Source organism: Lissotriton vulgaris, chromosome 7, assembly GCF_964263255.1.
Source record: "Lissotriton vulgaris chromosome 7, aLisVul1.2, whole genome shotgun sequence".
Taxonomy (NCBI): domain Eukaryota; kingdom Metazoa; phylum Chordata; class Amphibia; order Caudata; family Salamandridae; genus Lissotriton; species Lissotriton vulgaris.
This window is the reverse complement of record NC_141695.1, coordinates 337866943-338155300: the sequence shown is the minus strand read 5'-3', so window position 1 is coordinate 338155300 and position 288358 is coordinate 337866943. Positions and strand designations below refer to the sequence as shown.

Sequence of the window (288358 nt, the reverse complement as noted above, 5' to 3'; positions counted from 1 at the left end):
GTGCCTATGGTGGTGGTATGGGGAGCTACGACAAAGCAGTGTGTGCCACACTCTAACAAAAATATCTTCTCAATTAAGAGCACAGCTGATTAAGATCCCATATCTGAATTCCAGAATAGTAGTCCCTTCATTTCAATTGTCATTGAAAGAGACTGTAATGATTTATGGTAAAGTTATGCTTAGCTGTTGATGCAAACTGAGTGGATGGGCACAATACTCAGAGTCATCATGTGCTGCATTACTTCTGGGGAAGGAAAGGCTGGCGGTACACTGGGAGCACAGGTGCATCTTGGTTAGTGGCCTCGCGTTGTGGGAAATATGTTGCGCTTATTGTGCATGAGTTTCTAAAGTCAGTGGTTACAACAACTAATATTAAATAACATAGTGATGCCGCATGAGGTACAAATAATGTCTAATATCATGTACGTTCATAACAATATGCTATTGACTAAGTAAACAACTGTAGTGTATTGGTTTCTGAAAGCCAATAAAGTTTGCTTTAAAAAATATGAACTTCTAAAGTCAGAATTACATTTTCCATGAAGCCAAAGGAACTCACACGAGGATTGGAAACCTTGGCTGCCAGATTGGAAATCCCTAGTATAGGGTAACACCATTTTAGGGGGTCTTTACTAGACAATTGAGTAACTGTGTTGCTGTTGGAGATACTCGCTGAATATTCTTGGAACTTGTTTTTCTTGGAGACTCATAGGCTTTGAAGCATTTACAGAGAAGTGCCAGAGGAATGAAATTGTGAATTCTGAACTTATTTATTATTAGTTTAGGATTGTATGCTACTCTTGAGGCAGAATTGATGAGCAAGAAGGCGCCTTTATGAAGGCAGACTTGCATTACAGAAAAAAATTATTTATGTTTCAGCTCGAAGTGGTTTGCATACCTGTAGAATGCAAATAGAGACCAGAATCTAATGAGTTTGTTTGTCTAGAGAGTTGATTTAATTAGATGAAACTTGTTAAGTGATTATAAGTGTATATGTTTTCAGTTTCAAGACATTGCTCAATATTACCCTGAAGCATTAGACAGTGTGAGACATAAAGATACCGTGGATCTACATATGTTTATTAAGGGAAATGTCACTAATATGTATATATTCATAATATGTCAGAAGGAATGGTGTCTCTTTTTTAGTCACCAGCGTCAGTATACACAAAGATTCAATTAGACGTCGAGGAGTTTGAAGAGGTGTTAACCACTGTCTCTGTTTTCTCTTTTGTCCCATTTTTGTGAACATGAAAAGGTACATCGCTCCTGGTAGCCCGGGGATTCAGGCTACTGCATTCTAAGAACCACGGGCCACACAGAGGCAGAGAAGGAACAGTGCAACCCCCAACACCCTCTCTTGACGCTCGTCCCAATACAAGAATCAAGCTCGGGGCTCTGGCGCCAGTGTCACTGCACCTGCCGCACCACTGGTAGCTCCGCCTCTGCAATCACTGACCAACGAAGCCCGTTGTGCTAAAAGTAGCATTGCACAGAAGTCGATTGGTTGTGTGTTTTACATGAACTGCTTTGCAGCCCGACTTTCATTTTGTGCTGCTAGGTAAGTTCCGCCCAAAATAGCTATTCTGCAGGATTCTCAGAACCCTGCCCTGGCCTGTTAATGATATTCAGACTTCTGCTCACGTGTCTTAATGCTCTTTGATGCGAGATAGAGTCCTTCAATTGACAGCTGAGAGTCGAGTCTGCAGTGTGCAGACACAGGGGCTGCTGTCTTCTGGCACAGACAGTATCCTCTGATGAGCTGGGCTTCACCGAGCACCCGACATCACAAGCCAGGAGACCTCCTCCCCTGCAATCACAATCACATCCACAGAGCCCCTACCTTTTATTCTATCCACTTTCTCCTAAAGGGACAGGGTCTAAAATCATACACTAAAATGGACATTTTGAATGACAACTGAGAGTATGTCTTCTGCTCTCAATGCTGACAGTCTAGTGTGGCTTCCCTGAAGCCAATTGATGCCACCCCCTTTCAATGGCTTCTGACCTCCACTCTAGTCACAAACCACTGATGCGTTGCATTGCCATTTCCACTCCTTAGGAATTGCAATGAGTGAGAAAGTGTACATGGTGAATCAAAGGGGCATTTCCGAGATACAATCCATCTGTTGTACATTGCCAGTTGCCCCTTTGTAAGCCAAGAATCCTTGGAGCACCAAGCCCTAAATGTCAGGCAAAGTAAATGGGGCAGAGCCCAGATCAGATTCTCATAGATGCATAGCGTACAACCTATTCAGCCTTTACAACACATGCTGCTCTGTTTGAGGCTTGTCAGAGTGATACACTCTGGGAGAGTGAAAAGAGTCCATGACTATTGAAGAACTTTGAGACAAAGTCACTTTCATAAAATTAACATATCATTCTTAACATCCCCTGAAACCATCTTAGCTAAAAAAAAATAAAAAGAACCTTCCTACAAACAGTTTTGTCTGCCTCTTTTATTTTAAAGTAAAAAACATGTTTTGTCGGACTACCATTGATTGGTAATCAGGAGGATAAGGGAAATGTTTACTTTCTACTGTCTTCAATTGTGGTTGAATTCCCTTTGTTTTCTTTTGATCACACTTCATCTTTGCAGTCGAATTTGGTCTGCTGTGCTGCCATGTGACCACTAGGAGGCGGATGCACTCCGCGGTAAAGCAGATGCACTTCAAGTGGGAAGACAGGAGCTGTTTGTACGGGATATCTGATAGTCTGCAACATTGTTACCGTGTCTCCATTACTTGTAATTGTATCTCTGGTTTACAGTGGCCCAAAAGACAAGGCTGGAAACTAAGAAGTATCTCCGCTGCTGCAACAAGCATACAAAACGTAACATTGGCAAAGCGAATTGTAAAATGAAAGTACTTTTCCACTGAATGACGATTTTGTTTCTGTCGTGCGAATTGCTGAGTGGGTGAATGCGAAAATTAGTAAAAATGTAGATGAATGGATAAGTGACGGGTTGCATTGCTGGATATTGTCTACATATATGTATAGGTGAATGCATATATGGATGAATGGATAAGTGAATACTTGGACGCATCCATGGATAAATAGATGAGAACATGCAAAGATGAATAGGTGTGTCCATGGATGAGTAAATTAGTACGGCGATATGTTAGTGCGCGGACGGCTACAGTCATGTTTGTGGTAGGAGCCTGTAGTGGCAGCTGCCTATTTTGGGGGCAGGGCGGGCGGGGGGAGAAGGGTTGGGATTGGGTAATATAAAAAAAAGAAGACTTACGTACCTCTCCGTTCCCGCTGATGCACCCGGCTGCCTTGCTGCTTCTCTCGTCAGGCCCGATATAGATATGGATGGGACTCAGGGCGCAGGTTCCGCACCCAATCCAGATTCTGCTCTCATAGCATGAGATGATGAGAGCAGCGTCAGGATTGGACTGAGTGGCCTCGTTCGTCGCTCAGATAGTGCTTTGGAGCCCGGGCCTTTTCTCCAACCCAGTTGTGCAACTTGCTGGTTGGAAAAACATAAGTGTGCATGTCTGTTTGACCGGCCTAGGATGGCTGGTCAAAGAGACATGCACACTTTTAAATGCATACTGCTACTCCTCCCTGCCATGCCCGGCCCCACCCTACACCTCAGACAGCAATAAATAAAATGAAAATAAGATTGTATTATCATCATTTTATTTATGATCTGCTGGCTCTGGGCAGTGGAGCGACGCTCATCGGCCCTTACAGCAGAGCCACCCCAGGGAAGCTATTATCCGCTTCTGCAGCTGCTGCTCACTGCCCCATGCCCTTATCTCTTTATATAGCCATGCACCTAGTCACTAACCCATTCATCCATCCTCCCATAAAAAAACTTACATTATATGATGCACCCATTTATACAATCCAGCGTAAACACACACAACACCCCATTCGTTACCAGACGCTTTCAGCAACAAATGAGTGTGCTACAGGCTTGCTCATGGGTGTTTTTTCGTGATGTTCATGACAAAAGCTCAGGCTGAACTACACATAAAAGAAACAAGTCCTTACTGCTGCAAGAGAAGGCACTGCTCACTCAAGCATGTTTTTGTGTACCAAAAGCAGTCTCTTCGGCATGACACTGACCTGCTATTCATTCATTCATTAATCTTTATTTCGGTCAATTACAACCATAAAAGATACATTTTAAAATACAAATTTTACAATAGTCAAAGTTAATCCAAAAGTTGGGATACGACAAAAAGGGCATCAATTGCTATACGATTTATATGATCCTTTCCAAATACGCCATAAAACCTATCTATTATCATAAATACTATTTAAATGACATTTAAAAGCTAGGCATTATATATCATAAAAAAAATAATAATACGTTATCCAATCAAAATCTACAAAGTGCAGAGGGAGAAGAGACATTAATCACTGTAAACACAACCAATTTGGAAAGTGCAAGTGCAATACTCTTCTTCACAACATTTAATAGAGGAGTGTAGCTGCTAACACTAAAGCTTTAACCCAGCTTTGTTCCTTATCAGGTATACATTGAATAGAAATCTGCCTACGCAAAAGACGACCAGTTGTGACGTATTAGTCTTCGATATGCGTTCGGCCTCGCTGCAGCTTCTAACATCCAAGTTTCTACAGAGAGACCTAATTCATCGTTTCCTTGCTGATTTGTACGCATGGCAAAAAAAAAAGTATATGCGCTTCATTTTCTTTAACCTCTTTTGTGCATAAGGAGCACCAATCATAACTATTGTCCTCCCTATTTTTGCCCCATCTAGATGTATTTGCATTTATTTGTAAGCTTCCATATCTAAACTGCAAACATAGGGTTTCGCTAGTTGGGGACGTACCTCATCCAAAAAAGGTTCAAATCGAGCAACATCTTTAAAGGCTAAAAATTTCAAAGTTAAGGACCCAACAGATGAACTGTGTAACATATTATTGTTTATATAGGTCCAAAAAGTGGACTTTCAATGTTGCTTACAGGATGGCATCAACTGTAATGGATCCTCCCAATAGTGGGATAGGCCTAACTTCTTCATCCACAATGTCACATGTTTGAACCAAAGAATGTCCTTGCTTCGGTCAATCTTCATGATCTCCTCTAGGCCTTCTCTATAATGAGATAGCCTAGGAGTTGACCAGATTCTGACCCAAAATAGTAGTGGTCTTAAAACTGCATAGTAGTCAGTACGTTTAATGTTAAGATCCATGACTACTGGGATTAAGGGCGTTCTAGTTGGGATTTTTAGTAGTTTCCGGAGGAAGTTATTTTCTTCCCATTCAAAATTATTTCTGCAATATGGCCCCCAAATCTTTGCTCCGTAAAGCGCGGCTGTTCGAGCTTTAAAGACAAAAACCTCCAAAGCATAAGAAACAGCCTTAGAAGCACTAGCCCCGTGTTTTTTCAATATCGGCAATGAATTTTGGAGCAGCGTTATCCTATTCTTTTGCAGTTGCTATTTCCAGGACAGTTTACTATCCAAAGTAGTCCCTAAATTGTTAAAGCTTTCCACATATTCCAGTTTTTGGTTGTTTAGAACTAGATTCTTCTTAAACAGTTTATTTGGGTTTGATTCACTTTGACCACTGCTATTGCTGGCTGTTGTCAATGTGAATCAAAGCCTTCCTCCCCAGCGCATGCTCACTGGAGACTGTGCATTGTAAACTGAATGACATTTTTGTATGAGAGGCACTAATTGACACATACTTACTCAATGCATTTCTATCACTATTTCAGGTTACCCTGCCAAGATAAAAATAGACCTAAATACGAAAATACAACACACGCTATAAAAACAACTCTGGTGCGCGATATTAACCATCAACCAGTGTTTAAAGTATGTGCTAATAGCAACGCTGGCCAAGCCTGTATAGAAACAGGCCACACAATCAGAGTGTGATAAGAACTAAATATTATACAATCTATGGAGGAGAAATGGGAAGTTCCAGCACCTGGTCTGGGAAGAATGTAAGCTTTATACATGAGCAGCTACTGCGAATAACCAGAAAACTTATATTGCCTTATACTTGCCTTTCTTTATATGTGGGCATAGCACACATCCTGCCACACAATAGGTGGACTCAGGCACCTTGAGACATGACTCATGGCACAGCATTTCTAGTGCTATTCCCCTTTACACTGTCATGACAAATAATGAATCAATAGACTAAGGGCCAGATGTAGGTCACCAAATACTGGTCGGTAACGGCCGAGTTCGGCCGTTACTGACCGGTATTTGGTGATTGAGATGTAGGGGGCCTTAAATTTACCGATTCGGTATATTTATAGAATCAGTAAATTTACCGATTCTGTAAATTACCGAATCGGTAAATTTACCGAATCTCAAATTTGTGATAAAGATGGCACTGAAAACATACTATGTCATGGTAAATAACGAATTCCTGTGTACATGGACATCTGTGCATGTACACCTGTGCCATGTGGCACACATACATGCCCTTAGGGCATGGCACACAAGCCAGAATCAGGGGTGCAACAGGGTGTCAAAGTGACACCCTGTCCCCCTTGCAAATACGGTAATTTTACAGAAATCGGTATTTACCGATTCAGTAATTGACATTGATTCCTATGGGCCTCAAGGCCCATAGGAATCAATGTCAATTACAGAATCGGTAAATACTGATTCATTAATTACCGAATAATACCGATTCGGTAATTAATTCGGTAAAATTACCTACATCCCGATTGCCAGTTCTTAAATACCGAATCGGTATGATTCGGTATTTAAGAATCGGTAATCTGGGATTACCTACATCGGGCCCTAAATGTAGTACAAACAGTTCATTTCCATATGCTCAGAGAAAAGATATTAAATATCAGCATGTAATTGAAATATGTGACTCAAGCAATTCGGCCCAAGCCAAAATACCTAGCAGTTGATATAAGGAACCTACGACTACACATTCAGGTGGGAAATACTGATCACCACCAGTGCCAGGTCAGAGAAAAACATAAGCAGTGCCCATGAACAGGCCTTAAGTATTTACATGTAATTTAATTCTACTTTGTGAGGATGCTCTTTCATGACGCATTCTTTTGTGATCAGTGTCTGTGTGCTGTTCATGCACATGCACTCCTCAATTAAATTAATAGCAATAAAAGCACTTCATAGGCAGACTCACTCAACATGTGCCACTAATCCCTGGATGGGCACAGATGCAGAATTTCATTAGTTTTTTCTCTATACTCTTCCATGCTATTGACACAGGCAAATAAATCATTTCCACAGTGGTGGTGGTATTGGTGGTTTATTGGTAACACTCATGATTCTTGTATTTGATGTTTTGGTGTCACTAGTGATACTAGGTTGGTGATATTGGTGGCAGTATTGTGGCATCGCGTTGAAAGTGCTAGTATTAGTGGTGGGGGTACTGGTAGTTGTTGTATTGGGTCAATAGTATTTGTTTATGTGGCAATGGTATTGTGGTATTGGTTTTGGTTCCATTGGTGATATTGGTGGTAGTTGTGGTAGTGATGGTGGTATTGGTGGTGATATTGATGGTGGCATTGGTGGTGTGTGTTTCCTTATATGTCTCACCTGTTTAGGCAAGTATTCAATGCAGAAGTTAATCAAAGTAAATGGGTAGTGGGGCATGCTCAGTATGTTATTTTAGTTAACTCCACTCCGATCTATGTAAAGAAGAACCCTTCCTGGCAAAAATACAATATTTTTTTTGCTACTTCAGAGATGGCAGATAGTATTGGCGTAAAGAAAATTTTATTTCCAGCTCAATATTGTGGGCATTTCTAAGGGAGATTTGAAGTCTTGCTAGAAGCAAATGTGCTTTGGATTGTACCATCCATTTAAAATGTTTGGTATACCAAGACACAAACCACGGGCCACCATGCTTCCCAATAGTTTATAATCCTGCTTGGCCAGTGTAGCTTGGGCGATGGGCATATTGCTACAGTTGTTTTCAGACTTCAGGGATACTCTAGCTTTTATTATGAAGTCTTCATCTTTGTCATCTCTACTGTTTGTTGAGAAACACTACTGCTTGATTAAGGGTAAAATGGATTGTGATTCAAAGTTGGTAATTGTGAACTATTCTTACCATCGCACTTATGTCCACTGGGTGTTTGCTTTAAATAGCAAAAGAGAAGACATCTGCAGGGTGTCACAAGAGGATCCATGTTTCCAGGGATTTCTCTAGTGACGTGCTCTCTATTCCCTCTGGGAACCCCACAAATCTCAGATTGTTTTGGCACAGTCTGTTATCTACATCTTCCATGTGCTCCTCTAGTTGTTTAATCATAGAGGTGAGCCGGGCAGTCGTCAAACATAGCTCCCCATAGGAGTCCTCCAGGGCAAAGATATAGCATTCGGCCTCTGAGATTCAACATTGTGTATGTCTTGGTGCAAAAGGGCTACAACCATGCTCAACTCTCCAATGTTGCACTCAAGTGCCATTCGGGACGCTTCTACGGCCCGTAGTAGTCAAGTCAGGATATTTGTATTGTGCGCATATCACATCCAAAAGAGTCTCATAGCGCATGCAGACGGTTCTGACAGAAGGTGAGAAGTTGGTTTTTAGCAGAAAAGCCAGGTTTTAAATTTTTTGGGGAAACTAATATGATCAGAGATTGTATGGAGGCTCATGGGCATCTTATTCCAGAGGGATGGTGCCAGAAAAGAAAAGGCACGCCCTCCATTTCTGGCAGTTTGAGTTCTAAATGGCGTGAGCAGTAGCTCAATGCTCGATCTCAACTGCCTGCTTGGTGATGGGGGGGAATGGGTGGCAGGTAAAGCACCCCATTTTTGTTTGGGTATGTGAGGAGACCTGGTGTTTCTTCCCCATGGTCACTGGCTAGTCCAGGCCCAGTTGCACACTTGACCCTCTTACACGGCTGGGCAATTGCTGCTTTAACCAAGCTGATAGCACAATATATAGCTTTTTAACTTGGATTAATGCCATTAGATGGCTGGTGCCTGACATTTTTTAAATTTTGCTGTCACTTGCCGTTATAGCGCCGGGACACCTCCTTTGGGAGGTAGCTGTTTTGTGCTCTATAAATAGCTGTATTAATATTATTATTATAGCTGAGCCCTAGTACCACAGTGGTCAAGCACCCCACCACGGTTTTGCCCCCTGAAGAAGGGCTCCGCCAGCATTACAAGCTAGGTGGGTCATGACATGCTGGTGAGACACTCCTCTTGTCTTCTCCGGGTGTGGGGGGTTAGAAGGAGGTAATTTCTGTCTATTCCGGCCCCCTTCCAACAAATTCCAAAGCCATGGCTCCAGCGAATGCCGACTGCCGGAGCAGTGCCCCTGGGGCCCTTGAGGGCAGGGCCAGCTGGGTCCAGGGAAAGCTGCCCCACAAACCAAAAGGGCCAGGCAGAAAGTGAGCTACCCCCCTGTGCTAGTACCTGAATCCAGTTTGGGGGATGCTCTGCTGTTGAAGGGGGACCCTTGGCCTCCCACAAGATCCAACCAGGCTGCCAGGCTCAACCCTCCTCATTCTGCAGTCGCACCTGCCCCAGCATTTTAATTGGCGGTGCCCTTCAGGGTCCAGGGCAGAAGCAGGGGGCAATGCCTTGGGAAGAAGAGGATGGGGTAAAATTCAGGCAGTCCCCATCAGTGCTGTCAGGGAGGCCTGTGGCTGCCATCTTTGGTTTTACGCAGTGGTCCAGCAGGACCCCAGAACAGTCGACTAGTAGCTGTGGGCACACTGGAGCCAGGACAGCTCCCTTCTCGGGTCGATGTGAAGCGCCAGCAGCAGGATCTGGGCAGCTGGCGAGGCGGGCAGGCGGAGCTTGTTAATGGGTAACTGCCATTTTGAATGTCGTGGCCACTCCCCTCACTTCCTTGATATTTTTAAATATTAAACTGTTCAACAGCTCTCTATCTACCATTATTCCCTTGTTGACAACACTGGATATCTCTTTACATAAGTATCCTTCAAGTAGTTTATCCAGGCTCCCTCTCATCATCTTATCTATTGTAGGTTGTTTGTGTCTCCAGAATTCCCTCACATCTTTTGTGATGATTGCATCCAGCATTCCTTCCCAGTTGCCATTAAAGTATTTCCTTTTGTACTCTTTAATAGTTTCCTTATATTTTTGCAGTAATTTACATACGTTTCCTGCCATATCACAAATCTGCACTTACTTCGTGGACCTGTGCATCTTCCTTAACTGACTCTTCAATTTTTGACATTCTGAGTCAAACCAATGATTCTGAATGACCCTTGATTTTCTGCCTATAATTCTCATATTTCTTTTGTTTTACTGTGTTCCACTTTTATGCAATGAATCACTTTCCCCATTATCTTGGCATACCAATTAATTACCTCCAAGAATGTGGGCTTTGGTGGAACGTTTATGGAATCTAGATGAATTTTTTCAAGCATTTCCATCTCTCTTTCTTCTAGCCTGGTGTTGAACTTTTTTGGGAATGTAATATCTGCAATCATAACCCTTACTCCACTTATCCTAAACTTCAATTGACAATGGGCTTGCAATGGAAGATGTTCACTGCCATCTACACACAACACCCTGAATTCTGTGATCACATAAAAATACCAATCTGTGACAAATACATAACAATTGGGAATTCCTCTGACCGAGTATGAAAGGTTTGAAAGTCAGGTGCATCGCTTGGAAAACAGCCATTTACACAAATTTACCCTAAATTATGCAACATTCCAGTCCACGTCTCATCCTTCTTGTTGCAAGTTCTGTCTGTGAAAATGGCTTCAGGTATATTGTATGCATTAAGCAGCTCATTAACATGCAGCACCTGATTTTCCAGTTTGATCTTGGCATTAAAATCGTCCATTACTAGTACCCAACCCTTTGAGTGGGCATATATACATTACTCAATATCTTCTAAAAACATATCGGCTGATTTTTGTTAGGGATCGTATCGCCTTTTGCACGGCGCGCACACATTCATCACTATGAAGTAATTGATGTCGTGGAGTTTTGATAAAGATCTATTTTACATATTTGCACCCAAACACATTTCACTGGCCGTAGTCTTAAATCTTTCACTGTCTTTATAGAAGCAAGAGTTAGTAGCCCACCTGAGGGACACCCCTGTCCATTTTCTTCAGCCTCTGCGTTAATTTGTAAGTTCTCAAATTTTAACTCCACACAGCCAAGTTTCTTGAATGCAGATCACTTCATTTGTATCTAGCGTCCAATCTAGATTTCCTGTATTCATAAGCCTTTCCAGTCCATGTGCATTCTAGTTCATCACTCTTAAGCTATGTAGGAGGAAGACATGCCTGGAATGTTACAGTTAAAGTGATTGTTGAACTTTTCAAGGCCTGTGAAAGAAGAGGGTGATATATGGGCACACACTTGCAGTCTATGTCCAGAATAAAAACGCTGCAGGAAGGTGTCATTAAAATTGGTTGGCCTTCTGGTCAAAAGGATACTATCTCCTACATAGACAGTCATGTGCTTGCAAATTCTGCAGGAGAATGCGTTAATGATCTGGCTGTTTATTTCCAGCAGTATCAGGCAGGAGTTACTCCTGTAGGTGAGTGGCACATTTGTATCAGGAAAGTTTCAGTACAGTTCAGTCTTGGAAACATTTCCAATTTCGCAGCAAGGATGTACCACACTACCAGTCAGATGCTCAAGGCAACAAAGTAAAACAGTAGAACAGACACACAGAGGAATCAGTACCAAGAGAAAGAGTCTACCTGCAGTGGCTGGAGGCATTAATGATGAAAGGCTATTGAGGCATCATCATGTGGGGGTGGAGCAGGCATAGGACATGGGCATGGATACTTCAACCCACCACCACTTGAAGAGGTTGCAGTAGAGACAGTCCCAGTAGTTACTTCGGGAACAGGACCAGGCCCTGGATCAGGGGCAGGAGCACTGACGTCTTGAGGATGACCAACTCCTTTGCAATGAGAGGAGTGAATCCAAGTCTTTGCCTTGGTATTTAACAGCAGTGTTTGTGACAAACAAGATCTGATAAGATCCTGGCCAGCGAGGCTGTAGAGCAACCTTCCGACGGTATATACGGATATATATGCCCATCTGGAACAAATGGCAAGCCAGTCAGACACTCACGTAACGTATCTCACACCTGAAAACGGAAACTATAGAGATATTTATAAGCTTTCAGTATCATTGTAACACAGCATCATCATAGAACTACAGATCCAGCTTTGCAGAAAACACGGGGATTTGAAGGGAGCCTCATGGGTCAGCCCATGATTATTTTATTGTGGCTTAGTTTAGACTTTTGGAAAGTGATCGCTCTCAAAGACAACAGGGCTGGTGGTAAAGCATCAGGTCATTTTAGCTGTGTTTCCGACTATATCTTAGTTATCTTATCCTTCCAGCTTCCATTACTCCTTTCCACTTTAACTACTGACTCTGAATGATAGACACAATGATAGTGCTGGTCTAATCCTAGCACCTTACAAACTGCCTGTAGTACTGTAGCTATGAATTGTGTTCCTTGATCGATACTAATTGGGCTTCATATCTCAAACCAAAGGATGACATCTCTGAGTAATCACTTAGCAACAATAATGGCATCTATGCTGACACAGAGGTATGTCTCCACCCATCCTGAAAACATGCATACCACGACAAGTATGTAGGAATAATTTTCACACATAGTTGATATCCAGCATTGAATGACAGGCATGTGGCACAGCACTGGCAATAACTTTGCATCCATAGGCGCCCAGTCATACATTACGTCAAACTCATACTTTGTGTCTAAGTACATAGGAGAAGTCTTTTCTTTAGCAAGGATGCCGACCGCGATAAGTGCACTGAACTCCACCTCGTGGGCAGATGTTACTGTGGGCAAGTTTTTGCTTTCTACCACTTCATGCACAGTGCAAACAGCATAACTAGGAGTCAACACCACTTGGACATGTTATGGGTGCCCCAGGTGGGCACCCACATTTAAAAATAAATTGCCAGTTCCTGCTAGCACCCTTTATGGTTGCTGGCTGGGGAGCGGGCAAGGGCCACAGGGCCCCCCCTGTGTCCCACAACATTTGGGTGTTTGTTGTGGAGGCTCTGAGTGGGCACCGGGGGCACCCACTTTATTAAACAATTGCCAGCCCCTACTGGCACCCAGTATTGGTACTGGCTGAGGAACGAGTAAGGGCTGCCACGGTCCGGGGTGGCCACCCATTTTAAAATTTCTTTTTAAAAAAAAAAAGAAAAATAAATTAATGGCTTGTGAGCTGCTCATTTATTATTCACTGCTGCATGCAAGGAGCACCCCATTATGTCCTAGGACGTTTTTCTATTATATTTGTTATTCTTGTTGGTGCCCACTAGAAGGGACAGGGGCATAACCAACCCTTTTTCTTACTGTTTTGGGGGTGAGCGAGGAGTGCAGCAGCCCCCAACAACAATAAAAAATCACAGCAAGTCTCCTGGGTCATTGAATCCATGATCCCAGGAGATCTTACAATTCTTTAAAGCACTCCAAGCTCGAGCTGTAATCTCTTCAGCTAGAGTGCAAGGACCTCTAGTTGATCGTTCTGTGGCTGCGCTTTGTGGCCTGAACACTGGTTAAAAAAGACTCAAAGATATATTGATACTTTTTTATATACAGTTTTATTGTTATGGAGACTTTTTGACATAATGGTGTTTTTCTATAAGGTCTTAATTAAATATTTTATGACAATCACTTTTATAAAAAATAGCAATGAGTGAATTTTTTTAATATACATTTGATTATAGTTAGGGGAGACTTTTTGACACAGACAATAAGGCTACTTCATATATGTTGATGTGCTGAACCCTTGATAAAGCCAATAGGCCAGCATCTTATATTTTGGTACTCGGACCCTTTGACAGAGTCAGTAGGTCTGCCTTACTTAAAATGACACTCTTTATATTGTTGTATCACATTGTCAGGTGTGTGCCTGTGGCTAGGCCCTGCACTCAACCCAATGCAGCGCACAGCTGAAGGTATGTGCTGCAGGAGTAGGGCACCCACAGGGGTTATGGGGCAGGCCCTACATCCAACCCCATGCTGCTCAAGACCAAATGCAGTGCTCAGTGAGGGCTTGGGTGCCAGTGGTGGCTTGGATGCAGGGTCTGGCCAGGGGCCTGCCCCTGCCCCTAACCCCACGCTGCAAACAGCAATGGAAATCTTACTTTACATTAAAAAGACACATAGAAATTCACTGAAAAAACACAAAGGTTAAAGTGACATTATAGTTAGGCATTGGAATAATATCTTACTTTAAGTGTTTTTTAAACTCAGAAACTCACTGAAAAAAACAAAGGTTAAAGCTATGTTACAGTTAGGTGAACATGTCTGTTAAAACATACCATTTTAAACTAAGAAAACTGAAATTCACCAGTTATAGTTATCTCAAGTAACTTAACAACAAAAGACGCTCATTAAGACTAATGGAAAGAACCTGGAGACAGCATCTCTCCCACTCTAACCTGACACTCCTCAGATCAGCTAGATCTACATACAAAAAACACATTTGTAACGAAAAGGCATCCTTCTTCCGTACACAACTCAATCGGCCCAAAAACAGACCTAGAGAACTGTTCAACATTATCCAGCACCAAACCTCCTCAGCTGCGCCTAACCCGACGGCCTCAACCGCTAGATGTGAAGAAATTGCCCACTTCTTCTCAGAAAAAATAGCCAAAATAGATCAATCCTTCCACTCAACACAGATCCCAACCAACCCCCTACTTTCTCCTGACATCTCCTCTAATTCACACTCTACACTACTGACACCCATAGGTCCCCCCTCATATTCACCCCCTACTTCACCTCACCCTAACCCCTCATCACACATTCCTTCTCCTATTTCCTCTATAAACTACACCCACACCTTCCCACCCCTACTCCTCTTGTACCCAACCTCCTATACTCATGACAAAAAAACAATGCCTCCTGGCATAAATGCCTCCCTGTACCTGAGCACGAAGTCCACAGCATTATTACTAAACTAAAACCATCCTCTCATACCAAAGACTCCCTCCCTACTAACCTTGTCCAAGACCTAAAGCACATCATCGACCCCATCCTGGACCACAATCATCAACACCTCCCTTGCTACGGGAAGTGTCCCTAGCTCCCACCAACTTGGTCAAATCTCCCCCATTATCAAAATTGCTAATGCTGATCCTAATGACTTAAACAACCTTTGCCCTATCACTAACCTCCCCCTTCTGTCTAAAGCCCTCGAAAAATGTCTCTTGCTCCAATTAGACAAACACATCGAACATTTCAACCTTCTGGATCCCTTACAATCAGGCTTCAGAAACGGCTACAGCACTAAAACTGCCATATTAAACATTGTTGATGAAATCCACCACTCCCTTGATAATGGTGAGACATGTCTTCTTATCTCCTTGATCTCTCCGCAGCTTTTGACACTGTTAACCACTCTGCCTTACTTAATGTGCTCAAAGATCACTTCCGCCTCGATGGTACTACCCACAAATGGTTTGTCTCCTATCTTCAACATCGAACCCAACAAATTAAAATTCAAGACTGTCTCTCTAAACCCACTCCGGTCAACCTAGGAATCCCCCAGGAGTCTATTCTCTCACCCTCACTCTTTAACCTCTTTATGGAACCCCTCACCCTCATTCTAAATCAAGCTGGCATCAACTCCCATCTGTATGCCGATGACTCCCAAATCTATTAGAAGATCAAAACCCACGCTGACATCATACACCTTAATAACACCCTCACTAAAATCCAATCCTTCTTCCATCTTAATAATCTCAAACTCAACCCCCAAAATACTGAAATCATCCTCTTCCCCCTCTTAAAAACAACCCTCTCCCCATTCAAACTTGGATCTCTGACCTCAGTGCCCTCAACTGCTCTCTCTCCTTGTCCAACTCAGTAAAATCTCTTGGTATCTCCATCGAGAACAGTCTAAACCTCAACATTCACATCGAAAATTTGGCTAAAGGAGCCCTCTTCACTCTACTTCATCTCAAGAAAATCAAACCCTTTCTCTCAACTGAAGATTTTAAATTAGTGATTCAATCCCATGTCCTTTCACAAATTGATTACGGCAATGCCATCCTCACCGGAATCCCCAAGGTCCACCTAGCTCCACTCAAATCTGTACTCAACTTTGCAGTCAGGCTCATCGCCGAATGTAAACGGTTCAACCACATTTCCCCAGCTCTCAAAACTCTAAAATAGCTCCCAATCGAAGGCAGATCTGCCTACAAAAAAGTATGCATCACACAAAGTCCTCCATCAAAATGCACTACCATACCTTGCCAATAAACTTTGCAAAGAGGGCAGCACACAACCCCTAAGAAGCACTAACGCTCTCCTCCTTGTCCCACCCCTGCTAAAAAAGAAATCCACTCAATCCCGCTCCTTCTCTGGAAATGCCCCCTACATCTGGAATGCCCTCCCCAAAGACCTACAATGCAACCCTTCCTACACCAGCTTTAAAAAAGATCTCAAAATTCACCTCTTCAATAAATATTGGGGTCTCTACCTGCACTATAAACTTACTCTTCCATATCTTATAGGTATTTCAACTCTATTCTCCAAATATCTGTTTACATGATATGTATAACCTCAAGCCTTTCGTTATTCTCTGCCTTACCTGCTGTTTATCCTATAATGATTTTGTAAATGTTGTAAATGTTGTAATTTTGTTTTACTTTATGTATCTCAGTCTTGTAAAGCGCTCCGATGTTTTTGTTATTCTTTTATGCTGTAATTTGTCTCTTACCATAAATTGCTCCGTCATGTAAAGCGCTCTGATACCTCTGGGTCCAGCCAGCACTATATAAAACCTCTAGAATAAATAAATAAATAACTATAACTCATCCCCTAAAGTAACTGTGACACGCGCCCTTGCGGTTCTGTACTGGTAGTATTGTTTTCTCTTTGGCATTTGTAGGTGCATCCTATGTTCCTCCAGTAGAAATTAGCATCCTAAAGGTTCACCAGCCACCATTTGATATTTCCTACAGCTGAGCCAAAGTTAGCATTTTGAAAATATGCAGGAAGAGTAATGGGTCTGATCATATATATCCATGATGGGACTGCTCTGTTCTTTTTTCCTTACATGAGAATAGCAGGGATATTTCCTATACCGTTTTGTCTTATCATTATGACCATCTCAATTGTTCCTAAAAAAGTGAAGCCTCTCTCTACCTTGTACATACATTCTTAGTATGCTAAGTCAGCCAGGGTGGTTGGGGCAATGGCAACTGAAGAGCATAATCGTTCTTCACTAATGAAAAGTACCCTAGAATGTGTCTGGTCTGTCTGTATCTGCCTAGTCCAGTGGTGGTAGTGGAGGGAATGTGGAGTGGCCAGTCCATGATGAAGTAATTGACACTACTTGCCATCTGCTGAGCAATGGTTGAGGCAATTTCCAGACAATATTGGATTGTCATTTGGTGCTTGAAACTTGGAGCCACATTTATGACTAAATTGCGTTGCCCTTGCGGCACGCATAGTGATGCAGGGGCAATACAATACTTTAAGTCAGAGTTACCAACCAACACAAGGCCACCTCAGATTGGCCCAGCTTTGCTTGGGGTAAATCCGGAGTAACGCAAGACAGAGCAAGTCACTGCCTTGCATTACTCTGCCCGGATAAGGCATTCCATGGTTGGGGTATTAGTGTTCCCATGCATTCACACATTAATTCTTGTGCATTCCCAGATTTCCAACACTGATAAACCTGGGAATGCATCAAAATTCTTCACCTTCCCGATAAAGGTGCAACAAGGAGAAATATTCTTAACTCTTCTCGTTGTTTTCACTTTCTAACTGGGCTGCTTTCTGCAGCCCACTTAGAAAGAGGAAAACACCTCTAAAGATTGTTTTTATGCAGGCGTGGCCAACCAGCCAAACATGGCGGACGTGAAGAGCTCTGTCCTTATCCCCTCAATTATCCTGCCAAAAGCTGACATCCCCCACCATCTAGGTGCCCATATCCAGCACAGCTGTGTCTGAACCACGCCGGCTAGTACACAGGATTGGAGGAGATCGGGCGAGTTGCGGGGAGCCAGCAGACAAGCTGTGGATTGGCGGCGAGGCACCGGGGCCTACGTGCACGGCCCACGAGATACGGGCTTGCGCTGCCAGACCTGCCGGCTGATATCGAGTCCCTGGTGCGGAGGTAGTGAGCTAGGTGCACATCTCCACCACTTCGGATTATAGCAGCAGACACAACAGCGGGATCCGCAGGGGCCCGCCGCTTCTGCGTGCTCTGAGAAATCGCTCATTGCCACGGAGGCCGCAGAGATCGTGGCCGGACGGCCCCACCTGGCCGCCAACTAGTGCCTCCAAGAGTCGAGAGGCAAAATGAAGGCACCATCGGGTGGCGAGGAGTTACACCGCTGATGGGGAACCCCGCTGATGTGTCGAGGTGAGGGCCTTTTCTCTGTCTCTACCCCTCCTCGCTGGACCTGAGACGGGAGGAGAAATCGAGCGGAGCACGCGAGTAGGGGAGAGGTCACCCACATATTTGGAACACTGTTGGAATCGCCGCGATACACAGGGAGGCAACAGGGAGGCACTGGGTCCGAAGGCCTGTTCGGGCCTAGGCCTGTGAAACACTAGGGCTTTTGCAAGTAGCCCGGGAAGCGTCACCAGAGCATGCCCTGAATACTAGTTCACCACCGTGAAAGCCGCAAAGGCCACGGCAAAGTGTCCTGCCTATACCCCAATCCAGTACCAGATAATAACAAGGGAGCCTGAATGAATGTGAAATAATCAGCAAAACGCCTTGCCATCACGAGGGTCTTCGCGGAGACAGCAAGGTGGGCGGATTCCCTCCGTCCCCATTTCCCTACCTGGGCTACCACGTGAAGAAAATCGCTGCTGGGCGCGCGGAGCCAGTGGAGGCCGCGCACGTACCCTGACGGTAGACCCCTGCTGAGTTCGTCCCAGAGGCCGCATCGGACCGACAACGATCGCAGTAGTGAGGGGTGGGTGGAGGCCCCACCACCAGACTTGCAGCAGACAACACCACCCTTCTGTTATTGGCTCCAGACAATGTTATACACCTGGGCTGAAACGCGCAGTTGTGCACAGGCAATGTTGACTGGGGCAAACAGCGGGCCGACTCTACACACCAGGTAACATCAGGGAAACCAGACTTACAAGGCAGGGGACCACGACACCCAGTTCCATGCCGATGCACACCACAATTGAGCCAAGTGAAGTAAATAGCCGGACAACACAGAGCTGGAACAATAATTGCAAGGTGAGAAATAAGAGCAAACAGGAGTATGCATTCATTCAGGTAACCAACTGTCCACAACGGCTCCGGGAACACATGAGGAAGGGCTCGCTGCACCAAAAAACCCATGGGTCAGGCTCCTGGTCCTGTCCTCACAGTCCAGCAACGAATGCCGACAGCACAGCAGTTAATAAAGGGATGCCTACACACAAACAGTCAGCACCCTAGTGTGCGCAGTGGCAATTCAGAACTGTCAACAGCAGAGGCAGGATCATCTGCAAATATGTCGTACACAACCGCTGCAGTAGAAAAGATCGGGTCTACGATAGACCAGACTCGCACATTGCTAGAATCCAAAATCGACAAAGTCACTTCTGACTTTACCTTACTGAGGGATGATCATCACAAACTTGGGGGAAAAGTGCACTCACAAGAACAAGCACTAGGGGACCTGAAGTCAATCACACAAAGCTACACGGCAGCTCTGCAAGATCTAATAGAACGTGTACATGATTAGGAAGATAAATTCAAAGATGCGGAGAGGCGCTCCCACCGCAACAACATTCGCGTGGTGGGACTACAGGAGGGGGACGAAGGGCGACGCCCAGAAGAATACACCAAGCACTGGATTAGAGAACTACTCCTGGATGGCGTCCTGTCCCCCCACATCGTAACTGAAAGAGCGCATCGAGTTCCTGCGCAGAAACCACCAGCGGTCTCCCGCCCACGTCTATTTCTGTTCAAAGTCCTCCACTACAGGGACAGTGACTCGATCCTTAGAGAAACCTGCAAACTGGCAGACATAAATGTGTGGCAACGGACATACTATGTTTTTCCCAGACTTCACAGCAAAAGTACAGCACAGCAGAAGCGCATATACTGTGGTTAGAAGACAACTAGGCGACTTCGGCCTCAACCATTCACTACTATTTCCTGCTAAACTGCGCGTGGTCGCAAAGAGGGTGACACACTTTTTCGATTCGCCCGCCGACACCTGAGACTGGTTAGAGGAATTGGGAACATGAACTGGGTCAAGACCTTCTGCGGTAGAGGAGCCAAGGACGTTCCACAGAAGAAGACGCTGCAGCGGTGGAAGTAGCTGACCTCGGACGGGTGCCGCTGTGTCCTCCAATGTCCCCAATCTAGAACAGAGGCAAGCTGAGAGACAGGAGGCATTACACAGGGCTGGGGTACTGGGAGCAACTGCCCACATTCCTGATCGCCATCTGAGCCCATCCTTGTCGACAGACACTGGCAATTCCACGCCTTCCGAACCAGACGACCCTCATGAATGCCGAATGCCATAAGTTACTCCACAAACGGAGGACATGTGACGGAGGACGATATTATAGGACTTCTATGAACTTTAGTACCCTGTGAAAACCAACAAAAGTAAGTAGCTGTCATGCTGGTGAAACTTTGCACAGCAAACAACATAATGATTAAGCTGCATGTCCTTTATGAACGGCAGCGCCACCTTCACACTGCAGCAAACAGTTCCCATCAGATGCCATGTAGTAGGGCACACCCAATGTACATGCTCCTCCTTGCACTGCAGACTGACATGGGGGATCCACATTCACAACACAGCGCTGAGGGGTGGCATGACATACCAAACACGTGCTACACACACCCACACTAGACGTCACTTGAATACAGTATTCGCTGCAATAGTTCTGCATGGTTCAGTTCGCATTTACACCCTGTTATTAATGGGACATGCTCACACACAACAAGTACCATAGTGCCCTGCCCTCTTTTCTCCAACTTGGCCTTCGTTACTTGAAGACATGGTACAGTTTAACAGTCACATGGAACATGCACGGTATACACACTCCAACATGCAGATACTCCATCTATGCTTACTTGCGGTGAAGAGCTGCCGACAACGCACTGCTTCATGAGACACACATGTCTCACCCTGAGCTGGGACGCCTGCGCGGCAGATGGAGAGGACAAATATATGGCACGGGCTACTAGGCCCATGCGCGGAGTGTTCTTATATGGGTAAGGGCTGGGGTCCCATTCACAAGTCGACCCGGAAGGTAGATGCACATTCGTTAGCTGGCGGCTTTACGGCCAACCGATCCTCCTTGGTTCCATCTACGCGCTGATGTCAGTCAGCCCACCTTTTTAGACAGTCTCACAAGGAAATTGGCAGGATGGAGCGGAGTCTCCTGCCTCCTTGGAGGAAACTTCAATTCAGTGCTTGACGTGGACCTGAACAGGTTCTTCCTGCCCATGTCGAGGACCACGCTGTGTCCAATGCACAGGCCCTTGCAAACTGACTGGCGCACTGGTCATTGCTAGACATATGGCGCATCACAAACCCTGACACCCAGATCTACTCATATTATTCGGGGGTGCACAAGTTACATGTGCGCCTAGATAGAATAGTGGGGTCCCTAGCGCTAATTCCCCATGTTCACTCTAGGGAACACCTAGCCTGGACGCATTCGGATCACAATCCCCAACTATTACAACTTACCTGGGAATCTGAGGGTCTCCCTGCCCCTTCTTGGAGACTACAAACTGCAGCTCTAGAGGACCAACCTTTCGCTCATCGTTGGGAATGGCAATCCTTGAATATTTTGAGATCAACGAGGATACAACAGAGGACACATTGGTGGGATGAGAGGCCTTTAAGGTCACAATAAGGGGACACTGCATGGAACAAACGTAAGGCTCTTCAAGTCGACCTAAGTAAAATAGAAACAAAACTGCTGCAATATGAGGCTCATGGGGAGGGCGAGGGAAGAGACAGACCCTGCTTAAAGGCACTGCGCACTAAACATGCTGAACTGATAGAGCGCCTCGCTGCCACAACTACACAGCGCACACAGCCTGTACTCACGCCACTGCTGTCCGTGCGGGACACTTCTTGGCCTGGCTAATCTGGGAGGAGCACACTTGTTCACCAATAAGCGCATTACGGGGTGACACAGGGCAACAACTGCATAGATAACATGATATCCACGCTGCATTGTGACAACATTATGAGTGTCTGTACCAATCACACGTTCGCCATGAACGGCACGCCCTCTCGGCCATCCTAGACCGGATTCAACTACATGAGATGCCATTGTCACATAATAAGACATTAGACGCATAGATTTCACCAGAGGCAATCAAAGAGGCAACCTTGTCCTTGGCCACAGGCAAAACCTCGGGACCCGACGGCCTCCTGGCAGGATACTATAAAGCATATCTTGAGTCTTTGACACCACGCCTGCACACTCTTTTTGCAGCCGCTGAGGAAGAGGGATGGCTCCCTTCTTCACTATGCGAGGCACACCTGATATCACGACACAAGCCTGACAGGGATCAAACAGACATGGGTTCATACAGACCCCTTGGCAAACTCAACTCTTACTATAAAGTGCTGGCCAAACTCCTAGCGGATAGATAGGCACAGGTGATCTCCCGCTCTGGAACATGTGGATCAAAATGGCTTTGTACCATCCCGGAACACCTTGCTGAATTTACGTAGATTTAGAGTCGCAACATACTCCATATGCGGGTGGCCGCATGCAGGCTGCCTTGTACTTGACCTCGAAAAAGGCTTTTGATACTCTTGAATGGAATTACATGTTTGCGACTCTTGAAAAATACAAGTTGGGCCCCACATTTTTTAAGTTGACCCAACCACTTTATACAAACCCGGTGGTAAGAGTAAAAAGTGGGCCCATATGTCTCAGACCGTCATCACAGTGCGGCGAGGTACGAGGCATGGCTGTCCACTGTCCCCTCTCCTCTTTGCGCCAGCGATTGAACCGTTGGTGGAATCACTAAGAACACAACTACATGATGGCATCCCTCTAGGTGATGACGTCCACAAAGTATCATTAGACGCCGATGACCTGTTAATTTATCTCAGGGACATCAACCATGTACCAGACCAACTGTCCCAAATCCTTAGTGTGTTTGCATCCATATCAGGCCTGAAACTTTGCTAAATCTAAACAATATGCCTTTAGAGAGGAAGACAGTGATCCTGGCCTTTTATTTAATGGAGTAAGAGTACAGTGGTGAGCAGACTCGTTCCGTTATTTAGGAATACACATCTCCTGTCAGCCATTAGACCTATTTGCCGGTAACTTGAGCAGAGCACTAAAGGCCATCCGATACCAAATGCAGTTCTGGAGCATGCTCCCTCTGGCAGTCATGGCCAGAATGGCGTTGGTGAAAATGGTAGCCCTACCGAGGCGTCTGTATTATTTTACTAACCTGCCTACTTACGTTCCTACATTGTTTTTAACTCTGCTGGAACGGACGTCTAGGGATTTCATATGGGGCCCCAACCGTCATAGAGTGGCGAACAAGGAGCTATACTTGCACACGGACCAGGTGGGCCTGGCAGCTCCCTGCTTTAAACACTACAACCTGGCGGCCCAGCTCCAGTGGATCGCCAAATGGTTGGCAGATCGGCAGCGTAGCGATACGGCGTCCACATGTCCACACATTACCTCAGATTCTCGCGCTCTTCCACCCTGGCACGCGAACACGGCCTCCAGAACCTCTGCTGTTGAATGTGGCATACAGTTGCTACCGGTGGAGCCCCTACATACTTCGTAACACAGTACCCTATGCCCCTGCACTTCCCTTGGAAGGCTCCTCCAGAGGCGAGACGGTATATACGTCCACCGCGTTACAGCACTGGCATGAAGCTGGTATACAGACCCTAGGCGATCTCTATTGTGAAGGCTCGCTTATCCCCTATGCGACACTGACAGAAGACGAGGGGCTCCCGCAGGGCAATTCCTCCTACACCACTCACTGGTAGCCACATTTTCAGAGAAATGGGGGGACATTGCCATTGAACCGCATACACACCTCACTATACAGTCTTTACATTTCATGGGACAGGGCAGACATCTGACGCAGTGGTTCGCAGCCTTACTGTGACAACACGCAGCGATCAACTTAAACCCCCTCAGACACAAGTGGGAACACGACTTGGGCTGTCAATTTTTAGATAAAAGAATAGGAACAGGTACTAGCCAGCCCGGTTCATATCCCTAGAAACATGAGATTTAGGCAAATACAATATTTCATAAAGCAAAGAGCATACTTAACGCCAGCTAACATAAACAGGTACTTTTGTTGAGCAGACTCCGCTTGCCCTAGCAGACCTCGTTCACATGCTCTGGGGTTGCACCAGCCTTAGTATATATTGGAGAGGAGTGGCGGACGCGCTCCATGCCTGCACAGAGATAGAGATACCCTTTGATTGGCAGACATATCTACTGCACATCTTCCCTAGGACACGTAACACAAAAGTAATTCCAGGTTCTTAGATTTGGGCGTAGTCACGGCCAAACGGCTCATCACAAAGAAGTGGAAGGCGCCTGATCCCCCACACATACAAGCCAGGAGGCTCCCTAGTCTTGCGTGGGCCAGCGCGGAATGCATAGCGATCAATCGGGAAGAAATCATGGGTCTCAGAAAAGTACCCATAATCGAAAGCTAGGAAGTGATCCTGGCAACACTACAGCAAAATGTAGATCCGCCACTCCAGGCCTTGCAGACGCCTGACCCAAACGACTAACACCACGCGCGCGACTAATACCCTTTACATATGCATGCACACCTGAACAGTCGCAAGCGGCCGCGAGCCGCTCTCCAAGCACAAGTACATGCAGGAAACTCAAGGCCAAGGTCACACTCGTAGGCACAGTAGACGGCACACACATGAGAACACACACAAAGAAATGTGCGGGAGCACTCCAACACGAACCCAAGTTTGATGCTGTATACTCACAGTTACTATTACATATACAGCTCACCACATCTGGCTAAGTTGAACTGGCCTTCAAAGTTATACATCAGACGTAGAACAAACAAGAAATCCATCTGCATTAGATATGTACTATATCATCGTACAAACATAACGTGTACATTACCAGTTGAATGTACTTACCATCAACAATTGCAAATGATATGTGACAAATAATATTCTCAGTCGCTGCATGTTGCAGCACGATATGCTGCTTGTTAATGATCACGTTCTCTAAAAAACTAATAAAAACAAATGTACAAAAAAAAAAGATTATTTTTATGCAGGAAGTCCATTTGTGCACAGTAACAATCCTGCCTTCAACGCAGGCACGTTGCATCATGATGCAAGGGTGCCCGCATTGACTGGGTGTGCCAGTGCAAGGAGAGAACAGGAATGCGCCATATCTTGATACATATTGGGCATTCCTGTCCTCTCCTTTTGACACAGCACAGCAAGTTGTCTTGATGCCTTGAGCTGCATCAAAGTTTGATCCATTTAGTCCTTGCTGTTCAGTGACTGCTTGAAAGCCCAGGAAGCCTCTAGTGGTCTCTACAGTGGCTGCACCAGTCTCTCAATAGGCAGCACCTCTAAAACGCAGGCCATGGCAGCATGGTAGTGCCTAGCTGGGTGCACATCCCTATGATCAGCTGTCCTGGTCTGTGGACAGGGGCGGATTAGCACTGCGGGCACTCAGGCATGAGCCGAAGGGCTGGTGCCTCAGTGCACTCTGTGGGCCGTTTTTTCCCCCTTTACCAGTCCACAAAGAGCACTGAGAGGGAGAGGAAAGCAGCTTTGCTGTACGTCAGGCCGTTCAGTGATGATCAGCTGTGGCCTCTCCTTGACCCCCAACAATGCCAAGCAATCATGCTGATGGCGGGCTGGAGAGGAGTGATTGTATGCCAGAATTGGCCTCCCAGGGTGCCAAGCGATATTTCTCCTATTATCAAGCTTCACGCTACCCTTGTTAGAGACAAAAAAAGAGCGCTAACCACGGTTAACGCTGCTTTTTTACGTCTGCTAATTTTCAGACTTAGCCATGTAATCCAATGGGAGGTGTATTACATGGCTAAGTCCACCATGGGCTATCGTCAAGGATATCCCTATCCTTGTAGTTTTATCGCTGCATTACCAGCCATAACCTCCCAAAATTCCGCTATCGCTGGATTTTTTTATCGCCTAGACAGTTAGCGTTGTTAATAACACGATAACCAGGCGATATTATCCAGCGATAGCGGGCATTAAAAAGATTTACGCTAAGCGCCCTTAGCGTTAATTTTCCCTGTTCCTTGTTAATATGCCCCTGAATTCTAAAGAGATGAGCCACTGGTGCCCGGGTGCACTGATAGAATCCTTTGGATGCAATTGGGTTTCCGGTACCAATTCTTGCTTCTCAAGGAAGTAGACTGGCAACCAGTGTGAGGTTATATACACCTTAGTAGGGTGCATAACTATGTTCCGGCTGATCTCCAAGCAGGACAGGGGTGGTTTAGAGTCTGAAGAGGTTATTAGGGCAGAGACTGTTCCCTCGTGGTGCGTCTGCATAAGCTTGTGCTTTTTGAACTTCAGGGGCGAATAAGGGAATGCTCAAACACAAGGCGAGGTCTGCCTCCTTCACTTCTTTGAGTGCCACAAATCCCTGCCACAAACATCACACCATACCACACTACACTATCCCACTTCTCATCACACTAAACCAGCCCCTGCAGCACCGCTCGGCAACAGACTATATAAAATCAAATCAGACCATGTAATATCACATGGACCAAGTAACACTGAATCATACCAGCTAATTCCATATAGCTGGCTCGCAACACATCTGCCAGTACACCTTCCATCATCACATCAGGTTGCACTGCATCACATAACACTAAACGCTACCCTGTAGAGCACCATAAAATACTGTACAATGCTACAGCATGACTTACCAAACCATAGAAACCAATACCACAACACATCACAAGATACCACGTTACAATAACATGCCATACCATTTCACAGCACACATTGTAACACAGTACAGCTCACCTCTCATTATGAGAGTCCCATAAAACACATCATACAAATCTGCACCACACTCTACAAGACTGTACCACATCCTAAGACACCATACAACACAGCCTCCCACCCGATCACATCACACACCTTTTCATGCTACTCATGTAACACTATCCTGCATCGCACACCACACTCATTAACGCTTCATATCCACCACAGTTAATAACACACTAATGGGGGATTCGCGCGAATGCGCGATTCAAGATGGCCGCTGCGTTAGCTTTCTCCCACGATTTCGGCGCGTTTTTATGTATTAAACGACGAATTCCTGTCAGAAACGTATTCCTAAGGAGGTCGCTGCAGTTCTACAATACTTTCCTCACCTGTGGAGCGTTTCCAAGATTTCTGCTCAGTGGAAGTGGGTTTTTTCACCACTTGGCTCCTGCTCCATATATAGCCCTCAGGTACAGCCAGGCTTTCATTCAAGGGGGCGGAGTGACTTGTCAGGAAAGGGCCTGGCTTGTGCCTAGCCACTCCCCCAGCACAGTTTAGCTGCTGCACCAGTAATTCTTTGGTTCTTTCCACAGTTTCTGCTTTATTATACAATCCTTTGTGGCTGCAATTATAATGCAGTCTCTTTTCTTCACTTCAAAATGGATAACAAAAGTGCTATTAATAATAAAAGGAGACAGCAAGTTTCTCCTCCTCCTGCTAAATCGAAAGTAGTGGAGTCGTCTGAGCCCTCATTATCTCTAATATTGGAAGAAACTCAGGCTTTGCAAGTTAATACAGATACTATTGTTTCTGAAATTAAAAATGTGCGCAAATAAATGGCTAGCCTGTCAATGAAAATATCAGATAATTCCATCAAATTCAGGATAATAAGGCCAAACTTGACACATTTACTCCACTTGTGGCAAAAATTTCGCCTTTGTGTTCAACATTACTGGGCATGGAAAATCGTAACAGACTATATAATCTATGCATATTTAATGTACCTGAGGATGTTGAAGGAAATAACTGCAGATTATACTTGGAGATTTTATTGCCTGGTCTTTTACAAATTAAATTCTCAGAAAAATTTGAAATTGATAAGGCTCATAGGATTCCCTCACACAGGAACCCTATGCACACAAAACCCCGACAAATGATTTTTAAAGTTCTCCGACATCACCATTTGGTTCTAATCAGAAATGCAGCTAGAGAAATACCTTCATTGATGGTAAATGGAAACAAAATATTCATACATCAAGACTTTGCCAAAGAAACAGTTTCCATTTGCAAAGAATTCACTGCAATCCGTTCTCAACTACGGAGTCTAGGTTATAAATATGGTCTTTTTGATCCGTCGACGATGCGCAAATGGAAGGATAACTTCTCTAAATCTTTTCAACGCCCAGAAGATTTGAGAAATTTTTTGGATCAACAGTAGCAGGACACAATGGATACCAATGACTCTGCTACATGATGGCTACCAACTATATATTTTCTGACACAGTTCTGAAATTTCTTTATAAAGGGCTCCAGCGGTTCTGGTCATGCCTGTAAAGCGTGTGCGCGTTTCACATTTATGTCTTCTGTTTGTCTATTTTTCCATGTTTTTTCTTTTATCCTTTCCTTCTTCCTTAATTGGAGCTACCTTTTTCTCATTCCTTTGCTCTTCCTTTATTTCCATCTTCCTCTTCTTTATTTATTTTCATCTTTCTTTTGTTATGGCTGATTCACATAATATTAAAGTAGTTTCATTAAATGTTAAAGGTTGGCCCATCCTGTTAAACGTACAAAAATACTTGATTATCTCAATAGTTGCAAAGTGGATGTCTATTTTATACAAGAGACTCATGTAGATGATAACATTTTAGATTATATGAAGAAGAAATGGGTTGATGCTATTGTCTCTTCTCGTGCTAATGGTAGGAAAAATGATGTAGCCATTTTATTTGCTAAAAAATTTTACTGTCAAATTTTGAGTAAAACTTCTGCTAAGGATTGTGGTAAATAGTTATTTACCGTCGGAATTTCTATGCAGTAAGTACAATAAAATAACTCAGTCATAAGTAAGAGGCAAAATCCGTGGTATCTGAGTTTTAAAAGGGGTTTTATTCCACAAAATGGAATGGTTCGAACCAGGTATATCATATTCCTTTCACCATCAAGGATCAGGAAGGGATAGCACATATTTTATTGACAGAGTACATCTTTTATAGTAAACGCATATGATGGTGAAGAATACAGAAGGCGTAACAGCTGAAAGAAACGAGATAAGAACACATGTGCGTAACAGAAAGGCGTGCACGAGGGCGTACACGGAGGTGTGTGCTAGAAACGTCATATGAAAGTGTCACAAGTGGGTGGAAACATAGCGGAATCTTGCAGTGTCAGCAGAAATCTATAGCAAGGATGCGCGCACAGCAGCATGACGTGTGACTGACGTGAGGCTGGAGGGTGCAGGGGACTTGACATTTAATACTAGAGGAAAGAGACAGAAGTCTGGCATGTCAGATCGACTTGTTCCTAAATCATATCTGATATCTTGTGTTTGGGGAACTATACTATCTAGAAGGAAAGGTCTCTTGGTCAGAGGCTACTCTATACTGACTATTAATGCGCGCATATGTGACTACGTGTCTATGTGTAATGCGAGGGGCCATGGGCCTACCATGGTAACAGGAGCAATGAATTACTTGCATGGAGACAGAGAGGCCGGGCCCTTTGCTCTGCAGCCGGGGAATGTTTATCTATTCTGCTAGACTGGAATGTGTTTTCGAGGAGCTGAACTCGGCTATACTGATAACTTGAAGGCAAAATACTGTCTTTGGCAGGCAAGCAGGCCGAGCCGGGCACCGCTCGCCACGCAGGGAGTAGAACAGAGGTCAGGGATGCATCCCACGTTGCAGCTTTCAGGTGGAGAACAGAAAGGCTCGATGGCAGAAATCAGGGCCTAGCTTTGCAGGGCTAGGAAAACGTGGAAGTGCACCATGAAAAGACGTTGGCAAGGCATACCTAGGAACGGAATTATCGATCCATTCATGGTGGATCTGAAAGAGGACATGTTAACGTTTGACGCAAATGTATTTGCGTTTTCATAGCAGGTCGAGGAGGGAAGTTACATGCACTTTAAGCTCGTACATGGAGTCGGTGGGGTTCACGTTAGGGGACACAATGGGCCATAAAAATTCATATTACCTCATTCCCTCCTTGTCCCCTACGGACCCTTCATGATATATCAATCTTCATTAGTCCATCTATTTGTTCATATAACATCATTTGCTTTTCCCTTCTCAGGCGGGATTTAGAACGTGGACTTGGATGAGGAATACATGATGTGGCGCACAAGCCGCAAATCGCTGGCCCACATTGCATACATAGGCAACAACTGAATACTATGAGAAGGGCTATTCCGAGGAAGGATAGGACTTTCCAACCCCAGGCTGATAACACGCTCCAGAACCAACCGGACCACGTCCAGGTTCCTGGATTCTGGTGTATCTGACTTGCGATCTTATGGAGACGCGTTATGGCTTTATATACTGACGGTGCGTTTTCTGGAATGAAAACACAGCAACTCGATCCGATGACTCTACAGGCTCCGCCCCTATCGGCCAGGATGACGTCAAGGACGAGACGATTTTGAAGGACAACAAGTCTCATAGCAGACTGTTCCTCTGTTAAATTGCCTAGGGCGGAAGTAGTTTCATTTACCACTGCTTCAAGGGTTCTGGTCAAGTGTCGTATTGATTTACTATTGAAGACAGCTCCTAAATAGGGGAAGAAACCTTTATTGAAATCTGTATATCGTTCCCATGCCGTTTCAGTATAGTCGACAATCGGGAGTTCTCTCTTGGGTCTATTAGGTACTAGTCGGGAGTTCTTATGATAGTCAGATGGGGCTAGAAAAACAGGTGGCAGAAGGAATGCAATGTAACATGTCCCATCCCAATCTAGTGGCAAACGTATATAGGCTGTATGACCACAGACGAAATAGGAATGACGTGTTGCTTTGAATGTAGACTTGCCGTTATCATTGAAACCGATCACAGTAGTACATTTACTATGACCTAGGGGTACTGAACCATTCTTTCTGACACATAACTCGCCTTTTACTGGTAACACGGACATAGAGGGTAAGTCTGGACCTGTATCGGATTGCACATTCAGAATCATGAGGTTAAGTGTATAATTACCTAATCCATATACTTCATTTTCTAGATCAGTCCCTGTCCTTTGTGGAAGACCCTCCTTGTTAGGATAACATACTTTATGCAGAACTGTATTCAGATTTCCCCATACCCAATTGCCTTTGTAAATTACTGAATTTGAGTCTAAGGAATTTATTAGACTAAACCATGCACCACAGGAACCATTATGTGTGAATGGATACGGGAAGAGGCAGTACTCCCTGATATTTCTGAAAGGGAGGAAGTCGGCCACATATCCAACAATTTGTAGCATTGCTAGACTGATGGGAATGATGTAACATACTGATAAAAGTGTTATTGCGCAGCGTAAGCCTGTAAGATAACTCGTGCGGGGGTAGTTCGCTGAAAATATGCTCGACAGTGCCATTTGGAAAGAGATGTGCATGTATGGAGATAGGGAAAAACATGTGTAACAGAATACTTGCGGCAATAATCGTAAGACTCAGAAAAAACATGATCAATAATGTCACAATACAGTGACTACGAAGAGATTTACAATATTCTCGTTTCTTGAGCTGGTTCTGTCTATCTCTCTCTCTATTGGGGTCTAACGGGTACATGTCAGAAACTGTCTAACCGATTCACCTAGGGGAGGACTTAAACAATTAAACTGTCTGACTTGCTAGACCTTAATTTTGAACGATACTCCTGTTGCGGAGTTTTCTCTATCAGGGGGAGTTTAGAGTCACTGGAATCTGGGCAGTCCTTAGAGGGGGAGGAAGAGTCAGTCTCTGGCGGCGATCCGTAAAGTTTTTTAACATGACTCATGTGGACCCATCCCTTGCGGCCCTCCAGCTTCACCGCCGTCCTCGTGGTCAATAAGACGAGCTTCGGCTCCTGCCAGCGGGGCTCCAGCGGACTTCTCCTGTCAAAGTTCCTAATAAGGATGTAATCCCCGGGTACAATCTGGTGTGGCTTCACCTCGGTGTTGTCGGGAAAGGCTGCAGCTACCTGTGAACGACAAGATTGTAGTGCAGACATCAAGGAGGCAAGGTAATCTGTCAGCATATTACAGTCAACATCTGTGATTTTACGAGGCAGAGGCGTCCCCCACATATTTGGTGGCCTGCCAAAGACCACCTCGTACGGGGATAGCCCTGTTCTAGAATGTGCAACCATTCTCATGAAAAATAAAGCAACGGGCAGGGCGACTATCCAGTCTACCCCTTTCTCGGCACAGATCTTAGCAAGGCGTGTTTTTAGTGTCTGATTGTGGCGTTCCACGAGGCCTGCTGCCTCGGGATGTCGGACGCAGTGGAATTTCCACTGATATCCTAGCAGGAGTGATACCTGTTTCATTAATTCGGAAGAGAATGGCTGGCCGTTATCTGAATACACGACACGAGGCAAACCGTACCGTGGGAAGAATTCACGAACCAACTGTTTGGCAGTGGTCGGAGCAGTGTAATCTGGGACTGGATATGCTTCTGTCCAACGGGAAAGTGCACATACAACTACGAGGACGAATTTGAATCCTCGACAGCGTTCCATCTGGATATAATCCATCTGGAGGACTTCAAAAGGGTGATCGGGAGGATTGAATCCACCTTGCTCTACAGGAATGCTTTTACCTGGGTTGAACTGACAACAGATCATGCAAGTACGCACTTTCTGTTTTGCTGCTGCTCGTAAGTGTTTATTGTACCAGAGATTCTGTAAACTGTCTAACATGGCTTTTTCTCCTAAGTGTGCTGGACTATGTGCAGTATTGATCATAACTTGAACCATAGAGTCTGGGAGAAACCATGTGGCTTTTCCCTTCGTCATCCATCCCTGATCTGTCTGGATCCCTCCTAGTTCAGTCCATTTCTTTATTTCGTCTGGAGTAGCATGTGTCTGTATGTCAATTACCTCTAGTGCGGGATCCCTAACTGTCATGCAATGTGTCGGTGTCGGAACTATTGTCTTTGTCATATTAGCTGCATGTGTATGAGTCAGAGCTGTGTGTTTCGCTGTTCGATCAGCCAGGTCGTTACCCTGGGAAATGGTATCTGTAACTTTCGTATGTGCCTTGCACTTCATGATAGCTATGGCTGATGGCAAATGTATTGCTTCCAATAATTCTTGAATGAGAGGACCATGTTGGATTTTGGATCCATGAGAGGTCAAGAAACCTCTTTCCTGCCAGAGTACACCGAAGTCGTGTACGACTCCAAATGCATAACGTGAATCTGTGTATATGTTAACATTCCTGTTCTTGGCTATTATACAGGCTCGGGTCAGAGCAATGAGCTCTGCAGCTTGAGCAGACAATGTATCAATACGGTGTGTTTCTTTAACTTCAGTGTCAGTGGTCACTGCATATGCGGCCACTAATTCTCCTGTGCTTGTTCTCAGACATGAACCATCTACATAAAGTGTCAGGTCTGGGTTAGTCAGTGCAACATCTGTCAAGTCTCGTCGGGGCTTTGTTACTGCATTAATGATCTCTATACAGTCATGTGGAGCTGAATTTGTAATGTTCGAAGGTAACAATGTGGCAGGATTGAGTATATTACAGCGTCTGATTTCTATGTGTGGCTGGAACAATGTCAATTCATAACCTGTCAGTCGTGCTATAGTCAGGTGTTGTGTCTGTGTTCTGTTTAATAGAACTTCCACAGAGTGTGGAACTTGTACTGTCAGGGGATGTCCTAGCACTATAGAATCACTTTGTCGGATTGCTAAGGCTGTTGCTGCAACTGATTTTAAGCACGCAGGCAGGGCCTGGGCTACTGGATCTAATGTACTCGAAAAATAAGCACACGGCTTATGTGAACCTGCTTGGTCTTGCGTGAGGACAGATAATGCTGTGCCATCACGTTCTGTCACGAAAAGTGTAAAAGCTTTGCTGTAACATGGCGTTGCTAAAACTGGTGCTTGACATAATGCTTTCTTTAATTCATCAAAAGCCTGTGTGTGTTCCTGAGTCCAAGGGAGGACAGTCGAAGTCGCTGCCTCCTGTGTTGTCAACTGTATCAGTGGCTTGGCTAGAAATGCGTACTGGGGAATCCATTGTCTGCAGTAAGAGGTGAGGCCAATAAAAGCCCGCACTTCCTTTTGTGTCTTGGGTTGCGGTAAGTGTGCAATTAACTCAATGCGGTCGGGTGTTAGCTGTCTCCCCCTCTTGGACAGCAAGTGCCCAAGGTACACCACTTGCTGAACACAGAATTGTAACTTTGAAGGGGACACTTTGTGTCCCTTGTCAGCCAAGAAATGTAAAACCGTCAGTGATGCATGTTCACATTCAGGTTCGCTACGGGCGGTGATCAGCAGATCATCGACATACTGAAGTAGGGCTGTGTTAACTGGCATGTAAATACTGTCAAGTTGTCTTTTCAATGCTTGGCTGTAGATGCTGGGGCTTTCTGTGAATCCTTGAGGTGCGCGTGCAAATTTGAAGCTACGGCCATTTAAACAGAATCCGAAGAGATATTGGCTTTCCGGATCAATGGGGACACTGAAGAAGGCGTTCTTGAGGTCAATTACAGTAAAGAACGTCGCCTCTGAATCAATAGCAGTCAATAATGATGAGATGTCGGGGACCACAGGATACTGTGGTACAATACATTTATTCAATTCTCGCAAATCGATCACCAACCGATAGACAGGTGGTGCATTCGGGTCAGTACGTTTAAGAATCGGAATGATAGGGGAATTACATAAATTGGAGTCGGTTTCTACAACCACTCCCTGTACAATAAGTTCTTTAATGATTCCCAGTAAAGCCACTACAGCATCGGGTGGTAACTTGTATTGTCGGATTCGGGGTAGTACAACTCCTGGCTTGAGTGTGACTCGGTATGGTGTAATGTGCATACAACCTACATCAGTTGGGCCTTTTGCCCACAAATGTTCTGGTACATTTTTCAATCGTACATCAAAATCTCGTAACACATAGTGACCTTTAAAGTCACGTAAAAATAATCTAACTCCTTCCGGAGAACAACATATCACTGCTCCTAGAGCTTTCAGTGTCTTGATACCTAACAAGTTTTCTGGACATGACTTCGTGAGTAATAAGTCTGTAGTGCGTGACAATGGACCAACTGCTAGGGGAACAGGTTTCGATACTTCATTAACAATAGGCTGTCCTGAAAATCCAAGGGAAACATTTTGTGAGCCTGAGAGGGGTGCCCCTGGAACCTCGTCGTGACTGATCGTTGTGCGACTTGCCCCTGTGTCTATTAAAAACTTTCTATCTTTTCCTAATACTTGACTATGTACATAGGGACCCTCTTGATCTACCGGAACTTCAATGAGAGGCAAGCCAACCTCCCTCTCTAGGCTGTTTCATGAGTATCGCTGATAATCGGGGTAATCGGATTGTGCATACTGGTACATCTGCTGTGATACTTGCTGTGTCGCGGCAATGGGCTGTGGATGTGGTACCGCTACTGTCTGTACTGTCTGTTGGGGAGCAGGCTGCGACTGTACGTTCTGTGGCATATGTTGTTGAACTTGATGTTGGACCTGGTCCTGTCTAGGCTGACGTGGTCTTTCTTTAATTTTACCTGTGGCTATGTTGTGTTTCAGAACCGTACATTCCTTCACATAGTGACCTGGTTGTTTGCAGTAGTTGCAGGTCCCTTTAACGGGAGCCGCCGTATTATTTGACTGTGTCATACCCCTTTTCTGACCGTCAGCTGGAACTGACTGAGCAACTAACATTTTCATTGTCGTATCTTTCATACGTCTCTGTTCGTGGTCTTGTTCTTCCCTAATTCTATTCTGGTGGTACTGTAACATTTGTAACATTTGGGACGGCGTATTTGCTTGCCATGTACTTTCTACTTTCAAAACACGGTTCTTAACTTGAGGCTGGGAATTCTCGACTAATTTTGATACATAAAGGTGTGGGTATGACTCGCTACTTGTTTTCAGGCCACTGTTAATAATAAAACATTTCTCGAATCTAGAATAAAAATCACTAGTGTCTTCATCGTGTTTCTGTTTACAGGCTGAGATTGCGTCCCAGTCTTCCTTTTTGGTCGCTAACAGTCTAGGCAGAACCTGTACTAATAAACCTGGTAATGCTTTAGCTTTGTCCCCAAGGCCTAAACCTGCGGTACGTCCATTTTCTTCAACTTCTAATGCAGCCCAATCTATCTTTGTCTCTCCCACCTCCCATTCTTTTTCCTTTAATTTCTCGTAAATTCCAGCAGGCAACAGTACTTTTAACATTTTCATAATATCTGTATACGTGTAATCACCCATGAGTAACATATCTTTAATTTCTCGGTGAAAACCTGCAGGGTCTTTATCATGACAGGGCACTATTTTCTTCATTTCCAATAATTCCATTTTAGTAATTGGTGTGTATACAAATACACGTTCTAGTGAGTTATCGTCTTTTCTGACCGGATGTACTTCTCGTAAGGGATTCTGTCTGTCAAAATAATACATTTTCCTTTCTGGGGGTGGTGGAGCTGACATAAACTGTGGTTTCAGGAAAACATTATACTTGTGTCTATGTTCTAGAATTTCTTTAATTAAATCAGTACCTAGGCCTCTCCATCTATTAGAAAGCAATTCTACTAATATATCCAGTAAGGGACCTGGATCAGAATGTTAGCTTTTAAACAACGTAATGAGATGCTGAATCATGTATACACTAGCTAATTTCTGTTCATCAGGGGAAAGATTCAAAAACGTCTGAGCTACTGCATCGTCATTATACATACTAGAATTGTCGGCCCATTGTACTGCGGACCGGGCTAGTTCTTGTTCATCCATGGAATTGAGTACATGGTACCCCACTCGATTTTGCAGTATTTTATCGGTAGCCTGAAACATATGTTCAGGAGTCTTTGGATTCGACATGGCAGCCTGAAAAAGTCTCTTGCTTTCTGGACGTATCGGGCGTGTTGTATTATTAAAGGGTCTACCATTTCCTACATATGCTATCATGTCTCTAGCTGGTAATTGCACTGTTTCTCTTGCGGTCTCTGGTTGTTCGTCCTCCTCCGAGGATTCATTCTTGTCTGACTCTATTACTCTTTCAGGCTTTCTTCTTTCATGTATTTGTACTACTGCTTTTCGGATCCTTTTGTACATGTTCTCTATACTACTCTGTTTATCATGCTTCCCGTCTGGTATATTCTGACCCCATTTGTTAAGGGCATTCATCTCTTCCTTGTCTACACCAGGCCTGTCTTGATCTCTTATCAAACAGTTTATGAAAAAACGTAATATCATACTTTGAGTGTCAACTTTCTGATATGCCATGGCCTCGCCAATACTTTCAGGACCTTCCCCCGTTTGGACAAAATGATATATTCTGTCTAGATGTTCAATCATTCCTGGTAGTAACATTAAATAGTTTGCGACTCGTCGTAGACGTACTGATGCGAGCATCATTCTGTCGTCTTTACCGGGTACTGAATCATATCTACAATCTGTGAGAGGCTCTTTAAGTATGTCGTAACTCGCTGTTTGAGGTGTACGTTGCTTTGCTAAATCCCTATACGTTAGACGGTGTGCTTGTGGCGGTGTCTGAAAACCTCCTGTCGCACCCCCTGAGGTGCCAGGACCAAAAGGATTTAGTGGGTTAATGTCAGGAAGAACGTGTGGGGAAGTGATAATAGGTGCGGGAAGTGCTGGAACGGGAGAAGGTGGAGTTCGTGGTTGCGGAAGTGGGGGCAGATAATCTTGGGGTGGAGGTGGTACGGGTACATGGGCAGGTGCAGTAGTATATGCGGGAGCTACGTCGTCAAAATATGAAGAAATAAAAATGTCTGCTGCGGTCTTGTGACGTAATTTAGTCGGAACCAATGGAGCGGGCAGATCTTTTGGTATTTCCGGGGTGGCCTTAGGTAAACCCTCGGCCAGAAGAGGATACATACCATTCATAAGGGTGTTTCGTTGTCTGTCTACTTGTTCTGCTTTAACTCGTATACCTTCCTCAACTAGTGCATTTTCTCGGGCTTTGTCTGAATCTTCTCTATGTTTCTCTGCTTTTCTGAGTTCTTTCTCTGTACGTCTATGCGATTCTTTGCGCCACAATTCTATGGCGTCTTTCTGAGATTGTCTGGCTTTCTTTTTCCATAGCACTTCTTCTACTCTCAAGATGCAATCTGCATCCCATGTCCCTGTAACGGGCCATCTATATCTCTCGTCTAGGTTCTTGGTATACTCGGTCCATAAATCTAGATATAATAAGGCATCTAAGCCATGTTTATGGTACATAAAATTTCCGGGAGTGTCCCTAGGTGGGACAGGGATCGATTCCTCTAGTATCCCTTTTCTAGTTCCTATCTGTCTTAGTTTCGAAAATACTTACTTGAACCTGAACACACTTTGACACAGAAAACACGGTAATGAATATCAAACAGTCACTCACACCACGACATTAATCAAACAGAAACATTTTGTACACATATTAGCTATACTGGAATTCTAAAACGAAAACCTAAAATCGGACTCTTGAACTGAATACTAGATATACTGCTAAACAGTACAGATACACTGCTAAAACAGTGCAGACCGGGTCTGCGTACCCAAACCCGTCTTGACCGGATACATAGTAATGCACCCGTCTAGATGCGTCCCCAGCAACGGTACTCACCGGGAAGCACGGAACGGAAGGCCTCGGAAAACTCGTCTGGACTGGACCGGACTGGACTCGACTCGACTCGGGACTCGTGACGTCACTGGCACGCCGATACTGGTGGGCCTCGAAACACCTCGGATCTTGCGCTCTTGGCTGGGCTCTGGTCGGGATCCTCCGCACTCCTTACCGCCTCGTCTGGGTGTCGATCGCAGTCTCAGTCACCTCCGTTGGCCAGAGGGAGATACAGGAAATCCTGCGGGTACGCGTAATTGTCCGTCTTGACTGTGGCAGGGGGCTAGTCTTGCAACGCACCTCCGGCGCGTAAGGTGGGGGAGGGGTCCCTATTCGGGCGCCAAATTAATGTGGTAAATTGCTATTTACCGTTGGAATTTCTATGCAGTAATACAATAAAATAACTCAGTCATAAGTAAGAGGCAAAATCCGTGGTATCTGAGTTTTAAAAGGGGTTTTATTCCACAAAATGGAATGGTTCGAACCAGGTATATCATATTCCTTTCACCATCAAGGATCAGGAAGGGATAGCACATATTTTATTGACAGAGTACATCTTTTATAGTAAACGCATATGATGGTGAAGAATACAGAAGGCGTAACAGCTGAAAGATACGAGATAAGAACACATGTGCGTAACAGAAAGGCGTACACGAGGGCGTACACGGAGGTGTGTGCTAGAAACGTCATATGAAAGTGTCACAAGTGGGTGGAAACATAGCGGAATCTTGCAGTGTCAGCAGAAATCTATAGCAAGGATGCGCGCGCAGCAGCATGACGTGTGACTGACGTGAGGCTGGAGGGTGCAGGGGACTTGACATTTAATACTAGAGGAAAGAGACAGAAGTCTGGCATGTCAGATCGACTTGTTCCTAAATCATATCTGATATCTTGTGTTTGGGGAACTATACTATCTAGAAGGAAAGGTCTCTTGGTCAGAGGCTACTCTATACTGACTATTAATGCGCGCATATGTGACTACGTGTCTATGTGTAATGCGAGGGGCCATGGGCCTACCATGGTAACAGGAGCAATGAATTACTTGCATGGAGACAGAGAGGCCGGGCCCTTTGCTCTGCAGCCGGGGAATGTTTATCTATTCTGCTAGACTGGAATGTGTTTTCGAGGAGCTGAACTCGGCTATACTGATAACTTGAAGGCAAAATACTGTCTTTGGCAGGCAAGCAGGCAGAGCCGGGCACCGCTCGCCACGCAGGGAGTAGAACAGAGGTCAGGGATGCATCCCACGTTGCAGCTTTCAGGTGGAGAACAGAAAGGCTCGATGGCAGAAATCAGGGCCTAGCTTTGCAGGGCTAGGAAAACGTGGAAGTGCACCATGAAAAGACGTTGGCAAGGCATACCTAGGAACGGAATTATCGATCCATTCATGGTGGATCTGAAAGAGGACATGTTAACGTTTGACGCAAATGTATTTGCGTTTTCATAGCAGGTCGAGGAGGGAAGTTACATGCACTTTAAGCTCGTACATGGAGTCGGTGGGGTTCACGTTAGGGGACACAATGGGCCATAAAAATTCATATTACCTCAGGATGGTAGATATGTACTTGTTAAAATTAAAGTTTATGACACAATTCTATTTTTATTAAATGTTTATGGTCCTACAGCAGATGACCCAGTTTTTTGGACTAATCTTACTACAGAGGTTCTAAAGGTCGGTAATGCCCCTTTGATTGTTGATATTAATGTTATTTCTGACCCGTTATTGGATCGATTATTTCTTACTAAGCTTCCCTCTTCCAAAGTTTATTGTGCCTTTAAATCATTTATTCAAACCACTAAGTTAGCTGATATTTGGAGGTTACATTTTCCTGCAGAAAAAATGTTTTACATTTTTCTCACATCCTCACAATTCCCATTCTAGAATTGATTGCTTCTTGGTTTCCAGGCAACTACTACTACTCCTACCATTGGAACCATTCATATCTCAGATCATGCTATGATTACTTGGTTTTGGAATATGGAATCTAATTTTACTATACAATCTAGATGGAGACTCTGGTATAATTTTAAATGAATATAATAAGCCTAAACTGTTGTCTGCCTAAACTGTTGTCTGCCATTCTGGAATATTTTATACTCAACCCTGAAGGTTCTACATCTCTGATTAATAGATGGGATGCGTTCAAAGCTTATATTAGGGGTGCTACTATTTCTATAATGGCCCATGAAAATAAAACCTTTCACGCAAAGACTAAACTTCTTCAGTCACAGATTGCGAAATTTGAGCGACTTTTTTATAACATCCAGCAATCCACAATATAATTTTCAGTTACAAAAATTTTGTTATGAATTTAATTCTATCCTTAGTAAAAGAACAGGTGTCCAAATATTGAATGCTAAGGCCAGATTTAGCTTTAATGCTAATAAATCTGGAAGGTTATTAGCTAATTATTTGCGAATAAAAAAAGATAAATCCCAAATCAATTCAATTCATAGTCCGCATGGTAACATAGCTCTTTCTCACAATGAAAAATTGTTAATGAATTTTTGAATTTCTATTCTACATTATATAATAAGCCAGATTTTCAGGATGTTTCTTTAATTGATTCTTTCTTAAATTCCAATAAGTTGCCTAAGATTTCACAAACAGATAAAATTGGACTGGATGCACCTATTACAAAAGATGACATATTGTCAGCTATAAAGTCCCTTAAAAATAATAAATCTCCAGGTCCAGATGGGATTCCAGCAGAATTTTATAAAGAATTTCAATCACAATTATTACCTTTTTTTATACCAATTATTTACGTTTTTTGGCTCCACAGGAACCACTTCTGGATCATTTACAGAAGCTCTAATTATAGTACTTCTGAAACCAGATAAAGATCCCACTCTTGTGTCTAATTATCGTCCCATTTCCTTAATTAATCAAGATTGTAGGTTATATGCTAAAATACTTGCTACTAGACTAGCCCCCATATTAGACTCTATTATACATCCTGACCAATCTGGGTTTATGAAGAATAGATATTCTGCTAATAACACTAGAATGTTATTGCATATTATTGAACAAAGCCCTACCCTCTCCTTGCCTTCTGGAATTCTAGCTTTAGATGCTGAGAAGGCATTTGACAAACTCCATTGGCAATTTTTATTTTCTACATTATGGTCATTTAATTTTGTGGATACTTTTATACAAATTATTTCAGCTCTATATTTTGCCCCTACTGCTCGTTTATTCATTATTGGCCAAGTATCAAATCAATTTTCACTTTTTAGAGCTACAAGACAAGGATGTCCTCTTTCGCCTCTGTTATTTTTGATTGGCATTGAACCTTTTCTTACATCTATAAGAAAATGTGCTTCTATTAAAGGGATCAATGTTAAGGATGTTATTGTTAAAACACTTGCTTATGCGGACGATGTGCTTTTATTTATCATTGACCTTATATCTTCCTTCCCATCTTTAATGGATATTATAACGAGGTATTCTAAAGTTTCCGGATACACTTTAAATACCAACAAAACAGAATGTTCTCCTTTAAATGTCTATTGCACTCCTGATATGCTTTCCATGCGTGAAATTATTTAGCAAAAAAATAAGTTAAAATATCTTCGAATTTTATTCTCCTCCTCTATAAAGTCAACAATATCGTTAAATTGTGATTTCATTCTAAATTACATTAAAAACAAAATATCTAAATGGGCATGATTGCATCTTTCATGGTTGGGCAGAATGGATTCCATAAAAATGACTATTGCTCCCAAAATCTTTTATACTCTTGCCAAGATCTCCACACAATTTCCATTAACATTTTATAAAGATGTTGATACATTTTTGTCAAAGTTTTTATGGATAACAAATCTCCTCATATTAGTTATAAAAAATTAAAAATACCTAAACCTAATGCTGGTTTTGGTATCCCAGATTTTTTCCTTTATCATAAAGCTTTTATCTAAAACAAAGTTCATTGTGGTTTAATCACTCTTTTTTAAAGCATGCTCCTGCATGGTTATGTATTGAGAGATCACTAATATCTCCATTTCCTTTACCTACTCTGGTGTCTATGTCTAATAATGCTAATTTGTTTCAGAAATCAGTTATTATTAAATCTACTAAAATGCTCTTTAATGATCTTGACTTCATTTTTCTTATTCCCATGAATAATACTGATGAATTATCGTTATGGTATATTAGTGTAATTAAATTGAATAGAAATATTAGGTTTTTGCCTCATGCTTTCATAGATATAGGTATCCCTTCCCTCCCTTTCCTTCCATTTCCCCCCCTTTTTTGTATTTTATATACATGTATTATCTAATTACCTATTATACTTTCTTCTGATGATGAACGATTTATACTTTGTTCTTTAGGTATGAAGTACCAAATAATAATGTTTTTGTATTGTCTTTATTAGTTGTTCAAAACTAAAAATTGAATAAAAGATTTCGAACTTTAAAAAAAAATAACACACTAATAACACCAATCTTTTGGAACCACGAATTGGATCAGGGTGAAAGGCTGGTAGTTAATGCCCTGGGTACAACAGGGCAAGCCAGGGCTAGAAGATGCTGCCAACTCTACCCCACCTCTCCATCCACATAAACAGCATAAGCAGGGGCGGCCTGTGGTCCTCATGAGCTACATAAAACGTTAATTGGTTGATTATGGATGTCTTCTTAGTGAGCACCACGATAGAGCATTGTGAACTATAGGCGGAAAAAGAGAAATTACAATTATGAGCAAAAACAGAAAGGGACAAATAGAACAAGTGAGCACAAGAGAGAAAGATAAGAAAGAAAAGGTAAGGATGAGAGACAAAAATGGGTAGAAAGAAAGAGCGGGAGGAGGAAGGTAACGTAATGGAACGGCAGAAGAAAAGTAGAATGGATTAATTGAAGGAAGGGTGGGAGAATCAATAAATGGAAGAGTGCAGGTATTATAGATGGAAGAATGAAAGCTAAATTGGAGTGTGAAAGGATCAATAGATGAAAGGGTGAATTGATGGAAGGACGGATGAATGGACAGACACGGGAAGAGTAAACAGAAGGATGATGAAAGGGCAGAGAGATAAATGTATGTTTTTATGGGCAGATGGGGCAAAGGTGTATGGGCTAGTAGAAAGGGTGAATGAATGGATGGGAGGATGGATGGATGGAAAGATAAAGGGATGGGAAATACTTTGACGAGTAGATGGAACTGTGAAAGGATGATGGATAGATTGAGGAAAAGCTGATGAAGGTGAATGGGACTCTCCTGAAGAGGGTTGGCTGGGTTTGCTCGCTTCACACAGTCGGTGTGATTTGAGGTATGGTCCAAGATGCAGAATTTTAATTTTCTGGCTCCTCTCTTGCTTGGCACGTTTAGTTAACATGGCGCTAGGAAGAAAATCAAGAAGATAGTGAAGAACAAGTGGAGGTCGTTGTCTTTTACTGCCCTCTAGCGGGCATTTGAGAAGTGCTTTTCTTTATGACAAGAGAATATCCAGTCCAGTGAAATTACAAAAAATTTAATGGACAACTCGCGCTAAATTAATGCCCATTTCATGCGTTGCATTTTTTATTACAGAGGAATGTGCAACACCTCTTACTGGAGAGAGAGAGAGAGAATCCATCCCTACATGAGATAGATCCTCTCGGATAACTCCAGTAAGAATTGAGGAGGAGAGGCCAGCGGGTCTATGGAAGATAAGGTTCACTATCTGGCCGGAAGTGGCAGGTCAGACTCTGACTGAAGAGTGGATCTATCGCAGCTCAAAATCTACAACTCGTTTATGTGGCACTGGTAAGCCTTGATATTTTTTCATATTTGTGTATAATATTTAGTTGAGAGAATAGAGTTTCGAACTGAACTGATGGACACTGTATTCTGGCAGGGCATAACGACAGTGAGGTAGGCAGCCAAATCGTAAAAAAGACAAGCCTTAGCAAAGCCAACAGGTCTCGCCTATTTGAGAGCTGTTGGCTTTGAAAATGTGTATTAGTCATGTTGTACACCAGCGTAGCTGCTGTTCACCATTCCCAAAAGTTAGAGGGGTAAAGGAGAGCAGAGTGGAGTGGCATGGAGTGGAGTGCCATAGAGTGGCGGTGCGTGGAGGACAGTGGAGTAAAGTGGCGTAATGTGGAGCAGGGTGTTAAAGAGTGGAGTGGTGCAGAATGGAATAGTGTTGTGTCGAAGAATGGAGTAGAGTGCCATAGAGTGGAGTGACAGACTGGAGTAACGTGGCATGGAGTGTCTTCTAGTGGGGTGGCATAGAATGGAGTAGTTTCTAAGAGTGGAGTGAGGTAGACTGGAGTAGGGTTTCATGGTGCGGAGTAGAGTGGAATAGTATCTTGTAGAGTGGAGTGGCCTGGAGTGTTATACAATGGAGGGGCATAGAGTGGAATGGCATAGAATGGAGTGTCATAAAGTGGAGTGGCGGAGAGTGGAGTTGCATAGAGTGGAGTAAAAGTCATGGAGTGGATTGACATAGAGTCTAGCTTTGTAGAGTGGTGGCTTGGAGTGTAGTTTTTGGAAAAAGGGGTGGTGATGGACAGAGTTTCTGAATGATGCAGAATACTCCTACCCAGTCAAGAGATCAGGGCTTGATCGATCACCGTTTTTTAGCTCACTGCACCATCCCAGCTCAGAACCTGGCTACATGCAAATTAGTCTGTTCCTGTCCCAGTGCATGATCGGAACAGGGCAAACCAAACTACCAAGCCAATTCTTATACTGGGAAGGACACAAGCTTCCGGGGACCGGTTTCTGGCATTTCAGCCGTCGTCGGCCCGGCTTGGTAGTTTGGTTTGCCCTGTTCCCATAATGCACTGGGACAGGGACAGACTAGTTTGCATGTAGCCATTTTCTGAGCTGGGATGGTGCAGTGACCTAAAAAACGGTGATGGATACAGCCCTGATCTCTTGACTGGGTAGGAGTATTCTGCATCATTCAGAAACTCTGTCCATCACCACCCCCTTTTCCAAAATCGATTTTGTCCACACTAAGTGTGGGAGGGTATACTCAGACGTGAGTCCCTTGCTCATTGCACCATCAGGATTCAAGCAAGCCGGGCCGACGACGGCTGAAATGCCAGAAACCGGTCCCCGGAAGCTTGTTTCCTTCCCAGTGTAAGAATTGGCTTGGCAGTTTGGTTTGCCCTGTTCCCATAATGCACTGGGACAGGGATAGACTAATTTGCATGTAGCCAGGTTCTGAGCTGGGATGGTGCAGTGAGCTAAAAAACGGTGATAGATACAGCCCTGATCTCTTGACTGGGTAGGAGTATTCTGCATCATTCAGAAACTCTGTCCATCACCACCCCCTTTTCCAAAATCAATTTTGTCCACACTAAGTGTGGGAGGGTATACTCAGACATGAGTCCCTTGCTCATTGCACCATTAGGATTCAAGCGAGCCGGGCCGACGACGGCTGAAATGCCAGAAACCGGTGCCCGGAAGCTTGTTTCCTTCCCAGAGTAAGAATTGGCTTGGTAGTTTGGTTTGCCCTGTTCCCATAATGCACTGGGACAGGGACAGACTAATTTGCATGTAGCCAGGTTCTGAGCTGGGATGGTGCAGTGAGCTAAAAAACGGTGATGGATACAGCCCTGATCTCTTGACTGGGTAGGAGTATTCTGCATCATTCAGAAACTCTGTCCATCACCACCCCCTTTTCCAAAATCGATTTTGTCCACACTAAGTGTGGGAGGGTATACTCAGACGTCCCTTGCTCATTGCACCATCACGATTCAAGCAAGCCGGGCCGACGACGGCTGAAATGCCAGAAACCGGTCCCCGGAAGCTTGTTTCCTTCCCAGTGTAAGAATTGGCTTGGTAGTTTGGTTTGCCCTGTTCCCATAATGCACTGGGACAGGGACAGACTAATTTGCATGTAGCCAGGTTCTGAGCTGGGATGGTGCAGTGAGCTAAAAAACGGTGATGGATACAGCCCTGATCTCTTGACTGGGTAGGAGTATTCTGCATCATTCAGAAACTCTGTCCATCACCACCCCCTTTTCAAAAATCGGCTTGGAGTGTAGTGTCATGTCATGAAATGGAGTGGCTCAGAATTGAATTGAGTGATATAGAGTAGAGTGGCATAGAGTGACTTATAGTGAAGTAGTGTGGAGTGGCGTAGAGTGGAGTAAAGTTACTGATATAACTATATTACGCACAAACAATATTGTGTGGAAATTAGCATCACTAAGTTTGCGGATTTGTTTTGATCTTTGTAAGATATTTGTTTCCACCACATTACCGAATTACACAAACATTGCTTTATTTTTGCCTTCCTAATTATACTATATTCTGAAATATGTGTACAGCTAATTTACTGGCATTTACATCGTGTTGTGTTCTAGATAAAAATATAACATCCTTCAGCCTTTCCATTCACACCCCTAGTACCCAGCAGGTTTGTCACATAAATCCTCTCCCTTTGCAGTCACAGAAAGAAAGAACATTAGAGCCTAACGGTTGACCTCTGTCTTTAAACGTACAGTAAATGTGACAAGATGAAAATATATATATAAAGACCTGTTTATTGCTCATTCATTTCTGAACTCCAGCATGGTTATTTTAGGAGTGCATCTCCCCACTCTCCTACTTCCAGCGCCTACAGCATGGGCATGAAATTGAGGAAGAGGATTGTTTAAGTTGTGCTGTTTGTAGAGAGTACTAACCAAAATAGAGAAGCTCGTAGACAGAACATTGTCCCTTACGAGCATGCAAGATTGATGAACTAGTAGTGGCAGAAATAAGTAGAATCAGTCTAGCACAAAGACAGGGTACAGGAAAACCTTTCAAAGAAATACAGCACGTTTACTGCTTCCTGAACTAGTGTACAAGGAAGACAACTGAAAATAGATGTACTCTTGTGGAGTGCCTCACGAAAAAAGAAAAGAAAGAGTTCCCAGACAGCTAGCACTGGTAGAAGAATACAAGGAAACAGTCAGAGAGGTGGTAAATGGGCTATGGCTTGGGAGGCGCAAAAACATAATGGACAGCCTGAAACAAATAAAGCCAGCTAATAGAAAGCAAGCACATATGAGTTACAATACACAAGGCCAGTGGTAAGCAATGGGCAGATCACAATACTCTTAATGGGAAGAGGGAAGAGGGGCCCCTTTGCATTGTTTTGAAGACATAGGTAAAAGATTATTAATGAAACTGCAGGCATATTTACAAGCTCCTATCGCCACTGGTCACTTTTTCTGATGTTCCAGTGGCAATTGAGGCTTTGCCTTATTTGTAAGGCGGCGTTAAGCCACTGAACATGGCATAACACCGCCCTGTAAATAAGGCACCCTTTCACGCTATACTTAGCAATGGGTGTTGCAGTGGGTGTTCCACCCCAACACCCATTGACTTTGATGCTGCCCCTTATTTACAAGGGTGGCGTAAACAGAAGGCAATGCCAAAACTAAGACCAGGGAAAGCCTGGTCTTAACATGGCGAAACAAGGAGAAATGCTTCATTTCTCCTTATTTTTGTTGTTTCTATATGCGCTACATTGTACAGCACACCAGAAATAGCAAAACACCATGAATGAGCACATAAACAGTCATAAAAAAATGAGAAGTTGAAACTTGTATGAGTGCTGCCCAATGCAGCACACAAAGTAGTTGCAAATCGCCATTCTAGATTGTTTATGTGCAGGAGGAACACCTTCCTGCACCAATCTTTCGCTCAATGCAGGCCCTCATGCATTATGGTGCAAGGGTGCCTGCGTTGGCGCTAAGCAGTTGAGTTCAGCCCCAGCGGTAGGTAAAACGCATGGGATGCACAGTATTGTTGTAAATATGGTGCACCCCTGCGTTTTCAGAATGAAGGATTGCGGCGTTAGCAATTTTGGCTTAACGCCGCACTCCGCCATTTGTTTTGTAAATAAGCCCCTGAATGAGTTAAACTGAAAGGCATGTTGACAGGCAGATGAACAAGTGTATGGATGATAAAGATCATTATTTTGGGAAAACTACAGGAATCGTGAAGAAGTGGAGTTTACTAGTAATTTGTCAGGGGTTTAGCAGTCTGGACTGGCTGGTGTGGGTGGTTTTCCTGAATATTCAGTAGCTGTAATTTGTTTGTGATGGTACTGGGGGTAATAAAAAACAGCCTCAAACTGCAGGGGCTCCTGTTCCTGGTGGAGGAAGGTGGAGTTCAGAGAGAAGGTGGAGAATGACAGGGGAGGGTGGAGAGAATGGCTACAATAAATTGTTACATTTTCGGATAAGTTAACATTAGAGATAGTGAAGGGCTACTGAAGTAGAAGAATTCTGGTTGTTATCAGTGAAGAAGTGGTAAGAAAAGTCATGGATGAAAATGATGTCATTGAGGTAGACAGTGTAGATATAGAACTGCCTCAAAGTCAAGATGTTATTTAAGGCAATGAGTAAGAGCTTCGGCAACAAGGCAGCAAGGGGAAGAAGCAGAAATATCCAGGCCAAGGGGCAATATCAGTCATCATGGCTGGGTGGTCAACTTTGCCAGATGCTTTTCAATCAATCAATCAATCAGTGGGTAATAGCATGCTACTCACCCGTGAGAGTCTCAAGGTGCCGGGCGGGGCGGGTGAGGGGGTGGAGGGTAATGGGTAGGGAGGGGGGTTCAGATGAAGAGCCAAGTTCTTGAGGCTCTTCCTAAAGGTGTGCAGAGTAGGGGAGCATCTGATGTTGACTGGGAGCTCGTTCCAGGCTTTGGATGCGATGTAGCAGAGGGCTCTTCCACCCGCTCTGGTTTTGGGGATGTGTGGGGTTGCTGCAAGGGCAAGGTCGGCGGAGCGGAGGTTCCTTTTGGGTACGTGGAAGGAGGCTCTTTCATTGAGGTATTTGGGTCCAATGTTGTGGAGAGATTTCTAGGCGTGGATGAGTAGCTTGAAGGTTACTCTCTTCTCGACAGGGAGCCAGTGGAGGTCACGCAGGGTGCTCATGCCGTGGGATGCCAAGGGTGAGCCTGGCCCTGGTGTTCTGGATGTTCGCAAGTTTGCGTAGCAGGGATTTGTTGATTCCAGCGTAGAGGGTGTTTCCATAGTCCAGTCTCCTTGTTATGAGTGTGTGGGTGACAGTCTTTCTGGCTTCGGGGTGGGATCCACTTGAAGGTCTTGTGGAGGATGCGGAGGGTGTTGAGGCAGGTAGAGGTGACGGTGTTGATCTGTCGGATCATGGTGAAGGAGGAGTCGAGTATGATGGCAAGGTTCAGGGCGTGGTCCGTGGGGGTGCCGCAGGAGGAGGGCCACCAGGAGTTGTCCCACGCAGAGGGGAAGGGTTCAAGGACTAGGACTACTGTCTTCTCCGAGTTGAGTTTCCAAGCTGCAACGCCTTTCATTCCTTCTTGGCAGCTGAGTCTGGTGATTTCGAGGTCGTTCGTGAGGGAGAGGATGTGCTGGGTGTCGTCGGCGTAGGATACACTGCTGAGTCCATGCTGTTTGATGATGGCGGAGAGGGGGTCCATGTAGATGTTGAAGAGATTAAGCAATGATCCTTGTGGTACTTCGCAGTTGATCACTGTGGGTTCAGACAGGCAAGGAGGGAGTCTGATCCTTTGGGTTCTGCCGGCGAGGAAGGAGCGGAGCCAGTCGAGGGCGGTTCCCTGTATTCCGGCATCGTGGAGTCTGGCTGCGAGGGTGCGGAAGGAAATTGGTGTTGAAGGCTGCAGAGAGGTCGAGTAGGATGAGGTCTGCTGTGTGGCCTTGGTTGAGGTGCGTGTAGATGTCGCCAGTGGTGGCGAGTAGGGCGGTCTCGGTGCTGTGGAAGCTGTGGAATCCGAAATGGGAGGAGTTGAGGATGGAGTTCTCTTCAACAAAGTATGTCAACTGGGCGTTGACAATCTTCTCAGTGACGTTGGCTGCAAAGGGAAAGAGGGAGATGGGTCGGTAGTTCTTCAGGTCCGTCTGGTGTGCAGAAGGTTTCTATGGCGGGGGCGGCTCTGTGGAAGATGTGCGGAAGGCAGAGGTCCGTGGGGGCTCTTCTCAGTGACGTTGGCTGCGTAGGGAAAGAGGGAGATGGGTCGGTAGTTCTTCAGGTCCGTCGGGTCTGCAGAAGGTTTCTATGGCGGGGGCGGCTATGTGGAAGATGTGCGGAAGGCAGAGGTCCGTGGGGGCTCCTGAGTGGGTGCTGTTCATGGTTGTCGTGGTACCTTTGATGGCGACCGGGTTCCAGGTGGTGATGGTGGGTTGGCTGTCATCGCTGGAGGGAAGGGTGGTTTTTGGGGTCTGCTCGCTGAAGTTGTCGTAGAGGGCTTTGACTTTCACGTGGAAGTAGGAGCCAAGCTTGTTGCAGAGGTCATGTGAGGGTTGATATCTGTGGCTTCACTGTGGGGCTTGGTGAGATGCTGGATGATGTTGAAGAGTTCATTTGAGTTGCTGGAGTTGTAAAAAAGATTTTTTTCTGAATGAATGTCTTCTTCGTGGATCTTATGCATTGGTGGTAGTCTGTCATGGCGTTCTTGTAGATGGTCAGGTCTTCCATAGTTTTTCTGTTTCCCCATCATTTTTCAAGACGTCTGCAAGAGCGTCTGGCTTCTTGGAGGTCGATGGTGAACCAGGTGGCATTATCTGTCTGTGGTGCGGAGGGGTGCAGGGTTGTCTGCGCAGTTGGTGATTTAGTGGTGTAGTTCCTTGGCTGCGCAGTTGGCGTCAGTCGAGGCGAGGGAGTTGTGGCTGAGGGTGGAGTTGAGGTGCTCGTCTGTGACCTTGATCCAGTTCCTTCGCGGAGGGCGAGGAGAGGGTTTGAGAGCGGTGGCGTTGTTGAAAGAGAAGTGTATGAAGTGGTGGTCCCTCCAGAGGAGCTGTGTGGTGTGGCTGAAGCGGATGTTGTTCCCACCTGGGAAGATGGGGTCAAGAGTGTGTTCTGCCTTGTGGGTAGGGGTGGTGATGACCTGCTTCATCCAATGTTGGCAAGGTTGTCCAGGAGGGTGGTGGAGTTAGGGTAGCTGAGGTTGTGGAGTTGGACGTTCAGGTCCGCGATGAGCATGAAGTCAATGGAGGCGATGGCGTAGGGTGTGATGAGGTCAGCAATAGTAGCGGCAAACAAAGCATGGGTTCTGGGAGGTCTGTAGGCAAGGGTGCCATGAAGAGTGGTTCTAGGGCTAGTCTGGATCTGGAAGTGAGGGTGTTCGATGGTAGCGGAGGAGTCGCTCGTGGTGGAGGTGGAGAGTTGGAGGGAGTTCTTGTGTGTGATGGTGAGTCCTCCTCCTGGGCGGCTGGGGGGGGGTCCTTCCTCTGGATCTTGTAGCCGTCCGGAATGGCCGTGATGATGCTGGGGCGGAGGAGGCGTTGGTCAAGGTTTCCATGAAGAAGGTGACGTCTGGTGAGAGGCTGTTGAGGAGGTCCCAGATTTCTTTGGCATGTCTGTGATGGGACCGCACATTGAGGAGGATGCACTTCAGGGCTTCGGTAGTGTTGGCATCCGTATTGGGGGCGGCGGCCACAGCGGTGTGGAGCCTGGTGAAGGTTCGGCGGCAGTGGCGGCAGGAGAAATAGCCGTTGGTGGTGTTCGGCGTGAGCAGCTGGCAGTTATTGTTCCTTCAGGGGTTGAGTGCGAGGAGGGCAGCTGAGTCATAGCAGTGGGTGGTCGGAGATCCAGGGTCCCTGCTGTGCACGACGGCTGCGTGGCCGCACAGCGGCCACAATTAAACAGGGAAAAGAGAGGAAAGCGTAGCTGGGAGGCACGAACCGGCAGGGGCCAGCAGGGGCACTAGTGGTGGGAAAGGGAAACGGGCAGAGTAAAGAGAACAAATAGATAGAGACAAGGCAAGCAAAATAAAAATACAGAGGCATAACACCTAAAGACAGAAAAACAGGCACAGTAACAAAGACAGAGAGAATGAACGAAAAATAGACACAATAACAAGACAGAAAAACAGGCACAAAACAGCACAGACAGCAGTGGAACCAGCAGAAGAGCAAGGCGGTCCCACTGGACCACCAGGAATGAGGCCCAGGCAGGAGCCTGGGGGTGGATGAGGGCCTCGAACACCTACCTGTACAGAGCACTGCACAGGGCAGCCGCACTACCAGCGGAGCTGCAGGGGGAGAGAGCAGGTCTCTGGCCAGGATGTCAGAGATCTTGTTCTCACGCCCTCGTAGCAGGAGGCAAAGGGGAGGGAGGCTCAGCTGGGAGGCGTGAGCAGGAACTGGCACGTGGGAGGGGCCGTGGGGGCAGAAGTGGGGTAAAGGGAAACTGGCAGAGTAAACAGAACAGAGAGAGACGAGGCAAGCAAAATAAAAATACAGAGGCATAACACCTAAAGACAGAAAAACAGGCACAGTAACAAAGACAGAGAGAATGAACGACAAATAGGCACAATAACAAGACAGAAAAACAGGCACAAAACAGCACAGACAGCAGTGGAACCAGCAGAAGAGCAAGGCGGTCCCACTGGACCACCAGGAATGAGGCCCAGGCAGGAGCCTATGGGTGGATGAGGGCCTCGAACACCTACCTGTACAGAGCACTGCACAGGGCAGCCACGCTACCAGCGGAGCTGCAGGGGGAGAGAGCAGGTCTCTGGCCAGGATGTCAGAGATCTTGTTCTCACGCCCTCATAGCAGGAGGCAAAGGGGAGGGAGGCTCAGCTGGGAGGCTTGAGCAGGAACTGGCAGGTGGGAGGGGCCATGGGGGCAGAAGTGGGGTAAAGGGAAATGGGCAGAGTAAACAGAACAGAGAGAGACGAGGCAAGCAAAATAAAAATACAGAGGCATAACACCTAAAGACAGAAAAACAGGCACAGTAACAAAGACAGAGAGAATGAACGAAAAATAGGCACAATAACAAGACAGAAAAACAGGCACAAAACAGCACAGACAGCAGTGGAACCAGCAGAAGAGCAAGGCGGTCCCACTGGACCACCAGGAATGAGGCCCAGGCAGGAGCCTATGGGTGGATGAGGGCCTCGAACACCTACCTGTACAGAGCACTGCACAGGGCATCCGCTCTACCAGCGGAGCTGCAGGGGGAGAGAGCAGGTCTCTGGCCAGGATGTCAGAGATCTTGTTCTCACGCCCTCGTAGCAGGAGGCAAAGGGGAGGGAGGCTCAGCTGGGAGGCGTGAGCAGGAACTGGCAGGTGGGAGGGGCCGTGGGGGCAGAAGTGGGGTAAAGGGAAACAGGCAGAGTAAACAGAACAGAGAGAGACAAGGCAAACAAAATAAAAATACAGAAGCACAATACCTAAAGTCAGAAAAACAGGCACAATAACAAAGACAAAGAGAACGAGCGAAAAACGGGCACAATAGCAAGACAGAAAAACGACAGAAAATCAGGCACAAAACAGCACAGGCAGCAGTGAAACAAGCTAAAGAGCAATCTTAGATTCTCTATGTAGTGTAGTCATAGGGAGAGAATTGGGGTTCACCTTACTCTTTGTAGCCTGGACACCCAGACTCACTAACGTAGGATTTTTTTTTGGTGAGTAAATCAGGGTCTCCAGGTGCCGGTCTGTGATGAATAGCCACCTACCTAATTACCGGTGTGTAGGAGTAAGGCTTTGCCCAGGTGCTTTTAAGGTGTCAGTGAACAGGACGTTATACGGGAGCAAGGGATCAGGCATGGCTGGCCGGATCTGTAAGATTTCTATAAGGACATTTGTCTTAACCATGAAAGAGAGTAGTTGTAGGTCCAAGACCTTAGCTGCACATCAAATTAGTCCTGCAAATGATACACCCACTTCTATTTGAGGTCCAAATGGTGAGTTTAACAAGTATCAAGCTCACTCTCCCCTTTTAATTCATGTTGAAATTGCCATTGTCATAATGAGGGGGTAAATCATTCCCATCCCCACCATCATTATCTCTGGGTGGTGTCACGGTTTGGTCAGAATCAAAGCCAATAAGGTAATGGAGCCTCTGCTCTAGTAGGGCCATAGAATTGGAATCAGGCAGTATGGTGACCAGTTACAGATCCTTCGGGCTTGAGGAAAATTGAAGCGTGCCAAATAGTTACTACTTGGCCTTCTTAAAGGTTTTGATCAGCTGTGGCATCACTGATGGCCCGGGATATATATTGTGCACCAGGACAAACTGAGGAATTTGTTCTGCAAGCAGAGATCTGAAGGGGGGCTGACTGACACCATGACACCCTGGTGCCTTCTTTTTGGACAGAGTGTAGCTGGATGAGGTCAAGTCCCACTTTACCTTTTAGTGCTTAGGTTTGGACTTTGACTTACCAGAGGACATTGATTGGAAAGCTGACTTCTTGGAGGAATGACCCTCAGAGCAAGAGTAAGTCCTTGCCCTCGACTTGTAGTGGGAGTTGGACTAATGCGAGGCCTGGGACTTCTTCTTGTGTTCCTGGCCCCAGTTCACCTTCAAGTGCATATGGGTGATCTTGTCACACAACTTTGAGTCACACAAGACACACCTCATGCAGATCTCTGAACGATATCTGTTTTCTAAAGTTGAGGCATGGTTTGAAACCTGTAGTCTTAGGAGGAGGCATAATTCCTAAGAGACTGGATTTTCTTGTATTTAAGAATTGTTGATATGGAAAGAAAGAAACGGACAGATTTCAGCGGTGCAACTATATGCTGCTATGGGCCATTTCTGCCATTTCTGGGGCAGCACGGAGCCAGCACAGAGTCACACAGCACTACCAGCAGCACACAGGTGTATTTTTAAAAAGCTTCAGGATCTAGTCAGGCTCCTGTGGAATATTCTAAATCTGTGGTTTGAATTAGCCATCAAAATAAGTGCTACTTGAGAACAACATTTAACATGAAACCACCTTGGACATGTCTAACTTTTGCGTCCCCACTCAAAGGGGAGACCAGGGACACTACAGAATATATTGTAGAGAATGAGGATGTCCCGGACGCATTTAGGGATTATTCTGATGTGTTGGCAAGAAGAGGTGGATACATTACCACCTCAGCGAGAGCATATGATTGCTATGTTGATCTAATGCTGGGTGGTGCCATTCCGCATGAATGCATTTATCCTCTGACGGTAAAAGAAGGATGAAATTCTAAGATACTATTTGCTAAGATATTCCATTTCACCAGCAGGCATGCCAGTAATTTTTTAACCAAAGGTCCAGGATGATTGCAGGCTATGTATTGATTATCAAGAGCAAAACAAAGTTACTATTCAAACTTGATATCTTCTCACCCTCATATCACTATTACTGACAGCCAAGATATTGTCCGAAGTAGATATATATGAGAGGAATTTGTAATCTGGTCCCTCAATCATGAGGGGGTTGACTGGAAAACAATTTTTAATACATAGAATGGACATGCTATGCCTGGTTCACAAACTGCACTTTACAGTACATTTTGTCATACTACAAATTGCTATTCACAAACTTCGTGCAGAGTTTTATAACATTGCACTACTTACCACTATGTGCGGAGATCTTCACCCCAACTGCAGAGTCTCCTGCAAATTTAAGCATACATTTTAGCAGTAAATGTGGGAGGGACTGAAGGGAGTGGGTGGGAAAAGGTGCAGACTTACAACTAAAGTAGATGAGATTTGGGACGAGTAAGAGAGGTTTAGGTAGGATGAGGGAGGGGTTTAGAGAAGGACGTCACCATACACAAGTGTGATCCAACTGCATTACTCTGGGCGTGGAGACACTTTTGTAGTCAGTTTACACTCAGAGTTTGTGAACACCCAAAGTGGTAAACTTACTACAAAGGGTAAACTTCCTCAAAAGTATAACTTACCTTTATGAATCAGGCCCTAGGAGTACTTGTTAATGCTCTTTCGGTTTTGTAACTCTCCATTGCCATTCCAGCATTATCTCAAGTATATTGTTTATGATCGCCTGGATACCTACGGGGTGATATACCTAGATGATATTTTGATTATTTGCAAACTCTTTGCAACACCATACAGCTTGTGGACATCGCAGAAATTACTGTTAGCATAAGCTGAAGCCATTTTGTTTGTGGCATCCATTTGCATTAGCCATGTGTTAGCCATGTGATTCTGCCGTCTTCACTGTTGCTTGCCTTTCTATTTCGCTTGAGTCATCAACTGTGGTAAATTCCTTCAGTACTGAACCAGAGCACTGTGTAAGCTCAGAAAGGACTGCAGCTGCTAGAATGCACCTGTCTTAGACTGTAACTGTCAGGCTGTTTCAACTGATGTAAGTAGAAATGTTTCCCCTCCCACTCTGCTGACCAAGTGATTTCTGTAAGCCCATGTTAGTCAATAACTATTCCTGTATATGCAAATACCTCCTCTTTGAGTTTACTCAGCGGTAAATAGGGTATAAAAGACCCTTGGTTTCTGTACCTCATACAGTTCCTGAGGGTGCTGTATTGATGTAGTCCCACTAATGAGTAATTAATAAACCTGTTTTTTTGATATTCCAGCCTCTGTGCCAATTTCTATATGTTGGTTTAAGGACCAGTGGACAGATATGGGTGAACACCTGCACCAGTGAGCCCCCAAAAAAGGCTTTTTTCCCCACAAAATGGCACCTCATCTGAGACACGGCCATCCGAAAGAGCGGTCTTGACAGAGGAATGGAATCTACTGAGGAGGTACCCTGCACGAGAAGACCCTTTGTCTTTGCAGACCAACGTGTTTTGCGGTTTTCCTAATCTGACCCTCCAGGTGATGGCCGGTCCTGACAGATCTCTTTTGGCGTAAGTATTGCAGTGACCATTAGGTCAACCCAGAGCTTCGCAGGTGGAGGCTGGAGACTTTTGTCATTTAGTAAAATTTGTAAGTAGAGATATGGAGCACTCTTGAGTGTTCCGCCAGGCCATTTGGTAATTCGGTGAAGAACAAAAGCAAGCCTTTAAGACTATGAAAGCTGCCTTTATGTCGGCACCAATCCTCAGGCATCCTGATGCCCATCACCTTTCATCACAGGAATTGATTCTTCATCTTATTGCACCGGAGAAGTTTTTTCTTAATGAAATCCTTAAACTGGAGGCCTTCACCCTATTGCATTCTATTCCAGAGCCCTCTCTAGCATGAAAGAAATTACACTGTTTACTACCAAGGCCTACTGGCCATTAACCCCTTGCGTGCTCCCGTCGACCGTTGGCCGATGGGAGCACTACCTCACTAGTGCTGCTGTCTGCCAACGGAGCCCTGCCCACCTAATAGAACGCCCGGAAAGCGGCGTAAAAACCGCCGCGGTTAAGGCGTTAAGGAAAAATTTACACACTGGCAATACTAACTCGAGGGAGTAATTCAATAAAGTACTGTATGGACCGATCATAAGAATTTCTAATTACTGACATACATGAAGTGAGCCCATTGATTATTCTTCTTCTCCCACTTTCATTACCAGATCACTTACAGGCCTGGAAATTGTCATGAGAAGGCGAATGCCCTATCTCGACATGTGGATGATGATACAAAGATCTCAACTCACCACTACGACGAATCAGGTTCTGGACATTTTCCTCAAAAAACTTCATCAGTGCCATCAAGGGATAAATCCAGCTATATGGATAAAGGAAGATCCAACAAAATGATGCCTTGAAGGATCTCTCCTTTTTTACCAGAATGTTTTATACATCATAGATGAATATCTGCAATGAAAGGTTATGGGTTGCTGTCATCATGGGCCAAAACCCGGGCATCTTGGGCAAAGGAAAATTAAAGACTTGGTAGGCCATTATTTCTGGTTGCCAAAAGTTGCTCAGTCAAAAAAGAATTTTACTTTTTAATGCACAACTCCACAACAGCCATGGGCTACGATTTCCATGGATTTCATAGTAGAACTCCCTGATTTGTTTGGCTACCTTACTCTGTTGCTGGTAGTGGAAGATTTCACCAGGCTGGGACATTCTATTTCCCTTAAGAATTTACAGCAGACTAAGAAGGTTAAAAAAGAAAAAACAAGGCACCAAGGCACCCTGGATTTGGAACACCATCTCTGTATCCATCAGGACCTCCCCAATGCTACTCCAATTTAGGATATAGTTGAAGACTCCCTCCTTAAAGAACACTACATCACAATGACGTAATAGCCCACAAACCAGCTACATCTCCCATCACTCACTGACTTTAGGCTTGGTTTTGACCCTGTATAGCACTCCACTATCTTTTGGCTAGTTTCTCGTTATAGAAATACCAAATACATATACATACCTGAGATGTTTTTTAATGAAGCAATCATGAGTGCAGCAGTTGGATTATCTTGGGAGAATTTCCCTATAACAATTCTTTACATAGCTTGTTAGGCACTTCTATATGCTATTGAAGTTTTGGTTGTCGTCCACATATATTACCCTGAAGTCTAGCCCCCTCTCACATACATCCCATATCATAACTGTTACCTCACATTCAGAATGCTAGATAGTGGCTGTCTGCAAAGATGCACATTTTGCTGGAAAATCGACTCCCTCCGTTCATTAAAGAGCTTGATGCAAGATAGCCAAATAAATCAAAACACTTGACAACACTCAACAACAACATGGAGGGAGTTTCCGAGGGGGCAGCTAGTGTTTGGAATTCAGGTGAGAGATCGACAGGTGGAGAGTGTGTGAAACATTGAGAGGAAAGTTATCAATGAAATTGGTGAGGAACCAGGGCAGACTAGATTTTCTATATTGTTTGGAACATACGAGGAGAACTGACTATAAGTGGGGTGGAAACTGTGGAAAACTGGGTTGTGGAAAGTGAGATCAAGAAGTGGACTGCTAACCAACCTGTGTACGGAATTCTATGTTTGTTGCAGCGTAGATAATGGGACTAATAAAGCCTGAAGAAAGTATGCAGTAACTTCTAGTAACTTTTCTGTTGCATGGCTTCCCATTCTGGTTGGTTCTGCACTGTATGATGTTTCCCCCTTTGTTATTTTATGCTATGCTATGGATTTGTAAAGTGCATTGCTACCATACATGCCTCCCTGTGCTAAGAGTCAAGACCATTACATAGTGGCTAAACATGAGGCATATCATGCAACAAGTTGTGTTTTCAGAAGTTTCCTGAATTTTATTTCTTCTTTAATCATTCTCAAAGATAAAGCAACGAGTTCCTAAGTTCAGGGGCCAAGTAGGTAAAAGAGCACCCACCACTTTTGGCTTTCTTGATTTTGGGCACAGTGAAAAGTCTCTGATCAGCGGAGCTTAGCAATCTTTTGGGATTGTACGGGGTTAGCAACTGCTACATTAGAAGAGAGCTTTTGTTGTATATTGGCCGGTGGGCCAGGCAGTGAGATTTAAATGTAATTCTCTTGAATACTGGCAGTCAATGCAGTGCTGCAAGGGATGAGGAGACCGAATGATTATTAGAAATTGATAACAGAATGTGCGCTGCAGCATTCTGAACTACTTGTATACACTTAGGGCCCGATGTAGGTAAATCCCATTTACCGATTTTGAAATACCGAATTGTACCGATTCGGTATTTCAAAATCGGTAAATGGGATGTAGGTCCCAACATCCGGATTCGTTACCGAATCCTTAACAATTCTTTAATTACCGATTCGGTAAATACCGAATCGGTAATGCCCATTCATTCCTATGGGCTTTGAAGCCCATAGGAATGATTAGGCATTACCGATTCGGTATTTACCGAATCGGTAATTAAAGAATTCACAAGGGTGCAGGGGCATGTGTGCAATGTGGCACACAGACATGCCCTAAGGGCACGTCTGTCTGTCACATGGCACATATGTACATGCACAGATGTGCATGTACACAGGAATCGGTATTTTACCATGGATTTGTATTCCATGGTAAAATACCGATTCTGTAAGCCATGTGCTGATGGAACATTGGCTTCCTACATTGCATTTTCGGTAATTTTACCGAATCGTTATCATTACCGAATCGGTAAATATTACCGATTCGGTAAATTTACCGATTCGGTAATGATAACGATTCGGTAAAATTACCGAAAATGTGCCCCTACATCTCGATAGCCCTTTACCGATCGGAAACGGCCGAAAATCGGTATTTCCGGCCGATTCCGATCGGTAAAGGGCTACCTACATCGGGCCCTTAATCATTTACAAAGGGCTATTCAGTTACATTGAGTTACGGTAGTCAAGACAGGACAGCACTAAACCTTGGACTACAGTTCTTCAAGTGGGTTGGGGGAGCCAGCTCGGAACCTTCCTTATTGTCCTAAGTAGTCCAAAATAACAGGGGCCGTATTACTCACGGCTGCGCCGGCCCTTGTTTTTGCTGTGCGCCAGAGTATACGCCCAATCGCATTACAGAGGATCAGTCTGTAATGCGCTGTGATGTTGGCACAGACTTTGAACTCTGTGTTTATGTGCGTTTGCATCTGTGTGTGTATTGTATTAGTGCACAGATGCAAACACACATAAACACAAACATACTCTGGTGACAATAAGCACTGGTGTAATACGGCCCCATGTTGCTAGTTTTTATGTTGCGCCTGCACAGCGCTTGAGCTATGCTTGAGATATCTATTGTTATTAATTTGAATTTTAAAGGGATTTACATCCTGCCTCCTCTCTTTCCTGGCTTCTCATTGGTTACTGTGCGTGGCACTTACCTTTCCTCCATTTCTATCATCAAAGAAACCCTTGATGGGGTGGGGGAGGGGCGTCCATATTGGTCAAGTTGGACCTGTCAGCGGCCTTTGATACCATGACAGGGCATGCTTTGAACTGGCTAAAATCAATTCTAGCAGACAAAAGCCAGCAAGTTTGGATTCTGCCCTGCACAACTAGCCCAAGGAAAGTGGACATGAGTGTTTGTCAAGGCTCGGCCCTAAATCCAACACTTTTCAACCTATTTCTAACAGCCACTACATTTCTAGCAGAAGAACTGGGAGCAAAGGTGCTGTCTTATGCAGACAACACACAATTGCTTTTCTCCTGGAGTAAGGGATCCGAGCCCAATGGCACCCAAATTAAGATCTGCCTTACCGCAGTTCTTTACTGGCTAGCCAAAGCTCAACTCAAATGTAATGAAGATAAGACAAAAGTTCTCTTCTTTGGGACTTTCCCACCTGACTTCAAGTCAACTATTTAGCCAGATGATGTTTACCCGCCTGGTCCCAAAAAGGACTCTGTTAAAAATCTGTGAATAACCTTTGATAATAAGCTATCCTTTTTTTTTTTTAAATATATTTTTATTGCAGAGTTATAAACCACAGGATACAATTAGTCAGCCAGTTCACTCGTGACATACCCCCGTTCAGTAGTAAAACACAGATCGTACACAGCCATTCAGCCCGCATCCCGGAGGCCGGGCGGCATAATACTCCACTCAAGAGGAAAACATCACGGTGCACGTCCCATAGGGACCATGGTTGATATGTCGTTTTACGTATCTGCTTTTACCCCCCCACCCTCAACATTGCTCCCGTCAGCCATCCCAGTGGTAATCAGTGGTACCGCCCCTGTCGGGACCCGCCCCAGGTGCCGTATATCTATCCTGCCTGGCCGCTCCCCCCAGCCACTCCTCATTCCATGCAGTACCCCACCAACCTATTAATTCCAAGGTGCCCTGGCGGGCCACCATCCATGCGGCTTCCGACCCACCCCAAACTCCCATTAACCAACCCCCCCAAACCCCCCCCCCCCCCCCCCCCCCTGGCAACTGCTAAGGTGTATGCCTCGTCCCAACAAGTTGGATGGATCCATTACAGTGCAGGTTATGATACTGTTTGTGTTCGCCCTGCGGTGTCCACCGGCTTAAGTCTCACCGTCCTCATCTTCCACCATAGAATCACGCAAGGCCTGCACCACTAACTCCCATGCACGTGCCGCATCCAATGCCTTCTCATTCCCCATCTTGACGGCCTGCTTCATCCGGAGCACACTCTCGCAGTCAGACCACCGCAGCAATTCATTCTTCCATCTACGCAGTGAGGGTCCCCCCCTGGACTTCCAATGCCACGATATTTCCCTTTGCGCCAATATCAGGCCCAGATCAATGAATTTGCTCGTCACCTTGGTGTGTTTGGTGTGCGGGAACCAGAGCAGCAGGCATGCCGCCATATCGAATTCCACCTCCCTATCAGTCACTTCGTTCAGGAGGTCCCCTACCTCCGCCCAGTAGGCCTCCAAGTGCGAGCACCCCCAGAACAAATGGTCCATGTCCGCTCCCAGAGACGAACACCGTGGGCATCGGGCATCCGGTACCTGAAAGTACCGCTGTAATTTCTCAGGGGTTAAGTAGGCCCTATGAAGCACATAGAAATGTACTTGCTGAAAGCGCGCATTTCTCGTGCCCTTCCACGTGCGCCGCAGGATATGGCCCCACGCCGTGTCCGGTATGGGCCGGCCCACACTCTCCTCCCATTTAGACTTGAGCCCCTGGAGCGGTTCCAGTCCCTCGTTCAGCATCCTACCATGGAGGCACGTCACAGCTTTAAACGTGCCTGCCGCCATTACCACGTACTGGCACGCCATAGTCGTCGTCGGTTCCATGAGTCCCCCTTTCCAGTGCTTCTGTATGGCAGCCACCACCGCCGCGTGCAGGAGGAACCCCCCGTCGGGCAGCCCAAACTGGTCCCGGAGCGCTTCGAACGGTGCCAAAGCCCCGTCTATGTATAGGTCGCCTATTACCTGTAGTCCCGCCTCTTCCCAATCCAGCAATGGGGACCAATCTCCCCCGTGCGGCAAGGCCGTCAGCATGCCGATCGGGATCTCCGGAGCATAAGGCCGCGAGGCCTTCGCTCTCCGAAGGCTTCTCTGCCAGCACAGCCGGAGTGTCCGTTCCTCCATAGTGAGGCCCCGCAACTCAAGCCTCTGTTGCATGATAATATAGGACAGTACGTGGCGTTGTATCCCCCGATCCCGGTCCACCTCTGGACCCCGAAACACCCTAGCCACGTTCTGCGTAAGGACCTGCAACTGCGCCGCTAGATAGTACAGCTCGAAATCGGGCACAGCCATGCCCCCTTCTATCTTGGGGCGAAGTAGCGTGCTCAGGGCCACTCTTCGGCGGCCTTGCCCCCATAGGAAGCCAATAATCATTGACCTCAGGTCTCTGAAGACCCCCTGAGGAATCCAGACAGGCAGCGTCCGAAAATAGTAGAGGAAGCGGGGGAGCGCCACCATTTTTAGAAGTGCGATCCTACCCAGCACCGTCAGCGGGAGGGTCGACCAGAAGGACAAGCTGCCCCTCAGTGCCCGGACACATCGACCAATGTTGCCCTCCAATAGGTCCGCAGTCGCGTGGTAGATGCGGACTCCCAGATAGGTGAAACAAGATGGCTCCCAGACCACGCCTAAATCGCCGCCGGGGTCGGGCGATCCCGCTTTCAGTGGAAACACACAGGTCTTCACCCAATTGACCTTAAGGCCCGATAGCCGGCCAAACTCCGACAACAGGTCCATCGCCCCGTCCAGTGCCCGCGCCGTGTCAGCGAGGTACAGGAGCAGGTCATCCGCATATAGCTATATATAGTGCCACTGCCCGCCGCTGGCTATCCCCGCGTACCTGTCACCCGACCTCGCATGGACCGCCAAAGGTTCCATCGCCAGAGCAAACAATAGGGGGGATAGGGAACACCCCTGTCGCGTGCCCCTGCCCACCGGGTACGCCGCAGACACCAGACCGCCCAAACGCACCCTCGCCGTCGCCGAGGTATATAAGACCCTCGTCCACCTGCGGAACCCCTCGCCCATGCTAAACCTCTCCAACACTCCATCCAGGAAAGGCCACTCTAAACTATCAAAGGCCTTCTCAATGTCCACGGACAGGGCCGCCGGAGCTCCCTCCCCGTCCAAGATGGCGTCCATTATTCCCACCAGGCGGCGAATATTCAGCGCCGTGCTCCTCGTGGGTATAAACCCGGCCTGGTCCCTGTGTACCAAACCCGTCATGTGTGGGGCCAGCCTGGTGGCTAGAATTCGGCTCAGAATCTTGTAATCCACCGTCAACATGGATAGCGGGCGATAGGACCTTACATCCGTTGCATCCCGGCCAGGCTTTAGGAGCGGTACAATCAAGGCCTCTCGCATGGACCCAGGCAATTCCCCAGCCTCAAAAGCTTCCGTATACACCACCAGAAGCCTGGGAGCCAAGCTGTCCACATACTGTTGGTAAAATTCAATCGGCAGTCCGTCCACTCCAGGCGTTTTGTTACGGGCCATATGTTTGATGGCCACCCGTATTTCTGCAAGCGTGATCGGGCCGCCCAGCTCCCTCGCGTCTTCCTCGTCCAGGACCGGAAGCTGCCTCTACCCTAGGTATTCCGCAATGTCCTGAACCCCCACCCCCAGCTGACTCTGGTACAATTCCTCATAGTACCCCCTAAAACATTCCAACACCGCTGCCTGGGAGTACACCATCTCCCCCGCGCATTACTAATGCTGAGGACCGGGCAGCCCCTAAGTTCCGGGTTAGCTAGTCTGGCCAAGAGGGTGCCCACCTTGTCCCTTTCCGCATGTGCCCTGATGATATACTGCCTGTAGTCGTAGCACCTTAAGCGTTCTGTCTCGGTGGCAACCACTTCCTTCGCTTCCAATAACTGGGTCTGCAAATCCGGCCTAGCCGGCCTGCGGCGCTCCAGGTCCCTCAAAGTCTCTTCCGCTTTCATGAGTGCATTCAACACAGTCGTCCGAGCATTCGAAAACCTACCCAAACACACCCCTCTCACCACCACATTCATTGCATCCCATTCAGTGGACCTACTCGTGGCCGTGCCCTCATTCACTCCGAAATAGCTATCAATGCCTTGCTGGACCGCATCGCTGAACACAGAATCCTCAAGCGTCTCCGGCCGAAGCCGCCATGTTGGTATCGCTGAGCGCTCCCGCTGCCACTGAATATGTACCAATAGGGGGTTATGGTCTGAGATGGTCCTAGCCAGGTACTCCGTATGAGAGATCAATGGGGCTAGGGACCCACCGCAGAGCACCGAATCGATCCTGACATGCAGATCATGGAGAGCAGAATAAAAGGAGTAATCCCTGGCGTCCCTGTGCCGCTCCCGCCAGACATCCAGCAACCCCCATCTATCCTGCCAGTCCTTCCTGTGAGCGGCTAACCTGCGCACCGGGGAGTCCACCAGGGGGGGATGGGACCTATCCAGAGCCACATCCGTGATCGAGTTGAAGTCCCCCCCTAACACTATCGGGCCCGCCAGGAAAGAGGCCAAGGACCCCGAGAGGCCATCAAAATACCGAGCTTGATCAGTGTTCGGTGCATACACACAGCAGAGAACCACATCCCTTCCATATAACCTCCCCTCCACCGCCACAAACCGGCCATCTGGATCCACCATTTGATTCAACACTTGAAAGGGTATCCCCGCCCTCACCCAGATCAACACCCCCCTGGCATACGCCGAGTAAGTGGTGCCAAACACCTGGCCCCGCCATCTTTTCTGCAAAGCAGTGCACTCTTTTTTGGTGAGATGAGTCTCTTGTAGCATAGCAATCTGAACCCCCTATGCACTAGGTACGCATGAACTTTGTGGCGTTTTATCATAGTTCGCAGCCCCCGGACATTCCACGTCAGGCATTTCAAATTAGGTAATGTCCCCATTCCAACTTCGAGCAGTCCGATTCAAATAACGTAGGTTCATAGCCCCCCCAATGCAGTTGCCCCCCCCGAACACACCCAGAACAGAAAAACTCCCCAAACCCCACTCCCCAGGACAGAGCACACGAACCCAATGTCAGCCCCCATCCAAACCTTGATCCAACTTCCCACACTCCTACCCTGTGGTCTCCACCACAGTCGGCCTTAAGGGCCCAAGGGGGGTGAGTCACCGCCGACCCCAGCTAGCGGAGCCCGCGCTCCGCGTCTTCATCCCCTACTAAGCACTCAGCCCCCCCACCCGGCAACCCGCCCTCCACCAACAGGATACCACCCTACCATGAAGTCTCAATCAAGTCCCAAGGCAGTCTCAGCCGCAAAATATGCCATCCGATGTCTGTGGGGTCACTATCGGCCCCTTCGAGCTTTCCGCCTCTGAGAGTTCTCCTCCCGTTCTGCTGCCTTCCCCGCCTGAGTCCGATTCTGCCAGTTCACTGGTCTGTTGCGACCCCATAATGGCCGCCGTCACTGCGAGTGCATCCCTCTTCTCCGCCGCCATTTGAGCCTCCCGTTTCTCCCGCTGGCGCCTGTTGCGGGACCTGATGCGCTGCGATTGCCTCACCCGGGGCGGCTTAGGTTGATCTTGCCTACTTTTATGCGATCTGTCTGTCCCCGCTCTATACAGCTCCAGCCATTGCCAAACTTCATCCGGAGTCTGAAAAAAGTGCGTAGTGCCATCCATTATGATCCGCAGCTTGGCCGGGTAGAGCAAGGAGTACTGGATGCCTTCCTCCCTGAGCTCCTTCTTCACCGCTAGGAACGATGCCCTATTCTTCTGGACCGCTTGGGTGTAGTCCGGGAATATCGTGACCTTACTGTTCTCCACCTCATATGGGCCCGACATCCTGGCCCGCTGGATGAGGAGACCCGGTCCTTGTAGTGGAGGAGCCGCACCACCATCGGTCGTGGGGGGCGGCCAAGCCCCGGCGGGCGAGCAGGTACCCGGTGAGCTCGCTCCAGAGTGAAAAAAGGAGTAAGCCCCTCCGGCGCTACCACAGTACGGAACCAGTTCTCCATATAGGCCACCGCATCCTCCCCTTCAATCCTTTCCGGCAGGCCTACGACCCGCACGTTGTTCCGTCTATTGCGGCCTTCGGCATCTTCCGCCCGTCGCTCCAGCGAGTCCAACCGGGCCAATATATCCGTGATCCTGTGTTCCGCGGTCACCACCGATGGCTTCAGGTCCAGCAACAGTTGGTAATGGTCCTTGACCCTGTCCGCTAGCTTCGCGTGGTCCGCTCGTAGCAGCCCCAGGCCCGTGGCCACTTGGGCAATGTCCTGGTGCAGCGCCTCCTTAGTCGAGGTGATCGCTTCGAGTATGGCATCCAAATGCCGGTTCAGCCGCTGTTCCTGGCCCAGCTCCGGGGAGGGAATCTCGCCCAGCCGGGTTGATGTCGCCGGGTCCCCCTCAGCACGCTCCTCGGCCATCGACCCTCCGATCGCCGCCATTCCAGGGTGCTGCGTCACAGGCCCAGGAGCCCGTTTGGCGTCCGCTCTCTTAGATCAGTGCCAGCCCCCTGGCACCTGGCAGTGTTCAATGTCGCCACCGATGCCCCCAGGAGCAATGACCCGCTCGACGAACTTCGTTCAGCTGACCCCCTCGGTAGCCTGAGGGGGGAAGGATGGGTCCCGGGACGGCGGTCAGCGAGGGTCCCCAAGATCCGGGCGAGGCAGGTCAGCGTCCCCTGGTCTCTGGACACAGCACCGCTGATCCCAGTGCTTCGAGCAGCCGATTGCAGGATCTCTTGCCAGTCGGCGACAACTCGGCTCAAAGCGAAAGTACGGGGCCGCCCAGCCTCCTCGCCGCCATTTTTTTCGCACCCTCGGCAACACCTCGGTCGTCTCTTCGGCTCGATCTCCTCGGGGCCAGTAGTCCCCGGGCGACTCTCCGATCGTGCCCGGCTGTCCCCTTACACTTCAGAGGGCAGGAGCGTCGTCTCCGGGTCGCCCAGGGTACCGAAAACAGGAGAATTAGCGGGATTCCGCGCGGAGCTGCGAGCTCACGCCGCCATCCCGATCGGCGTCCAAGCCACGCCCCCCATAATAAGCTATCCTTTTATTCACAGGTCAAAAAAGCTTGTGGGTAAATGCTTTGGAATTTTGAGGTCTCTAAAGAGATTTCAGAACCTGCACTCCTTTTCTACTAGGAAAACAATTATTCAATCACTAGTCACACCTAGACTGGATTCCAGTAATGCTCTTTATCTGGGCTTACTGGAATCTCTTATGGACGAATTGCAGTTGATACAGATTGCACATCTCACCTTTTGTTGAATAAGCCAAAAAGACAACACATTAGCCCTCATCTATGTGGACTTCAATAGTTGCCTCCATCTTGATGGGGTTATTTTTATCCCCAAAACCAGTTGCACAGGCAATGCTGCTTTTGCAAATGTTCCTTTGCTTTTAGCTTTTAACTCTTGTTCACTCTTTCAATTCCATGTTTTATACGCTCTTTCTCTGTAATCTTTTAAAATCCACATGCAAGTGACTGCAATTTCCTGGGTTTCTCATGTTTACGTGGGCCATCCGAACCTCTTCTCCATAAACACGTACAAAGGCAATTTCCATAAAAAAGCAGTTTTATTAACATCCAATGCATTTCGAGCCTCTCGGTTTTGGGGTTAAAAAATAACCCCATCGAGATGGAGTTTAGTAATACGGTGTAGTTTGGGCTAGGCACGTCACCAGTGAATGCATGCATAAAGGATGAATTTTGCGGGTTAAAACATGAGAACTTAAATTTAAAAAAGGTGTGCAACCCGATTATATATGAAGTTGACTTCACTAGTTGCCCATTAGCGAAAGGATTACATTTAAGGCTCTGATACTGGTACATGATGGTCTGTATCAGATGGGCCCTGAATACCTTAGAGCTAGATTTAGCTTTTACAACCTAGCTAGACATTTACGCTCCACCAATAAACTGCTAGCTGTGATCCAAAAGTACCAGCACCAAAGATCAGGAGGCAAATCACTAACTTTTTTGGGTGCCTCAGCATGGAACCAGCTCCCGATGTTGCTACGCTCTGTTAGTAAATTATTGGTATTCAGGAAGAAACCGAAAACCTGTCTCTTTGTGCAAATCTAATTGTCATCTGCCCGACCTCTCTATGTCTGCGCCAGGACACTCCTGGGAGTACCTGCACGCATTATAAGTTGCCTATCATATCAAATCGCCTATTGGCTGTAGCATATTTATCTGCATTTACAAATGCTTGTTCCTGGTCTGCTTCTCTGGTCAGTTTTCCGCTGCAAAATACTGTTAACATCTGCTTTAATGGAACTATATTTTCATAAAATTTTGCCTTTTACACTTGCAGGATAATTATATAACAATTTATCACCCAGAGAGATTAAGTGATTTGCATAGAATAATAGAATGTTGCACGGCGCATCAGAGACTTGAACCGGGTTTCCCAGCTCTCGAATCAGCAGCTCTGGCTTCGTCGTCGAGGGTGTCGTTGACGGTAACTTCGTCGTCGATGACGACGTCGACGGAAGCTTCGTTGACGGGGATGTCGTCGACGGTAAGGTCTTCTTTGTCGACGGCAAGAGAATCGTCGACGCCTGAGTCGACGTTGAAGCGCTCGTCGACGGTACCTTCTGGATTCCCGTCGACGGTGGAGCGTCGACGATAGATGGGACTATCTTCGTCGACGAGATGGGTCTAACCTGGACGTGGACCAACGTCGACGGTGAGGAGGCTGAAGACATCACCATAGATGGTTTTGGTGAGGAGAAAGTCACCGTTGAAGTGGAAGAAGTGACCACATGAAGAGATGGCGATGAAGAGGCTGCTCTTGAGCCTGCCATGGGTTGAGGTGAAACCTTATGGGCAGATGCTTTGGAAACTGTAGATTTTCCAGATTTTCCTGAGGGCGCAGATGTCACAGGTGGAGACACCTTCTTGGAGGTAGTAGGCAAACCAGAATCCTGAGAGGATTGGGCCTTTTTTGAAGTTTAAGCCCTAGGAGAAGCCAACTCAACCTCAGATTTTCTCTTCCTTAAGGAGACAGAAGACCCTGAGGCAATGCTCCCTACCTCTGAAATAGGGTTATCCTTGTCCTTTATCCTCTGAAGCCACAGGAGCAGACGACCCTCTCAGTCCCTGAGGGTCTTTTGAGGGAAGGTTCAACAGATATTACATTCCTTGGCCTCATGATCTGGATACAGACAGTATATGCATTTCTTGTGAGGATCCTCCTTTAACAGCCTCAGCTTTCCACAGGAATCACAAGCCCTAAAAAGGGATTTAGAAGTAGACATCCTTTGAAGGTTAAAAAAACAACCAAAGTAAGAAGAAACTGAGCAGAGCTCAGGGAGACTCCCTTCACACGACGTGCGGTAGAAAATCTGAGAGCCTGAGCCTCTGGGGAGAGCATTCTGGTGGATGCTGTCGCCTGATTGGCTGCAGTTTGGTCTAACATAATGACTAGGATAGTCATGAGTGTGGGAGCTTTAGCTCCTGTAGCTGGGGCTACTTTACTTCCTGGTTGGTTATTACCAAGGTTTTTTGGTTGTTACAGGCATATTATTGTTTTTTCATATACCGTGGGACTCCCACTCCGACGACGGGGAATGATTCAGGCATGTGAATCTATGAAAGACACCCCAAATACTGGAGAATTCTTTTTTGTGAGTAAATCAGGGTCTCCAGGTGCCGGTCTGTGATGAATGGCCACCTACCTAATCACCGGTGTGTAGGAGTAAGGCTTTGCCCAGGTGCCTTTTAAGGTGTCAGTGAACGGGACGTTATACGGTAGCAAGGGATCAGGCATTGCTGGCCCGATCTGTAAGATTTCTATAAGGACATTTGTCTTAACCTTGAAAGAGAGTAGTTGTAGGTCCAAGACCTTAGCTGCACATCAAATTAATCCTGCAAATGAAGCACCCACATCTATTTGAGGTCCAAATGGTGAGTTTAACAAGTATCAAGCTCACTCTCCCCTTTTAATTCATGTTGAAATTGCCATTGTCATAATGAGGGGGTAAATCATTCCCATCCCAACCATCATTATTTCTGGGTGGTGGCACGGTTTGGTCAGAATCAGAGCCAATAAGGTAATGGAGCCTCTGCTCTAGTAGGGCCATAGAATTGGAATCCGGCAGTATGGTGACCAGTTACAGATCCTTTGGGCTCAAGGAAAATTGAAGCGTGCCAAATAGTTACCACTTGGCCTTCTTAAAGGTTTTGATCAGCTGTGTTGTCACTGATGGCCCGGGATATATATTGTGCACCAGGACAAACTGAGGAATTTGTTTTGCAAGCAGAGATCTGAAGGGGGGCTGACTGACACCATGACACCCTGGTGCCTTCCTTTTGGATAGAGTGTAGCTGGATGAGGTCAAGTCCCATTTTACCTTTTAGTGCTTATGTTTGGACTTTGACTTACCAGAGGACTTTGACTGGAAAGCTGACTTCTTGGAGGAATGACCCTCAGAGCAAGAGTAAGTCCTTGCCCTCGACTTGTAGTGGGAGTGGGACTAATGCGAGGCCTGGGACTTCTTCTTGTGTTCCTGGCTCCAGTTCACCTTCGGGGGCATAAGGGTGATCTTGTCACACAACTTTGAGTCACACAAGACACACCTCATGCAGATCTCTGAACGATATCTGTTTTCTAAAGTTGAGGCATGGTTTGAAACCTTTAGTCTTAGGAGGAGGCATAATTCCTAAGAGACTGGATTTTCTTGTATTTAAGAGTTGTTGATATGGAAAGAAAGAAACTGACAGATTTCAGCGGTGCAACTATATGCTGCTATGGGCCATTTCTGGGGCAGCACGGAGCCAGCACAGAGTCACACAGCACTACCTAGCAGCCCACAGGAGTATTTTAAAAAAGCTTCTGGATCTAGTCAGGCTCCTTTGGAATATTCTAAATCTGTGGTTTGAATTAGCCATCAAAATAAGTGCTACTTGAGAACAACATTTAACATGAAACAACCTTGGACATGTCTAACTTTTGCGTCCCCACTCAAAGGGGAGACCAGGGACACTACAGAACATATTGTAGAGAATGAGGATGTCCCGGCTGGATCACTGAAATAATATCGACTGACAAAATATCGACTTGCCAAAATATCGTGGACAAAATATCGACAGTCAAAATATCGAGTTTGTATCTACAAACAGGTAAGTACAAAAATATCGAGTACAAAATATCGTTAACAAAAATATAGATGTAAAAAATATCGACTTTATTAAAAACAGTGTTAAATTAAATTAATATTAAATTTTAATTACTAAAATATACTTAAAACGACTTAAATTAAATTATAATAATTAAATAATAAATGAAAATAATAAAAATAATTTTTTTAAATCTTATTTGTTGACCCTGAACCCTAAAAATACCCCTTTACCCAAAATCCCAAAACTGACCCTGAACCCTAAAAATACCCCTTTACCCAAAAACCCAAAACTGACCCTGAACCCTAAAAATACCCCTTTACCCAAAAACTGAAAACTGACCCTGAACCCTAAAAATGCCCCTTTACCCAAAAACTGAAAACTGACCCTGAACCCTAAAAATACCCCTTTACCCAAAAACTGAAAACTGACCCTGAACCCTAAAAATACCCCTTTACCCATGAACTGAAAACTGACCCTGAACCCTAAAAATACCCCTTTACCCATGAACTGAAAACTGACCCTGAACCCTAAAAATACCCCTTTACCCATGAACTGAAAACTGACCCTGAACCCTAAAAATACCCCTTTACCCATGAACTGAAAACTGACCCTGAACCCTAAAAATACCCCTTTACCCATGAACTGAAAACTGACCCTGAACCCTAAAAATGCTCCTTTACCCAAAATTTATCAATATTATTTAATTACCAATTAATTATTAATTAACAATAACAATAAAATAAATATATTAGAACATTAGGTGTAATTATTTCAATAATTAATATTATTTTTTCAAAATTAATTACTTAAAAATAACACAAAATTATATATATTAAAAATGTACTCTAATTAATGTAATTAACTAATTACAATTAATTAATTAACAATTATTTACTAATACAAAATATATTCAAAATTATATTAATTAATTGACTAATTAATATTAATTAATTATCAATTAATTATTAATTCAAAATATTAACACACATATATTAATTAATTAATTATTATTAAATTACTTCCCACCCTATTCCCCTATAAACCCACAACCCGCTACAGAATTACATTACGCAATTATTAACAAAACAAAATTCATGTAATAAAATATTTTATAACATTAATACACACTATTCACACATATTATTACATAAAAATACACTATAAAATATTATATATTATTAAAAAATCGATATTTTTGCTATCTATATTTTACACAGTCGATATTACTTCACTTACCTGAAAAACGATATTTTTGTAGTCGATATTATGTCCAGTCGATATTTTGTCCAGTCTATATTTAAAACTCGATATTATGTCCAGTCGATATTTTGGAGTCAATATTTTGTCTCTATACCGTCCCGGCTGCATTTAGGGATTATTGTGATGTGTTGGCAAGAAGAGGTTAATACATTACCACCTCAGCGAGAGCATATGATTGCTATGTTGATCTAATGCTGGGTGGTGCCATTCCGCATGAATGAATTTATCCTCTGACGGTAAAAGAAGGATGAAATTCTAAGATACTATTTGCAAAGACATTCCATTTCACCAGCAAGCATGCCAGTAATTTTTTTACCAAAGGTCCAGGATGATTGCAGGCTATGTATTGATTATCAAGAGCTAAACAAAGTTACTATTCAAACTTGATATCTTCTAACCCAAATATCACTCTTACTGACAGCCAAGATATTGTCCAAAGTAGATATATATGAGAGGATTTTGTAATCTGGTCCCTCAATCATGAGGGGGTTGAGTGTAAAACAATTTTTAATACATAGAATGGACATACTATGCCTGGTTCACAAACTGCACTTTATAGTACATTTTGTCATACTACAAATTGCAATTCACAAACTCCGTGCAGAGTTTTATGACATTGCACTACTTACCACTATGTGCAGAGATCTTCACCCCAACTGCAGAGTCTCCTGCAAATTTAAGTATACATTTAGTAGTAAATGTGGGAGGGACTGAAGGGAGGGACTGAAGGGAGTGGGTGGGAAAAGGTGCAGACTTACAACTAAAGTAGATGAGATTTGGGACGAGTAAGAGAGGTTTAGGTAGGATGAGGTAGGGGTTTAGAGAAGGACGTCACCTTACACAAGTGTGATCCAACTGCATTACTCTGGGCGTGGAGACACTTTTGTAGTCAGTTTACACTCAGAGTTTGTGAACACCCAAAGTGGTAAACTTACTACAAAGGGTAAACTTCCTCAAAAGTATAACTTACCTTTATGAATTAGGCCCTATGAGTACTTGTTAATGCTCTTTCGGTTTTGTAACTCTCCATTGGCATTTCAGCATTATCTCAAGTATATTGTTTATGATCGCCTGGATACCTACGTGGCGATATACCTAGATGATATTTTGATTTGCAAACTCTTTGCAACACCATACAGCTTGTGGAAATCGCAGAAATTACTGTTAGCATAAGCTGAAGCCATTTTGTTTGTGGCATCCATTTGCATTAGCCATGTGTTAGCCATGTGATTCTGCCGTCTTCACTGTTGCTTGCCTTTCTATTTCGCTTGAGTCATCAACTGTGGTTAATTCCTTCAGTACTGAACCAGAGCACTGTGTAAGCTCAGAAAGGACTGCAGCTGCTAGAATGCACCTGTCTTAGACTGTAACTCTCAGGCTGTTTCAACTGATGTAAATAGAAATGTTTCCCATCCCACTCTGCTGACCAAGTGATTTCTGTAAGCCCATGTTAGTCAATAACTATTCCTGAATATATAAGTACCTCCTCTTTGAGCTTACTCAGCGGTAAATAGGGTATAAAAGACCCTTGGTTTCTGTACCTCATACAGTGCCTGAGGGTGCTGTATTAATGTAATCCCACTCATGAGTAATTATTAAACCTGTTTTTTCGATATTCCAGCCTCTGTGCCAATTTCTTTATGTTGGTTTAAGGACCAGTGGACATATAAGGGTGAACACCTGCACCAGTGAGCCCCCAAAAAGGCTTTTTTCCCCACAAAATGGCACCCCATCGGAGACACGACAATCCGAAAAAGCGGTCTTGACAGAGGAATGCAATCTACTGAGGAGGTACCCTGCACGAGAAGACCCTTTGTCTTTGCAGACCAACATGTTTTGCGGTTTTCCTAATCTGACCCTCCAGGTGATGGCCGGTCCCGACAGATCTCTTTTGGCGTAAGTATTGCAGTGAGCATTAGGTCAACCCAGAGCTTGGCAGGTGGAGGCTGGAGACTTTTGTCATTTAGTAAAATTTGTAAGTAGAGAGTGTTCCGCCAGGCCATTTGGTAATTCGGTGAAGAACAAAAGCAAGCCTTTAAGACTATGAAAGCTGCCTTTATGTCTGCACCAATCCTCAGGCATCCTGATGCCCATTCACCTTTCATCACAGGAATTGATTCTTCATCTTATTGCACCGGAGCAGTTTTTTCTTAATGAAATCCTTAAACTGGAGGCCTTCACCCTATTGCATTCTATTCCAGAGCTCTCTCTAGCATGAAAGAAATTACACTGTTCACTACCAAGACCTACTGGCCATTAACCCCTTGCGTACTCCCGTCGGCCGTTGGCCGATGGGAGCACTACCTCACTAGTGCTGCTGTTTGCCAACGGAGCCCCGCCCACCTAATAGAACGCCCGGAACGCGGCAGAAAAACCGCCGCGGTTAAGGAGTTAAGGAAAAATGTACACACTGGCAATACTAACTTGAGGGAGTAATTCATTAAATTACTGTATGGACCAATCATAAGAATTTCTAATACCTGACATCCATGAAGTGAGCCAATGCGTGCCATGCATGTTGATTATTCTTCTTCTCCCACTTCCATTACAAGATCACACACAGGCCTGGAAATTGTCATGAGAAGGCGAATGCCCTATCTCGACATGTGGATGAGGATACAAAGATCTCAACTCACCACTACGACGAATCAGGTTCTGGACATTTTCCTCAAAAAACTTCATCAGTGCCATCAAGGGATAGATCCAGCTATATGGATAAAGGAAGATCCAACAAAATGATGCCTTGAAGGATCTCTCCTTTTTTACCAGAATGTTTTATACATCATAGTTGAATATCTGCAATGAAAGGTTATGGGTTGCTGTCATCATGAGCCAAAACCCGGGCATCTTGGGCAAAGGAAAATTAAAGACTTGGTAGGCCATTATTTTTGGTTGCCAAAAGTTGCTCAGTCAAAAAAGAATTTTACTTTTCAATGCACAACTCCACAACAGCCATGGGCTACGATTTCCATGGATTTCATAGTAGAACTCCCTGATTTGTTTGGCTACCTTACTCTGTTGCTGGTAGTGGAAGATTTCACCAGGCTGGGACATTCTATTTCCCTTAAGAATTTACAGCAGACTAAGAAGGTTAAAAAAGAAAAAACAAGGCACCAAGGCACCCTGGATTTGGAACACCATCTCTGTATCCATCAGGACCTCCCCAATGCTACTCCAATTTAGGATATAGTTGAAGACTCCCCTCCTTAAAGAACACTACATCACAATGACGTAATAGCCCACAAACCAGCTACATCTCCCATCACTCACTGACTTTAGGCTTGGTTTTGACCCTGTATAGCACTCCACTATCTTTTGGCTAGTTTCTCGTTATAGAAATACCAAATACATATACATACCTGAGATGTTTTTTAATGAAGCAATCATGAGTGCAGCAGTTGGATTATCTTGGGAGAATTTCCCTATAACAATTCTTTACATAGCTTGTTAGGCACTTCTATATGCTATTGAAGTTTTGGTTGTCGTCCACATATATTACCCTGAAGTCTAGCCCCCTCTCACATACATCCCATATCATAACTGTTACCTCACATTCAGAATGCTAGATAGTGGCTGTCTGCAAAGATGCACATTTTGCTGGAAAATCGACTCCCTCCGTTCATTAAAGAGCTTGATGCAAGATAGCCAAATAAATCAAAACACTTGACAACACTCAACAACAACATGGAGGGAGTTTCCGAGGGGGCAGCTAGTGTTTGGAATTCAGGTGAGAGATCGACAGGTGGAGAGTGTGTGAAACATTGAGAGGAAAGTTATCAATGAAATTGGTGAGGAACCAGGGCAGACTAGATTTTCTATATTGTTTGGAACATACGAGGAGAACTGACTATAAGTGGGGTGGAAACTGTGGAAAACTGGGTTGTGGAAAGTGAGATCAAGAAGTGGACTGCTAACCAACCTGTGTACGGAATTCTATGTTTGTTGCAGCGTAGATAATGGGACTAATAAAGCCTGAAGAAAGTATGCAGTAACTTCTAGTAACTTTTCTGTTGCATGGCTTCCCATTCTGGTTGGTTCTGCACTGTATGATGTTTCCCCCTTTGTTATTTTATGCTATGCTATGGATTTGTAAAGTGCATTGCTACCATACATGCCTCCCTGTGCTAAGAGTCAAGACCATTACATAGTGGCTAAACATGAGGCATATCATGCAACAAGTTGTGTTTTCAGAAGTTTCCTGAATTTAATTTCTTCTTTAATCATTCTCAAAGATAAAGCAACGAGTTCCTAAGTTCAGGGGCCAAGTAGGTAAAAGAGCACCCACCACTTTTGGCTTTCTTGATTTTGGGCACGGTGAAAATTCTCTGATCAGCGGAGTTTAGCAATCTTTTGGGATTGTACGGGGTTAGCAACTGCTACATTAGAAGAGAGCTTTTGTTGTATATTGGCCGGTGGGCCAGGCAGTGAGATTTAAATGTAATTCTCTTGAATACTGGCAGTCAATGCAGTGCTGCAAGGGATGAGGAGACCGAATGATGCTTAAAAATTGATAACAGAATATGCGCTGCAGCATTCTGAACTACTTGTATACACTTAATTATTTACAAAGGGCTCTTCAGTTACACTGAGTTACGGTAGTCAAGACAGGACAGCACTAAACCTTGGACTACAGTTCTTCAAGTGAGTTGGGGGAGCCAGCTCGGAACCTTCCTTATTGTCCTAAGTAGGCCAAAATAACAGGGGCCGTATTACTCACGGCTGCGCCGGCCCTTGTTTTTGCTGTGCGCCAGAGTATACGCCCAATCGCACTACAGAGGATCAGTCTGTAATGCGCTGTGATGTTGACGCAGACTTTGAACTCTGTGTTTATGTGCGTTTGCATCTGTGTGTGTATTGTATTAGTGCACAGACGCAAACGCATATAACTACAAACATACTCTGGTGACAATTAGCGCTGGTGTAATACGGCCCCAGGTTGCTAGTTTTTAGGTTTCGCCTGCACAGCTGTGCTTGAGAAATCTATTGTTATTAATTTGAATTTTAAAGGGATTTACATACTGCCTCCTCTCTTTCCTGGCTTCTCATTGGTTCCTGTGTGTGGCACTTACCTTTCCTCCAATTCTATCATCAAAGGAACCCTTGATGGGGTGGGGGGAGGGGCGGCCATATTGGTCGTTGGACCTGTCAGCGGCCTTTGATACCATGACAGGGCATGCTTTGGACTGGCTAACATCAATTCTAGCAGACAGAAGCCAGGAAGTTTGGATTCTGCCCTGCACAACTAGCCCAAGGAAAGTGGACATGAGTGTTCGTCAAGGCTCGGCCCTAAGTCCAACACTTTTCAACCTATACCTAACAGCCACAGCATTTCTAGCAGAAGAACTGGGAGCAAAGGTGCTGTCTTATGCAGACAACACTAAATTGCTTTTCTCCTGGAGTAAGGGATCCGAGCCCAATGGCACCAAAATTAAGATCTGCCATACCGCAGTTCTTTACTGGCTAGCCAAAGCTCAACTCAAATGTAATGAAGATAAGACAAAAATTCTCTTCTTTGGGACTTTCCCACCTGACTTTGTGTCAACTATTTAGCCAGATGATGTTTACCCGCCTGGTCCCCAAAAGGACTCGATTACAAATCTGTGAATAACCTTTGATAATAAACTATCCTTTTATTCACAGGTCAAAAAAGCTTGTGGGTACATGCTTTGGAATTTTGAGGTCTCTAAAGAAATTTCATCTCCTGCTCTCCTTTTCTACTAGGAAAACAGTTATTCAATCACTAGTCACACCTAGACTGGATTCCAGTAATGCTCTTTATCTGGGCTTACTGGAATCTCTTATGGACAAATTGCAGTTGATACATATTGCACATTTCACCTTTTGTTGAATGAGCCAAAAAGATAACACATTAGCCCTCATCTATGGGGACGTCACTAGTTGTCCATTAGCGAAAGGATTACATTTAAGGCTCTGATACTGGTACATGATGGTCTGTATCAGATGGGCCCTGAATACCTTAGAGCTAGATTTAGCTTCTACAACCTAACTAGACATTTACGCTCCACCAATAAACTGCTAGCTGTGATCCAAAAGTACCAGCACCAAAGATCAGGAGGCAAATCACTAACTTTTTTGGGTGCCTCAGCATGGAACCAGCTCCCGATGTTGCTACGCTCTGTTAGTAACTCATTGGTATTCAGGAAGAAACCGAAAACCTGTCTCTTTGTGCAAATCTAATTGTCATCTGCCCGAACTCTCTATGTCTGCGCCGGGACACTCCTGGGAGTACCTGCACGCATTATAAGTTGCCTATCATATCAAATTGCCTATTGGCTGTAGCATATTTATCTGCATTTACAAATGCTTGTTCCTGGTCTGCTTCTCTGGTCAGTTTTCCGCTGCAAAATACTGTTAAAATCTGCTTTGATGGAACTATATTTTCATAAAGTTTTGCCTTTTACTCTTGCAGGATAATTATATAACAATTTATCACCCGTTGAGATTAAGTGATTTGCATAGAATAATAGAATGTTGCACGGCGCCTCCGAGACTTGAACCGGGATCCCCAGCTCTTGAGTCAGCAGCTCTGGCCGCTGCAACCCTCTGATCTTATCTGTCAGAGAGCTCTTTTCTTCTCCCCGATGATGATTGAGGAAAACAGCTCTTTATTCATTAAATAGGCAAAACCGATGCATTACTAATGCTTGTTTACTTGGGTCTCCTTGATAAGGTGGCAGCCGATCAATAAAACCCAAACTTTCTATTTCTGTTTTACAATGGGGTAAGTCGCCTAGATAGTCGAGCCACTGTAATTCATTCTATATGGAGGAATTGCTCCCGACAACCAACACCTCAGTTTTATCTCCATTGATTTTCAGATTTCTGCTAAATGTTCAATCAGTGACATCTCTTAGACAGGCGTTGAGCTGGGTTGAGAGTGCGGTACAAAAGGGGGTGGTGATGGACCGAGCATCTGAATCAATCAAACACTCACACCCAGTCAAAAGATCTGGGTTTAATCCATCACCGTTCTTTAGCCCACTCTGCCACCCCAGTTCAGACATAGCCATATGCAAATCAGTCTGACCCTGTGCCTCATGGGAACAGTCCAGCCCGAACTGCCAAGCTATATCTTCCCTGGACCGGAAACAAGCTTCCGAGGACCGGTTTCTGGCATTCCAGCCGTCTTCAGCCCGGCTTGCTTGAATCCAGTGGCAAAGTGAGCAAGGTACGCACGCACGTCTGAGCATACACTGCCACACTTATGGCGGTTGAGAGTGCAGCAGTATTTGCTTTTAGGGAGATTATTATTTGAGTATCATTGGCGTATGATACCATTGAAAATCCGTGTCCCATTATGATGCCAAAGGTCGAACATAGACATTGAACAGGGTGGGGTTCAATGATGAACTCTGTGGCATGTATTCCCGTATTCCACAACCAGCATGTTTGAGCAGATTGATTCCTCACAAACTTGAAAACTTCTGTTTCTTAGGAATGAGGTCAACCATTTGAGAGCTTGGTTGGTGAGACCTGCTACTTCCAATCTCCTAGTGAGTATCGGGTAAGATACTGTATGGAACACAGCACTTAGTTCCAGGAAAATAATTGCTGCAGACCCATTTGAATCAAGGATCCCTTTAAGCTCATCAGCCACAGCTAACTAGGCTGTTTCCCTACTATTACCTGCTCTGAAACTGGTTTTAGTGGGGTGGAGAACTCGCTAATTCTCCAGAAATGAGGAAAGGTTTTTAATAATGAATTTCTCCACAATTTTACTGATAACTGGAATCAGGAAAACCGGTCTGTAGCTTACAGGTAATGAGGGGTCTAAGGTATTTTTTTAACGTGGTTTCAGCATGGCGTGTTTCCACGTCTGGGGTGCTTCATCACTCTCTAGCGTATGATTGATTATATTGGCCAGGTCTTTCAGGAAAATGTTTGGGGTTGCAGAGTCCAGAGCAGATCCTGACTTGATTGATGTGATTAGGCTTTCAATATCTTCAGTTTTGATCTTAGTGGAGGAAGAAAGATACTCCTCCACTTTCTCTACCTGGGGCCATATTATGGAAAGTTCCCTGGAGGTGCAATGAGCATGTGTGCCCGTTTTGCGCTCCAAGAGGCACTTTAGTATGACAGAAAGGGTTACAGACGCTTGTGCAACCCTTTCTGTGAAACAGATAGCACTGGTGCACATAGAGTTTAGAAAGGTGTGCCCTGTGCAAACATAGAGAACATGCCGTAATGGCCCCAAGTGTGTTAATGTGACGTTAGAAATCTGGGGTACAGCCCTAGGCAGGGTTGCACAGACATTGACTTTCTCCAGAAATAGGTAGCCAGCATGCTATTGGGCATGCTTGTGGAGTGTGCGGCGTCATAAATGAGTTGAAGCTTTTGAAAAGCTCTTTTGTTCAATCAGCAACATTCTTATTCTTCGTACGAAGTTCTTTTCTACCTTATAATATAGTGATATTTTTTTTACAGTATTCTTATAATCTTTTTTACTGACTGTGTCATAGTGTTTTCTCCATATTCTTTCTTTTCGCTTCCATTCTTTTTTCAGGGTTAATAGCTCATTAGTGAACCATGGGGCGCGAGCTTGATTGCGGCTATTTTACTGTATTTTCTTCGGGATTATCTGTTCCAGTGAGTTCGCTATCCATTCTTCAAATGTAGAGTGCATTTGAGCTATTTCTCCTATTATGATGGGGGCAGAACTGGATAGAAGAGAGTTCCAGTTTTCTCAGTCTAGTTTAACCCAGATTCGAAAGGACAAGGCTGCCGAGTGAGAATTGATTTGTCTCCTACCTTACTAAGGTGGAAAAGTATCATATAATGATTTTATCCATTTCCCGATTCTCTTGGGTTATATTTCCCTTATTTGTTTGTGCAGGTACTCTATTCTTCTATTTGTCTTGGCTTTTTTAGCTTCCAAGGGCTTTGCTCTTGTATCCTGGTCAACATGGGGTTTAAGTAACAGTACAGCTCGTCCAGGAGTTTGGTAAGCAATGAGAATTATTGTCTACATGTTTGCATACCTGTTGAAATATACTTTTCTCACTTCTGCGTGTTGTTGTACCTTCAAGACCCCATTACCTTCCCTGTCTCTTCCTCCGTTGCCCCTATATTTCCACATATTATCTACGAGTGTTGTGCGTGGGCATATCGAAAACAACAGAGTGAGTAGGAGGTTTGGGATTCTGGGCTGCATCAAAGCTCTCCCATACAAGCTTGACATGAACTACCATGGACCTATTTCCTACTGCAGTCTTGAAGAACCATGGCACAAGTCCTAAAAAAAAAGAAGTGCGGGGGACGCTGACGTCACAACAGGAAGTGATGTCACGAACGGTGGCTTGCACTCAGTTGCAGTTTATAGTTATCGAGCTCCCAGTAAAATAAGTGGGGGACGCCGTCCAACCGCATGGTGCCCCGTCTAGAGCCCTGTGAAGAACCCAATGGAATGTCAAAATGCATAATTGATAGTTGGGCCTATCTCGCACAGGATAACATGAATTGTTTCTCCTGAACTATATTGTGTCCCTGAGAGTCAGGCTATCCATTTGTGCCTGCAGAATGAATGAGTCAATTAAAATTTTCCTCTGTTCGCTTCATCTTTTCCACTGTGTCAAATTCCTCTATTAAATCTCTCATAATTGTATCTCTCCTTCTATCTCAATTGTTCACTCTTACCTCCCTAAATCTTTTTATTTTTTTGATATTACTCGTTTATTTTTTAGTTGAGTGGCCTTTACCAAGGGTGGCAGATGGTTGAACAATTAGCAGCAACTGAAGGAACCAAAAGCAACATGAAGCACTTTATTAAACTACTAGGTAAGTAAATGAACACCTGGAATATCAGGTGAAATAGGAGAGAAAAACAACCTACAGAAATCAGCATGGGTTAAATCATGACTGGATAAGATAACTGCATTGCAGAACGAAAGAGAACGAAAGAGAGTTTTGAACATGTGAGTATTTCAAGCTGTGTACTGAGTAAGAGGTGTGGATGAAAAACCAAATTGTTTTCTGGAAGAGGGTGTCATAGGCTGGGAAAACTGGAAAACGCCTGGTTACTTGTTTTAGAATTGTCGGCTTTTGGGATTGTGTATAAAATGAGATTTGAGCCTTGTTTTGCGTGAAATGCCTGCTAACACCATTCTGCCATTCAGTTAAACAACTGGCTGTCAATATTATAATCCCATCTCTAAATATAACTCCCCTTAGGTGTCAAGGTTGTCCTCCATTTCGGGCAGATTTGGAACAACTCATTCCCAAAAACCCATGCTAAAATGACCCTCTAGACTAGAACTTCCTGCATCCCGAAATCAGACCAAAGCCCACATTTGTCACTTTCAAAAAGGACCAAACACTGACCTTTCTTTTAATCCTAATTGCCCCTCCTACAAACCTCAGTATATTTCAAACAATGTTTGCTAATCGAAGACATGAGGTTTTCTAGTTGTTCCCACAGTGTTAAATACATGTTATTTATTTATTTATTTATTTATAGTGTTTTGTATAGCGCGAACAAGACCCGTGGGTATCAGAGCGCTGAACATAAAAAAGATTACAGACTTGACAATTATCACATCAATTATAACAACAAACAGTTATGAGGTAGAAGCGGTGTGGTAAAAGGGTGACTAGCTAAAAGGCATTGAGCGGTGCATTGGTCTCAGCTTGTGTCATAGTCGTATCTTCAAGCTCGTTGAGGTAGGGTTATATAACATAATCAAAACAATTGCCTATATAGTTAGCAATTAGGAGTTGCGTAGGTTTAGAGTGTCATAGAGGCAGTCAAGAAAGGTTACTCGGTTTCTGTGCTTCAATGTGGTTGTGTTTCTGAAAACAAGTAATCAGGTTAACTTCCCTATGAAGAACAATTTTGAGCTGTACAGGGGGGGGTGGGACGAGCAAGATGGCCAGCTAGATGTGCCGCGCAGAGCTCCCGACTCGGCTGAAATACCCTTTCGAATATCCGGGTTCACCCCCGACATGGTTGGCCATACGGCACTCTGAGGGTGTCCGAACAGGTATCCTGACTCGTGAGGCCCGAAATTATGACGAGAGCCCGAGCTTAGAGCTCCGAGCTCCTCGTCCCAGAGAGGCCAAAGAGTGAAGTCCAGCTGTTTGGCAGGGGGGACGGCGTTCTCTTGGTCAAATTAGAGGGGAGACGCCTTCCACCCGCGTGGTACCCCGACTCGAGCCCTAAAATACAGGCAGCATCTGATTCGCCCGTCCTGTGAAGCGGACTACGGGAGTATGGGGGTCGATAAGTGATGAGACTCCCTGGCCCGACGAGGACGCCATACGGAGGGCTGGGCTAGTTGGGAAGGCCTGCGAAGAGGACTGTCTACCTGCGACTGAACTAGAGCTGTGCAAAGGGGCAGTCTGTTTCTGCATGTCTGTGCCCACAGCGAGAAGTGGGGTGCCTTTGGAGGATACCGGGTTCAAGGACCTTCCCCAAGACTGAAGGTACGCGGTGCAGGTACTGGCAAAGGAGCCCGGTGACGACACCAATCGGGGAGGAAAAATATCGGCGTGGGGTGGAGGTCCAGACTTGTGAGGGTGTACACTCGCCAGAATAGGAGGCCTGATTGCTGGGAGGGAGGGGATTGGATTTGCTGTTTGTGATGGGGCAACAGAATACCCGCCCAATAAATGTGAGTGGGGCGATTCCCGGGGCTTGGACTTCACCGCCGACGGTGGATGCGGGGCCCGCTATGACTAGAGAATACAATACCCGGTGTCCTCCTGGAGACGCATCCACAGGGGCTTGCTTGCTTACTTCCAGGGGAAGCTTTGGAATTTTTCTGAAGAGCAGCTTGACGGTGGGCGATTCCTGGGTTCTCCCCCCACGGAGGAATTGGTCTTAAGAGGCTGCTTCACAGTTAGACACTATGGGGAAAGATAAACTTGCAAGAGGAACCCAGACCAATAAAATAGTCCACGTCCAGTAGCTCCCCCGAGAGCAATTATAGCCCGGCTGTTCAACCACGGGCATAGAGACATTATCCTTCAATACGTTAGGTCACATGGCCCCCCATTGTTTGAAGGTGCGGCAATCCAAATATCCCAAGACTACACGAAGAAGGTATATGACCTCTGAAAAGGCTTCTTACCTGTCAAGCAGTGGATGAGAGACCACACCACTAAATACAGCCTAATCTTTACCGCACGCCTACATGTCCAACACGCAGGAAAAATACACTTCTTTGAAACACCACAAGAAGCAGCTGACTGGATGGATTCCCTGTGCCTAAGTGAAGGAGCTTCATTCAGGGAATAGCAGGGAAAACAACGCAGAAACAACTGACGACCAGACAGTCAAAAGATAATGTCTCCTCAATGGCGGGGAGTTCTCCTGACCCAGACCTCTGAACGGATCCTGGTGGCAGAAGACAGAACACTGAGGATGGAGGCTCCTCCACTGGACACTCACAACTCTTTTACCCCCTAAGCCAGTTGCTGGACTTTGCTGACCAAGAGATACCACAAGTTTGAGATCTTACATGTTTGGATGATATGTAACTAAGGGGAGGGCTCTTAATAGACCTGTAGGGTCCTGAACTCAGAAAAATACTTGAAATTACCAATACGGGTCCCAATACGATTACTGTTAATTATGAATCGGATACCCGGTAACGGGGTGTGCTAAGGGGTGACCATTGAACTGAGTAAGAGGACTCCAGGGCCCAGACCTCTATAACTTGCTGAGCGCCTAGTTGAGCTTGCGGTGTCAGGGACTCGAGGGTCCTGGTTGGAATAACAAACTCTACATCAAGTATTCAGTTACGTTGCATTTAGATTACACAAAGGGACGTTGAGGTGGTGTTTTCAACCTCCCTCTTGACAGTTGGGTAATCCAAGAGGTTTCAGGGGGCCACTGCCTGTGGGTGGGGGAAAGTTGGGGACACGTTTCTTCAGGTTTTTTGAGACCACAGTTTTAAACAGATGTTGAGATTATTGTTCACATTGTACAGGTTTCTGATACTGTGCTCTATTTCGGGGTTGAATGGGAAGCTTCTTGCTAGAATTACACCGATATTCTCTAGAGTCAATACACATAATTTAAGAGGTACAATTGATTACTATGCCAGGGGAAGATAAAGTAACGTCCTATAAATTCATAACATGGAACGTGAGGGACTACCAACAAAACACACTCACATAATTACCTATCTTGAACGTTATGGAGTAACAATTGCCTTTTTTGCAAGAAATGCATTTGTGGGGTGACAGTCCTTAAAGCGAAGATGGCAAGGTAAACGTTGTGTTACATCTTACTCAGGATATGCAAGGGGAGCTTCATTTGGATAGCACCGGGAACGCCATTAGAGGCCCTTAAAGTAGTGAGAGATACCCAGGGCAGATACATAAAACTAGAAGGAACACCAGATGCAGATCCTATATGTCTTAACATTTACACCCCGAACACAGATGACTGGAACTTCCTGGGTTCAATGCTTCAGGCAACGCAGATAGCTCACAACATCGAGATTGTCAAGGACGGGGACTTCAACTATCCTTTAAGTGGGGAGATGGATAGGTCGCCTCCTACGACGGGAATTAAACCCCACGTACAGCAAAACCTGGGCCTGACTGATATATGGTGTCTTCGCCACCTGCACACAAGTACTTACTCCTGCTTCACTGCTGCCACTTATAGTCGTTTAGATTATGTCTTTATAAAACGACGGTGATACAACGGATAGGCGATGTGCAATACCTGGTCCAATACATCTCCGATCATTCCCCACTGTTGATGTCCTATTCCCTTGATAGGTGACTTCCCAGGGTCCCCTTGTGGCAACTGAACGTTGAGACCCTGCTAGACCGGGTATTGAAAAATACGTACACACATCTCTAACTCACTACTTCACAGAGAATTGCGGGATGACAGAGGACAGAGCGATAGAATGGGATGCAGTGAAGGTAGTTCTCAGGGGAGTTTGACTATCAATGACGGTGGGGGTTTGTCGCACCCTTGAAACAGACTTAGCCAAACAAGAATAAGTCCTAGAAGAACTTGAACAGGATCTCCCCAAAGTAGTTTTAAACAGAGTAGGTTGGGTTCGTCAGAAATAGAAACTGGGTGAGCTCTGGGACAAGCTAGAAAAATTAAACAAAAAAAAAGGTAGACAACATTGGTATGCGGAAGGGGACAAAGATGCAGAAAGCTGCCACAGTTGATTAGATAGGAGTCCACCCCAGAGCCAATCCTAGCTATCAGGGATCACGAAGGTTGAGTGGTGAGGACACGCACGATATCAACTTAGCCTTCATGGCCGATTTACGTGAGGTATACGCACTGCCACAGCAGGCAGCCGGGGGGCAAGGATACTGACTGAACGATATATTTCAAAAGCAATAGTCCTACATGTTGAACAAGGCAGGGATGTCTCCTGTCACCTTTGCTTTTTTCCATTGCAATTGAACCCCTGGCCTGTGAACTCCGGCAGACCCTCCAGGGTTTGGGAATTCCTGTGGGTAATACAGAATATATCATTTTGCTGAATGCAGATGATGCCATGGTCTACCTCCACCAGCCTGACGTTTCGGTCCCAATCCTTCTGTGGGTAATGTGGGAATTCTGGTAGATCTCGGGACTTTGAGTAAATGCTCAAAAATCAACAGTATTCCTGCTGGGCCTTTTAGCTAACCATCCAGTAGAAGTGCTGCCAGATTTTGGGCTCCGATGGGAGATAGTCAGCTTTAAATACTTAGGTAATAATATTGCACGTTATGAAAAGCAATATTTTGACCTCAATATGGGAGGGTTATTGCCGGGTTAAAATCATTCATACAGTATTGGACCTCCCTCCAACTATTCTTAATGGCGTAAATAGCACTTCTCGAAATGGTAGTACTCCCACGCTGTCTGTACGTAATGCAGGACACCTTCCATGAGCTCTCGCGAACAGTATTTGATGAGCTAGACAAATTTACTTTGTCACTTTTATGACAGGGTAGGAGATGTACGGTGAGTCTAGCTACCTTGAGGTCAGAGTGGGAGAAGAGGGACATGGACATTCCGGACTTTGAATTATATTATTATGCAGCACAACTACAATATGTGGTTCATTGGCTCAACAGCGATCCAAACTGGGACCGAAACCTGCTGGAGGAAACCCATCCTGGATAACTACTGAGGGAGATCCTAATGAAGGGTGCTAGGACTCCTCTGACTCGCCCTCATGTGATACGACACATGGGGAGAATATGGGAGAGAGTGGTCAGACTCATACTTAGAAGAGCCCCATTCATATCAGACATTGATATATAGTTGCTGGTACACTTTGCAGAAATCACACACACAATGGCTATATATAAATGGCAGAAGGGTGGCTGCTTAATGTTATCTGACTTATACCCTGGGAACTGCTTTATCTCCTTGCAAGAGTCCCAAGAATCATTTAACTTGGGTACAAGCCAATTCCTACAATATGCAAAGATTGCGGCAAATGCAAGACAAATTTGGGCCACCTTTCCGGAGGCACCAGAGTGCACGCACACACTGGTTACATTGCTAGAGATGGCAGGGAGTTGTAAATTAATGATGCATTTACACTGTGCGTTACGAGCTGATAAACAGCAGCAACCCCTCCGAATAGAGGATGTCTGGCACCGCCATGTTGATGATCCATTTTCTCAACGGGATTGGCTAAAAATACATACAGGGGTTAAAAGAGTGTTGGTGAGTGCCCGCTTTAAATTAATCCAATATAATTATATACACAAGACCTATCTCTCTCTCAAACGTGTACATGACATATACCCCCACCAAAGACTCAAAGTGTCTGATGTCATTTGGAAACAGCTGATTTTTTGCACATGACCTCTCACTCACTGTGGAGAAGCGTGGCTCAGTGGTTAGAGGCGGCAGACCCGGAAGCTGAGATCGACTATGGACCAGGGTTCGATTCCCCCACCTTGGTGGGTCTCGGGCTCAAAATTCCACGGACTCGACAATTCTCGCTCTGGTGCCTACTCAACTCACGGGGTCACACTCTGCGACTCTGGGCAATAGCTTGCTTAATCTCCACTACGGCCCCTCGCGGCGGGATGCCTGGCTTTCACCTTGTGGACACCCTGCTGTGGTTTCTCACAGGGGAATACCAGGACGGGTTCCCTAAGCAAGCGCCAGGACGCTCACGGGCAGCTGTGCGCTTTACAAGTCCAGCACATTTACACAATTTACACTGCCCCGTAGTCTATCATTTTTGGGCCGAAATTTTGGATCAGCTGCGGGAAACCAGAGGCTGCAAGATTCCACAGCTGGTGGGGGTGTGTCTACTAGGTCTTCTCCCTGAGAATCCCAAGAACAAGCTCAGTAGAAGATAATCTATTTTAGGCCTTCTTATTGCAAAAAAGCAACTTGCAATTCATTGGATAATTCCCTGGCCGCCAGCAAGGGATACTTGGGAGAATGGGCAGGGGTGGAGGAGATATATATGAGGACAACACGAAGAGACCTTAAGGCACAAGAAACCCTAACAGCATGGGCGGAGATGACCTGGAGCCTAATCACCTATACACATTCCCAGAGAGGGGCCTCACGTTGGGGTCCCAGGACGGGTACATAAGACCCAGGGTAGCGAAGATTGACATTCTCCTAAATGCCGGTTGGGTTTGGACCCATGGGAGTTATAAGGAATATAATGACTCCAAAAGGGACAGGATCTGTGGTGACAGTTGCTTAAATGTTACCTATCATGGAAGCTCAAGGGGGGAGGGTAATCTTAGGGGGTTGAAGTGTTACTTTTACAGTTCGGTCAACCAGACCTCGATAGACCGAGGGAGGAATCACCTGCAGCTCAAGGAACGTTTGTGCTTCTGCTTGTGGTACTGTCTCCTAATGTATGATCCTTAACAACCTGTAGATGGAATGTCATCCTAATTTTGTTAAACTGAAACAAAAAGATTAAAAAAAAAAATTTGGAGATTCAGCTGTACAAGGCAGGTTTTAGGCAAATTGGTGAGAAGAAACTTTCCACTATCTAGAAAAGACAGCTATGAAACGTGTGTGACTTACCAGAAGTCTTCTGCAGCTATTGATGCCTTTGTCTTCCTGCTCAAATGTGTTGGTATTTGATCTATATCGAGTTTTAACCTATGTGATTTTGCATGTTTATGTTTTCCCTGATAGATGAATGCAAGTATCTTTTTGAGGGTACATTGTTTGATGTGCTCACTAGACGACTGGTCGAAAATGTAATTGGCGTTACCAGAGTAGAGGAGAAGTAGTATTGCTCTACTCAAATTCACATTTCAGTAAATGGACGCCAGCGAGCACGGACGTTTGGACAGTAAGAGTTTAGGCTTACTAATACCATCCAGACAAAATGCCTGATGGTAAAGGCATACAGTTACCCTCCTGCAATCAGAGTCCTCGCCAGCTTTTTGTACTTTTTGAGTATGTGGTGCGATAAGATTGGTCCCTGAGGCACTCAACATATCAGAGAGAGCTGCACCAAAAGCAGATAAGAGATCATGGATGGCCAGGCATCTATTGTCATATTAAAACAATCATAATTCAGAAATGAAAGAGTAGAAGTCCCTGGCCTACCGTTTAAACTGATGCAAGGCTCATAGTTCTAGTTTATGTGTGTGTGGCTGTCTGTTCTTTAAATGAATTGTTACAACCTTTTTTTAATTTTTCCAAAGATGGTACTTTACAAATAAGCATGTTTTCCACATTCATGCTGGGATTTATTTTCAGCACTGCTTTGTATGTCTTCATCCCAAGTTATGGGCGCTCTTCTTGTGAGAGAGAAGTGTGGATTCTCTTTTGAACAAGTTGACTGGATTGTAAGGTACATTTTTAGAACTTTAGCTAGACTAGTTTGACGGGGATTTACCAACTTCAAATGATACGTTTTCCTGAACGAGTACCCAGTGGGAGCATCTTGTTTTTGCTGTTGACTATTTTAAGAGAACTAGTAGACAATATTAAAGAAGACTTTTAATGAGGGTGTGGTAGTTTCAGGGTAGTGTGTGCAGGAGCAGTGTTTAACTTTTGCCAAAAGAGAGTGAAGCGATTAAAAGCGTGTTGGCCTTAAGTCATCAAAATCAATTTAATATCAGCACTTTATTTTGCTTTCTTCCAACTTCTGAGTGTTACATGGACTAGGTGAGCTGTGCGGTTTAGCTCTTCGATGGCTTGTAATTGCTTGCAATTCAGAGACAACGAGTCTAGGTCTTCGATGCTAGTCACAGGTGATGCCTTTGATAAGTATCTTAGCAAACTTGAGTTTAGCTTTTCCTTGGAAAGCTGAATTAGGAAGATGCAGAATCATGAAAGGGACAGCATTGTTTCTGAAGGACTCTGTTTTTGTGTAGGAATATACGGTCTTCAGGGAAACATTAGTCCAGCATACTGCCCCCAGTGTCTGCAGGCATAGCACATTTAATAAAATATCCTAAAATTAACAAAGATTCTGCAATGAGGTGATCCTAGAATTCGAATTCTCCCACTAAATATTAAAATGTTTAAGGTAGATGTGTTTTTTTAATTGTAGCTTAATTAAAGTTGCCATAAGGTATGAACTGGCCAATGGGCGGTAGTGTCCAGGTGAGAGTGGTGTTGATACTGATAATTCAGAGGACAGCTGGATACGTTCATCTTATCACTTTCTTTATTTCACTACCTTCCTGCTCTCTACCTCCATCCTAACCAGTATTTTTCTCACTAGCCAACTGAAGACCTTAAACATTCCTCAAAAAAAGAGACCAACACATCAGGAAAAGTACAAAATAGAAGCCATTTCTTTTTCCTCATTTATTTTTCTGCCATTTCGGAAAAAGCTCCTTAGAGTAAAAACAACAGGTATGTACCGAGGGCAGCACGACTCTGCAATTTATAACACAAAATAAGTTACTAGCATGACTGCATGTAGTGAGGCTGGAGAAGAGGGGAAATAAATAAAGGACATAGGGCGATAGAAATGTGTAGTTAGAGGGATGCAAGAGAGAGGTAAGGGCAATCCTAAGGAGTGTGAAATATTGAAAAGCTCTCCAATGGATGGGCAATTATCTACATTTACCCCGTGTCCTGTATCTATGAGCACGGGAGAAGCGTTAGTGCTTGTAAAGGCAAAGGTGAGCTTTCAGCCATTGATTGGAACAAGCCGAGACTAGCACCCCTTCCTTAGAACCGAGCCTGCTTGCCAAGGTCCCAGTGGTGTTGGGGTGGCTGCCTGACATGCCAGCACATCATGGATGCCACATGTACTAGCCCTATGCTTCTGGTTATGAAAACATCCCCAATAGAGAATTTGTAAAATAGTGTAGCCAAGCATGAATAAATGAAATTGCACTGCCATGTGCAGACTGAAAATGGCAAGGATCGGATCCTTTGAACAAAGGGTTCAGGGAAAGGTAATCTGGGGATAAGGGCCAGACAGACACTGCACACACCTGTAGCGACAAAAAAACCCCAGGCACAATCAGACTTAGGGAAGCAGGCCCGTCTCCGGGCTTTAGGGTTAGCCTGCAGCTATCATGTAGCAGGTGACTTCTGGCTGAGTAGAGGTCATTAAAAGTATGGAACTGCTCTGAGATAACTCCACATGGAATTGACAGTCAGTTATTGCTCAGACTGGCCTAGAGAAGAAATTAACTCACATACATCTTTGTTCTTTGAGGTACATTTACCCAGCTTTTAAACAAGTATTTAGCTCATTCTTGCCCGATGACCATATTGGAAAAAGTTGTTGACAGTCAGTCAACACCGCTTGGTGTCTTCCTTCTACATTTGTGAAATTTAAATATGTGGTGATGTGGAACATTTCTTAGGTTGTAAGTTATTCTGTACGCATTGTTTTGCTTTTATCTCCTGTTTTAGGCAGTTTGCCTTGTTATTACTGTGTGATGTAATCCCCATTAATGCCCGGTGACCGTTGATCTAGGAGAGGTGTGTACAGCAAGCGAAGCTATGACATAATTGGGCGCAAGGGGCATTTAGATGCAGATTTGAATCTAGGAAAACACTTTGCCTAAAGAGAGTCGCAGAGAGAGTCTTGTGAGTTGTCCACTGGGGGGTCTGGACAGGACTCGGCCTCAGCCACTTTAAAGAGAGTCATTAACTCAGGAGAACGAGGGAAGAAAGGAAACAAGGAGGGAAAGACGTAAACGTTGGGGTAGGTACCTCTGGCTTCCATGCAGTCCATAAAAAAACAGTTAACAATAAGTTACATTTCTCAATATATATAATATTTACAAATAGAATAATGGTGAATTTGAGTAGCTTAATGGATGAGGTTGGTTTTTGTGTTGTGTTTGTACAGTTTTAATGAGTCTGAGGTTTCACTTTGTATGCACCCACCCGCCTTCAAAGGAAGGTGTGTGTCAGATGCATCCTGGTCCTCTCTGGCTTGCCCAGCCCTACGTCCGTCCATTGCGGCTCAGCAGGGTGCAGACGCAGGCTGTGTTGATGCGGATCCAGCGCCAGCCCACCAGCTTCTCGCTGTCCATGGTGAGGGCGCGCACATAGGACTGCTTGGGCTTGCACTCTGAGGTCCAGTGGCGTTTGTCCACCCCACGGCAGCCACTGGTGGTACTCCCCGAAGGATTGCACTTGGTCTCCCAGAAGTACTGCTTGAGTGGTCCAGTCAAGGTCTGAACCTCAGAGAGAACTGTCACTGTATTGCCGCGTATGTCTACAGCAGTGCGTTTGTCCGTAACCCAGATGTTCATGCTATCGCACACAGAAAGCTCCCCCCTCCGCGAGGGACTGATGTGGTCAGAGGGCTCAGCCCGCCTCACCCGGGAAGTCCTATTGGCCAGATCAGGGTGGACGGATGGTTCCTCCATCAGGAACAAAAGTGGGGGGCCTGAGGGCTCCTGGCTTGAGAGGGTGACCCGGGGAGAATAGAAGTCCCACTCTGGGTGAGTCATGTCCGGGTATTTTGGGTCAAAGTCTTGAAGCATTCCATCCAGATGAAGCACAGCAGTTGTGTTTGTGTCGTTTTTGGTAGTAGCAGTGCCATTGAGAAATTGCCGGGGGCCATACTCTCGGGGTGCGTCCTGAGTCTGGATGGGGGCAGCGCTGATGGCACAGAGGTACGAGATCACCATGGCATAGAGGCGGACGATCATTACTTAATCCACCTCGGACAGCTAAAGAAAAGCAAAAAACAGGCACATGGTTAAACAACATCCAAATACCCAAAAGGTAACATTTAAAATAAGGAAGACAGGGTTAAGGCAGTCATTTTAATTCACCAAGAGTAGACCATACCAACACAAGGGAACATAACTAAACTAGCAGCATTGGCTGAGTTTGATTGTGAGATTCAAAGTCAAATTCCTCTAGACAGATAATCAAGTGCTTTCTTTAGTCTTCAATTTTGATCCGGAATGTACTCTTTTCTCTTTAACATTCAAGTACACTATGGGGGAAGCAGGATCTGCATCTTCTCTGTACCTTCTTTCAGTGCTGTGTGATGTGCTGTCAGTAATCCGTGATATCACCTTCGCTCTTAAACCTGCAGGAGCAGTCACCAGGAAGCTCCTCTATGCTACAGCAGCAAAGGCAATGAAGGTTCACCCTGCAAAGCAAAAGCTGCTGCCACCTATTGGTTTTTTATAAAGAAAGCTCCTATAGGTCTCCCGAACGTAAACCCAGAAGACATCACAGATTACTCACAATACACTAACATGTTCCACAAGATGGCATCGCCCATAAGATTCTCCTGCTTTCTATTCTGGAGAATTGTGAAGATGAAAGCAGCACAGGAAGAACCGCTCTGGACAAAAGCTCGATCGCTTTATTTGTGCATAGAAAGGAATCTTGTTCCTCAGCGACACAAAGCTGGCTAAGCCCGGGCAGGGCTCCTTTGTCTCCTTATGAATAATCTGCCCAGACATAGATAATTGGCGCAATTCTGCCAAATGCTGTACTACACAGGCCTTTTTGTGCTTGGGTGGACTACAAAGGAAGTGAGAGGCAGGTTATGTGGTTCAGTTTTACACAGATAGCAATCTACCAAAGGATGAAAAGCCCCAGCTCCCCTCCCAGGAAGGCAGCACCAAGGTGGAGGGACAATGTGTGCTAAGAGCTTTGCACAATGTACTGGGACTTTAGTTGCTTAGAAGGGCGCGCTGTGGAGAAGAAGGGAGTTGAGGATTGTTGTGGGTCACCACAAACTCACTGGGCCTAGGACAGTCTGTCCTTGTGCCAGCATGGCCTGACAACCTGCAGGCCCTTTCTGGCATGCTCTTCTTGTACTTGCATGTCTACTAACCTTACCAACTCCTTAACATATTTCCCTCTTATCTTTCTCCCTCACTCATTGCCATCGTAATAATTTTTGGGGTCACTGCCAGACGGATTTTGGGCCACCTGTTTGGAACCAGTTTGAATATTATTGCCGAATTTCTACTCATTTAGGCCTGCAAAATATATATATAGGAAAAGTATTTTTATTTTGAAAATAACTTTGGCACCCTGTGACAAATCTGCACAAATGTTTCAAAATTAGTACGACGCTCAGTTCACCTACTGTGTTGAAGGTTTCAGAGTGATTCGGTAAGAAGGGGCTGGGAAAAAGGGGGGGGGGGTCCTAAAACGCTTTTTCCCCATGCAATTTCCCTTAGGCTACACCCCGAACTGCTGGATGGAATTACACCAAGTTTGGCAGAAAGGTAGGTCTTGGTTCAGAAAGTGACCTTTTTATTATTTGGTGTAAATCTTGGTCAGTAGTTTTGGGGATATTAACAGGAAAAAGAAATATAGATATATAGAAATGCGGACCCTCAGCAGATCCACTGCTCCAAGCACAACAGTAAGGCCCTGATTGGCTAGCTGCAACCTGAGAGGAAAGTTGCAGCCGCCATTTTAATTGTTAGGAAACAGTCCCTGGGGCTGAACAGTAGTGTGTAAAACACAGATAAAGGGGTAAGGGTAGAGGTTCCCTGACAACATATTTCTATAGCAGAGGTAGCAAAAGTAGTTATGTTAGGTAAGAAGTCGCCTAAAACATATTGTTTCTGACATGCAAGATTCCCAGAGCACTTGCGGCGCTCAGCGGTGCCTCGTGTAACTCCGCGAATTAAAAAATATATATATATATTCACACACCCACTCACAGGCTAACTCAGACACTCTCACACCCACTCACAGACCCAGAGAGGCACTCAAAAAATACCCACTCACAGACCGAAATAGTCACTCTCATACCCACAGACACTCACACAGCCACTCTCAGACTCACTCACACACTCACAGGCCTAGAGAGACACTCAAAAACAACCACTAACAGACCGACACCGACACTCACACAGCCAGTCACACACCCACACAGCCACTCACACACCCACTCACAGACTAATTCAGAAACTCTCACATCCACTCACAAGCCGAGACACTAAAAAAACATCCACATACAGACCGACAGACACACACACCAAGTCACACATCCACAAAACTATTCACACCCACTCACAGACCCACACAGCCACTCACACACCCACTGACCGATCTATACAGCCACTCACACACCCACTTCAAATGTTAAAGTTATGAAATGAAATTAAAAAACCTTCAACATTTACAAAAAAAACAAAGGTTATAGGGATGTTATAGTTAGGAAATAACATTAAAAATACTTAGAAATTCAGTGGAAAAATGAAGGTTACAAGGACGTTATAGTTAGGAAATAGAATTTTAAAAACCTTGAAAATTCACGGAAAAAACAAAGGTAATTGGGGCATTATAGTTAGGCTCAGATTTCACATGAACAAAACCCTGGAAATTCAGCAGTTTTAGTAACCTGAGCTAACTATACCTTGTGGCCTCGCTATGCACTGCTTATAACCTCACAGATTGCATTACATCATCCAGTGAGTGTAAGTATTTTGTAAACATTTCTAAGACTTAAATATTTATATTAAACTACTGCATAAGTTAAATTACTATTCTTTCTGTACTACTAATGAACAATACTATTTCTAACATATGTCATATGAGTGGCTGTGTGACTGTATCAGTGTCTGAATGGGTGTATGTATGGGTGTGTGACTGTATGGATCTGTCAGTGGGTGTGTGACTGGCTGTACCGGTCTGTCAGTGGGTATGTGAGTGGCTGTGTAGGTCTGTGAATGGGTTTGTGAATGGCTTTCTGGGTGTGAGAGTGGTTGTATGGGTGCTTCAGGGGTTGTATGGGTGTGTAAGTTGGTGTCTGAGTAGCTGTGTGGGTGTATGAATGCTTGAATGGGTGTGTGAGTGATTGTATGGGTGTATGAGTGGTTGTGCGGGTGTGGAAGTGATTGTGTGAGAGGTTGTGTGGGTGTGTAAGTGGGTGTGTGAGTGGTTTTATGGGTCTGTGAGTGGTTGTGTGGGTGTTGAATTGGGTGTGTGAGTGCTTGTATGGGTCTGTGGGTAGTTTTGTTTGTGTGTGAGTGGGTACATAGCCGGGTATGGTGGCTTAGTGGACTAATGCATACACTTTAGGGTTCTGTGTTCGCCTCAAGGTCACAGGTCCAAATTCAGGTGTGTCCACACAGCCTTTCATCCTTCTGAGGTCAATAAAATGAGTACCATTGAGTTGGGTAACGATAAACATCAGTTATTCAGCGTCAAGAGGCCTTCGGTGAACGTGCACTTTACAAATACGTATTATGTTATTATGTGAGAGTGGGTTTGTGACTCATATGGGTGAGTGCGTGTGTGAGTGGTTGTAGGGGTGTGAAAATCGGTGTGTGTGTTGTTTTGTGGGTCTGTGAGTAGGTATGTGAGTGGTTCTGTGGATGATGTCATCAGTGATGTCATTTGAGATGTCATCAGTGATGTCACTGACCATGTCATTGATGATGATATATGTGAGGTCCTAAGCAGTGTATTACGGGGCTGTAAGTTATAGTTAGCTCAGGTAACTAAAGCTGCTGAATTTATATGATTTTGTGTGTGTATTAAATATGAATCTAACTATAACGCCCATGTAACCTTTTTTGTGTGAATTTATAAGGATTAAATTATATTTCCTAACTATAACGTCCTTGTTACCTTTGTTTTTTTCAGTGACTATATACTGGGGGCCCTTTAAAAGGTGAGACAGAGTCAGAAGTTGAGGTAGCGAGGTTGTGATAAAATAAAAAATCAACAAAAGTAAGATAAAGTGAGAGAAATATTACATTACCAGGGGGTCCCTTGTAAGGTGGCAACCCTGTGCATTTGCCCTCTTTTCCCAAGCCTTAAAACACCTCTGTCCCCACTATCTGTTCCCTTCTTTCTAGCACTGGTCTTTCCTCTTCTGCCACCTAACTGTTTTCCAGCCTTTAGCATTGCTCGTTTCCTCCTTACAACGACCCCTGATTCAATCTTTACTCACAATGAAAGACCTAAACATTCGCCCACAAACTGCATTCACATTCTGCTCTCCTTCTGCTCCCTCATTACCTCTGCCTTTTCCCTTCCCTAATGTTACGCCCACCACCACTACACCCTAACAATATCCATCCCAGCCACTGCATCCATTAACTCATTTAACAACATCTGACCATCTTCCACTTCCTCTCTTTCCCAACATGGTCTTTCTACTCCCTTGTCTCAGACTCCTTGCTAGAAGATCAGTGCTCAGCTCTTGAATAGCATCCACTTCCACCTTTCAGTCCCTTCTAATCCTCTACCTCCGTCCCCTACACAAAGCCACTGTTATCATGTGGCGCGAAAGGCAGAGACTGCTGTCAAACATCGCTGCACCCGCTTGCTCCCCCACACAAACCCTCTCTACTATATGTTCTCTTTCTCATCTTCAGCACTAATCCTTGAGAACCCATGCCTCCTACACCAGCTAACCCACCTCCTCGTTAATCATGACCCCATCACTAACCAACCCTATGTCCTAGCTCCTCCAGCCCCACCAACCACGATAAATCGTTACCCAACCTTCTTGAGTTGGAACAAAAGCACTCGTCTGTTCCTCACAAAACTCTTCCCCTTTCTCTGGCATTTACATCTCTTCCTAACCTCTTTTCCTCTACACTTTCTGCTTGGCCTTACCTATCCTCTCTCTTGATCTGCCACTGACTAATTAATGTCCAAAGTACAAAGTACAAGGACTGACAAAACATCTTTGACCTGATATTGGAGTTGAAGGTAGACCTACTCATTATAATAGCAATGGCGTTGCTAGAAGGGGACAGATGAGAACTGTGCCCCAACTCTATGTGTACTGCCCTCTTTGCCCCCCCAAGATCACAATTATTGAATGTGCCAAGAGGTGACATAGAAAAAAACAGACACTGCACCCTGTTACCTACATGTATTTGTCCAACAACATTTTACTCCAAAGCAGCATTTGTTAGAGGAACTATATGACCCTACATGTTTGTTTAATATTTTTCAAATTGACTTTCTATGTATTGGTATGTATATATGTGTATCAACATATACATATGTATAGATATAGATCTATTCAAACTCTAGGTGTCCCCTTCTTTTGGAAACGCGCTCGAAAAGGTTGGAATCACAATCCTTTATTAGGAACAGACGTCTCCCAGCGCTGTAGGGATTACAGCATGTCGAAAAGCCTTACGCGTTTCAAAGCAGGTTGCTTCTTCCTCAGAGGCTCGACTGATGCAAGGGGACACACCCACAGTTTTAACACATCCCACGTCCATCTCGGGGCTAAGCATTCTGGGTCCTGTAGTGTGTATTGAAAGTTTTGAGATGATCTGTCAAGAGGGTTCCAAGAAGAAAGGGTTGTTCCAAAACACAAACTCCCAATGCATTTTCCATAGACTTTTGTCAGGAGTGTTTTAGCAAAAACAGATTTACACCAAATTTGGCATACACTGTGATTTTTGTGAGTTGGTGTAAATCGGTTCAGTAGTTTTTGAAAACGTATGGTTGGGTTCGAAGGACTCTTGCGAGAGTCACTTGAACCCAATTAAAAAAACATAGAGCCTTCTGATTAGCCCTGGGAGCGTTTTACCCCTTAGGCCTATTCGCTCCAGCAGGAGAAAGGCTCTGATTGGCTGCCAGCAACTTGAGAAAAATGTTGCTGCCAGCCATTACAGGACTCAGAGACTTAGTCCGCTGTCCTGAAGTTTCAAATTAAAAATAAGATAAAGGGACAGGGCAGGGATACCTGCCCCGCTAGGCCATGTAAAAAAAACTGTTTTTTCTGCAATCCTGCTGGAATCGCACAGGATAGCGAGAACAGAAATAATGGCCTGTCATTTCTTTAAAAAATATTTTGGGGGAGGCATTTAAGACATTCTATGCCACTTTATACTAGGCCGATTCGGTCTCGTCGGAGGATGTTCGCACTTACTTGGACTCGGCGAGAATCATAGAGCTGTCTCGGGACAACGCGGACGCCCTAGATGCCCCCATCCGCTTAGATGAAGTACTTGCTGCTATCTCTCGCCTTCGCCCCCTTAAATCCCCGGGACCTGATGGCTTTTCAACTGGATTCTACAAGATCTTCTGCCAGCTGCTTGCTTCGGTTCTCACCCGGCTTTTCAATTCCTTTGAGGGCCCGAGCTCCATCCCCTCGGATATGCTAGCAGCTGAGATAGTAGTGATACCTAAGCCGGGTAAAAAACCCACATGTTGCTCCGCGTTCCGGCCTATATCCCTACTTAACCTGGATTTTAAAATCTTCACGGGGGTCCTGGCGGCGCGCCTTGGTCCATGCTTGCCCGGGATTCTGGAACCCGACCAGTCGGGCTTTGTTCCGAATCGCCAATGCAGCGATAACACTAAACGAATACTTCATCTGATCGACAAAGCCCACACCATTTTAGGATTACCTAATGCACTCACCTTCCCCCTAAAATCTCCCAGAGGTCGCCAGATGGGGATTGCCATGCAAGCCGCAACACAACACATTCTGTCTCTCTGGGGCTCCACCACCAAGCCCACTCATGCGGGTTGGTTGCATAAAATATGGTTCACCTTGGGGATGGAACGTATCCACGCCACGCTCACACAATCCACGGCTGCCTACCAGAAGGTATGGCTCCCACTGCTTTCCCTTCTATCCAAAGAATTCAACGAGGTCACATGCCCTAAATATCTCCGCATATTGAGACTCACAGCGACCACACACGACCCCTCAAATCCATCTGGGTAATTGCATTATCTACTATGTGAATGTAGCGGTGTTCGTTTCACAGGTTTGGCACACTGAGAGGGGTGGGAATGGGGAGGGGGGGGGGATTGGGTGGGAGTTTTGGTTATGGTCTTTACTCTTACAATTTCATTGCCTCACTATAGGAGATATTTGCAGCACAGGCACTGAACCTTTGTCATGTCGAATACATTTGGCCATCTATTTGCTTCACAGACTCTATGTGCTGTTGAGGCCTTTCCTGCCTGATATGCCTCTTTCATGCTGTAATGTTCATCTCTACTTTTGAAAACAATATGGGGGCTTTAGGACTTCTTCCTCAAGCTCATTTTGGGCCAAGGGACCCAATCCCCCCCCCCCCCCCCCTACCCCCCGGCTAGGTACAATAAGTACGGGAAGGGAGCGCAAGACTCTCCTCCTGAGGCCGATGGCGGCCCCAGGGACCCCATCCCCTGGTGCTGAAATGTGGAATAAAGGGCCCCCCTTCCATCTTGCTGATTTCTTATAAAAGAGACATAAAATATCTTTAAAATAGAGTGGCAGAGTGGGCCCCTCCCTGAGCCTTAAATGGCCCTGGGGACATCATCCCACAGGACTGGCTCAAGTACTCTGTCCTGGGAAGACCATGAGCTTGGTTACCCATGAAGTGTATGGTATAGGGTCAGTCTTTCACACAACATAAGCTTGCTTCACCTATGGGGGTCATATGTGTGATGGCATTAATGATGCTTCATGTTTTTTTCAGCTATATTGTACTCAATTTCGGACCTCTAATGCCATACTCATTAATAGACGAATGTGTGCAAAAGAAGCTTGAATGATGTGTTCAGTTATGTCATCATTGATGTCATTTCAGATGTCATCAGTGATGTCATAAATTATGTCACAGAACACGTCATGAATGATGTAATATATGAGGTCATAAGCAGTGCATGGCAGGGGCGCAAGTTCAGTTAGCTCTGCTAACTATAACTGGTGAATTTCCGTTTTTTTGTTGTTAAAAACGTTATGTTGGTACGGACATATTTACCTAACGATAACGTCACTTGAACCTTAATTTTTCCAGTGAAAAAAAATAAATATATGTAGTTAGTTTTCCTGCTGATTAAAATTGCGTGCACAGCAAACTTCTGAGTGTCGGAGACGTCTATTCGAGAGAATGGAGTACTTTGGTGGATATGATGAGTGACCGGGAGCCCTACTCCGACCCACTCGTGAGCGCGACTGGTGAATTACCGGAACTTTGGTTTCTATATATATATATATATATATATATATATATATATATATATATATATATATATATATATATATATATATATATATATATATATATACACATGCATGCACACACACGAGAATACACGCTTCATGTTGCCCTTTGAAGATGGCTTCTTGACTTGTCTCTGTGGTCTAGTGTATGAGCCTCTTAGAAATCACTTCTAGAGACATCACTGCATCACTGCATAACCAAAACATGGCTCTGAGATGATGCTTCACTGGTAGGCCATGAGGCATTCCTGCCAGAAAATGGATTCCATACATGTAACTGCCAGAGGAACTCCAGCGGAGATTTAATAATGAATAATTACAAAACCCCAAACCTGAAAACATTGTTTTAACAGATTGCAAATCTCAGCTAGTTTACTGTATACCCATCCCTACCTCCTGCACATGTGGTATAGATGGCCCAAACTCTACTTCCAAATGTAATCCTCTTCCTATCTGGGTACCCCCCAAGGGGACTATGGGGCAAATTATATTAGGATTTGCCCAATATTCCGTCTGCTCTATGAGTGTATACCCTTAGCCTACATGCACCAAACTCTAAGTAACCCCAAAAGTCCTTTAGAATAACTGTATACCTTAGACTTTTCCTCTCTACCGATGGTAGGTATTTGCTAGCGTGCACACGTCCTCTGAGCATTCTTAACCACACATGCACAACACCAAGTCACTCGACACATCTGCCTCAATTCAGTTACACACTTCCTATACATCCATCCTTAGCCTCTTATCCCATGCTAATTTTGCCTCCATGATAACACACAATATGGATATAGAGACAACTTTGATGTACAACATTCATAAAGGCCACATGACAGGCACTGACTTTTCCATCCCTAGCACGCCCACAGAGTAGCGTTCGACCCTCAACCAAATGCGCTTTGGCGCCTCGTCAGGCGTATGAACCACTATATAGATGCAGATGTAATACAATAAAACATATAAGATACAGTGTACCAGAGTGCAGCACACGTCTGTCATAACCATGTCGACTCAACCGACCACACTAACGTATGTTTTAGAACCAATCAACTACAGTTATCTTAAACATACCAGACCCTCACGATTACAAAACCACATCGTACTTGTACACCTGCCAAAGGGTGAGATGTCCTGAACACAATCTGCACAGGTTGGGCGGTTGACAACTTTAACCAGCGTGCAACCATTAGTCTCCAGGTAAAAATCCCAAACCCTTACTTAAATAGCGCCCAGATCAGGACCGAAGGCACTATACAAATGCTGATAACATTACCTCATAGTCATACCATAACAGGTTAGGCATGTGGCTCAAGAAATAGCTAAGAAATCCTTTCAAAAGGTTTAATTGTAGAGGTACACCCCGCAGCCTTACCAAGCCTGCACAGGTTGTTTGTACAAAAGCAGTCTTGCTTCAGGGGAGAATGAGGAAGACCAGAAAGGTGGTGATGTGGGGGAGGGCGGGTTTATAAGGACCAGCTGTCTGCAAGAACCCCACAATTCCCTCCATGCCCCCAGAGTTTATGAAGAACAGCTGTCGGCAGGGACCTGTTTCCCTTACAAGCATTCCAGGTAAATTAATCTCGCATGTTACTAGCTGAACCCAGCTGTGGCACTTTCAGTATTTAAAGCAAACAAGCATTCCCTGCGCAGGCTTTCATTACTGTAGTTTGATGGGAGCAGTGGTCTTCGTCTCAGACTCACATTCCGGCGGCACATGTTTCTCCCGCCCGCTCGGGCTGTAATTATTGTTGCTTTGGTTGCTTACGACGGCGGAAGACTTTAAAACTTCAAACACAGCCTCTGCGCTGCAGAAAGCGTATTTTACCTCGAGGGGATATTCCGAAAGCGAGGGAATACTTCCAAGTCGCAAGGCACGCTGGGCCGCCGAGAGATGTTCTTAGAGCACAAATAGCAAGCACGCCACTACCACCCAGTCTCTCTCTTCTATCGTGGCGTGCACCTACACCCCTCCCCCGCCGCACACACACTCAAGACATCCACCTGCCAAGCCCCACTCACTGAGAGGTGGCTCGCTGATTTAATGAATGATCTTATGTAACCCCGAAGTCTGAGCCAAATGCTGCTAGGGCTCGAGAAAGGAATTTCCCCGCAATTAGCAAAGTAATTATCCTTAAAGAAAACCGACTGAAAATGATCAGATATAGACGTGGATGGCCACCTTCTATGTAATTTCCAACTAATCAGAAACTCACCTTTTTTAAACCTATGTTTATTGGCATTGTACAAACAACAAAAATACAGTATACTGGATAGTATCATAACAATTTCGGTTAAGTGACAGGTAATGTGCATGTAAAATAAAGACAGTAAAGGAGCAGCAAATACGTGAAAATGAAAGATGGTCATGGTCCGGCACAGGAAGGTCCAATATTATATAGCCTGACTAGATAAAACACAGCAGTGAAGTAGTCTGAGCCTGGCCTGTAACCTGCACGCCAGTTCAACCTCAGCAGAGCTTCTGTGATTGTATAAGAATTGCTCTGTCCCGTGTGGCCTGTAGGACCTTGGGCAACGCAGGAAGGGGAGGGGGAATGGGAAAACAATATACGAAAAAAGAAAACTGAACCGTCTCATGGTGCGCATTTTCTGCAAGTAGGGAGTAACCTCAGGGAAGGCAAATAGGCAAGCGGGGGTCGTCAGGCGGGAACCTCAGGAAGGTACTGCAGTGCTGCATACCATGCGTTGACCAAGAGGGGAAACCAGCAGACCGCTGCACGTGTAAGTGCGATGGTAGTGTCTGGCCAGACATAGGAATAATAAATAGCCCCGGAAAACCGGGCCTGGTCAGAGTTGAGACCACCATCATAACTACCGTGTGCGCGTGGTCTTTAATGCAAACACAGGCCCTATCCGCCTTCACACTACACTGGCGTTCACCGCGTGTGCGCCACCTTCCATCCTGCCACCTCCGTAGTAGCGGCCTGTGGGGCGGTGGGCGGGGCGGGCGGGGGAGGGGCTGGTTGGGGGGTAGTAAACACCAGAATATGGATGAACGGAGGTAAGTAAACAATTAAATAAATAAAATAAATTTGCCTCCACGGGCCACTACTGGCCACTTGCTGATCACCTCGCTGTCCCTGCTGGTGATGCCTGCAGCTCAAGCAGCGACCAGTGCTGCCGACGGTGGCCGGCGAGCGCTCTCCAGCCTGCACTGCACCGACCACAAGTAGAGGTTCACACCTCACCCTCCTAGTTGGCACTCCTTCGGCTGGGTCCCAAAGGGGAACCCTTTTTTCTTCTGTTGAGTGCCGGTGCCCCCTGCCTCGGCTGACGAGGTGCGTTTTCCATGCAGAAGCTAGACGCCGCCATGCTGCCCGGCCGGCCTTCTGGTACCCGGCCATAGAAGGAGGCCTGCAAGGATTAGAGGCCCGATCCCGCCAGTGTTTGTGAAGGCAGTGCAGGACCATCTCCTCCTCCCGCTCCACGTGCTCTCACCTGAGCAAGCCAAGAGTCGTGAATGGCACAGCCGCAACAATCACACTGCTGTTTCCTCACTGGGACGCCTATCTCCCTGACCAGGCATGTGAGTTCTTCCACCCCAGCAGCAGGCCTGGCGCATCTCTGGACCCAAAACCTGACCTTTTCTGCCCCAAGTCTCTCTTGCTGTGATCAGCCTCCGTGGACTCAGGGCCTCTAATCCTGCACTGGAACCCTTCACGGTTACAGGCCTTCAACCACCCAGGCATCCTGCTGGAAAGCATGGGTAGAGAGCCTAGAAAATTACTTCTAGGCCATTAAAATGCCCACAGGCATCCCATGCTCCTGCTTCTAGGAGGCGCCGATATTCACAAAATATCAAAAACTGTTGTGGAGGGCGGTCCCCCATAGAACTATGCCACAGTGAGAGATGCCATCATGGCTCATTTCGAACCTTATGTCAACCCAGACTACAAACGGTTCCTTTTGCACCAAGCTCGGCCGTGCCCTGAGGAATCAGTGGATGTGTTCCATAGTCCGCTAAGAGAATTTGCCAGCACATGCACTCATTCCGATGAGGTTGATGAAGTCCATGCCCAATTCATCCAAGGGTGTGCATCCTCCAAACGTCGAGAAAGAATCCTACAGGAGCCCAATATGTTCATGAGGGATAACCTGACACTGTGTCGCTCCAAGGAACTTTACAAAGCTCGGGTGACCCACCTGGATCCCAACACATCAACCCCCATCAAAGAAGAGTCAGTCAACGCATTACAAAAAGGGGTGCAGGCAGAGAAACCGGAATCCGCCAAGCCATTGTCAGGCCCCATCAAACAAGGAGTGCATGCCCACACGTGTGGATGGTGTGGTGGCCCATACCGTCATGCTCTGGCCTGCCCTGCAAGCGGCAAAACCTACAGCGCGTGTGGCAAATTAAAAAACTTCTCGAAAGTCTGCCGCTCATCCCAGGGAAGATGGCTCAAAGCTCCAAGGAAAACAGTCCATACAGTGGAACCACACCCAGACAACCTATCTGACAGCGACATGGAAGAAGACAACGCGACTGATGTCCATGTAGTGTGAACACTTGATACACTCAAGGCCACGCACCAGACAGCCCCTATGTGTCGGGTAGAAGTGCAAAACGACACCATTTCAGCTCTCATAGACACCAGCGCCTCGATCAAATTTATGGCTGCGGGTGTCTACTAGAGCCTGTCCAACCCACCAGCGCTCCATTACAATGTGCAAGTATACATTTTTGGCAACCGCTCAACACTGCATCTTTGCAGGGTATTCCACACTGACTTGTCCTATGACTCCACCCACCGGAGAGCGAAATTGTTTGTGTCATAGAATGTGTCAGGATTCCTCCTCAGCTGCCATACATCCCAGGATCTCACCCTCATACAGTTTGCCTTCAGCGTTCATGTGCATGGTCTAGGCACCTACTACAAGTCTTCGCACCTCTGTTTGATGGGATCGGCTTCCGGGTAATGCCAGCCACTCAACTGCACATCAACGAGTCCATCAACCCTGGGGGGCATCAGACATCGCAGAATAGTCTTCCACCTCCGCCCAAAGATAGAGGCTGAACTGAAGCTAATGGAAAGAGTGAGCAATATTGAGCGGCTGAGAGGCCCCACACCACGGGTCTCCCCGTATTTGTGTGGATATGAGGGTCCCGAACCTAGCGATCAAAGGTGAACGTCATCTCACATGAAGCGTAGATGACATTATTGGGGAGCTGTCGGGTTCCAAGTGGTTCTCCAAATGGCGTTCGGGTCGAGCTATGATCGAATCCCTCTGCACCCGGACTCCGGTCCTATTACAACATTCTCGACACTTGTCGGCCTTTGGAGATAAACCAGGCTACACTTTAGCATCTCCAGCGCAACCAAAGTTTCCCAGAACATTGTAAAGAACGTTCTGTCTGGCGTGTTGAATGTGAGTGACAATATCTTCGGCCCCGCTCCCACGTTAGGAGAACACCTAGCTCACTTCAACGCAGTCGCCACATGGCTAAATCAACGAGGGCTGATACTCCATCTAGAGAAATGCGATTTCTTTAGATGGGACATCAGCTTCTTTGAATACCATTTCTCAGATAAAGGCATTGGCCCGACTCCGAAAAAGTAAAGGACATACAGGATGCCACTGCTCCATCTTCAGTGTCAGGAGTCTGCAGGTTCCTGGGGGTGGTGACATACTGTGGGTACTTCGCGGAGAACCTGTGGACGTCACATGCCTGCTTGGAGAGCTCACCAGATTGTCCATTCCTGGGTGTGGGGAATAGACCAGGAGTAAGCATTTTGACAGACCAATGCCGCCCAGTCAATCGATACCACTCTAGTTTACTTCAACCTGCAGAGGGAAATCACAGTTGTGGACGTCAGCCCCACTGGTCTAGGAGCTGTGCTGGCTCAACGACACAAGTATGGAATACTGACCTGGCACCCGGAACCCAGCTGATTTCTTGTCCAGGCACGTTCGACCAGTCACTCCCCCCGAGATGGCCGGAGCCGTAGAAACCGAAGAATAATTCCTGCTAATAGTAGACTGCTTCAAACCTCTCCCGATGTCCTTAGCGGAAGAAGTGAAAGCCACCCAATGAGATGACTGCCTCCAAGTGGCCATCAAGGCAGCCACTACCGGTGACTGGCAGACGCTTCAAAACCCAACCTCCTTCCGCACAGAGGCAGCCCACTGAATCCTCAGGGTGCTGCAGATCATCCACCAGGAACTGTCGGTTACTGTCAAAGGGTGTCTGTTGCGAGGCCTCCGTCTTCTGCTGCCTGAAAGTCAGATGCAGAAAGCACCCTTCCTTGCGCACAAATAGGTTTAGGAGCACGGTCTGGTTCCCTGGGTTAGACCAGAAGGTGGAAGCAGTGTTGCGAAATTGTCTGGTCTGCCTTGCAACTAGCCAGCCAGACTACCCCGCACCATTTATCAAGGAGGCGGGCCCTTGATCCCTGTGAAAGAGTAAGTGCGGACTTCGGCACCCTTCCCAGCGGGGCACACATGCTGGTCATAGTGGATGACTACTCACGAAATCCCAAGGTCAAAATTGTGGCAACTACATCTGCCTCAGAAGTCATTCCAAAGCTAGAGAAGCTCAATACCACCAACGGCCTGTTTGGAGGGATCCGCACAGACAATGGGCCCCACTTCAATAGCTCTGAGTTGGCCGATTACTTGCGCTCCCGAAACACTAAACACTGCCACATAACCCCTCGGTGGCACCATCCAATTGGGAGGTGGATCGCCTGATTGGACAAAAATCCAGAGCACACTTCGTGTATCCAATCGAATTTCAAACTTTAAACGGTCAAATGGTTAAAGCGATGGGATAGATCATACACGCATCAGTATTTCAAAACGAATTTTATTGTTCAACAGTGTTCTTTCCTCAGAATCACTGTGCGTATCACTCTAGCCTACACGTGTTTCATCACAGCATGTGGCTGTGAATCTTCAGGGCTGATCTGAATGATCAAGGCGCGTTATCGGGAGACCGGTGATAATTCCGTCCCGGTCCTAATCGGGATGTTTACGTGTTGTAGGAGAACGGTACCGTGAGTAATCGGTTGCCGTTTCGTCAAAAAATGGGGATCGTGTGTAACAGTTCACACAGCGTCGGTGCTATTCGGGCTGTTTGCCCGTGGGTTGAGCCGAATGCAGCTCCTGTTTCCGAATGCGGGAACAGGAGCTGCATTCGGCTCAACCCACGGGCAAACAGCCCGAATAGCACCGACGCTGTGTGAACTGTTACACACGATCCCCATTTTTTGACGAAACGGCAACCGATTACTCACGGTACCGTTCTCCTACAACACGTAAACATCCCGATTAGGACCGGGACGGAATTATCACCGGTCTCCCGATAACGCGCCTTGATCATTCAGATCAGCCCTGAAGATTCACAGCCACATGCTGTGATGAAACACGTGTAGGCTAGAGTGATACGCACAGTGATTCTGAGGAAAGAACACTGTTGAACAATAAAATTCGTTTTGAAATACTGATGCGTGTATGATCTATCCCATCGCTTTAACCATTTGACCGTTTAAAGTTTGAAATTCGATTGGATACACGAAGTGTGCTCTGGATTTTTGTCCAATTACATTAGAGAGAGGTCCCAGAACCTCTTCTCTTACAGAGGTTAGGGTTTTCCTCTGCCAAGAAGCACCTAATTCTATACCACGAGACTTTAATACTTACCGTGACAAGCTGAGCGCCATATTCCTGAACACTTAAAAACCTGTTCTCTGACTTTATATGGATCGCCTGATGTGAACTCTCATATAAGTAATCCAGATTGCAGTGGCCGAAGCAAACAGCATTGAGTGTGCCCTGTACCAGTTCCGACGGGAATACAGACTCATCCCCCAACCGGCATTTCCCCAATTAAGTTGTGTTTTGGAAAGTCCATGGTGGACACCATTGCCCATCACCCCGTATGGGAGGATGTTCCAACCCCCCGAACCAGCCCGACTCCAGAAGGCCTAGCAAAAATGAGCACGCTTCCCAAAAGCGGCAAGCTAAGAAGAGTCCCAACAAAGTAGGCAATCACGTTTTGGTGAAATCCCGCACCCTGCCAGGAAGTTCGGGCTACCATTTGCACTCGATCTATTGACTGTCACTAACGTTAATGGCACAAAAGTAATGGCCTGAAAGGGCACTGAGTGTGTTGCACGGAATGTATCCCAGTTTAAGAGGGTTCCTCAGAGATCCACAGCAGTACCTGCATCTACCAGCCCACCGAAGACGCTGCGGTGGGTGGCTGACCTGAGAGTGAAAATGACGGTGGTCAAGACCAGGAGAGGGACGCCCACTCAGAGGAACTGTTCATAACACCGTTGCCTGTACGTTTACCGGACACACCGGACCTAACCCCTGCGGCCATCAGCAGGAGCCAAGGGCTGCTGGAGCATCAGGTCAGAGAAGGTCCTCACCAGACTCCTTTGCCAGGGGTGGCCAAGGGAGGTATCTGTTGCGGCACCACCCAGAGCCATTTCAGAGGTATATTGACTTTGTGTTGGATTGACCTGGAACTGATTGTGTTTGTGAGTAATCATCCACATCCTACTGCTGAGAGTATGATGGAGAGATTTATATTATGTTCTGGACTGGAATAATATATCTTTGCGATGTTTGATGTTGAATTATTGATATGTTGTATCACATGGTAAAGGAGGTATGTAGTGTTGCTGGAAGTTAGGCAACACCATATTGTGTTTTGTGCAAGGGGGGAACTTAGCAGACCCCTTTGTATCTAAGTTCGGTGGTAGTGTATGTAGTAAGGGTCAGATGAAGGAATAAATAGCCCAGGAAAGCCCGGTGTAGTCAGAGTTGAGACCACCATTGTAACTGCAGCGTGTGCATGGTCTTTAATGCAAACACAGGGCCTATCCGCCACCACACAACAGGTATCAATCAATCATGTCCCTTGTATAGCGCGGTACTCACCCGAAAGGGTCTCAAGGCGCTGGTGGGGTGGGTGGGGGGGTACGTTACTGCTCGAAGAGCCAGGTCTTGAGTTGTTTCCTGAAGGAGAGATGGTCCTGGGTTAGCCGGAGGTGGATGGGGATGGGGAGGGAGTTCCATGTTTTGGCTGCCAGGTAGGAGAAGGATCTTCCACCGGCGGTGGCTCTGTGGATGCGTGGAACGGCGGCGAGGGCGAGGCTGGTCGACCGTAGCTGGCGGGTGGGCGTGTAGAAGGTCAGGCGGTTGTTGAGGTACTTGGGGCCCAGGTCATGGAGAGCCTTGTGTGCGTGGGTGAGGAGTCTGAACGTGATCCTCTTGCTGACGGGGAGCCAGTGCAGGTCTCTAGAGGGTAAGCTCTACACATCTAGGAGGCGGGGAGAGAAACAGGGGCTCAGGGGGTGCTAGTGCAATTGGAAACCACTACTGATGGGGGAGTGGGGGTAATGACTCCGGTATAGGGAAGGCAGTCCTCATCAATGTGTGTCTTCGCTTGCACTCCATCAACCGGGTCCCCGCCCTGATCTCCATCTACTATCTCATCCTGCTCCTCGGGTTCCAACCCCATCTCCACCTCTGGGTGCTCCCAGTTCTCCAACACCTCTGTCCAAAGACCGGCAATTGGCCATCTTCGCACCCCACATATGTGTTCCCTAAAAAAGACGTTCTCCTTAGCCCTAACCCAAGTGGTAACATCTCTCACGCAGGTCTCTAGAACCGGTCCTCAAAAGACTTCCACACCATTGCAATTAGTCCCAATATAAGGGCCAGGTCCAAGACCCTACTGCCCACCTTCCATGCTTTGGGTCTGGGGAACTGCCCCAAGAGGCAAGTCTCAAACGTGCACAGGAGTGTGCGCCCCAGTTTAGCGTGCAATGTGTGGATTACCGCATTCCAGAACAGCTTTAGAGTAGGGCAGCTCCAAGTCATGTGACAGAAGTCTGTATCTGGAAGTCTGTATCTGGTGGTTCCCCTCCATAAATGACATGGAGTCTATGGGGTATCAGGTAGGTCATGTGGACATAGTTAAATTGGATTTATTTCAGTCTCGTATTTCAGGAGACTTACTTGGGATAGGCTATTATCCGACTCCACTCCCAATCTGTGAGAACGAGACCCAACATTCCGTCCCATCTTCAGCGATGCTAAAGGTCTTAGCACCATTTCTTTCAGGGCCCGATACAACCATGTTACTAGCCGCTGTGCCGACCACAGAGACAGCAGTAACTGAAGCACAGCAAGGGGCACCAGTTCTTCCCAGCCCCTGTCCGATAGGGATTCAAAGGTCAGTACCATGGCTTCATAGGTCAGGGCTTGCCCCAGGGAAAAAAGTGTGCTTGTTCAACAGAGGATGCCCAGATAATAACAGTCACCAACAGACACCAACCCAGCCTCTTTCCAATCCGACATCTGCAGGGCTGTGAAACAGGCAATGGAGTCACTGTGAGGCAGTCCCACCAAACGCAAGGCAGAGGCATAAAGGGGGGGGGGGTGTTTCTAGATCTCACTGTGCAACGGCATCAACATTTAAGGCCACCATCAACAGGGTGCCAGGTTGTGGTATAACCACTGCGGGTTGGAGCAGTCATGCCAGTAGCACTCCTTGATGGGGCGCCAGTCCCATAAGGACTGATTAGTTGTGGGGGGCCTCATCAATCCATCATGCAGCCCACTGAAACTGGGTAGCTAGGACGGCTCAAAGTCGGGGCGCCTAGTCCCCCCTCACCCGGTGGACGCCGCAGAACGTCAAGGGAAACTCTGTGACGTCCCTCATCCAAGATTGGTTCTTGGTAAGGACATCTAACTGTCAAAACAAGGCGACTGGCACCTTAAGCGAAAAATTGGCAAACAAATACAGTAAGCGGGAAAGCATCACCATTTTGGAGACGGAAATCAAGGCCATGATGAGTAGCCTTAAGGACCGCTAGAAAGGGATACAAGTATTAAAGAATTGGAGTGCCCTCCTAAGTTGCTCTCTCGTAGATCTTCTAAACTATGGTACACCCGGATGGCCAGATATTTAAAAGAAGAATAGGACCAGGTTAAGGCCAGAGGGAAGTTCAGAGGTTGCTGGGTCCCCCGAATAGCTGGAACAGGCATGTTTTGGCCCTGTTGACTCACAGGCCCGAGTGTATCCCAAACTCCTCCAACCATCGAAGCCCATTTTGAGCATCGGCAGGGCCATCAGTCAGATAAAGTAGGAGGTCGCCTGCATAAAGCAAAATAATGTGATCATGGCCCTCTACTGCAATGCCACAGCCCCTACCCTCTTGACAAAACAGTTCCGCCAAAGGCTCGATGGCCAAGGCAAACAGGAGGGGGAGGAAAAAGGACAAAACCAGCCTTGTGCCCCAAAATATCTCATTCTGTCAGGAGATCGTAGTGCCTGTCCTGACTCTCGCCATTGAGCTAGAATACAGCAATATGACTCATTTGAACCAGCCATCTCCCAGTCCCACTCGACGCATGACTGCAATGAGAAAGTCGCATCGAACCATGTTGAAGGCCTTTTGGAGGTCCACCGACATGACATACCGGAATATCAAATGTATGTACTTCTATTTAAAAGGACTTATGTATCTGTAAAACTGTAATTGTGACTTTTCCTGCATACTCCTTAAGGCACCCTGTCGTCCTCTTGGATCATTTCCAAACTATAGAACAAGCCAATCCATCTGTTGTTGGCTATCATCCTTAAGGCTTTGTCAATGCTTGTTGTTTTTGCCATGGATTCTATAAAGCATTACTGTAGAAGCTGCCGGACCATCGAAAATATTTTAAAAATTTGAAAAAATATTTTTGGGGGTCTCAAAAATCACACATTGCCATAGTAGTCCCTGACACTGGCGAGAACTACGTTATGTGCGGAGGTGCTCCTTATGAAAGTAGAGAATGCTATCAACGTAACCAATGGCTGAGGTGGGCTGACCCAGCGCCTCAACAATGACTCTTCAGACCGTTAAGGTAATATATCTTTGAGTTGCAATATTTTTATTTCATGGTGTATTCTCTCAAGAGAATATCCTTTTCTGGGTGTTGTGTTTCTGCAATGTTTCTTTTACAACACATGACTCTTGCATAGTGCATATTGACAACTGAGTCGCCTCTAGTTTTAAAGGTGAGTTCAAATTACGGGTGGGTGTTCAAGACTAAAACACAATAGAGAGTTCTTGAGTTGTTCTGCTGCAATGTGCTATCTAGCTTTCTATCTATCTATCTATCTATCTATCTATCTATCTATCTATCTATCTATCTATCTATCTATCTATCTATCTATCTATCTATCTATCTATCTCTCTATATATATATATATACAAACACGCATACTCCTGAATGTATAAGCTTTCAAGCTCCAGATTCATTAGTCCACCCCTCGTCACTCCACTCCCTTTCTGCCGCCACACCTTGAATCCCAATTTATGGGATACCAGAAAATATTTTGTCCATATCCAGTACTGATAACAGGAATAAACTCAGTGTGTAGGAAACCAAAGGTGGAGATGTTTACGTGACAGACAATCTCAATAAAGAGGTACACACTGGCTGTGGTGAGATGTTCTTATACAATTAAGTGCTTCGACTTTATCTCTTGGTTGTAAAGCTAAGACGCCCTTGGCAGGGAAGTCCCTGACCCAGGGCGTGCAGTGATCTTAGCACTGGCTTTCCACACACTCAGAGTTGATGACAGGGATATCTTCCGGATGAACTGGCACCTGTGCTTGCAGACTGTGCGGAACAGGTTTTCTGAGTCCGAATCCCTGCACTGCAGCAGTTACAGCACAATTTATCTATCAAAACAAAGAGTGCGTGCTAAGACCAACACAGAGGCCTAGCCGGAGGCCCTAAACAGACAGCCCCTATGTGTCGAGTAGAAGTGCAAAACGACACCATTTCAGCTCTCATAGACACCAGCGCCTCGATCAAATTTTTGGCTGCGGGTGCCTACTAGAGCCTGTCCAACCCACCAGCGCTCCGTTACAATGTGCAAGTGCACAATTTTGGCAACCGCTCACCACTGCATCTTTGCAGGGTATTCCACGCTGACTTGTCCTATGACTCCACCCGCCGGAGAGCGAAATTGTTTGTCTCATAGAATGTATCAGGATTCCTCCTCAGCTGCCATACATCCCAGGATCTCACCCTCATACAGTTTGCCTTCAGCGTTCACGTGCATGGTCTAGGCGCCTACTACAAGTCTTCGCACCTCTGTTTGATGGGATGGGCTGCCGGGTAGGGCCAGCTATTCAACTGCACATCAATGATTCCATCACCCCCGGGGGCGTCAGACATCGCAGAATAGTCTTCCACCTCCGCCCATAGGTAGAGGTGAACTGAAGCTAATGGAGAGAGTGGGCAATATTGAGCGGATGAGAGGCCCCACACCACGAGTCTCCCCGTATTTGAGTGGATATAAGGGTCCCGAACCTAGCGATCAAAGGTGAACGTCATCTCATACGAAGCGTATATGACATTATTGGGGAGCTGTCGGGTTCCAAGTGGTTCTCCAAAATGGCGCTCCGGTCGAGCTAGGATCGAATCCCTCTGCACCCGGACTCCGGTCCTATTACCACATTCTCAACACTTGTCGGCCTTTGAAGATAAACCAGGCTACACTTTAGCATCTCCAGCGCAACCAAAGTTTCCCAGAACATTGTAAAGAACGTTCTGTCTGGCGTGTTGAATGTGAGTGACGTTATCATCAGCCCCGCTCCCACGTTAGGAGAACACCTAGCTCGCCTCAACGCAGTCGCCACATGGCTAAATCAACGAGGGCTGATACTCCATCTAGAGAAATGTGATTTCTTTTCACGGGACATCAGCTTCTTTGAATACCATTTCTCAGATAAAGGCATTGGCCCTACTCCGACAAAGTAAAGGACATACAGGATGTCATTGCTCCATCTTCAGTGTCAGGAGTCTGAAGGTTCCGGGGGGTGGTGACATACTGTGGGTACTTCGTGGAGAACCTGTGGACGTCACATGCCTGCTTGGAGAGCTCACCAAGTTGTCCATTCCTGGGTGTGGGGAATAGACCAGGAGTAAGCATTTTGACAGACTGATGCCGCCCAGTCAATTGATACCACTCTAGTTTACTTCAACCCGCAGAGGGAAATCACAGTTGTGGACGTCAGCCCCACTGGTCTAGGAGCTGTGCTGGCTCAACGACACAAGTATGGAATACTGACCTGGCACCCGGAACCCAGCTGATTTCTTGTCCAGGCACGTTCGACCAGTAACTCTCCCGAGATGGCCGGAGCCGTAGAAACCGAAGAATATGTCCAGCTAATAGTAGACTGCTTCAAACCTCTCCCTATGTCCTTAGTGAAAGTAGTGAAAGCCAACCAATGAGATGACTGCCTCCAAGTGGTCATCAAGGCAGCCACTACCGGTGACTGGCAGACGCTTCAAAACCCAACCTCATTCCGCACAGAGGCAGCCCACTGAATCCTCAGGGTGCTGCAGATCATCCACCAGGAACTGTCGGTTACTGTCCAAGGGTGTCTGTTGCGAGGCCTCCGGCTTCTGCTGCCTGAGAGTCAGATGCAGAAAGCGCCCTTCCTTGCGCACAAATAGGCTTAGGAGCACGGTCTGGTTCCCTGGGTTAGACCAGAAGGTGGAAGCCTTGGTGCAAATTTGTCTGGTATGCCTTGCAACTAGCCAGCCAGACTACCCCGCACCAGTTATCAAGGAGGCGGGCCCTTGAGCCCTGTGATAGAGTAAGTGCGGACTTCGGCACCCTTCCCAGAGGGGCACACATGCTGGTCATAGTGGATGACTACTCACGAAATCCCAAGGTCAAAATTGTGGCAACTACATCTGCCTCAGAAGTCATTCCAAAGCTAGAGAAGCTCAATGCCACCAACGGCCTGTTTGGAGGGATCCGCACAGACAATGGGCCCCACTTCAATAGCTCTGAGTTGGCCGATTACGTGCGCTCCCGAAACACCAAACACTGCCACATAACCCCTCGGTGGCACCAAGCCAATGGGGAGGTAGATCGCCTGATGAGAACTCTCATATAAGTAATCCAGATTGCAGTGGCCGAAGCAAACAGCATTGAGTGTGTCCTGTACCAGTTCCGACGGCAATACAGACTCATCCCCCAAAAGGCATTTCCCCAATTAAGTTGTATTTTGGAAAGTCCATGGTGGACACCATTGCCCATCACCCCGTATGAGAGGATGTTCCAAACCCCCGAACCAGCCCGACTCCAGAAGGCCTAGCAAAAATGAGTACGCTTCCCAAAAGCGGCAAGCTAAGAAGAGTCCCAACAAAGTAGGCAATCACGTTTTGGTGAAAGCCCGCACCCTGGCAGGAAGTTCGGGCTACCATTTGCACTCGATCTATTGACTGTCACTAACGTTAATGGCACAAAAGTAATGGCCTGAAAGGGCACTGAGTGTGTTACATGGAATGTATCCCAGTTCAAGAGGGTTCCTCAGAGATCCACAGCAGTACCTGCATCTACCAGCCCACCGAAGACGCTGCGGTGGGTGGCTGACCTGAAAGTGAAATTGACGGTGGTCAAGACCAGGAGAGGGACGCCCACTCAGAGGAACTGTTTTTAACACCGTTGCCTGTACGTTTACCAGACACACCGGACCTAACCCCTGCGGCCATCAGCAGGAGCCAAGGGCTGCTGGAGCATCAGGTCAGAGAAGGTCCTCACCAGACTCCTTTGCCAGGGGTGGCCAAGGGTGGTATCTGTTGCGGCACCACCCAGAGCCATTTCAGAGGTATATTGACTTTGTGTTGGATTGACCTGGAACTGATTGTGTTTGTGAGTAATCATCCACATCCTACTGCTGAGAGTATGATGGAGAGATTTATGTTATGTTCTGGACTGGAATAATATATCTTTGCGATATTTGATGTTGAATTATTGATATGTTGTATCACCTGGTAAAGGAGGTATGTAGTGTTGCTGGAAGTTGGGCAACACCATATTGTGTTTTTTGCAAGGGGGGAACTTAGCAGACCCCTTAGTATCTAAGTGCGGTGGTAGTGTATGGAGTAAGGGCCAGATGAAGGAATAAATAGCCCAGGAAAGCCGGGTGTGGTTAGAGTTGAGACCACCATTCTAACTACAGCATGTGCATGGTCTTTAATGCAAACACAGGGCCTATCCGCCACCACACAACAGGTATCAATCAATCAACCAATCAATCAATCATGACACTTGTATAGCGCGCTACTCACCTGGAAGGGTCTCAAGGCACTGGGGGGGGAAAGGGGAGTACGTTACTGCTCGAAGAGCCAGGTCTTGAGTTGCTTCCTGAAGGAGAGATGGTCCTGGGTTAGCCGGAGGTGGACGGGGAGGGAGTTCCATGTCTTGGCTGCCAGGTAGGAGAAGGATCTTCCACTGGCGGTGGCTCTGCGGATGCGTGGAACGGAGGCGAGGGCAAGGCTGGTCGACCGTAGCTGGCGGGTGGGCGTGTAGAAGGTCAGGAGGTTGTTGAGGTACTTGGGGCCCAGGTCATGGAGAGCCTTGTGTGCGTGGGTGAGGAGTCTGAACCAGATCCTCTTGCTGATGGGGAGCCAGTGCAGGTCTCTCAGGGTAAGCTCTACACATCTAGGAGGCGGGGAGAGAAACGGGGGCTCAGGGGGTGCTAGTGCAACCGGAAACCACTACTGATTGGGGAGTGGCGTTAATGACTCCGGTATAGGGAAGGCAGTCCTCATCAATGTGTGTCTTCGCTTGCACTCCATCAACCGGGTCCCCGCCCTGATCTCCATCTACTATCTCATCCTGCTCCTCGGGTTCCAACCCCATCTCCACCTCTGGGTGTTCCCAGTTCTCCAACACCTCTGTCCAAAGAACGGCAATTGGGCATCTTCGCACCCCACATATGTGTTCTCTAAGAAAGACGTTCTCCTTAGCCCTAGCCCAAGTGGTAACATCTCTCACGCAGGTCTCTAGAATCGGTCCTCAAAAGACTTCCACACCATTGCAATTAGTCCCAATATAAGGGCCAGGTCCAAGACCCTAGTGCCTACCTTCCATGCTTTGGGTCTGGGGAACTCCCCCAAGAGGCAAGCCTCAAACGTGCACAGGAGTATGCGCCCCAGTGTAGCGTGCTATGTGTGGATTACACCATTCCAGAACAGATTTAGAGTAGGGCAGCTCCAAGTCATGTGACAGAAGTCCGTATCTGGAAGTCTGTATCTGGTGGTTCCCCTCCATAAATGACATGGAATCTATGGGGTGTCAGGTAGGTCATGTGGACATAGTTAAATTGGATTTATTTCAGTCTCGTATTTCAGGAGACTTACTTGGGATACGCTATTATCCGACTCCACTCTCAATCTGTGAGAACGCGACCCAACATTCCGTCCCATCTTCAGCGATGCTAAAGGTCTAAGCACCATTTCTTTCAGGGCCCGATACAACCACGTTACTAGCCGCTGTGCCGACCACAGAGACAGCAACAACTGAAGCACAGCAAGGGGCACCAGTTCTTCCCAGCCCCTGTCCGATAGGGATTCAAAGGTCAGTACCATGGCTTCATAGGTCAGGGATTGCCCCAGGGGCAAAGTGTGCTTGTTCAACAGAGGATGCCCAGATAATAACAGTCACCAACAGACACCAACCCAGCCTCTTTCCAATCCGACATCTGCAGGGCTGTGAAACAGGCAATGGAGTCACTGTGAGGCAGTCCCACCAAACGCAAGGCAGAGGCATAAGGGGGGGGGGGGGCGGGGGGTGTTTCTAGATCTCACTGTGCAACATCGTCAGCATTTAAGGCCACCATCAACAGGGTGCCTGGTTGTGGTATAACCACTGCGGGTTGGAGCAATCATGCCAGTAGCACTCCTTGATGGGGCGCCAGTCCCATAAGGTCCGATTAGTTGTGGGGGGGCCTCATCAATCCATCATGCTGCCCAATGAAACTGGGTAGCTAGGAGGGCTCAAAGTCAGGGCGCCCAGTCCCCCCTCACCCGGTGGACGCCGCAGAACGTCAAGGGAAACTCTGTGACGTCCCTCATCCAAGATTGGTTCTTGGTGAGGACATCTAACTGTCAAAACAAGGCGACTGGCACCTTGAGCGAAAAATTGGCAAACAAATACAGTAAGCGGGAAAGCATCACCATTTTGGAGACAGAAATCCAGGCCATGATGGGTAGCCATAAGGACCGCTAGAAAGGGATACAAGTCTTAAAGAATTGGAGTGCCCTCCTAAGTTGCCCTCTCGTAGGCCTTCTAAACTATGGTACACCTGGATGGCCAGATATTTAAAAGAAGAATAGGACCAGGTTAAGCCCGTAGGGAAGTTCAGAGGTTGCTGGGTCCCCCGAATAGCCAGAACAGGCATGTTTTGGCCCTGTTGACTCACAGGCCCGAGTGTGTCCCAAACTCCTCCAACCATCGAAGCCCATTTTGAGCATCGGCAGGGCCATCAGTCACATAAAGTAGGAGGTCGCCTGCACAAAGCAAAATAATGAGATCATGGCCCTCTACTGCAATGCCACAGCCCCTACCCTCTTGACAAAACAGTTCCGCCAAAGGCTCGATGGGCAATGCAAACGGGAGGGGGAGGAAAAAGGACAAAACCAGCCTTGTGCCCCAAAATATCTCATACTGTCGGGAGATCGTAGTGCCTGTCCTGACTCTCGCCATCGAGCTAGAATACAGCAATATGACTCATTTGAACCAGCCATCTCCCAGTCCCACTCGACGCATGACTGCAATGAGAAAGTCCCATCGAACCATGTTGAAGGCCTTTTGGAGGTTCACCGACATGACATACCGGAATATCAAATGTTACTTCTATTTAAAAGGACTTATGTATCTGTAAAACTGTAAGTGTGACTTTTCCTGCATACTCCTTAAGGCACCCTGTCGTCCTCTTGGATCCTTTCCAAACTATAGAACAAGCCAATCCATCTGTTGTTGGCTATCATCCTTAAGGCTTTGTCAATGCTTGTTGTTTTTGCCATGGATTCTATAAAGCATTACTGTGGAAGCTGCCGGACCATCGAAAACATTTAAAAAGATTGAAAAAATATTTTTGGGGGTCTCAAAAATCACACATTGCCATAGTAGTCCCTGACACTGGCGAGAACTACGTTATGTGCGGAGGTGCTCCTTGTGAAAGTAGAGAATGCTATCAACGTAACCAATGGCTGAGGTGGGCTGACCCAGCGCCTCAACAATGACTCTTCAGACTGTTAAGGTAATATATCTTTGAGTTGCAATATTTTTATTTCATGGTGTATTCTCTCAAGAGAATTTCCTTTTCTGGGTGCTGTGTTTCTGCAATGTTTCTTCTACAACACATGACTCTTGCATAGTGCATATTGAGAACTGAGTTGCTTCTAGTTTTAAAGGTGAGTTCAAATTACGGGTGGGTGTTCAAGACTACAACACAATAGAGAGTTCTTGAGTTGTTCTGCTGCAATGTGCTATCCATATATCTATCTATCTATCTATCTATCTATCTATCTATCTATCTATCTATCTATCTATCTATCTATCTATCTATCTATCTATCTATCCAAACACGGATACTCCTGAATGTATAAGCTTTCAAGCTCCAGATTCATTAGTCCACCCCTCGTCACTCCACTCCCTTTCTGCAGCCACACCTTGAATCCCAATTTATGGGATCCCAGAAAATATTTTGCCCATATCCAGTACTGATAACAGGAATAAACTCAGTGTGTAGGAAACCACGGGTGGAGATGTTTACGTGACAGACAATCTCAATAAAGAGGTACACACTGGCTGTGGTGAGATGTTCGTATACAATTAAGTGCCTCGACTTTATCTCTTGGTTGTAAAGCTAAGACGCCCTAGGCAGGGAAGTCCCTGACCCAGGGCGTGCAGTGATCTTAGCACTGGCTTTCCACACACTCAGAAGTTGATGACAGGGATATCTTCCGGATGAACTGGCACCTGTGCTTGCAGGCTGTGCGGAACAGGTTTTCTGAGGCCGAATCCCTGCACTGCAGCAGTTACAGCACAATTTATCTATCAAAACAAAGAGTGCGTGCCAAGACCAACACAGAGGCCTAGCCGCAGGCCCTAAACCGCAGACCAGCATGCCTTTTCCGCCCGCACAGCCAGGTCCTCCTCTGTGCGCTTTTCTCTTTAATGCCCCTGGGCCTGTTATAAATGGCACTCACTGGGAACCACTGGACGACAGCCAAGGCGGGAAACGGCTTGTGCCTGCCACACTAAAATAACTTCTACAAACCAGAAGTGCGCCAGGAGGCAGAACCCTCTCAGAGTACAGGAATGTTGTGTACAAAATAAGAAGGTGGCCCCTTAGGAAATGTGAGACCTCTAGGGGCGCCCTAATGCTGAGAGACCATGAGGTAACCTGAGATACTGTAAAATCATGGGGCTCCTTAAGATACTATGGTGTATCCCAAAAAACTGATAGACCCTGATACACCCTAATACACCCAAAGACATTGAGATCCATGTATATCACAACATACTGTTAGGTTTTAAATGCCAAAGATCTCTTACGCTATGGGATTATAAGCGCTGTAAATAAAAGGAAATACAGGCACTCTAAGGTATGGAGACACACATGGACACCATGAGATATTGCGAGATAAAAACACATTAGTCTCAGAAAAATTCTGAAGTACTTTGGTAATTCTTAAGATACTAACACACTCAAGAGTACACTTGGGGTACAAAACAAACCATGAATACTGAGGATCAGAGGTACCCTGATACCATAAGACCCTTGACATCCTGAGAAACTGATATACTCTGAGACACTATGACTCAGGACACCATGTGGTCCTGACAGACCTTGAAATACTGAGACACAGGGGCACCAAGAAATAATTAAAGATCCTGATGTACTGAGACTCAGTAGCACACTAAGACACAAGAAGACCCTCAAAGATCCTAGAATAGAGAGATATGGGGGGCATTAGATATGGAACGGCTCTGAGATAAAGAGACCAAGGGAAACCATCCAATATGGATAAAACATGCTATTTTATCCATGGACAATCTGACATACTGATACCCAGTATGAATATCTACAACTGAATCTGAGAAAGGATGCCCTTGGTCTTGGAATGCCTTCCCTGCGCAGGAGTGAACTCACTCATTATCCCTCGAAAACGGTCAGTAGTTGAGCTGATGCACAAGGTAGGCAGAGAAGTGGCCCCTGTCACTGCTTTGAGATTCAAGACCACTATAGGAGGTGGTGCGCTCAGCTTTGCTATATGATATCACAGTCACATACTATCTGAGTTCCCTCCTAATCCAACTATGTGATGGGGAAGAGTTCGCAAAAGCAGCATACGGGTCACCAAGCAACTCCTTTCCAGCTTCAAATGTAAGCACACTTAAATCATCTTAGTTCAGAACAAGGTAGTCCCCTTAATAATGATAAGACAAGCTGGGTGGCCACTTAAGTTAGTAAGCTAATCAGACCCACTAAGCACAACCCAAAATGAGAGGAAACTATAAGGTACCTGCTAAGCCAAGGTAATGTCCTCCCAGCATGCATCAAAGACCACCAGCTCTGTGACAACACCACCAACACAATGACAAAGTAAATGATCAACATAACAAATCCACCAGTGTACAAATTCAGCAATAAATTGACATGTCCGTCTACACCATGACAGGTCTAGCAAGACATAAATAAGGCTATCAACATTCACAGGATCACCCATGTTGAACGGTCATTCACCACCGTTATAGTTATAAAAAACACTGTGACAGGACGACCAACAGCATGATATAGTGAATAACACCACAAAAGGTCCACTTAGAGAAATATAACCCCACCAACACTGTGACATATTCATGAGAGGCTCATCAGTGATGACAAGCCCACCTATGATATGACAGGTCCATCAACAATGTGACAAAACTATGAGCACCAAAACTAGTATACCAACGCAGACAAGCCAAAATTTACTGAGACAAGTTCACCAACACTTTAACAAGTCCATCAGTGTCACTGAAGATCTAACTACACCATTACTGGTCCACTGACATTATGACAAGTCCAGCAAAACTGTGACATGTCGACTAGGATGATGAAAGTTCAAGAAATACTGTTACAGGGGTCTTAATACCCCACCCCCTCTCTCCAGTTACTAAGGTTAAAAACCTGGGGGTTCTGATGGACGACACTCTTTCTTTCAGGCCTCAAGTCAACGCCCTGTCTTCATCCATCCACTATATCCTAAAAACTATACGAAAAGTGCTTCCTTTTATCCCTGATGTGCAAAGAAAGACCGTAGTAACGGGAATAGCAATATCCCGCCTAGATTACTGTAACAGCCTGCTTTTAAATGCCCAGCAGGGGCTGTTAAATAAACTACAAATCTTACAAAACGCAGCTGCCCGTTTGATTACGGGAACTTCCAAATTCTCTTCGGTAGCACAAGATCTGGTAAAACTCCATTGGCTACCAGTGAGAAAAAGAAAAGCCTTTAAGACGCTTTGTGTAGTTTTTAAAGCATTGAAGGGTTTGGCCCCTCACTGCATGACTGCGTTCTTTCAGTGGTACAAACCGACCAGGTCGCTCAGGTCTTCGGACCAAGGACTGATCTTAGTCCCTAAAGTCAGGAAGGCCCGTTGGGGGGGAAGGAGTTTCTCCCTGGGAGTGGCTAGGGCTTGGAATGCTCTCCCACTGGCCCTTAGGCAGATTTCCGACCTGCTGCCCTTTAGAAGGGCGCTGAAAACTTGGCTATTCACACACTAATTCCACTCCATCACGCACCCTAGTGGTCATTCAGCGCCAGGACACCGTTCCGGTAACAGTGCGCTTAACAAATGTGCAAAATAAATAAATAAATAAATAAATAACATCATGGTAAGCCTAACTTAAGCCATGACCATGCAGCCTACACCATAACAGGACAATCAATACTTAAAGAGGTTACACCGACTGGAGCCACGTTTTGCCACACAAGCCAATACTAACTGATCTGATATTATCCTCGTCCAAAAAAAGTCCATTTAATGCACTGTCCCTTAGATTGTACCTAATGCCAAAACAGCTCTTAGTAACTTTTTTCGTATATGCTGCGGTCTGGCAATAATTCATATAATGTAATCTAACTGAATGTACTACAACAATCCTAATCTCTCCAAGCAGGGTCTTGCAAAATATGTAGGAGAATGGCACACTCATAGTGAAGCAACAGGACATGATTAAAAAAACATTCTTATCCCCATAAACAATTCACATTCCGGAAACACTGAAACATATAGTCTACCATCAAGTGAAGACCACTCTCTTCAGCAGGATCCAGGACCTTAGCCTGGCCATAACAGAGGAAATGAAAGATCGCTACATAAGATACTATTTTGTAACCTACATGCGTGTCATTCGAGGCAAAATTGTATATATTAACAATATTTGAAGTTATTTTATCCTGCTGGGCATGTCAGAAACTCTGTTGGGTTCACAAAGTGTTGTTAATGATCTGAGGCATAAAAAAGCACATGCTGTACCTAATACCACATAGTGTTACTGGGTCAAGCCCTGGCTCGAAAAGGGATTGCTGTTCCTGTGAAACCGCTACAAGAAAACAGTGCTGGGACCAGCTCAGGGGCATGGCACCCTCTGCATCATTAACACGGCAAGCCAACAAGTCAACCGGCAAAGCTGAGCCAGAATCGAGCCTAGGGTCAGCTCTGGCCTTAAGAGCCCATGCATGAGGTGAGCCTTTACAATATTTGCCATGTAAATCATGCAACAAACAAACATGTTAGAATCCGATAAGGAATCTTCAAAATTTGTAAAAATATATTTCTTTAACACGTTGAAGCGTTTACCATTGGTACATCGGAATATATAATTGGATGGAGAAATGTTTTTTAAACATCAGAGTTCCTAAACATGAACTGAGAATCATTCCTGCCCCTAACCGAATGACAATTAGTGAACTAATGGGCGAGTCAATTTTCATGTGTACCCCAAGGCTGGTATTCTTTAATCCACTACCAGACAGTCCCGGCATCTTTTTCTCGCTTTTACATGTTCAAGCTTTCTCATTTTGTAATGTTTTTTTCCCCTCTTTCTCTTCCTCTAGCTTTCCGATTTTATGTGTTCTCTAGCTCTCAATAAACATCTCATGTAGGAAATAAGTGCTTGTCCCGAAAAATAAGTGCTGGTGCCCCCCACTGGCTCAAATTAAGCACTGGTGTATTTCTTTCTCAAGACAAAGCTTAATGCTTTGTCCTTAAGTCTTTTAGAATGAGATTAGAGCGTGGATGACATTTTATTTTTGGACGTTTTACATAGTACAAACCTTTACCAAGGATATAAGAGCACATACACATATTATTTTTTGCACAGTGAGATTTGAAGGGGTTTCACAGGATACTGAGGCGAGCGTGGAATTTGAACCTGGTTACCAATGTTGCATGGTCGGCAGCTTAAGCTACGAGGTGACATCGCCGTGTGTAAAGGCTCAGCTCGTTATGGGCTTGAGGTTTGAAAAGGATCTTGAGCTGAGCCTGAACCAGGCATAGAGTTTGAGTCGGACTTGAGATTTCAGTGGCTCGCCTACCTATAGCCTTTTCTGAAGTAATTTGTTATCTACAGCTCTCATTTTTAGTTCTCGCCTTCGCAGCACGCATGCGCTGCATAGGAGGAGACCTTTAGAAATTGATTCACTTTTTGGGCCAAAAACATGCGCACATTGCATTGCTTTCAATGGCAACGAGTGCACGTTTGGCAATTCCCTTGCAGGAACGAGCTTTGAAACCATCTTTTTGTAATTAACTTTCAAACAGATGGTGCTCACTCCCGAACGGGAAACACTGTGTGGGCTTATTTGCCTTGCAGCTTGTTCCACTGCGTACTGCAGTTTTAGTTTAACTTTTAGCAAAAAAGAGAATGGGGAATGGGGTCACACACTATTGCACCTATCCTTAGTACTGTTCAAGTAAGAAATTTCTTAGGTGCCACGGACCGGAGATTCACTTGCCCCTAAATCGCCTAAGACAAAAGTCTTCCTTACAATTTATAGTACACCATGGTCCAGCACGCTATTTTTTGTAAGTACATTTAATATTTCAACAAAATTGACAATACAACTTGTAATCATTCAGGTAGATGAAGACAGCAATTCCGTGGAGTTGTTTGTAGTTCACCCTTTATTTATCTTCAAATAAAAACTGTAGCCGTAGCCACGGACTTCTTCAGGGCAGAAAAATAATAATGATTGAATTAGGTCTTTCACAAGTGTTATCAATCTCTCCCCAATGGCATCCAACTTGAGTTCAGATTGGCTTACAAATTTTTCTGTCTCTTCTTCTTTTTAATTTATTTGAGTTCTCAGTAAGATTCCAGAAAAGGTGTTCCTGTATCAAGGGCGCCTCTATGTCCAATATTCGATCCTATCCTGAAGTCCTTAATACACGATTTTGAGCCGGCTTCATAGCGTGGCGTCCTCAGTGGTCGAGAACTCAAATAAATTCAAAAGAAGAAGAGACAGAAAAATTCGTAAGGCAACCTGAACTCAAGTTGGACGCCATTGGGGAGATATTGATAACAATAGTGAAAGACCTAATGGATTCTTTATTAGTTTCACTTTTAGCCGATCTTTGGTCGGTGTTCTTTAAACTCAGCATCTACGGCTCCAATGGCAGCAGAGCCACATCGAAACTGAAGAGCTCCGCTCCACGTGGCCAAAGAACAGCATACAACATCATTGATGAGGCCTCTGGGAGGCTGTCCGCGAGGTGCGGTGACCCCAGTGCCAGTCCTGCCCACACTGTGAGCATCGGTGACCCTCCGCTGCCGAGATACCACCGCACCAGTACTGCAACCTAAGAGTACCGGCTCCCGTGAGGTGACTGTCGGCAGCGCGGAGCTAGTAGTGAGACTACAAGCCTAAGTGGCTGCACACGGGTACCCGGTGCCTCCGACGCCACATAGTTGTGGAGTTGCGGCATGCGTGACTTTGAGAGAGCCGGAGAGGCGGCTCTTGCGTGAGGCCTCCCTGCCGCTGCATCATTATCGGTGCAGCAATCCCCTGGGGGCAGCAAAGCAAGTCAAGTGGAGTGGCAGTGAAAGTGATTGCCCCCCCCCAGGCCCAGGCCAAGACTGCGCGATGTAGCGGGTGCCAGGTCCGAGAGTTCCGGAGTCGCCATCTGTGAGGGTGCTGCCTCGCCGGAATACTACAGGAGGTGAGCGCCCAGACTTCATCTTGCTATCACCATTCCGGCAAGGCGGCGCTTGCTTGAGGCCTCCCTGCCACTGCATCACCATTGGTGTGGCGATCCCCTGAGGGCTGCAAAGCAAGCCCAGTGGAGCGGCAGTGAAAGTGATCAGGCCTCCCCCAGTCCCAGGCCAAGACTGCGCAACGGAGCGGGTGCCCGGCCTGAGAGGTCCGGTGTCGCCATCTGTGAGGGTGCTGCCTTGCCGGAATATTACAGGAGGTGAGCGCCTGTTTAGGTTTTTTTTTTTAACTGCTCAGGTTCAGATGTTTGCTTTTCCTGGAATGCAGGACATCATAAAAAGGAGAATGCAAGCCCTTAGAAGCATAGCATTTTCTAAGGCTACTTGACGCTGATGTAATCCTTAGCAGTATTGTTTTATTTTTCTTTCTGATAAAATATTCAACTGCGTCATGGGCATAGCATTGGCATAACCAATAGTTCTCGAGACGCCTTTGGGACCTTATAAGTATTTAGCCAAAGGTGAGACCTATTGGCTATGCCAATGCTTGTTTGTGAAGTAGTTGCCTACAGTGACCTGAATGCAGAACGAGCCCTGGCTGTGCTGGCTCTGGAAATTGGTGCAATGTCAAACCCTAAGTGCAATGTCACTCATCCTTCCCTTCAGGTCAGTTTTTGTGTTGGTACTGCTCGCTGCCAGTCTGGAGACTCTGACCGCACCTTTGCTATTCAAAACAAAGCAGTATTGTCACCTGGTCAAATAGTTTAAAGAACACATCTCCAGGGAAAGAACACTAGGAACAACACATAGTAAGGAGTCAAAAGAATGGCCATGGTCAAAGTCTTAGGTCACATGTTACTACCTAGAAACCCAATACACATTCCTACTAGTACATAGAAACAATTATGTTAACCTACTACTAAATCAACCTGATATGTTCAAAATGCACTTAGCCTCCAATTTAAAACCATTGCATCATTTGTACATCTATGCTGACCATAAGCCTATCCTTTACCTTACCTACAAGTCTAACTCTGATACTTACACTCACTCTTAAAATAAGCTTACTTCTAAACTACATCCTAACCTTCATCCCATACTCTACTTATGCGGAGTCCTTATCATAAAAAACACACTATCCTAAACCTAACTCTATTCCTAAATCCAAATCCAAAGCTAAATCTAACCCTAGCCCTCAAATAAAGGCCAATCTCATCTCTTACAATAAACCTGAGCCTCACTAGGGGACCGATTCACAGAACTAATCTGAGATAAAATCCTAAACTTACTACTTTTGGTATTCACAGAAGACATTTAGTAGTAGTAAAGTTAGGACTCCTAACTTTACTACTACTATTTGCCTTCTGTGAATATCAAAAGTAGTAAGTTTAGGATTTTATCTCAGATAAGTTCTGTGAATCGGCCCTATCAATCAATCAATCAATCATTTGTCGAGCGCGCTACATACCCGTGAGGAGCTCAAGGCGCTGGGGGGGGGGTTCTGTTGCTACTCGAAGAGCGAGGTCTTGAGAAGTCGTCTGAAGGCCAGCAGGTCCTGGGTCTGACGTAGGCCGGTAGGGAGAGTGTTCCAGGTCTTGGCGGCGAGGTAGGAGAAGGATATGCCACCGGCGGTGGTTTTCCGGATGCGTGGAACTGTGGCGAGGGCGAGGTTGTCTGAGCGGAGTCTACGGGTAGGGGTGTAGAAGCTGAGTCGACTGTCAAGGTAAGCTGGTCCGGCGTTGTGTAGGGCTTTGTGTGCGTGGATGAGGAGTTTGAAGGTGATCATCTTGTTGACGGGGAGCCAATGCAGGTCTCTCAGGTGGGGTGTGATGGGGTTGCGTCGGGGGACGTCGAGGACCAGTCGTGCCGAGGCGTTCTGTATGCGTTGGAGCCATCTCAGGAGCTTGACTGTTGTTCCTGCGTAGAGGGTGTTCCCGTAGTCCAGTCTGCTAGTGACAAGGGCCTGGGTGGGGTTTTTTCTCGTGTCGGAGGGGATCTACTTGAAGAGCATTGGGAATGTGTTGAAGCAGGAAGCACCCAGTCAAAAGATCTGCATATAGCCATGTCTGAACTGGGGTGGCAGAGTGGGCTAAAGAACGGTAATGGAATAAACCCAGATCCTTTGACTGGGTGTGAGTGTTTGATTGATTCAGATGCTCCGTCCATCACCACCCCCTTTTGTACCGGTTTTGGCCACCATAAGTTTGGCAGGGTATGCTCAGACGTGAGTCCCTTGCTCACTTTGCCACTGGATTCAAACAAGCCGGGCTGAAGACGGCTGGAATGCCAGAAACCGGTCCTCGGAAGCTTGTTTCCGGTCCAGGGAAGACATGGCTTGGCAGTTCGGGCTGGACTGTTCCCATGAGGCAGAGGGTCAGACTGATTTGCATATAGCCATGTCTGAACTGGGGTGGCAGAGTGGGCTAAAGAACGGTGATGGATTAAACCCAGATCCTTTGACTGGGTGTGAGTGTTTGATTGATTCAGATGCTCTGTCCATCACCACCCCCTTTTGGTCATGGAGAGGGCAGAGTCGAGGATGATCCCCAAATTGCGTGCGTGGTCGGTGGGTTCTGGGGGTGTTCCTAGCGATGTTGGCCACCAGGAGTCGTCCCAAGCTGAGGGGGTGGAGCCGAGGATGAGGACCTCCGTCTTGTCAGAATTCAGCTTCAGTCTGCTCTCCTTCATCCATTCGGCGATGGCCTTCATTCCCATGTGGAGGTTGGTCTTGGTGGTGCAGGGGTCTTCGGTGAGGGAGATGATCAGCTGTGTGTCGTCGGCGTAGGAGATGATGTTGAGGCTGATTTTTACTATCTCTCTCAGTCTTAGTAGTTAACCTAACCCTAACTCTAACTCTAATCCTAACTACAACTAAAAGCCTATGTATAGCCCAACTGCTTAAACCTTTCCCTGACTCTAATTGGAAGTCTTATCTTTAGCCTTAACCTTATTATAAATGCAACCATAGACATAAACCTATGTTTAGCCCTGGTGCCATACCACTTACCTGACATTAATTCTAACTCTAATACTAAACCTATCTCTAAACATAACCCTAACCTTAACAATAACCCTAATCAACAACCCTATGTCTAACGCTACCATTTAACTACTTCCCTGTCTTTCATTCTAAATCTAATCCTAAACCTTACCCTAACTCTAAAAGATAAACCTAACCATAACCACGTTCATAACCCTATGTCTAGCGCTACCAATTAAACCTGACACTCGTTCTAAGTCTAATCCTAAACCCAAACCTAATTTTAAACATAACCCTAACCATAATCACACACATAACATTATGTCTAGCTCTAAAGCTTAATCCCTTTCCCCAATCTTAAATCTAATCCTGAACCTAACCCTTAGCCTTAACGCTACCTGTTAACCCTACCCAAACAGTCTAACCCTAGCGATGTTGGCCACCAGGAGTCGTCCCAAGCTGAGGGGGTGGAGCCAAGGATGAGGACCTCCGTCTTGTCAGAATTCAGCTTCAGTCTGCTCTCCTTCATCCATTCGGCGATGGCCTTCATTCCTCTGTGGAGGTTGGTCTTGGCGGTGCAGGGGTCTTCGGTGAGGGAGATGATCAGCTGTGTGTCGTCGGCGTAGGAGATGATGTTGAGGCTGATTTTTACTATCTCTCTCAGTCTAACCCTACTTTAGTAGTTAACCTAACCCTAACTCTAACTCTAATCCTAACTACAACTAAAAGCCTATGTATAGCCCAACTACTTAAACCTTTCCCTGACTCTAATTTGAAGTCTTATCTTTAGCCTTAACCTTATTATAAATGCAACCATAGACATAAATCTATGTTTAGCCCTGGTGCCATACCACTTACCTGACATTAATTCTAACTCTAATACTAAACCTATCTCTAAACATAACCCTAACCTTAACAATAACCCTAATTGGCAACCCTATGTCTAACGCTACCATTTAACTACTTCCCTGTCTTTCATTCTAAATCTAATCCTAAACCTTACCCTAACTCTAAAAGATAAACCTAACCATAACCACGTTCATAACCCTATGTCTAGCGCTACCAATTAAACCTGACACTCGTTCTAAGTCTAATCCTAAACCCAAACCTAATTTTAAACATAACCCTAACCAAAATCACACACATAACATTATGTTTAGCTCTAAAACTTAATCCCTTTCCCCAATCTTATATCTAATCCTGAACCTAACCCTTAGCCTTAACGCTACCTGTTAACCCTACCCAAACAATGCCAATATAGTATTGTCTTTGTCTTCACTGAGGCAGTGTCAAGTGCCACTGTTGTTCATAGCATCATTGTAGTGAAGTCTAAGTAATGGTATGGCGTTGTAGTTAGGCTGCAGCAAGCATTATGGATACTACAATATCCAATTACGTTAGAAAGTAGCTATCCCAGCAGTAAATGCAAGCTCCTACGGGGCAAATCTGCTACTACAGAGAAGTAGCTTCAACTTACTAATGAACCACTTATCATTAGCGGACTAATAACATACATATCTATCAAATGAACTTACTAATAATGTGCACACCATCAGTTCATTCAATCCACAACATTAACTAGACACCAGAGAAAAAGCCACTCCTAGGAGAGTAAAACCAGTGTGAATCTGTATGTCATCAACATATGTTTGGTGCATCAGCGTAGGCAGGTTTTTAACATTGCTACAGTATGCGATCCACAGTTCTCTTGACATGAATACCCTTCATCTAAATCTGAGGTAATTACCTAAACTCACCTTCCAGGGCATATTGACTGTGTCACTAGTCCACTTTCAGACTTGTGGACGCCTGGCTCTGATGACAAAGAACAAAACCCTGATCTGGGGCTTTCGAAACATCTCCAAGTGCTCTCTTTTAAGAATTTATTTTAAACCAGGAAGTCTGTAAGCCATCATCTGATGGCACCATATATAGGAGATTCTAATTAGTGTGCAATATGTGTATTGGCCATCTGTAGACCTGTACTTGGCAGGAGCCTCCTTCTCCAGCATGAGCCTACTGCTTCTTATGAACACAAAGTGGCACCGACAGACTGCACAAAACCCTATTTGAGCGGGTGATGGCACAGGGTAGTCCACATTTCATCCACTACTACTAAACCACAAATGAGCAGCAATAGTAACCCACATAGTCCAAGTCACTAATTCACCACAGCTTAGCAACCCATATATAACCAGCCCCAAGAAACCCTTTATTATCTGCCAATAATAACCCAAATATTCTAAATCCAGAATACCCAATATATTAGCCTCAAATAACACACATATCGGCTCATAGCCCACATTAACCCAGCTCAGTAACAATAACAAGCATAGTATCAGTGCATTACTAACCCTCATCCTCATTCTGTTACAACCAATTCTGAATTTGGCGTTTTTACCACAAGCATTAAATACCCCACTGCAGAGTAACAGTATTTACTGGAGCATTGATTACAACTCTTGCAGAATAGGGGTGATATTTCTCACAGTTGGTGAATATGTTGTATTACAGGGTGTCGTACATATCTCCTATTCCAAGTTCGGTACGGCAGAAACTGAGTTTACCATACAGATTACTGCATGATTTGCCTTTTCTGGACTTTTGCCCAGATATATTTTGCCAGGCTATTTGTAGAGAAATGTGCTGGGGGAAGATTGTGGGAGTATGACAATTCCTATAAGCAGTACTTACCCAAAGAAGTTTTTATTCTGTACAGTATTAACATTTAGCCTACAGCTCGGAATCCCAATTTGTGTGCAAACTCCTATTTGCGCATGTATCAGCATTTACCTTATTAATGTAATGTGTCCCCAAGTGCAGTAATTACTAGCCCTATTCCACACCAATCAGTATAAAGACCTGTGCACTCAGTATCAGCATTGCAAATCTCAACACCAGGTTTACAGACGCGAACGCGAAGGAAGCACTGTACTGAAAGTTGGGACTGAAAGTTGCATATTACGCGAGTGCGACTGACATACACCAATGATATTCAGACAAGGCCTGGTCCCTACACAGAAGAAGTTTCCGAACAAGTCCTGTTCGATTCTTAAACACAGCGGCCTTGATTACCAAACTTGTATAATCACAGATGCTAAAAAATAACTAGTAAATACTTAAAAAGACAATACACTGTTTCCTTGAATCATCCTGTTTAAATGTAGGTCTGAATGAAAGCGACAACTTCTTATGCACTGTAATGGAAAGTTAGTGTAAAGAGGAGTAGAAGTTCCATGTTTTTACATCTTGTATTATTTGCCTGTTCTATGATAGCTCTTCATCCACTCAATAGCCAGGGCTTATCACTTCTGAGGAAGTCCGCTGTGCAGGGCTCTCATCCTCCTGGACCTCTCGGCAGCCTTTGACACCGTCTGCCACTGCACCCTAATAACCCACCTCTACAACACTGGGATCCAGGGAAAGGCCCTGGACTGGATCACATCGTTCCTCTCTGACAGAACCCAGAATGTCCGCCTCCCTCCCTTCCACTCCGATGCCACCAAGATCATCTGCGGCGTACCCCAGGACTCCTCACTCAGCCCAACTCTCTTCAATATCTACATGAGCCCCCTCGCCACCATCGCACGCAAACACAACATCAACATCATCTCCTACGCCACCCAACTGATACTCTCCCTCACCAAAGACCCTCTCACCGCCAAAGCCAACTTCCAGGATGGAATGAAAGATGTTGCAGAATGGATGAAGCACAGCCGTCTGAAGCTCAACTCGGACAAGACGGAGGTCCTCATCCTCGGATAATCCCCATCCGCCTAGGACGACTCCTGGTGGCCCACAACGCAGGGCACTGCGCCGACACCCACAGACCACGCACGAAACCTGGGATTCATCCTGGACTCCTCCCTCACGATGACCAAGCAAGTCAACGCAGTCTCATCCTCATGCTTCAACACCCTGCGCATGCTCCGAAAGATCTTCCGGTGGATCCCCACCGAAACCAGAAAGACAGTCACACAAGCCCTCGTCACCAGCCGACTGGACTACGGAAACGCTCTGTACGCAGGAACCACAGCCAAACTTCAGAAACGCCTTCAACACATACAGAACGCCTCCGCACGACTCATCCTCGACATCCCTCGCCACAGCCACATATCCGCCCACTTGAGAAACCTGCACTGGCTCCCCGTCAGCAAGAGGATCACGTTCAGGCTGCTCACCCACGCACACAAAGCGCTCCACAACATGGGCCCCGAATACCTCAACAGCCGCCTCTCGTTCTACACTCCCACCCGCGAACTCCGCTCCACCAGCCTCGCCCTCTCTAGCATCCCACAGATTCGCAGAACCACCACCGGAGGATGATTGTTCTCCTACCTAGCAGTCAAGACATGGAACTCCCTCCCCGCACACCTATGACTGACCCAAGACCATCTCACCTTCAGGAAACACCTCAAGACCTGGTTATTCGAGCAATAGTAGGCACCCCCCCACCCCCCCTCCCTTCAGCGCCTTGAGACCCTCATGGGTGAGTAGCGCGCTTTACAAATGTATTGATTGATTGATTGATTTATAGGATGATGGCTTTTGGAAAGGGAGCACACAAGCATAGGCTTCACCAGCTAGCACCACATGCAAACATAGACATCCATAACACTATTGCCCATCATCAAGGAGCCAGGAATATAACAGCATGGATTCAGGACGTAGCAACTTTTTCCAGGCGTAGATGCTTCTTCCGGTGGGTTTTGAAGGATGTGAAGGATAGGCTTTGCCAGATATCACTAGGAATCTTGTTTCAAGCCGTGGTGTGAAACGAGAAAAGGAGCAAGAGAGTGTGGCGGTCCTGTTACAGTGCCACGTTTCATATTGGCGTTTATTAGGTCTGCAACCCCAGTTTGCACTTCCTCAAAACTCCAACCAGTATCTGTACGAAAATATAAAAAAGTGGTAGAGGTTGAACTGCAACCTATGGGATTCCACAGGCTGTACCGACTTGAGTGGAAAAAGTAGTCAGTCACTACACTGGTCATCTGTCTCTCCCAGGGGAAAAAGAATGCACACAATCCTTTTCTACTCCCATGCTACTGAAAATAGTCCAACATTTACATTCTGTATGTGCCTGCTCCGGGCACCGAATACAAACAGGGCAGTGTGTACATTCTACATGTGTGTTTGCCTATTCAAAGAACAGCAGTATTTACAGGTGGCGTGTTTGTCTGGCGACACTAAATACAACAAGCACACTGCATTTTTTGGGCTACATTTTGTATCTGACTTCACAAAGCGCATAGAAAATGTGATAAATAGAAAAGCTTGAATTATTAAGAACCGCCATCATTACTTTAGGTGCATTTTATGCTGCTGTTTCAAAAGCTGACTTAGACATTCCTGAAGAGGAGCGACCATAAGTAAATTAGCCTTGGTCCTGTCAAAAGAGGCGGTTCTGTTAGCACCCATCTCCACCACCCCTATGAACAGGAAAAGAAGCAAGGGCAGTAAAACACAGCTTACATCTTTATGGCACAGTAAGCAAGGAACCCATGTCTAGGTAGACCACTTAGCAATTTAACTTAGCAAAAGAAAAGTGTTGGGTATAAATGGTTACATTAATCTTAACCCGTGGTAATTACTTGGGGTGCATTTCGCAGTGCATTTCATAGCACCATCCTTATCTGCTGTCTCTATACTGTAAGAGAAGGGAGACTGCTCAGATATGGGTCTCCATCTCCCTTTGTCACAGATTTTGAGCGGCAGGCTGGTACTGAGGTTCATGAAGAGTAAATCATGGGTGGGGTGGTTTATGTTGCACATAGAAAGTGCGTGGCATAGTAATTCAGATTGGACTGTTAGGGCCTAGGGAGATTTGCATATGGTTCATCCCTGCCTTTGGTGGAATGTGGCCCAGGGTAATTACCAGGGTCTGAGACTTACACAAGCATTCCAATCAAAACGTTTTTCCTTTCACAATAAGCACATGATACAGTTGCATAACTGTGGTGCAGCTGCAGGAAGATAATGCCAGGTTGTGAGACTCTCCTGTATGAAATGCAATCAGTAAAGAAGAAAAGATAATTAAGCAAGTATTGGCCAATACAACAGATCTAGCTTTAAACACAGGCATGTAAACACAGGCATTCACAGATGCTACTTAGATGCACAAATGTTCTTACTTTAAAGACTGTGCAATTAGCTTTGCCGATCCTGTGAAATAAGTAGCAAAAAAGAATTGCTTTCTATACAGAGTACATACATGCAACAAAGAACTGAATGTGGCAAAAAACCTATTGATTGTACTTTTCAGAAGAAAATTAGTCTCACATAGACTTCCAGGAAGCTGGAATAATACACAGACAACACCATAAAATGAGAGAGTGATTCTCCTCTTGGTATAGACTTTCCCACTCTATTAATAGTTTAAAGCATGGGTACTCACAAACATTTTCCCAGGGGCCAAAAGGTTTTGTCTGTGATGTGACCGAGGGCCAGCACGATAGGGAGGGGTGGGGGTGGAGCCCTTAAAATGGATGTAAGGGAAGTGAAAGATATAGATCCAGTGGCTAAATTTCACAACGTGAAACCAGAAAACCTGGGAATAATCCCAATTTACCCACTACCCTAGAAAATTGTTTAATTTCACTTATCTTCCTTCTTCTTCATCTATCTATATATACAACGAGCATTTGCAATGCAATAGGTCTCGCATTAGGAAAGTTTGAGCTATTGGTATTGAAAATGACACATTTTTTATTTATGTGTTGGTTTTGAAAATAGCGAAATTAATAGCTTTGTCATTTACAATGCCAATAGTTTAAACTTTCGCAAATGTGACACCTATAGCATTTGTGACGCAATATGTGTTGTATTTACATGACTTAGATATATTGATATTACAAATAACAATCGCTTGTAATTTTTGTTATAATTAATACTTTAAAAAAAGTTATTGTAATTTATAATGGCAATAGCTTAAACTTTTGTAAATAACTTTTGTGAAGATTATGTTCATTGTGTTTTATTATGAAGAAAATCGAAGAACAGAAGTGAAATATTAACATCTTTTTGTGACATTTGTAATAAAGCTTAAAACATTGAGCGAACATATTTGAACCAGTTCTTGTTGAATGATTGCACAGATTGATGCTGTGGTGGCGCTGAGTGATGTTGTGGAGGCGACAAGTGATGCTGTGGTGTTCAGTGATGCTGTGGTAGCGCATAGTGATGTTGTGGTGCCGATAGATAGATAGAGTGAGGCTGATAGATAGATAGAGTGAGGCCGATAGATAGAATGAGAGCGATAGATAGAGTGAGGGCGATAGATAGATAGACAGGCAGACAGACAGACAGACAGACAGACAGACAGACAGACAGACAGACAGACAGACAGACAGACAGACAGACAGATAGATAGATAGATAGATAGATAGATAGATAGATAGATAGATAGATAGATAGATAGATAGATAGATAGATAGATAGATAGATAGATAGATAGATAGATAGATAGATAGATAGATAGATAGATAGATAGATAGATAGATAGATAGATAGAGTGAGGGCGATAGATAGAGTGATGGCGATAGATAGAGTGAGGGCGATAAATAGATAGAGTGAGGGCGATAAATAGAGTGAGGGCGATAGATAGAGTGAGGGCGGAGTTGGAGGGTGGAGTTGGAGTTGGAGGGTGAAGTTGGGGTTGGAGGGTGAAGTTGGAGGGTGGAGTTGGAGGGTGGAGTTGGAGTTGGAGGGTGGAGTTGGGGTTGGAGGGTGGAGTTTGAGAGTGGAGTTGGAGGGTGGTGTTGGAGGGTGGAGTTGGGGGGTGGAGTTGGGGTTGGAGGGTGGAGTTGGAGGGTGGGGTTGGCGTTGGAGGGTGGGGTTGGAGGGTGGAGTCGGGTTTGGAGGGTGAAGTTGGAGGGTGGAGTTGGAGTTGGAGGGTGGAGTTAGATTTAGAGGGTGGAGTTGGAATTGGAGGGTGTAGTTGGAGTTGGAGGGTGGAGTTGGGGTTGGAGAGTGGAGTTGGTGGGTGGAGTTGAGTGATGTGGTGTGATCCTGAGTGATGTAGTGATGCCCCTGAGTGATGTGGTGGTGTCACTGAGTGATGTGGTGGTGTCCCTGAGTGATGTGGTGTTGTCCCTGAGTGATGTGGTGTTGTCCCTGAGTGATGTGGTGGTGTCCCTGAGTGATGTGGTGGTGTCCTCGAGTGATGTGGTGGTGTCCTAGAGTGATGTGGTGGTGTCGTCGAGTGATGTGGTGGTGTTGTGTGGCGTTCAGCAGTGTGCGGCGTGCAGCAGTGTGTGGCATGCAGTAGTGTGTGGCATGCAGCAGTGTGTGGCGTGCAGCCGTGTGTGGCGTGCAGCAGTGTGTGGTGTGCAGCAGTATGTGGCGTGCAGCAGTGTGTGGAGTGCAGCAGTGTGTGGCGTGTAGCAGTGTGTGGCGTGCAGGAGTGTGTGGCGTGCAGGAGTGTGTGGCATGCAGGAGTGTGAGTTGTGTGGTAGTCTGCAGCATGCAGCAGTATCGTTGTTTATACCCAAAAGTCAATAAAGACATTTAAGGGGTGGAGGGGATGTGCACCCAGTAGTGGATGCTGAAGAATGAGACAAAAATAAATAACTAGAAGGAGAAATAAGCAAATTAAAGGAAACCTGTAAGTAAATGTAAAATAAAAGGACTCAACCAGCAGCCCTGGCGGTGAAGGGAACACTGTTTCACGCAGTTGTTTACATGTGTTTAGGCAAAAAACTGACTCAGCACTGAGAGCACATGGCTTAAGTGGGCTTCCTTGCGCTCCATGTTGGATGTAGAGGAGGGGGGAAGAAAATGTTAATGATACTGGAATCGACCCGTGGTTTTTGAAGGTTCACCGAAGGCCCATAAAGGAAGTACATTTAACTATGCATGTTTGCTTCGTGATGGTTTTATCACAAAAGCCAAGCACACAGTTAAATGTTGTCAACATGACTTCCCTAAAAGATCGGTATTTTCCTTCGAAAACAATGAAACCAACGTAGATTGGCATGTAATGGTATACTTCTGTAGCTGATATACACCATAATGCCACTACCGTGTGCAAAATATTAAATAATTTTAACTTTAGAGGCACCTTAACACTTCCACTTGTGACGAAAAATCTGGCGTTCGTAGTTCGGGAAGTAGAGGCGCTGGAAGGGCGTATTGGATGAGAAACGGGAAAACACTTCACCAGCACACATACGCAGACCACACAAAGAGCCTGCAATTAGAGAAAAGAAAGCCGCGAGCTTCATTGTGAGACTGTACGCGTGACTCCGATGACAGCGAGAGCGCGTGCGCACAAATTAAGGTAGTGACATATGCGCAGGTACGAGTTGCGTTTGGGAGTTCACGCGCATGCGTAGTTATCCAGTTTGGCTTTTGAGCTTGCGCGCTGTTCTCAGTTGGTGCACGAGCTGCTGTACCCGCTCTTTGGTTGGCTCAGAGCGGTGGCGAGCGTGCGGGAGAGAGGGAGAAAGGAGCGCGAGAACCAACGCAATGGCGGTGGCAGAAGAGCGAGGGAGGCGTTCTTATATAGCGCGGACTTAACCCGAAGGTGTCAGGGCGGTTCACAATAGGAACAGTAGTGATACATGAAGCAAAAATTAAAAGTGAGCATGTTACAAAAGCAAACGTTACGTTACATGAGGCAATAGTGACAATTGTGTAAGTATCAAGAGCAAACAAAATACAAGAGATAGCAAACGATATGTTACTAGAGGAAAAAAGCTTCTCGGCATTGCTGTGTGGGGTGTGGGTGGGTGGGCGGGGGTGTGATGAGCGAGACGCGCGTGCTGGAGAGGCAGGGGGTGGGATGACTGGGCAGCTGAATGCAGCGTGCACAAAGCGAAGAGCCAACGAAAGCTCTTGAAAAATGTGCCCGTGGGGAGAATGCGCAATGGGAGAGAGGCTGTGGGCTGCGTGTTGGCGTGCTGGAGAGGGAGGGGGTGTGATGAGCGAGAGGCGCGCGCTGGAGAGGGAGGGGGTGGGAGGACTGGGAAGCTGAATGCAGCATGCACAAATTGAAGAGCCAATGAAAGCTCTTGAAAAATATGCCTGTGGGGAGAATGCGCAATGGGAGAGAGGCTGTGGGCTGCGTGTTGGCGTGCTGGAGAGGGAGGGGGTGTGATGAGCAAGAGGCGCGCGCTGGAGAAGGAGGGGGTGGGAGGAGGGCAGCTGAATGCAGCGTGCACAAAGTGAAGAGCCAATGACAGCTCTTGAAAAAAATGCCCGTGGGGAGAATGCGCGTGATTGTGTTCACATGAACTGTACTACATCCGCAATGGTTCAAGAGCTTGTTTTGCCTACCATACTCTTGTCTATTTATCCCTGCGGCATAGAATAGTCGAGACCTAAAAACGAAAGTATGTCTGTCTGTTTGTCCTTTATGCATTACTACACCATTCATCCGATTGCCATTAAACTTTGGGAAGTTTTTGAGTACACTCCCGCAAAGGTTTCTGGCAAAAAAAAAAAAATTGGTAAAAGTTGTTGAGTACACTCCCGCAAAGGTTTCTGGCAAAAAAAAATGTTTTTTAATTGTTAAATATCGGCCCCCCCGGGGCCCTCATAATCTTTCCAATACTAAATGTTTACAGTTTCCGGTGTGACTCGCTTTTGCAATGACCATCAACAAAGCACAAGGACAATCGCTGCAAGTGTGTGGACTAGATTTGGAGAATCCGTGTTTCTCACATGTACAACTGTATGTCGCCAGCTCACGCGTCGGAAAACCTTCTGATTTATTCGTGTACGCACCAGACGGAAAAACAAAAAATACTGTGTATCCACAAGCACTCGAATAAATAAAAAGAATTAAAACAACACTCTAAAATGTTTTCCATATTAAAATGAATACGTTTCAATAAAAATGACACAATGTAAATTAAACGTTATCATAACAAGTTTCCTTAAATTTCCTTTCTTCTGAGATTGCAGCAACGCGCGACGAGTAAGCTAGTCATATATAAATGGAGGTCAAAATACATGACTTCTGGGTGCCCATTGTTCAAAATTGTCATCTGTGTTTGTATTAATAATCTATAATGTTTTCCAGGTATAATAGTAACCCAGCCCAAAGAGTGTGGGGGTGGGGAGGTGGGGCAGCGCGGCGCGGGGGTGATTAATGTTTGAAAATTGATGTTTGAAAACTATTGCATTAAAAAAATTACTTCTCATGATGTAATGTGATGTACTAAGGTGAAACGATTATGCATGTTGATGAAATAGGCTTTTTGTATTTGAAGCAACCTTATCGTTATTTTTACACTTTAACTGCAAGATGTCTTTAAAAATAAAGGTGTTTTACAGTTAGTCTGTGCAGGATAACTTAGTTACTTCCTTCCTTTAACTTCAATTAATCTTCAAATAAAGGTTTGCCTGTTTATTTAACTTCTTTCTCAATGAGTCAAGAAAACAAGAGCCCTATGTTGATATTGACCAGGGGGACCACATGTAAAGGTAAGGAGGATCGCATGCTGCCATTGGGCCATACTTTCAGTATCACTGGCTTAAAGTATTGGTAACAATATATGTGGCTGCACTGTCAAGCCAGACCTAAAAGACGGAGAGGAAAAATAAAACATATGCAAACGGTGAAAACAAGAATGTTTTGGCAGTACGCATTTTCTCATTATTTTCACATAAGCACAACTTTAGTGAGACAAATAGTGGTGAGTTGACTGTTTCCATATGAGCCTGAGTATGCCAATAACCTTATAAACATGGTGCAGTGCCTACAGCCCGCATATGACTGGCTACCCAATGCACGTAAGTGGAAATTGTGCAGAAGGAGTGTTAGTTACATGTCTGTTGTGCCTATCCCAAGCACACAAAACAAATGACAAAATGTTTACAGTCTTTGTGTGGTTCTGATAGCACTGAACAAATGGTATAGTGCTGTGTTTATCTGTGTTTCCAGCATGTCTTTGACTCTAAACTAATGACAAGATACAAATAGTGCAGTGCTTACACTCTTATCTGGTGGCTGTCTTCACTAACAACATGATGCAAATGGAGCATTGTTTACAATCTGCCTCTGATGGTGCAACCATATGGACAGCATGTATAGTATTTCTGAAAACTGCCCACATATCAAAGATCACAACCTCTACTTTGAAAGTCCATGCCAGTACAACCTAACAATACCTAATCTGCTTAGCTAGTGTATTAACCCCCACCAACCATCTTCATGTTCTCACTTACCCCTCACCAATGATCACACCTAGCATATGAAATTACTCACCCATTGCAATGACGTCAAGATCAGAAACACTGCGAAGTTCAAACTCCTGGACAGAAACCTCCAGACAGCACCTATACCATCTACAATACACCAAGGTGTGTTTATAAATGGTGCCGAGCAGAAGCTCGTCTACGTCACGTTTCGAAAATGGTGATGGTAAATTGGACCTTGGAGAACAACTAGCTGTGATGTGAAAACAAAAGCGCCAGCCCTTTGCAGGAGAACATTCCTCTGTACTTAAACTGTTCACGTGCATGACCGTTCCCTCTTAACAGTCAACGCGCCTCAAAATATGTAGCTGCGGAGGTGCTAGAGTTCCCAGCGAGATGCATGCGACCCTTGACATCTTTAAACGTGGCCCAATTAAAACTTAAATGGTGTGAGGATGTTGTGGCGTAACTGCTCCCGGCTTAAGCTCATAAAACAAATAAAAAGTGCTTGCTTGCCTCGCCTGCGGATCAGCGCGCGCCCTGCCCTAATCCCGGGAATGCCCTTCAGAGGCGCAGTGATGAAACGCTCTGGAATTCCTGCCGCCAGGTGAGGAGCGCCCTGACACCTGGCCCCGCCCCACCGGGGTCAGGGCAGCCGCGCGGGCCCAGGGCAGGTGCGCGGAAGCGTCGTCGCCTGCTCACAGCAGTGACTCAGAGGCGGATCAGCCAGGACCCTCTCCCACTCGGGCCCCAGCAGCGCCTGCACACTAATCCCACCGTCAACAGGATGCTGGGCCCAGATGAGGGAGCGTGCCGGCCGGCGGCGGCACACGACGCCCGGTCTGCATCCTTTCGGAGACTGTTTACTGACCTGAGTCACGCCATTTTATCAAGGTGAGTCATGCAGGGAAGCCCTGGCAGCTGGAGGCCTCTGCCAGACCAGGGTCTATGTACGAGGCAAGGAAAGGAAAATGCCCACCGAATTTGGCTTAAATATTCGCCACAAGCTAAAGTGAAAGGAAATCGAAAAGCCACAAAAGAAAGGCTCGCTGTATGTACTCACGTTTTTAAAAGAGTACGACCCTGTGATCTCGTAATAGCACACGATATATCTTACAGCATAAGAAATAGAGGCACCTGCATGCACTAATCTACAAACAACATTTAATGACACCTCTCGTCCATAGAATAGATGTAAATGATGCAGCAGGTGCAGTGGCACCGGGGCCCAGATGACCCCACTGAGCCTTGGTTGTTGATACATTTTTACTAGGAAAAGAGTAGCGGGCCATTTTGCTTGCATGCGCTAGGGCGCATGGCACCGGTGCTATCTATGCCTCTGCTTGAATCATAAGAGGCACCGTTCCCTGCACACACTATGACCTGCACTTATGAAGCCACCTGCAAACATCAGCTTATAACCACTCCATATTGACCTCGCTTGCATCATAAAAAAACACATTAGCACATACTTGCTCTTAACAACATGTCTTACAGCATAAAAGACAACGCCATTTTGGATATACTAGACTGTAAACAGTGCTTACTGATATATCAGAAGAGACAGAGCCATTTGGTGTGCTTAGTCTATAATCATTGCATAATGAAATCTCTTACAGCAGGAGATAAGTAGCCAGCTGTATATTCTGGTCTATAACCATTGCAAAACATCTCTTACATCATAAGAGACTGTTCCACCTGTACATATCAGCTTACCCTAGCACAAAACGCATCTATAGCATCATACAAGACAACTTTTTCAGTGTTACTGGCCTATAATTAGTTAATAAAGACGTTTCTTACATCATGTCCTAACCTATAACCAGCACACTATGACATCTCTTGTATCATAAAAGACAAAGCCCGTGAAAATGAAATGAAATGAAAAATGAAATACCATTATTTGTAAAGCGCACAGCTACCTCCGAATTGGTGTCCAGGCGCTGGGGGCCCTCGGGAAGATTAAGCAAGCTATTGCTCCATCTTGTGAGTTGCTGCCTACCTGTGCCCCAGATTGCAGTGAGCAGAGTCCAGGAAGTGGTAAGGAGACAGACCAGTGCTGTCTCATCCCCAAAACAAAAGTTGTTAAAAAACGATTTTCCCTTTCTGTGATTACTGTCTTTGCCTGTGGATGTTACAGTTTAAAAATGTAGTTTTAACCTGCCTGGGATGCATATTTTATCAGCTGTTTTGTGTTTTAAACTTGTGGTTTTCCCTGCCCACGATTGCTTCCATTTAACATGTTGAATTGTGACATTTGCAGTCCAAACTCTAGTTTATCCCTCTTATTCCTGGTGACAATTCAGTTTTCCCTCCAAATTTCTTCTTTGCTCTGTGCTAAGACCTGTATGTTAAAACAGTGCACCTCCAGCCACCATTTTCTGTTCACAAGCCAGTGAAACCAGCCCCACTGCTTTCCCCCGCCCACAACAGGGATATTCTACATCAGAAGGTGCTTCTGTGAGCTGTATAAACTGTGTTTACTAGGGACTGTGCACTTCGTTTTTTGTCCAGGAGAGGGAGTAAAGTTTTATTCAAACAGTATTGTTAGTTTTCAAGTTAGTGAGGCCTTTACCTGCAGAAGTGCAAAGTGTGGATTGAGCCTGTCTATCGCCTAAGAGATTATGAACAGTAGAAGCAGCTTCCATCTCCCTGGCCAGCAAACCTTGTCTGAGGTCGCAAGGACCTTATATGGTCTGCTAGTGGTTGGTACATGTGTACACTGATTGGTGGTTGTATTTGGTGTTTCTATTGGATTAGGGTTAGTGTCCTCATTGGTTGGGTATTTAAGAGTTCTGATTGGTTTCTGGGTCTGTGATTTAATCAATGTAGGGTTGGGACTAGGGCTAGGGTTAGGATTTCTATTGGAAGTAGGGACCAGGACTTTATATGTTATTGGTTGTTGGGAATAGGGTGGGACTAGGGCTAGGGTTAGACCTTTAATTGGAAGTAGCAATTAGGGCTTCTGGTGTGATTGGTTCCTGGACTAGTTGTGCGATTAAGAGTAGGGTTAGGGATTCTATTGGAAGTAGGGACTAGGGCTTCCTGTGCCATTGGTTACGTGGGTTGGGACTACTGGTAGGGCTAGGGACTCTATTGGACATAGAGATCAGGGTTTTTTAACTGATTGGGTGCTTAGACTAGGGCTAAGATTGGCTGTAATGTCCTGGTCTCCTATTGGTTCTAGATTTTATGGCTAGTGTTGTGATTGGATAGTGTTAGGTTTAGGGTTCCCATTGGCTGAAGTCGTCACCTGATTACTAGGGTTAAAAAAGGCCAGGGATAGGGCATTGAGGCTAAGGGCGGAGAGGACAAGGGCATTTGCCTGTTTGAGCCTGTTAAGGGCGGAGCAGACAAGGGTCAGAAATGCTGCCCATTAACCCATTTAGAAATACCCAACCCACACCATCCACATCCACAAACTTATGGTACTTATAGATCTATATCACTTTCTTCTAATTTAGCATTTCCAGTGCACTACCCTATTTCTCAGTCTATACTTCTCTCAATATACCTTCTAGCCCAACTTTCTGACTTATCCCAAGCTTCTTTCTACTACTCTTTCCAATGCACTACCCTATCTCTCACCCTATACATCTATCATAATATTCTCTACACCCACTCTCTCATTTATCCCAAACCCCATACCCCTAATATATTCCCCAAAAAAACCCTTTCTAGACTCTCTCCTACTCTACCCCTCCTTGCATCATCTGATATCTTTTACTAAACCGATCCCCTAAAATAAACCTTTCTAACCTCTTCCCTCTGACTCCTCCGCTCCAAAACTCCTTTTTACTCATCCAAAAGCCTCCTCCTACTGCTAAAAAAAAAAAACATCTTTCACTCTGTTATTTCTCCACTATCCTTTTCAATCAAAATTAACAGACTAACATGTTCACTTCTCAAATTCCATATTCAACTATACTAATTCACCACTAATCCTTTATGGGTTCCGGAGTGGCGTGCTACTCGCCAGAAAAGCGCTTCAACATCCATCAGGGGAAACACGTGCTATATGAATGCAAACCTTTCCTCCCCTTTTATCCCTCCGCTATCCTTCTCAATCCAAATAACTGACTAATATCCACCACTGAAATTACTTCATATTTCACCATATTCATTCACCACTAATCCTTTATGGGCTTCCTGAATGGCGTGCGTCAACACCCCATCAGGGGTAACAAGCGCTATATAAATACAAACCTTTTCCCTCCTCTATCCTTCTGATATCATTCCAAATTCAAATAACTGACTAACCTATCCACTACTTAAAATGTACTTGCATGTGTCACTATACTAATTCAACACTAATCCTCTATGGGCCCCGGAATAGCGTGCTACTCACCGAAAAAGTGCCTCAACGCCTCGTCAGGGGTAGTAAGCCCTATATAAATGCAATTACAATACAATATAATACATGGTGTTCGGCTAACCTGCCACCGGCACCGGGGATTGAAACATGAACCCCCGTAGCCCGGAGTCAGGCACCCTGGCTGCTGCGCCACACCTCTTCTACAAGGGGGAAATACTACTCTATAATCAGTGCAAAATGACATTTTTTCATAGCTTTGGAAGGACGAGAAAGGTTGGTTGCCATCCCCTGCTCAAAGTAATGTCTTCCTTTGACCTAGCAGGAGTAGGTGAAATCTGGGCCTTTGAAGGTTGTAACATTTCTGCTGAGTTGCCAACCTTGATGCTCCTCCACTTCTTTCATTTTTCATGAGCTATATCTGTAAAGTTGCAGACAGTATCACTGCCTTCCAAAAGTGGCCATACTACTACTTGTGCCACCACCTGCCATTCTTGTCCACTAGGCATCATTTACCTCTTTTGACAGCATCTCTGTGATTGCACATCTTGCCATATGGACTACTAGGCAGCCTTTGACTTCTCCTTTTTCTTTGGGTACACACATACAGTACCCCACTGTCCCTCGGGCTAAGTTGGTGCTATGTAGCTGCCTGTATGTTTTAGCCCCCTACCCATCTCCCACCAAACTGGACTACATATAACAGATTTGTTCCTCTTTCTCCTTTCCTCCTCCATCTGCCATTCCTCTTACCAGATCCACAATTATTTACAGAGTGGTGGACCCAGCTGCTGTAATTAGCATGTGATATGCATTGAAAGCGTAAGAGAAACCATGAAATAAAACCTAGGACCTTTTTGGCTAACTGCAATTACAATCTATGCACCTATCTCTCACAACACCTCCTCCATCCCACTGCTAGGCACAGCGCCCCAAGACAAAACAAGAGCACCTCTGTCGTCACTAATGCATGACATCAAAATGCTTCCTACGTAGGGTCACAACAAGTACAACACTACCAAGCACTCACTTCCCCAGGCTAATAGCATGCTCTATCTCTGCTTAAGCTTTTCCGTGTCTCACAACGGGGATGACATACTATATAAATGCTATAATAAAATCCATAAAGACATCTCTTATATCATAAAAGACAAAGGATGCTGGACATACTAGACTATAAATGGTGCATAATGACATCACCCATGTCATAGGAGAGATAGCATTCTGCGCATACTAGATTTTGACCAGCGCATGATGTCATCTCGTACATCATAAAAGAGAGAACTCTCTGGACATTCTAACCTTTACCTGGTGCATAATGACCTCTCTTGCATCATAAGAAACAGAGCCCACTGCACATGCTTGTCTATAAGCAGACTATAATGGCAGCCCCTGCATCATAAGAGGGACCCCTCTGCAGCTAATAAGTGTATAACGATGTCTCCTGCATTATACGATGCACCCCATGGGGCGTACTAGCCTATAACCAATGCACAATGATGATACTTATATCTTAGGAGACAGAGACCCAGGCCCATATTAACTCTATGCATTACACACTGTCATCTGCTACATATTACAGATGGCCCCTCTACACATATAAACTCATTCTCAGTTTCACGTTGATATAGCTCACATCATAGGAGACAGACCTTGCATATAGCAGCCTATAACAATTAAATAATGACATATCTTACAACAGAAGAGCCAGGTCCGTGCAAATAGTAGCTCAAAATTAGCTAATAACATCTCTTGCAACATAAGAGACAGCCTATGCACCTGTTAGCCTATAACACAATTTCTAACATCGCAAGAGCCAACTGCACCTTCTACTTTGTAACAAACTCACAAAGACATTTCTTCCATAACATTAAATATGCCATAAGGAACACGGAATCTGGACCTTAAATGTTAACCATCTCGCAATAATGCAGTGGAAGCTGGTGAGCCTTCAAACAGGCAGGACTCAAATTCCTTAGCAGAAACATACAAAGACAGCGAGCCTCTCACACATAACCCACCGGCTCACCACAGAGGTTGAGGGAGAAAATGAAGGGGAATCTGGTTCGTTTTACAATACAATGTGCAAAGAAACTGGTAAAAAGCCTCATGTTTTATAGGTAGTTCACAAGTGTTTTCTTGCCTACCAACAGAAACATCTTTGGTGGTGTAAGGGGTTCCTTAATAAACACAATCTTGATTAAAATATGTTTTTTTTCTACAAAAAAACGTAAGCTTTTTATTTTGAAAGCAGCAAGTCACAATCAACAAAACAAGACAAGAACTCTCCGTTCCTAGTCGGCACATATGCTGAAAGTCCCTCGAACAAAAAAGGTTAACTGGGGTGACACGTGTTTCACTATCTCTTCATCCAAACTCTGGAACACACTGCCTATCCACATCAAAACCGTCCCAACTCTCCTTAGTTTCAGGAAGAAACTGAAAACCTGGCTCTTCCCAGTATAACTTATCACCTCAGTGATGGTTCTGTATTCTAGCACCGAGACACCCCCGGGTATTTGCGCGCTCTAAAAATGGCTCAAACATAAACATAAACATAAACTAATACATAGTATATAGGGAATTTTAAGGTACGATTTCATGAAGAAATTAGTTAAAGTGCTGTACTCCTGTAGCACAAACAGTATGAGTATGTAATTTGACACTGCCTCCTGTACAAACCATGTTCCTCCACTTCTTCCTTTTAATACTTGTTGCTTCAAAATAAATTATCAGTATGTTGACTGGAATTACGCCATTCTGCGGCAGGGACATTTTGAATATAATTATAGATTTGCCACACTGGGCACTTTATCCATAATCCTCTGCATAATTTGCAGATTTTAACACAAATTGTATCTAGATAAAACCTATCAAAAGTTGCCGGCAATACTACCACACATCATCTCTTAGTCGCAGGCCTTTTTTGGTGGAGACAGGTCACCTTACAATTGCTGAAAAAACTGTTCTTAAGTGTTAGGATATTGATAACGTGAAACCTTTGACAATACAGTGGTCCTGTGTAAAAATAACAAGAGAATGAGGTAAGACTGCTTCAAAATGTACCAAATTATGTCGCATAATGGTTTCCTTGCCGCATTACTTCATCCTCTTCTGACACAAAATTCCAGCGGCCCTGTCAGTCACTTGTGTCTTAAACCAAAAGTGAAGGAAAGAGCAACACATGCCATGTTAAAAACACAATACGAAACAAGCATTTACAATGCAATGGTCTCGGCATTATTAAAGGTAGAGCTATTGGCATTGCTCATGACATTTTTTTTCATTTACAAAAAAAAACATAAATAAATGGTATTGTCATTTACAATGGCAATAGGTGAGCATTAGAGAGTAGTAGAGAGTATTCGCGTACACAGAGCCACACACACAGAAAGCCACCCACACACACAGAGCCCCACACACACACAGAGCCACACACATACACACAGCGAGCCACACACACACACACACAGCAAGCCACATACAAACACACACAGCGAGCCACACACACACACACAGCGAACCACACACACACACACAGAGCCCCACACACACACAGAGCCACCCACACACACAGAGCGCCACACACACACACACACACAGAGCCCCACACACACACACACACACAGAGCCCCCCACACACACACACACAGAGCCCCCCACACACACACACACAGAGCCCCACACACACACACAGCGAGCCACACACACACAGCGAGCCCCCCACACACACGGAGCCCCACAAACACACATAGAGCCCCCCCCACACACACACAGAGCCCCATACACACACACAGAGAGCCCCCCCCCACACACACACATACAGAGCCCCACACACACACAGAGCCCTCCCCATACACACACAGAGCGGTCGCGACTAGGACAACGCAGGCGCCTGACCCCATTCTAGTTTGTCTATTAAATGATGTCATGCAGCCTCCGGGGTTCAGTTGGAGAACAAGCGCCTCTCGGGTTGATACAGCAAGCCTCTGATGACGCTAGTCCAAGACCTAAAAAACGAGTGCTTGCTTTGCGCTAGAAATTCTTAAAAGGAAGAGAGAGAGAGACCAGGGCTGCATGCTCCAGTGCAGAGTGGTTCTTTTTTGGCCTCTCGGTGCTGGGGGAGGGGGCACCTCCAGGGAGATATACTGCGCCTTTCTGTGCAATTGTCTGAGAAGTGCAGGCACTGCCCACACGACTTCCAAGGCAAAGCAGCCCCAATCAAAGATTGCCACAAGTCATTTGCTTCTCCGCCCGAGATGTATACACAGGGCTGGCTGGGAGCAGCACACCCCAGTTACTGCGAAATGGCAGCTTTGCATACGACAAACAAAGGTGAATTGATGCTCATTTGGGAACCCAGGGATAATGCCCCGAGCACAACAACCTCTCTTTACGCCCGGTCCAAACTGGACCCTCAGTTTAACTGAATTGTTAATGACGTGTTTAGCATATTATTAAAGTGTACAAGTGGCATGGGTGCCCAGACGCGCTCTCCAGTTAACCTGCCATTGAAATGCAGAGCACACGCTGCTCGAGCGGCGTGCACACATTCTGACAGCAAGATTACATTTTATACTGTGACAATCCTGCCACAGCTGGGTTTCGCTGCAGCGTTAGTTTATTGTGCTGAAAGTCTGTGCCCTAAATGACAAATAGCCAATCTGACATTGAGAAATATAGGCTTTCAAGCATCTCCTGCTTCCGCCCAGTGAAGGCGCTTGAAGAAAGCGCCAAACAAAGGAAAGAGCGGAAAGCCTGAGGCTTCGAGGCCCCTGCGGACCATCCACACGGGCCTCCCTGGTACTCCGTGGTGCATCGCTCCTCGTCCTGACTTCACCCAACTCCTCACCACCCGTGTGATGCCCCACACTTTAGTCGCCTCTTTTCTATACACATTTTCCCTATGACTCTGCCTGACTCTTCTCAGCCTGTGGGGATCCCCCTCCCTCCTCACCTCTCCACCATGTGACGCTTCACGACGGGCAGCAGACCGGCTTTTGAGCCGGGTCCCGCTTTAAAGTGAGGGAGGCCCGGCGTGTTTCTCATCGGCGGTTTCCGAGCCAGAGTGAGCCGCCTGGGAGACCGGCCTCAGTTATTGGATGTGTAACGGCTACACCCAACACGCTCTCGAAACCGGGGGCGGGAGTGCAGACGGTGAGCTCTGTGTAGTTTGATATTCATAGTTTAAGACCTATACCCAGGGAACCACACTGGACGAGGAAGGGTGGCTGTAATAAGGCCTCTATCGAGGCTTAGGTTGGAAGAGAGCCAGGAGATCCAGGCTGTACCCGATGCAGTGTTTAGGTGAAGAGTCGTTTAGATTTAGACTACAAACGGACTCGAGGGACATTGCTGTATTCTCCAGGGTCAGTGCCCCCCTTCTAGGCTGAAAAACAGCAGGAGCTGCACGTAGATTTCTTTTTAAGTGGGTTTTGCTGCAGTGTTAGTTTAAAGTGGGTTTTGCTTCAGTTTTAGTTTAAAGTGGGTATCGCTGCAGCGTTAGTTTATTGTGCTGAAAGTCTGTGCCCTACACGACAAATAGCCAATCTGGCGTTGAGAAATGTAGGCTTTCAAACGTCTCCTGCTTCCGCCCAGTGAAGGCGCTTGAAGAAAGAGCCAAACAAAGGAAAGAGCGGAAAGCCTGAGGCTTCGAGGCTCCTGCGGACCATCCACACGGGCTTCTCTGGTACTCCGTTGTGCATCGCTCCTCATCCTGACTTCACCCAACTCCTCACCACATGTGTGACCCCCCACACTTTAGTCGCCTCTTTTCTATACACATTTCCTCTATGACTCTGCCTGACTCTTCTCAGCCTGTGGGGATCCCCCTCCCTCCTCGCCTCTCCACCATGTGACGCTTCACGACTGCACATATGACTTTCCGCCGTTAACTTGTACGACTCTCCCGTTCCTTTCTGAAGTTTTCCACTCGCCGACTCTGTTTTTTTTTAATCCATCTTTAATGTCCTTTTTCCATCTACCCTGCTCTTGTGTCCTCTATTTGCTTCCATGTTTGATTGCCTGTTCCTCTTATTATTTGGATCAGTCGTCCTTGTATTATTAGTTTCCCTCTTTTCAGCCCCTTCCACTGCAGTCACTCCATTCTTTGCTCAGCGCCCCCCGCACCATGTTCCCTTCTCCGTCTGCACTTTCCAGCTACGCGCCAGGACACTTTACCTCCCGTGTACTCAGTTTACATCGCATGTAAGCAGCAGGCAGCGCCGTGATCCCGCGTTGCTTCCGTGTGTGCGTCCATGGCGTGCAGCCTGACATTCCACTGACCAGAGGCGCGCTCTGGACAGATGTTTCTGCGGCCTGCTTGTTCCAACGTGCCAATGCGCTGCCAAATAATAAAATAAAGAAGCCACGGAAGGCTTAATAAGCGCCACCACGTTACTCCGAGGCGAAGCAAGAATGCCTCGGAGAAACCAGCGTCATTTTCAGATTCGGGGGCGTGGTTTTCCTTCTCTCCTCTTCCCATTGGCTGGAAGGTAAAATTCCAGCCAATGGGAAGAGGAGAGAAAGAAAACAAGAAAGAAGCTTAAAAAAACGCCCCCGAATCCGAAAAATATGGGGCTTGAACCGAGTGATGCCCCTCTCCTCCAATGGCTGGCCTTCGTTTAGGAAGCCAGCCAATGGAGAAGAGGGGCGGGTTCAAGCCCCCTAACTAAGAATCATTAAATCTCTGACCGAGACTGCGCAAGCGCAGCCTACGGTCCTCGACCTAAAAAGGAGAAAAACGCTGAATCCGGTTTCAATACACATTTAACCTAGATTGCACCTTAATTTAATGAACTGTTTATGGTGCTTTGAGTAGTGTCAGTTGTGCCTGAGACTGCTTTGTAGCATTTTTGAGGGATGGGCAATTTTGTACTGTTGGGCTAGCCACAAACCTCAGCTAACCTGCTTTTCTTATGGTGGATTGCACAAAATATCCAGAGACAGTGGCCATCTGGTTGCTCTTTTGGTAGCTTGAGCCCCATGGGGGGTTTGTTTCCCTGTACTGGATTTCCCAAGGAGGTAATTAATGACCAACTTCATGTTAATATACATGAAAGTTATGTAGAACATATGTACATGAAGTGACTTACAAGCTCTCCATCTCATACCTCACCAGGACTAACAGGCCGTTGGAAGGTTAAACAAGCATTGGCATAGCCAATAGGTCTCGCCTTTGGGAAGTGTTTAGCTAGAGCTATTGGCCTTGCCAATGTGTTAGGCTATGTTGCATAGCAGTGTGGCTGCTGTGCAGCATGATGAAAAGTTATAATAAAGTGTTATAAGCATTTTTGTTACCTTATATTTAACCAAGTAAACATTATGTACAAATGAACGACCCTATTAAAAAATAATTAACAAATACGTCTTCCAGTTTGTCTGTCGTGGTGCTGAGGTGATGTTGTGCTGATGCTCAGGTGATGCAGAGTTATACTGACATGGTGCTGAGGTGGTGGTGTGCTTGTATGGAGGTGGTGCTCAGTGATGCATTGGTGTTGCTGTGCTGGTGATGTGCTGATGCCGAGGTGGTGCTGCATTTGTGCTGAGGTGGTGCTGTGCTAATGCTTTGATGGGGCTGCGCTGGTGCGCTGGTGCAGAGTTGGTGCTTTGCTGGTGGTGGTACACTGATGCGGAGGAGGTGTGTGCTCCTGCCGAAGTGGTGCTGTGGTGGTGTTGAGTGATGCTGAGTAGATTCTTCGCTGGTGCTGAGGTGGTGCTGAGTGGTGCTGCAGTGGGGCTGAGTGAATCTGTGCTGGTGCTGCACTGATGCGGAGGTGGTGGTGCTGCATTGATTCCAAGGTAGTGCTGCACTGGTAGTGAGGTGGTGCTGCGCTGGTGTAATTGTTCGTCGACAGTATGGGGAGAGATATAGACATGCTGTTGCAGGATTGAAAAAAGTGTATGGCGATAAAAGCTCACAGAGAAAGAGGGGGTCCACACCGGGATGACAGTGTCCTGCAAAAAATTACATGCAGTCTAAAACAATCTAGAGACCCTTTGTGTGTAACCATTCCCAGGGCAGGGGGGCTGAATAAATATTACACAAATAGCTGATTGATTGACGGTGCCCAACGAGTGCTAAAGAACGCTAAATAAACTACGAGGCATGTCTCGTATGGTGCTGCGTGATGTCACGCATCGGCTGTCTGGCGGAGCCAAGATGGCGGCGATGGCTGTAAAGGTGAAGCAGGACATGCCGCCCCAGGGGTTTACGGCTCCATTGACTACAAGAGGCACCTGCCTCGGAGGGGACTCTCTGGTTACTCCATGTTTGCTATTGGGATTGGCACAAGCATATTTGGAAACTGGACTGTATTCAAGTGGAACAGGGAGAGAAGGCGCCTGCTGATTGAAGATCTAAAGACACGCGTGGCACTGATGCCCCTCCTGCTAGCAGAATCTGACCGGGGTATTTTGCGGAAGATGCAGGAGAATCTTGAAGAGGAAGCCAAAATTATGTAAGATGTTCCTGGCTGGAAGGTTGGGGAGTCTGTCTTCCACACTGACCGCTGGGTCACTCCGATCATCACTGAGATGTACAATCTCTGCCCCCGGGGAGAGCTGGTACATAAACGGTTTAGCTTCCAGCGCTATGTGTAGAGCTGAAGACTGATTCCACATACCATTAATCCGCAAGTCGGAACAACGACTTGCGGAGGGGTGGGAGAGGTGTTGGATTTAAAATCCAACACCTTCCCTAGTGTCCGCACAGACTGGAGTTGTAATAGTAAATTATACTATTCCAACTTTCAGTGCCCCCCTCCGCAAGTCGTTGTTCCGACTTGCGGAGTAATGGTATGCGGAATCACAACGTGGTCATTGTAACAACCGCGTTGTGATTCCCTGCGGGGTAAAAGAATGCAGGATTTAAAGGTATTTTCATAGAGAGTACATGGGCCAGCAACTCGACACCTCCAGTTCCACAGGCCAATGATGGCTTCTCTGAACACGGGAGTGTTTGGTACCAAACTACTCCTCTCAATAAACTCACACTGATGCCAGTGTGGTATTTATTGAAACATGTACTTAGAGGGCACTTTAGAGGTGCCCCCTGAAAACCTACCAATCCTGGTGTGGTCACAGACTGGCATTAGGCAGCCAGCCACTACCCAACATGTTTCTGGACCCCTGGGTCTAGAGACTCCGCTCTCTGGAACCAGAAACAAGGCGCATCCTAGACAGAGGTGTCACACCTCCTCCCACAGGAAGGGCACATTGCTGAAGAGGGAAGCTTCAAAGGCCTGTCATCTTTGTAGTGTGATCCCCAGTCTCTGCTGCGAGCAGCAGATAGCAGCTCCCGTTTTAGACCCCCACTTTGGGCGGGAAAAGTGGCAGGAAAAACAAGGAAGAATAGGAGGTTGCCCACCTCTGCCAACTCCATCCCTAAGGTGCAAAAGGTGAGGTGAAGCACATCTTTCAGTCTTTGCCATCATGAAGATGGGGGAGACTCCTCCAATCAGGACTGTGAATATGCCCCCTCCCAGAACAGAGTGGCATAATCGAGGGTGTAGACACCCCGGGTAAGGTGCCCAATGGCCCTTTCCTGTCACTCCCTTAAAACACCCCTGAATCTAGTATTTAGGTGGCTGCCCCAGACTCTGAAACTAGTTACTGCTCACATAAGAAGAAGGATGAAGAAAACGCTGTGCAGAGAATACTGTCGAAGCCCACTGATTTGGCCCCAGCCCTACCGGCCTGTCTGCAGCTTCAAAGACCCTACCAAAAGAACAATACCTGTCCTGCAGCCACAACCCCTGGGAGGACTGCCTGCTTTTGAAGAAGATCAGAACTCCGGAGGACAGCAGCTCTGTCCACAAAAAATCAATCCAAAGGACTCTGGTGCCCTCTGGATCCTCAATCCCTGATCACTCTGCACCTGACGCCTCAAGCTTGTGTCCAGGTGGCCCACTAACTCAGAAAAGGTTCCCCAGCGATCCTGATTCCAAGTCCAGCAATGGCTGACACTTCCTAGGTTCCACGTCGATGCCTATAGTGTGAGTCCAAAGGGTCCCACCGACCGTCTCTGGTAAGTGAAACGGATGTCAAAGGACACCCCTGTACCCGAGGCCCCTGGGCCTTGAGGAGCTCAAACGACGGTATCCCTATGACCTACAGCATCTAAACTTACCTCTGATGTTGCTGGTTTCCTTCGTACAGCCTTCAGTTTGTCACCTGGAGCCTGTTTCCCAAACCGAGTTTCTCCATTGAAGTGCATTGGGTGCCCAACACCATGTTGGCACCTAGCACCCGGCCGTCCCTGTCCCGCTGGTGGTGTATGGTTAGTGCTGTCTTGTGGCCCCACCCCGTGCTTGCCTAAACTTCCAAACTGAGCCCTGCAGCCACTTTACTTACCTGCAAGCAGTGTGTCTTCAAGCACCCCTAGTCTCCATTGGGTAACATTGGCCCTGATCTTCAACTTTGACCTCTGCAACCGCCCGCCCCTGTGTCACTAGTGGTGCAGTGTTTGTCATTACCTAAACCTTGCCTCTGCTGACACTGCAACCTGAAGACTGGAATTGTAAGTGGTATACTTACTTGTAAAACCACATTGTTGTTTTCCTCCATAGGTTAACATTGCAAAGACTGAAAATTGCACTGTGTCCACTGTAAAACTGAAAAGAATTTCTATTAAGGAATTTATTTACCTTTTTTCGAAGAAATTGGTCTTAAAATAAATCTTGAGCAACGCATATTTTTATAAAATTGGTGTGGATCTCCTTTTTGAGTCATGTGTCATTTATTGGTCATTTTGTAGACAAAAAATGCCTTACACTCCTCTGTGTTAGACCTAAGGCTGCTCACCCACACTACCACAAATAGAGCACTTTGGATTTGTATTGAGCCCTGTACACTTCTGGGGGAATCTCTGGATGCTGTGCATGGTATAACTACCTAGTGGTATACCATATACAGAGCCAGGTTTCATCAATTTGAATAAATGGTCTTTTCCGTACACTGACCTTCCAGGTCAACCAATGTAACCCATAACACCACCAAGAGAATAGGGCTATACTCTTTGAGGAAAAGGAGGAAAAAAGGAGGAGGGACAGTGAAAGAGTTCAGTAAAGGGAGGATAATTAATTTAAAGGAAATACTGCACAGCTTTGTTGAGATGAGTCCTCTGATTCACTTCCCTTGACTCATGTTTCATCCACAGTATTGAGACAGCCAGCATTGCCATATCGAAGATATACCGGATGTCAGGCAAGGTTTGCAACGGGTCAGAGCTGACAATTATGGGGTAACTGAGCTTTGTCATAGTCCCAGGGCTATCCAGGTCAAATTCATTTAAAGAGACGTTGAAAGACCCAAGATTCAACCCATTTCAGACTGCTGGGGTTGAGGCCTATGAATCCCCCCAAAAAACAGAATAATTCAGCAGCTACTGGAAGCACAGGACAAATTGTGCTAGAATTGCACTTCTTTAACTCCATTCGTGGCTCATGTGTTAAATGAATTAAACTCCTTTATATTGAAACAGCTCAAATCTTGATGCTCATATTTTTCGACTTTACCTATTGGGGGCGGAGTCTATGGAAGTCTTCTTCGGGACTGCCTAGTTGTTTGGATAACATGAGTTTCTTTATTAGAAGCACTTCTTTCTAGAGACTGTCTTTTTTTAAATGGTAGATGTTATATGTATCTTAGTTTTCATTTTGAGGGTCCACTCTATTTCTTGTTCGTGCATTGCATTGTTTCTCATGATGGGTAGTGGCACAGCAACCTCCTTCTCTTGTTTTTTATGGTTCAAATCTATTTTATTACGTTTTATTAACAAAATAACCCATACTACTCCTACCTACATCCGTTGGCCGCGGCGGCTGACAAAGCCGATTAAGGTGGGAAAAGGGGAAGAGGTGGAGAGAAAGAAGGGGGGAGAGGGACACCACAGAGTGGGAACGGGGGTAAGCTGAGGAAGCAAAACAGGAAACCAAACACCCCTTTACTCACCAGCATCGACATCAAGTTGAAGACAAAGAGTTTGCCTTAAGTCTCACAGACATAGGTCTAGACACACCGCTGTGGATTAGTGCAGGAGCAAAACTCCTAAGTATCTGCGGCAGGTGAGCTCTCGAAACTCGTTAACAAGGAAGTGCTTCTCAAACTGTCGCAGCTGGAAATTGATAGTGGTAGAAATCTTCTCCATGCCCAGAGTATCCCATAATTAAGGCTCCCAGTTTTCCGTTTTTATTGATTTCTAGAAATGAATACAAACAGAAAACAGGGTGTTTCCTGTCTGTATTTTTAAAAGCAGAAACATCCAGAAAATTGTGCTTCTTGTAATTGACTTTCGACACTTCCCTTCATGAATTCCAAGTCAACATCTGAGCAGATAAACAGCATTGGGAGTTAAAAACCAGGATGAGATTTCCTTAAATGTAGGCATATGCTAACATATATTGGTATACGGCTATACTGCCTGCTTACTTTGCTAAAACGCAACAGGCATCAAAGTATGAGTGCATATTTATGAGTTAAATAACTGTGAAAATACACTATGTTACCACTCCATTTATTCTTAAAACACAAAATAAATATGTATAAGTACCAATAAGATGGGTAAAAAAATAAATATGGATAAATAAAGACGGAAATGTTGAAAAAATAAATACCATAAAACAAGGAGCCCTACCCATAATCTATGTAGCCAGTCGATGTGTTCTGGCACATAGTCCTTTCCCCAGTTGGCCATGAGGACCTGCCGGGACGCACACAATGCTAAGGTTATTGCCTTGCCCTTAGGAGAGTGAAGGGGGTATGTCAGGGTATACCCCCTTCAGGGAATCTATCCTCACACAAGTCGTGTGAGGATAAATTCACATCAATACTTGTGTATAAGTGAGCCTCACCTCTCTCGGTGGCCTCTCCCCCAGCGCGAGCTCAGGTTCCGAGGTATCGATGGTTAGAGCGGGCCTCAGATAGGTAAGCACTCGAGCGGGGTGCCGAGAGAGGTGAGGCTCACTTATACACAAGTATTGATGTGAATTTATCCTCACACGACTTGTGACAAGAATTTACAACAGTAAACCAAGTATGTAGAAATGTTACATTTATAGAAATGCAGTGACATTAGAATTATTAGGTCCTGACGAAAGCCAGAGGCACACCCTCTTTCTATGGCTGATACATGTTGATCATATGGACAGTGAAAAGGTTATAAACTGGCCTTCACTCTGTTTTTATTTCGGAAGACTCCACTAACTCAGTATGGCATGGTAATCTAGGAGCTTATCCGATTTTACTCACACCTTTCACTACAAGTACTGCTTTCTATTTGTAAGCCTGGAAGAAATCTCTTTCCTATCTTGCTTTTTCTTCTTGTAGCCACAAGAGGATACAACTTAAGTTGGTGTCTCTCTCAATAAACATTAGAGGGAGCTCCACTTAGTTGTTTTTGGTAATACCCAGATGATGACACTGGGCACGCTTTTCTGTGCAATGATGGGATACCATATTATCCTGGAGTATGCATAACACATCCCTCCTTTTCTTTCATGCTTTATTCAAATTTGGGTTGATAGTAGCTGCTTTTCACCACAGTGTCAGTTGTTCTTACGCTCTCATAATTGTCGGAATCATAGACAGAGAACAGATACAGTGATATACAGATTATATTCCTGTCTTTCATCGACTTGAAAAGACCACCATTTTTTATTAGTATTTTGATTACTAGGTTTTTGGGGGATTTAAAAGTGGTAGGTCTATAAATATTTTTCGCTTTGGCCCTCTCATTGGGGTTTAGTACTATGCTCAACCCACACTAGGGGAAGTTGAAACGCATCAGCACCATGAGATGCACAGCTTCAGTATTAAGAAGTTGAATTCATTTAATAAATTAGGAACCAATAAACGTAAAAAGTGACAATTCTAGAACGGTACATACTGAGCTTCTACCACCCTCATTGGCTACATTATTTGCTTTATGCACGCATTAACAGAATTTTTATGAAAAAAAGCAAGAGGCAAACTGAATATCACATCACTGGCTTTTGTAAACATAAAGGGCTTTTTAATTGCATGATGAATATTTTATTTTTAAAGTTTGAGCTTTTCTGTAAGGTTAATCATGTGAGTCACTGAACAAAAATAAATGCTATATATAATAGAGTAAATAAAGGTTTTTTTACGATACAATATTCTTCCAAACCCAAATTAGAATAAACAAGCTTTTGTAATGCAATAGGTCTCGCATTTACAAGAGTTTGAGCTATTGGCATTGTAAATGACAAAGCCTTTTATTTATGTGTTTGTTTTTAAAACCCATAAATAAAAGGCATTGTCATTTACAATGCCAATAGCTTACACTCTCGCAAATGCGAGACCTATTGCATTGCAAATGCGTTTGTGCTATAAATCTTTTTTTAAACCGTTAGGAGTGAGTGTGTCCTGCCAGGACAAAGCTATTTGAGAAAATAGTGCTTGGAAGCTGCAATTAAAGCCTACTGAGTAACCACACACGTGACAGGGGGTGTCACCATGGGAGGTTACAAAATGAAACAATACGGTACTAAGGAGGGACTTCTAAGCCTTTGACCAATGAACAGCCATAGTTGGCAGTGGATAATGACACAAGCCAATGGGAATTATGGGTGGAGAGTGGGCGGAGCTTCAAGTCCCTACCTGAATACAACATGCCTCGCAGAGCAGCGCATGCGCTGCCCACACTCGACCTAAAAATGAGAAGATAAGAACTTTAAATAGGCCTGTGCGCTTTTTACAATTGAAGTAAAATCCAGTTATGACCTCCTGGAGATCTAAGATTTTATGCAGTCTGCTGAGGCTTCATGCTGTCACCATATAAGTGCCTACCTTATTCTGAGAGCTAATCGGGGTATGCATATAAAAGATTGGGCACAAAATATTGTGAGGCCTAAATATCAAGAAACAAAATATTGTGAAGGTAAGTGTATATAGATAGGTATAGTTTTACAGTACTTAATTTTAGATATATGTACCATAACCATATATCTTCAGTGTACGTACATGTGGATTTAGGAATAGTAAATATATACTTACCTATATGCATGTACCTGCACGATGTTTTAGTTCTTGCTATTTAGTCAATGCTGGCCAGTGGTTATTAGCAGAATGCCCAACAGCTCCAATGTGAAATTCGTATTCTCGACACCAGAAGGACTGACCCAGTTCTCTGTGATGCGATATGGTTTGAAGAGATTGTTTGCAACATTCCAGAGGTTACTGAATCACTAAATCACTAAGCTGTGTTACTTCTTTGTCCACCACCTAGACGACACAGCTATGTTCAATGCCAAGTATGGCGTTAAGGCAGCCAAGTGGCACAAAGAGCAGTGGTCTACATTGGCACTAGAAAGATGGCAGGAAGGTACACCTTTGTAGACAAAGAATTAAATGAGCATTGATTGGGAGCCCCCCAAATCCTAATGGCATATACAGTCCTTCTTAAGTTCCCACAGGCATTACTGTAAGTATGTTGAGTACTGTGGTAGCATAGTGCTCTGACTGTGACCCAAGAAGCTGTTCAAGATTAATTTGAACTCAGGAATGTGTAGAAGCGATTCAGAAGATGGAACAGACTCTGTGGCACATCTGTTCTACAGACAACTGATTTTATCCAACCACACGTCATGGAAAATTGCACATCTGACCACAGGGCATGAGAGAATTCTCCTTATCAGAACAAAAGGTAACAGAACAGTCAATGATCCTCCTCAATTGGCCATTAATGCCCATGAATAGGGCTGAGCCAGCACAGAGAAAGACTACTATGCCACTGCTTGCCCTTTAGCAGGTTCAGAACCTATCAGACGGGACATCCATTGCGGTGCAAACTGAACACAAGCCACTTACGTAGCTTATGGTCATGAAGGGCAAAATACCAATACAGTTACCATGGCCTGGGTCCCTCCAGAGTTGGTTTCACCATGGACCACAAAGCACTAGCTCCCTATGAAAATGCAGATAGACTCTGTAGTAAGTTCAGCCGATTTGAAAATGGACACTTACCTTGAGGACATTAGCTGGCTGCTCTAGTCTACTCAGAGATGAGCAAGCTTTGATGAGTCCCTAAAACACACCTATAGTTTTTTAGGTTATTCCTCTTTCACCCATCCATTTTCAAACCTTAGCCTGCCAGCTTTGAGACAGACGACCAGGTTGTGAGCTCCTAATGTGACCCGCAGTAGCTTATGCTACTTGGTAAGCTTTTAGTCTCGTTCACAAATACTATTAAACTATATGGCACAATTGAAAAGCTTTTATTTAAAAGAAATTCACTAATAAAATAGCCACATCAGTGAATGTTTACATATATACACTTTTTAATGCAAAAAGTATACATATTTGTGACACATTATTGGAATAAAACATACAAAAATATCCTTCACACCAGCATGTCAAGCCCATTGGCTTTGCTAATGCGTCTTTAAAAAAAAGATGTGAGAAAATACAAAAAGAATAAATGGGGTGGATCTAAGGCTGTAATTTTTTATAGGTCTCACAAAATGTGAAAGTATTCAAAAGTAGCTTTCTTTTCAAGTGCCTTCTCTTCATGCATTACTAACATCCTCCATCACCTTCATCTATAAAGTGGACAGATATTCTAGTGTTTGTGACTACCTGTCATACAAGTGACTGCCAAGGGCTGGTTAAGTCTCCCAGCATGGTAGAAAGTGAGACTCGCGCTGCTGCTGCCCCTCACATTTTTTATCTAACTGCAAGCCATTTTCACTTAACTTTAGTTTAACTACTTAAAACTGGAAGGGTCCCAACAAACAAAAACTTACAGTTGATTTACCCCCGTCTGGAATTGTCCGCCAGTATAGCTTTCAAGGGAGACCTCAGCAACAGGTAAATACAATTAGTTATTGATAGCCCACAAGCAAAAGGGTGTGCCAGAGATTTAAGTGCTTGCAAATGAGTTATGCATTTCTCAGCAGATCACAGTTTAGTACCCCAGCAAGGCGTACTCAGCCTTCCATTCTTCTGAGGTCAGTAAATTAAGTAATCCTTGTGAGAAGTTGGCCCGATATGCAGCGTTCGCTATTCTAGCGACCACTATGTATCGTTCCAACGACCCTTATGGTGTTTGGTTGTAAGTCAACCTATAGACCAGCTATCCTAGTAGCGTGGATACGAGCAGTCTAAGGCTAAAGACTCGAGAGGGCGTGTTAAGCCAGCTGTTATACCACATATACCCCTTGAACACCAAGTGAAAGGACACCACACAAGTGTTATGAAAATAAACAGTATATTTATTAAGAATCACAACAGCCCTGTACTCTTTATGAGGACAGGGTACTAAGCACAAACCAAATCTCTTAGGAAAATACTTCAAGTGCACAATTAAACAAGTGTCCGAGGACACGGAAAGTTTAGTGGTCTCGGGCGGACCCGATAAGGCAAGTTGGAAGCGAGGGACTCGGGACCCTAGAGTAAGGAGGCTATGCAGGCACCGAAATGCCGAAGTTACCTAGCCACGAGGGCTGCGGCTGCACAAGTCTTACAGGCGTCGGGGTCTTCGCTGACGAGCCAGGAGCCGGAAGAAAAGGAGTTGCTGGCCGGCGACCAGTGATGAATAGTTCGTAGAGATCCAAGCCTGGATCAGAGATCGTTGATACCTGAAAGCAGAGGGGACCCAGTTCGTACTACTAGCCAGTAGTCAGAGGGTACCCGGAGGGCACCGGTTGGCCGTCACCTCGACCAGGTGAGTGGGCGACGCTAGGCTCTGCAGTCTCACGGACCAGGAGGCGTTGTCGGCGACCAGGATGGAGGTGCGAGCTGTCCCACGAAGGATGATGCTGTCGGCGTCGCTGGGCCCAGGATGGGGGCAACAAGCCTTGGCAGATCTCAGGGCCACGTGGTAGGCCTAAGATGGCGTCTTGAATGGACCAGGAGGGTCCGGGGTGCTCCTCTCGGAAAAGGGAGCAAGGGCCGATCTGGAGCAACCAGACCAGCAGAGTTGTTTGTCGGTCGTCGTCAAGGAAGGGCACAAGCCAGCGGCTAGTGACCGGACAACGTGCTGAGCAGCGAGCAGAAGGGCCCCACGCAGATCGTGGAGATGCTGGGAGACTGCACTTCGGTGCTGGAGCGGCTCAGGGTCGGGGCTTCTCGGACCCCAGAGCACTCACCAGAGAATTGCTTCGATGGTCGTGCTGGTTAAGAGCGTGCAGGTTCTGATGATGGCCGGTCCCTCGAGGTCTCGTCGCACCCACAGATCACAGCTGAGCTGATGACGTGGGTAGAGGTCAGAGGTGCCAGGGAAGCCGGTTCTCGTCGAGCTGGGCCGTCGGATTCCTTGAGGAAGGACTTACAGCAAACCGCAGAGTTCTTAGATGGTGCCCGCTGATGCAGGGTGACTACTCCTTAGTCACAAGGGAGAAATCTTGAGAAGAGTCTCGAATTTCCTTTCGTAGAAAGTAGTTCTTGATTCAAAGATGATCTAATTTGGAAGGGTCCCCGCTCCGGCCTTTATTCTAAAGAAAGGGGTGGGTACATGACTAGGTCCTGCCCTAAGGGTGGGACCAGGAAGGGGGGTAGTTACACCCCTCTCCCCTGCCGGACTTTCCCCAGGCCAGGGCTGGTGCCCCTGGAACTGGTTCTAACCGGCAGATGCGTAGTGAGCACCGGGGTGCCACTCCGCAGTCACCTTCTCGCAAAAGCCCTACCTACCCAGAATACACAAACCCTGTCTGGGACGGTGCGGACACCGCCCTCGACAGGAAACCCTTTGTCCAAGCTCTCCTCGCTGGAAGGACTCCCAGCAGCAGGAGGTCAGACTCGTGTCTGTGGTGGCAGCATCCATTTTGTGGAGCTGAGGCTTTAGTTAACTTTAACCGGGGTTCACAGTTACGTACATGTCGTGTCCCTCTAGAAGGGCGGAATGCTAGCCTCGTCGCCAGAATTGGTGAAGGGGCAGCATCCCGATTCGTATGACACCTTACTCGACATGCCTTGATAACGCGACACCGAAGTTACCGATGTGGTACGCGTTATCATGGAACAGCCATTGGGTCTTGATTCCGCAAGCTGCAACCGGGCTCGGCTCGGGCCAGAACCTAGTTCACACGAGCCCACGCACTCTGCCTTCAGGATTGTCAAGGCCTGCCATAGGAGTGACTGATAGGAACTCGGGTGTCCATTGTATGGTTAGATATAGAGCTACTATACCTAAAGCAAAGGGTGATTACACGACTTTGCCCCAGCTGTCATGCAGCCAGTTGTGTCAAATTTAGGAGGCCAGCCAGGGGTGGCATAATACATGCTGCAGCCCCTGGCGGCCCTCGGTACACCTATGCCCTGCGTTACGGGGTCTGATAAGGTGGCCCAGTACCAATTGGTAAATGCACCTAGGGTACATATCGTAATTTAGAAAGAGAACAGCCAGGCTGTGGGTCTGATTGGCAGGCCCACAGCCAGAGAAAGTCGTAAACCAGTGAAACAAAAGCAAAAAATCTGGGTGATCATAGGATTGCAGACCCTACTCTCCTACATGACCCCCCCCAAACTTCGGAACAATAAGCTAACCTTGACCAGGTGAGTCTTCTTGTTCTAAGTGGAAATATCTGGAGAGCCCATCGGCATTGCCATGATCAGTACCAGGTCCATGTTCCACTGTAAAGTCCATCCCCTGTAGGGAAATGGACCACCTAAGCAGTTTGGGGTTTTCACCCTTCATCTGATTTAGCCATAAGAGGGGCTTATGGTCGGTCTGAATCTTGAAGTGAGTGCCAAACAAGTATGGCCTCAGCTTCTTCAGGGCCCAAACCACAGCAAAGGCCTCCCTCTCAATAGCTGACCAATTCTTCTCTCTAGGGGTCAGCCTTCTGCTTATAAAAGCAATGGGCTGGTCTTGACCATCAAAATTCAGTTGAGAAAGAACAGCTCCCACACCCAACTCAGAAGCATCTGTTTGGACAATGAATGGTTTGGAGTAGTCCGGACTCTTAAGGATAGGCGCCGTGCACATGGCCTGCTTTAGGTCATCGAATGCTTTTTGACAGCTCGCTGTCCACTGAACCTTCTTTGGCATTTTCTTGCTTGTCAGTTCGTTTAATGGTGTCACGATGGAACCATAGTTCCTGACAAACTTCCGGTAGTATCCAGTCAGGCCCAAGAAAGCTCGAACCTGAGTCTGGGTGGTTGGAGGAGCCCAGTCCCTGATTGACTGTATTTTGCTCTCCAGTGGCTGAACCTGGCCTCCACCTACAAGGTGGCCCAGGTATACAACCTGTGTCTGCCCTATCTGGCACTTGGTGGCCTTGATAGTGAGGCCTGCTGCTTGCAGAGCCTCTAACGCTTTCCGCAGGTGGACCAGGTGATCCTCCCAGGTGGAGCTAAAGACAGCAATATCGTCTAGATACGCCGCACAGAAGTCATCCAGCCCAGTAAGGACTTGATTCACCAACCTTTGGAAGGTGGCAGGTGCATTTTTCAGACCAAAGGGCATCACCACGAACTGATAATGCCCACCAGGGGTAGAAAATGCGGTCTTGGGCTTGGCGTCCTCAGCTAACCTGATTTGCCAATACCCAGCTGTCAGGTCAAACGTACTTAGGTAGTTGGCCGAAGCCAATCTATCGATAAGCTCGTCTGCCCTTGGTATTGGGTGGGCGTCAGTCTTAGTGACTGCATTGAGACCCCTGTAGTCTACGCAGAACCTCATCTCTTTCTTACCGCCCTGGGTGTGAGGTTTCGGCACTAGAACTACGGGACTAGCCCAAGGGCTATCCGAGGGTTCAATGACTCCCAGCTCCAACATTTTCTGCACTTCACTCTTGATGCACTCTCTAACGTGATCAGGCTGCCGGTAGATTTTACTCTTGACGGGCAAGCTGTCACCAGTGTCAACCTCATGGGTGCACCAATCGGTCTGACTGGGTGTTAGAGAGAACATATGTCTGAAAGACTGAAGAACCTGTTTACAGTCTTTCTGTTGATGTTCGGAGAGGCTGCCACAAAAGACAACACCATCGACCGATCCATCGTCAGGATTCTGAGTGAGCAGGTCGGGGAGAGGGTCACTCTCCTCTTCCTGTCCCTCATCTAGGGCCATGAGCAAACTCATGTCCTTCCTGTCGACATATGCCTTGAGCCTGTTGACATGAAGCACCCTGTGGGGGCTCCGGGGAGTTCCCAGGTCGACCAGGTAGGTGACCTCTCCCTTTTTCTCCAGGATGGTGTAGGGCCCGGACCATTTGTCCTTGAGTGCTGCTGGGGCCACTGGCTCCAACACCCACACCTTCTGTCCGGGCTGGTAAACAGTCAAGACAGCCTTTTGGTCATGCCAAGCTTTTTGGAGTTCTTGGCTGGCCTTAAGGTTTTCAGATGCCTTCTCCATGTATTCAGCCATCCGCGAGCGGAGGCCAAGCACATAGTCCACTATGTTGGCTGCAGGCTTTTTGAGAGGTCTCTCCCATCCTTCCTTCACCAAACATAGGGGTCCTCTCACAGGATGCCCGTACAAAAGTTCAAAACGGCTGTAGCCAACCCCCTTCTGTGGGACTTCTCTGTAAGCGAATAAAAGGCAGGGGATCAGGACGTCCCATCTACGCCGAAGCTTTTCAGGTAGTCCATGAATCATCCCTTTGAGGGTCCTGTTGAATCTCTCAACAAGCCCATTGCATTGTGGATGATAGGGTGTAGTGAACTTGTAGTTGACACCACATTCCTTCCACATAGCAGTTAAGTAGCTCGACATAAAGTTTGCACCTCTGTCGGAGACGACCTCCTTAGGGAAGCCCACTCTGGAGAATACTCCAACTAGGGCTCTTGCCACAACAGGTGCTGTAGTGGTCCTAAGGGGAATAGCTTCAGGATACCTGGTGGCATGATCCACTACCACCAGTATAAACTTGTGCCCTGATGCTGTTGGTGGTTCCATGGGACCGACGATGTCAATCCCCACCCGTTCAAAGGGCACCCCCACCACAGGCATTGGTATAAGGGGGGCCTTTGTCGTGCCACCTGACTTACCACTGGCTTGGCAAGTGACACAGGAGCGGCAAAACTCCTTTGTATCTTCGTTCATATGAGGCCAGTGAAAGTGTGAGACAAGCCTGTCCCACGTTTTCGTCTGGCCTAAGTGACCTGCTAAGGGAATCTCGTGGGCCAAGGTAAGTAGGAAACCACGCTGAGACAAGGGTACAACCAGCCTCCTGGTCATGCCAGGCTTGGGGTCTCTTGACTCAGTGTACAGGAGTCCATCTTCCCAGTATACCTTGTGGGTACCTGTGGCGTTCCCAGCAGCCTCAGCAGCAGCCTGCTGTCTGAGGGGTTCAAGAGAAGGGCAGTCTAACTGGTCCTTCCCCAGGTCTTCCCTTGAGGGTCCCCCTGAACCCAAGAATTCAACTTGATCAAGTTCGAACTCCCTAAGCTCAGTTTCCCTCAATTCCTGTAGGTCAGCCTCCTCTGAGACTTGATCCACGACCTGGGGCAAGGGGGAAGGCGCAGCCTTAACCCTACCGCTCTTTTTCTTGGGAGGTGTCTGGTCCGTTGTTCCAGGATCCAGCACCTGTTCAGTGGGGCATTTCCTGACCTGTGACCTGGTCACAGCGAACACATGTGCTGGCAAGCCTAACATTTCCATGTGAGTCCGGTGCTCCACTTCTGACCATTGTGATGACTCCAAATCATTGCCCAACAAACAATCCACTGGGAGGTCTGAACTAACTACAACCTTCTTTTGGCCAGTTGCCCCTCCCCAGGAGAAAGCTACAATTGCCATACTGTGATTGGTAGTGACATTGCTTGCATTGGTCACCAGGAATTCTGTACCTGGCATGATCTGTCCAGGGTCCACAAAGTTAGGTGTCACCATGGTGACACTGGCACAAGTGTCCCTATAGGCCTGAGCCATTTTTCCGTTTATGAAAGGCGTCTGTCTGTATTTACCCAAAGTATTGGGACTTACGTCAGGGGACATATCCACATCCCCTGTACTGACAAGGACAGCCTGAGTGAGTGTGCCAACTAAGTTGTCACGCCCCTCAGAACCCAGGGTTAACCCTACTAAACCCTTGGGAGGTGCACTACCACTGCTGGCTGTACTAGGGGGCACAGGTGCCTTAGGGGCTGCAGTGGCAGGAGTCTGCCCTCCTCCTTTCTTGGTGCACTCACTAAACCAGTGAGATTTACTTTTGCAGTACTGGCACCATCTTTTGGATTGGCCTTCTTTCTTCTTTTGGGGAGCCTGACCCCCACCCTCTTTGGGTTGTTGGGGACCTGTCGAAGACTTCTGGTCATTTTGTTCCCCCTTAGAATCTTTACCCTTCTGGTCTGCTTTCTTCTGACCACCTTGATTCTGGCCCTGGTTCTGTTTCACTCTTGTTTGAACCCATCTGTCTGCCTTCTTTCCCAATTCTTGGGGAGAGGTCAGATCCGAGTCGACAAGATGCTGATGCAACAACTGGTTCTGACAATTGTTTAAAATTTGTTCTCTCATCATCAAATTATACAATCCTTCGTAATCAGTAACCTTACTGCCCAGCAACCAGCCTTCAAAAGCCTTAGTGCCACAATCGACAAAGTCAGACCAATCTTGAGACTGCGTTTTCTGGGTATCCCGGAACAGCACCCTGTACTGCTCCGTGGTTAGGCCAAACCCTTCGACGAGTGTATTCTTCAAGACGTGGTAATTATTAGCATCCTCTACCCTTGTGGTGAGGAGCTTGTCTCTTCCTTTACCTTCAAAGGAGAGCCACAAGATAGCTGCCCACTGACTCTGGGGAACACCTTGCACAGTGCAGGCCCTCTCCAAAGCAGTAATCCATTTGTGGATGTCGTCCCCTTGTTTAAAGGGGGGCACTATCTTACCAAGGTGTTTTGTATCAAAACTCCTTTCCCTATTGCTAGGTATAATGCTGCCACCAGTGGGGACTGCCCCACTCAACTGTTGCTCTCTAGCAAAGGCAAGCCTCTCTTTGGCCAGGGCAAGTTCTTCCCTTTCAATCCTCAGATTAGCTGCCCTTTCTTTAGCTTCGTATACTCTCCTCTGAGGGGACGTCATCCCTCTTTGAGAAGAGTTGTGAGAGCCATTGGTTTGAAGGGATCTGCCAGAGTCTCTTGACAGAGATCTGGCTCGTCCATTCCCAATGTTAAGCTGACCTGATAGTGGCCCCAGGGGTCCCCCAGTACCACTGTCATGTTTGCTTAAGTTGGACCTGCTTAGTCTAACGACTTCTACCTGTCCCTTATCTGCCTCATCCCCAGAGGGATCCTCATCCTCATCATCCTCCACATCTTCGTTCTCAGTTGCGAGGTGGATGAGGTCAGGATCGTCTCTGGTTCCCTCGAGGGGAGGCATGTCTCCTTCTGGATTAGAAGAGCTGGGAAGGGTCTCAGCTTTTCTGGCATCATAAGTCTCCAAGAGACCAATCAGAAAGGACGTTGTGGGGTTAGACCCCTGCTTGATCTTCCTGGAGTGACACACTTGTCTTAACTCCTTGAAGCTCAGCACAGTATATCTTGAAGGGATGACCTGTGGAGGGTCAACTGACACAAGGGGAGACTCAGAGTTTCCTCCTTTGTCCGACATACTGTTTCTAGTGTGGTGTAAGTGATGCACCTACCTACACTATGTGTTTACCTACTGATCCCTTGCTAAGAGTTGCAGCCAATGTGTGCTAGGCCTTGAGGAGCTGCAACAGCTGGTTCAGTAGAACTCAGAGTATTCTAAGCTTAGTTATATGTACTAACAGTACTTATGTGATCTTTCAACAAGATATTCTTAGGATACGTGTGGTAAAACAACAGCAAGCTCAAATCCCAACCGCTGCTCACCAATGTGAGAAGTTGGCCCGATATGCAGCGTTCGCTATTCTAGCGACCACTATGTATCGTTCCAACGACCCTTATGGTGTTTGGTTGTAAGTCAACCTATAGACCAGCTATCCTAGTAGCGTGGATACGAGCAGTCTAAGGCTAAAGACTCGAGAGGGCGTGTTAAGCCAGCTGTTATACCACATATACCCCTTGAACACCAAGTGAAAGGACACCACACAAGTGTTATGAAAATAAACAGTATATTTATTAAGAATCACAACAGCCCTGTACTCTTTATGAGGACAGGGTACTAAGCACAAACCAAATCTCTTAGGAAAATACTTCAAGTGCACAATTAAACAAGTGTCCGAGGACACGGAAAGTTTAGTGGTCTCGGGCGGACCCGATAAGGCAAGTCGGAAGCGAGGGACTCGGGACCCTAGAGTAAGGAGGCTATGCAGGCACCGAAATGCCGAAGTTACCTAGCCACGAGGGCTGCGGCTGCACAAGTCTTACAGGCGTCGGGGTCTTCGCTGACGAGCCAGGAGCCGGAAGAAAAGGAGTTGCTGGCCGGCGACCAGTGATGAATAGTTCGTAGAGATCCAAGCCTGGATCAGAGATCGTTGATACCTGAAAGCAGAGGGGACCCAGTTCGTACTACTAGCCAGTAGTCAGAGGGTACCCGGAGGGCACCGGTTGGCCGTCACCTCGACCAGGTGAGTGGGCGACGCTAGGCTCTGCAGTCTCACGGACCAGGAGGCGTTGTCGGCGACCAGGATGGAGGTGCGAGCTGTCCCACGAAGGATGATGCTGTCGGCGTCGCTGGGCCCAGGATGGGGGCAACAAGCCTTGGCAGATCTCAGGGCCACGTGGTAGGCCTAAGATGGCGTCTTGAATGGACCAGGAGGGTCCGGGGTGCTCCTCTCGGAAAAGGGAGCAAGGGCCGATCTGGAGCAACCAGACCAGCAGAGTTGTTTGTCGGTCGTCGTCAAGGAAGGGCACAAGCCAGCGGCTAGTGACCGGACAACGTGCTGAGCAGCGAGCAGAAGGGCCCCACGCAGATCGTGGAGATGCTGGGAGACTGCACTTCGGTGCTGGAGCGGCTCAGGGTCGGGGCTTCTCGGACCCCAGAGCACTCACCAGAGAATTGCTTCGATGGTCGTGCTGGTTAAGAGCGTGCAGGTTCTGATGATGGCCGGTCCCTCGAGGTCTCGTCGCACCCACAGATCACAGCTGAGCTGATGACGTGGGTAGAGGTCAGAGGTGCCAGGGAAGCCGGTTCTCGTCGAGCTAGGCCGTCGGATTCCTTGAGGAAGGACTTACAGCAAACCGCAGAGTTCTTAGATGGTGCCCGCTGATGCAGGGTGACTACTCCTTAGTCACAAGGGAGAAATCTTGAGAAGAGTCTCGAATGTCCTTTCGTAGAAAGTAGTTCTTGATTCAAAGATGATCTAATTTGGAAGGGTCCCCGCTCCGGCCTTTATTCTAAAGAAAGGGGTGGGTACATGACTAGGTCCTGCCCTAAGGGTGGAACCAGGAAGGGGGGTAGTTACACCCCTCTCCCCTGCCGGACTTTCCCCAGGCCAGGGCTGGTGCCCCTGGAACTGGTTCTAACCGGCAGATGCGTAGTGAGCACCGGGGTGCCACTCCGCAGTCACCTTCTCGCAAAAGCCCTACCTACCCAGAATACACAAACCCTGTCTGGGACGGTGCGGACACCGCCCTCGACAGGAAACCCTTTGTCCAAGCTCTCCTCGCTGGAAGGACTCCCAGCAGCAGGAGGTCAGACTCGTGTCTGTGGTGGCAGCATCCATTTTGTGGAGCTGAGGCTTTAGTTAACTTTAACCGGGGTTCACAGTTACGTACATGTCGTGTCCCTCTAGAAGGGCGGAATGCTAGCCTCGTCGCCAGAATTGGTGAGGGGGCAGCATCCCGATTCGTATGACACCTTACTCGACATGCCTTGATAACGCGACACCGAAGTTACCGATGTGGTACGCGTTATCATGGAACAGCCATTGGGTCTTCATTCCGCAAGCTGCAACCGGGCTCGGCTCGGGCCAGAACCTAGTTCACACGAGCCCACGCACTCTGCCTTCAGGATTGTCAAGGCCTGCCATAGGAGTGACTGATAGGAACTCGGGTGTCCATTGTATGGTTAGATATAGAGCTACTATACCTAAAGCAAAGGGTGATTACACGACTTTGCCCCAGCTGTCATGCAGCCAGTTGTGTCAAATTTAGGAGGCCAGCCAGGGGTGGCATAATACATGCTGCAGCCCCTGGCGGCCCTGGGTACACCTATGCCCTGCGTTACGGGGTCTGATAAGGTGGCCCAGTACCAATTGGTAAATGCACCTAGGGTACATATCGTAATTTAGAAAGAGAACAGCCAGGCTGTGGGTCTGATTGGCAGGCCCACAGCCAGAGAAAGTCGTAAACCAGTGAAACAAAAGCAAAAAATCTGGGTGATCATAGGATTGCAGACCCTACTCTCCTACAATCCTAAACTGGGTATTGCATTGTGCTGTCACTTTTGTATAATGCCTAATATTGCCCATAATAACTTCCAATGGCCGCAATGACCCCCTTCTATTATTACAAATCATATTTCAGACTGTTAGGAGCCCCTACTTTCTGCCACAATCTAGGGTAATGTATGACAACTGGTGTGAGATCAGCATGGAGAAATGTTGTTGTATTTCAGAATCTTGGCATAAGATTCAGGCACAGGAGAACATGGCCTTAGCATAGTATTTGGGATAGGCAGGATTCGGTGAAAAGCAAGATCCTGTATATGACAGGATTCCTCATACACCAGCATTCAGTGTAAGGTAAAATTCGGGAATAGGCAGGATTTGATGTAAGACATTATTTGGATATAGGCCAGGTTTATTCGGCCATCATCAGAAATTAAAAGGACAAGACTGCATTTTGACAGCCATACATTTCTGTGATTGATCCCAATGAATAAATATGCATTATGATACCAGAGTTAGCACATTTTGACAGTAGGCTGGGCAAAAACCAGTATGTCTATCAAATTTCGAAATGTTTGAATGTCATGTAATGTGAGTCTTTACCCAGGGAGTCTGGTTTGTACAGGAGATGGTATGAGGGAAGCATAACATGCACAAAGCATCCTGCTGCTAGCATTTCATGTGGCTTTTGAATATGGGGTATGCCCTTGCGTTTAATTCTCAGTAAAGATAGCAGCAAGTGAATTTGCTAACTTTCAATAAACTTAACGGTAAATTAAGGGAGCCGTCGCAAGTACTCATCACGTTCTGAGGAGAAAGAGTAGGAGAGTCAATGGTGCCTAGTATTGAAAGTTCTGTGATTCAGACCAACACTGATGAGTAGAGGGAGAGGCTGAAGACGCTTTAACAATATGTGGAGTCAATGGTGCCAGACCGAAAGGTTCAATGTTTCGTCCTAATAGCAGGAAATGGAGGAAGATGTTGAAGACATCGTCATATTCCGAGGAGTCACTGGTGTGAGCATTGGAAGATTGTGCGGTTCACACCAACAGCGGTGACCAGAGGAGGTTGAAGACGTCATCATATTCTGAGGAGTAAGCGGTGCCCACGCCGCAGTGTTCTGTGGTTAGTGACGCTCCCTCCATCCGTAATAAATAGTGGGATTGACTGCGGTGGGCTTTTCACAAGAAAGAATCCTTTTATCAGAAGCTGTATAAAGAACTATGCAACAGAAAGGCTGGAGGCTCAGTTCGTCTGTTGATCTTTTCGTCCTTCTGTGCCCTGACAGTGATGGAAGCTTGCACAGTCACTGCCGGAAGTGCCAAGCTAACCCGCAGCTCTAACAGTCCATTGTAACAAGCTCCATACCATGCCCCTCGGGGATCGCCTCATGCCATCGACAGGGAGTCAGAAAACAAATCTGTGGAGCCAGCGCTCTACGGACGAGAATCACCCTGACCCTCCCAGACACCAGTGTGATGGGGTGGACATGCTGCCGTCCTAATGGTGAAACCTAAGCTCTAAACCACTACCAGTGAGAAGGTCCCCTTGCGGCGCTTGTGGGGACCCGGAGCAGAACGTGGGGAACTGCACTTCTTTAGCACACTCTGTAAACCAATGTATTTTTTCTCTAAGACTGCCAGATGCTCTGCTGGTGCCAAGAAACTTCTGTGAAAATGCGCCCAAACAAATAAACATTGAGATAACAAACAATGCCACAGATGTGTTTGCAGAACTCACTGTTACGCCGTGAAAAGATCCATTGTGACTACTGAGAGATAAAACACAGTTATTCTTACCCAACGCAGTGGTGCTCATTTTATTGACAGACAGTGGAAGAGTAAAAGACAAAGTGGATGGACCTACAAGGATTCAAACCTATGGCCATGGGTTTCATACGGATGCCTTGAGCGTAAGCATTAGTTATTAAGCCATACGTGGGTGACCTGACAACCAAACGCGAAAACAGCATACCCAGTGGAACGCAATAGCAGCAGATCCGCAGGCGACCGAGGGGATACATATATGTTAGTGCCGTTTAACTCCTGAGCATCATTCAGAACAATTTAACACGCTGTGCTTATTGCCAGGCTAAAACATATTCGCTGTCATGAGCAAGCGCTTCAGTGATGCGTAGTCCGTCCCCGGTACATATTCTTCCCCCTTTTAAATCTGATGCTAAATTATGGGTCTACGGAATGCCTCATTATTTACCCCCTTCTCTTAAACATATTTAAACATTTAAAGCACCTTTAGGTTTTCTACGACTACACCAGCTATAAGTACTAATCTTCATGTGCCCTGATGGCGTGCAACTCCTGTTAAAGCTACAGATTTCCAAGCAGCCTTCGGTAAATCCCAACACAGTTCTAATTTGGCACATGTGCTCACAACCGTCCGACACTGATTTATCGAGATTTTTTAAAAATTAAATGTTATAAAAACTCAGATTTTTATCCCAAAAGCAGCAAACCGGAGCACCTATCCTGTGTGTCCCCGTTTCCTGTATGTCTGAGTTGGTTTGCAAAGGGTGGTGAGAGTGGGGGCTGGCCCCTTTAAGGACGGGCCGCTCCTGATGGCAGCAGATACTTGCACTAAGAGCCTGCCCTCCAACTGCAGCAGACACTGCTGAACCCGTCTAGTGACTGCGGAAGACTACAGCCACCTTTAAAGCATAAGACACTTGTCGAGAGACTCGGCAATCACGAAACTAAAATACATATCAATAAACCAGACTCCTTCGAAAAACTGGATTGCTCAAGCATCATTCACATATATACGTCAAACCTCCCAAACAAATTCAGAGCAAACCGTCTAGAAGGCTGGTACTGCCTCAGCCCTGATTGCTGTTTAGAAGCAAAGCCTGCCTGGCAACTTTTTACAAGTTTCGAAGTTACAGGCCTGACGTGACTGACCCTCCCCCAGTCCCGACATTCTTTCCTCGCCAATCCGATCCCTTGTTTCCTATTCCAGCACCTCCTTCTAAATGCCCATAGAGCTGCTGGCTGCAGAGTAGGGCACACAGGTGCCAAGCAGTCTCCAGACTCTGACTTGCATTCACACACTGTTCTATTTCTTCTTACTGGCACAGGAGACTGGAGTCCTGAGGTCAACAACTTTCTCCCCTGAGGTCAAGCCTGGAATCCGATTCATGACACAGGGCCAGTACACCAGTCCACAGGGCAAAAACCCGCGGAGGAGCTCAGGTAGCCACGGGGAGAGGACGACAGAGCACAAGGCCTTGATCCGTGCGCGTGTGGCGCTCACATAGCAAGGGCTCCTGCAGGGCTCATGAGGTATATTGGCAGAGAGAGCTGTGTGGGAGTCCCAATATTGGTATAGCAAGGAGTGTTGCATGTATGGCTTGTGGTGCGTTGACAGTGTTGTCTGTGGGTCCCAAAATGGAATGGTATGGGTGCTGCACGTCTGGATTGAGGTAGATTGGCAGAGCTGAATGTGGATCAACCGTAGTGGAATGCCAGGGGATGCAGGTCGCACTGCTGTGTGGTTTTAGTGATGAGCAGGGCTTTAAGTGGGATGAAAAAAATTGAAAAACTGGAGGGTCTCGCAAAGAGGCGTGGCCAATACATTTAAGGGCGTGGCTTAAAAGCCCGTAAGCTAAAAATCTGTGTTTAGCATGCATAGTGTGCCACCCGACTGGTATATTGCTGCTTCTGTCATTCCATCCAGATATATAATAATACAAATAACACTACACCTACAGCAAGCCAGGACTATTGGCTTTGTCAATGATTGTTAGCTGCATAAGATAAATAGGCAACAACTATGGCTTCCTAGTATAAAGTTCTGAAATGAGACTGTGCAAGAATGAAAACAAATCGCTTTGACTTTACATCAAAGGCAGTGAAAAGTGGCGCTGCTGCAGAGTTGAGATTTTTTTTTCTCCCTGATGGCGAGGACAAACATGGAGAGCCCGATAGGGACCCGTTCCAGCACCTGCTTTTTAGAACTAACGGTGCTCAGCCCTGGTGCGGAGATACATAGGTGTGTGTCACTCTGTGTGTGTGGGTGGGTGGGGGTAGGGGGGGTGGAGGTTTGATAGGTATTGTCTTACTCAGTGCTTTAGATGGGCCGGTACTCACTTGTACTGAGTACCGGCACTTTTTCATTTTGTCCCCCTGAGTAACGGCACTTTTCCTAGAACTAAGAGAGTACAGGTACTCATGGGACCTGGCTTCATCCGAGGCAGCCCTTCCTTCATCCCTCCACTACCTCTGCATCTCCTTTAACAAGCACTGCAGGGAATTAATCACGGGAGCTCTTGTCACCAGGAACCAGCGTGAGCTGCTTTGGAAGTTATCAGAGAGGGGGCTGTACAATCAAATGGGTGGCGGTGGGACGCACTGTTCAGGATTTAATATTCCGTAGGCAGAACAGATTTAAAAGTGGGTTTATGGCTGTGGGAGTGATCTCCACTGAGTGCTATCCCACAGCGGCACATTAAGCGCAGCTGAACTCAGGCTGCTGTTTCAGAATGAGTCACAGGAATGAACGCAGTTCACTCGGAAGAACACATTCTTCGGAAACCCTTTAATTTTACTAAAACATTTTTTAAGACAAATGTTCATGAAAAGCTCGATTTCACTGTTGCACGAATAAAACACATACTCCAAAAATAGACAAGCACCGTAGGCAAACACAGTAGTGACGCACACAACACAGTAACGGATACATGCACACAAACCATAATGCACAGACTCGGAGGAGTACGTACTGCACAGTTGTACATGCACCAAAGATTCATGCCCAAGCACGCACACGCAAACACTTGCGAAAACTACACACAGCACACACATTCCATGGGTAGATACACACACAACATGCATACATACAATCAACCCGTTAAGTGCGGCGCACGTTCAGTGCACGTCCGCTGAACGTCGCGGCCCCGCCCGCGCAATAGAACGTTCTGCACCAGCGCGGAACGTTAAGCGCAGCGGAGGGGTTAAACACATACCAAACGCATACAAACTCACAAAAGAAACTATGGAGCTTCTACTGGTCACCTTACAGTATCTTGCCCCGCCTTTCTTCACATCATAACATTTGATGACGCCACATTTCCTTTATGGTTATCTTGATAAATAACTACCACCTATAGTGTGTGCTGTACAAACTGAGCAAAAGACACATATTTGATGGACGGAATGCAGAACAAATCAAAACATTACTCTTTTTGTTGATAGAGCTTAGTGTTACCTTCCGGTCAAAAGTTAAGTTCCTTTTAATATAGCTTAGTGAGTTATGACCCTGTAGCAAGGACCTGCCTGCAAACAATAAGGCATATGTTTAGAACCTCGCTGTTGTTTACTCAATCTTTTTTTATTTTAAAGATGCTAAAAAGGCTACTTTGGGTAGTAATAAGCACTTATCAGTAAGTGCCATATATATAGTTATTAGTGAGATAACTAATGGACAGATGCATCCGACATTCTAACAATGCATTCAGATTTTGTGCATACAACCTTGGCAAAGTCATAAAGCTTACTCCGCCCCTTGTCCCACCTTAGCACCTCCCTTAACTCCGCCCACTGCTCCTTTTGGTGAGTACCCGCACTTCTTTTTTTCCATTTAAAGCACTGTTCTTTCTTGAGGTGCATTGACAGAGCTGTGCATGGATCCTGATAGGTGAGCAGCAGGGGGTGGTGCAGGTAAGGATTGATGTGAATGAACAGTGCTGCTGTGGAATGATAGGGGAGGCTGTGTTGCGGAGCGGTGGGCATGCCTCAGTACTGAATGCGGGGCGGATCGTCTGAACAGAGGTGCATTGGCAGAGCTGTGCATGGATCCCGGCAAGGGAGCAGCAGGGAGTGGTGCAGGTAAGGATTGAGGTGAATGAGCAGAGCTGCAATGGAATGATAGGGGACGCTGCGTTGTAGAGCGGTGGGCATGCCTCAGCACTGTATCCTGGGCAGAACCTCTGAACAGAGGTGCATTGGCAGAGCTGTGCATGGATCCCAGCAAGGGAGCAGCAGTGAGAGGTGCAGGTAAGGATTGAGGTGAATGAGCAGAGCTGCAATGGAATGATAGGGGACGGTGCGTTGTAGAGCGGTGGGCATGCCTCAACACTGTACCCTGGGCAGAACCTCTGAACAGAGGTGCATTGGCAGAGCTGTGCATGGATCCCAGCAAAGGAGCAGCAGTGAGAGGTGCAGGTAAGGATTGAGGTGAATGAGCAGAGCTGCAATGGAATGATAGGGGACGGTGCGTTGTAGAGCGGTGGGCATGCCTCAACACTGTACCCTGGGCAGAACCTCTGAACAGAGGTGCATTGGCAGAGCTGTGCATGGATCCCAGCAAAGGAGCAGCAGTGAGAGGTGCAGGTAAGGATTGAGGTGAATGAGCAGAGCTGCAATGGAATGATAGGGGACGGTGCGTTGTAGAGCGGTGGGCATGCCTCAACACTGTACCCTGGGCAGAACCTCTGAACAGAGGTGCATTGGCAGAGCTGTGCATGGATCCCAGCAAAGGAGCAGCAGTGAGAGGTGCAGGTAAGGATTGAGGTGAATGAGCAGAGCTGCAATGGAATGATAGGGGACGGTGCGTTGTAGAGCGGTGGGCATGCCTCAACACTGTACCCTGGGCAGAACCTCTGAACAGAGGTGCATTGGCAGAGCTGTGCGCGGATCCCGACAAGTGAGCAGCAGGGAGTGGTGCAGGTAAGGATTGAAGTGAATGAGCAGAGCTGCAATGGAATGATAGGGGACGCTGCGTTGTAGAGCGGTGGGCATGCCTCAGCACTGTATCCTGGGCAGAACCTCTGAACAGAGGTGCATTGGCAGAGGTGTGCATGGATCCCAGCAAGGGAGCAGCAGTGAGAGGTGCAGGTAAGGATTGAGGTGAATGAGCAGAGCTGCAATGGAATGATAGGGGACGGTGCGTTGTAGAGCGGTGGGCATGCCTCAACACTGTACCCTGGGCAGAACCTCTGAACAGAGGTGCATTGGCAGAGCTGTGCATGGATCCCAGCAAAGGAGCAGCAGTGAGAGGTGCAGGTAAGGATTGAGGTGAATGAGCAGAGCTGCAATGGAATGATAGGGGACGGTGCGTTGTAGAGCGGTGGGCATGCCTCAACACTGTACCCTGGGCAGAACCTCTGAACAGAGGTGCATTGGCAGAGCTGTGCATGGATCCCAGCAAAGGAGCAGCAGTGAGAGGTGCAGGTAAGGATTGAGGTGAATGAGCAGAGCTGCAATGGAATGATAGGGGACGGTGCGTTGTAGAGCGGTGGGCATGCCTCAACACTGTACCCTGGGCAGAACCTCTGAACAGAGGTGCATTGGCAGAGCTGTGCATGGATCCCAGCAAAGGAGCAGCAGTGAGAGGTGCAGGTAAGGATTGAGGTGAATGAGCAGAGCTGAAATGGAATGATAGGGAAGGCTGCATTGGAGAGCGATGGGCGTGTCTCAGTACTGTTTGGAGGGTGGATCGTCTGAACAGAGGTGCATTGGCAGAGCTGTACGTGGATCCTGGTTAAGGTGCAGGTAAGGATTGAGGTGAGTGAGTAGAGCTGCAGTGGAAGGATAGGGAAGGCTGCATTGGAGAGCGATGGGCGTGTCTCAGTACTGTTTGGAGGGTGGATCGTCTGAACAGAGGTGCATTGGCAGAGCTGTACGTGGATCCTGGTTAAGGTGCAGGTAAGGATTGAGGTGAGTGAGTAGAGCTGCAGTGGAAGGATAGGGAAGGCTGCATTGGAGAGCGTTGGGCGTGTCTCAGTACTGTATGGAGGGCGGCACGTCCGAATTGAGGTGCATTTTTGCCCTTAACCTCAGGGTGAAACAAATCTCAACTGTGCAGCAGTTCCACCTTTCACTGCCTTTGATGTAACTTCAAGGAGACTCGTTATAGTTCTTCCACAGTCTCATCATTTCAGAACTGAAGCATTTTCAATATTCTATATAACGATGGCAAAGTTCTTGCTTATTTATCATATATAGCCCTGGCTTGTTGTAGGTGTAATATTACTTGCATTATGTATCTGGATGCAATGACAGAAACAGCAAAACATCAGTTGGGCGGCACACTATGCTAAACACAGGATTTTTATCTTAGGTGTGTTTAAGCCACACCCTTACATAGGCCACGCCCCTTTGAGGGACAACCCCTCAGTTTTTTTACCCGGAGAGTAGGTAAGGTGCATTGGGAGAGCTGTGTGGTTGTTCCCAACAGTCCAACAGTAGGGACTAGTGTAGGGACTGGTGCAGGGAGTGAGTGAGGTACATGGCTGAGCTGTGTGTAGGCCCCAGTGGCTAGTTGCCTTTCAGTGGAGCCGGTAGGATGCACTAGCAGGCCTGGATGTGGGTCCGAGTGCTTGTCTATCAAGGGTGCTACATGCCTGGATTGAGGTACCTAGACAGAGCCATGTGTAGATCCCAGTAGTGGAATGGCTGCAGGAAAGAACTGAGGACCCGTGGCAGGGCGGTCTGTACTGAGGGATGCTGCAGCTGAGGTTGGCGCTCCCCTGTGTGCGTGTCGGGGGTGGGGCATTGGATTTGCAGCCTACAGCCGAGGTCAGGTGTGAGCTTCTCCACTGGACCAGTGAGCGAGCGTTCTGCAGTGAATGGTTCATTCACAGAGCCCTGTCACATTCCAGGAACAGAAAGGGAGTGGCGACGCCCTAAGAAGAGGCAAGTGGCGGGACGGGCCGGGCAGAGGGCGAAGCGTTGGAGGGGAGAGGGAGCAAAACACTGGAATCACACAGGCACACTCGGAGACTGGACTGGAGTATTTTGTCATTGTCTAACAATGTAATATAGCGCTACAGAAACGAAGCATTGCACTGTAATTGAATTATTATGCCTTTTTACCCGAATATCGAGGACAAACATAATGGGGCCAAAATACTGAGATTTTTTTTTGTGAAGCTGTGTATATAGATGTGTAAGCAGACATACATTTACCTTCAAAGTATGTGTATGTCGTCAATAGCGTTAAGAATAATAAACCCACATTTACCTATATGCACTTACCTAAAAGATATTTTGATTCGTTTGGCACCATGATATATTGTCCTTGCTATTTTGATAAACAATCCTTTTATATGGTTTACTATTAGGCATATTTGCAAGGGCGGCTCCTCCCGTTAATGGCGAAGGAGCATCGCCCCAATGGCTCAGAGCCAGCGTCAAAAAAATAAAACAACATTTAATTATCGTTTTATTTTTAAGCCAGTGGCTCAGACAGCGTGTGCAGGAAGGGGCGGGGCCGGGAGGGGGAGGCGGAGTGCTATGTGCACTCCCTAAGTGTGCATATGTATATGGCCAGCTGTCTCAGGCCGACCAAAACACACATGCGCACTTAGGTTTCTCTAACCTGGCTGTTCGGGTTAGAGAAACCCAACAGACTCCCTGTCCTGAGCGGAGAGGAGTGTCTTTCCAGCCGCTCAGGCCAATCCTGGGAGTCTGTGACATAGTCACAGTGTCTGCTGGGACAAGGAAGTCCCAGCACCGAGGCGTGACGTGGGAGGCTGCTGACAGCAGGTACGTTTAACTTCTTTAATTTGTTATTTATTATAGCCCCTTTTCTCCCTCTCCTCCTCCACACTCCCTACGCCCACACACCACTATTTGTATGTGGCGGCCGCCACTGATTAGCATGCATTTCATATCTGTATATGCAAATCCTGGGCCACTTGGGAAGCCTTGGTGGAATCATGTTTGAAGTATTTTAGGATAACTCAAATTTGAGATCCTTTACTAGGATTCGTCTGTGATGAACTGGGAGTCATTAACTAGAATCAAGGAGGCCTATTGGCAGTATAAAATCAAAATGTATATGACTCTAGTAAGAATGGGCCTTTGGTACAAGGATTTTTAAAGCACAAAACCCTCGCTGGTTTTCAACCGTACCCAGATGATGTCTACCCTGAGGTACGGCGTTCACTATATGTTAAGTTGTGTCTGGGGACTCTTTCCTTAAAACATATGTTTCCAGATGGAGCGACGCCGTTGGGAAGATGAGTTTTGTGACGGTGTTAGTGGGGAAAAAGAAAATACTACCCATTTTATGTTATTCAGCCCAAATGCATTGGATGCTCGACGGAAATGGCTTACTCCCTTATTTAATGCCTATAATGCATAGAATGAGACAGATGCCATAGCCTTTTGCTACAGAACGGACCACCCAGTGATTTATCGTGCAGTTTCTATGTATATCTGCAGTGCCTGGAATATGACTGGGAAGTTGAAGAATAAGGGACTATAGACGGATATTAATTTGTATTACACTAGCTACTATTGTTTTATGTTTTGTAAATTATTATATTGCTAAGTTAGTCAAAAGGGGGTGGAGGTCAGGGTGGATTTTATATCTTACCTCTTGTTTTATAGATGACTTGTAATGATTCGGTTGTGCCTAATGCTGGGTTGCAGTTAGGTAAATAGTTATATTTATATGTGTTATTGTGTTTTAATGTTGCATGGTGTATTTTTGTTTAGACAAATACCGAGAACATTAAATAAATACATTCATACATGCAAATTAAATTTCACTTCAGAGTGTTGTCTAAAGTGATGTCGACAATTCTGAGTAATTTACATTCTTTACACCACACCATAATCCTAATCCGAATTTCAGATACAGCAATGCAACGATTTATTTAGGCATATATATAAAAAAAGAACCCTTTTATAGCCTTCTGTTGTGACTCGTGTTCAATAAAAATTGCAAATAAATGGAACAAAAGTCAGAATATACACTACATGCATAAAAAAATGCAGTGGGAAAATCTGTTACAAGCAGGAGCTCTCGCCTTTAGCACTCCTTGTTTCCTACCATGAGATATAGTGTAGGAACAGTAAAAGAAACACTGAAATACATCGGAAGAGCTCCCTCCCACCACCCAGTAGGGACTTGACCCATTACCCCACCTGAGACATGTTTTTATTCTACCTGTTGTACTCCGGCCCGGACAGGCCTATTACTCCATCCGGCGTTTCCCCAGTGGGCTGGAGTCCTTAGAGGCTGGTTATGAAAGTCCAGGGCCGCTTCCTGCACCTCTGTCACTTTCCCAAGCTTCTGGAGATATTCTGCACCAGGCACAGGGAGCCTCAAAGACTGGAAGAGAGTGAGAGAGGAAGAGAAGGAGTTGGGAAGGCAAAGAGAAATCAGGGAGGGAGAAGAGAGTGGGAAGGTGAGAGAGACAGATAGTATGGATGTTTGAAGAGAGAGATAGCAAGAGGAGATGACTGGAGCAGGCTGGTTTTAGCATTTTCCCTGGCCTGCTTTTTGTCCCCCAGTCCGACCCTGGCTGTAGTCTACCCTTTACTGGTCTCCCTCTTGCTCTGTCAATAAATGCAGTCAGTGAGGGCCTCTCTAGTTTTCTTCTTAGTTGCCAAAAGAAAGGGCAACTCCTCTCAGTATCCATAATGTCACCCCAGACTTCACATACTCATGAAAGGAGTCAAGGAGAGGGTCTCTGTTAGAAGGAACATTCTCAAAGGGCAAAAACCTCCTTGGCAATATTGGTATTCCTTCATTGAAGATAACAGATGATAAAGGAGTTGACAAGCATGGCACCAAAACAACCATGAGAGTCCAGCATAGGTCTTTCAAAAGCAAGAACCCAACAATAATCCTGCTGCTGATGAAGGAAGTAAACATCAGGAAAAACGGGCTTCAAAGAGAGCAATAAACGCAGCAAAAAAACGGGAGAATGTAAAAGTTTTAATGCATAGTTTTCTAACCAACGGAAGTCTCTATATCTAGAGAAGGCAGGAAATCACATCACATGAAAAAAGGTCCACACATTTGAATTATTGGGAACTTCGTGTAACAAACACCAGGAAGGAATCCGTCTTGATAGGAATAGATTGAAGGCCCCTAATAACCACGGCAGAATGACACCAGAATTGTTCCGACGTGAGAAGAAGAACCCAATGTTTGACATTCAATACTCCATGCTTCCGTCTGTGCAAGCCATTTCGTTAGCAAGGCATTTCACACAACTTGCATATCAACTTTGTGGTTGGTCTCGCAGAAATGCTGACATTGGACATTTATTTATATTTATATTTATATATTTACATTTATTTTTAACTCTTACTGAGTTGGGCGCCGCTTTTCTCCCCGGTCCACCGCAGCCTGTGTTGTTTGTGTGGAGGGAGGTTGGAAGCGCGATTTCACTGTGAGTGAATAATACTCACTTCCTGGGGGCACACTAGAGGAGGCCATTTTGGCCAAGATGACGGTCTAGTCTACGCACTAGGACCGATCTCCGCCTCCTATTTAAAGCACTGATGGTGCCGACGCGCAGCGGGCGCGCCGCTGGCGCGCCAAAGGCAAGCCCGTCTGCACCCGCCGCGCTACGACCGGGCCTAGGGCCAGACACGCTGCCTCACCAGGACCAAAACTATCTCTCCATAGGGACCTTGTATTATCTTTGAATACGGTCCAAATAAATGCCATCAGGCCCTTAATGTGGCCACCTGGGAGGGGCTGATTAGCTGTAACTATTGCAAAAGCTCTTTCAATTTTACACAAGCACGGACACCACTAGAAAAGAGTCCCCTCAGAGGCCTACGTGGGGGGCTTTAAATGCAAGATCTATGTGTAAACATGCACTGCATATGTTTGATCTAATAACTTAGGGTGTACTAGACTGTCTCTTTATAACTGAGACATGGTTAAAAACCTGGTGTAACCCAGATATTGGGAACACCCTTCCCCCTAGTTACTTAATTCAAAGGGCAGATAGATAAGAACAACGCGGAGGTGGCCTCGCAATAATCTATCGTGATACCCTGAAATGCACAATAGATCAGCTTCCGGATCTTAAAGGAGCTGAAAGTATCGGTTTTCGCATTCAGGTTCATGATTCTTTCACCTTTGCAGGGGCATTAGTCTACCGACCTCCAGGACCCCACAATGGGTTCCTAGAAAGTATTGGGGAGGTGGTTAGCAACCTGGCTCTCAGGTTTTCTAATTTCACGCTATTAGGCGATATAAATCTTCACCTTGATTCCTCCACAGATCCGGGTGCAATTTGCTTCAGGGATATAATGAGTGTTCTTGGCCTACAACAACTCACCCTTGATATCACACACAGGGCAGGCTATATTTTGGACTTCATCTGTTCTAATCTGAAATCTCTCAAAGTAAAACCTCCACTTACGCAAACATAGTCTGACCATAAATTCATCCCCTTTGAACTTTTGATTAAGGATAGTCATATAGGCAAAGGCAAAACTACAATTTCCCAGCAGGTTAAACCCTGCTGGAAATCAATCATAGGACTAACTGATCTTCTTCCCAAAGCCCTCCAAAGCAGACCCAATATGACGGGAAACCCTACAACTGACAACCAGCTTTTTGGACATTGGATGCTTGGATTAAGTAATCAGTCAGGTCCCACAGTTTCTAGTCACAGGCCACCTAAAAAGAAACTGTCCGCACCTTGGTTCTCACAGCTTTTAAAAGAAAAGCAAGGTGAAGTAAGGGCACTAGAACGAAGGTGGCGCCGAAATTATGAAAGCAATGATCAAGACCGGTAAAAGAAATTATTATACCAAAGCTATAAAAACCACCAATAATAAACAGAAAGAGATTGCCAAGATAGAAAATCTATTTACGAACCCTCAACGTCTGCTTCAAGAACCCCCCCACCATCCCAGAGCCTTTGTAACAACATAGCTGACTTTTTTGAAGAAAAAGTGTTGACTCTTATCAAAAATTTTCCCCATCCGACGCCATCAATCTCAGATGAGGGGATCAGTGTAGGCACAAAAATAGCCTGTATGAAAACTTTCCTTCCCATCAACCGGGAGGAAACTCGCCTGGCCATATTGTCTATTAAATCAGGTTCTCCTTTTGACCCCTGCCCCCCATTTTATTACAGGCCCTCATTGATATTGTCAATCCTATCATTAACAATATAATAAACTCCTCACTTTGCACTGCAAAGATTCCCATAGAATGGAAACTCGTGGCGGCCAAACCACTACAGAAAAAGCAATTGGCAGATCCAACAACCCTTTCCAACCTAAGTCCTATTTCATTCTCACCCACCCTGTGCAAGCTTACTGAAAAATTTGTGAACAAGCCACTCACCACTTTTTTAGAGGATAACAACGTTTGGCACCCCAATCAATCGGGTTTTAGAGCCCGACATTCCACAGAATCCGCCCTCCTGTTCACAGTGGAAACCCTACGTACAGCTATGGATCAGGGCAAGAAGGCAGTTCTTGTATTATTGGACCTCTCCGCGGCCTTTGATGCGGTCTCAAATGCCATTCTTATAGACCGTTTAGCAACATCTGGCATAGCAGGGAATGTACTGTAGAGGATTAAGAACTTCCTGGAAAACAGGCGCCAAGTGATTACTCTAGGGCAGTTTAGCTCAGAAGAAAAAGCTCTCACGTCAGGGGTCCCCCAGGGATCCAACCTGAGTCCGACTCTTTTTAATGTATATATGGCCCCCTTGATCAATTTAATATCGTCCTTCAAGATTAATACAATCTCTTATGCGGATGATACGCAGCTCATTCTGGTCCTTGATAACGATACGACAGATGCAGAAGAAAACCTTAAAAACTGCCTTTCAGCCACCTTTGAATGGATGAACAACAACCATTTGAGGTGCAATTCGGAAAAAACAGAAATTCTGCATTTTGGCCAACAAAATCTCTTAATTCCCAAACAGTGGTGGCCTGAAGATGCCACCGCACCCCCCAACACAATCAATACTGCCAGGAATCTAGGAATCAAGTTTGATACCACTCTGTCTCTTAAACAACAGTCTCTGGCTGTAGCAGGTACCTGATTCAACATCATTAAAGGTCTGAGAAAATTCTTTGACCTGCTACCTCTTTCAGCCAGACAAATGGTGGCGGTTGCCCTTATAACATCTCGGCTGGACTACTGCAACAGCCTTTATGCAGGAACCAATAAAGCGGTCATGCATAAGTTGCAGATGGTCCAGCATGCAGCTGCCCGGCTGGTGCTAAGGTGGCCCAGGAAATCCTCTGCCAGAGCTGCATTGGATATCCTCCACTGGCTGCCAATTCATAAACGTGTTCTGTTTAAGGTCCTAATCATCACTTTTAGGGCCTTTCACTCACGAGGTCCCAAATATCTTCAAAAGAGTTTCAAGCGCTACTTCCCGTCTCGTAACTTAAGATCTTCCAATGCAAACTTGCTGACCATTCCTTCCTTTAGATTGATCTCAAAGGGAGGGAAATCTCTGGTAGTCATGGGATCGAAGGCCTGTAATCAACTTCCCCCCCATCTTCGCCAAATCGCTTCCGAATCTGTTTTTAGGATAACACTTAAGACCTGGATTTACAGTGCCCCATATACATTGTGTAAAGCCCTGATCTGAGTGCTCGGCCCCTCTCACTTGAGCAGTTAACCAGAGCTCCCATCATATCTGGTTTTTCCGTTTTAGCGCCAAGATGCTCCTTGGAGTGATAGTTGCGCTATATAAAAGCCTATTTACATTACATTACATTGGCTGAGTGAAATGAAAGAAGACTCTTCAGCACACATCAAGTGCGAGGACCTAAAATGTGTCTCTTTTCTTCCATAGATGCAAGGTCAAGAGAGCACGCCGTCACCTGAGTAACGTAACAGTCTGTGTTTACGGGACTAAACCAGATCTCTCCATGCTGCAAAGTGTTTTTATACCATGTTTAGTCTGACATAAATAGATTATTTAAATACATAATGATTAAATACATTTACTCTCACAGTATCACTGCATGCAATAAATAGCAAGCATAGGTTGGAAGTTCAAATATTTTAGCTAGAAAGTCTTAAAGTTTTAATCTAAAAAAGTGACACTTTTAGCTTGTCCTTTAATACTCTTCATGTATTTTGAATTAAGTTTTTAAGTTGAGCGTTTAAAACTGGGTATTTTTACTGCATTATCTCTTTCCCTGAAGCACCATACTCCTAACACCAACCTCTTACATTTAACTATAACCCTGAGTATAAACGTAACCCTAATTGACACCCCTAACCCCCAAAGTACCCAAGTTTTAACTCTCCTCTGACAACTCTTACACTAGCTTTAAATCCCAGTTGCTATGCCTTAAAATCGATATCAAAAATAAATATATTCTGACATAAATATTATGGCCTAAATATTGTTTACTACCTTATGGGAACATTAGTAGATTTTCTATTATTAACTTCAATTGGGAATTATTTTTATAAACAATATTTGCAACATTATTTCTGCCAGTCGATATTTTAGGCCATGATATGCCAGTACCATATGCTAAACTCCACCTTTAAACCCTAACTGTACCTTGTGGATATCCCAATAATGTGAAGCAAACTAACCTCTAGCACGAATCCCTCCACTTACTGCATATCAATCTCTTACTCTTACCTTAACACTTGCACTATATCTTATCGAAAGTCTTACACTTTTCCTTTCTACTCTTCCAAATATACCCATAACATTTCATCCTAACTCCACCTGTTAATGAATTCGGTATGGGACTGCTAAAATGAATTAAAAAGAAAGTGTCAGAAAACTGCTTTTCAATTAAACTAATCGAAAAGTGCAAATCTCTCAGACCTGTAGAACAATTATGAACCCAAAACTCTTCTAAGAAGAACCTGGAGCATCTTCACTACACTCACAAAACATATAAAAATATATTCAAAGCTAAATCTGAATTTGTCACTATTGAGATAAACAGGACTAAACCATTTCTAAAGTGCTCTTACATATTGTTAGAAAAACCACAAACTCACTAGTCACTATCGATTTTCCGAATGGCACTGAAAACTGAACGTTTCACCCTCGTGTTTGATGACAAACTAAACATGCATTGGCAAAGGCACTAAATCTAATCTATGTCAGAGCCATTGGCTTTCCCAATGTCTTTTAGCTTTATTATATAGCAGCATAGCTAAAAGTTAGTGAGGTGGCGCAAAGGAGAGTGGTGCAGAGGAGAGTGGCGTAGAGGAGAGTGGTGCAGAGGGGAATAGAGTAGAGAGGAATATCGTGGCAAAAGTAGTGTGGCATACTGCAGAGTGGCGTGGAGTGACATAGAGAAAGGTGGCACCGAGGAAATTTGAGTTGCAGGAGTGTAGTGGCAGAGCAGAGTGGCACAGAGAAGAGTGGCACAGAATGGGGTATAATGGCATGGAGTGTGTAAAGTCAAGTGATCTAGAGTGGTGAACAGAGTGGTGTGGAGTAATGCAGAGTACAGTAGCGCACAGTAGAGTGGCATAGAATGGAGTAGAGTGGAATAGAGTAGCATACAGTATAGTGGCATAGAGTAGAGTTGAGTAGTGCACAGTATAGTACAGTAGCGTTGAGTATTTGGAGTGGGGTGAAGTGGCATAGAGTGGCAAAGAGTAAAGTGGTATATAGTGTTGTAGAGTGATGTGGCGTGGAGTACAGTAGAGTAGCATATAGTAGAGTGCATAGTGTGGAGTGGAGAGGAGCTCATTACATTAGAGTTGCATAGAATGGGGTGGTGAGGAAGAGAGTTGCATAGAGTAGGGTACGTGGAGTAGAGTTGGGTGAAGTGATGTCAAGTGGCAAAGGACAAAATGGTGTGAGGTGGAGGAGAGTGGAGTGGCATTGAGTTTTGTGGCATAGAATGGTTTAGAGTTGCATAGAGGAAAGTGGTGTAGAATTGAGCGGCATTGAGTGGCATAGAGTAGAGTGGCATGAAGTGGCGTAGAGTGGTGTCGATTGGCATAGTGTGGAGTGTCGCAAATTATCATAAAGTCGCATTGTGTGCAGTGGCTTGGAAAGGAGTGCCATAGAGTGGAGTGGCGTAATGTAGATTGGCATAGAGTGGCGTAGAGTATAGTGGAGGGGAGAAGTGTAGAGTACAGTGGCATAGAGTAGTACAGTTGTGGGTGTAAAAAATGTAAATATTGATAGAGAAGGCACATGGGGTGAAAGCAACACAAATAAGAAGTTGTAAAAGATTCAAACATTTGAAACTGCTGGAAAGACTTGTAAAAACATTTAGTATGTCATAAATTGATTAATTAAAAAAACAATGTAAAATAAAAAGGCATCTTTTGAAAGCAAGGAAACCCAGAGTAAAATAGAAGTGCTCTTTTGAAAGCATTTTTCTAAATAAAAGTGCGTCTTTTGAAAGCATTCGTCATTCTTGTTTTGTAAATACAGAGCATAGTTTAACACCTTCGGTGCTCGTGACGAGACCAGCTCGTCATTAGTCACGGTGGAGCTGTGCTCATGACAAGCTGGTATTGTCATAATGGCTCCGCGCCGCCCACGAGTGCTTAATTCCTCGCCTGTGCGGGCGAATTAATCAGTGGGCGGGGTCATGATGAGACCAGCTGACCAGCTCGTCATGAGCACAGCTCCACCGTGACTCATGACGAGCTGGTCTCGTCATGAGCACCACGCTCACCGCCCAGCGCCACCCGCACCGTAGGGGAATACCCAGCAGCGAGGGGGTTAATGTGGCCAAGTGGTGTCTCAGTATTAAGTAAAGACAGCACAAAGGGTGAAACCAACATAAATAAGAAGCCATTTACCTGTGTCAAAAGCATGAAAGCACATTACACATTCAGAAATATCGAAATGCTTATAAAAATTTAGCAAATTGCAAAAAAAAACAAGAAAGAATTCGTGTACCTGGTCCATTCTCCAGGGAGGAGCTAACACAAGAAATGAAAGGAAGTCTATGGGAGCTAAGCAATCACAAGATTGCAAATGACAGTGACAACGAAAACAACTAATGGTATGCTGTGGGCAGGTTGTAAGCCCCTGAATAGTAAACAATACATCTTGCAGCACAGCGCACTCACTCTGTAGGCGAGACCTAAAAAGACCAAGCACTCTCTCACTCTAACAAAAAGTGACCTATCATGAGTCGCTCCACCCCTCAAAGTGACAAGGACATGGCCATCTTTTAAAGAGATGAGTGAGGATGATTTAGCCAATTGCTAAATGCATTTGAGACCTTCTTCCCTTTTCTCGCATCCAGTTCCAGCCAATCTTGTTTGTCATCAACCCCTCCCTCACTCCGTCCTGAACATATGTGATCAATGATTCTCTGAGTCAAAGAACAGTCTGGCAGCCTAGAAATATGGATGTTGCACAGCTGCTTAAAAAGCACAATGTAGAACGTGATAGCCCGAACAATTTCAAGTAGTCAAATAATTTCAGGCCAGTTTCTACCATCCCTTTCATTGCAAAAGCTCCTGATAGTTATGTGGTTATGCAGGTGGCACTATTTATTTATGAAAATAACCATTTTCATGATTCTCACAATGCTTAATTTGAGCCGGTGGGGGCCACTTTAACTTAATTTTGGTGATGTGCACTTATCCTGCCCCATCAGACATTTACGAGAGCATGAAAGAGAAAACCACACTAAACCGAAACACTGAGAAAGACGTAAAAAACGTCACAAAGGGAGACATCAGGAACCTGCAAGAGTGAGATAAAGAGACACGGAATATCTGGTAGTGGATTAAAGAGGCATGAGGTGGAATTAGGAACAGACAGCCACGTTCGGCTCACCAATATTTAATTGCACCAACTGCGAGCTTCTGAGCAGAGCTTTGGCACTAACACTCATTCTTTTACACGCTAAGTACTGGATTTTCAATTGTTCTTCAGATCTAGTTGCAACACAGAACCTGCCATACTGAAAACTAGATGCTTGGTTAAACTTTCTAGATGAATGCGAATCCTGCCTCCTTTTTAGGTCGAGCCTGGGCAGCGCATACCCCGTTCTCAAGGCATGCGGTATTTAGGTATGGACTTAAAGCTCCGCCCACTCTCTGCCCTTAATTTTCATTAGCTTGTGTCATTGTCCTGTAATAAACTGTGGCTTTTCATTGGTCTATATGCTTAGTAGCCCCTCCTTAGTACTACCTTGTCTCATCTTGTACCCTCCTTAAGGACTGGGCCTCTTACTTGTGTTATTACTCAGTAGGCTTTAATTACAGCCTCCGAGCACTATTTCATTCAATGGTTTTCACTTGCCTGCTGTTGCAGGCAAGATGTGCTCTCTACTAACGCGTTATTATTATTTTTCTAATAGCACGGCACACAACAGTGGCGGCTGTGCCTTTATTTATTTTGGCATGTTTTTTGCCCCTTTTTTCACTTTTGTTTTGTTTAGAAGCGCCCCATGCTGCGTTTTTCACGTAAATTGAGGCCGCGCCCCTTTCATCAAACAAGCCACGTTTAAAGAAAGATCAGCAGCAGCTATTAAAGTGAAACCACGGTATGGGGTGTTTTTACAAAAAAATGCATTTATTTATAAACTTGACAAATGCTTTTTTTGCTAAAGCGCCCCATATGGCATATAACATAACATAACATAACATAACATAACATAACATAACATAACATACAGCGCTTTTACTTGAATGCGGCCACAGACCTTTCTTTAGATGCGGCTCATCTAAAGAAAGGGGCGTGGCCTCTATTAACGTGAAAGCAAGACATGGGCGCTCGCACCCAAAAAGTATTTGCAATGCAATAGGTCTCGAATTCGCGAAAGGTTAAGCTATTGTCATTCACAATGCCAATAGCTCAAACTCGCGTAAACGCGAGACCTATTGCATTGCAAATGCTTGTTTTTCTAGACATGGTCAGCTGCATTTGACACAGTAAACTATTTATCACGTTTAGAAGATGAGATGGGTTTCAAAGATGCAGAAATTATGCTATTACATTCATATGTACAACTCTTTTTCCAGCATCCCCAAACTACTTAAAGGTGTTCCACACGGCTCCTTACTTTCCCTGACACTTTTCAGTCTATACATGGCACCCCTTAGACGTCACTGGAGACAACATTACATTTCCTGTCATTCCTATGTTGATGGTTCGCAGTTATACATTAAATTCTCCTCCTCTTAGGAGATAAATGCACTTGCTGAGACCCTTGACTTTGATCTGTAACTGAACAGCCAGAAAATGGAGTTACATTTGATCTCTCCTGCTATTGGTTTACAATGGTACAATCCTGGCTTGCTGTACGCCATCTATCGTCAAATGTGCAAAATACTTTGGCTTAATTCCAGACAGGAACTTTAATCTGCATTATCACATCAAAGCACATTCTATCTAGGGGAGCTCAATTCCAAATCGGGCTCTTTCATGGTAATAACCACTTTTTCGAGCTGAATTCTTTAAAACACTTGTAAATCATTTGTACTCTCAGTGATTGGTTTTGGAAACTCTTTAATGATGGGTATCCCCAAATTCCACGTGATTCATTTAAATGCTGCTCTACATGCCACAGCTCTGCTATTATCTGGAACCAAGAGATCATAACACATCTTTCAGGTCCTAATTATTCTCAAGTGACTTCTGATTGAAGCCAGAAGCTTCGTCTTCAAATTAGCCTGTACAGTGTGCGAAACATTCTCGCTGGACGACCAAACTAGCCAGCACACTGTCCCTCTCGAGAGGCTCACTGACTTCCAGAAGTGCTGACATCTTCTACTTGGAAACTCCTCTCTTCAGCAATGTGAGAACCTTAAAACAAGCCTTCTCAGAGAATGCTCCCATAGTTTGAAATTTCTTGAAACTTGTGATACATACACATTCCTCTTACACAACATTAAAAACATTTTTTTAAGTTTATTGTTTTAGTTTCACTTTGCTCCATGTCAAATAACGAGAACTGATGTTTCTATTCCTTTGCTAATATCCTTTGATTATGTGCAAGTTGAAAAATCAATATAGTAAAACCATCTGCCACCCTAGTCGGTATATGACAGTCATAGAATTTATGGCGATCTGTACTCCATTTGTCCTTCTTCTACTCCAGTGTACTTCCAGTTTTCCTCTATAAATAACACTGAATCCCAATTGCTATATGAAGCTGCAAAGCCACAACTAAAAAATAATAATACACAGTCACCCACTGGATTGAAGACTGTGCAGTCTTGTGCTTTAGTTTCGTAAAAAAACACTTTGGTACTCATTTTATTTATCTGAGGATGAACGGATCAGTAGTTATTATCTAATTAAAACTTGGGACCCGAAGGTTACAAACTGCTTTCTTCAGTAGCCGCATATACCCACTGAGCTGTCTCTCCAGTGTGGGCTTGGTTGTGGACAACATCTTGCCTTGGTTTCCGGTCCATATGTAACTCGCTCGCTTGCTACCTAACTTTCCCACGGGATCGTGGGAACGGTTCCAGTGTTTACTGCATTATAAAACATACCGAGCATTGATTGCTTCTAAATAAGTAGAGGTTTGCCAGCTGGATGTTCAGCACATACAGGAGGAGCAGGGTCACCGAGTGTCACTGGCAGCAGCAACTGACAAGTGACGACAAGTGGGCGGGGACACTGGCAGCTTGGGAGCTGACGTTTGATGGGGGAAGGGAACCTGATGCATCTTGGCCTATCCACGTGCTGCAGGTGATTGTCCAGGCCTGGTTTGAAAGAAATCCAGAGGTTATCCTGACAGACTTGTGCCTCACAAATGACACCAAAATTAGGGAGAAGTCATCCAGCAGCAGAGTCCCAGCACTGCAGCTCCAAAAATGCAGAAGCATCTTTAACGTCTCAACTCCCTTAATGAAAAACACCCCCAATATCACAGTTTTCAGAATACACGAAAAATCTAATCATAGTACAAAGAGAAAACCTAAGCTACCTCTGATGTGGGACCTCAAATAAAGGAAATAGAACTGGTGTACACCTCAAGGAATGCACAAAAGCCTTAATTTGGCACAACATACGCCTTCCTCTTCCACATAGAACAGGAAACCTTACACGGTAGACAACCTTAATATTCCACCTCCCAGAATACACAGGAAACCTATGCAGAACCTCTGCCACAATATACGATTCCCAAAATTCTACCTCTCAGAACTTAATGCTTCATAAGCATAACTCCTATAATACACAAGCCTCAACACTCGATCTCCTAGAATGTCCAGGACACCTCAGCGCTACATCTCCTAGATTCGCAGGAAACCGCAGCACTACACCTCGTATAATTCAGTGCAGATCTGTAAATTCCACTACGAGAGTGCACAGGAAATTTCAGTTTGCTATTAACAAAGTGCAGACCAATATATTCCACTCGCAGAATGCACAACAATCCTTAGTACCACATCTCGTAAAAATGCATGACAAGGACCATCTTTGCACCTCCCTGAATCACAAGAAACCTTAGGTGAAGACTGCTACCATTCACAGCAATTCACAGCGTCCCATCTCACAGAGGACACAGGAAAGTACAGTCATCATGAAACCCAAGGATGCCTCTGAAAACGGAGAACTACACCACCCAGAATGCATAAGCTCACGCACATCACCAGAAAGCCTGAAGATTGGGCCTGACTGACTGAACTGGCCCAACGTGTTTCTCGTGACCCGGGGACATGTCGTCTCCCTTGTGCACTTCGCGGAATGAGGTAGTGATGACAGGCGGGGTGCTCGTGGTTTGCAGGGCCTCCTCTCGCTTGTTAAGCACTCCTGTGTTGCCTCGTCTTTGGGCGTGGGCCTACACAGTAACCCATTGCCTACTTTGAGGTGTCATTGGCCTGCCTTAGCTCTCTTGTCCACAATTCTCTCCAAACTAGTTAATCTATTTCCCAGCCGAGAAAACAAATATTCATTCAAGAATACCAGAGGTTTAAGTTAAATTTACAGAGTTTAGCAGAAGGTGAATGTTTTATTATAAATTCCTCGAGTGACAGGTTTTCAGTAGCACCATGGGTAGGCAGCCTCAAGGCGCCAGAAACAGAGACCATACAAGCATGTCCTACAAGGCAGGTTCTCTGTTTCAGCAATAGATACCTATCTGTTGAGGATGTTTTGTGAGGGTCAGAGATGATCCTTGGCTTCAAATTGGCTGGTTCTCAATAAAAGCACCAAGTTGAGTATGATTGGGCATAGGTCAAATCAGGCATGAACACGTAGCCTATCCCTCTCGGCAATTACCTGATGTCCATATACCTTTTAAATTTTTTTTTTTTTTTTACTTTTGGTTTTAGAAAACACTCATTAACTTGCAGGATATTCTTTTAATTCTCAAGTATGGAGTACAATGCCACAATAATTAATCAGACATTCAAGTAAAATTCCTCCAATAGATTTCATTAAATAGGGAACATTCATTTAATCACGTATACTTAATCCAGAATCAGTTACTTCAATAAGTGAGGAAGTAATTCACTATCATTGCTACACAAGTAGCACAATCACTCAACTGCAAGGTGGATGTCTCCATCGCGTTCATGTCACCTTCAAAACTATATGGTTAAATATAATCTGCAGTGGCTTGTGATTTTTTTCTTAGTATTTCAATATTTTATACTGAGAAACAAAAAAAGCATTAGGGTTGGCCTAGTAAAATGCTCAATATCAACAGTAGACATTTCAACAATCAACTGTCCACAGTTCAGCTGTTAATTATATTCTCTAGTAATTTGTCGTACTTTTAACTCAAAGGTAGCTTTTAGTGATTTTTAATCTTAAGAATGCTTTATTTTTTCAATTCAAAATTTCCAGCCCTTTTAAACAAAACCCAAGATAATATTTCAAGACACTTTTTACTCCTGTTGGTATTTCTCTGTAAATATCAAAACACACAGCGCTAGGAATAGTTATACTAAATAAACAGATTTAAAAATAGTGCAAAGACAAAGTACACCTTATTGTAAATTTCATTTGTAATATATCAGTCAGTGTACAGTAGCACAAACCAAAGCTCTTTGTCAGTGTCAATGCTTCTAATTAAACAAGCAATCGCAAAGCCAATAGGTCTCACCTAAGGCTTTGCCAATGTCTTTTAGCCGCGTTATAGAGCCTTGTGGCTACTGTGTGTATGTATGTGTGTGTATATATATATATGTATATATATATCCAATTACCGCTCCGGCGCCTGTGACCACCAATGGAGAGAGGCACGGACTCACGAGTCAGTTTACACTGCTGGTTGCAATGACTTTATTCCATTACAAGAAAGTGCGAGATGTCGGGTAAGATGACGCGTTTCGGCTAACGTGTAGCCTTGCTCACATAGATATATATATATATATATATGTATATATATATATATATATATATATATATATATATATATATCACAACGTAGTTTTTGGCAAAGCCAAGCCACATTCACGGCGGGCATACACGGCAGGGATGCCAATCCCAAATATTCCAACACAACCCAGTTGTTAAGAAATAATTCACTGGTGCCGCGGCCACAATTCTTAAACGGTGTTTATTTAGGCATACGGGCAAACCCGACGCGTTTCGCAGTTAACCTCACTGCTTTGTCAATATATATATGTGATCAAGGCCGCTTGTAGGCTGAAACGCGAAATGCCAGGCAGAAGACAAATAAAATAATTGCTACACAAATTGGAGGTCTGCACTCGTTTTTTTCAGAGGAAATTGGAGGCGTAACGAGGTGATGTGATATATATATATATTGGTCAATGTGAATAGATATGTTTAAGATACTGTCCGGATTGCACTTTGCACTTTAAAAAATCCAGTTTACACAGGTCAAGTCGTTTTGTTGGCTAACTGTAAAAATGTGACAAGTTACTTATTCTTTATCACTTTAGGGTATTGCACTGTTTATCAAGCTTATTATTTATTAATAACACTGAATACGGCTTTTTTATTTGCATGGTGATATACAAAGGCACTACAGGCATTTATGCAAGTATTCATTTTTTTTTATAAATTGGTAATAAGAAAAGCACCCATTGAGGGTTAATTTAGAAACACTGAAATAACAATTTTAATAGTGTTTTTAATCTGGTGATTATGAATGAAATGTGCCCTGATATTAGTCTTTTCACCATGTTTATGTATGGCTGCTTTGCACTGGCACTTTAAAAGGGAATTGGTGAAGCATTTGAGCTGTCATGTGATCAAGGGAGATTTCTCCCGAAACGCTTAATGGCGGCGAATGGATAAATAAATGAATGCACGAAGAAAATTGGGTCTACACCCGTTTTTTCCACAACGCGAATTGGAGGTGACAGTGAGGATTAGAGGATATATATATATATATATATATATATATATATACACACACACACATATATATATATTTTTTTTTTCCGGTACTCAGTACCAGCAGTTCTTTAATTTGCAAGGTAAAGTACCTGCACTTCTCAGCACATATCAGGAGCAAATAAGTTCTCTAAGTAGGGAGTACCTGCACTTCTATATTTTCATTTAAATTCAATTTAAATTATATATTATATATAGTCTCTTCGAGGGCCGCTTCCCTTGATTCCATAAATTCATAACCAGCATCCAGTTCACTGTGTAAAAGGGTTTAGGGTTAGCCGCAATGCGCCAGGTCCCGGGAGGGAATAAAGTGCAGTAAAATCTTCCAGTGGTGTGCCAGAGCCTTTTATAGAGTGACTTGAGGCTGTTTGTGAATATCTATATATATGTGTGTAGATAGATATATAGATAGATAGATAGATAGATAGATAGATAGATAGAAAACTATTGCGCAACAAGATGGACACAATGAAAGTTCCCATATAAATAAAGAATTCTATGAAAAATGATTGCACAATATAAATATAAATATAAAATATAAATATAAGCATAATGAATTGTGCGGATAGTAATTTCATCTACAAAGTGACTCATCATATGGTATGGATAATTTGTATCTATGATGGACGTTAAATTTATATTGTGAGATAGATTAAGATATTCAAATGTACATGCCGATATCCTGTGCCAATTACCGTTCAGCAAAATGTTTATATTTGGCTATGTGTACATGTTCACAGTATTTTTAATATATTGTTGTGTTTTCAACTTTTACCTTTTAGTGGGCATATAGAAATTGATTCTGTGGCCCTGAAAAGAAAGATTTCAGCATGAAACATGCGTTGGTCAGGAGCTGTGTTCAATGAATAAAAGTAAAAGAGGTTTTGAGAATATTTCTACTTGCCTCGTGCCCCTCATTTGGAATAAAAAATGACTGCACTATTGAAGTATATTAGCTGGGGATACCTAGTATAAATAGGTAGCATTTTGCCAGTCTAGGTTTTTAATTGGCCTCCTTAGTGAAAAAGCAAAAGAGAGGTACCAGACAAAATACAGAAAGCAGAAATAAATATTAAATAATTTCAGCGCAAGGGCAGAGACTTGCTGAAGGCCAGGGTGACTTCTTCTTCATAGTATTTGATATATTCTCCTTTGGTAGATTAACCGGTTTATTTAAAAGAAAGTCTGATAAAATATGAATAAGCTCTGGAAGCAAGCCTAGCGGTGACACTTTTTTCTTCAATATGTTTTGTTCAATAAGGCCAAGGCAAATTCATTTCAGAATTCAAGAGATCTATTAATCTGATTGTTCCTAGGTTGGTCTCCATCAATCTGGTGGTCTCGAACATAAAACAGAGAAAAAAAGACCCTTACATCCTGAGATAAGGCTCCCAAATTGTCAGGCTCGTTTATATTTTTTTGTTTTTCAAAAACAAACTCCTAGTTTGGTAGAGCGCCCATCTGAAACAAGACAGCCACTATTCAAACATTCAGGGCCTTCTGATGTTCAGTTGTTACAACAGTTCTTCTGAAGGCACAGAGATCTCTGCAGGGTCACTGGAGCTTTCAAAACAAGGCAGACAGTAGACCAACAAGAATGGCAGAGGAAATTACCTCAGCTACCCTGTCAGACATTAGGCCGCCCTCCAAAGTCGAAATCGGCCTCTTAGGGCCTCAATCACAAAGGTAGGGTACACTATAAATAAAGTTACGTTTACAGTTTGTGTCAGTTCACTACTTTGGGTATTCACAAACCCCTCGTGTAAATTTACTACAAATTTTAAGCTAATTAAGCTACACGTTTCCACTCCCAGAGTAATGCAGTTGGTTTACTCATGTTGGTGGGCTACGTCCCTCGCTAAACTCCTCCCTGACCCTCCCAAAACCCCTCTTACTACTCCCTAATCGCAACCCCTTTAGTAATAAATCTGCCCCTTTTCCCACCCACACCCCTGTGTCCCACCCACATTAACTACTAGAATCTTTACCTACTTGTGCAGAGACTCTAAAGTCGGGTTGGGGAACACTGCACATATAATCATAGGCAACATTTACACTTTGTAGTTGTACAAAATGCACTAAAAAGAGCAATTTGTGAACCAGGTCCTCTATATCCATGTGTTTGACACTGTAAATATGTGTTGTGGAAATTAGTTTGTGAGGAGTCCCAGAGAAGTCAGGTGTTACTGGCAGTTTTAAGAAGTGGAGCCTTTTACCTCTAGGTCTAGGGCTGCGTTACTATTGTACCTAAAACCGAGCACCAACTACACCCTTTTAGCACATGACCCCGAAAATAACGGGAAACAGCCTTTAAAACGAAACTTTTACAACGCATACCTTTACATCGCATGTCGTTGAAAAGCAAAAGGTGTTCAGCAGTGGGTAGAAGGTGTTGGATTCAACTCCAACACCTTCCCTACTGTTGCACACACTGGAGTTGGAATAGAAAATGAATCTATTCCAACTTCTAGCACCCCCTACCCCCGACAGAAAGTAGGAGAAAAAAATTGCGTTGCAACGGCATGCGATGTATTAGCATGCGTTGTAATGTCACATATTCGCTAAATACTACACATGAAAATAAAAATGTCCACTTGGAGAATACAGGCAATGAAAAACAGGGTTTTCACCATCAACAGACACTCTTTGATACAGCTTTTCTCAAAAGGTAAATTCTGCCTACTGTATTTACCAGACGGGGATGTCACAATATACAGAACCTAACTGTTGTGTTTGTTATAGGGATCTGACAATGCGCTAGTAGATCTTTGTTAAAAACTGTTTGAGGCATATTGTGCTCTAAGAGTCAGCCAGACCCACTTCCAGGCTACTCTGTATAGTTGGTACACCGGTTCTTTTTGTTTCTAGGCTTGCTTCATGCTAGCAGTGAAGTCTTCACAAAGTTGTCTGCAAACATCTGTGGACCTCCTTTGCACATGCACACACAGTTTTTTTAGCAGAGTGGGGCAGGCAAGCACACTGAGCAGACAAGGCCAAAGGCAAGGAGGTTTCATGGAGTTCTGACATGTATATGACTGAAAAGGCACTGCACCAAAACCTCCCCTCTGTGACTAAGCACCTAGTTATATTAGGTGCAATCAACTTATTTTCCCCAGCATGCTCGATCTCTGCTCTGCGCTCTAACAGAACAACGACTCCACTGGCACACACACAGATGATCATTGGGAAGAGGAGAGGCTAAAAGAGAAGGGCACCCTTTTAGAATTTATTATTTTATTTATTTATTTTATTTATTAAGGTTATAGAGCGCGACAGCTACCCAAAAGAGGGTTTCCCGGCACTAACGGAAACAAGAGCCGCATGACACAAAGAATAGAAAGTTACTGATTGAAAAGCCAGGTTTTGATGGCTTTACGGAAACGACCGTAGCAGTTTTCAGAGCGGATGTCAATGGTAAGAGAGTTCCAGAGTCTGGGACCTAGGAAGGAAAAAGACCTGCCACCCATTCTTGAGAGTCTGTATTTAGGCACGCAGAAAAGGGCTTGAGAGGAAGATCGAAGTGTTCGTGCGGGGGAGTAGGTTTTTACCAGAGTTTGCAGATATCTGGGAGCCATCCCGGTTTTGATTTTGTGCATGTAGCTCAAGGCTTTAAATTTCACTCGGCTCTCCACTCTGAGCCAGTGAAGGTCCTTAAGGCCCCCCGAGATATGCTCGACTTTCTTACAGCCGATAAGTAATAGTGCGGCAGCATTTCGAACCAGTTGGAGGTGCCGAGTAACTGCCTTGGTAGCCCCCAGGTAGAGTATGTTTCCATAATCCAACCGGAAGGTCACCAAGGCATTAATTACAGACCTCTGGGTGTCCTTGGGTAACATCCAAAAGATTTTCTTCAGCCAACGCAGGATGGTAAAACAGATGGCAGCCACTTTGGTTACCTGGGCTTGCATGGACAGCCCATTGTCTATAGTCACTCCCAGGTTGCGCACGTGCTCAGATGGAAAAGGAAGGGGACCCATTTCAGATGGCCAGTGCCTAGAACTCCAAAGATCATGTCTTTTACCAAGGATCAAGACCTCAGTCTTCCCTCCATTCAGTTTAAGTAGGTTACGGTTCATCCAGATGGCTATTTCCCTAAGACCCGACTGAAGGAGGGAGGTTGGGGGCCCGATCAGATTTCGATAGGGAAAAGACCATTTGTGAGTCGTCAGCATAGGTAAACAGCGTAAGCCCTGCATGATCCGCAATATAAGCTAAGGGAGTGACATATTGATTAAAGAGCAGAGGGCTAAGAATTGAGCCCTGGGGTACACCGCAAGGTGAAGAATAGGTTTTGGAGGTAGAGGATTGAGAGAAAACCTGAAAGGTCCGGTCGGTCAAAAAAGATGCCAGCCAGTTCAGAGCTTTGCCACCAATACCCATGGCAGCCAAAGATCTGAGGAGAGTGTTGTGGGAGATAGTGTCGAAAGCCACACTAAGATCGAGAAGAATTAGTGCAGCTGTGTCTCCTCTGTCTAGCATAAGGCGAAGGTTCTCAGTAACGCCCAGGAGGGTAGTCTCAGTAGAGAAACCCGGACGGAAACCGGACTGTGAGAAATGCAACAGATTGTTGGTGGCGGTGAACTGAGCTAAGTGTTGATGGATATGCCTTTCCATAACTTTAGAGAATGCTGGCAGCAGTGAAATGGGGCGAAAATTGGAGAGGACTTTAGGATCCGTCGTGGGTTTCTTCAACAAAGAGGTCACCATGGCATGTTCCAGCGGGCTGGGACAATGGCCTGTTTTAATGAAAGATTGAATGTTGAAGAAATCATGGAGAGCTGTGAAGTATCCAAAAGTCTAAGAATGGAAATGGGGAGAGGATCAGTAGGTGAGCCTGATTTTACTTTAAGCAAAATCTCCATGAAAGAGGTTGTATGTAGATCTGGCCATCCAAGTAGGGGAGCATGAGTGAAAATGGGCAGAATGCTAATATGACTAGGGCTGGTAGCCACCGGGGGAAGGGTGCTACTGCTTTTTTGATCAATTATATCTTGATAGATCTTCTCAATTTTAGTTTTAGAAAACTGTGCGAGCTCGTCGCATTCTGTGCTATTAAGGGGCGGAGGTTTAGCCACGGTACAGGAGCCAGCAAGATCCTTGACTAAACCGAATAACACTTTTGATTTATTTACTGTTTCGGTGATGGTTTTAGCGACATAGTCGGCCCTGGTCATGACACATGCTCTATGATAGCGCTTCAATTCTATTCTGTAGGCAAGACTTGCCGCAGGAGAGTAATCCTTCCTCCTGGTCCGTTCAAGTTTTTTACAATAGGACTTATTCGTTTTTAGTGGTTCATTGAACCATGGGGCAGGTGTTTTGTGAGTGGCCAGTTTCTTATGTGATGACGGAAGGCAGATGTTAATGGCTTCAGAAAGCCACGAGTTGGTTAGAGAAGCCGCTGCTTCCACATCGTCCAACTTGAGGAGATCGGTGGGAGGATTAGAATTTAAAATATTTTAGAGAGAAACAATGTCGAGCTTTTTCTAGTCCCTTCTAATGATGGTCAAAGAAGCTTTAGGCTGGGTTAAGAGGTCCGTAGGGCAGAGAGTGAATCCAACAAGAGTGGTCGGACCAATGAATAGGTGGGGCAGGACGACACTGTATATGAGAATGATTGGAAAAAATGGGGTCTAACAAATGACCATCTTTATGTGTGAGACCACAATTGTGTAATACAACATTCATGGCTGCGAGGTCAGCAATTACGTTTTTGCCAGCACTATTATTTGGATCATCCAAATGAATGTTGAGGTCACCTAAGATAAAGAAATTACTCGAATTCAAAAGTGATGTAGCTATGTAATCTGAGAACTGCGATGCCCAGACATTAACAGAACCGGGAGGGCGGGAGACCAAGAGACCCGTGAGGGTGTACTTAGGATGGAGCGCTAATTTGAAATGGGCAGCTTTGCAAGCATTTAAAGTAATAGCGTAAAGCAGACATTGGACATTGTTCTTGAATATAATCTCGATGCCTCCTCCAGTTCTGTTAAGTCTATCACACCTAAGGATAGAATAGTTGGCGGGCAACCCTTCAGCAATGTCCAGTCCAGAGCTATCATGTAGCCATGTTTCGGTAAGAAACAAGGCATCAGGTCGCTCTTCCACGAGGAGATCAAAGATCTCACGTTTGTGTTTGCCCAAGGATCGGCAGTTAAGACTGATAAACGTAAAGATAGTATTTAAGGAAGGCATAATATGAGGCAGACAGCAACGACATAGCTGAGGGGCCTCCACGGAGAAAGTACAGTGCATGCAGGATCTCAGGGCTATGTCCTTCATGTCAAAAATGATGCAACCCAACTTTATTAGAGGTCTGAGAGCAAGCAAATGATCTGCAGAGTATGTGATTCGTGTCATAGAGTTTTGACCAGGGAATATTGCCCCTGGGCCCGTTTGGGCGCGGTCGGGCGCAGACGGGCTTGCCTTTGGCGCGCCTTCGGCTCCAAGTAGGAGATTAAAATTGTTCACTGGGCAATCTCTAGGTCATGGCAGTAAAGGGGAAATAACTTGAGACCTGTAATACTTGGAAATCACTGAACGCACATAAGATATGTAATCACGGACAAACTTCAGGTGCCCTTATCCCAAAACTCTTCACTTTTCCCACACTAAGGACAGTCACAGAGCCACTGAAAACATGGATGAAAATAAGAAGGTTCCCGTGAAGTGGTGCTCTAACCTGAATGTCTCTGCTACTGATTGGAGGATGTACAAGCAGCCTGAGGCGACTTACTCAGCTTAGCCTTATCAGGCAACCTCACTGCTCACTTCCATGCCACAAAAAAAGACTGAGTCAGCTTAGGGTCATGTTGAGGCCTACCATTGGCACATAATGCATGCTAGGGGATGGAAGTGGGTGGAATGGTTAGCAATACCTGTGGGATAACTAGGGGATCTTTTTTGAGTCCCACGTTTTTTAACATCTATATAGCACCACTGGCAAAGGTCATAGTAATTAGTAGATTTATATAGCACAGCTTATCACCCAGAGTGTATCCAGGCACTGACTATGGGCACAGGGTGATTTGCCTAGAACCACAGGATATTGAGCCGACACCGAGACTCAAACCTGCATCTGCGCCACACCCTCTCCTTTGGTCTAGAGATTCTGTCATATGTAGACGACTCCCAATTAGTGGTCATTCTGTCAAAACATTGACTTAACAAAGGATAAATTGGGAGCCAGCATGCGTGCCATGGCTACTGAAACAGAGGTGTCTCCAACTTAATGAGGGAAAAACAAAATTCTACTTTTTTAAAGTGTTTCAGAGCTTATCCGATGACTGGAGCCCCCTGGAATTTGACAATCCCTCTTGCCTACAAAAAGTGGTAAAAATCCTTGTCTTTTTAATAGACGATAATTACACTACGTCAAATCAAGTGACTGCAATTTGAGGCACCTGTTTTGGTATTTTTCCAGTTTCCTATCCTTCCATTGAGCAGCAGGAAGACTGTTATACAGTCACTTATAACTAGCCTGCTGGACTATGGAAATGCTGTGCTGGTTGACATGAATCAGTCTCTCTTGTCACCATTACAGGTGCTTCAGAACACTGCAGCACGTTTGGTGTGCCACCTACCAGCAGGCTCTCCATCAGTTCCGGTGCTGAGGTCTTTGCATTGGCTTCTGGTCATGAAACGCGTTTTTTACGTCTTGCTTAGGCAGCGCTTGCGCTGTCTCTTCGAGACATGCTGTATTCAAGTATGGACTTGAAGCTCTGCCCATTTTCCACCAATCTTTTTAATTAGCTCCTGTTACTGTCCTTTCTAAATGGTTGCTTTTGATACATGAATAGGCTTAGTAGTCCCTTTTTAGTAACGCCTTTTCTCCTTGTGTAACCTCCCATGAGGACTGGCCCTCTTATATGTGTTGTTACTTGGTATGTTTTATTTCCAGTCTGTGAGAACTATTTTACTAATAACTTTCTCCTACAAGCTCTTCTGCTTCACCCTGAACACATTTAGCGGGGCATGACTTCATCTTTAACAATGGCGGACAAGCCTTTCTTTTCTCTAGTGTGTCAATATTATATACTTTTAGTGAGCAGCGTGCCACAGGCAGTTGTCTTTAGCACTGTACAACCACTGTTCGCTTCTTCCACTGGGGAGCTGTACCCGGGGCTCCCTGCGCCGCGCTGCAGGCTGAGACACCTCTAACGGCATCTCCTGTACACTCATCTCTTCCCTTGTTTGTCTTGTGATTTGCCCTGCATTATTAGTGCCCTTTCAGAACATGCCTGTTCCTTCATTCCCCCAGACTGCCTCTTCTGTTCATATCTGCTCGCTCTATGACTTCAGAATGACCCTTCTATCCATGCCTGTTCCCTATTCGCCCATTGACTCCCCCATCTCTCCATGTTAGCATTCTTCAAGCCCTGAGACTGCCCTTTCTGTCCATGTTTGTTCCTTTCGTGCTCTGACTGTTCTTTCCATCCATGCCAGCTCCCGTCGTGCCCTCAGCCCACCCCTTCTGTCAATGCCTGTTGCCTACCTCCCCTTGACCGTCTTGTATTACCCCACGTCTCCTACTGCCTGTCTGCTTTGCTAACTATGTCTCTTACACATTCCCTGACAGATTTCTGAAGACCCTGCCGTTTCCCTAATAGCCTGCCCTGCTCTCTTACTGCCACTTCACATGCCGACCCCCTGGGTGTCCCTTTTTAGGTCTCGCCTATTATATCCCACAGGGATGAATAGGTGAGATTATAGTAAGGGGAAAAGAAAAGTCTACCTAGCCTGCGGATCGCGTACAGTTCATGTGAGTTATGCGCGTGCAAAGAGCCAGCCACTTCACACGCCACCATTTGTCTGTGCCTCGGCATCAGACTTCAAAGGCTGCCGCTCCCCCGCGTGCACATCGCACTCCACCATTTGTCTGAGCCTTAGCATCAGACTTCAAAGGAATGCGCTCCTGCTCCCCCGCCCCCCCGCCACAGCAATGCCGAGAGCTTGGTTTTTTTTGCATTCATTTCGCGGGGAAGCCGTGTTCTGTTTAGCGTTCTCTGCATCTTTCTCGTTATTTTTTCTGGACGAAAGTGAAAGCCTACCGTGCTTGTTTACAGTAGCCTTGCTACTTAAATGCTGTTGCTGTGTTGCCATCTCTCAAGGGACACTCAGCTTGAAAACACTCAACTTGCTAGCTGCAATGCTACATCCGCTATGCTTTGCCTCTAGACATGTTGATCCCTTGCAGACTGTGCTGACTCTGCCCCTCCTGATTCTGAAACTTACCAACGCAGTCACGACGCAGTCTCTTCTCTCTGTCTTATGATGTCTGCCCTGCCACCATTTACTTCGGACCCTCACCATCACAACTCCTCACCCTCACACACCCTCACCCACCTTCACATACCCTCACTCACCCTCACCCTCACAACCCTCTCACCGTCCCTCACCCTCACCCCCTCGCATCTCGACACACCCTCACCCACCATCACCCTCACACCCCCTCACCCTCACACACCTCCTCACCCTCACACCCCCTCACTCTCACACCGCATCACCCTCACACCCACTCATCCTCACCCTCACAGACTCTCACCCTCTCACCCCCTTTCACCTTCACACCCCTAACCCTCACATACCCTCACCCTCACATACCCTCAATCTCACACCCCCTCACCCTCACACCCACTCACCCTCACCCACCCTCTCACCCTAACACACCCTTTCTACCTCACACACCGTCTCACCCTCACCCTTACAACCCCTCACCCTCACTCACCCTCTCACCCACCCTCTCACCCTCACCCACCCTCTCACCCTCACCCACCCTCACACACCCTTTCACCCCCTCACCCTCACACCCCCTCACCCTCACACCCCCTCACTCATCCTCACACCCCCACGCCCTTCACCCTCTCACACCCTCACACCTCACCCTCACACCCCCTCACCCTCACACCCCACACCCTTGGACCCCTCACCCTCACACACCCTCACCCCCTTTCACCCTCACCCTCATACACCCTCACACATCTTCACCCCCTTTCACCCTCACACGCTCACCCACCCTCACAACCCCTCACCCTCACACCCCCTCACCCTCACAACCCTCACCCTCACTCACACACCCTCACCCTCACACCCCCTCGCCCTCACACACCCTCACCCTCACACCCCCTCACCCACCCTCACACACACTCACACACCCTCACCAGCATAGCATAACAAAACATAGCATACCATAACAAAACAAAGCATAACATAACAAAGCATAGCAAAACAAAACATAGCATATTAGAACAAAACATAGCATAGCATAACAAAACACAACAAAACATAGCAGAACAAAACCTAGCAGAACATAACAAAACATAGCATAACATAACATAAAACGAAGCTTAGCATAACAAAAATAGCAAAACACAACACAACATAGCATAGCATAGCAAAACACAACAAAACATAGCATAGCATAACAAAACACAGCATAACATAGCATACATAACAAAACATAGCATTGCAAAGCATAAGAAAGCATAGCATAGCATAACAAAACATAGCGTAACAAAACATAGCATAGCAAACCCAAGCATAGCATAATAAAACACAACAAAACATAGCATAGCATAACAAAGCATAGCATAGCAAAACACAACAAAACATAGCATAGCATAACAAAACAAAGCATAGGATAGCAAAAGTAAACATAGCATAGTACAACAAAACAAAGCATAGGATAGCAAAACAAAACATAGCATAGCATAACGAAACATAGCATAACAAAATAAAGCATAGGATAGCAAAACAAAACATAGCATAACGAAACATAGCATAACATAACAAAACATAGCATAACAAAACACAACAACACATAGCATAACAAAACATAGCAAAACACAACAAAACATAGCATAGCTTAACAAAACACAACAAAACGTAGCATAACAAAACAAAACATATAATAGCACCTTAGCTGCGTGTAAATATCCCTCCCCAGTGCTGCGCTGTCCATTGGAAGTAGTGCTGAATGGACGTCCAATGGACGTGCGCAGCACTGGGGAGGTAGCGCTGCTGACGACCGTTGGCCGTCAGCAGCACTTAAGAAGTTAACATAGCAAAACATAGCATACCAAACACAACAAAACATAGCATAACAAAACATAGCATAGCAAAACAAAGCATAGCATAATAAAACACAACAAAACATTGCATAGCATAATAAAACATAGCATAACAAAGCATAGCATAGCAAAACATAGCATAGCATAACAAAACATAGCATAGCATAACATAACAAATCAAAGCTTCAGATAGCAAAACACAGCATAGCATAACAAAACAAAACATAGGATAGCAAAACAAAAAATAGCATAGCATACAGCATCACTCCGCACCACCACAGCATCACTCAGGGCACTACAACATCACTATGTGCTACCACAGCATCACTGAACGCCACAGAATCACTCATTCGCCATCACAACATCAATCAGCACCAACACAGCATCAATCTATGCAACCATTCAACAACACCTGGTTCAAATATGTTCTCTCAATGTTTCAAGCTTTATTACAAATGTACCAAAAAGATGTTAATATTTCACTTCTGTTCTTGGATTTTCGTCACAATAAAATAAACTGAACATAATCTTCACAAAAGTTATTTACAAAACTTTAAGATATTGCCATTATAAATTACAATAACTTTTATTTAAGCTTTAATTATTGAAAAAAAATGAAAAGCCATTGTTATTTGTAATATCAATACATGTAAGTCACGTAAATACAACACAGATTGCATTACAAATGCTATAGGTGTCACATTTGCGAAAGTTATAACTATTGGCATTGTAAATGACAAAGCTATTAATTTCGCTATTTTCAAAAACAAAACAAATAAAAAATGTGTCATTTACAATACCAATAGCTCAAACTTTCCTAATGCGAGACCTATTGCATTGCAAATGCTTGTTGTCTGTTCCTGCTATCTAACTGCAGGGCCTTAGCACTGCCTTGTAATTTGATTGTTCCATATGGGTGATCTGCCTGTCCAGCCTCTGTCTGTATCTAACTCTCTTTTCCCTCCCTTGACTGTTCCTCTCCCCTATGGCTCATACCCTGCCTGGCCTCTGGTTGCCGGAGACGCCTGGGCTGCCTGTCCTCTGACTGTCCATTTGTACGTCCTCTATGGCCTGTGACTGCCCCTTCCTGACCACCGATAGTCCCTGTATGCTCATTCCTGTCCCCTTTTGCTCCTGCCTATCCACTCCATGCCATGGAATTGATGAGCGGCAGGATGACTTCTACCACTGCCGCTGGGTGCGCGGGGGAGAAGGCCTTCCACTGCTCTCTCCTACTGGGTAGAATGGCTTCTTTTATTCTAGAGGTGGGCCAGCGAAGAAATTAGCATGCTTTGCAGAGTCAAGGCAAAGTCTGGCTTGGCTTTAAGGGTCTAGACATGTATATGATGTAATCATGCAGCAAACGTTGGATACAAATATGATAAAGTCACTTTAAAATTCAAACAAGTACATTTCAGTGGCACGAGGATACGTTTCATTTTAGTACAACAGACTAAATGACTACATCACTGAAAAGCATCTATTGAAAGTGCTCAATAATTAACGCTTACGTAGCAATATTTGTGTCCCCCACCCTGATGGTGATAATGTCATTGATGTATTAAGAGGCAAGTCACTTGTTCTTTGTGCCCTTAATATGGCCTGGATTCTTAACATGGAGAAACACTTTTGTACTTAGGCATGTGCATACTTCTAGGCACATATAGGCTAGGTAATGTGTTGATCCTACCAACTTTTCTGGTCTCTTGACAGTGTTCTATCTGTCCTTGGTCCCTGTTACACACACACGTTACTTTCCTTGCACTGCAATGTAGTCCACTTCAGTGCCAGGACTGCTAGGCCAATCTTTGCTTTTCTTTAATTTATTTACGTGATATGTCAATTCTTCCATTGGCCCCGCAGGCCAATGGAAGACAACCTTAGCTGCCTGTCAAATGAGGCCTTGTACCCTCACTCACAATATCAAAGACACTTCTGACCTGTACAAGTACACTGACCCTCTCCCTTCGCAGCTCCACTGCGAGTTCACTGACTTCTTTGGCACATGCCCACATGCACTGTGGTCCCTGCAGGCTGGCAGAACTCTTGCATAGGCACGCTTCTAGGTACAGAAGGGCTAGGCAGTGTGTTTTGATCCTACCACCTTGTCTGGTCTCTTGATAGTCTTTGGTCTGTCCTCTGAACCGGTTACACACACACTTTACTGTCCTTGTTGTGCAACGTAGTCCACTTCAGTGCCAGGACTATGAGGCGAATCTCTGTATTCTTTTAATATATTTATGTGATGTGTCAATATTCTTTTTTTTTTGGGTCAACCATATGCATGCAGCCTTAGATAGCCATAATATTTTCTTGCCCTTCAAAGTTTAATTGCTATTACACGTTTGTAAAAATAACTGATTAAATAAATAAAATATGCAGGTTTGCTAGTGCCTGCTCTTTAATCCCTGGCGGCACACCACCCAGGATACTGTGTTGCCTGGCTAAACACTTATAAGGTCTAAAGGGCCAGACCTATTGGCTGTGCCAATGCTTGTTTATATAGCATGTGTCCACCAATTAATTGTCCCCTCAGCGCTTTCACTTGTAGATATATGTGTCTGTGGTTTGGAGTTTACCCACGGAGGCTCATTCATAGGGCTGGCTGTCTGTGGACACTCAATGCCCACTATAGTGAGGATGGTGTTAAGCTGAATGCTACGGTTTCCCTGCGGTTGCTCTCTGAAAACGGTCGGCTCGGCTCTGCTTGGTGTATCGCAGTGGGGCTCAAAATCATTTACCTTCCTCCTAAACCGTGCAAGGTGTGTGTGTGTAAGTAGTGCATCTGCCTAGCATCTTGGTAGCAATTTTGCAGTAAGGGGGACAACTGGCTGCAGGTGCGCAACACCCATTGGGCTCACGGGGCTTCAGCCCCCACCCCCTCCCCCCCCCCCCCACCCCACACCGCTCGTGTGTGTCACTGCCACACGAGCGGTGTGGCAGTGACACACCGCTCGTGTGGCACGCCAGCCCGGGCTGAGACAGCTCACGGGCTGGCGTCCTTCTAATTGCAGCCGCACCGAGTACTTCACAGGTCTTTAACAGACCATTTACTTGTCAATGTGGCTTTTGTTGTGTTTTCACCCCTTCTTAGAGCCACTCTGTCTATGGCTGGAAGAATTACCCCCCTCCCCCCCCCCCCATCTTTTTCAGCCCCCTCCCTCCGAAATGTGGCTCTATTGCCCGCCTGACTTTGGCTGGGTGTGTGGAGCTGGCTGGATTACACAGAGTGCTTAAATTGATTCTATGCTTCGACCTTTTCTCTTTAGACAAAACAGTGACCTGGCCCAACGTCATGCAAAGTAATTTCAGCCAGTCCTAGGTTTCGACCGAGGGCACTACGCCTCGTCTCCCCGACACTAACTCCTCATCAGAGAAATTATTCTGAATACAAATTACGAATGCTGGACATTTTGTCCCGTCCCTGACCCAACCGTGAAATGTCGTACGAGCTGCTTTCACACCAGCCATTAGCCATGCATATTCTTTACTTGTCTAGGTGTAAAGGCGCTCCTGCTTCTCTTACGTCACATTGGGCAACGCCCTGGGTGAAGTAACCAGGTTCTATTTTTGATCCCAGGAGTTCTCCTCCAGAACGTAGGTAAGGATGGCACTGCCACCACCCTCGAAGGGATGGCCCCAATGCCAGCCAGCATCTGTTCATTGTTAGGCCTCGTGTACTCTGTCGCCTGGAGGTCATTTTATTAGCTTAAAGGGGGTTTAGAGCCCACCCATAGTTCTACTATTGGATTTGTCACCGTTTTTAAGCCATGCTTACAGCAGTGTGACTGTTGTGCAGCATGGTAGAGCAAAGGTTTAAAAACATTGTTATAACGAAGTATGCGTTGACCGTGCATTAGCACTTCTTTTTTTTATTTTCAGTCATGAAACATTGACAAAGCCAATGGATCTTGTATAGGGGATAGCTATTTACACACACCATGCCATCCTAAAGCCTCTGGGCTGTTGCCAATACATGTAACAGATGGAATGTTGCTTCGAGTCCTGGAGACAACATCTCCTGAGTAGTCTTCAGGTCTTTACATCTCATGACATGGGGACACGTCTTCGAGACACGGGCACTGACCTTGACAGGGCCACCTGGACACTAGCATGTTTCCACATGTTCAAGACACTCCTCTGAAGCTCCCCGAGCACACAAGAATGATAAGAGTAAATCCTAAAGTAGAATCGAGTTCTAGGGGCCACATCTGCAGCATTGTCTCCAGCTCTGGAGGCTGCAAGTGGACCATGGAATCCAGATCTGGAAGTCACGCCCCGAAGCACCGTCTCCATTCTGGAGAGTTTATCTGCGGAACGAAAAAACAGATTCGACACAGTCCAAGATAGGCGACAAAATGATCGTATCAGAAGAGGTCTGTGAAAGTGAGTGAAGCTGGTGACCAGTTAGGTTAGTGGGCGAAGAAGCAGGGAATTGGCAGCCTGGCTTGACAGCAGGGAATAGGCAGCCCCATTGGGCCCAGCAACCCATATCAACAGTCACATTGCATGCCTCTGTGCACCCCCCAGCCATGCCTCAGTGAGCGGGTCTGCCCGGATCCCACTCTCTGCTAACGGGTGGTATGCGTACTGCGTAGCTGCTTAGGCAGGTTGCGACCTGCACAGGCAGCAAGCCCGTCCTGCCGGTGAAGACACTAGGAGACAGACAGCGCCTCCGAGGCACATCGGTCCACACACCAGGGAGAGCTTCTGAAAGTTCCGTAGGGCTGGAGGACAGTCAGTCACATTTTAGGCTGTGACAGCTTTTTCCTATTAGCAGTGCAGAAGCAAACGAGGGGCTAGCCAGTCTTCAAGTACGGGTCAGACTACTGCGGGGCCAGCCAGGCCAGGCCAGGCCAGGCATACAGCTGAAAGGCCAGCTGGACTGGGGCAGATTCGCGAACCTCAAACTTCATTTAAAACTTTATTTATAAAACCGGTTAGTCTAAAATAAACTCAGCATGCCAGACTCGCACCTGACAAGTTAGTAGACATTAAGTCGGGTGGGTGAAAGGCAAAAAGACCGGGTTGTTCCTGGGGACTGAAATATGAGGGTGTTTCTTTTACAATATAAAATAAATAATGAAATAAAGAAGGAAGGCGACTGGGAAGTATGGATAAAGGAATTATAAGTGAAATGGAGGAAGGAAAAGAGGACAGAATGTAACCAATAAACGGTAGCAAGGAAGGTATTGAAGCTTGGAGAGGTGTAGGGAAGCAGGAAGAAAAGCAGGACATGGAAGGTGAAAAGTAGGGTAGGTGGGAATGTAGGTAGGGCAAAGAACGAAAATGAACGAGAAGGAAGCAATATGCAAGAGAAGAAAGGTACAAAGGGCAGAGGAAAGGAAAAAAGGGAAGCGAACACAAGGGAAGAAAAGAAAGAAACAAAGATGAATGAAGGAACGGCGCTTGTAAGAAACATTGAGAAAGAAACAGTTTAAAAGTGTAAATGTAGGAAAAGAGAGGAGGATAGATAGTGGAGGAGTGAGAAACGACATAAGAGAAGGAGAAGCATGAACTGTGGCTGCAGTATGAAACAAACACAAAAAGAAAAAGTGGAGCAGGCGCGGCCGGATTACACGAAATGAAGATTTACATTTTACGGAGATTGAGAGCACTGAGGTGTGTGCCCGCTAGGGTCCTCTGTGCCCTTCAGAGCGGAGCCTGCTCCTTCATTGACCCGCCCCTCCCTTCCCTAAATGTTAGTCTCCCCCAGCCCATCCGACTTCGAGAGCCCTCTACATTTTAGGGTCTTCACCAGAACACGCACGTACAGCACGGAACACGTTTGTGTTATCCTCGTAAACTGTGGTGCCGCAAGAAGCCACAACCGAGACAGCACGAGTCCCGTAAAAAGATACTACACACCAAGGGTTTTCACCATTAAAGTGACAGGATCCTAGCATTAGAGAGGTTACTATTTATGACAAACAGGAGTCATTTATATTTTTTAGCCTAGAGTGCTCAAAGTATTTGAACTACGTACCAAAGCGTTAGCTTCAGGGTGCAAGTCCTAAGTAAAATAAGAAGTGGGTAGACTAAACAAGTTAGGCAGTATGCAAGTGACATCATGGCATGTGACATCACCTTGAATGACATTACGGCGCCTGACTACCTACATCGAATCACAGTTGCATCACAACTCATGAACTCACAGGAAGTGACATCACAAAAAGTGACATAAAATGTTAAGACCTCACACGTTCAGCAGGTCTATCATGAGTACATTTGAGCGCATTACAATTTTAGCAAATTTGATTTTGCGTTGGGGTTGTGCCAAAAAAGTTACACAACCCAGATGCAAAATGTGGGCCTCAACTTATACATTTATTTTTTTCAATCCTGCCACAAAAAAACTGGCAAGGCGGAAAAACAGGACAGTAAATCTGTTATGATTAATTGATTGCAAAGTCTGCATTGTGACTACAAACTAAAGATAGTGCGCGCTACAAACTTGAATTTATGTAACAAATTCAATATGTTGTACATTTGTAAGTGCTCCTGGGGCAACGTGCTGGTCGACAATGTCCAATTAATGCAAATAACTGCACATCACTGTGTTGATCTGTCCCCCTATGCGTTCTTTTGATCCCCCAAATCGAGGTCTTAATCCAATTTTAGATCAATATTTCTCAAATGAATTAATCAAAAAATGTGTATTTCATTGAATAACGTTTTTTTCACTTTTCTTCGAGCATTCAATCATTTCAGTTTTCTTGTGTATCTCATTTATGCTGAGTTCCAATGCATTTCGGCTCAACATGACCCTTCATAAGGGACAAATATACTGATAAATGCACATGATCTACAGCAGCACCGCCAAAAGAACTAACACTGGTCACTGGCCTGCAGGATCTTGATATTAACTGAGGCATGTATCTAAACGACGTTTGTCAAAATGCAATCCTTATGTCTCATTTGTCCCTGATGAAGGGTCATGTCGATCCGAAATGCATTGGAACGCAGCATAAATGAGATACACAAGAAAACTGAAATGATTTAATGCCCTAAGAAAAGTGAATAAAACTTTCTTCAATGAAATGCACGTTTTTTGATGCACGTTAATTCATTTGAGAAATATTAATCTAAAATTGGATAAAGGCCTCGATTTGGAGGATCAAAAAAGTCTGCATTTGTAAAATATCTCATGGGGTTCAGGCAGCTGCAGCAGAGATCTTTGTGTGCCCACTAAATCTCAGGGAATAATAATAATAATAAAATAACTCTGGAGGATAGCACCTTTACTGGAGAGATCTGTCACTGTCTTTTGTCTAGTCTCCATTTTGAATCAAAGTAGCATAGGAGGATATTATTATGCCTCTCACAAAGCACATCAAGTAACACGCAGATGACAAATTTTATTTTATGTAAACAGTTAAGTGGGTTGTGCATTTAACACAGAGTTCCTTTTGTTAGTTGCAGTTCATACATTGTAATCCTTCTAATGTAGCATCGTGAGCTATGAAGGACATGTGGCTCCCACACCTTGTAACCTTCACTGTCTTATGTAACACATTGGATACACTGATTTACAGACATGGTTTATTCTCAATGAATAATGTGTATGTGTGACATAAAGTGCTCTGATACCCTGCATTGGGATGAGTAGTGCTCCTATTGTGCTATTAAACACATAAAACACAATAGTGGTATTTACCTTATTTGTGTAAATACTGGAACAGATTAACACATCTGACATTCTTGCAGAGTATGCATATCTCTTATATACAAGGACTGAACAAAGTCAAAAGCATGCCTCTCTTAAGTACCTGTGTGTGAAGTGATAAGCGGTGTGCCCTTGTTTTCCCTCCATTGCGTTTGGGTGTGAGGCTCCTGATAGCTCCCAGCCAGTATACTTCAACAAAAGGAGGTCTGATGGCCCCTTAACTTCAGCCCTGGTCATGGTCTCCAAGCAGACAATGTTCAGGCTCTGTTGAATGTTTGAAAATTACACCAGGACAAGTTTAGTATACTTCTGTGGGGCCCGACCTAATGGCAGGGTAGACAGCGTCCATCCTGTGAAAAGAGTAGGTAGACGTCGTCGTCTATACCCACTTGTACCCTCAACTTAGGACCTGGTTAGCTATAGCATCATGAGGCTTTTACTCAATTACAGGGCAACCATAAAAGCAAACATTTCCAGGGAGCTAAGAGAACGCCACTCATTTTAGGACATGTCTTCCTTGTTTCCCACGTTCCTACTTGAGCTCAGTAGCTTGGTGGCTTAACCTGACCAATCTCAACAGGGTTGCAGTTATAGCATTGTAGCAGTTATACTCAACTTGAGTTTTATTCCCAAAACTGTTGTGAATTGGCATCTGACAATTTTAAATTGAAAAGCGCACAGATGTCCAAAAAGTACCAATTAGCCTATAGCAGGTAACATTTCCTACCTGTAGACTAAGGATCTGGTTTAGAGTTTGGCAAATGTCCCGTCCACCAAATTGTATTTAGAGTCGGAGAGCCACCAGGTTTCTGACTCAGACTTTCGGAAGTCAGTCAAATTGTGTAGACCACCCAGCCTAAAATGTTCCAGTGTACTTTTTTCCTTTTCAGGACTGCCAGGGAAGGGCTGTGCTCCAAATCACAAACAAGAAATTACCCCCACATGCTGGAAGAATGTCAGGGACATTTGCTTTTAAGTATAAAAATCTCACTTTGGGGTTTTGTTCTTGGAAAAACATAAAGCTTTGCTGAGCAGGTGCATTAAACAAGTGACGGACCATTTGCCATTCTCTAAGTAAAGGTCTAAGTACCAAAGTAGAACACCATGGCCAGGAAAACCCTTAAACCAGTCCTATGGGTGTCTTCTGAGCAGCAAGTACATTATTGTCTTTAGTCCTATTTCCTTCTATTCAATCTGACTCTATTCTTCTGTCTCTAATTTTACTTTCTACGGTCCCAGTTAAGGTTTACACTTACCAAAAAATGGTGGTTGCTTACTAAAGAGCACAGTCAAACATAATATGAGGGCTGTACCCGTTGTTGTATGACCATTCCCCAAGATGCAATCATCATCAGAGTACATCAATGACTGCTATGTTCATCAAATCATTTGTTTCATAGTTGCCAGGTAGCACTATGGAGGTGAGCAGGTGGGCGTACAAGATCAATAGGAGTAGCCAGGAGTCCAATTGGATTCAAGGTATGGACAACTATCTGGTGCTCCTATACTCTGTAAGAATTGCAAGTGTATGCTGTGGAATGCTTTGTGCACTGTTGATGTCTGCTATCTGATAGCCAGGGGTATTTTTAAGATATGCAGATTCTAAGGCGCTCTTTGCAAATCAAAGGGACGAACATTCGAGTCATGTACGTGCTGTATAAAACTGTCAAATATATAAACACCGCACATTCCCATTCTGCAAACATGGTAACTGGCGAAAACATGATCTATTAGTGTAATTTCATCAATTTATAGAACTATAACTTGGACTAGTGTGGTAATTGAACACCCGTTAACTATTGTGCTTGATGTACACATTGCAGATGTTGTATTAATGCTCCAAATATGTGCAAAACTAGAATTAACTCCTTTGTAGCTAAATTATTGTTAAAGTGGCGTCAATGTACATTACGTTACAGATCTTATAGGTGTTTATGAAATGTGGTACGACAGAAATGTAGCCAAAAACAATAACAATATATGCTATGTTTTAGAGATTGTCAGTGATCATTTTCTAGGCACTGCATGGTATTAACATTATCGGCATTGACAACGTATGCTATGTATTAGTATTATAAAGGTGTGAAGTCTTAGGCATTGTCCATTCATGTTCTTAATGTTACAAGCATTGTTCATGTTATAGTTATGCTCCATGTGTACTGTGCCATGGTTGTTGTACATGTACAACATTAAATATTTTATGTTTTAAAGACCTATGCAATGTTAAATGCATTGGTGTTACGTTATATTATTTGCATCATTACTGTATATTTGCAATAAGTCTTTATTGCAATCAGTACAACACATTTATGCATGACACAAATATTCCATAAATAAGGTCATACAGATATAACTAGTGTGTTATTTGATATTAAAGGCATTGATGGTGTATGTTCTCACAAACATTGTTGTCATATGTCATGGGACAGGCATCACTGATACTTGCCCTTTATTTTCATAGCTGTTGTTAATATAGATTTGTAATAACTATTGGCAATGCAAGTTGTTAGTGTTTAAGCACGATGTCAATTCTAATGTACTTTATGTATTACTTTACACATTGCCAATGTACGTTATGTAATTGATATAATTGATTCGCCATCCATATCATTCTAGTCTCAGAATTATCAGTTTTTGTTATTCTTCTTTTTAAATCTGTTTCTGATTTTATCATTGTCACATCACACTTCAGTATCATAAAATGTACGATATTCTCGCACTTGCCAGTTAAATGCAACATAAACATGCATATGAAGTTACGAGTTCCAATTTATTGCAGGAGCTCAAGACAGATAATCATCGAAAGGCTTGGCACATCATCACAGATTTAACAATCATATGTAACAATTAATAACAAATGAAAAACAAACCTATAACTGTTTGTGATGCTGAAGTACTACATAATTATGTAAGGTGCTTAAGGCTCTCTTAGCTGTTAGTGAGATCAGAGATAGACAAGGCGTGGAGACAAGTGCCCATGAACAGTGTTTCTCTACACCTAGTATTAATTGGTTCGTCATGTCAGGAGGCTTAAAGTTCAATAGGATTTCATCCCATAGGTGCGCAAGCGGTTTACCGCGTAGCCCTCTTCACTCCTCCGCATGAATGCAAGGCTTTCGGATTTGGCTCACCTGCAGAGATGACGTCTCCAGTTATCTATCAGAGGGGGCATTCTGGCCTTCCAGTGCATGCAGTGAAACGCACCGGCTTTTTGCACACCTCTTTCCTGTGCCAGCAACTTAACTTACAAATAAAATAGATTGTTGAAAAATACCCCATAGTCAGATGAAAATCCATCATCCAGTTTATGTTTCAAGTCCAAGGCTTGTTTTGTATATTATCTTATGTTAAGCCGATCTTCAAAATATGTTAATAACAATTTTTGATGCTTGTTATACTACAGTTATCAATGTATGTTATTTATGTTAGAGAAATTAGGTGTAATTATTATCACCCACTGTATGGGAATGCCATGTAATTAGCAATGTGCTGACGTGATATTAATGTTACAGGTACTACTAATGTGAGTTATGCTACAGATATTGTTCACATGTGATATACTGCAACACATGCACTGCAGATGTTGTCCTAGGTTCTGTCAGCATGTCATATTATGCTATTGGCATGTTTGTTTGAGGGTTATCTCACCATAGATATAGATTTATTGTGATAGCTGTACAAACTGAGACATAAATAATGGCTACACGATATAAAGGGAAATCTCTATCTCTCTCTGGTCCCAGGTCCACCGGTAGGCCTCTCTATCCCAGATGTGGTCTATCCCATGAGTCTACCATTATTATCTACCTCTGAAGAGGCATATCCTGTCTGCCTGTCTCTCCCTCTTATTTCTCTGTTCACATGTCCACCTGTAGTCTTCTCAGCCCCAGATGTGGCCTATCCTCGAGGTCTACCAATACTTTATATCTGCCCATGAAGATCTGTTTCCTCTGTCTCTCTCTCCTTGGTCCCTGGTCCAACTATAGATTCATATGCCCCAGATGCAGTCTATCCCCTAGGTCTTCCATTATTATCTTCCCCTGAAATGGTATATACTTTGTCTCCTTCTCTGGTCCCAGTCCACCGGTTGCTTCCTCTGCTCGACTACTAATACTTTATATTTGCCCCTGAAGATGTAAATCCACGGTATCCCACTCCCTGGCCCCTCATTCACCTGTAGCTTCATATGCCCACAAATGCTCTATATTCTAGATCCTACATTATAATGTATTATCTTCCAGTGAAGAGGTGTATCCTATGCCTCTCTCCCGGTCCCTGGGTCACACGTAGCTTCCTCCAACCCAAAGGTGGTCCATTCTCTAAGCTACAAATACTATATTGTCTTTGAATATATATACTGTTTGCCTGTCTCTCTCACTATCCCACGTCTACCCAAAGTTGGTCTATCCCCTAGGTCTACCGTTGTTTTCTGCCCCATAAAGGGTATATCCTCTATCTCTCTCCCTGGTCTACGTGTAGCTTCCTCTGCCTCTGAGGCGGTCTGTCCTCTAGGTCTCCCAATATTTTATTACCTGCCCTTGAAGATGTGTATCCTTTGTATCCATCTCTCTCTGGTCACATGTCTACCTGTAATATCCTGTCCCTAAGGAAATTTGCCGTCTGTCTCTCTCTCGCTCTGATGATAAAGTTCATATCCTTCTTAGAAGTTGTCAGTCTTCTCACTATTCCTTGGACTAATTCTCATAGGCAGCCCCTGAACCTTAGAGGGGCCTCAGATAGCCGGGCACCAGTTGCTCTGCACCTTTTCCCTGCTTTGTTTTCTGGCTGCCTTTCATCTTCGACCCTGTCTAAGGTGATTGACCATTGGGGCAGGCGAGGGTGGGCTCCAGCTCCAAGTACCCCAGCGGGCCCCGCTCCACAGACCTGACGCCTCAATAGAAGAGTTTCTATTCTGCTAGCACCAAAGACGAGAAAAATAGAGGACGTTTCATCTTTCACATGAAAACTTAATAACTCTTGAACTAGGGGGACAGGAGCCAGATCATCTTCCCTGGCCCCATTCAACATGAGGGGAGCTGCACAAAAAGAGATGAGTAAAAAACACTTTTATATGTTGCGAGGAGGAGGGGAAAACGCACACTTCGCCCTTTTGATGTTAACTTTTTGTGAACTCTTGTTTTTGCAAGAAAGAAAGGGGCAAAATTGCTTGTAAAGTGTATCGAATAACATGGCATCTCTCCTCATAAGCGAGCCTTTAAGTAATGTAATCTGTGCATAACACACTTCTAGGGTTACCTGTACATTAGAGTGCAAGACAGTTTTTTTCTTCTTTTCCCTTTCACGGAGGGTGGGGTGAAATGATGGCCTGTGGTGTACCTGGGCAAGGGGATAAACGTTTTTTTCTTTCACGGAAGCAGCGAGAGACAAGGGCTATCAATCACATGCAGATCAGAGGAAGGCATTCCAGCCCTGAAATACAACTTGTCGAGAGTGGGGAAAATGTCTTCTAATGGCGTACGGAAAATGCCTGTTTGTTTTCCAGTAACCCAGGAACTGTATTTGCACAGGGCCAGGCAGACTGCGTATCACCTGTGGCGATTTTTGAGCTGGTCAGGTGCAACCGGAATGCTCCCCTCCCCTTTCTTCTTTATCTCTCTTTCATCCTCTGGTTGCTACATGTTTGTTTTTAATCACCTCTGTCAAACTCTATCTTCACTTCCTTATAAATGTCCTGCTTCTCTTCGCCTTTCCCGTCCTACTGCCGTCCTTTACGTTTTAACACCTCTCTTATTTATGTACTTCTTCATTGTCTATTTTGTCTCTTTCTTCTCTGTTTTTGTTTTCCGAAATGTATCTGTCTTTAATCATGCACTCCTATTTGATCCCCCGTCGGTGTTGGGTGTTTTCACCTTTCTTGCTGCTTCTCTTTTCTCATTCATACTTTACTTTTCTTCTTGTACTCTTTTTCCGTCTTTCTTGCTTCTCTCCCTTTTCTATGTCATTGGTTTATTTCTCGTCCCTTCTTTCTTTCCCTGTCTTCTTACCTTTCTTTTTGTTTTAGCTCCCTCGTTCTTCCATTCATTTTTCCTTTTATGGCTTGTCTTCATTTATTTCTTTCTATTTTCTTCTCTATACTTACATTATTTTTGTCGGACTTTTACTGTTTTCCCAAATCCCTCACATTTCTTCAGCTGATGCTTTTTAGCTTTGTAAAGCTTCCTTCTCTGTGTATTTGTGATTTTATTTCCTTCATATCCTCTTTATTTACTTTGCTTCTCTTTGTCAACTTGTCTTCCTTTATGTCTTTGTTCGTTCCCTCTTCATCTCATCCTTCTTTCATTTATCCTTTCTTCAACACTTCAAACATCCTTTTTTTCTGTTGATACCTTTCTTCCTTTCATGCTATTTATGTTTCCATTTATTATTCCTCGTTTCTTTATGTGGTTTTGTGGTCATTTTGTTGTTTGTGGAACAGAAAAAAAACGAGTCCAGATCCCAGCAACACCTTGACCAACTTTGTGTGCCTGCGTCCCTCATCTCTGTTTCCTGGTTCCCTTCCCCGACCAAAACTGTGATCGGTTAGAACATGTTCACCTCAACACAAAGCACTTCATGTTAAAATTAAGTCAACCTTCATTCTTTCTTTTCTGTCCTGACTTTTGTGGCTTTTTTCCTTTATGTTGCTGACTTCTTATTCTCTGACTCAATTTGTATTTCATTTTCTTTGCTTCGTGACCTCTTCTAAGCTTCGTGAGCTCCATCATTCTCTTTATTTGGCGCACTTGGTTTATGTAAGTGTTCTTTTTTATGTTTCATTCTTAACCTTCTCTGCTCCTTTGTTTCATTCTTTATTCTGTCAGTTCTTCTTCTATCGTCCCAAATTTACTTTTGCTCTCTTTCTTTCTGACATCTTTTTTCCACCCCTCCCTCATTTATTCTCTCTCTGAATAACTCTTTTCTTTCGTTTTGTTTTCATTTCTTCTTAGTTTCAAGTATTATTTCCAATTTTCTTCTTTTTCTTTACTTCTAGACCTTCCTTACAGTGTTATTTATTTGATTTTATCCATCTAGTCTCCTGCCTCGTGTTTTGCTCTTTACCTCTGTTTTTACTTATTAACTTACCACTTTCTTTCACTTATTCCTTTCTCACTTTTTCTTTTTTCCTTATTTCTAACTTCCCTGCTATGCTTCTTTTGATCTTCAGCTTTCTTTCTATTTCAATTTCTCTTTTCTTGATTCCTTTCTTTACTATGTTCTTTCCCTTTCCTGGTCTTTCCTTTCCTTCCAAATGCTTTTTTGAATTAATCTTTTGGAAACCTCTTCCTTCCATTCTGCCTTTACTCGACCTTATAATGAATGCTTCACTTAATCCCTTCCCCATCTTTTTTTCCTTCCTCTTTCCGGTTTAAATTTACTGCAGGACTATTTCTTCATTCCCTCATCCTTTTGTCCATCCCTTTCCTTTCATCCTCTCTCCTTTTCTTCATTTCGTCCCTTTCTTTCATCTTCTCCCCACTACTTAGCTTTTCTCCTGATATTCTCATCGCTCAGATCCAGCCCCTCCGCGAAGTCAGTTTTCCTGCTGTTGGTTACTTAATCCTTTCACCTCCTGTAACCTCTCCATGTACCCCAATTTTGTTATTACAGAACCCAGCTCGGCTTCCCGCAAAAAAGGGTTGTGGCTTCTTGTTGTCATACCCGAGACCCGGCCTTTGTGAGCGCATAAAAGGTCGTCGGCGCTCCGATTACACAGTAAAATGTCTAATTACGTTAATGTTCGTCCCCACGAGATGAACTCTCGTCAAATGGCCGATGCCTTATTGATGAAGGAGCTTCAGTTTCAAGGGCCGGCGGAGACAGGTGTGTGATACAGTACATGTAGCGCCAAGAAGCAGCTTAGCTAACAAAGCATGCTAAACAAACGTGCACAGTGATCAAAAATATGAGTGGATTGGGCAAATAAATACTCAGAGACTCGGGCTCACGTAAAGGCTGTGTAAGGAGCCTCAGGAGCACTGAGACACTGTAGGAAGTTTGGGAACTGGACAGAAAGTTGGGAAGGTTGGTTTGCATGGAAGACTGTGAGGAGCTTGGCCGGACAGACAATTTGAGGGACTACGGCACATGAACACAATCTGTAAAGGGCACATGAACACAATCTGTAAAGAGCGTGTTACCCATGCAGAGACTGTGAGAAGCTTGGAAACAAGAACTGACTGTGAGAGCAGCTTGGGGTACACAGATAACACCCATATAGCGCACCTCACCTAAGCATCTCTGGTCTGTTTGGAAAACTTGGACATACAGACAATATGGGGTGCTTGGAATTCAGGCAGCACGTGGAGCTTGGGCACATGGACTAACTGTGAAGATGTTGGTCAACAGGCAAGAGTGTAATGCGACCTTTGATCCACCATATGAAGTGATTGGGCTCACTGACAATACTTTAAAAGCTTTGGGCATGTGGGCCCACTGTGTGAGAAGCTTGGGGCACACAGACAGTCTAAAATGCTTGGTTTACATGGACAGTTTACTTGAGGAGCTTTAGTGTACATGGCAGGATCTGAGAAAAGTTTTGAGGCACACATTTTGAGAAGATTGGTGCACGTGGCCACGACTGTGGCATATGGACAGACTGTGCGAGGAGCGTGGGCAATAGACATAGCGAATAACGATTTTTGACACATGGCAACTACAGCTTGGAGCATCAGTAAAGACTGTTGGTGAACCATGGGGTACATGGACTGACAGCATGAGAAGCATAGTGCACGCAGAGTTAGGTTAGCTTGGTGATTATGGGCTGATTGTGAGAGGAGCTTGGGCAAATAGACAGTCAGAGAAGCTTGGTGTACATTGGCCGGTAGAAGACTATATAATCCTGTTTGAAGAGCTTGGGCAACATATAGTGTGTGAGGATTTTGGAGCACGTAAGCTGTGGCGCTTCAGTCACATGGACAGTGTCTGCAGCTCTGGTGTGCACCCAGAATATTGACTTTAGAATATCGAAAGGACACAATATCGAGGACAACATATATAAAAAAAGAATATTGACAGGTAAGCGTAGAATTTGTATACATAACTTCACATATATGTACCTATTGGTACACACATCTTCAAGGTATGTAGATGTGGAGTTAGGAAAAGAAAACCAGAAATCTATACTTCCCTGTATGCACTTACCTTTCAATATTTTGTCCCTCAATATGTATCTGTCACAATATTCTGGGAGTCGATGGTCAATAATACAATCACAGATCGGGGCGTATTGATAGCTCAGAGCTTGAAGCTCTGAGACTGGCAGTTAGTGTTAGGAGATGGACTGATGGACAGACTGTGAAGAGCTCGGAGCGCTTGAACAGCAGGCAGTGGAAGGAGCCTGGGAAGATGGACAGACTGTGAAGGACTCAGAGCTCTTGAACTGCCTGGCAGTGGAAGGAGCTTGGGCAGATGGACTGACTGTGAAGAGCTCGGAGCTCTTGAACTGGCAGGCAGTGGTAGGAGCCGGGGCAGTTGGACTGACTATGAAGAGCTCGGAGCTCTTGAACTGACAGGCAGTGGTAGGAGCCGGAGCAGATGGACTGACGGTGAAGAGCTCAGAGCTCTTGAACCGGCAGGAAGTGGAAGGAGCTTGGGCAGATGGACTGACTGTGAAGAGCTCGGAGCTCTTGAACTGCCTGGCAGTGGTAGGAGCCGGGGCAGTTGGACTGACTGTGAAGAGCTTGGAGCTCTTGAACTGGCAGGCAGTGGTAGGAGCCTGGGCAGATGGACTGACTATGAAGAGCTCGGAGCTCTTGAACTGGCAGGCAGTGGTAGGAGCCTGGACAGATGGACTGACTGTGAAGAGTTAAAGACGCTTGCATTGTCAAAGAGAATATTTAGATTCCAGCACTTTCAATCTACCACTGTCATAGAGAGAAAGCCAATAATGTTTAAACCAAGAGTAGACAACATGCCATATTCGTGTGGTTTTACATAGTGCTGACATGAATTCAGAAAAAAAGACCTCCGGGCACTCACCAGCAGGTAAGAGGGAGTTCATGCCACAGGGAAAGGACTGGAATGTCAATGAAAGAGACTGGATGTCACATAGAAATCATTGTGGTATCTCGATGTGGCAAGGATTGCCTGAGGAAGAGAATTGTTTCATGGTGAGAGGAATGGAACGTCGGAGAGACGACTATGATGTCAATATAAGGCCAGGGTGATGAATGTGCTGTCATAGGAAGAGGACTAGAATGTCACTGTAATGTTAGGATTGTGACATCATGAGAATGCTCTCTTCACAAAGAAAAAAATGTCTCATGAGAGGATTAGAAAGGCAACGAAAGAACAATGATGTCACTATAAAGTCAGGATTATGATATGATAGAGCATTGATTGTATCACGAAAAGATGGTGATATCAAATGGAAGATTATGATGTCACTATAGAGCCAGAATGATGGGATACATTGGGTATACAACCTCACAGGAGGATTACAAGTCAATGAGATACAGATTAGAACATCAAGGAAAGGATTATGAAGTCACTATAAAGTACGAAGATGATATCACATGGAATATTGCAATGTCACTCTAAAGCGAGATTAATGGAATAGGCGCAGACACAAACTCATAGGAAGAGGATTATATTGCAGAGAGAAACGGTGTAGACTTATCAAGGGAATAACTGTGATGTCAATATAAAGTCAGATTATGATTTCATAAAGCTGTGATTCTTATGTCACCAGAATATGATGATATCACATGGGCGACTGTGATGTCACTATAAAGTCAGAGCGATGGGATGCTGGGTTAGAATGCCTTTGGGCTAGGTCAGCGCTATGTAAGCGCAACCTACATTCTTACATAAAATACATGCATAAAGTCATACATAAAGTCAAGATTAAGATGTGGTTTAGTTGTGATTGTTATATCACCAGATGATATAAAAATGAAGATTTAAATGTCACTGTAAAGCCAGAATCATGTCATAGGTGAAGATACAATGTTGCAGGAAGAGGACTATAAAGCTAGGTTGAGCAATACAGGTAGTAAATCTATGAGTAGATACATGAGGTACGAATTAGAACATCAAGGAATAAACTATGATGCCATTAATGGCAGGCTTATGATATCCTAGAGTATGGATACTATAGCCTAGGGGCTGCATGCGCCCCTACCCCCCTGACCTTTACATAGGGCCGCCTAGTCCACAGGAATATTGGGATGCTGTTTACTGGACTCAGCACTAACAATAAAAAATCTGGTCAAGAAAACATCATACACCTAATGTGCCTCTGCCCGAACCTGGAAGCGGAAAGAAAAGGTGTACCTAAGAAACTATTTATTGAACGAGGTGTAAGGCAGGCTCTTATGGCAACCTTAGATCCAGAAGACTTGGCAATTAATTCAGCATTCGTGAAATTTCTCATATTGGCCAAAAAAAAGTTGGACGCTTGTGTTTGAATAGTCTATAATTACTGTCAAGATGATTAATGGAATAATTTTAAGGATCAGATTACTTTTTAATTGTTTTATGAGTAGTATTTGAATATATGTACTGTGTTAGCATTTTAGATTTGTATAAGTCTTATTCGTTTTGTAAGATTTTAATTAATCAAAAACAAAAACAAACTGAAACAATAAAAAGATGTTAAATTGACAGGCAATCATTTATTTGAAGGTTAATTGGTGTTAACGAAAGGATGTAACTAGGGAGTCTTGTGCTTAACTTTACAAATGTCTTCATTTTTAAAGACATTTTGCAGCAAAAGTGTAAAATGATTACATTCTCTGCAAAATTCAAAAAGTGTATTTAATTAACATGCAGAATCTTTTCACCTTAGGGCAGCTGATTATATCAGTGTATTGCGAATAATTAATTTAAAGTGATAGTTTTCAAACATTAATTTAGAAGCGTTAATTCTTCCCCCTACCCTGACAACAAAACCAACAGTGAACTACAGAGGCAATTCAGTTCTTATGTGCACTTTTTGGGTGGCCTGGGTTCCTATTATACATGAACAACATTACAGTTTATTCAATCAAACCGAGTGCATACCGTGAAATCATGTATTTCGATGTCCTTTTACATGTGATAATGAAGAAAAAGGAGGGAAAGTGAAATTAAACAATTGCCTAGGATCGCAAAATTTGAAAAAGTGGGGAGGCTCGTACAAATTCCAGGTTTTCTGGTTTCACATTGTTCAATTGAGCTACTAGATGTATGCCCTTCACTTCGCCTACACCTACCTTACCGACCCGACAGCCCCCCTCACCCCCACGCATCTTCGCCCGACCACCAGCCTGCTGGTATCAATGCGGCCCACTGGCACATCACAGATCACACTTTTTGACCCGTGGGAACATTTTGTGAGTACCCATGTCCTAGAGTGTCATTGTAAAGAGCGGCTTGTGACGTCTATTACAGCGGAGAGCCTTCCACGCTGCACAGGGTGACGAAGCCACCAGTATGTAATACAATTACAAATAATAATAATACACTTTTTCTACTCTCTCTCTCTATGGGAGCAGCATGAAGACACTGATCTCATGCGAGAAAAATGCAAAGCAGAGAGAGGAGCTGGGGAAAGCATAAAGTAATAAACAGACAAGTCTGACACTTACCATCTGCCTGCGCAGAAAGGCTGCTCCGGGCTCCAGGGGGGCATGTGATCCGGGTGGAGGGTGCACGGCAGGTTAGACTGGAAAACGGAGAGCACCCGGCTAACTCTGCCTGAAGTGTCCCAGGGCACGAGCCTCCTGCCAGAAGCCAAGGGTGCCACTGAACTTGGGAGTTCTGGTGCTCCTTCTAGGGCAGGGTTACTGGCGCTGCTAGCACGAGGGCGGATGATGCTTGTCCTGGTACAGGTGGTACTGGAGCTAATGTGGGTGTTCCTGGTTGCAGTGGTGCTGCAGCTTATTAAACTAGTCGTGGCGGTGCTTCTGCTAGTAACAGCAGTACTGCGGATGCTTGTGGTACCAGACCTACTCCTTCCTGACAGTGGTTCTGGTATAGGTGGTACTGCAGTAGTGGCAGTACTGACTGGCCTTAAGGGTGGTATGTCCCACGTCGGCTTCACATGGGCTAGTTTCAGATGCACTCTCCGGGCCTTACCCCCCTTCTCTCTCAGGAAACCTTGGTGCCGAAGTTGGGGGACAAGAGCTGGGCTTCGAGGGAACTCATTCTAAACACACGGCTCCAGCGGGATCCCGGAGGAACGAGCGTTCCGGTGTGCTGCCGGTCTGAGGGCTCTGGTGGTTTGGAATTGGATCTCCCAACTACCCGAGCGGCTTCTTAACTCGCAGAGTTCGTTGCGTCCGGTCTCCCGTTTCCCTGGAGACGTTCTTGACCCCCTCTGCCTTGGAGCGGATCCTTTTCGTCCGACCGCTGGGGATGATTCTGCTCCCACTCCTGTCCCTTGGATCTGCTCTCACTTGTCCCAGAAGTTCGCTTTCCTCAGCTGCAGAAGCGCTCGCTGTGGGCAGAGCTCAGCAAGTCCTGGTGACGTGTCCAGGAACCACCCCCTTCCGTGTTTAATTCTACAATTCCACCCAGTGCAGAACACCTAGGGGGCCCAGGGAGGGAGGCAGAGAGCGTGTACTAGCCCATAAGTCTAAACGCCTGCTGGCACGGTTCCAAAAAGTATAGGAGCCCTGCTGAGAACTGCAGATACGACCCATTTCAAGTATATAAACTCTCCCGAACAGTGTTGCGACAGCTCCTATATTCGTGCATGAGTAATGCTGAAACTTGCTGGTGCTGTCTCTTTAGTTGCTCAGCTGCGATTAAGAAGGGTGCTTTGCTGACACTTTAACATATAAGTAAAGTCCTGCAAAACACTGGCGCATCCCTTTAACAGAACAGTACTGATACCGAAAAGGGGTGCGATCTGCATGGTGGTGCATGTACTGCTTTATGTGCTGGGGGCGGGGCGTAGTACTACTCCCCGCAAAGCATATCAACTTTCCCTGACTTGCTGAGATGTACTGACATTGTCTCTTGAAATGTACATCTCCGCGTAAAAATACTCCAGGCTCCTGTCCCGGTGCACCCATGTGGAACTGAACAAAGGGCTATGACACACACACACGCAGGCGCGCACACGCACACACACACACGCGCACATACACACACACTCTCTCTCTCTGTCACACACTCTCTCTCTCTTTCCGCAGAGAACGAATAGAAACCATGAATAAACCCCGCACCGAATGGACCTATCTTCACTGACCATATAGAGCAGAGCACCAGAGCACCATGACTCCAGTGAATGAGAACTCCCAGTCTGCCAGCGTCTGGACTCTGAAACAGCTACAGGGCCATTTATATGACCCGAATGCACTTTACAACTACAGACAAAATAGCATACTTTTCCCTTTCAATCACTTTATTGCGGCCAGTTTGACCATAAAAGCACAGATAAAATAGCAGACTTTTCATTTACTTTAAAATAAATATAAAAAAGCCAAATACGTGCAATTAAAGAAATTCGATAAAAACAGCCAGTTATGGCCTAAAATATTATAAGATACAGTACAATCTATGGTAGAAGCTAGGTATTAGGCGGTTCACTCCATATGTAACGGTCAGAAATAGGGAGTAATAATGACGATTGTAAAGTGCATGTGCCAAATATATAAGCAATTCACCAGGCGAGATTTAACGAATCAAAGTTTTAACAACTCTGGTATAAACGTTTGCATCTCAAAAGCATCAATCGGTATAACAGTGAATCTCTATTGAAAACAAATAAATTAAACGATAACAATAATTCCCGATTAAACAATTAATACCTTTGGATTATCATAGTTACACAAGGGGTGAGCAGAGGTCGGATCATCGTCATTCATTTAATTTATTCTTCTTATTTTACAATTAATTTTTCTGAGTTGACTTTAGGAGTGCTCTACGAGTGCACCACATAGAGAATAGAAAGCCTGCTACCGAATAAGCAATGGGAAGGATAGTGTCATATTTCAATATCCTGTAGGCCTCAGAAAAGCACCTGGTTCCCAAGTTTCTGCAGATCTGGTCCAGCCACTGTTTTCTTGCTTTGAGATACCCGGGGCAACAAGAAAACACACAAAAGACTGTTTCTATGGTACAGTCACAAGCCAGACACCCCTGGTTTTATGAGCCTGCCATTTGTTTGTAAAGGAGCGGAGTGGCAGCACCCCATGTCTGAACTGAAGGTAGAGCTTCCTGGCTGTTGCCGGCTTGATATCGTTCAATGCTGGCTCTAGGCTATACAGATCCTTAGTTTCTTAAAAAGCTGCAGTTCACTTGCCTACTAGGGGATTACTCTGGAGTTGTACCAGTTTGTGCTCCCAGTAACAGTCCTTTAGGTCTTTCCTGGACACTATGGCACATGCCTCTTCTGGGTTGTCCCAGAGATTGCCCCGTCCCATATTTATTAAGATATGTCGAACGTGGGCGAGCCAGGGTAATCTCCTTGTCCCTGGTAAACTCATCACCTCTCTAAATTCGTCGCTGTAATCTACCCGTTATGGGTTAGCCCATAGACGCCGCCAAAATAAAATAGGTCTAAGGTTGACTTCTTCAGAAATGACCCTTACCCCTAAATCCAAGCGTAGCGGAACAAGTAGGGAGCTCCGAGGGAGACCAAACAGTTGCCTAAAAAAAGGTGTTTAATATCTTTGTAAGACTGTCACAACAGCAATGACCCCACATCTCTGCACCATACAATGCCGCTCCCCTGACTTGAACCTTGTATATTTCTATTGCTGGGCTCACAGGTTTGTGACTGGATTTACGAAAAACCTTCGCTAGTCCCTCTGCTGTTTGTGCTAATTTCAGAGTAGATTTTTTGATTTGAGCTCCCAAATCCATTGTTTCTGTGATGGTTATGTCGAGATAGGAAAAGCGGATACTGTCTCTAAAGGTTTACCATTAAGAGATGGATTTGATCGGGAACTTTTGGCTGAGTTAAACACCATAAATTTCGTTTTCTGGAGGTTAATCTCAAGCCCTCTTTCTTTACAAAAGGCTTCAAATCTATTTAGTACCATCTGTATCCCCATGGGAGATTTTGATAGCAATAAAGTATCATCGGCAAACATCATAGCTGGAATTTTGCGTGTTGCCAGCTTAGGGACGTCCAAATCTTTCTCAATGAGTAAAAAAATCAAGTAACCCAGGCTAAAAAGGGTCAGGGCGAGGACACATCCCTGGCGGACACCTCTTCCTACAGGAATGGGGCCGTGAGTTTTCCTTCCTTGCCATACCTTATTTGGGCGTAATTGCCTTCCTGCAGCCACCTCAAGATTTGGCATAGGTATACCGGAACCCTCAACTCACAGAGAATCACCCACAGCTTATCTCTTGGGACCAGATCAAACGCTGATTTCAGGTCTACAAATACTAGGTAGAGGCTGCCACTCTCCACACACACGAACTTCCAGTGTAGTACCTGTAGCCTGAGGGTCTGATCCAGTGTGGACATTTTTTCTCTGAACCCTGCCTGGAGTGGAATACGTATCTTGTTCTCCTCCATTCAACTCTGCAGCCGAAACAAAAACACTCAAGCAAAGATCTTTTGACTTATGTCTATGAGGCTTATGGGCCTATAATTTGTGGGTAGCAATGGGGAGTCCTTTTTGTAGATTGGAATGATTTAGGCTCAGGCCCAACTAGCCGGAATCTTCATACCTTGCAAAATAGCATTAAATAAAACCCAAAGGTAAGGTGCCCAAATTAAAGGTTCACCGCGGAATAGATCCCCAGGAATCTTATCCAGTCCTGGCGCCTTACCTGATGCTATATTATCTAAGGCACTCGTTAAGTGATATGGTCAGGATAACGTCACTGGTCCTGGGGATGATCAAAAGGGCAGTCTGGCAATCAACCAGTACTGCACCATCCACTGTCTCAGTCCTCGTGTAGAGTGACTCAAAGTGAACCCTCCACACTTCAGCCTCTAAGTTTGGTGCGATCGGAGATTGTGCCTCAGAAGAACCTGTGTTGACCACCTTCCAAAAGGCCCTCCTGTCATGGGAACTCAGGGAACTTCTCAGAGTGTCCCACTAGTCTCTTTCCCAGGCTTTTTTTGCTTCCCCAATGCTTGAATGATAGGACGCTCTGTTTGATTTAATTAAAGGGCGGTCGTTAGCCTTGATGGCTAAAATCAAGGCAATTTTAGCCATTCTAGAAAGTGGCACCAGTACACGTGTATTGGTGTCTCCTTGGGCACAGATTTGGTGCTGCGTATTACAGCTAGTTTCAACCTTATAATAAACCCATCAATGTTCCTTTTTCTTATTCAACCATAAGCGATTTTAATCATCATTTACTGCATCCAGGTAAGTAAACAATATGTTTTTTTATCATTCCTGGGTATCCATAAATTTGGTGCTGCTACTCGATAAGTATCTGCAAACATTTGTACAAACTATGGGCTCATATATAAAAGACACCACTGACTTTCTGAACAAACTCAGTCATGTACAAGTAGAAAAAGATGAGAATCTGTTGATGTGTAGCATTGATGTACAATCTTAATACACCTCTATACCACACCAACTTGGTATAGAGGCAGTTGAAAAGGCTCTACTTGATATGGATTATGATGAACCTATGAACATTTTTTTATTGGAGCTTTTGAATTTCACATTAATGCATAGCTACTTTAAATATGATGAACAGTGGTACCTCCAAAAGAGTGGAACCTCTATGGGGAATTGCGCTGCTCCTTGCTACGCAAATATCTTCATGCATGAATATGAAAGCCAACACATCTTACAGTCCCTGAAATGGAAAAACCACCTACGTCTATACCTCGGGTATATAGATGACATTTTTATCTTGTGGAGAGACACAGAAGATCATTTAAAGGAAAACATCACCGAGCTTAACAAAGTGGGTGAACGTATTCAATTCACTTATGAAATCCAACACAATTCTATCAACTTCCTCGATGTAACCATTCAAAAATCTGCTAAACTTTATATTTTGTCCCAGCTGTTTTAAATAGCACCCTTTGTCACATATGTTTTGGCTTTTTTTCGTTCTTCCCTGTTGTCAAGTATTGTTATGTGGATGTTTCGTTGTATATATGACATAGTATTCATGTGTTTCATTTATGTGCCGTTTCCAGCCCTGACGAAGTTAATTTCCATGAACGAAACGCGTTGGCTGAGGTCTGTTTTCTATTGATTTGGATCTATTTTGAATAAAGACAATATCAACAAAGTTACTGATCGTGTTTCAATATTGAATACTACTACATCCGGGTAGTGCACTGCTCCATTGTTTCACTTGTTCTGGTTCCCAAGTTAGCAGGTTGCAGCTTCCAACGGAAGCTGCAGGAGCAGGTTGTGCACACCACCAAACAAATTGACATTCGATTATACCTGGGGTAATTATGGTGGAGCGAGGTAGAAAAACACAAAATTTTGTGTACCCCTCGTGATATTAATGTCCCATAACTTAATATTTACTAATAGTGTGATGTGTTTTATTAATCGACTTTAGAGTAAAATGCATTCACAAACATATGGGGAGTACTAATCTTGCTTGCATGGAGTGAAATAATTAATTCATATATATTGTCATTGTGAAGTGAAATAATGCGCAGCTTAAGTTTAAATAAAACATAATTTAAATGTGCTTATTGTAAACGTTTTGTGCTAAAAGGGTCGATTATGCAAGTATAAAACGCATTTATGTGGCTTCCATGCTAGGTAACAACTAATGGTAATTATTAGAATGGTGGGAGGTAAACAGAATGGGTTTCATTACTATAATTAACATGGATTCTTGTCTGTTTCTATGATAGTTCCAAATGTGGCCTGTGAGGCCTAGTGAGAAAATGGCCGCTCTGAGCTACTGCGAGTGGGTACTGGTCTGCGCAGGCGCGTCAAAGATTTCTGCCAGCGCGAGTGAGCTGACTATGCTTGAGGGAGAGTTCAAGGCTACCTTACCCGGAACCTAGGATGGGTGCCAAGCATGAACGATCGGATGCCCAAACCATGGGAAAGAAGGGCAATGTTGCTAAAGTGTGATGCGCCTAGGCCACAAACTGTCTTAAACAAAAGACTTTTATATTTCCGCTGAATCATGTGAATAACAAATGCTGTAATGGTGAGGAAGTGCTCATCTACCCCAAATTTGTCCAGTCGGAGTTCAGATTGGAGATGTTAGTTTTAAGAAAGATTAAGTTAGGGATTTAGTGTATAAAAACCCCTGATTTTGGCTAGAAGGGGTCGCTTTTTCGATTTCCTCTGGTGATGCTGCTGGACTGAATATCGATTGCTTGGAACGTAAGAACTTTAACTTTTGACTGTTTGTTTTCCTTTGCAGGTTTGTTAGGATAAGATGAGGGTGTTAGCTAGGGATGATAGGAGAGAATGAACTTGGAACTATCTGTTCTTTGCTAAACTCATGCTAAACTTTTAAATAAATGTCTATTTTCTGAGCTTTAAAATAAATGATCATTTTGAAAATAAAGTTAAAGAATTCTTCTTGAATAAAGAAATAAATAAATGCTAAATGTTGGACATACTAAAGGTTGCTTTGAATAAAAATTAGATAAATGAAGAATATAAAAGCTGGTCTTTGATTCTTCCTACGCCTAATTTTCGTTCTAGCAGATCCATTGCCATTATGGTGGTGTGTCTGAATAAAAAGGTGTTTAAATGAAACCATGGTAAAATGTTTTAAACTGCAGGTGAAAATAATAAATAGTTAAATAAGTTTAGACACTCCGCCAATGTTATAGTAGGACTCCTGGGTTGTTGGCCAGATATTTGAAGCTGATATATATGAACAGAGTAAGTATGCAGTGTAATTGGCCCCACTGTTGAATGTTATGTGTGTTTCTGAGGTTTTAGAGAAATGGCCATGGCAATTTAGAGTTTATTTCTGGAGTCCCGCTGTAGCAGTTATATCTTGGTAGCAGAGTAGTGGTTGCTAAGGAAATTAGCTAGGGTTATGTATAAAGTGCTATATACAATTTGAGTCTGTATTACATTATATGTAGTTTTAAAAAGGCTTCCAAGTGTTGTGTGAAGCCGGTGTCTCTGTCTGCAGACAGAGGAAGTGTGGCAGGTGAAGTCGCACAGTGCATTAGTCTGTTTCAAAGAAGTAGTATTGTCATATACTGCGGTGGTATCGTCGTATATCACTGTTTAGGGACCTTAGGTGTAAAAGGATTAATGTATAGCAAAGGCAGTCTATGAAATCTCAGCTTTCAAGTATAGGGATCATTGCGTATCCTGACTAAAACTTATCACTGAAGAACTTAGTAGGTCTTAACATTAGCTTGATTGAAGGGTAAAAGGAGCGGCGTCTCTTTTTGCTAACAATAGAGGAATTCTGTGGTTGGTTAGATGGACGCGCTGCCTACTGGTAATACAGAGTTCATGTATATGTGAATAGGGTTTTCTGTATGAACGTGTGTAAATTTAATTGCAATACGCGTTCAAGCGAAACTTTGGGATTGTCTCTAAGGAGGTGACAAAGATCTCTGTATGTGCTTTCCTAGAGAAGCGAGTTCGTTATTGCTTGTCAGAAGGGTAGAGCCAGTAGTGTTGCTTTATCAGCGAGTCTAAAATTCTGAGGAGATAAGCGTCGTCTACTCCGGTTACAGAATACTTGTGTGATTGAAAATACTATCACTTCATTAGCGAAACAGATTAGTTGAATTGTTTTGTGTAAGTTACTAACTGATTTAGTAAAATATCTTGTAAATACGGCTTCTTGAAAAATCCTTGTAAAGGAGGGGTCAGTCAGCGCTGCAGAAACTGGAGCGCTGGTGACGTCAAAAGAGCCGCGCTGGGATTGGTCCTCGTGGCCAAGTCAGAGTAGGAGCTAATAGGTTCATCACGAAAAGGCAGCAAAACGATTGGTTAAGCGCTTAGAAAAACGTATCGTGTTCTAATTGGTGCGTTAGTGTGAACCACGCTGCTAAAGGTTGGTGTACGGAACAGTAAACAGGGAAGTGCGCGATCTTTTGTAAGACAGAGAATTATCGGAGAGATGTATTATTATTACGAAGAAGAGAAAAAGAAACCTTCATGGTTTAAGATATTAAAGAATGCTTTTTCGAAAGACAAAGAAATTGTGACTAGAGAGGGAAAAATACTTCCTCCACCGAAAACGCCAGCTTCTTACATGTTATCAAAATATGATTACCATACCTGTGTTTGGTTAGAAAACTGGGCAAGATATACTCAGGATGATGGGGTGTTAGCCTTTCCTGAGGAAGGATCACTTGATGCGGGAGTTTTGAGAAATTTTTTGAGACAAAGTGATGAAGCTTGAGCCGAGACCTAGACCGACACAATTTGAGGCTTTAGTTGAATGGGAAGATGAGATGCATGAGCAAGAGAGTGAGAGGCTATGCAGACATATCAGACCGAGAGGTAGAGGTCGGAACTTATGGGGTGAGACTCATGAAAGTAGAATGTGTAGATGGAGAGACAGTAATATGTGTGATGGTATGTATCCAGTTAGATTGGTAGATGAATATGGGGGTCTGAAATGTACAGAAAAGAAAAAGAATACGGAGACAGTGAACCAAAATTATGTTGACAGTGAATCAAAAGATATTGTTATAGAAGAAATATTAAATAGGAGACCGCCACCATATCAGCCAAGTTCTTTATGGACCACACCGAATGCTCCATACATGAATGAAAGTAATGATGAAACCCCAAGACCATATTCAAGTTTGAGAGATGTGCCAGACAGAGTAGAGGTTAGATATACTCCTAATACACCTGATACAGAAGCCAGAATTACAGGTACTCCTGTATCGAGAAATGCACCACACAGAAGTGTGCAAAATAGTGAAAATAAGAATAATGTCTAACCAAATATTTCTGATTATGAATGTTCTACACATGAATTGATTCAGAACCTTACTAAAAATATGGAAGCAGTGACTGTCCCTGTAACGATAGGACCAGTAATACCAGTGTTTGAAAACCAGAAAATAAAAGAACCAAGTTTGACAATACCGTTACAACAGAGTTTGCAAAAAGCAAGAGAGGACATTTATCCTGATTTGTCAGAAATAAAGCGAATAGTTAATGTGAATCCACCTGAGTTAACTTTTAACCAAAGCTCATTGTTTAGATACCCGATGGGTGCGGAATCTGATTCCGCGACACCAGAGAAAAGCCAGGATAAAATAAGTTCAATACAAACTCCTGTAGGACCATCAGATAGAGAGTTGAGTGAGTGGATTAAAACCCTGAAATTAAAAGAGAACGAATCGAGCATATTGGATGTAGCAAAGTTAAAGGTAGATATGGAAGAATTGATGATTGGAACAATTGGTACAGAAAGACTGAAAACGTGTCAGGATGATGAACTTATGTTTTTGTGCAAAAGCATTACATGGAGAGCTAAATCAGTGAATGATCAACTGGAGGAATTAGCAAATGAATTAGGAGTGGAATTTTCAAAATTTAAATCATTACAGAAATCATACAGAGTGGATTTTGCAGAAAGAGACATTGAAAACATGAATACTGCATGGAGGTTGTTGCAGATAAAAGAGCTAATTGTACTATTGCGAAGATGGGGAGATGTAAGTAAATGGAGACATAAGTGGGCAAAGAAGAAGAAAGAAAATACTGATAAATCCACATTAGCCTTTCCGGTCAGGGAAAAAGAGGCAGTAACAGCTGAGGTTCCTATGAGAGAAATACCTGGAGGAGGATATGTACATATTCCTTGGAGTAGGCAGGATATATTGTCATTTACTAATGATTTCCCAAGATTAAGAGAAAAACCAGTAGAATGGTATCGTCAAGTAGACAGATTTGTTAAAGTGTCGAAAGTTCTGTGGATTAATTTAGATGGATTGTTTGACATAGTAGTGCCAGCAGATTTATGGTCAGAATGCAAAATAGCTATAGATTGGCCAAGAGAAGAATTTCCCAGAGACAAAGCTACAGGATCTCCTGACGTGATGCGGAAATATGATCAGGTAATAGTATGGTTGAAAAATAAAGTACCACCAAATGAAACTGATTGGGTGAAAATAGATAGAACTACACAGGAACCAAAAGAATCAGTACATTCATTCTATGAAAGATTGTTGTTAGTCTTTAAACAGTATAGTGGTTATGAGGAATTAAATGAGAAAGATATGAGTCACTTCATATACAGATTTGTGTATGGATTAAGACCAGAAATTGGAGACATGATTCGTCACAACATGATAGGATGGCAGTCAGGTACTGTGTGTCAGGTCCCGGTGTCCTCAGGATCGTACGATGCTAAACGGGTTCCACCTCTCGACAGCCCCTGGGTCTGAATGAGAACAGACACACAGAAGTGGTCAAGCGAGGGATATCAGGAAGGGTAGGAAGGGAGCTGCAGGGAGAGGATGCTGAAACGAGAACAAGGCACTATGAGTCAAGCACACACTTTAGATGTATTACACACAGGTAGGTATCACAATGTACTGCCCCACCAGCTAGAGGTATTTGAAGGCTTATTACCTGGAGGGAGGAAAAGGTTGGCTTTGCCTGGCAATCAGAATTGTAGAACATGTATCACTGATCTAGAATACAAGAACCTTGAAGTTATCCTTCGAATCTGATGCGCAATGCTTAAAAACATCTGTATGACATACACGTACCAAATGTAATGACAGCTAAGGCTTCAACAGAGGGCAAATGGTAAGTAGCCAGCCAGGCGAAGCTCATTAACCCCTGTTGTAATATTCACAAGATAGAAAACAATAGTTAGTCTCCGATACCCACAGTATTAGACCTCTGGGTTAACATCACCTGTAGACTAGTACTGGTAGCGGAATAAGTTGTAAGCTCCAACTGATGAACACTTGTCTTTACATATACTGGAGCCCAAAGAACAAAAATGCTGAATACTTCTTCAGTATAACTTGTTTGACACAGTTAACCATATTGAGCACTTCCCAAGTACTCAAAGTCACTCCGTAAATAATAAGCACTGTATCTTCTAATAAGCAGATATAATATAGTCAATACCCCAAATGGCCTAAGGGATATTCGGCAAAAGTGTCTCAACTTTCCTGATAAATCATAACAATCGCCGTAACACAGTCTCAGATACAAATCCGGGAAGCAATACCACCCAGATACAATATAGCACTCCAAACGGGAAAGTCCAGCTGAAATTGCCCAAGAAAGCAGTCACTGAACTAAGCCTCCGTTGAGACTCGCGAGCGGAGCCTCAGCCGAGGGCTCCTCTGAACTCTAACAAAGCTCCGTTGCAAAGATTGGATTGCTCGAGCGGAGCGCTCAAGGGGACAATTCACAGAAATAAACACACTCAAAGGATACGCTGGAAACTCGAGGGGTGAACTCCTACCGTGTCTTCGATTCGAGTCAGAATCAACGGCAAGGCGCTATCGTTCCCCGCTCCGTATTGAGGCTTCCGCGTGTGACGTCATCGGCCAGAGGCGTCGCACGCAGTACCTAGAAACATGGGAACTGTAGTTTTCATTAATGCGGAAACGTCTCAAGGCAGTGTTCGAGACTGCCCACCTCCGTGGGACGTGACACTGTGGATGAGGTTTTGAGGAAAGCAAAATATTGCAGTGAAGAAATTGAAGCCAAACAGAAAAAGCTAAAAGAAAAAGCCATGTGGGCACAAGTAAAAGTAGCGGAGCAGCAAGTAGCACAAATGGAAAATAAGAATGCAGGAAATCAAGGGAATTTTAAGGGTAAACCAAAGATGGTGGGAAATATAGATGATTTAAAGAAGAAGCATCCATGTTTTAATTGCGGCAAGTTAGGGCACTGGAAGAACGAGTGTAAGTGTCCGCCAAGAGTTAATGCGGAAAAAAATTAATTGAATTTGCAGGTGCAGTTTGAGATAAATCCACAACAGCAGCAACAGCAGATAGCAAAACAGCAAAGTCAGGTGCCGCAACCGCCACTGCCAGACAGTGTAAACCAGCAGAGATATAGTGAATGTAAATGTAAATGTGTGCTTGGAACCCAGAGCCGGAACCAACGCCATCACCCCCTCACAAGAACTCTGCGACTCACTTGCCTCGTTCTTCCACAGCAAGATCGCCGACATACACAACAGCTTCGGCACACAGCCCACCACCCAACCACCGAACCGACGCACCCCACCACCACCCTCCGCGCCTGGACCCCGGTCTGTACCGAAGACACCGTCCGCACGATGAACACCATCCACGCCGGATCACCAACCGACCCATGCCCCCACCACGTCTTCAACAAGGCCGCCTCCGTCATCGCACCCCAACTCCGAGACGTCATCAACTGCTCCTTCAACACCGCCACCTTCCCGGAGAGCTGGAAGCATGCCGAACTCAGTGCCCTACTGAAGAAACCATCAGCAGACCCCACCGACCTCAAGAACTACCGCCCCATCTCGCTCCTCCCTTTTCCTGCCAAAGTCATCGAGAAGACCGTCAACCGACAGCTTGCCGCCTACCTCGAGACGAACGGATCCCTCGACCCCTCGCAGTCCGGCTTCTGAGCCAACCACAGCACCGAGACCGCCCTCATCGCAGCCACTGACGGCATCCGAGCCCTGCTCGACAACGGGGAAACAGCGGCCCTCATCCTCCTGGACCTCTCCGCAGCGTTCGACACCGTCTGCCACCGCACCCTAGTACAACGCCTCAGCAACATCGGAATCCAAGAGAAGGCTCTGGTGTGGATCATCTCGTTCCCCGCCGGAAGAACCCAGAGAGTCCGCTTTCCTCCGTTCAGATCCGAGGCCATCGAAGTCATCTGTGGCGTACCACAAGGATCTTCCCTCAGCCCCACCCTCTTCAACATCTACATGAGCCCCCTCGCGGCCATCTTATGCCAACACAACCTCAACATCATCTCCTACGCCGACGACACTCAGCTGATCCTCTCCCTCACCAACGACCCAACCACTGCCAGAACCAACCTACACGATGAAAGACGTAGCCGAGTGGATGAAGAACAGCCGCCTGAAACTCAACTGAGACAAGACGGAAGTCCTTATCCTGGGACCATCTTCCTCAGCCTGGGACGACTCCTGGTGGCCCCCTGCCCTGGGCAGCGCACCCAAACCAACAGACCACGCACGCAACCTGGGCTTCATCCTGGACTCCTCCCTCTCGATGACCAGACAAGTCAACGCCGTCTCATCTTCATGCTTCAACATCCTACGCATGCTCCATAAGATCTTCCGCTGGATCCCCACCGAAACCAGGAAGACGGTCACCCAGGCTCTCGTCACCAGCCGACTGGACTATGGAAACACCATCTACGCCGGAACCACAGCCAAACTACAGAAGAGACTCCAACGCATCCAGAACGCTTCCGCACGACTCATCCTGGACATCCCTCGGCACCGCCACATCTCCGGACACCTGACAGACCTGCACTGGCTCCCCGTCAACAAGAGAATCACATTCCGACTTCACACCCACGCACACAAGGCTCTCCACGACCTGGGCCCCAGGTACCTCAACAACCGCCTGACCTTCTACACTCCCACCCGACAGCTTCGTTCAACCAGCCACGCCCTCGCCGCCGTTCCACGCATCCGAAGAGCCACCATGGGAGGAAGATCCTTCTCCTACCTGGCAGCCAAGACATTGAACTCCCTCCCCATCCACCTCTGTCAGACCCAAGACCACCTCTCCTTCAGGAGGCAACTCAAGACTTGGCTGTTCGAGCAGTAGCAGACTCCCCCCCTTCCCAAGCGCCTTGAGACCCTCCGGGTGAGTAGCGCGCTATATAAATTTCTTGATTGATTGATTGAGCCACTCTTGAGGTAGATCAGTCTGGTCCATTTGTGAACGGAAAGGTGAATGATGTGGAAATAACTTTCCTAGTGGACACTAGTGCTACCCGTTCTACTGTAGGATCAGTAGAAATTCAAAATCCTCTCTCGGGAGAGTCCATCCAAGTTGTAGGTGTAGCAAATAGACAAATACAAACCCTTCGACAGAACCAGTTGAAGTAGAAATTGGAAGTTACAAAGACATGCATCGATTTGTGGTGTGTGACAGTAGCCCTGTTAATCTGTTAGGTAGGGATATACTGTGTAAAATGAACCGTGCCATTTATTTCTCGCCAGATGGCATAGAATTACAAACTCCGATGAAGACAGTTTATACAAAATGACGATGCTTATGATTGAGGCAGATCAGAGCAAGTTATTTCCTGTTTTTGATCGAGAGAAGATTCCTGTTGAATTGAAAGAAGCAGTGAAAGAAATAGTATGGGATTTTACTGAAAAAGATATAGGATTGATGAAAGGTGTTGATCCTGTAAAGGTTACAGTGAAAGAAGGAGCAAGTTACCCAAATATACCCAAGTATAAGATGACTGCAGAAATAATTGAGGGAATTACACCTGTGATTGACAAAATGATTGAGCAAGGAATTCTTAGAGAAATAGAAAGCAGTCCTTGTAATTCACCGATCACCGATCATGGGACTGAAAAAGCCAAATGGAACATTTAGAATTGTTCAAGACCTTAAAAAAGTTAATAAAATTGTTGTCCCATGTTGCCCGATTGTTCCAAATCCAGCAGTGATTTTGTACCAAATTCCTCATGATGCAGAATGGTACGCAGTGATTGACCTATGCAAAGCCTTCTTTACTGTTCCATTGCACGTAGAAAGTCAGCCGATTTTTGCGTTCAGATTCCAAAATCGTATCCTAGCATGGTGTAGAATTCCACAAGGGTACACTGAGAGTCCATCAATTTTTAATCAGTTGCTAAAGAAATCATTGGAGAGTCTAAGTATGCCTGGAGAGTCTGTGTTAGTACAGTACATAGATGATCTTTTAATCGCATCCAAAACAAAAGATGCATGTGTAAGTGACACAGTAGCACTGTTGAATCATTTGGCAGAAGAAGGACATAAGGTGTCTCCATCAAAATTGGAGTTTTGTCAGAAAGAAGTGCAATATTTAGGTCATAAAATTGCAAAAGGAATTAGACAGGTCACAGCAGAAATAATCAGAATGATACAAGGAATGCAACCGCCTAGAACTCAGAGACAAGTAAGAATGTTCTTAGGAATGGTAGGTTATTGTAGACAGTGGATTAGTGGATTTTCATTGATTGCAAAACCATTGCAGAGACTGACAAAAGCAGACAACAGAGATTCAATAGTTTTAACCAAAACTGAAATGGAAGCATTTTAACAACTGAAAACAAAATTGTGTGAAGCACCAGCATTGGGAATGCCTGATTATGAAAAAGAGTTTGAACTGTACTGCAGTGAGCGAGAAGGATGTGGTTGTCAGTAGTGATTCAAAGACATGGAAGAATGAGAAAACCAATTGCGTATTCCTCAGCTGTTTTGGACCCTGTTGCAAAGGCTTTGCCAGGATGTCTGAAAGCAGTAGCAGCAACCAGTGTAAGCCTGGAACAGAGTGAAGGAATTGTGATGGGATTTCCTGTGAGAGTTTATGTACCTCATTCAGTGGAGATTCTCCTCACAAGAGCAAAGACCCAATACATGACCAACAGCAGAATGACTTGTTATGAAAAGGTAATTTTGGGAGCTCAAAATGTGATAATTGCCAGATGTGTGCATGTTAATCCTTCTACATTACTACCTGACACTATTGAAGCAGAAGAGAAAGGTGAACTTGATCATAAATGTTTGGATGTTCTTGAGTATTGCACAAAACCTAGACCAGACATTAGAGATGAACCATTACCTGAATCAGATTATGTGATGCTTGTAGATGGACCGTGTCTGAGAACAGAAAGTGGTATTTTGAGTGCTGCTTATGCCATTTGCACAGTAGCAGAAGTGTTGGAAGCATCTTGTCTGAAAGGAATTCATTCTGCTCAAGTAGCGGAGTTGATTGCTTTGATACGAGCATGTGAACTAGAAAAAGAGGTGAAAGTAACCATAGTGACTGATAGTCAGTATGGTTATGGAGTTGTTCATGACTATGGACAGCTTTGGTCTCAAAGAGGTTATTTAACTTCTGCGGGAACACCCATTCGAAATGCAGAGTTTCTGAAAACACTGATTGATGTAATTCAGTTACCTGCAAAAATAGCTGTGGTAAAGTGTGCAGCACATAAAAAGAATAAGGATAACATTTCTAAAGGAAATAATTATGCGGATGCCATAGCTAAGCATTGTGCGAAAAATCAAATTTCAATAAATCGAGACAAAACAGAACATGTTCCGAGTCCTTTAATGCTAACCACTGTAGTTGAGACACGGCAGGAAGTGAAGCAGATGCAAGAAGAGGCAGAACCAGAAGAAAAAGATATTTGGTTAAAGGCAGGATGTAGACAGCGAGAAGAAGATGAAATTTGGGTTTACAAAGATGAAAGACCAGTAATGCCTGATAGCATGATCTCAGACATGGCACGAAAGTACCATGGACAAGCCCATATTGGAAGAGATGCCATGATTCGTCTTTTTAGACAAACTTGGTATAATCCTAAATTCAGAATGATTGCTGAAAGTTTATGCCAAAGGTGCCTAGTGTGCCAACAATTCAATCCAAACAGAATAACTGTTGTGAGTTTGGGAACCATAGGACGGGCGGGTGGTCCATTTACAAGAGTACAGATGGATTTTGTAGAATTGCCCCCATGCAATAGGCTTAGATATGTGCTTGTGATAATCTGTTTGTTCTCACGGTGGGTTGAAGCTTTTCCCACCAGAAGGAATGATGGAATAACTGTAGCCAAATTGTTTTTACGAGAAATTATACCGCAATTCGGTTTCCCGGTAACCATTGAATCAGACCGCGGACCACATTTCCAAAACGAGTTGATGCAGATGATTTGTGAGGCCCTGGATATTCGCCAGAAACTGCATTGTGCTTACCGACCTGAGGCTTCAGGGGTAGTAGAGCAGATAAATGGAACCATTAAAAACAGAATTGCAAAGATGTGTTTGTTTGGCAGCAGGACTCAAGTGGCCAGATGCCTTGCCACTTGTTTTGATGACACTGAGAAGTATTCCTGACAGGAAAACTGGATTAAGTCCACATGAAATTTTGATGGGCAGGTTTATGAGACACGCTTATGTACCTGTTAACAAATTGCTAACAATAAATGATGATATCATATTGGATTACTGCAAAAATTTGTCTGATGTAGTAACTTCTGTGCTCCACCAGGTGGGAACTGAATCAAACTCTAAAGAGAAAAATCCAGCTCATGATCTAGTCCCTGGAGACTGGGTTCGAGTGAAAGTACATCGTAGAAGAAACTGTTTTGTACCTCGGTGGCAAAAGCCACGACAGGTAATCCTGGTCAGTACTACCGCAGTGAAGTGTGCTGGATTAAAGAGGTGGGTACATACTAGCCACACCATCCGTGTGCCTGCACCTGAATATCCATACGTCGGTGAAAGTACAACTGACTCTGATTCTGAAGTTGTATCAGAAGAGAATCCAGATACTGAAGATCGACAGGAACGTCGACATCTGGAAGTATCAGAAGCCAGTTCTGCGTCTGAAGGTGAAGGAGATTGTGGAGATACCAGATTCCGAAGATCAACTTGAAGGTCGAGAATCGGTAAAGACAGACACCGGTAAAGACGCAAGAACAAGCAGAGATAAAGTCATTGAGGAGGGAAAAACTGAGGAGAAATCTGAACACTCTAAAGGCAGGAACGGAAATCCTGAGACTGGGGAAGAGGAAGTGACTCACGAGAAGAATGAGATTCCGAGTACCAGTTATGAAGGTGTTCCTAACAGAGTAACAGAAAAGAAAGCTGAATCAGATGAAGACAAAGACATTGTGAAAATCATAATCAATGACACAGCTGGAGATACATAAAGTGAAACTGATAACAGTTCAGATGAAATTGTGTTAAGAAAGAGTCCAAGGAAAAGACCTTGGAGAGTGGAGCATAACACAATAGAACCAAAGACCAAGAGAATCCGCAAGGGAGATAATTGGCCTAAAGAAACTGGTGAATTGAGATTTAAGCTTGTAAACAAAGCAAAGGAGATGGAAGAGCAGGTGAATGAGAACACCAGCCAGAAATAAACATTGGGAAAGAAAATAGAGGTTGTTCAAAGGCCAAAGAGAGTAAGGCGACCAAATAAAAAATACAAATCGCCTGAGTGGACTTATATAGTTCTACCACCCATTGCTGAGGTTAATAGTAGTCAAGAAGATTTGTACTGCCCAAAAGCAATTGGGAAAAGTGAGTAAAAAAGGTCAGCATAAGAGAAAATTAATTGGTATTCAAAGTATATGATATTAAGCAAAAGCCTGTAGTCCTGTGAGACGGATCTTGTAAATATAGAAGAGGTTGGAGTTGACATAAGGTCGAAGAAAACTTGTTAGAGAAATAACTTACAATATAGATTAGAATAGGTGACATAAGGTCGAAGAAACACTGTTAGTGAACTAATATTGTAGAATTTAAGGTGACACAAGGTCGAAGAAACACTGTTAGAGAAAATGCCGATAAATAATCATAAGACAAAGTGTTCTATTTTTAGAAAATGGTGTAGATATTGTTCGATTTGTATGGGATTACTGATAATATTATGGATAATTTTAGCTATTGTGATTCGTTTTCAGGATAATTTGACAAAATTAAAATCAAATGCAAGTTTGAGTAAGCCAAGTGAGAAAGTGGAGGTTCATGAGACCCATGTGTATAAACCAGAGTTGCATCAAGATAGGTCTATTAGTGACTATTCTCAAAATACTTTTTCAAGGTTATTGCTTGAATATATTCACACTATGAATGTTGATGACTGTTATGTTTGTGTAAAATTGCCTGCATCAGTGTCAGAAGGTGTGACGTATCATCACCTTCCACTTACATACGGGGTAACTGGTAGTGTAATTGCAAGCTTGTTTTATCAGCTTGGAAGATTGGAATATCATTATTCCAACACAGATGAGATTTTTGCTAAGTTAAAGATTGATAATGCATTGAACAAAAAAAGACCTGGAAAAGTTATGGGAGAATTTTTTTGCAAATGGAAGAATTATCGCATGAGTTTGCTTTTAAACATAATTTGACATGTAAATTAAGAGCAGAGGAAAGGACTTTCCTAGATATGGTTGAAGAGAGGAGAATGGCTTATAAGAAAAGTGAAAAAAGTTAAACATGAAAAATAAAAATATTAGACATTTAATGATGAAAACCTGGATGATAAAAATGTGAATGTAGCCATAAATATAGATACACCAATGTTAGGGAAATTTTGTATAAGGAGAGACAATACTGTGTATGACAATTATTTTGTGGGTGCAAGTCAATGCAAAGACACCTTTATAATTATAGGGGGTTGGGATTTAAAGGAGGAAAAGATCCTGTTTTCCCTGGTGTTTATTTTATTTGTGGGAATAGAGCTTACTATAAGCTGCCTGACTACTGGTATGGGACTTGTTATGTGGGTTTGGTCTTTCCTAAAATTTTTCATGTAGATAGAGGTACTAATGATAAACATGAGATAGGTAAAGTTCTTAGTAGAAGGAAAAGAGAGAGTGCATTAGAAATAATAGGTGATGTTTTTGGAGCACTGATACCAGCAGTGGGAATTTCATTCAATGCAAACAGAATTCGAAAATTGTCTACAATAGTTGATCGATTGTCAGCAGAAACTGCAGGAGGTTTCCTGATGGTTGATACTGAAATGGTTGCTATGAGAGCAATGGTATTGCAAAATCGACTTGCCCTTGATATACTTTTAGCAAAAGAGGGTGGAGTCTGTGGGATATTGAGAGTGCAACATTGTTGTACTTATATCCCAGATAAAAGTCAAAATTTAGAAAGGTATATTACAAATATTACAAATTTACATAAAGAGATTGACCCACTGGAAGTTGAAGGTGTCCTTGAGAAATTAGGTAGACGTCTTACAGCAATTACACACTGGTTTCAAGAAATAGATAGTTCTATAGTAGGTAAAATACTAATACCGATAACTATAATAGTAATAGTGATTTTTCTGATAAGGCTATGTTGTATATGCAAAAGTAGAAGAGACTTTAGAAAGTCAATAAAGAAGACAATTCAAGAAAGAAAAGCAAGAGAAAGAGAAAAGAATGAAATAGAAATGGAAGAAGTCAGAGAGAAAATGTTTAAAGAAATAAAAGAGAAGGATACTAGAGCATAGGTTGTACTAATAAGAAGAACTTGTAACATGTTCTGCTAAATTTTCCAAAATTTTGAGAGAATATTTGGTGATAGGATCACCAGATGAGGGAATTGATGGAGCGAGGTAGAAAAACACAAAATGTTGTGTACCCCTCGTGATATTAATGTCCCATGACATAATATTTACTAATAGTGTGATGTGTTTGATTAATCGACTTTAGAGTAAAATGCATTCACAAACATATGGGGAGTACTAATCTTGCTTGCATGGAGTGAAATAATTAATTAATATATGTTGTCATTGTGAAGTGAATTAATGCGCAGCTTAAGTTTAAATAAAACGCAATTTAAATGTGCTTATTGTAAACGTTTTGTGCTAAAAGGGTTGATTATGTAAGTATAAAACACATTTATGTGGCTTCCATGCTAGGTAACAACTAATGGGAATTATTAGAATGGTGGTAGGTAAACAGAATGGGTTTTCATTACTATAATTAACATGGATTCTTGTCTGTTTCTATGATAGTTCCAAATGTGGCCTGTGAGGCCTAGTGAGAAAATGGCCGCTCTGAGCTACTGCGAGTGGGTACTGGTGTGCGCAGGCATGTCAAAGATTTCTGCCAGCGTGAGTGAGCTGACTATGCTTGGGGGAGAGTTCAAGGCTACCTTACCCGGAACCTAGGATGGGTGCCAAGCATGAACAATCGGATGCCCAAACCATGGGAAAGAAGGGCAATGTTGCTAAAGTGTGATGCGCCTAGGCCACAAAATGTCTTAAACAAAAGACTTTTATATTGGTGAGGAAGTGCTCATCTACCCCAAATTTGTCCAATCGGAGTTCAGGTTCGAGATGTTAGTTACTTTTTAGATAGATTAAGTTAGGGATTTAGTGTATAAAACCCCCTGATTTTGGCTAGAAGGGGTCGCTTTTTCGATTTCCTCTGGAGATGCTGCTGGCCATTGCTTGGAAAGTAAGAACTTTAACTTTTGACTGTTTGTTTTCCTTTGCAGGTTTGTTAGGATAAGATGAGGGTGTTAGCTAGGGATGATAGGAGAGAATGAACTTGGAACGATCGGTTCTTTGCTAAACTCATGCTAAACGTTTAAATAAATGTCTATTTTCTGAGCTTTAAAATAAATGATCATTTTGAAAATAAAGTTAAAGAATTCTTCGTGAATAAAGAAATAAATAAATGCTAAATGTTGGACATACTAACTAAAGGTTGCTTTGAATAAAAGTTAGATAAATGAAGAATATAAAAGCTGGTCTTTGATTCTTCCTACGCCTAATTTTCGTTCTAGCAGATCCATTGCCATTATGGTGGTGTGTCTGAATAAAAAGGTGTTTAAATGAAACCATGGTAAAATGTTTTAAGCTGCAGGTGTAAATAATAAATAGTTAAATAAGTTTAGACACTCCGCCAATGTTATAGTAGGACTCCTGGGTTGTTGGCTAGATCTTTGAAGCTGAATTATATGAACAGAGTAAGTATGCAGTGTAATGGGCCCCACTTTTGAATGTTACGTGTGTTTCTGAGGTTTTAGAGAAATGGCCATGGCAATTTAGAGTTTATTTCTGGAGTCCCACTGTAGCAATTATACCGAGCCAGGTGCGGCACTCGGCGTCCGCCGTTGGATCTACGGCCACATGCACCATTGTTACATTTTGCAATTTCTTAAAATTGCGAAAATTAAGGAATCGGAATTAAGAAATTGCAAAATGCAATGCATTAGGAAATCGCAATATTTTTTGCGATTCCTTAATTTTCCTCAATTGCGATTCACAATTAAGGAATCCCTTCCCATCCATTCCTATGGGCCTAGAGGCCCATAGGAATGAATGGGAAGCCATTCTCATTTTGCGATTCGCAATTAAGGAATCGCAAAATGAGAATGCTATTTCAAGGGTGCAGGGGGGGTCCTGAGGACCCCCCCTGCACGCCTGAAATTTTACTTTAAGAACATTTTTCACACACACATGCCCCAAGGGCATGTGTGTGTGTAAAATGAAACTTTAAAAAATGCACTTTTGTGCATTTTTGAAAGTTTTAGCAAATTATCATGAAGTTCAACTTGGTAATTTACCTATTCCTATTTGCGAATTCGCAAAAAAAAATATTCATGCATTGCATTTAAGAAATCACAAATTGCTATTTCTTAAATGCAATCGCAATTTAAGAAATCGCAACATAATTGCGATTCCTTAAATTGCGAAAAAATAAAAAAACATGATGCATCCCAAAAAAGGAAATTGCATTCGCAAACGGCCGAACTTTGCGATTTGCACCGTTTTCAAATGCAATTTACCTTGATGCATGTGGGCACATGTTCCCAAGGTTAATCAGTGAACAGCTTGGAGCTATTTACTAAACCTCCCGTCCCAGTACCACTGTCATCTGGCTTCTCCCTCATCACCTTCTTCCTTCTAGCCATTGTTTTAGCTTGTGGTTTAGGTTTCCCTTTAGTAATGGGCCATGTTTGTGAATCCTCCCTGCTTTGCTCGATGATAATTGCTTCCATTGCAGATGATTGACCCCTAGGGATGTCGGTGAGCAAGGTTCCTGAAACTTGCGATGTGTCTAAATCAACCAGAGGGAGATCCAAGTTTGGGGTTAAAGATAGTCGTCTCTCTGTCCACTCAATTTCTGTTGCTACCGCTCCTAGTGCCTTCTCAAGCATCCTATCTATAGAGGTAGGTTGAGCTTTAGTTTTAGTATTTGGCTTGAGGGAAGCCTGTTGTTTCTTTTCTACACAAACGTGCTTGCCCATTGTCCCTCGAAATTACAGCTAATCTTACAAAAAGATGAAATGTTATTCGAACACTACTAATTCTCTCGGATAATGGGGTGCAAGGAAGACAAGATAAAAAGAAAACACAGGGCACAGAGTGCAAATGGCACAAACTATGACCACAAAGAACATTATATGTATCTCTGACCACTAACAGGTGTCTGTACTCCTATGAAATCTTTAAAAGACCTATATGGCTAGGATGAACACCAAACTAGGTGTGCAAGTAAAAACTTGGCTGTTAGCTCTTAAAAGTAATTAGTAACAAGACAACTTTTTACAGTTTCTTTTAGGCTGCCCCACCAACCACCACTTAACGGACAGTCTGTGGGGGTTTTAACGGTAATAGGAAGGTAATAGTCACAAATTCAGGTGAAATGACGTAAGGAGAGATAGGAAACTTTGATCTCACCGGCTTGCCCTCCTGGTGTTTACTGATCCTGTTCCAGGACCAGGAGCCATGTGCAGATATGCCCGATATAACAACCAAGGGGGCTGGCCCTGCCCTGCCTTATACTGCCGCTGACGGGCGCGCCCTTGGCCAGGGCTTCGCACGCGCTGGGAACGTGTTGGTGGCGTCAGCGAGCCCCACGGAGCCTGGGACCTGTAGTCCTCGGTCCGCTCCTCCTCCTTACGGGTAGCAGCAGTGGTGGCGGCAAGACAAACTTCCCGAGCTGCGGGAGTCCGCAAAGATTTAAATACCGCCTCTGGACAGGAAACGCGTTGGTGGCATCAGCGAGCCACAGGGAGCCTGGGACCTGTAGTCCTGGGTCGCTCCCCTCCTTACGGGCAGCAGCAGTGGTGGCAGCAAGACCATACCATACCATAGCATACCACAAGATGTCCGAGTAAGCTGTCCAGTTTAGTGAGCAAACAGGAGTTTGTATGTTGTGTGGAATCATTGCACGGACGTGGTGGTTTTACCAGCACAAAAAGAAGAAGTAGCAACATTTGTTCAGGAAAAAAAACTTTGGGGCTGATTTACAAACTGCATTATTGTACTACACCGATTGTAGAAGTACAATCAGTGCTGGCAAGTAGAGAGGACCCGCCGGCAGCTATATTCCAGAGACAAGTTGAATTTGTCCTGATGTCATTTTCCGACACCAGGGACATAATTCAGCAGGGTCCTCACCCTCTGTTGAGCAGCAACCTGCACACAGGCAGGGGGCTTTCTTATTTTAACATCCGGCAGGGCATAAAAAAAGGCCTGATATAAAAGGCCATCAGCCCTCCTTTTCTGTAAGTATTAGCCTGGGTGGAAGCCATCTGGAGCCTAACACCTAGGCCAATTCCATGGAAGAGAACAATGGCACACAGCTTGTTATCATTCCACAAGTACTTAGAGGAGGCAGATTTTTGGCTTGGTTCAACTCCCTGTTTGAGAAATATGCCTGCACTATAAGAATGCATGATATAGCGGTCTGTGTGAGTAATTATACAAATATTGATTTAAATGGAAACTACTGCTTTATTTAATCATTTTAGAGCTCCACTCATCCCAGTGTGTGGAGTCAGAGCGCTTCACATCACACACAGAAGCACAATAAATCATACAAACTTGTAATTCCATGTAAAGGAAATGTTACAAAGGGCAATGAGGGTTGTAAGGTATAGGAATGACATATCATCCATACTTGGAGACAGTATATGTGAATGATCCAGAGAAACACAAATTCATGAAATAAAAAGTAACACAGGGATTGTGGTTGTCTGTACTAAGAAGACTATTGCTTCCCAAAGGAACCATTCTTTGCAATCTTAGAATAATAACAGATTGAGAAAAAAACAATTAGCATCGAAACCCAAAACCTACAGTTTTCACTCAGTTCCTTATGCTGGTAAATATATCACTGTGCTATATTAGAAAGTTTGCAACATATGAAGTGGAAGTGACAAAATGATCTCAGTGTCAAAAGCAGGAGCCCACTTACCTAGCTAAATAAAATATGATTCTGTGATATCCATGTTACAAGATGTGCATTGCAGTAGGCACATTAACCGTCTGTGCTACTTTATGAATCAAAACTGTGACTGGAAAAAACACAGAACTCTCACAGAACTGTGTTAACCACTAGAATTATTTTACGGCTATTATATTCTCCTCAAAATTGCTGGGCACACAATGATGTGTGCAGTAGCTGTTTTACCCATGTAAGATATTTGAAAATGCAGCCTCTTTGTGGCCAATTAAGTAAGCCAGAAAAAATGTACTGTCTCATATATCCATGTTGCTAATTTCCTTGCATCAGAATAAAAAAAAAATGTGTAAGTTGACTGTCAGACTCTAGTTTTCAAGCTTCGCCCCTACTAACTCCACCCACTTTCTTCTGCAACACGTCTGGTCCCCAATTTAAGGGTTCCTGGAGTAAAACTTTTGCCCAATTCCAGCGCTGACTATAATAGTGCTACTAAAGTACTACAAAGTGCAATTCACAAACTCACAAAGAGACTCCGCCTCTTTAATCTTTTCTGTGCGAAGATTTCCCTGAAGTGTCCGGACATCTCTGCACACTTAAGCCTACAATTTAGTAGTAAATGTGCAAGGTAAAGGGGGAGTGACTAGAAAATAGGGAATACATACTGCTAAATGGCAGGGGGTTAGGGAGGAATAAAGAAGGGTTTAGGAGGCATTAGAGGGGATTTAGGGAGAAAAGGGCCCCTAAAAACACCCACCCACAAGAGTATAAACCTCGTTTTTCACAAACTACACTTGTACATTTACTACATAAAAAAAGGTCTCAAAACAGTAGTAAATGTACTCCATCCCAGACTTGGAGTAACTGAAGCATCACATGGCCACTCACAGGCATGGAAACACACTCAGATATAAAATAATGAAGGCAGATACTTAATGTAACACCCTATAGGAAATAATATTAAATAAATGACATTATTTTGAATTTGAAACTAAGTAAATATATGGAGTTCGTTTGGATTTTTTAAAAGTTTGAGGAAATTAAAATGTTATTATTTTATACGTTTAAAAGGGAATAATTAACTTATTTTTAAAGGATACTTAAACTTTAATCAATATTTGAAATTATTTTAACTTATTTAAAACATAACTTAATTACATTAACTAAATATAATTACATATAAAAATAGCATAGTCATTGAATACAAATCATAATTTTAAACGACATTAACATAACAGAATAATTATTTAAAATATTTAGCAAATGTTTAATTTGATGAGTTAATGTGATGTAATATTTTATTAGTTCTAGGTTAATAGTAATTATTGTAAATTAACTGACTTTTTATATTAAAATGTAGTTTTTTAAAAAGATTTAATAAACTTTATTATTTTTCCCTACATTTTACCATAGGGAACTGTGAGAAAAATAATTATTAGTTGGGGTGGATGGTAGTCCACCACAAGGCATAATATCCCTATTCTTGTTGGGTCCAATACATGTTTCAGTAATTCAAACCTAATCTCAACCACTGTTAGCTACAGCACAGAGCATAAACGCTTAACTTGAGAAAAACATGTAAAGCATTTAGAAGTACCTAAACAGTTAACACATTGAAAATACAACAAAATAAAAATCCCATTGCAATTTATAAATATAGAAAATAATTTATTGAACAAAATGAGACCGAAAGGACAAAAACCAATAAGGGGACCTGGAGATATGAATTTTTTAATGTTTAAATGTAATAGCGCAAAAAACATTACGCACCAACTGCGGTCATCTGGTTGTGCTTGCCCTAGAACTAGGCAGGATTTAAGGCCGACCGCGATGGAGAGTGGGTCGGGTACAGAAACCAAGTTCATCCCAGTCGAAAGTTTTACCTTCTGACTTATTGGCATATGTACAACAAAATTTCGACGTGCAGAGCTGCGCCAAATTTGGCAGCACCGTGCTCTGACATTTTCAAAACACAGGGATGCGGCGTATTTACTACAATACGGTGGACCCCTGTGTTTTCCCTAGTGCTGGAGCTAGAATTAGCTGCCTGGCACCAACACACGCACCCTTGCACCATAGTGCAAGGATGCTTGCCATACAGGTAATGATTGTTCATGGGCAGTAAGTTTTTCCCTTCCTGCACACACAAAGAGAAATAAAAGCATTTCTCCTTGGGCGCCATTCTAACACCTGCTCTTTCATGGTGTTAGTTTATCTCACTGCCACAGATTTACACTTCCTTGTAAATCTGGGGCAGCGTCAAAAAGCAATAAGTGTTGTGGGGGAACACCCACCGCAACACTTATTGCATGTCCCTTTCACGCAAATACTTGTGTGAAAGGGTAGCATATTTACATAGTGGCGTTAAGCCACGAAAAGTGGCTTAATACCACATTATAAATATGGTGATGGGCATACCGTAACAGAAGCATCAAAAAAAGTGACGCTCCCGTGGCGATAGAGGCTTGTACATGTGCCCTTAGTCCCTGAAATGGAAGTCAAGTATCCTCAGCAGGACAAGGCAATAGGCTGTGACCTAGAAATGCTCCTGATGAATTAGTTGACTTTTGATGGGGAAGGTCAGAGCGGGTGAAGTTCCAAGTTTGTGCCCAAGGGTGGTCTCTTACCAGCCGGATACTTTTGGCGCCTTCTACGTTTTGTACCTTCAAACTTAATCACTATATTGAATCTCGAAATTCTCTAGCAGGACAACGTTGGAAGCCGTAGCTGGATAGGGCCCCATGTGGCTGGATATCCTCTTAGTGACATCTCGCTGGGGATTGTTTGGTGCGGAAAAGACCTGGGCAAAAGAATCCTGAATCTTTCGGCCAGCAGCAACGCAACTTCATTGTACTTACGTGGCAGGCTTGCCCCAGTCCTTTGGAAGTCTTTGGATCCAGAAATATTCTAGGTTCCATGTTTTTCAGGATGTTATGAGGAGTACAATTTGACTAGCCAAGGGTCCCAGTCAATCAATCAATCAATCAGGTGTATTTGTAAAGCGTGCTACTCACCCGTTAGGGTCTCAAGGCGCCTCAGGACCTCAGGAACAGCACTTGGGGTTCAAGAAAAACTCCAACAGAAGCCAACCACAGGGTTGGGAGCAGGTCCAGTTCGAAGTGGTTAGCAGGGCTCTTCAGAAAAGCGCCTCCTAGCAGCTTGTTGTGTCACTGTAGCTTAATGGAAGGTCAGCCAAATGACCCTTAGAGCCCACTTCTTTGTCTGGGGAACAAGTAGGAGCAGGTCCTGCTTGGCAGGTCTCTTCACAGGTCTCAACAGCAGGTGCTGTCCGCTTTATGTGTTCCACAGGTCTACAAGCGATCTGAAGAGGGTGTCCAGGGGTGCCACATTTATGCCTGACACTAGCCAATGAGTGGTGGTGACTCCTGGCCCCTCTCTATCCCATAGGGAATAATTTCCCCCAAGGTAACCCCACTGACTTTTGCAGCAATTCCTGTGAAGCCTACTGCAAACAATCCACTGGGTGCCCTTCTATACCTAAAACCATATGGCAGGGAAAAGGTAAATATTTTCAAAAGTCCAATAATGAACTTTGAGCTGTTTCGTAGCCGGAGATAACATTATTAAATCTACTATTGTATCCCAATGCTTTCCTATGGAACTGCTAACCCTGCTACAGTGCAGCTTTTGGAGCATTGGCACTGCAAGGACATGTTTAATATTAAAACTTTACACGTCCTACTTTTAAATACCATGAGTCTTGCCTTAAGGACATTTAGCCCTACCTAAGGGTGACATTAGTATGTAGAAGGAGGGTTGGACCTGACAAAAGGGGGTCTTTTGACAAGTTGAATAAATAGTTTTAAAATGGCAAAGACAGGCTACAGTGGTAGGCCTGTTGTCATGTTTACACTATCACTTTAGTGTGTGGCACAATGAGTGCTGCAGTCCACTAGTAACATTTAGCTTTCATGCCATGGATACACAGTGTACCGTATACCAGGGACGTATAGGTAAGTTAAATATACCAATTAGAAGTATAGCTAACTTCAACATGCATTAGGGGTCACAGCACATGCACTGGGGCCTGGCTAGCAGAATCCCAGTGCACAGGATCAAAAAACCAGCAGCATCAGTCCAAAACAAATGGGGGTAATCATGTAAAAAAAAGGATTTTCCTAAAGGAGCTCTACCCCCAAAGGTGCAGATCTTTACCTACATATGAAAATGTACTACCAGTAACTCTACATTGCAAATTCAGTCTTAGAGGTCTCCACTGCCTGACTTGGGATGGGGCATGTAAGCCTAAAGTTATCTGTAAATCTACGCTTGAAAATGATAACTAGAAAAAGAGTGTAGACACAAAGCTAGACGCATTAGTACTAGTAGTAGTAGTAGTAGTATTAGTGCTTGTAAGGTTCAGAACGGAGGGGTGGCTGATTGTGAGAGCTGTCAGTTCACCCTCCGTTTGTCATCTACGGTGTCTCTGACGGGCCTGTTGATTTATCGCCCGCCTGGCTCTCTGGGAAATTTCCCCAATTCCTTCCTAGAAACAACGACTCTTCTTGCTTCCTCAGCCACCAACTTTGTGGCTCTTGGGGATTTTAATATCCATCTTGACGACCCCTCTAACGCCCCGGGAGTAGATCTGTTGGATGATCTCAAAGCGTTCGGAATCACTCTGGCCAACCCGGGGACGACCCATGAGAAGGGTCACCTGCTTGACCCCATATTCTCTAACCTGGGCCACTTTATTCCATCTCCGGCGCTGCCCCTGCCCTGGACAGACCATTTCTTGGTGTCCGCAGTGTGGCAATTTGATAATCTAGCTGCAATGGTCCCAAGGGTCCACACTTTGGAAAGAGCCTGGTCGAGGCTCTCGATTGACACCTGGTCGGCACATTTGGAGGCAACGCGGCCCCCTCCTGGTTCTAACCCGTTAGTCGCGGAAGCGAATGTACACACTTGGCTTACGGACTCGTTAGATATCCTTCTTCCCAAAAAGAAACAACTTATGAAGGGGAAGAGAGTGGGTTCGGCGCCGTGGTATACGCCCGAATTGAGATCCCTAAGGAAGGGATGCAAGAGGCTAGAGCGGTCCTGGAGGAAGGACTGGTGTGAAACGAAGCGGAAGGATTATCGGGAGGCCCTGAGTATATACAAATCCGCCATTCGTGCAGCAAAATCTGGATTCTTTGAAGAGAGAATAGGCTCCGCGGCAAACTCTTCTAAAGAATCATTCAGAGTTATCAAGGAATTACTCAACATCCCTGAACCCCAGATCATCCATGAGGACCCGCGCAAAAAATGCACAGAACTGGCGTCCTTTTTTAAAACAAAAATTGATAATATACTGGCTTCCCTTCCCCACCCAGGTGAGGTATCTCCCCCGGGTGATATCCCTGGTCCGCAGGGTAGGATGCGATCAGTGGAGCTGACCTCCTTTGGTACTGTTACCATGGAGGAGGTTCTCTTGATTTTGAGGACCATGAAGAGTGGCTCCCCGAAAGATCCGGTACCTGTTAAATATCTTAAACAGGTGGCATCTACCATTGGTGGCCCAGTGACGGACCTTATAAACTTGTCCCTCACTCAAGGGGTAGTACCCCCCAGTTGGAAAGGGGTGGTCGTGAAGGCCCTTTTAAAAAAGCCTAATCTGGACCCCGCCGACCTTGCCAACTTCAGGCCTATCTCGCTGTTGCCGGGCCTTAGTAAGATCGCTGAGAAGCTGGTCAACTGCCGCTTGTCGGACTTCTTGGAGGCCAATTCCCTCTTAGGTGACTCCCAAACCGGTTTCCGTCCCGGTCAGGGGACTGACACTGCCCTGCTGGCGGTTGTGGAGAACGCTAGGAGCATTTTGGATTCAGGGGGATCAGTGGCAGTGATCCTCCTGGACCTCAGTGCTGCTTTTGACACCGTGGACCATCAGGTGCTTCTCCAACGGCTGGCAGGGGTGGGGATCACCGGTCTGGCCCTCAAGTGGTTTGCTTCCTTCTTGGAAGGTCGCACATTCGAGGTATGGGAAGGCCCTGAAAAATCATCTTCAATCCCTCTCCAGTGTGGTGTGCCACAGGGCTCTTCATTGAGCCCTACGTTATTCAACGTCTACATGGCCCCCCTGGAGAGCGTGGTACTGCCACTGGGTATCAAAATCATCAGTTATGCTGATGATACTCAGTTGGTGGTAGGCCTTTCCCAGTCGGCTCACCATCCTGACCGGCTGCACTCGTGTCTGGAGAAGATCTACACATGGATGTGCAGCTCAGCTTTAAAGCTCAACGGCTCCAAGACGGAGCTGATGCTGCTGGGAAACTCCTCTCCATCTCTGTCTCCCAGCAGCTGGCCCGACTGCCTTGGACCTGTACCCACCCCCAAGCAGGAGATTAAGAGCCTCGGGGTCTGGCTTGAGCAGGACCTGTCGTTTAAAACCCATGCCAAAAAGACTGCTGGCGTGTGCTTTGGCCTGCTCCGCTCGGCTCGGAAGATTCTACCGCTGCTCCCAGCGGCCACTAGGAGACTTCTCATCCAGGGGCTTATCATCTCGCGGCTGGATTTCAGCAACGCGTTGTTCCTGGGTGCTCCAGAATCTACCATGAACAAACTGCAGCAAGTGCAGAATGCGGCCGCCAGGCTTCTGACGGGTATCCCCAGACATCAATCTGCTCGCCCTGCGCTCAAGGCACTGCATTGGCTCCCTGTGAGGGACAGGGTGAAGTTCAAGTCACTCTGTATCGCTCATAAAGTCCTGCAGGGGGCAGGTCCACCTATTCTGGGGAAGATGGTTCAGCCCTACAAAGCCCTCCGCTCTCTCCGGTCTGACCACCAACATCTTTTGCAGGTTGGGAGGGTGAAGAAAGTAAGAACTGGTGGCAGAAGGTTCTCTATAAACGTAGCCACTCTGTGGAATTCTCTTCCCCTACAACTTCGCTCGGAAGCCAGTCTGCTTCGGTTCCGCAAGCTTTTAAAAACTTTTCTGTTTTCTGCTTAAACCCCCGTATTACTCTGTAGTTTCATTCCCTGGTGAGCGCTGGGATGCCTTTCTGGTAACCAGGCGCTATATAAAACTCAGAATAATAATAATAATAATACATGTGAGTAAATATACCCTTGTAAATGCACCTATGTGAATCAGGACCTAAATATAATGAGTTTTGCATCTTAGAACTGGGGAAAAGAAGATATAGTATCATGCTACTCCACACTCTGAATCGTACAACTTGTAATGATGCAGTACAAAGCTAGATAAAAAACCTGCAGCATTGGCAATTTCTCATGAAGTACTACTCATTGCTTTATAGGAGCACTTGTAAATCTGGCTTTATGTGTCAGTAATATCTTGAAAAATTATAGATGCTCATTGCTCAGATTTGGTATTTTACCATTGAACGCAGTCATGCAGAGAAATGCGGGTGTTTTATCTTCAAACGTTTAGCACTCTCTAGAAAACAGTTTACACTTTAAGTGTAGCAGCTTCTGTAAAATCACTTGAACTGTCTTTAAAATTATAGCAACCCAGCTGATACTTTCTCTTTAACGCCACATTTGCCAACATGAGAAGTACTTGCAATGTTTAGTGACCACTAAAGTCAGTTGAGACTGGTAACAACAGTCATAGCCCCTCCCCCCTTCCAGAATTATGAGATGCTAACTTTCACGTAGAGATTTTGGCAGCTGAAAGCAGTAAAAAACTCTATGTGAACGTCTAGGACAAATTAAGGAACTAGAAGGGGAACTGGATCAGGAATTATGAATTCCCCAACATTTCTTCAATTCTTTGTAGACCATCAGGATCACACATTGAATGGGCTGGATTTATCCTCCCCCCCAGGTTACTGGTTTTGCCTTATTGGTAATTCCAGAGATGGCTAAATAAACACCAATTTCCCTGGCCACTCACAATGAGAGACATGCTATTACTGTCCCTTTAAATATACAGCAGTCCACCCAAATGCTTTTGGGCCAGATCTGTAATTCAAGATTCACTAAAGCCCTTATTACAAGGTGTTGTAGAAACATGAAGGGTTTTTTTCTGCACCAGGAATTACTAATCGTGTGTATTTCAATTCTGAGTCGTGAGAATACTGTGCTTCACCTGAGGATGGTTGATAACTGTGTGCTAAAGCCTTTGTTAGATCACTGGACTAGCTGGGCACAGAGTGACGACCTTCTAAAAATGGCTTAACTTTAATTCGGACAATAACCTCGACCTGGACATCAGGTCATGTTTATTGCCAAAATTAATCTGATACCTTACAGTACCCAGTTAGGCAGTCCCATTCAGAATTCAGTCAGGCTGGGGTCCCAGCCGGTAAGCCTGCATTAGCTAATGGGTCTACTAACTTTTCCCCAGCAAAAAGACAATTTCGAAGTGTTGCTGTTAAGACATATGAAAAAATATATGTCTTATTTAACAATATATAGCTCCCTGCCATAGAGCTCCATTGGCTTTCCTTAAGAGAGACTTACATATAGGGTTAAGGGAGTGGTGGTCTCCCATTAGTTTTTATGGCAAGTCAAACTAGCAGTGTACGCACTGCTCTTCCATCCTGCAGTGGTAGGCTGGGACCCATTTTGACCTTTGTCACACTCAACGTGGCATAACTAGTGCTACAGCCCTGCGTGAATACCTTATCTTACATGCCCTGGGTACCATATACTAGGGACTTATAAGTAAGTCAGTATTTGCCAATTGAGTATAGCCAATTAGACGTACACTTTGTAAGGGTACGAAATCTGGCAGTGAGGTCTAGCTAGCAGGTTTCAGTACCCTTGTACAATCGAACAACCAGCAAAATCAGTCCAGAAATGTGGGGGTGAACATGCAAAAAGAGGCATTTCCTTACATCTCCCTAATCACAAAGGGGGCTTAAGAGTTTTTTCCAAATTAAGAACATCATGCCAAAATACTTTCAAAGGTTAGAATGCATAGAAAGACCCAGCTAGCCTGGACTAAATGTTACTTATTCCCAATTCACAAAAAAGATTCCCAAAATGATAGGCCTTTTCATATGTATGTTATGATGTTTGATGCTCTCTATCCTCGCGCATGCATGAGAATCTGCACTGTCATTTATGGAGCTTAAAACGTTCCAGATTCTTGTGTACACTCTGATGCCGGCGGTTGCCGAGGCAGGAGAGTCAGAGCTCTTCTAGGAACTTTATTTACAATAAAAACTTTATTTAAATTAATTAAAGAATTTGTGTAAGAAATGTGGAAAAAAGGGTCATATCAGCAAAGCTTGTAGAAATCAATCTATGAATAGGGTTGCTTATGTTGATGATGATTTTGTTTCATCTGATTTAGCTCTTTGTATTGATGATGATTCCTCTGGTGTTCTTCAAAGACCAAAAGCTATTTTTGTTTTGAATGGGGTTCCAGTTACGCTCTTAGTTAATCCTGGTTCTATATACACCATTATTCCTGTTCGCATGTTTAAAGATTGTTGGTCAGATTTATCACTTTCAGAGAGTGATATCACGCCGAAAGGGTATGGAGGGGAAACTATTACTATAAGGGGTGTCATGGAGACTTCTTTTGAATTCAAATGAGGTCTTGGTCAGGTAAAGTATATATTTCTGAAGATGGTCCAGCAATTTTGGGTTGGATACAACAGCATGACTTGCATATTATATTGGATCCTAGATTTGTTGACAAAGTTCTAGTCGTTGATAATTTTCCTAATGTTAATTCTGTTCTCACAAAATACAATGATGTTTTTCGCACGGATCTGGGTAAGTTGGTGGGGTATGTTCATGAAATTAAATTGAAAATTATTGTCACTCCTGTCAAACATCCTCTTAGAAGAATCCCTATTGCCATTCGGAAAGATGTTAAGGAAATGCTTGAGGATATGCAGAAACAAGATATAATAGAACCAGTGGAAGCTTCTGAGTGGCTTTCTCCAGTCGTGGTCACACAGAAAAAAGATGGCAAGCTTCATTTTTGTGTTGACCTCAGGTCTCTTAACCAGAATATAATTGTCGATAAATTTCCCTTTCCTAATATCTCAGAAATGGTACTCTTGATAGACAAGGCAAAATTCTTTACAAAACTTGACCTAAGGTCAGCCTACCATCAAGTAGTACTACACCCTGATTCAAGAAAACGTACTGCGTTTCTAACTATTGAGGCAGTTTTTCAATTTAAAAGGTTACCTTTTGGGCTGGCCTCAGCGGCCAGCGTGTTTCAACGTATGATGCATTCTTTACAAAAGGGTTTGAAGCATGTTCACTATTTCCAAGATGATATTCTTACTACGGGTACTGATGAATCTGAACATATTGCAAATTTGGCTAAAGTTTTGCATATTTTACTAAATGCTGGTCTTACCTTGAGAAAGGATAAATGCAAGTTTCTTATGACTGAGATAGATTATTTGGGATATACCATCTCTCAATCAGGAGTCAAACCCACAGAGGATTTGTTAAAAGCAATTAGGTGTGCACCCATTCCTACGAATATTACTCCATTTTTTTTTATAATTTTGTTCATAAAACTGAAGCCTTACGCTTACTACTTAGGAAGGGAGTGCAATTCGCTTGGGAAGCTCAACAAACAGAAGCTTTTGAAAAAATTAAGCATGAAATTGTCAATGCAGGTATACTAATTACTTTTGAACCAGGTAAAGACACTAATGTTAATGTTGATGCAAGTGCTCATGGTATTGGTGCTATACTTTCACCCCCTTACAAAATGGTATTAAAAAAACAGTTGCTTTCGCTTCTCGTAAGCTCAGTTGCTCGGAACGTAACTATGCTGTTATTGAGCGTGAAGCTTTAGCTGCTGTGTGGGGAGTTTCTCATTTTAGTACGTATGTCTGGGGATCACAGTTCTCTTTGAGAACTGATCATAAGCCTCTCATAAGGATTTTATCTCCAGGAGGAGCTAATAATGGTTCTCCTCGTGTAATGAGATTTGCTGCAAAATTGCAAGAATACACATATAAATGAGAACACTTCTGGGTGGAAAAATATTTAAGCAGATTGCTTGTCTCGTTTACCCATTCAGTTTGAAAGTTTAGATGATCTTGAGGAAGAAAGTGTATGTTTGGTAGCGAGTGTTGAAGATGCGTGTTCAGATGGATTTAAATCCTTTTCCAAAGATAGCAGTTAATGAAGATCCAGATTTTGTTGATTTAATTAATGCCATACGCTTTGGTTGGAAGCATGAGGGTCAGGCAATTTGTTCCACCGAATTCTCTCAAGAAAAAACTTTTCCTTCTGGCTCATGAGGGACATCTTGGACAAACTATGACCATTAAACGTCTCAAGGTTAACCTCTGGTGCCCAGGGATGCATGATGATGTTCGAGTGTGGGTTGAGAATTGTTCACTTTGTAAAGACAGCGAGAAAAGGCTGAAGATTGATTCTCAAACACAAAGTTCTATATCTTTTTGTGCACATTTACCTTGGGAAAAGGTTTGTTTGGATTGTATTGGTCCGATGGATTTTCTTTCTTCTGAGTGTCGTTTTGCAATGGTTTTGGTGGATGCGTGTTCACGTTGGATGTGTGTAGAATTCATGAGAAATATAACTACGGACAGTGTTATTAAGAAACTTAGAACTATCTTTCTAAAAGAAAGCTTTCCACGGGTGCTTGTCACAGATAATGGTACCCAACTAACCTCATTGGCTATCCGCAACTTTCTTTAAATCATGGTATCAGACACATGTGTACTTCCCTATATAACCTACAAGAGAACGGTATTGTTGAACGAATTAATAGGATGGTGAAAGGGGCCATTCAATTATCTGCTCAAGGTTATGGTGATGTTCAAAGAGCTGTGGAGAATATGATTTGGTCGTACAATACCACTGTTCATAGTGTTACTAATGCTATTCCTTTCAAGATGATGCGAGGTAGAGTTCCTAAAACTAAACTAGTTCCTCATTGGTTGAATGAAAAAAATTCTTCCTTATCTAATGGTACTCTTTCTGGTAAGTTGGGAAGGGTAGAAGTAGGAGATTTGGTCAAAATAAAGTTAGGAAGAAGAGAACATGGACTAAATACATTTTCAGATCTTATAGAGTTAAGGAGGTTCACAAATGGCATGTTGTGTTCGAAAATGGTCAATGTTGGAATTTCAGGAGAATTGCTCTTTATTCAAAGAAGATTATTGACACAGATTTTGGAGAAGGTTCTTTTAAAAGATCTGTTCCTTACAAAGAAATTTGTGATGCTAAACAAGTAAAACCTGTAATTCAGTGCGGTCTTCCCCAAAAAATTGATAATTTAGTTATGTATTAACCATCTCTTGTTTAAGAAATATGATTTATACATTGTGCATCTTCATTTACAATGTTCATTTACATCAGAACGTGTTTGGGGCTTTTCTGTTTACATAGTTGTTTTTTGTTTTTGTTTGTTTTATTCCTATGTACCTAGTATTTCTTTGTTTTCTGTAAGAAAAGAAGATATGTTATGATGTTTGATGCTCTCTATCCTCGCGCCTGCACGAGAATCTGCACTGTCATCTATGGAGCTTAAAACGTTCCAGATTCTTGTGTACACTCTGATGCTGGCGGTTGCCGAGGCAGGAGAGTCAGAGCTCTTACAGCAATTTTATTTACAATAAAAACTTTATTTAAATTAATTAAAGAATTCCAGTTGTCACCTACCTTGAACAATGTTTTACCCAAGTTCTAAGATCTCTGGTAGGGAAATATGTGACCCTGTGATTAGATGGACAGGGAACTGATCTTTCAGGTAAACCTGATGGGATTCAGAGCTGTAAATAAATGATGCACAGCTTGGCATTGCTGAACTTCATGGCCTCTCTACTGCCCGGTAATGGACTTCTCATTCGCTTTTGATAACATCAACAGACAAATGCTGTGGAGCAAAATGTGAAATGTGGTGCAGCTCATTCGAATAATTTGTGAACCATGCAACAGTAGGTGGTTGCAAGAATAGCTAGTTGGGTCTAGAGCTTACTCCTAAACGAACTATACAGTAAAGGGATTAAGACTGATGTATACTGGCACCGTCCTTGTTCTCCATGTATATACGTGATCTAATACTGGAATGAGAAAATGCAGAAATTCAACTGAAATTGGGAACAAGGCATGTGCAAGATTCAATTGTATGATAACTGTGGGTGGCACTTGCGAGTTTGTCAGATGTAGGACATCCACCAAACAAATGGAAAATGTCCAGTCTGCCCTATTTAAAGTATACACATATTAATGGAAAATATAAGAAACCCCCCAAATCTTATATCATGCAGAAAGTGGTCTCCAGCATGCACTGAATGCCCTATACAAATATTCAAATAACAATCGATGTGAGATAAATTTCCCCAAAACTTCTAGTCAGATTCTGAAGGACAACTACAAATGGTACATCGACAAAAATTAGGTGGATTTTATGACTAAATACAAATGCCTGCAGATTGTATTTGATGATGATTATCCAGGTTCCTCATACCGGAGGCAAACAGAACTGCAGCAAAATCTTGCATGAACAGGCTTAGGCACTTAGGGGCATATTTACAAGCCCCTTGCATCCCCAGACGTCACTTTTTATGGCACTCCAGTGGCACAAATCATAAAATCAAATCTATTAGGCCACGCAAAGGCACTATGCGTGGCTTTGAATGGCCTCATAGACATGGAGCAAGGCAAGGCAGCACAAATCGCTGTGTTTCCTTACTCTGCACTCCGGAGGCGTTCCATGGGCATTGTAGTGGGTTTTCCCATGCAGCACTCTAACTTTTGACATTTCTCACCAGATTTACAAGAACATATAAAGCTGGGGAAGTGCCAAAAACCTTACGCCTCTTCAGGAGAGGTGTAATGAGCAGGAACAACTTCATTTCTCCTCGTTTATCCTCTTTCTAAGTGAGCTGCACACTTAGAAAGAGAAAAGTGCCCGTTATGATTGTTTCTGTGCAGGAAGATGTCCCTTCCTGCAGAAAAACAATCCTGCCTACAAAACATGCTGTGGGTGCCTGCGTTGGCACTAGGCTGCCAAAACGGCATCAGCATAGGTGGAAAGGACAGGAATGCACTTCATTGCATAAATATGGTGCATTACTGCCCTTTCATTTTGGTGTAGGGCAGCGCAGTAGCTGACTTGCTGCACTGTCCCACACCACATCCCCATAAATGAGGGCCTTAATTTATAACTGTAGAAGTCTTTCAGTCCCAGGTTTGGTGAAGGTATATAATACAAAAATCATACCAAGGTTTATTAACCCGGCTGTTGTATAGTTACAGATGTTATCGGTGATGGAGGAGAATTCTTCAGAAAATAATAAACTTTTCAATAGAAATTCCCCTTGAAGCCCTCACGGCTTAAGTTCAGATCAAATCTAGTTAGGACGCATCACTGTCAAGGTTTTGCTGTTTTCTGGAAGGGTGCTGAAGGGAAAAGACAATACCTTTACATAGCACTCACAAATTCTTTAGGAAATGTCTCGAGACGCCAAAGGTTGCTGAGGCAATGTTGTGACATTAAGAAAGAATGTCAGTGTATTTACGCACCCTAGAGGAGTAATTGGTTTCATATTATACCCTTTGTCAAGATGGTGAATGTTTAATATTAAATGACCCAGGCAGTTTTTAATGTTGACTAATGATAATAAAATAATTATAATTTTAAGTTGCAATGTTTGTTATACTTTACTGGAATAGGAGAGTTTTTAATAATTTTATTTTATATGCTCTTTTAACAAAACAAATTTCAAGAGTATAAATTGCACACAATGAACCACAGTATACAAAAGAATGAGACACAGGGCTTGATTAGGGTTTGGCGGATGTGGATCTTCCATCAAAAAGTGCAGGATGTATCCCGTCGGCTCTAATTGAAGTTGTTCGGCCACTATACATTCCCAATAAAGCAAACAAGACATCTCCACTTTTTGGCATATGTACCACATCCGCCAAGCATTTAATCAGACCACTGGTTACAATTCAAGACCAAACCACATAGTTATACCTTTGTTCCAGGTAACCATAGACTCTTGATAATCGCTAGGAGTAGAAACGTTCTAAATATATGTTCCAGATACTGTCATTATCCCGTTGAACATATACAGTGCAAACTTTCGTTTTCTATTGCTTAAATGTCTATTAGGTCCCTTTCCCACATCACTACTAACAGGTAATCAGTTCCCATCCCCCCATAAGTCGATTCTACGCCTGGTCAGTAATGAAGACATCTCCACAAAATTCCTTGGGCAGTCTTTCCTCCCTGTTTTAGGTAGCAGGGCCAAAAATAATGAAGCAATGAGTAATGAAACTGGGTCGTTATGAAAAAGTTGGCAGATATGTATCCGGGTATGGCAGATCCATAACAACTGCCTTCCTGGAAAGGGGCGACCATTCGGTCCCCCCGAACGTATGGCGGAGTACCACGATCCCCCCGGGAAGCCATCTTGGGCGGGAGGCGAGTCTCGGCTGGTATACCCGAAGCGGCGTAGCCGGGGCGCGCCTTTTCCCGCCCTGGAGTGGGCTGGCCTAGACACTGACGCGGCCGGGCCACGCCCTCGGGGCAGGCCGGGGCGGGTTTACGCCCGCCCTGAAGACGGATAAAAGGAGCAACAAGCCAAGGAAGCATCCTCTTGTTCCTGTGCTCTGAAGCTGCACCACCTCGCTGCACGTGAGCTCGAGACGGAACGAAGAGCCAATTTTGAGCGTTGTAATCTTTCTTGTTTGTTTTGCAGATACTCTGTCGGAGAATGCCTAAGAAGGCGGGAAAGCGAATGACTACCGACCAGATGCTGCGTGTTCTCATGAAAGAGGTGACCGACCTAAAGAAGCGAATGGCGGAGAAAGACGAGGAAGGGGGGCCGAAACGTCCTCTGGCAGGAGCAGCTCCAGGAGGAAAAGGCAAGAGGCCCAGAAGGGGAGCAGCTGGGGGAGACGTCCCAGTTCCCTGTACCCCACTCGAAGCACCCACTCCTGTGCCGGAGGAAGGGAATCCGATTCCCGTGGTGGTCACCCCCGTGTCCGGGGAGGATATGCCGCCCGAGCTGGCAGCACAATTAGCAGCGTGGTTGGGTAAAGGTAGCAAGGGCGCCACGGCTGACGACGCGCAGGAGTTGATGAAGCAGCTGCGGGAAACAAGGGAAGCGACGAAGGCACCATCGCCGGCTGCGGCAGTAGAGAAACCACCTGGGTCAGTTCCAGTCGCAGATACAGCTTCCGGTTCAGGTAAGCGGCCATTGCCGATTGCGAGGGATGAGTCGGCACCCTCTCGAAGGGAAAAGTTGGGTCAACATGTCCCTCTGGCTATCAAAGAGAAGATATGGGCAGGGGAGTATATAAACATCTTCTCGTTGCTTACCGATCATTATGAGATGGAGCATGTTAAGAGCCAGAAGGAGCTCATGCATCCGAGTGTTTGGCGCGCAAAGATGGCCGCCTTTAAGGTAAATGAAAACATTGGTAATTGGGGCAAAGCATGGGGGGTTTTTACATCCATCTTGGGTGAACGTAGGCCCGAATTGCTGCCCGAATTGCCGATTTATCAGTCACGGATCATGGGGTATTCAGTATCTCACGAGGGCAATCATTGGTTTTGTTACGATAATATTTTCAGAAAAGCGAAAGAGCATGATAAAAACTTAACTTGGGATTGTTATGATTCTGTGTCCTGGTCCAAAATGGAGGACTCTGGTATGTTGAAGGTGCCGTTGGTAGGGAGTAACGTTGGTGAATCCTCCCGCCAATATGCGGGGACGCCCTTTCGATCAGGTACGAGTAACGACAATCACTCGAGGCCAATCGGCAACGCAGGTAAAAGGGGGGTTTGTTGGAACTTTAACAGGGGGAAATGTACTAGGCCCCAAGGGTCATGCAAATTTAGGCACGAATGTGGGGGGTGTGGGCAATCATCCCATCCTGAGTCCATGTGCAGAGCCAAAACGGGTGATAACGGGGGTAGAGGAGGCGCCAAACAGGTCTGACATAGTCCGAGGGGCGCCTTTACCTACTCCGATTGATACCATGGCAATGATTCCCTGGCTCAGCGAATACCCGGATCACGCTTCCGCTGGGGTGTTGCGGAACGGATTTTCATATGGTTTCCGCATCCCAGTGGGGGAGTTTCAGGGTATAGCAAAATGTAAAAACCAGATATCGGTCTTACAGCATACGACCGTGGTACAGGAAAAGATCGGGAAGGAGGTGGCTCGAGGTCGAGTCGCCGGTCCATTTAATGTGCCACCAGTTGCTAACTTTGTTTGTTCCCCTTTAGGGGTGGTCCCCAAGAAGGACCCGGGTGAGTTTCGGCTGATACATAATTTATCAGCCCCACGTGGTCTTTCCGTAAACGATGCGATAGACCCGGAAGTGTGTTCGGTGCGGTACGCATCCTTCGATGAGGCCGTAGCCATATTGAATCGCCTGGGGCCCGGTGCGCTGATGGCAAAATCTGATATTGAGTCAGCGTTCCGGTTGCTCCCGGTACATCCAGACGATCAGCGTCTCCTTGGTTTCATGTTTCAGGGTCATTATTACATGGATAGGTGTATGCCGATGGGGTGCTCTATATCGTGTGCCTATTTCGAAAAGTTCAGTTGCTTCCTGCAATGGGTCTTCACAAAGAAGACGGGGTTTCAACATGTTATGCATTATCTCGATGACTTTTTGTTTCTGGGGGCAGCCGGGGATCCGGAATGTGGACAGGCTTTGACTGCATTTTGTGTCTTGATGAATCAGTTTGGCGTGCCATTGGCACCAGGTAAGACTGTGGGTCCCTCGACTTGCCTCGAGTTTCTGGGGATCGAGCTCGATTCCGAAGAAGGTTGTTTTCGTTTACCAGGTGACAAAGTGTTAAGATTCAGGGCATCCCTGCAAATGTGTATAAGTGAGTCTAAGGTTAAGCTACATCAATTACAGCAATTGGTGGGACAGTTGAATTTTGCCCTAAGAGTTATACCGATGGCCCGCCCCTTTTCTCGCTCGATCGCTCAAGCCATGGTCGGCCTGAAGGAGGGTCATCATCGCACAAGGCTCTCGGCAGAGGTTCGCCAGGACATGCGCATTTGGTTGGCATTTCTGGCGGATTTCAATGGTCGAATTGTCTGGAACAAACCGGCCGTGTCCTCTGAGGAGCTGGGGCTGTGGACAGATTCGGCAGGGAGCATTGGTTTTGGTGCCATATTCGGCACTCAGTGGTCGGCACAAAAATGGCCGTCATGGTGGCATGATAGTGGTCTGACAAGTAACATTGCTTTCCTAGAACTTTTTCCCATTCTGGTGGCCCTGAGAACTTGGCCCGAGGGGTTCAGAGATCACTCTGTGGTATTCTGGTCTGATAACATGACCGTTGTTGAGTGTATCAATAGCCAGGCAGCACGATGCAAATGGATTCTGAGATTGCTCAAGGAAATTGTGTTATTGTGTATGCAATTGAATGTACTATTTAAGGCAAGACATGTCCCGGGGGTGATGAACCAGGCGGCTGATGCGCTTTCTCGTTTTCATATGCAGGCCTTCTGGGGTTTTCTGCCCACAGCGGACCCGGTGGCAGCACCCTTTCCCGAAGCTCTCTGGTCTCTCGGTGCCCCGAACTACAGAACCTCGTGGGAGAGAGTTTAGCACCCAGGACGAGGAAGGCATATGAAGGGGCGTTCCGTTCCTATCGGGCCTTTTTGGGGGCGGCTAGAGGGGAGCTTTGGGGCCAGGAGGAGTTGGTAGTGAAATTCCTGCTGTCTTTACGTCAGGCAGGCAAATCAGTGGCTACGGCCCAGAGGCATCGGGCCGCCATTTCCTTTCTGGCTAGGGATCATGGGATCCAGGACCCAACAGCGTCTTTCGTTGTGCAAAAAGCGCTACGTGGGTGGCAACGCCTTGAGGGTCGCAGAGTAGATGAAAGGCGCCCGATAGGTTTGGATAGGTTGGCCCTGTTATTATCTAGACTCCCTGCAACATGTTCATCCCAGTATGAAACAGTGTTATTCCGAGCCGCTTTTACGCTGGCATTCCATGGGGCTATGCGGGTAAGCGAACTAGTGGCGAGGAACAAGCAAGACGCGATGGGGGGACTGTGCCAAGAGCACGTTCAGATCAGAGGGGAGACAATGACTGTCTCGTTCGTCAGGTCCAAGACCGATCAGGGTGCGATGGGTGATTGCATAATCATACAAAGGATCCCCGGGTCCTCCATGTGCCCGGTGAGTTGTGTAGAGGAATATTTAGCACAAAGGGTGGCATCATGGGGGGGGACCTTGTTGAGACACGCTGACGCCACCCCACTGACGAGGTTTCAGTTTCAGCGGGTGCTTGCGATGTCGATTACTGCTGCGGGCTTGAACCCGGGCGAGTTTGGGACCCATTCCTTTCGGATAGGGGCTGCTACAGAGGCTACAGCCAGGGGTCTGAATGTTGAACAAGTTAAACGTGTGGGGCGTTGGTCCTCCAATTGTTATAAGAGGTATGTGCGGTTGCACAAGTTGTGAAGCTGTAATGATGTACTCACGCTTCTTGTTTTTGTTTGGTTTCAGTTGCGCAAGCCTACGAGGCGGGGCGGACTATGCAGTCGACCCAACACCGGGCCAGCGGTCAGACTTCACCGGCTGTGAAAAAGGAGGTGTGGGTCGTGGGCCACTCATACGTGAGGCGTGCCGCGGACGTATTCAAAGCAGGTGACATGAATCACGTGGCTGGGGAATACGGGTACAGTGTGTCCTTCTACGGAAAGGGCGGACTCTGTATTGACCAGTTTCAATCATTTTTTGAGGGTTTGCTAGGGCGGAAGAGGTCACCGCCGTCTATAGTCATAGTACATCTTGGGGGCAATGATTTGGTCACCACTGGTAGACGACTTCTTCTTGAGGCGATGCTTTCCACTGTAAGTTGGTTGGCGAGGAGAGTTCCAGGGTGCACGATTGCATGGTCACATATGATCCCACGAAAAGTATGGCGGGGGGCTATTTCTGTTTCTGCTCTGAATCATTCAGTAAGAAAAATTAATAACAAAGTGAGTAGATTGTTCCGTTCCAATACACTGCATTCTATTTCGCATGGTTGTATTACTGGTGACAGTATGTATTTGGGGGATGGTGTTCATTTGTCCCGGGTGGGGAACGAGTTACTCATAGGAGACTGTATAGCTTGGCTAAAGACTTTAAGACATGACCTTTAGGTAGGAGTGTTGTGGGGGGTCCGGATAGCCGGTCAACTATCCGGCCTGTGGCGGTAAGGTCATGATCGGTGAGCACTAATTGGAAGATCCCTATGAGTGGGCGTCACCCATTACGGATGGGAGCGCTCGAGGGAGGTGGCCATTGGCCCCTCAACGGGGAAGGCGGTCCCTTCTAAGGATGGGCCGCCGAAAGGAAAGGAAAGGCGGTCAAGGCCCCTTCCTGGGTAGGAGGGGCTACAGCCCCCTTCTGGAGAATTTCCCGGGGCCAGGACATCTGCGACGGCAGATGTGGTAAGTTGTGTGGGGTTTGGGGGGGGTCTACGCTACCTTCTAGATTCCTCACACGAGTCCTCGGACGACCTTTAAGTGGCGTCGAGTTTATTGGGGCCCCCGTCAAGTCAAGGGAAATTGGTAGTTGCACTCGAGGTACACCTCTGTGCGGTCGCCCCTCACAAGTGAGGGGGATATTTCTGGTTAGGGATCTTGACACCGGTTACGACCTTGCCGTTGGCCCTTAAACGTTAGGATGTACAATTTCAAAATTTCAAGTTAGATGTTTTGTAGGATGTTAGTTCGGCTAGGAGAACCTTTGTATTAGAGAATATGTTAAGGTTAGCCAAACATCGCAATGTGGTAATGAAATTGTACATAATATGAAACTGTTATTTTAATGTTTTAATTTTGTTTCATATTTTTAATAAATACGGCCGGGAGGGTCACTCCCTCCCGTCTTCCAAAAGTTCAGAACTGTTTCCGGTTTCCCATCCTTGGGGATTGTGTTGAGAGGGGGTGGCGGGTATCTCAGCCATATGGAAAGGGGCGACCATTCGGTCCCCCCGAACGTATGGCGGAGTACCACGATCCCCCCGGGAAGCCATCTTGGGCGGGAGGCGAGTCTCGGCTGGTATGCCCGAAGCGGCGTAGCCGGGGCGCGCCTTTTCCCGCCCTGGAGTGGGCTGGCCTAGACACTGACGCGGCCGGGCCACGCCCTCGGGGCAGGCCGGGGCGGGTTTACGCCCGCCCTGAAGACGGATAAAAGGAGCAACAAGCCAAGGAAGCATCCTCTTGCTCCTGTGCTCTGAAGCTGCACCACCTCGCTGCACGTGAGCTCGAGACGGAACGAAGAGCCAATTTTGACCCACCCACCAGCCCCTGAGGACAGCAAGTGGTTTTGAATAAAGTTTGATGTGGTAACTCTTTTTGTTTGCAGGTCCGGATTATTATCGTGATAACTTTGAATATGCAATAAAGAAATGGTCAATTTGTGGTATGTTTTGCAAATAAAATAATCCTGCTCTAGTGTTGATCAGTAGCATGTTTTTAATAAAGTTGTTGCTTTTAACTGTCTTTTAAGTAATTTAGTCATTTAGTTTAGAACTGTCGTATTTATTTTGGTCGGGCGGTAAGGTCATGATCGGTGAGCACTAATTGGAAGATCCCTATGAGTGGGCGTCACCCATTACGGATGGGAGCGCTCGAGGGAGGTGGCCATTGGCCCCTCAACGGGGAAGGCGGTCCCTTCTAAGGATGGGCCGCCGAAAGGAAAGGAAAGGCGGTCAAGGCCCCTTCCTGGGTAGGAGGGGCTACAGCCCCCTCCTGGAGAATTTCCCGGGGCCAGGACATCTGCGACGGCAGATGTGGTAAGTTGTGTGGGGTTTGGGGGGGTCTACGCTACCTTCTAGATTCCTCACACGAGTCCTCGGACGACCTTTAAGTGGCGTCGAGTTTATTGGGGCCCCCGTCAAGTCAAGGGAAATTGGTAGTTGCACTCGAGGTACACCTCTGTGCGGTCGCCCCTCACAAGTGAGGGGGATATTTCTGGTTAGGGATCTTGACACCGGTTACGACCTTGCCGTTGGCCCTTAAACGTTAGGATGTACAATTTCAAAATTTCAAGTTAGATGTTTTGTAGGATGTTAGTTCGGCTAGGAGAACCTTTGTATTAGAGAATATGTTAAGGTTAGCCAAACATCGCAATGTGGTAATGAAATTGTACATAATATGAAACTGTTATTTTAATGTTTTAATTTTGTTTCATATTTTTAATAAATACGGCCGGGAGGGTCACTCCCTCCCGTCTTCCAAAAGTTCAGAACTGTTTCCGGTTTCCCATCCTTGGGGATTGTGTTGAGAGGGGGTGGCGGGTATCTCAGCCATATGGAATGCCTTTAACTGCCACCAATATTTCGGCTTTAAGAATATTTCTTCAATGTTGATCGGCTGTTGAGGCCTCAAAACAGTCAATTTACACTATACCAGCAATGCATTCATTAGAGAAGTATCTTCACGTGGTTAATAGCTTAAAGTTAATGTCAATAATCATAAACATTTTTACTGGTATGTTCTGTGAGACCCAGTCAGGATCCTCCTGGTCATGTCCAGTTCCTGTATATACTAGAAAACTAACAAGGGATCAAGTACTACATTACACAACTTAACTTATATTGAAAACAAACCCAACAAGGAAAATTATAAAAACGACATCACATAAAAAATGATACCTACACAATAACACAATGTATACAAAATGTAATAAGATAATAAATATAACGGACAATGCAATCTATAAAACAGTGGTGCTCACACGGTTACACAAATACAAACATTATACAAATGATTGACAGTGTAAACAAAAAAAGTGGCTGAGGAAAAATTATACATAGAGACTGTTAAGACATAACACATAAACAAAAGTAGCAAAAGATGCTTCCTGTTAGTAAAAGCCACAGGTAGGGGTCGACGGAGTTTCTACCAAACTAAAATGGTATGGTCATCATCGGGGCAAACAGGGCTTTTTGACAGAGCATCCAACAGAAAAGTTTGATCACTAGTTCATTGCAGGTCAATCTCATAAGGCAGTAATTACTGTTGAAATCATGGGAGGAATCATTTACTCCATGAGTTAGAGATGAATCCAAAATACTTGCACCATGAATATATGATCGAGGGAGTCAGACCAAATCACATCCCTCTATTGAATGCCAGCACGGGCTCAATAACTACCCGAAAGAATTGTTGGGAATTATTCAAACAGCCCAGAACTATGGGCATGCGTGCATCTTGAGAGCCGTACATATAGTGACGGCATGACGGAAGCTGTACAACAATGTACATCTCTTATATAGGCCTCACCATGCTAGTCATCCAAGAGAGTGTCCCCCTGCCCCGATTAGTGCCTTTTTGTGTACAATTTAAATGTATGCTCGGCATACCAGTGCTTACTGTAGCACCTAACTACAATGACATTTTCAAATCCGAGATCAGTAAGTTAGGGACTGCTCAGCAACTAACTATTCAGTAAAGACCTCTCCTCCTCTGATTTAATCTGTGATGCTAATTTTGTCAAATCTCATTATAGAGATTATGGGCCTAATTTACAGTTTGAAAAAAGGTACTTCATCCGTCAGGTTGATGGATGGGTTTTACTATACCACCTATTACATCCAAACGAAGCCAAATGTTCATTTTAGTTTGGCTTTGCTTGTGCATTTTTTTAACATTACTGGGAAAACTTGCAAATTAGGGGCATAATGTTGGTCAAATTAAGCACCTAAAATTGCTGCTGGCAAGCTCACGAAGGTCTCACACAGGTAAACGTAATTTTTTCCCCTTTGGACTTTGCTATTTTAGATATCATTGACTACTGCCCTGGAGTTGGCCATCTTTGGTGTTGGCCCCACAAGGCTGTGGATATTTTTATCACAGTGTGAAAAAAGATGGCAAAATAAAAACTGAACCCTAATCCAGCAAGTCACATTTTGTAAAATGTTCAAAATATGATTGACTGGATTCATGACTCATCACTTGCGAGTTAATATGGCATAGATATACAAAAGTATTATCCCTTTAAAGACAACGTAAGAACCTTTTAAAAAGTTTAAATCTCAAAAACTACTACATGGATTCACACCAAACCAAAAAATAATTGCCTTCCGATAGAAGCAACATTTCCAATGTGAGCTCAAATGGAAAATCACTTGTTAATGCTCCAATCCACCTTAGGTTTAGTTCCGGTGAACAGATCTTGACAACACCTACCATTCCAAAACTTAGGTGACTGAATAAGGAGAATGCTCAAGTTTCGTGAAAATTTGGTGGCCGCCACTGGATAGTTATTGTTAGGACCACGTTTCCACAGGAAAAGCATTTTTTTGTTTGCTAATAATTTTGACAAATCTTCTCAAAACTTTCCTAAAACATTTCATTTACCTCAGCTCCTTCTTAGACATTTTTGGAGTGGGGGCAGAGAAAAAGGGGCAAGGTTCCCAAAACGCGTTTACCCCATTTCATTTCTCCATCGGAAAATTAGACACAGCTACAGCCAAAACAGCTGAAGTAAATTACACCAAATTTGGCAGAAAGCAAGATCTTGGTCCAGAAAGTGTGCTTTTTGTAATTTGGTGTTAATCTGTTCAGTAGTTTTGGAGACAATCAAATTCAAAATGTAAATATCACGTTGTCGATCCACTATGGATTCTTCGCAGTGGATCTGCCAATCTGCAATTTCAACAGTGCAATTTGACTGCCTGGCTGGCTGGCTGGCTGGCTGCAGCTTGAACAGCAAGTTGCGGCCACTAACTTAGGACGGTGGGAATCGGTCCTCACTCCCTCAAAACATTAAATAACAAGCATTTGCAATGCAATAGGTCTCACATTTATGCAAGTTTGAGCTATTGGCATTGTAAAATGCCTATAAAACTGAGTTTTTGTTTTTTAATCAATCCTCTCCCCCACAGACTGAACCCTGGTGGTCTGCAAAACTAAACCCTCCTGCTCTTCCGGTGGTATCAACTAGGGACTTGGGGGTTCAAGGTTGACTCTAACCTTTCAGGTCGAACCCAGATGGGTACGGCTGTATTTTTCTTAATTGCAGTGACCATTAAACGTCTCAAGGTTAACTTCTGGTGCCCAAGGATGCATGATGATGTTCGAGTGTGGGTTGAGAATTGTTCACTTTGTAAAGACAGCGAGAAAAGGCTGAAGATTGATTCACAAACACAAGGTTCTATATCTTTTTGTGCACATTTACCTTGGGAAAAATTTTGTTTGGATTTTATTGGTCCAATGGATTTTCTATCTTCTGAGTGTCGTTTTGCAATGGTTTTAGTGGATGCGGGTTCACGTTGGATGTGTGAAGATTCATGAGAAATATAACTACGGACAGTGTTATTAAGAAACATAGAACTATCTTTCTAAAAGAAAGCTTTCCACGGGTGCTTGTCACAGATAATGGTACCCAACTAACCTCATTGGCTATGCGCAACTTTCTTTCAAATCATGGTATCAGACACATATGTACTTCCCTATATAACTCACAAGAGAACTGTATTGTCGAACGAATTAATAGGATGGTGAAAGGGGCCATTCAATTATCTGTTCAAGGTTATTGTGATGTTCAAAGAGCTGTGGAGGATATGATTTGGATGTACAATACCACTGTCCATAGTTTTACTAATGCTATTCCTTTCGAGATGATGCGAGGTAGAGTTCCTAAAACTAAACTAGTTCCTCATTGGTTGAATGGAAAAAATTCTGCCTTATCTAATGGTACTCTTTCTGGTAAGTTGGGAAGGGTAAAAGTAGGAGATTTGGTCAAAATAAAGGTAGGAAGAAGAGAAAATGGACTAAATAAATTTTCAGATCCTTATAGAGTTAAGGAGGTTCACAAATGGCATGTTGTGTTAGAAAATGGTCAATGTTGGAACTTCAGGAGAATTGCTCTTTATTCAAAGAAAATTAATGACACAGATTTTGGAGAAGGTTCTTTTAAAAGATCTGTTCCTTACAAAGAAATTTGGGATGCTAAACAAGTAAAACCTGTACGTCAGTGCGGTCGTCCCAAAACAATTGATAATTTCGTTATGTATTAACCATCTCTTGTTTAAGAAATATGATTTATACATTGTGCATCTTCATTTACAATGTTCATTTACATCAGAACTTGTTAGGGGCTTTTCTGTTTCATTTACATTGTTGTTTTTTGTTTTTGTTTGTTTTATTCCTTATGTACCTAGTATTTCTTTGTTTTCTGTAAGAAAAGAAGATATGTTATGATGTTTGATGCTCTCTATCCTTGCGCCTGCATGAGAATCTGCACTGTCATCTATGGAGCTTAAAACTTTCCAGATTCTTGTGTACACTCTGATGCTGGCAGTTGCCGAGGCAGGAGAGTCAGAGCTCCTACAGCAACTTTATTTACAATAAAAACTTTATTTAAATTAATTAAAGAATTCCAGTTGCTACCTTGAACAATGTTTTACCCAAGTTCTAAGATCTCTGGTAGGGAAATATGTGACCCTGTGATTAGATGGACAGGGAACTGATCTTTCAGGTAAACTTGATTGGATTCAGAGCTGTAAATAAATGATGCACAGCTTGGCATTGCTGACCTTCATGGCCTCTCTACTGCCCGGTAATGGACTTCTCATTCGCTTTTGATAACATCAACAGACAAATGCTGTGGAGCAAAATGTGAAATGTGGTGCAGTTCATTCGAATAATTTGTGAACCATGCAGCAGTAAGTGGTTGCAAGAATAGCTAGTTGGGTCTAGAGCTTACTCCTAAACGAACTATACAGTAGAGGGATTAAGACTGATGTATTCTGGCACCGTCCATGTTCTCCATGTATATACGTGATCTAATACTGGAATGAGAAAATGCAGAAGATCAACTGAAATTGGGAACAAGGCATGTGCAAGATTCAATTGTATGATAACTGTGGGTGGCACTTTCGAGTTTGTCAGATGTAGGACATCCACCAAACAAATGGAAAATGTCCAGTCCGCCCTATTTAAAGTATACACATATTAATGGAAAATATAAGAAACCTCCCAAATCTTATATCATGCAGAAAGTGGTCTCCAGCATGCACTGAATGCCCTATACAAATATTCAACTAACAATCGATCTGAGATAAATTTCCCCAAAACTTCTATAGTCAGATTCTGAAGGACAACTACAAATGGTACATCGACAAACATTAGGTGGATTTTATGACTAAATACAAATGCCTGCAGATTGTATTTGATGATGATTATCCAGGTTCCTCGTACCGTAGGCAAACAGAACTGCAGCAAAATATTGCATGAACAGGCAAAGGCACTTGGGGGCATATTTACAAGCCCCTTGCATCCCCAGACGTCACTTTTTATGACACTCCAGTGGCACAAATCACAAAATTAAATCTATTAGGCCTCGCAAAGGCACTATGCGTGGCTTTGAATGGCCTCGTAGACATGGAGTAAGGCAAGGCAGCACAAATCTCTGTGTTTCCTTACTCTGCACTCCGGAGGCATTCCATGGTCATTGTAGTGGGTTTTCCCATGCAGCACTCTAACTTTTGACATTTCTCACCAGATTTACAAGAACATATAAAGCTGGGGAAGTGCAAAAAACCTTACGCCTCCTCAGGAATAACTTTCTTTCTCCTCATTTTTCCTCTTTCTAAGTGAGCTGCGCACTTAGAAAGAGAAAAATGCCCCTTATGATTGTTTCTGTGCAGGAAGATGTCCCTTCCTGCAGAAAAACAATCCTGACAACAAAACATGCTGTGGGTGCCTGTGTTGGCACTAGGCTGCCAAAACGGCACCAGCATAGGTGGAAAGGACAGGAATGCACTTCATTGCATAAATATGGTGCATTCCTGCCCTTTCACTTTGGTATAGGGCAGCACAGTAACTGACTTGCTGCACTGTCCCACACCACATCCCCATAAATGAGGGCCTTAATTTATAACTGTAGAAGCCTTTCAGTCCCAGGTTTGGTGAAGGTATATAATACAAAAATCATACCAAGGTTTATTAACCGGGCTGTTGTATAGTTACAGATGGCATCGGTGTTGGAGGAGAAATCTTCAGAAAATAATAAACTTTTGAATAGAAATTCCCCTTGAAGCCCTCACGCCTTAAGTTCAGATCAAATCTAGTTAGGCTGCATCACTGTCAAGGTTTTGCTGTTTTCTGGAAGGGTGCTGAAGGGAAAAGACAATACCTTTACATAGCACTCACAAATTCTTTAGGAAATGTCTCGAGACGCCAAAGGTTGCTGAGGCAATGGTGTGACATTAAGAAAGAATGTCAGTGTATTTACGCACCCTAGAGGAGTAATTGGTTTCATATTATACCCTTTGTCAAGATGGTGAATGTTTAATATTAAATGACCCAGGCAGTTTTTAATGTTGACTAATGATAATAAAATAATTATAATTTTAAGTTGCAATGTTTGTTATACTTTACTGGAATAGGAGAGTTTTTAATAATTTTCTTTTATATGCTCTTTTAACAAAACAAATTGCAAGAGTATAATTTGCACACAATGAACCACAGTATACGAAAGAATGAGACACAGGGCTTGATTAGGGTTTGGCGGATGTGGATCTTCCATCAAAAAGTGCAGGATGTATCCCGTCGGCTCTAATTGAAGTTGTTCGGCCACTATACATTCCCAATAAAGCAAACAAGACATCTCCACTTTTTGGCATATGTACCACATCCGCCAAGCATATAGGGCCATATGTAGGTAAATCGCGAATACCGAATCCTTAATACCGAATTATACCGAATCGGTATTAAGAATGAGGTAAACGTGATGTAGGTAAAAATTCGTTAAACATTACCGATTTGTTGCAAATCGGTATTGAATACCGAGTTTGAACAAATCGGTAATAAAAATACATACCGAAAGGCTATTACCGAATCTGTGTTACCGAATCCACACCCAAAATCGGTAATACCGATTCGGTAATTTAAAAAATAGCGTTTTGGTGAATCAGCCAATCCTGACACACCCAATTACTTCCCAAACAGGAAGTTGCCACACCCAGCCAGGTGCACAGGGCCTGGAGCTGACTGTGAGGCAGGCAGGAGAGCAGAGGAGCCAGCAGCAACACAGCCATAAGAAAGGAAGAATAAGCACTGAACAAGCATTGAAATGGCAAGCCAGGACAGGGAGAAGGAGGGAGGTGAAAGAAAAAGGAAACTCAAGTTCAGCAACAAGGAGCTTGAGATCCTGATCCAGGATGTCACCCAAGATTACCACAAGCTGTTTGGAGCACAGTCCCACCAAGTGCCAGAGGCACAGAAGAGGCAAATATGGAGTGGCATTCGGGACAAGATCAATGCCATAGGTGTGACCCTGCGCACCATAGAGGACATCAGAAAGAGGTGGTACGACCTCAGAAAAACTGCTAAACAGAGGATGGCAGAGAGACATAGGCTGGCAGGGAAAACTGGTGGAGGAAAAAATCGAGCCCCAGTACCAACACCACTGGAACAGATGGTGGAGTCCACCATCCAGCGGGAGAGTGTGAGTGGCGTGGGAGACGCAGACAGCTCCGCCAGAGCAGCTAGAAAACAAGGTAAGAAGCATGCCCAGCATGTTGCCCTACCCCCTCCCCAACCCCAACCCCCATAGTGGTAAAAGTGCTCCCACTCCACATCATGTCTTACTGGTTACCTGCAATGCATTCTGGGTGATGTAGTCAGTGTGAACTCATGATCAGGACTGTCAAGGCAGCTAACACAATAGCATGGCAACTGAAATGGATAGGTCAGGACAACCACTGTGCACTGTTGGCATGTAATTTAATGCAATGGCAATGCAGACAGAGCATTGAGTATATTTACATTTGTGTCATTTCAGGCGAGTCATCTCGCAGTGCAGCTGAGGGCAGCAGAGGCAGGTCAGCCAGGCCAGAGGGGAGTGAACAGGATGAAGACAGCATGCCTGCAGGGAACACAAGCTCTGCCCCATCGCAGCCAGCCAATCCTCCACCACAGACATCACCACAGCGCCAGGGAGGGCCGCAATCCCCTCTCACTCAGTCACCACTGCGACGTTCACCAACACCACCACCATCACCACCACTGTCACGCAGGAGGCATGCCGTGATCACCCTCCAGCAGATGGAGGAGTCGTCAGAGGAGGGCAGACAGCGCCAATGAAGTCCTAGCGTAGAAAGATCCAACAGGGTGCGGGCTGGTCCTGCATCCGAGGGCGCCCTCTTCACATCAAGACGCCGCAGGGCAAGGCCAGACAGTCCAGTGGCATCTGAGCAGGGTGAGAGTGTGTTTGCTGGACTGGAAGGCAACATGCTGAAAGTCCAGCGCCTGCAATGGAGGGAGATGAAGAAATTACACAGGGAGGTGGCAAACATTAACAGACATATGCACAAGATGGGGGAGCATTTGTCTGCAGGGATGGAGAGGGTAGCTACCTCGGTGGACAACCTCTGCAGCCAGCTGGAGCAGGACTGTGTTGGCATGCGCCGGGAGAGACTGAGACTCCAGGACTATACCAAGTCGGTGAACCGGCTGTCCGCTACGACATCACTGATGTGTCGCCGGTCCATCGCCATGCAGGAGGAGATGGCGCATTGCAGCAGGGATGTGGCCAGGGGGATGGTGTCCATGACCTCTGTGCTGGAGCTCATGCAGAATGCTAATGCCTCCAATATGGAAG

General features: G+C 45.0%; 1 protein-coding gene and 1 pseudogene across 1 annotated transcript; one reads left to right on the top strand and one right to left on the bottom strand.

Annotated features, from left to right (window-relative positions):
* Positions 1-92130: 92130 nt before the first annotated feature.
* On the bottom strand, positions 92131-233519 carry NTF4 (neurotrophin 4). The gene is made up of 2 exons (XM_086930197.1): positions 232721-233519; positions 92131-94505 (listed from the first exon to the last, which is right to left on the bottom strand). Exon 2 carries the CDS (start codon positions 94482-94484, stop codon positions 93771-93773), a length of 714 nt encoding a protein of 237 aa, XP_086786323.1. The 5' UTR covers positions 94485-94505; positions 232721-233519; the 3' UTR covers positions 92131-93770.
* On the top strand, positions 156376-156815 carry LOC147701518 (NADH dehydrogenase [ubiquinone] 1 alpha subcomplex subunit 13 pseudogene; annotated as a pseudogene).
* Positions 233520-288358: the final 54839 nt, after the last annotated feature.

What these genes read in the sequence shown, in the direction of transcription:
- NTF4 (XM_086930197.1), bottom strand. Translation starts at nt 94,484, where the DNA reads ATGATCGTCCGCCTCTATGCCATGGTGATCTCGTACCTCTGTGCCATC.